The sequence below is a fragment of the Amblyomma americanum genome, chromosome 1 (assembly GCF_052857255.1).
Source record: "Amblyomma americanum isolate KBUSLIRL-KWMA chromosome 1, ASM5285725v1, whole genome shotgun sequence".
Taxonomy (NCBI): domain Eukaryota; kingdom Metazoa; phylum Arthropoda; class Arachnida; order Ixodida; family Ixodidae; genus Amblyomma; species Amblyomma americanum.
The window spans coordinates 528,667,149-528,947,723 of NC_135497.1; the positions used below are offsets into that span (position 1 = coordinate 528,667,149).

Below are 280,575 nucleotides of genomic sequence, written 5' to 3' on the forward strand. Positions count from 1 at the left end.
CGCCATAACTGTGATGTGGTTTCACCAGGGCTCAGGGTCAAACTCGTGTACTCAGCGCACACGGCGAAGAAGCTACGGAGGGGAGTAGTAAAGCTTTCGCTTTTAATGTAGTTCAAACTGGGTAACAATTATAGCCGGAGGACAGCACACTGAGCACCTCGCAGCTTCGACCGTGACTTTCAAGGATGCCACATCGTTTTACACTGCTCTTTTCTTTTCCCCCCTGCCGTGGTGGCTCAGTGGTTAGGGCGCTCGACTACTGATCCGGAGTTCCCGGGTTCGAACCCGACCGCGGCGGCTGCGTTTTTATGGAGGAAAAACGCTAAGGCGCCCGTGTGCTGTGCGATGTCAGTGCACGTTAAAGATCCCCAGGTGGTCGAAATTATTCCGGAGCCCTCCACTACGGACCTATTTGTTCCTCTCTTCTTTCACTCCCTCCTTTATCCCTTCCCTTACGGCGCGGTTCAGGTGTCCAACGATATATGAGACAGATACTGCGCCATTTCCTTTCCACCAAAAACCAATTATTATTATTATTATTATTATTTTCTTTTCCAAACACACACCGGAGTTTCAAAAACAACGAATGATACATAGAAAAAATTAAAATTGGTTTTTGAGGAAAGTAAATGACGCAGTAATTGTCTGTCATATATCGGTGGACACCCAAACCGCGCCGTAAGGGAAGAGAGGAAGGTGGGATTGAAAGAAGAAAATGAGAAAGAGGTGCCGTAGTGGAGGGCTCCGGAATAATTTCGACCATATGGTGATATTTAACGTGCACTGACATCGCACAGCACATAATAATAATAATTGGTTTTTGGGGAAAGGATATGGAGCAGTATCTGTCTCATATATCGTTGGACACCTGAACCGCGCCGTAAGGTAACGAATAAAGGAGGGGTGCAAGAAGAAAGGAGGGAAGAGGTGGCCGTAGTGGAGGGCTCCGGAATAATTTCGACCACTTGGGGATCTTTAACGTGCACTGACATCGCACAGCACACGGGTGCCTTAGCGTTTTGCCTCCATAAAAACTCAGCCGCCGCGGTCGGGTTCGAACTCCGGAACTCCAGATCAGTAGCCGATCGCCCTAACCACTGAGAGACTACGGCAGGCGAATCGCACAGCACACGGGCGCCTTTTGCCCTTCGCCTCCATCGAATCGCGGCCGCCGTGGTCGCGTTCGAACTCAGGTACTCAAGCTCGGTAGCCGAGCGCGCCAACCACTGCGCCACCGCGGTGGGTAATGATACGTAGCGACCCAGTATGGTTTGGCAGACGCATTACTTCCGCAGCCTCCGCATCCTTGCCTGTTATGTCATTGGCTTCACCAAAAGCATTTTTTTTAGTGCGTACCACTTTTAGCCGCGATCACGGATTTCGCCGATGGCAGTCCAAAGCCTGGGCCGGGTGGTCTAAATGATAATTGAATATTGGTTTTTGAGGAAAGGAAATTACGTGTAAATGTTTCTTTATTTAGTGGGCACCAGAACCACGCAATAGGAGGAGAGTTGAAGGAGGGAGCGTAAGAAGGGAGGAAAAAAGAGGTGCCGCACTGGAGGTCTCCGGGGATCTTTCGGGGATCTCGACCACCTGGGGATCTTTAACGTCCACTGACATCGCACAGCACACGAGCGCCTTTTGCGCTTCGCCTCCATCGAAACGTGGCCGTCGCGGTCGTGTTAGAACCGGGTTCTCCGGGTCGGTAGCCAAGCGCCCTAACCACTGAGCCACCGCGGCGGATAATGATACGTAGCGGACTAGTATTGTTTCGCGGACGCAAAACTTCCACAGCCTCCACATCGTTGCCTGTTATACGTCGTTGCCTTCGCCAAAAACACTTTTAGTGCGTACCACTTTGATGTTATTAGTGGCTATTTATTAAGAAAATAACAATGCAAGGAAAAGATGTTACAAGCCGTGGCATCTGTCAACGAAACCTCAAGCACCTGAGCTGTTACTAGCGGGAATAAAAGGAGAGGAAGAGTACAGGAAGACAGAAAGAAAGAAAGAAAGAAAGAAAGGAAGAAAGAAAGAAAGAAAGAAAGAAAGAAAGAAAGAAAGAAAGAAAGAGAGAAGGAAAGAAAGAAAGAAAGAAAGAAAGAAAGAAAGAAAGAAAGAAAGAAAGAAAGGGGGCGCAATGGTAAGGAAAGATAGGTGTATAAGAGTAATATGCACTATGTAAAAATACAGAATATGGAAATGAATTAGGGATGCTGCGCCGCACATGGCAGGAGTATTACACTTGTAGCCGCAGAACTTGAGCCAGTCGGCCGGCCTGTGCACTTTCCTTTTCATTCTTCCTAACAGCAACAGCAGCAGTAACAGCGATTTCGCTGTGGTGGTGCTCGCAGGAGACACAGAGACAAACGTTGAGCGACCGCCTAACAACCACCGCCGCTGGGCAGATGCCGCGCGCACGCCGCACCATCTAGCATGACGTCACACCGCTAGCCTTGCCGCCGTTTGGTATGACGTCAGACCGCTTCCCTCGTCGTTGCGCTCGCCTCCGCTCGCTTCGCCAGCTGTGTCGCATGCCTGATAACATGGAGGACTGAAAAGGAGTGCGCGCGTGCGCTGCAACCACAGTTGAGGCGGCAGTATGGACAGCGACATGTCTGCTAAGCAGAAGGAGGCCTGTGCCGCGATTACTGATCGCTCTCAAAAACTGTCTCAATTTTGAGATCGTGACGTCAAAACGACGACACTGAGAGATGCCGACCGCGGAATTGGCCAATGCGGAGCAAGGTTGCGGTGGCTAGTCGCAGGGCTCCGCCCCGAAAACACTATTCGCACAAGAGACCATAGACTAATGTTTTGCTGTAAAGACGCAGTGAATAAAAACGAGTAATGTTTTATTTTGCTAAGCAACTGTATTTAAAACTCAATATCACCAAGCTAAACAAGCAGTGTTTTCAGTTTTTCAATTAAATTTGCTGCTCAGTCACTTTCGTTGCCGCGAAGGTGTGCTGTGAACGGTTAAGCATGAACATGTAAGTCGAAAAATAAACATGAACGCAATAAAGAAAGCAAGTAACGCTTTATTTTGGTAATAAACACTGTTGTAAAGTTAATAACACGAATGAAAATTAGAAGCGTTCTCATTTTTTAAAATAAATTTGCTGCAGGGTAACTTCTTCCGCCATGAGGGCGCGATGGCAGTGGTATCGCGTGAACATGGCGGCCTGCAAGAAATCAGCTGGTTCCGCGGCTAGTTCCCAATTTTTTGCGTGCCGACCAAAATAAGGTACTTTGCGGATCTCTTAAGTGCGCAGAAAAATCTTATTGAAGGCAGTGAATGCTACGGGCCTGCGGAGATCAACTTACAAGGAGCGCTGGGCTCGAAAATCGACGAGGACCACATATTGTGGTAAGTGTGTATTTGCTTATTATCGATGACAACAATGGCCCAAAGATGCTCTTGAGTTGACGTGTGGGATGTGTGGTTCTATTTTTTGTTTGCTAAACACAAGACAACCGGGAAGTGTGACATATGGGGCGAAATAAAGTTGCATTGCTGCATGATCGTCTGTTCATTGTATGTAGATGTCTAAGTAAGGAAACGGCCAAGGACGAGAAAAACGATTAGGCGCACACTACCAACCGCCTTGCTCGTCCTTGCTGCTTCGTAACCTTGTATAAGTTGTTGCAATAGAGCGCACGTCTATGCTCTGCTGTGTGAACCCGAGTTATATATAGCGCACGTCCGCGTGAAGCCAAGCTGTACATTTCCCATTATTCCCTATTTCATTCCCTGACCGATACCAAGAAATCGCTGACGGAATTGGCATGACATACCGTTATCATTTGAAATGGCCATGTCTGCCAAGGCGGGCAGGCGCGTGTCGAAGGCACAGTACAAGCTAATGGTAGAGTTCATGGAACAGCACCCGGCGCTAGCTCACGCTGCCTCACCCCTTTTCGCGGGCTACACGGCGACTCGCAGGCGCGAGCTGTGGCAGGTGCTTGCGAACCTGCTCAACACCGTGGGCCCCGTTGTCAAAAGTGTGCCCCTCTGGCGCCACACGTGGCAGGTGTGGTGTACCCGGTGTAATAGGAAGGAGGCACAACTTTTGGCAGCGGGAAGGTCAGCGTGCCAACAACGGTCTGTCGAATGGCCCTTGAATATGCCTCTCCGCATCCTGTCGCAGGGGCACTGGATGCGGCAGGCTGTCGGGGCTGCCAGGCCGTGTGTGCAAGCTGCGGTCGCCAGGCCTCGTGCAAGGCATCACAGCTCCGATGTTTTCTTCCTCCAGCCAGGTATGTGGTAAGCCGCGGTGACGTTACTAATAATGAAGGGGGAATCATATTGGAGGCTAATGAAGAATAATGAATGTCAACCTCGGGGCCGTGTACTGTAAGCAATGCATACATAGAATGAACTTCGAGACAGTCGTGCATGAACGTGGGTGCTGTGCCTCTTGCAGAACCAGTCCCGTGTGTCCGTAGGGGAGGTACCGGTGACGAGCGGCCTGCAGCAGGCAGAGGCGCGCTCTCCATCTGGTAAGCGAATTTTTAGTCATTTGAAATGTACACCTAACAACTTGTGCACATTGTTGGCCTCATTGTGGTTTTTCTTGTAGTTAGGAAGGGATGCGAATGCTGAGGTAACAAATGCAAGCTCGATTTATGTACCTTGAACTATCTTGCCCTCATGGTACTGCAGTTTTTCTTCTTGTGTCTCAGTACCTAGTAACCGTGTGTTTTGCACCACTACATGCTCTGCTGAAACTGTCCACTAAGCAGTGGTGTCTTGTGGAATGAATTCACATAGATGGCACCCCCCAGATGTAGAGGAGCTGGAGGAGGAGGACATGCCTTGTGACGCAACCTGTGAGTTGGGGTTCCAATATCAGGCTGCACATTATTCATTTCGCAAGCTACTTAACATGAATACCATGTGCAAGAGCAGACTATCAGTATCATTTACAATACAATACCCACACAAGTTTGGTTTGGTTTATGGGGATTTAACGTCCCAAAGCGACTCAGGCTATGAGAGACGCCGTAGTGAAGGGCTCCGGCAATTTCGACCACCTGGGGTTCTTTAACGTGCACTGACATCGCACAGTACACGGGCCTTAAGAATTTCGCCTCCATCGAAATTCGACCGCCGCGCCCGGGATCGAACTTGCGTCTTTCGGGCCAGCAGCCGAGAGCCATAACCTCTCAGCCACCGCGGCGGCCACCCACAGAAGTGTCTCATAAGCACCACTGGTACCTTGTGCAGCTTTTTTCCTCTTACAATGGAAACTGTGGTGTCTGCGATGGTTACACAAATGTGCACATTGAAACAATGCTGTTTTTGTCATACCGCTGATTATGAATGCTTTTATGTACTGCTCTGCAGTATGCATGTCAACAGCCCTCTGAGATATTGCACCAAACAGTCAGGTTATTGCACATCGTGCTCCACTATATGACAAGAGTACATTCAGTCACTTTCTCCTTTTGACAGCTACACAGGAGCAGCCAGCTGTGGTGCGGGGCCGTCCGAGTCAGCCGCGGCGGAGTACGCGGGTGGAGGAGGTGCGCCAGCTGCTAGCGGAGACCCGGCGCACCAACGACCTCCTCGAATGTTGAGGACATCGCGTTTCACGCACGCCTCCTGGAGGTATGTGCAGACAGCACCCACCACATTTAGTGAAGGAGAAGCAGCTGCATGCAACATGTTGTATCTACATTCACAGTTCAAAACCTATGCCTGACATCTAGAGACATTTCAGTAGGTCTTCTTTATGTGAAACGAGCCCTCCATGTCTGTTTAGTGTGCGATTGAAGTTCCTTTAATGTGCAGCACCAAAGCCAGACAGCAACACAAGTCCGCAGCATCACGGCGGCAGTGAGGGAACTGTCTGCTGCCGTGACAGAAACTGGGGCGCAGATGGCGCAGACTGCCGTTGCAGCAAGGGCCGACACAGTGCGCCTCACCGAGCAAGTGGTACTTGCGTTGGCCTTGATTATGCGTGTCTTGCAGAATCAGGTACAGCCACCGCAGAAACTTGTTCGGTGGGGCTTTTTTTTCCTTCTTTATCTGTTTTTTTTTCGTTTTTTTTTCTCTTCTGCAAGGTGCAGAATATTTTCTTTAATTCCCTGCCAGGTGCAGGTGTTATGTATATTTGTTTTCCTTCTGCAAGGTCCAGAATATTTTTTTAATTCCCTGCCAGGTGCAGACATTATGCATATATTTGTTTTCCTTCTGCATGGTGCAGAATATTTTTTAATTCTCTGGCAGGTGCAGGCATTATGCATATATTTGTTTCCCTTCTGCAAGGTGCACAATATATTTTTAATTCCCTGACAGATGCAGGGGGCTTATGTATGAATGTTTTTTCCTTATGTACTTTTTAACTTGTGTGAAGTGTACAGGCTGTGCTATATTCGTTGTCCACTTTGGTTTTTTGTTTCAATGTGGAAGCATTGCTAGTCCCATTACGAGAAAACTTGACGGCATGTATGAGCACTCGCAGACAGTATAGAAAATCCCAGTCATGTCAGGATAAATTTGCCGTCCTCAAGTGGTCGCATGGCGTACACAGCAAGCTGAGGGCTGCCTTTCCTGACGGTCATATACATGACACTCGCCTTACACACCCCCCACTGGCTGATTTCAATATGGCTCAACTTTTCCCTGCTACATTCGTGCCAAATTGCAACCAACCATTTCTCGTACAGCGTTCCAGGTGGTGTCATACGCACATGCTTTCGCATTCCCGCACATAAGCAGTCTGAAGTGTGTGTGTCAATTTTTGTGATGGTACCTTGCAACCTTTTGCAAGACACACAAGGTGTGTGATATGTACTATTTACTTTGATTTCGTTTTCAGATGTTACCTTTTTACCTTCTGCGAGACACACAAGGTATGCTATATCTAGTCAGTGTTTGGTTTTTCATATGTTCATTAATTTTCCTCCTTCGCACATTCGCTTCATTGTGTGCTTTAACGAACCGATGTGACACACCTGCTTATAGGGACAATGTCGTAGAGGGCTCCGGGTTAATTTACACCACGGGGTTCTTGAACGTGTCTACACATTGCGCAGCACAGGCGCACTGTTTGTCCATCGCATTGTGATCGCCATGGCTGACAGTTAACCTGCTCCAGATCGGTAGCAGAATACTTCAAGCACTGAGGTGCCACGACGGGGCTTAGCATGCCTTACGCCAAAATATTGGAAGATATATATAGGAACTGTACAGCTACCATAGTCCTCTATAAAGTCAGCAATAAAATTCCTATAAGGAAGGGCATCAGGCAAGGAGACACGATCTTGCCAATGCTATTCACCACCTGTTTACAGGAGGTACTCCGAGGCCTGAATAGGGAACCGTTGGGAATAAGTGTAAATGAAGAATACCTAAATAATCTGCGATTCGCTGATGACATTGCCTTGCTGAGTCTCTCAGATGATGAACGAGTTAGGCAGAGCAGAACGGTGGGTCTAAAATTTAACATGCAGCAAACCAAAGTAATGTTCTACAGTCTAGCAAGGAAACAGTAGTTCACAATTGGCAGTGACAGCTGATCCGGATCATGAGACGGAAAAAACTAGATGGATAAGAATGGGGTGGAGCTGATATGGCCGGTTATCTCAGATCATGAGTGACAGTTTACCAATATCCCTTGGGCAGGGCATCTAATTGGAAGGCAAGATAACCGCTGCTCCTTAAGGGTAACGGAATGTATTCCAAGAGAAGGCAAGCATAGCAGGGGACGGAACAAAGTTAAATGGGCGGATGAGAGAATTTTGCGGGCCCACTGTGGACGCAGCTGGCAAAGGGCAGGGTTAATTAGAGAGACATGGAAGACGTCTTTGCCCTGTAATAGATGTAGTCAGGCTGATAATGATGATGAATGAGAATTTTGTCATGTTAAAGTCATTCTGACAGTACTACTTGCCATATTCATGATGCATTCCGTTTTGCGTCAATCTTCTCGGAACTGCTAGGGTTTGCATTGAGCAGAACTTCACGTGTCGTCGTATTGATATTCATGCATTTTGTGGGTGATAAACATTTTCTAGTCAGGCGAAATGTATTACACACTTATAGAGCATTGCTTTAGATGTGTACGATGGTTTAAGACGTGTGCTGAAGTGCGTTTTCTGTTTGCATAACTCACGTAGAAGCTGTGGTAAGATGTAGGCCGCTAGTCTTGTCATGTTTGTTTATCATGTTTGTATGTTGCAATTTGTGAACCACACGTAAAGATGTTACTTATTTATGGTATTACAAGCAGTGCATTTTACATCCATCTGTTCAAATAAAACACTTGTGATAAATGCTGCTCAAAAAAAATAAATGTGCATGCTGAAAGGAACCCTGAAATGGGCTCTATGGGCATATTGTAGTGCAAGAGATGTGTACAGGTGCCCTTTGTTGGTATTTCAGTTAAATTTGAAAGGTGTGCTTGCACCCTGTAATTTAGGAATAAATAAAAAAACGCTCCTCGCAGTAGGACATAACCAAAGAGGACAACACACCTCACCGCGCATCCCCTAACTCGATGACGTTAGTGGGCAGACGGGGTGAGTTTGAAGGATGGCCCTTCTGCCCACTGATGTCATCACGGTAGGGGATGCGCTGTGAGGTGTGTTGTCCTCTTTGGTTGTGTCTTTTTTATTTATTCCTAAATTACAGGGTGCAAGCACACCTTTCAAATTTAACTGAAATACCAACAGAGAGCACCTGACATCTCTTGCACTACAATATGTCCATGGAAATCATTTCAGCCCTTGAATGCATATCGAGCAAAAAAAATTGCTTCAGTGGGACTTCCTCATTTCAATAAGCATCACAAACATTCGGTGCTTTGTTTTAACAGTACACTTTTTATTCACCCACTTAAGCACGCACACACACACGGCGTAGGAGGGTGCACGAAGACGGTTTTGACTTGCCAGACGAGTTGTTTCGATGCCAATTTCGACTCGGGAAAGAGACTGCACAGTGGCTGTGCGACTAACTCGCCAATGAACAGGGAGGTGCGCAGGCCAGTGCGCTGTCAGTGCAACGACAGGTGTTGTGCGCGCTGCGCTTCTTCAGCGCCGGCAGCTTGTAGGCACACACAGGAAAGAAAAAAAAATAAAAGTCGGCACTTTGCGGGCTGCGGCTAAGGGCACAGCCACAATGCAGAGTTGCTCACACACAAGTGTACACTGTACACTGACACGAGCGGATGACGCTGCCAACAGTAACCGTGGCTGCTGTGTTACACAAATGAACACCTTCGCCAGCTACCCTGCGAGATGATGTCGATGGGCTCAGTGCTGGCGACGCTGGAGTTGCCTCCGCAACTGTCGACGCACCGTGAACAAGGTAACAGGTATGTCAGCCTCTCTCTCCGATCCGGAGTTCCCGGGTTCGAACCCGACCGCGGCGGCTGTGTTTTTATGGAGGAAAAACGCTAAGGCGCCCGTGTGCTGTGCGATGTCAGTGCACGTTAAAGATCCCCAGGTGGTCGAAATTATTCCGGAGCCCTCCACTACGGACCTATTTGTTCCTCTCTTCTTTCACTCCCTCCTTTATCCCTTCCCTTACGGCGCGGTTCAGGTGTCCAACGATATATGAGACAGATACTGCGCCATTTCCTTTCCACCAAAAAACCAATTATTATGTCAGCCTCTGGAGACGGGTGCTCTGAAAAAGCTCAACAATACCGTTGCGCACGGCTCTACCCCGCAGGTAGGTAATGCGGCTTGCAGCGCTTTGCGTGTAGACTGCAGCCGGAGGTGGCTCGTTGTCGTCCGGATCAGTGGCATCCACGTTTCCTTCTTCTGGCAAGGGGTCATTCAAACAGAGGTTGTGCAGCGCAGCACATGCTCCGATTATGAAGGCCGCTCGCTCCGGCTCGTATTGTAGCGTCCGGTACATTTGGAGTCACCGGAAGCGGCTCTTAACACTCCGATGCCGCGCTCCACGACGGATCGCATGGAGCTGTGCGCTGCGTTGTATAACCCCTCTGGAGACGCCAGACAGGGATGCCCTGGCACTGGTGTTAAAAGCCAGGGCTCCAAAGGGTAGCCACTGTCCCCTGCGTAACAGAAATGATGTGCAGTTAAGCGTGGCGTCCGTCGTCCTCAATCTCAACACTCTTGATATAATGGCAGCAGATTCATAGCAATGTTCAAAAAAATGCGCGAAGACGACAGGCCAACAAGAGGCACAAAGACGCACACACATAGCGCCACTTATAAAGGAGGAGGAAACAAGGTACACATGCAAACACACAGTGTGCAGTGCGAATACATTATTGACAGGGCATGTGTGATTAGTAGGAATGAAAAGCCCCAATGTACCCATGTAAGATTTCGATGTTCCTTTGCTAGACATAATTCAGACGAGCCGACACAGTTGTCACCCCTTTCGGAGGCGAAGTAAGCCTCGATAACCTCTCTTTCGGTTTTCATTTTTGCCTCACCACGGAATTTGTAACCGAGGTGGGGGTTTCTTATTGCTTACTCAGAAGAAACTCGCCATCTTGCAGAAGTCCTTGCTCCATCTCGTGGCGCAGCCACGAAAAGTCGTCGTGGTCCGATCCCGGGAAGTGGGGGTCAACAGCAATAATCTTCAGGTTGGAGTCGCACACCTGAGAGAAAGCACACCACAAGCTTAGTTGTGAACTTCCGTCGTCAAGGCCCGAGCTTGCAGCTGAACATGCAGTCAAAAACGGAGAGCGAAGTCTACCCACTATCATTGTGTTGAGGGCGTAGTAGCCCTTCATTACGACTCCAAAAGGCGGCCTTTTGTGCAGCATGGCCCCGTGGCGCCTTGATGGCGATAAGTGTGCCATCCACACACCCAACGACGCCGTGGATGCTGCCGTGGCGAACGAAGCCCTCCTTCGCCGCCGCCTTTTCCCGGCTCGCCGGCAACCGCACCCAACCGTCCCGCGACCCCACTTTGACAATTGCAGCTGACACCCGCCGCAGACACTTGCTGACAGTGGGCTGGGCTACATCGACGTTGCCCTCATTGCACACGGCGCCTTTAAATCCGCCGGTGCAGAAGAAGCGCAGCGTGCACAACACCTGTCGCTGCACTGGCAACGCACTCGCCCGCGCACCTCCCAGTTCATTGGCGATTTGGTCGCACAGCCACTGTGCAGTCTCCTTCCTGTGTCGCAATTGGCGTCGAAACAGCTCGTCTGGCACGTCAAAACCGTCTTCGTGCACTCTCCTACGCCGTTGCTCGCGCGGCCAGCCGCGTATGGCGAAGTAAACAGCCGCCATTTTGCGTCTCAAACGCTTTGAGACTACATTCGCCAGTCTCAATAAATCGTCTCAATCTACCCGCATAATTAGGTGGCCAACGTCAACACTTCTGGGCCATCTATGACGTCAGTAAGTGAGGAAAAAAAATCAAAATGGCCGCCGCCCACGGCCGACCAATAGGAGAGGGGCAAATGAGACACTTTTTGAGACAGTTTCGATTGAGAGCGATCCGTAATACCGCCCCAGGAATCGACATCGGAACGAGATAAAGGAAACGAATCACCCACGAACCAGAAGAACAGCGCGCCGAATGACTGGCTAAAGGCCGTGAATAAACCGCCGCGAGACGGGCACGTTATTTTTCGTCTTTAATGCAACAAGACAGCTAGACAACCACACTAACCTGGATTTGCAATCAAAATTAACCAAGGCTAACCAAGCTATTCCTTACCTTTCGCTACGTATATCCTCGGATAGCCGAGCTAAGCCACTGCCGTTTTTTTTTACAAAGCGGCGTGGTTGTCACGTCTGCCACCCCCCGCGGTGGCTCAGTGGTCAGGGCGCTCAGCTACTGAGCGGGTGTTCCCGGTTTTGAACAACGGTCGCTACAGCCACGTTTCGCTGGAGACGAAATGCAAAGGCGCCCGTGCTGTGTGATGTCAGTGCACGTTAAAGATCCCCAGGTGGCCGAGATTATTCTGGAGCCCTCCACTACAACGCCTATTTCTCTCTTGGACGCCCGAACGGTGCGGTTCGGGTGTTGACCGAGATGTGAGACACTTTCTGCTCCATTTCCTTTCCTCGAAAGCCATTTTTTTCCTGATAAGCTCCCTACCCACTATGGCGCCTCAAGTTACACTCTACCTTCCCTCGTCTTTAATTTGTCTTTTCTAAAACGCCGCACGCACCGTGGTGGCTCAGTGGTTAGGGCGCTCGGCTCCTGATCCGGAGTTCCCGGGTTCGAACCCGACCGCGGCGGCTGCGTTTCGATGGAGGCGAAACGGTAAGGTGGCTGTGTGCTGCGCGATGTCAGTGCACGTTAAAGATCCCCATGAGGTCGAAATTATTCAGGAGCCGTCCACTACGGCCACCTTTCTTCTTTCACTCCCTCCTTTATCCGGATAACTTCCCTTACGGCACGGTTCAGGTGTTCAACGTTATATGAGACAGATACTGCGCCATTTCCTTTCCTCAAAAAACATTTTTTTATTTTCTAAACACGCGCAGTTCAGTTGTACGCCGAAAGTATGTACATCTGAACCTCTGCCATCATTCTGTATTCTTAATGCTCTGCATAACGCTGAATGCTCTTCATAATAATTTATGGGCGTAAAGAACATGCATAAATATTATTTTCTGCGCACACGATTTCCACAAATAAAAGGGCAACTGCAATACGTACAACGGATCGACACCTCCACGGTCGCTTCTTCGCCCGACCAGGAATAGAAGTCGGACAATAGCACACATGACAGTGAATGGGGCGCAGCTATGCGTGTCGTCTTTTAAAAAGTGCTGGCAGAGCGCGACCGAAACAACATTTTACCAGCACTATACATATCATTTTTGGTTCGAAAAAGCGCCTCAGCAGTCTTATGCTGGGTGATCCATGAGTATACAAAGTTTAATGCATCATCACAAAGAAGAAAACACCGAATCAAAAAAAATGTGCCTCCAATACACACTGTGAAGGTGGTTGGACAGCGAAGCTGTAAAACGGCACCAAATTACCCACTGCGAGGTCGCTTGAAAATTCACACACGTGGATCTAGAAATAGGAAACCAGAGACAGGTGAAATGTACTTGAGCTATATGCTGTATGCCTGGTTTCAAAGGAGATATGCCTTTTGCATTCAATTTTTAGCCTAACACAAACAGGGCGGGCGGGGCGGGGGGCTGGCGAAGCACTTTACTTCGGTTGTGCACCAAGACAGCGAAAATTGCCAATCGCTCCTATCACCAGTGCCGCAACACCGATGCCTTCGTAAAGTGAACGCGCTCTACAGACCCTTCTTGACGCGTGGGCGAGCCTTCCCAGGACCAAAAACCCCGCCTAGTCGCGCAGCGGCCGCGCCTGGCCTCGCGACGCATAGCTTCGAAACCTGTCCTATTGTGGCCAGCATGTAAGTTCAAGAGTATGGTATGGACGTGCATCCACGCCTTTATGGCCCTCGGGACTGGATCTAAATTCTGAGAGCCCGGCGAACCACCGCGAAATCCAAAACTCCCCTACACCCTTGCAGCAGGCATACAGCGGAGGGGGGTTCCCCCCCAAATTTTAGGTGCGAAACACACCGTCACTAGGTCTAACCGGGTCTATAAAAAGTTTGGAGGATGCTTAAGCTTCGCTTTTAAGAGTGAGACGCGACAGCGTGTTGCAGCGTTGCCAAGGAGTGCACGGAACACCATCGCCCGTTCGGCGCGACGCGTGGCCCGTTGGACAATTTAAGGAAAGGACGCCTGTCGCACATATCTCAGTGGACACCCGAACCGGGTCGTAAGGGAAAGAAAATGTAATGAAAATTGGTTTTGAGGAAACGAGAGAGAGAGAGAAAAAAAACTTTATTGTTGGAGAGGAAGTCGGGGCACGCCCCTGGGTCTCCGCACGACCCCACTGCACTCAAGTGTTTATGTCCATAAGGTCCATAAATGACGCCTGTCTCACAATTCTCGCTGGACACCCGTATCACGCCGTAAGGGAAGGAAAATCCCTTCCCTTACGGCGCGGTTCAGGTGTCCACCGAGATGCGCCGTTTTTCGCTCACGGCCAACGCCGCCGACGTCGACACCGGCTTTTCTGCGACATGAGCTCCTTAAAGCTGGCGCGTTAAAATTTTTCGTCGCCATAAACTAACCGAGTGGCTGAAGCTGAACACCCGGCCTACCAACTTTGAAATGGGAATCGAAATCACCGGAACCGGATTTTGCGGATGTGTATCTAAAGCCTCCTGACAGGAATTGGCCGGAGCTGGCAACTCGGGCTGCCAACACTGAAATGGAATTCAAATTCTTCCGGACCCGAGTCAGAGGTGCTACTGCTATGCGCCATGCAGGAGCACATATGAGGCTGCGTTACAAAGTGGGGCTTTATATATGTGTCCCTCCTGCCAACTTGTACAGCATACATCACGCTCATCCTCACAAGCATGCCTCTGGCAGGTGATAGTTGGTTGGCGACATGCCCGGGAAGACCATGGAATGAGACAAAACCGACTTCGCCTAACCTCGAAATTTTGGTAGCGTACCACCAAAGTAAGGCCGGAAAGTCCTTAATTGTGGATGGAAAGTCAAGACTTCGAAGTCTTCTCTCAATTCTGCGTTTTTGGCGGAGTGAAAACACCTTTCATTTTTTTAGACCCGCGCTAACCTCGCAGAGATTTCTAAAACAGCACCATATCAATCCCCACACTTGACAGCTATTCGCAGGTATTCGCCAAGGCTTTGACGCCATTGCTAATCGGGCCGCTAGCTCCCAGAAAACAGCAGTGTTAATAATAATGCTAAATTAACTCACTTCAAACTTTTGATATTGAATAACAACGGATAAATCACACAAGGACAAGAAAGAAGAATTATAAGAAAAATAGTGGGGTAAATTCAACAGACAAGATTACACACGTCTTCTTCCGACGACTTATCGTTGCGCACTGGCCGCTCCGTGGACTGTCCTTTCACACTCTCTCTCTCTCTCTCACACACACACACCCAAGCTCTTTCTACCCACGCCCTCCGGGCTCGGAGAGAGGTTCCGCTTACTGCCTTGAACTTGCAAATTAGGCCATGGTATTAATCCAGTGGATACACTTTTTGTCGCTGCCAAACAAAAACGCGGTCGCTTCTATCGGCGTTTTAACGCGACAACGTTAAAGAGCTCGTGTCGGAGAAAAGCCCGTGTCGTCGGCGGCATTAGCCGTGAACGAAATATCCCGCCTCCTCCTCCTTCTCCTCCTCGCAAATTAGGCCACTGCCCCAACTGATAGTGCGCGACGGCAGCGCCTCCCGCTCGTCTCGTTCGGGCGCAGTGGGGTCGTGCGGGCAAGCAGGAATCACGCGGTGAGTGGCGAACAACGCAGCGCACATCCAAAGCGTGTTCACCACGACTGACTGATATTTCTGAGAGGAAGAAGGAAAATGAAAGTGCACGGGCCTGCCTAATGGCTCAAGCCGAGCCACGCTCGCTGCCGCGTGCTGAAAGGAGGAGGGGGTAAAGAATAGGTGAGTAAAGAGAGAAAGAAAAGACGCATCGCGCTAATATGCCCCGGGCCGCTCCCGGAGGCAGTGCATTAACGGGCCGACCCGTGCCTGAGTGCTTCCGGCCAAGCACTTCGTCATTATTCAAAAATAAGTTTAATATCTTAGGTCCAAGACCTGCTCCAGATATTAAATCGGGTATCAGATATCCACTCGTTCACCACGAAGCTTGCGGCTTGCTGCCTGTTCGTTCAGCGCGGAAACTATGCTGGCGTTCGTGGCATCGGGTTCGTCGAGAACGATGTGCCGACGAACTACGACTGCAACTTGAGCCCCGCGCGTTTCGGCAAGGCGTCTGGCAGCGCTTCTACGTGGTGTGCCGCTCCGGGCGTCCGTTTCACCGTACGTAGCAGAGCGATTTGTCTAACTTGCAAGGCGTCGCGCCGAACGGGCGATGGCGTTCCGTGGACTCCCTGGCAGTGCTGCTACACGCTGTCGCGTTCCACCCTTCAAAGCAAAGCTTAAGCGTCCACCAATTTTTATTTTAGGTTCCCATGGGTGCAGCTGTTTTCTCGCAAGAGAATGCCCTGGCTCCTGTTGTCTTATCTGCGTTGGGATTTTCCCCTTTTTTCTCGAAGTCACGGTAGTGCGTTTTCAGTTGCCGCTGCTTTGTGCTGCGGATGTTTCCATACATGTTTTCTTTACGAGCTGTACGTGCGTACAGTACAGCTAGCGCGAAAGAGACAGAGACTGAAACGGTCAAGGAAATGACACAGAATTGGGGGTTGAAAGAGAGTGATACTGCCGGTTAAAAAAAAAGTGACCTCATTGGTAAACATGGCGTCCGCCGAGTCGGCTGTTTGTGACAATTTCTTCGGCCTAACGCGTCACATTCCCGAATATTTGCAGACAAGTCGGTTGACGTGGACATCACATTAGAGTACGCAGACCTCGTTTTGTGTAGGCTGTAAAGAATGGCTGCTAATTCTGAGGACGAGTTTCACAAAATATTCCCTGCATGCCAAAAGACAGCGGCTTATTCTGGCGTAAGCTCGGAAATGCCGCGAGCGGTTGCCACTTAGGAGCATCGGGATAATTACTCTTCGACTTCAACTGAGGAATACTATAGGCGAGCGACGTTTATTCCCGAAATGGACGATCTCAGAGCTTCTCTTGAGCGCCGCTTTGAAAACCACACGGAAAAGTTTAGTTTTCAGTTTGTTCTGCCAATACACGTCCCTAAAGGAAATTTTGAGCCCGTTAAGCCGTCTTTTGAATTCAACATAGAGGACATGCAGACAACGCACATCCCTGCGCTAAAAGGCAGTGGCAGTTGTGGAAAGCAAAATTGGAAGCAACAGGAGTAGAGCGGACGCCACGCTACGCCGTCTCATATAACAGCGTCGCCTGCTGACGTGAACAGACGAGAGACTCGGTCGCCGCCGTGGTTTCGCCGCCACCTCAGCATTAACCTAAGCCCCGTTACATTTGGTGGAGGTTCGGATTAGCATCCTCGTACCACCCTGGACCTGCGCAACCGCACGCTACCGACCCCCGCTATGCCCGCTATGCCTGAAGCCGCTCACCACCAAGTCGTGCAGGTTGGCTCACCAGTCCTCTGTTCCGGCTCCCTCCGGCAGCGGGACCCAGCACTCTTCAGCGGTACTGACGATCATGACGCTGAAGACTGTCTCACATCCTAAGAGCGGGTGAGCACATATAACAAGTGGGACGATACCACCTAGTTGAACAATGTCATCTTTTATTTGACCGGCGTTGCCAACCTGTGGTTTCAAAACCACGAAGCAGACTTCTCCACGTGGACTGCTTTTAAGGCGAACCTCACCGAAGTGTTCGGACGTCCTGCTGTGCGCAAGCTACGGGCCGAACACCGCTTGCGCGAGCGCTCTCAGCAGTCGGGTGAGACGTTCACCAGCTATATTGAAGACGTGGTCAACCTGTGCTCGCGCGCCAACGCCCAGATGTCCGAGGTGGACAAGATCAAGCATATTCTGAAAGGCATCGAGGATGACGCCTTTCATACGCTGCTGTCGCGAGATCTCCGCACCGTTGCCGAAGTCGTCAGTCTCTGCCAGAGCTATGATGAGCTGCGCAAGCAGAGGCTCATCACTAGCCGGCACGCAGCAGCGCCTGTCCAGTCGCTTGCCGGCCTGTCGGCTGCACCCGACCACTCGCTACTGTTGGCGCACATCAAAGATTTTGTGCGTGAAGAATTTGCACGTCAGCTGTCGCTTCTGCCATCCCCCTCCGTGCAATCTCCATTCCTGGCGCCCGACCTTCGCACTGTCATCAGCGAACAAGTGGCTGAGGCCCTTCCACCGGTCCCTCCGTCCGCACTAGCACAACTGCCCGCACCTGTCGCTGCACCCCTGACCTACGCTGCCGCCGTCCCACGGCCGCGGCCGCCTAACTACCGCCCAACCTACGCTCCACCTCAAGCGTCTAGAAAATTTTTACATTACCTAGACGAATGGCAGCGGCATGCAAAACCAGCTAGTGAAGCGATACTGCAGATGAAATATTCCTAGAAAATTTGTTACGTTACCTAGACGCATGGCAGCGGCATGCAGAACCAGCTAGCGAAGCCATACTGCAGATGAAAAATTCCTAGAAAATTTTTGCATTACCTAGACGAATGGCAGCGGCATGCAGAACCAGCTAGCGAAGCGATTCTGCAGATGAAAAATTCCTAGAAAATTTGTTACGTTAACTAGACGCATGGCAGTGGCATGCAGAACCAGCTAGCAAAGTGATACTGCAGATGAAAAAGTCCTAAAAATGTTTTTACATTACCTAGACGCATGGAAGCGGTATGCAGAACCAGCTAGCGAAGCGATACTGCAGATGAAAAATTCCTAGAAAATTTGTTACATTACCTAGACGCGTGGCAGCGGTATGCAGAACCAGCTAGCGAAGCGATACTGCAGATGAAAAGTTCCTAGAAAATTTGTTACATTACCTAGACGCATGGCAGCGGCATGCAGAACCAGCTAGCGAAGCGATACTGCAGATGAAAAATTCCTAGAAAATTTGTTACGTTAACTAGACGCATGGCAGTGGCATGCAGAACCAGCTAGCGAAGTGATACTGCCGATGAAAAATTCCTTGAAAATTTGTTACATTATCTAGACGCATGACAGTGGCATGCAGAACCATCTAGAGAAGCGATACTGCAGATGAAAAATTCCTAGAAAATTTTTACATTACTTAGACGCATGGCAGCGTCATGCAGAACCAGCTAGCGAAGCGATACTGCAGATGAAAAATTCCTAGAAAATTTGTTACGTTACCTAGACGCATGGAAGCAGCATGCAGAACCAGCTAGCGAAGCTATACTGCAGATGAAAAATTCCTAGAAAATTTGTTACATTACCTAGACGCGTGGCAGCGGCATGCAGAACTAGCTAGCAAAGCGATACTGCAGATGAAAAATTCCTAGAAAATTTGTTCAGTTGGCTAGATGCATGGCAGCGGCATGTGAACCAGCTAGCGAAGCGATACGGCAGATGAAAAATTCCTAGAAAATTTGTTACATTACCTAGACGCATGGAAGCGGCAGGCAGAACCAGCTAGCGAAGCGATACTGCAGATGAAAAATTCCTAGAAAATTTGTTACGTTAACTAGACGCATGGCAGCGGCATGCAGAACCAGCTAGCGAAGTGATACTGCAGATGAAAAATTCCTAGAAAATTCGTTACATTACCTAGACGCATGGCAGTGGAATGCAGAACCAGCTAGCGAAGCGATACTGCAGATTAAAAATTCCTAGAAAATATTTTACATTACCTAGACGCATGGCAGCGTCATGCAGAACCAGCTAGCGAAGCGATACTGCAGATTACAAATTCCTAGAAAATTTGTTACATTACCTAGACGCATGGAGGCGGCATGCAGAACCAGCTAGCGAAGCGATACTGCAGATGAAAAATTCCTAGAAAATTTGTTACATTACCTAGACGCGTGGCAGCGGCATGCAGAACCAGCTAACGAAGCGATACTGCAGATGAAAAATTCCTAGAAATTTTTTTACATTACCTAGACGCATGGCAGCGGCATGCAGAACCAGCTATCGAAGTGATACTGCAGATGAACAATTTCTAGAAAATTTGTTAGATTACCTACACGCATGACAGCGGCACGCACAACCAGCTGGGGGCGGATTTCTTACTGGAAACACGGCTTGTGGACTAAGCGTTACGACAAGAAGAACATTAGACTTGCTATCTTACCTTAGCTCCACTGCAGGATACAACTACTTCTTCACATCGCGTTTGAGTCACGACAAACTGTAAAACGTTTGCGGCATTATAAGGCAGTCATCCGGTTGTAACGACCACCCTACCGTGTCAGAGTTTCTGGTGACTGTTAATGTCGTTTTATAACCTCGCAAAACCACTGAGAGGTACGAACTGCTCGCCAGATGTTATCAAAGCACTCTTGAGTGAAGCACCTGTATAACAGTCTAGCACCAAGGCAGCGCCACTTTTGAGCATTATTGATGATTTGTTTGACCATGGAAATGTTGATGAAGTCGAGGAGGCAATTGATTGTGTTCTGTTCAGAAATGGCCATGCCGGGTACGTAGAAAGGAAAAGTAACGCTGCCTTGATCTACTATGCTGCTGGCTATGTGGCGAGAAAGACAATCGCAAAAAACGCATGCCCGCAGTGTGCATCTTGCCTTTGTGTGACACCAAATAACGCAAACATGGATTAGAGTACTCACTTCACGGCTCATTTTGACAACGGTGGGCTTGTTTACCCTAGTTCCGCCCGGTTCACTGCAGTCAAGCTAATCGCGGACGAATTCACCGCCTTCTTCAGCAGAAATATTCTGCATGAAGAGAGTTTGCTAGATTTCGCCAAGTGCTTACGTTCATTCTCACTGTCGCAGCTTGGCTGCTCTAGCCATGAGAAGGCAAATTTGTCCGAAGTGGTCAAGTTTTATGTCTTGTTAGTGTTGAGATTTTTTGTTAAGGGCCTGAAAAGGAAAGAGAAGGCCAAAGGCAGCGACAAAAACTCCTTAGTTGCGCCACTGCCAGTAGCGTGAAGTATGAATAATTTATCCCCAGGATTCTGGACCATGCGCCTCGAAAAACCGGTCGCGCCATCTCGCGACAGCCGGCGGCGCGGCGGCGCGTAACTCAATGGCGACGAAAAATAAAAATTGATATTTCGTCGCGCATAACAGTTAGAAATTAGCTCTCTCGCCTAGATGTTAAATGCATCTTAAAGTTTCATTTAGTCGAGTTTCATCGATGTAGCTTACATATTGCGTTTGCCATGAGCAATGATCTATGACAGCATGGAGCCTATGGCGAGGTCCTGAAAAATACCCCACTTGACTTCAATTTATCGCTCACTACAGCCCTATTTTAAAATATATCGACAAGCTCTAGCGGGTTCACGTAGGGTAATGTCCTACCTTTAAGGAAGTATAAGGTATTTTACATTTCAATGGCGTAAAAGTCTTCCTGCGCTATTTCACTATTGATCATGCATCATCAGCTTTTTCATGAAACGTGTGGCGCCCTCTCTCGGTGCGTTGGAAAGACACACGTCCCTGCTCGCGGCCGGGCTTGAGTGGCGGAGGCGGCTCGATTTCGGCCGTGCCCTGCTACAGTGTCCCTGCTTTGGTAGGTTGCTTTGGGAGGTTGAGCCTGCCGTACGAATGCGCAGTTTTATCAAAAGTGCCCCCATCGGAGGGAGGCTATGGCCATGGGCTGCTACATAAAATGCTACAAGAAAGCGTGTGCCTTCTATGAGGTATATAGAGGAAATTATAAGAAGACTCTTTTGCTTGACAGGTACATTTTTCATTAAGCGCGTACAGTGACCACACCGGCATAGGTGATAGTGGAATTGCGTACGCAATAACAGTGCAAAGCAATGAAGCTTCTAGGTACTTTCGTTCAAGCAGTGAAATTTGTAATTCCCGGACGCTCATACTTAGAGCTCACTCACCGATACTTGTATATGGTTCTTGCACTGTGCATTCAAAATTGTAAAATCGTGTCTTAATGTCTACATTTCAACACTCATGTTATTAGCCTCAATAGCAGAAAGCTCTTCCAATCTTTTGTCGATGTGGTGCAAGTGCAGCAAGGATGCGTTGAAGTGAATGTTGCATGTGTTGCACATAAGAGGCGGCAAACCTGATGCTGCGTTTTATGCCAGTAGGTTATTTGTCCAATGTAACAATTAGTAGTGTGGTAGTTCACATTTTTGTCTAGGTTGGTAAAGTGCTTCTCACGATTCGATCGTTCGCAGTCGAGAAGGGGTTTACCATTGCTGTAATCGATGCTAGTTTCGGCAATTCTGTCAAAGATGTACGTGAAGGATGAACCGCTAACGAAGACTTCATAGAGTGGCATGCTGGGAACTATTCTGAAGAGTGTGCCATCAGTTCGGCAAGCCAGTAACTACGCCGTTACCCAGAGCAGCAATCAAGAGTCACTCTAGTTAAATGTTCTTGATTATAATTTAAATCTGCTAAGAAATGAACAGAAGTTATTGTCGGATAACACGATGTTTAAAAGATTACTGGTTTTCTCCAGTACGGTGACTCGGCGCTCCACTCAACCCGTTTGTGCAATGCGCCGCTAGCGCGATTCATTAGCGACAGGACGCTACATGCTCGCAGCCCTGAATATGCAGTGAATTTACCGTGTTGCGAATATGTGCAACAATACCCATAAGCACTTTCGCACGAGTGGCGCGAACATATTTTTTTTTTGCATAAGTTCCAACCTACCCTCGTTTTTTTTTTTTTTCTGCCGCTCTCCTATCTACTTTTCGCTATCCTCTCTCTTTGCTTTTATTTCCACCGGTTGCAGTTCCAGTGCTTGAGGGATTAGATAGCAATCGCTGGGCCGGCAACATTTTTAGCTTCCTTTTTGTATTCTCGTCAGTTGTTGTTGCCTCTGAAGCTGTTGGCAAACTAGAAACTACTACTTCTTGGATGTGTGACTCCCGGGGAGTTAGCGCGGCTTTTTAAGCGCACAAACCGCGGGAGTCAGAAGAGGGAGCCGTTTCCACGGAACGATCCAGCGACTTTTAAATGTGCCATGCATCTCCATGTTCCTGGTGCTGGCTCCCTTCCCCTGTCGAGCGGACGGAGAGAATTTCAAGCCGTGGAGAGAAGGGGTTGGGGGGCGATGAAAGAACAACTTAAACCGCGAAGAAAAGTTTGGGGAACCTGAAATAGCTTCAAGCCATGAAGAAAAGAGCCACCGACAGCCCGGCGATCCTTCCATTGTTATAAACCGGACCCCCCTTCCAACGCGTACACGAGCGCCCGCGCGCTGATGCCGACATCTAGCACGGACGCCTCACCTAGGCTTGCTGGCGTCTCCTGCAGTGCGCATGCGCAGACCGGTTTCGGCTTACGCTAAGAGCGCGGACGCTGAGCGCGTACGCCCAGGAAGGGCCATTCGAGTTGGCGCCTCTAGGCCTTTTTTGGGGTGGGATGACTGTCTTTGAAGTGGCACAGGAGGCCTCCGATAATGATGTCCGGCTTGTGTGTAGTTTGCATCCCTGCCTTTCTGAGAACACTGGCCAAGGTTTCGCAGACACCCTTTACGTACTAACTGCATACGCGTTTTTGCCACCAGCGTGTCCTTAGCATAAGCATATCGAGTTGTTTTCGTTGCATCCTTTTCAGTTTTAGATGATACATCGAGTGAAGAATCTTGGGTATCCATTGCCTAGAAATGTTTTCTTTTGCTGATGATGAGTTTTAATGGCGCACTGGCAACCTCGCACCAAGCGCAATGGGTTGAAGTGTTTTCTTCAACACAATGTTAGGTGGAAGACCATTTTCCGAGCACTTCAACTCAAAGAAACCAAGCGCCAGGCTTCGAGAAAACTTCTACCCATTGGAAATCAGTGGGTACACGGCGACACTGCGGAACGAATCACACACCGTCCTCGAGCCGCATGCTCAAAGCGATGTGTCATTGCTGTTGTCGCTGATTTTAAAACAAATGTGCAAGAATTGGGAATCGTCTTAACCAAAACTTGCTTGAATTCCACCCTACCCTTAAGGCACAATTTTCAGCACTGTTCCTCCCAAAAAGGCTACGGGAACAAGACGCACAACACGCAGCATCAAACGGATGAAGAACGTGGAGAGGCGGTAACGGAAAGGGCCAAGGATGATTTGAGCAGGTGCATAGGTACGGAGAAATTCTTTTTCAAGAGCTACACGGGCAGCCGGTAGCAGGGTGGTAAGAGGGAGGAAGAAAAGGACAGTGGGGAGGGGTCTCCTGCTGTGCCTTTGCCTGCCTTTCTTGTTTTTTCTCCTTTTACTTTTCCTCGAATCGTGGAGCGCAGTCCACGGTTGCTTTTTGGATGCGCTATGTTTCTGTTCCCTATGGTGCGAAGCACGAGCTGCACGACATAGTCGGCGCCTCTGCGAAAACGGCCCGGAAAGGTCATGGACGCACTCTTGCCTCCAGGCTGTCACAAAAAGAAACAACTTACAACCGCTAATTTGTCAGTCTTGGCAGGGTTTCTCCACACGCAGACAAAAATCTCCCAAAAAAGACATCAGAATTTCTGCAGAAGATTCTTTACTGCCTTCCGCCAAACTAAGGAATTCCACCAGCCTTGTTAAAAGCACAGCGCATGGCACAGGTAGACAGTGCCACCAAAATCAATTTCGGACGAGTTAGCGTGGTTACGCCAGTTGCAACTAGGAGTGCTAGCACTTCGGTTTTCAGTGCTGTTTCAGTGTTCGGTTCCGTTGCGCATAGATGCAGCTGATGAAGACGACGATATCCAAAATACAGCGCAAGAGACTGGTATTTTATGACGCAGAATGTTCGGCTGCGGCGGTATCGATGGCATATGCCGGGGCTAGCAAAAAGATTTTCCTTCCTTTTCGTCATTATTTCAATAAAACCACCACTGCTACTACATGCCTCTGACGCCGTTCTGTTCTCCTCAGTACTCAATCCACATGGTCTTGGCCCGCCTTCGCGGCGTGTATTGGCGCCTGAGAAATGGCTGTTGGACAGACTAAGAGAGGAGGAAAAAAGCCAGTGACTTTTGTTCTTTCAGAGCGAGAACCTTATAGGGTGTGCGAGTATAGCATTTTTGCCTGCGAACTGAATAGTTTCGAATTATTATGAATATAGGCAAAGAAAAAATACATGTTGCTGGTAACGACTGAAATGCGCTAACAGACGGGACAGAAAAGAAGAACACATACACATGCGATGGTGTCTGTATTCTCTTCCGTACCGTTGATGCTGTCCAGTCGTTTGCGTCAACATTCACCAACCAGCCCGACCTAGCCCTCTTCAGTGAACAAAATATCGACAGTCAAAAAAAGTTTTTCGCACAACAGAACAAGGAAATATGTATCAGACCATAACTTTATTTTGGTCGTTATTGTGGGGTGATTCACTCGTTTGGTTTTACGGGGTTTAACGTCCCAAAGCGACTCAGGCTATGAGGGACGTCGTAGTGGAGAGCTCCGGATATTTTCGAGCATCTGGTATTCTTTCACGTGCACTGGCATTGCACAGCACAAGGGCCTCTAGAATTTCTCCTATATCGAAGTGCGACCAACGTGGACGGGATCGAAGCCGCGTTTTTCGGGCCAGCTGCCGAGCACCATAACCACTGAGCCACCGAGGCGGCCCCAGGGTGATTTGAATAATGGCAGCAATAAACTTTAGTTTGTATGGCAATGCTGTGAAAACAACTCGTTGGATAAAATTACTCTGTTCCGTTTAAAATTTAACCCCTCACGTTCAAATAATGCCTACATGACAAGGATCATGAAATGCTGAGCTGCTATTATTTACTGAATCTTAAGAAAGCCCCGAAAGGTGGTGCAATATTTTCTTACTGGCGGAGTGACGTCAAATGCTGCTACCTGAACAGCACGACAAAACCCAAAAACATGCCTCTAACAAAGAAGAAAAACTTGCTGTTACAGCGCGTGCACAACCATTCCTTCGAGGCTCCCTCACGACCCCTAACTATAATTGACCACCCCGCGCCTCTGACAAAAGTGAAAAAAACAAGCCTCGCAACCAATATGCCCTATTTCTTTCTCCCTCCCCTCCCAACTATCTATCACCCGTATCACCTCCGGTATTCACTCCCTCTGGCCTCTTATCTATCCATTGACTGCTGCGCCATGTGCTGTCTGTTGTTATAGCCACAGAGCGATGAAACTACTTCCAAAACGTCAGATTTAAAGTTAAAATTTATTTGAAAAGGTACTTGTTGCATAGCTAGAGCTATTTCAATGGGAATTCTAGCATTGAAAGAGTGTAGCCCAGTCCAATCAGGCGTGACTGCGTGCAGACACGGCACATCACCCGTGTGGTGGCACGTCGCATGCGACCTTACACATAGCATGACATGTGAGGTCGATCGAGGCGAGACATATTGTACAGCGTCAAGTCCAAGTGGGATTTCCAGGACAGACCACCACATTAGCGATGTCTGCCGTGCATATTGCCAGCCACTCCACCGATCCCAAAGCGATTCCCTTAAAAAGTCTAAAGCAAGCGCCATTTGGCCAGGTTAAGTAAAAAGCGGTGGCGCATGCCTCGCAAGCACGAAGTGCTATTTAATTAGCTTAGGTTTAGACGAAGTTAAATTACTGTTTTTGTCTGAGGCAGTGTGTGAAATCTTGTAGGTTGGTTAGCTGTAAAAATATGAATACAGAACACAGGCATAGAAGCGGTTGCGCTCGATAGAGAAAACGATAAAATAAGCCTGGCTCAGCATTGTACATAGCGTTGGATTAACGAAATTCATCGAAAAAGTACTCGGGAAATGAAGAAAGCCGCCAAACTTAATGTTGACATGAAGATCGTTTCAAAAGTCAGCAAAAGATAGCAAACGTTTGGAAATTATTTTATGCTAAGCGATAATTCGAAACGCCTGGCGATGTCCACGCTACGCTGACAAGAAAAATCTACAGTGATTGTTTACATCCCAATCATTGCGAAAGCACAGATTTGTGATGCATGTAGAAGACAACGATGAGCGGGCAGTGCCGCGGTACGGAGCAGATGGAAGTTGACGAAGACGACGCTCTGCAACGTACAGAGTGCGGGGCAGTTTATTACGAGGCGTGTTCGCGGGCGGCGATAGTCTCATTTGTGTACCATCACAGGGTACAACTTAGGACTTTTATGAGAGAAGCGACTTTCCACCGGACTGGTTTCCTCTTTGAGGCGGTGTCTATCTTTGCCGGCTTTTATGGCATGGCTGTTTTATGGCATGGCTGTGCCTTGAAGCTTCTACTTTATCACCGCGCTTTTCTTTGGCGCGCCGGGCATCTTCCCGGGCGTTTGCTAGGAGCATGCTTTGTTTGAGTCGTTTATTGTTCGTAACTATTTCTTTTTGTCTTCTTAATGCTGCATATTCACAGGCTAAGTGTACTTAGCTGTGACGGTTACGGGTCTTCTCATGTGTGCATAACTTTAACCGAAAGTTTGTCTTTATGTTGATTTGTATCTGCTGAGCTGTTGATTTTCTGTTAATCGTCCATGACTCCCATGATTTTTATGGAAAAGCCTAATGTCTATACGGCACTCTTGTAATAAAAGGAAGTTGGTGCAGCATGTGTGTGGTGTAGTCTTCGCTGCAGCATGTCTCTCCACGATGGCGATGCTGTAGGACTGGAAGATATATTTCCAGCATGTGTAGAATTATTTGGTGATCCTAAACATCTTCACAAAAACAGCGCGTACGAAAGTGCGGATGGCAAGGGCACGCTGCATGCTATGATCCCGTCAATATAGTTGTTTGAAAATACACAGACATACTATCGGTTAGCAAAAGACAAAAACCAACGCAAATTTGGCTGCGGCACAATGAAAAACATTTAAAACTAAAAAAAAACCTCTCATTTACGGCAAACGTTATCACGACTGCGGCTTTCAAAACCACTGAAGGATTTCTGTGCTAGGACAGGCTTAGTTAGGCTTTTTTCTGGGCGCTGTACAAAGTGACACTGAAAGGCACGCACTAACGGTGCTACTGTTCCCTAGTCAAAGGTGATTCGGCCAAGTCCGGGAAATCAGCTTCGAAGGCGCAGCAAAGGTGTCTGCATTGGTGGAAGGGGTGGGTGGACAATTTTCAATTCTCAGAAAATAAGAATGGTTTAGCTGGGGCGAACACATGTGCATGTGCATGGAAGAAACACACGCCAGAAGTGGAAACGTTTTGCATTCCATACGTGAAAGGCGTGAGCGAGACGCTGGCACGCATTCTCGGTAAAGAAGGGTGCTAACAACGCACAGTCTATTGAGTGGCTTTACGACTACCACCATCGGACGCCTTCTCCCCCCCCCCCCCCCCCCCCAAACGGCCGTCACCCAAAAGAAAGGGCCCAAGAGGTTGTATACCAAATGTCCTGCTCGGTCTTCCCGGAATCGTACATAGGGGAAACGAAGAACTTCGCCGAAATAATGAGGCAACGCAAAGCGGACGTCCGACAAATGAACCGTGACCGCAGCGCTGCGGCCGAACACTGCGAGGCATGCGACCACCGAATGGACGTTGACGGCACTAATGTACTGGAAACCGAAGCTAACCCGCACAGGCTTCTACTTGAGTCGTGGCACATCCAACAGACAGGGAAGAATGTTAATCGCTCCCTGGGGACACTTCCCGCTTCTTACATCCATGGTTTGCAGCCACTGACACGGATGTCTTCAACACGAGGGCTTAAAAAGCCGAGGTTCGAACCATCCGAGGGTTTGTCGACAGCCCGGCGCCGAGATGCGGCGATTTCCCTGTTAATCCCCGTCAGCAGGAAGCGTTCATGGCGAGGCAAGCGGGCGTAGACCGGCGAAGGCAAAGACCGAGTCAGAGGAAAGGAGCCAAGACGTTTTCCCGAAACCGCCCGCCCCCCTTCGCCCGTCTAAGGAAACCACCGCAGTGATAGCGTAGCATAGCGCATGGTCAGCGCGGACGCGGCAAGCAGACGCCGCGTCTAAGCCGCGACGGCGTCGAAGTCAGAGGATGGGGCATACCAACGGGTCCCGAGAAGCGGGCCTGCTTAACGAAACGCTGAAGCGTGTTCAGAGGCAGCAACGACAGGCTGGCGCCTCTTTCCAGATTTTGCGGGGACGCCTGTCAACAGTCGTCCCGAAGACGAGTAGTCTACTACTCGCAGCGGTAGCGATCGGTTGAATATCGGTAATTGGCGTAAAGCTGGGAGACGCATGGGAATGTTTTGATGTATTTTCATATGTTTCTCTTTTTACTTTTTAAGGGAGAGAGTTTGAGTAATACTGTGGAAGAATGGGGCGTGGCACGTAAACCTGTTGGCCCAAGCATTTCGAGGGTTCATTCCCGGAATTACATTTTCTTATAGCAATTTAGATGTGCTGTGTATTTCAGGAAGAGGGTTTGAAGCATAGCATGTCTTTTTTTTATGGGGACATGAATTACTGTCGTATGAAAATGGGCGCGCGCGTTTCCTCAAGGCCGGTGGAAGAAAACCACGCGCGCAAAAAGCCTGTGTTGTCTCGAGCGTGTGGTTCTCGATATCTGGACATGTTCATGCGGAGTAATGTGATGAAAAAAAAAATCCGAGGGATCTGGTTGCATGTTACATTCTCGAATTTCCTGTTTACATTATCCCTACGTCATAAGACAGGCCGGTGATCAGCCATGGAACTTAAAAGCTTCACATCCTGAGCCGGCCCTCGCCCTCCTAACCAAGCCAAACTTGCGACAAGCCAAGTGGGAGCTCCGCGTTTTTGCGCCACTGCATGCAATGGACTCTACCGTGGCGCGCGCGCGCACACCCACACACTCTGCCCAACACACACACACACACACACACACATGCAGAAAAAGGCAGTGAACTAGGGCGCCAGAAAGTCACGTGCATGCAGGTACAATTCCTATACAAGCGCATCCCGAGAATGGTTACACGTTTATCAATCAATCAATCAATCAATTTTATTTCTGCCTCAAAAAAGTGACAGAGGAGCTGCAGAAAAAGCTGTCATAGACAGCTTGACTGAGCCGCAGCCCCCATTATACCGGGCAGCAGTGACAGGCAACGAGAAAAAATAACAAAACAAACAAAAGAAAACAATTCAGAGAAAAACACATTAACACAAAAAAAAATGGTATTATTCAATAATTTGTACGCTGAGCAACCTGTCACCATACTTGTGTATAAATGCAGGAAACACATGTTGTGTGCAAGCAGCCTAGGTAAAATGATCAGCGCCGTTCGTAAGTAGAAGGCAGCATATTTTCATTTTTGCGAAAGCATAGCAGCTCAGAAGGAGGAAAATCAGGCGTTGTCCTCCCCAGAGGTTTGGAAAAACCACGTGACCTAATCAGAAAAAGAAAAATTAAGTTTCGTAAATAAAATACTTTCCGAAGTGGGTTCCGCACCCACGAAGGGAACCCGCCGCATTGGCTCAGTGGATAGGGCGCGATGTCAGTGCACGCTAAACATCCCCAGGTGGTCTAAATTATTCCAGAACCCTCCACTACGGCACCTTTTTCTTCTTTTTTTTTTTCACTCCCTCCATTTTCCCTTTACGGCGCGGTTCAGGTGTCAGCCGATATGAAAGACAGATACTGCGCCATTTCCTTTCTCAAAAAACCAATTTTCAATTTTTACTTTCAAGGTTAGTTTCTAAAATTGGTTTTGAGGAAAGGAAATGGCGCAGTAACTGTCTCACATATATCGGTGGACGCTCGAACCACGCCGTGAGAGGACTGACCTCTGGCCCACTTGAAGGTCAAAACCGTAAGCACCGCGAAATCGTTACGAGGTAGCATAGTGAAGCTTTCGCATCAAAAGTGAAGGAAAATAATGTTGCCGGCCGTGGCAATTGCTATCTAATATCTTAACCACCCGAGCTGCAGCCGGCGGAGGAGAAAGGGAAATGATATCGAGGAGAAATATAAAGGGGAGCGATAGCAAGGAAGCACAGGATCGAGTATTCGGGTGTGGCTCAATCCCCGGTCCGCTTTCGAAGGGGGATGCCATTCACATACCTGGCTTAATATCTCATATGGGCCCTTGAGGCTTGGGTGTTACGCATATTTTTGAAAGTATGGCGGAGTGCTTGGCGTAACGCACTATGGCACAGGTCAGCCCGGTATTGCACTGCCTCCGGGATTGGCCCGTGGCCTACGGGCTATTGCGCGCGCTTTTCTGCTGTCTCTTTACTCCCATCTTTCACCTCCTACTATCAGCACGCAGGCAGCTCGGCGTGGCTCCGCATTGAGCCAGTAAGCAAGCCCGTGCTTTTCCTTTCGTCCTTCTGTCGACAACTCAACTCAACTCGAAAAAAGGAAGCACAGGGGCTCGAGCTGGGTTTGGGTATCGTCGCCTTCATCAACTTCCATTCGGGCGGCGTGAACTGATCAGCTTGGCTGGCCATTGCATTAGAGCAGCACGCCATCGCCGCAGCCGAACACCACGCTGCAAGCTTTCTCCTTCACAGCTCGTCAGTAGACTTAATTGTTGTCCGTAATTTTTTTCCCCGTTGCGAAAAAAACTTGACAATTATGGTGAGTCAGGTTATAACTGCAACCTCTTTCGAAAAAATAAAAACACTGACGTGTAAACAAATGCGCAACACAAGGTTCTTACTGATGCTTATACGGCCGCTAGTTCTGTTCTGTCACCAGTCATCAGATTTTCTGTACAGCAAAACACCATTTACCATGAAGACACAGACCGTCCCACGGGGAGAAGTTGGGTGCAGCGCTAAAAAAATTCTATTCCACGCATTATGCTCTCGACTCACTGAGTGACAGCTGGGCCTTGGCACAATTCTGGAACGTTTAGCCATATCTTGTGTGATGTGCATATATACCGCCAGTAGTTTTTGACAAATGGCCCCTCAAAGTCGGACAAAGACGGGGCGTGTACACCGCTTCAACCCCAACCCGACTACTTTCTTTTCTTGCACCGCAGTAAAGGAACAGACTAGGGGAGCCGCACAGTCAGCCCGTTTCGAACACGCTGGGTGGAAAAAAAAAAACAGAAACGCGAAGGGTGCCCCCCCTCCCCAGGGGCTTGGCTTGAGGGGAGGACACACAAAGCGGACAATGGGCGAAGCTTACTAGCGTCTCTCTCTCAAACCGGGAGGAAGAATGTAAGAGAAGGAGGAGGAGCTCAACTTCATGCGGCCCGTGGTGGCGGCGTTGTGAACTAGGAGCGGATGAACCAGAATCCTGGCCATATGTAGCACTTGATTTGTTATGTAATGTTGTACACTGTTTTGTGAATAAATTACGTACTTTACGTTTCATGTGTGCAGTAAATGGAGACGACCAGATTTTTGTTCTCATATTTTTATGTTTTCAGATATCCGTAGATCTCATGCACGTAATTACCACTGGCTCGACTCGATCCGACAGAGTGCTTAAACAGTGGTATAAAATACAACTTTTTAGAAGCTTGTTTATTCTGGATGGAAATGAGAAACAGGTTAAATTACTGGCATGCTTTGGGCATGCCAGTCTTTACGTGCGGCATCGAGCTTCAGTTTTCAACATCTCGCTATCTGGTAAGTGGGCTAGTTGAATTATAAGGAAGCTGTTGAGATCGGTGGAGTTATTATAAATCGTGGTCGCAATATTCTGGGTTAGGTCCTTCATGAGAAATAAATAAGAAAATGCTTGTTTTTAATGTCCTGCATTGTGAAGCACAGCTGTTCCAAGATTTTTAACGGAAATATTATTACCTTAACGTATGTTACTATAGTAGTTTTTTAAAAGCAATGAAAGTTTTGTGCATTTATTAAATGTTCTGATTGGGGAAGTTTATATTAAGTTCATTATTCGCCTTCAACAAAATGAGCCATTTAAAGTCATTTCCAAATATCAGCGTGTATTTAAAATTAATCGAGGGTGGCGCTTTAAATTTCACTGCCATAATGTTCTCGATTTCAACGTTTAATTTCCAGTGCAATGAACATCTCGCACGTTCCTTCAGCTAGTGTTCAGTTTATTGCTTAACCTTATTGTCATTCTTTATTTTCCCTTCAGTAGGTCGAATGAAGGCTATGTGGTAAGGGGCTTTAGACTGTCTGAAATAATTTTGCTCTCGAGAGCTTAGTAAATAAAAAATCGGTTGCACGGTTAGTATCGAGTTTTTTGCGGGCGAAGCAAACTGCTAGAATACGTCAACAAATTGATCTATATTTGGTATTGCAAAATGTGCGCACTGTGAACGAGCTCGCGTAGTTCTTATGTTACGAAACATTTTTTTTAAAGAGCGCTCTAAATGCAAAAAAAAAAGTTTGCTTCGCGCTCCTGCGAGCGCGCGTATCACGGCGCGAATTGAACGCAGATACACCTACGTGCTTTACACCCACCCGCACAACAGCGCACCAAGCGGGCGCCGCTGGAAATCATCGACATCGGGACCTTCGCCTAGCCCGCGCTTGCCACACTAGCCAGTATATTTCTAGATTTACCCCCCCCCCCCCTCCATACTTATAAGACGCTAGCTACTGCCCTCAGTCACCCCTGATGAAGGATCCGTGTCGGCTTCGAAACGTTGGGTTAAAGTTAAAATTTTTGGTTGGAGATGTGCAGTTCATTATAAGTATATTTCTAGGTACTATACATGGGCGAACGCTCTCCTCAGGCCGTCGCGCGCTGGCTCCGCCGCCGCTCGCGGCTGCCGCGTGGCGGCGCTGTGTGAGTAGAATATGTCTGGCGCGTCGGGTGCCTCCGCCCACCTCGAGAATACGAGAAGCTGGGCTGGCTCTGATCGGCCGCGCGCAGTACGATTCTTGCTTTCGCGTCTGCATGCGCGTTTGATTGCATTCATGCTTTCCTGAGGCTTTTTCAAGTACGTATTCCTCATGGAATCTGTCCCTTTGTGTTTAGAAGCGCTAAAAAGAAAAGGATGTGGGCATACCCGTGCATTTCTCACAGATGAAACTTATCAGGCGCTTCTGATCACTACCAATTCCACAGTGGCGTGTGTCAAATATCTGCTGACAGAAAAGTTCTTTTTCGTCCCCACCCGAAAATTCAACAGCGATACAATTGAATCCCTGTTTGGCAGTTCGCGAATGTCATCCGGGTGTAACGACATGTTGGATGTTCGGGCTGCCTGTCAGGTCTCGGAAAGCTACTAAGACCATGATCGCTGCGTCTTATTCAGCATCCAATATTGCCCACAAAGAATGTGCTTCGATGTCAAGGCTCATACCCGCTGATCTCCTCTTTTCTGCGCAACCAACTTCTACTTCAGCTACAAATTTAAGCCTCCCCTGACGTAGACTGTGCAAGCCGCGCCGAGGCTTGAGAGAAAGATTGATGCTTCAGAGGCTTACTACCACAATTTTGCCACAGCGCCTGCCTTCGCTTCAGAAATCGGTTACCGCTTATGTGGGCGGTTACATTGCACGAGTTGTCGGCGAGCATATGGGTTGCAAGAACTGCCTTACTTTGTGTACGAAGCCGGTTAGCAACCAGCCACTCCTTCAGTTCACCCGTAGCCAAGACCGAGATGGACTGCTATGCCCGTCAGATCAACTTTTCTTCTCAACACACTAAGACCATTTGCTGACCGCGCTCTTCAGGAAAATCAGACCTTGCAAAAGCCTCTCACTACATTAGTAGAGCACGCAGTCCCAGCTCTTGGTGCTTCAAAGTTGCTGAAGTGCAAGAGCGATCGCAGCAACGAACACAGGCTTAAGCTCATGAACCCTATATCGGTTCGTTTCCTGAGGCCGCTCCTCTGCGACTACGCATTCATTGTTACTAACAAGCATGTTGTAGCTAAACATTTTGCAAAAAAAAAGCCCCTTTCGCGAAAGTACACGAAACTGTGAGAGTGGCATTTATTGTGGAGTTGGACTCCACAATAAATGCTTTTTTTTTAGTTGGAGTAAGTTTTGAGTCACAACGCACCGATATTGAATACATGAACCTCTATATCTTTTTTATTCGAAAAATGTGCCATGAGGCATAAGTTGAAAAAAGGGGAAGGAATGCGGGAGATAGAAAGTTAAAAGAAGGAGTGAAGACCCGTTGCGCTGACGTAGTCCGCGCAGTGCTAGCTATCTTCAGGCAGATGATGCAGCGCCTCACGTTATATAACTTATGGCACTGACAGCAGGGCACATTTTTCGCGCGTCAACACTGCGATTCGAGAAACAGTGCTGCAGGAAGTTCGCGGCTGATCAAATGATGAAACCACATGGCGCAGCTCCACATATTTTCTGACGCCAGCTGTGGCTTCGGTGGCGACAATGGTAACTCTCAAAGAGTTTACGAAGGAAGCGCGGGATCAGGTATCGCTTCGGAACAATAAAACTTGTTACGGGGCTAGTTGGTGACACATGCTTTGGAAGCAGTCTAACGGCTTTCCGTCCTACTTAGCGCATGCCCTTCCGGCTTGCGTAGTCTGTTACATGAGTAAACAGCACGCAACACAGCTTTTTCAGCACAAAAGCTTTCAGTATTAGCTGCTGAACTTAAAGATGACAGAACCATTTTCACGAATTGGATTCAAGCAGGCGCGCGCTGTCATATCAGCGCAGCAGACGACGCGCGAGCGCATTGCACAGTAATAGCCGCAAACGACACGACTGAAATGGGCCGGCTACCCTTAGCGACAAGAGCTTCCGGGCACCCTTTTAAAAAAGTTTTGATTGTACTTGAAACAACATGAACGCAGTCGAAAAGTCAACGACAGAACAGCTGCGAACGGTCTGCGTTTCTATGAGCGACGGTGATGCGACGGGCGTCCTACTCCGGTGGCGACGCGTGGCGGCGAAAGGCCGTACTAGCCCCGACGGCCGGCTCCCATTGTTCGTCTCTCCTTTTCCCAGGCACAGAAAGTATAGAGGAGGCACTCTCTGGAGCGACGCATGTGAAACGGAACCTTGCGAAAAGCATCGCTGCGCCGAGCCGCTGGTCGCTCAGTTTGCTCAATCGCTTGCATGTCAACCGCCCTTAAGAGTCGCTAGATGTTTGTACACAAGCTGTGAAGCAGCGTTTCGCACTGCTCGCCGATTCTGCTAACGACGGCTCCGAAGGCCAGAAGTGGTGGTCATCCTAGTGGCGCCGCCTGCCGTGGACAGAGCAAACTGCTCTTTGGAAATGGGCTATAGTCTGATACAACTCAAGAACGAAGCGGCTTTACCTCGTCAAAGGACCTCCTTCCAGCAAATGGCGTCGACAGATTGTCAAAAGCCTGCTAGTGTGACATTGCAGGGAGGGGCGACAGCAGTTTCTCTTGCCTACGCAGACACGCGTACACTGTTTCCTTTTACACAGTCACAATCATTATGTGAAAGACCACACGACATTCATATAAAGCCCTGCTTTAACCAAGCCGGACGGACATGCCTGCGTGGCGTGTGTAACTCTTAACCAGAGGGTCAGGGCATGGTCAATGGGTTTCCTATGTGCCGCTAGTGTGGCTGGCGCCCGCTATGGGAGCCTCTCGTAACAGCCACCTTTAGGACCAGTCCGGATTTGCTCCGACACACGGCCTTTACGCTTTTGTGTAATAAACTTGACGGCTGATTTTCTCAGTTTTTTCAGATATTCTTATCACTCATCCCACAGCAATTCGCAACAAATGACGGTTGAAATTATTTTTTACATATGAATTGCAAGACTGTCACGGATCCCCCCGGAGGACGCTCGGGCCGAAAGACTGGACTAGGGGACAGATGTACCCACACAGACGCACGTTTAATACACCCTACGTGACACAATTTAAACACTAGCACACAAAACTAACACAAACTACTAATACACACAGCCCGGGTACACTGCTACTACTAGCGTTCTATACTATTAGCGGTCGGCGATCGTGCTCACGGTTCGGTGTTGATGCAGCGCTGCGTGGGTCCAGTAGCCGGCGTGGAGGTGGCGTCCGAAGTGCTCAGGCTGGCGTCGCTGGCGGCGGCGTCGGCGGCGTCTTACAAGCTCCCGGTCCAAGCGCCCGTGGAGGCGATGCTGGCTATGTTGGCATTGGGGGCACCACCCACTTGGGTGGCAACAGCGCTGGAGGCACCCCTGGTCGTAGCAGGTGGTTGCGTCATTCGTTGACTCCCCGGAACGGGCTAAGGAACGGCAAGAAGTCCACGGTGCGGCGCCGTAGAACTCGAGATCACCGGAGCAGTAGCCGGCGTTGCTCTCTTTCAGCCGAGGTGTTCCTGACCCGCCAGAAACTCCTCTTCAGCTGTTCTTCCCTCGTGCCTCGCTCACCCTCACGCTTTTAAAATCTTGGCGTTGGTCCACATCATCCTTGTCGTCGTCCTCTTCTTCTTCTTCTCTTCTCCAGCAATCATCTCTTCCCACCTCACCGAATTAATACTTCTTCACCTTCTTCATTCTTCGGTTAATATACGTCATCCTTATCGTCATCCTCGTCGTCTTCTTCAAGCCTCTTTTGTTCAAACTTCTATTTCAAACTCCCCATTATATGTGACAAGGGCCGCCTCTCTCAGCTTACATCATCCTCATCTTCGAGCCTTCCAGCCATCCGACTATCTTCTGTGGCGATTCTGGGCCCAGCACACAACACACCGCAGATGTCAAGCACATACCAAAAGCACACCACTGACACGGCACACCAATTTGCCCTTACGTAATATTAACACACCACTGCCGTTGTCCGTACGGTGTCCTTAGTACACATGTTAATGTCCACAACACACTTCCTTGTATAAGCACACAACAACAACAACAACAACAAAAAGATACAACCCAGAGATAGCTAAAGCTGTTCAGTTGGCTCTACTCATGAAGTCCGCTCCAATGTCTCTGCCAGTAATATATTCCACCTGAAATGAGCATTCTTGCACGGCCAAACTCCATCTCATGACTTTACTATTGTTCATATCGGCCTTTGTCAAGTATTCAAGCGGCTGATGATCCGTTTGAATTCTGAAATGTCTCCCATAAATATAAATGTGCAATTTCTTTACCGCCCACACCACCGCCAAGCTTTCCGTTTCAACAGTGGAGTAGTTGTGTTCACTAGCCGATAATCTCTTACTTGCAAAAATACCGGATGTAGCATGCGATTCTCTTCTTGCAAAAGTATGGCTCCTAATGCTCTGTTTGATGCATCAGTGCGAACAACAAATTCTTTATCGAATGCCAATAGCCACTTTTTGAAACGGTAGGTCGATGGCTGGCATCTTGCCCACAGGTACGGGACCAACTCTTCCCTTTGGAACTGTGCGCTGGCACACGTCACGAGCGAGCAAAGCGTTTAACGTCACTGGACTCCTGGCCAGAACTACTCGGTGATTCTAGACACCGTCTTTTGAACACCCTGGTGTCCGGCCATAATGGCGTCATGTCCTAAGCGTAACACTGTCTCTCTCATATCTTTCGGTAACGCCAGCTGTTGGACCCGCCTTCCTGAGATAAATGTGCATTCCCTGTGCAGAAGACCGTTTAACCAATTGATATTCTAATGACGTACGACTCCTCTTAATTTTTGCCTTTTCCCCAACTCTTTCGAAGCGGTCTTTCAAGCTCGGGTCTTCTCTTTGCCTAATTGCAATTTAGCCCGGTGTTAAGCTCAGACACATCGTAACGGGAGTAGAGAGCAGACGCTGCGTTGCTCGGGCTGTCACGGGCTGACAATGAGCTCTTGTCTACACCGCCGATAAAAAACTGACTGCCCCATCCCCCGCCTGAGCTGTCCCGGGCCTTTCCTCCTTTGGGTGTTCGTCAACGTCAAGCGTATCCTCCACTCTGGATCGGGGTCCTCGACACTTCTTGCACCCGCAATGTTCCCCAAGATGAGATCGTAGATGGGCTGCTCTACGCATTTTGCCACTACCTGTCCAGTATAATATGACGTGGACACTAGAATCCTAGCTTCAGGAAGGTACCTTACTGTGCTATCTACAACAGTGACGGCCGACGCTTAACCTGCAAGATCCTCGTCCTTCACCAGGATTATCCGAACCGGAACTGTGTTGGCTCCGCTGTCTCTAAGCACCAATATAGGACGGTCCCCTATATGCACAATCACCACCGGCATTGCCGCTTTCGACTTGGGTGTACTCACCGCCTCACTTTCCAGCGGTGTTTGCTCTCCTTTTAGCTGTGAACTTCAGGTGGTGCGACAAGTTCTACCCGAGAGTCGACAACGCATGCAGCTCAGTCCTGCGTTCTATATCGGCACTCATCCACGGTGTGTCCTCTCTTCTTACAACCTTGACAAACAATCTGTCTTTTGGGCAACGCTACTAGTCCGACAGTCAACTGCACGGTGTCCCACCTTGCCGCGGAGGAAACACCTTACTGGCGCCTTAGATGCACCGCCATAGGCTCTTGGTTTTGTCGCATCTGTCTCTAGGACCTTCTGTGTTTCCTCCTTTGCCTGACTCATATTTCTCAGCCCTTGAGACTCGAGGAATTGGTCTGCAGTGTCGGCAAACAATTCCAATAAACACAACTTTTTCTTTCAGGAATAGCGCCAGCTTTGAGATGCAATATGCTAAAAACTGCTCTGTCACCAGCTTGTCACACACCCCTTCAAAACTCTTTTCTGTGTTTGACATATCAAGCCATCTATCGAAATAATTGGTCAGCCTGCAAGAAAACTGCTTAGCGGTTTCAGAATCCTCAGGTTTCGCGGTGCGAAATCTCTCGCGAAAACCCTCTGCCGTAAGCCTGAATCTTCGGAGGCGTGCCTTCTTGACTTTCTCGTAGTCCATGGAATCAGCAGCAGGCATCCTCCCAAACACATTCAGCGCCTCCCCGGTTAAACACACGCTCAATGCCGTGGGCCATTCACTGCGCTCCCAGCCTTGCCCCAAAGCTATCCGCTCGAATCGTTGCAGATATGCATCCAAATCATTTCTTTTGCCATCAAAAGGAGCCATCAGTTTTCTTGGACAAACTCTGGCCGGTCTAGGAGATTCTGTACCCGCTAAAGAACGCTGATCATTGTCCGTGATCTCCTCATATCCTCCCGCGGCATGCGCCTGTTTCCACAAAAGAAACTCCTCCCGTTCTATCCTTATTTCCTCCTGTTCTTCTGCCTCGCAAGCTCTTCTGCCTCGCGAGCTCATTCATCCTCCCGCTCTTCTGCCTCGCGAGCTCTTTTATCCTCCCACTCTTCTGCTTCGCGAGCGCCTGCGCGTGCTTGTGCCTCTCCTCTCTCTGCCTTTTTTCCTCTTCTTTCTCCTCGTCATAGAGAGAGAAAAAAAACTATTTGGTCCTTTAAGTGTTTAGCGTTCGGTCTTCGTCTGCATCGCTGCAGACCCTTGACCTTCAAAGCAGGGTTGGGCCCATAGTCCAGGGCTCCACTGAGTCGCGCTGCACCATTGCCCTTTGGGCGGCGAGCTCGCAGCTGGTGAGCCGGCTCTCCCACTGCTCCGCACTCGGGGTTTTGTGTTGGTGGAACGTGTAGTTTCGCTTACACTCCCAGGTTATATGGTAAAGCGAGGGGGTTGCCCCGCACCACGGGCATGTGTTCCTATTCTGTGTAGGATACATCTTGATAAGTATATGTAGGTTAAAGAATGTTCCCGTTTGCAGCCTCCGCCAACTAGCTGCTTCTTGTTGTGTTAGGCCCTTACGTGGCGGGGAGTATCTGATTCTCCTGCCTCTTTGATAGTTTAGGTATTCTGAAAATCCTATCTCCACTGTGCTGTCCCAGGGCGTATGGCCGCTCGGCTCGGTACGTGATATCTCGAGCCAAGCTGTCTGCCCTTTCGTTTCCTTCTATCCCCGTGTGTGCTCGAATCCAGATTAATTTGTGGGTTGCTGTTTTTCTGAGGTGTACTGCTTCGCGGAGGATAGCTAAGGCAGCCCTGCAGATTCTACCTTTCGTATAGTTTCTGCATCTCTCTTTTGAGTCCGTTAGGATGACCAATGATTCGTCTTTTCGATAGCCCTCAGCCGCTGCCAGCGCAACAGCGACCTCCTCCGCTTCCGCTATCCTGACGCTACGTGTAGTTGCGCAGGTGATTAGATTGCCTGCGTTATCAACTACCACCGAAGCTGTCTTGTAGTAGCTTTCGCGTCTATTCCATGGATACATGGTTGCATCCGTGAAGACTGTGTTTTCTAATTTGGCTAAGTACCTCTCCACATAATCTGCCCGCGCCTGTCTCCTGGCCGCGTGGAGATTTGGGTCCATGTTTTTCAGAATGGGATTGACCTGCAGGGTTTTACGGATCTCGTCGGGTATATCGGCGGATCGATCGAGATGCCCCTTTGGGTCGCGACCCAACCTTGTCAGGAGCGCTCTTCCTGTAGCCATGTTTCTGAGTCGTTGCAGCTGTGCTTCTGCCAGCCCCATAAAGGTGTTGCTGATTCCTAGCTGTAGCAGCTTCTCATTCGATGTGTTTCTTGGTAGGTGGAGTGCCGTCTTGTATGCCTTCCTTAGGATTGTCTCTGCCTGTTCCGTTTCGCTTTTCATCATGGGGTGGTATGGCATAGAAACGCACCGCCTCTTCCTTGCTTAACCCTAGCTTGAGCGGCAGTTCTAACGTTTTTGCCAAATCCATACTTTCTGCCGTCGACAGATCGGAAAGATTCGAGACAAAACAAAAAGAAACAAGGAAATGAATCCTTGCACAGGCTCGCCCCTTAACTTTGTCACGGATCCCTCCGCAGAACGTTCGGGCCGAAAGAATGGAGTAGGAGACATGTGCCGACACAGACGCACATTTAATACACCCTACATGACACAAACACTAGCACACAAAACTAACAAAATTTACACAAAAGACAGAATACCAATACCCAAAACCCGGGAACACTGCTACTGGCCTCTACTACTAGCATTCTACTATTAGCGGTCGGCGATGGTGCTCACGGTTCGGTGCTGATGCAGCGTTGCGTGGTTACAGTAGCCGGCGTCGAGGTGGCGTTCGAAGTGCTCAGGCTGGCGTCGCTGGCACCGTCGTTGGCGGCGTCGTACAAGCTCTCGGTTCAAGCGCCCGTGGAGGTGATGCTGGCGTGGGCACCACCTGAATGGGCGGCAACAGCGCTGGAGGCACCCCTGGCCGTAGCACGTGGTTGCGTCCTTCGTTGACTCCCCGGAATGGGCTCAGGCACGGCAGGAAGTCCACGGTGCGGCGCCGTAAAACTCTAGATCACCGGAGCAGTAGCCGGCGTTGCTCTCTTCCAGCCGAAGCGTCCCTCACCCGCCGGAACCTCCGCTTCTCTGTTCTTCCCCCGTGCCTCGCTCTCCCTCGCGCTTTTATGTTGTTGTTATCCTCATACTATGGCACATGCCGACATAGGGGGACTGGCCAAGAATTGGGGGCAGATGGCATTGGTCCACGTCATCCTTGTCATCGTCCTCTTCTCTCCTCCACAAATCATCTGTTCCCACCTCACCCAATACTTCATCTTCAAACATTTTTCGTTCAAACTTCTATATTAAATTGTTTATCAAGCCCAGTTTCAACATCTTACAAGAGCCCAATGGGATCGCCTTGAAGAAGTGAACCGAGAGGCTATGAGGACCATTACGTGCCTTCCACGCATCACACCGGTCATAGCTTTACAAGAGAATGCGCAGCACAATACCATTGATGTGCAGGTGCAGCAACGCCGTGAAGCGCGAAGCATTAAGGCCAGTCTATCGCACTCCACGCATGCACTGAAGACTTATGCAACGTCACACTCCATTCTTCAGCCGCCAACGTCAGTTCTTCCCCCATGGAAGTTTGCACAGCTCAGCGACAACAAGCCGGCAGATAATCGCTGGCCAACATAAGCTAATTCAGCATCGTTGCTTCACCAGAAATTTCAGGAACAGGATGCTTGCCTGCCTGAAGGATCCATTGTTGTCTACGTAGATGCAAGCATACAAGACTGCAAAGCAACAGCTATCTACTGGCCATGCAGACCTGACCTGAATGAAACCTCTTGGTTTCAGCTTATGGAACCCACTTCGTCCTTCTGTGCTGAGCTCGCTGCAGTTCAAGAAGCACTCTGCTCTGTGGCCGACATAACTATGCTCCCTGCGGCCCGCTTTGTCATCTGCATTGACGCGCTTCAAGTTGTCCGGTTGATGCGACGTGTTAGCCGCTGTCCAACGATATGTCAGGACATCCACCGGCTCGCGGCACGCATCCCGCAGCCAGTACGTATTGAGTGGTCCCACGGGATCTGCTGATCTATCAAAGCCAGGCAGATTTAGCGACCAGCTCTGCGAATCCAAACTCGTCACCGCCTCCGCTCCTTCATTTGGACAATTTTACCCTCCTTTCATCAAGAAAAGAACTCCGGCGCCACACACGTGCTCTCATCCCTACGTGTGCAGTAACCCTCCCCCACGGTATTACCCGTGCAGAGGAGGTTGCGCTTAGGAGGATCCGGGTCGGGGTTGCCCTTACACCCGCTGTCACTCAGAAGTGGCCTCAGTACCGAGATTTGTTTCCTCGGCCAGGGTGTCCGATATGTAAACACGAGGACATTGAAGCCGACATTCATCACTTACTGTGGGACTGCCCAGCTCTCAAGCCTACAAGGATCCAGCACCTGATGGTAGCGGGTCTTTCACCAAGCAACCCTGCTTCATACATTGCCTGGACGCAGGGACCGTACCATCGTTCTCTACTGGACTTCATCAAATCAGCTAGCCTTTTTCCATTCATTTAATCTCTACTACATAATTCATCACACCTTCACCCATCACTGATGCCCTGGGCAATAAATTTCATTAAAAAAAAAAACTCCCTATTATATGTGACAGAGACATGCAATATTTTTTTAACGTTTTTTTAAGAAATGTTATGTGAATGCGAGTGCTAGAGTTCACTTTGATTTCCACGAGTGTTGGCAATCTAAAAAAAAATAGAATAGAAAAATAGGGCCTGAAAAGGCCCCTCTCCAGTCTGGTTACGGCCAACTTGGCAATGTGCAATGAAATAGTGGGATTGCCTGCCATAAACAGACATAAATAACTGCTTTCTTCTTAATTATTAAACATGTTGGGCACGACTTTAAGGGTGTTAACATGTGCTAACTTTGGTTAATGCAAGAGGCCTGCGTACTGTGTGATGCCAGTGCATGTTAAAGAACCCCAGGTGGTCTAAATTAGCCGGAACCCTCCACTATGGCAGCCTTCATAGCCAGAGTCGCTTTGGGACCACTTCGATGGCTGCATTAAAGCTTCTGATCTGGTGCTGGCCAAGCACCGCCAGTGGATCTTCAACAGCAACGGCACAAAGTAGAAATTAAAATACTTCCTGCATGTTTGACAACTTGTGCTTTTCGGGTGCATTACGTGGCTCTTGTGCTGACCAAGTTCTAGTCTCCCTTCTCACGGGCTCCAGACTAGGGTGGTGTCTAGTAAACACTTCACTGTGTCCAAGTAGTGTGGTCATGCTCTATGTAATTATTTTTCTGAACCATCGTAACCATGCTACTGATCTCTCTGCTGTGTCTATGGCAGAACAATGTGAAAGAGAAAGAATACTGAGAAGACATTTGATCAGTCACAGTAAAAGGAGTTTATTAAGCAGACCACAACAATCCCTACGCACCGATTGGCCCCATAAGTGTGTAAAATTAGGTGATGCCAAATCAGCACCAGGACTACATTTTAACATACTGATGCCATATGACCCCACCATACAATGTAGCTACCACGGGTAGCAGCAGCAGTATTTGCGTCGCAATGCCCTTGAACCATGGAAATATGAAAGCAAACTGAAAATCATGAAAAACTGAATCCTTTGATTAAATACATGATTTTAGCCAGGCAAATGTTGTCCTACACAATCATGTAGTGCACAAGCATGGGACAAGCTAATCCAGCAGTTTCAATGATAAATGTGGCTCTTAACAAACATGCTGGCAAAACACCTGAAAAGGCCCTTCTCCAGTTTGGTTGCGGCCAACTTGGCAATGTGCAATGAAATCATGGGACCACCTGCTTCTCTGCCACTGAATCTTTAAATTCTCAGTGAATTCCCAAATATACCACAGGCTCTTCTAGTGCACATGCACTGAACGGAAAACTGCAGTGTCACTAACAGCTAAAGTCCACAAGTTTTCTTCGCTCAAGGCTGTACACAATAGCATACATGCACAAAACAGTGCATGTGTACATTACATACATCAGCTGGTACAGCCGAAGTTTCCACACACAACTTCAGCTTCCAAATCCCTCCCCACGTGCAATTCTGGAGAAAGAAAGTAAATGTGATTCTGTAGAACCTGCATTCCAGGTGCCAACACATAACTATGCAGAAATACAAGCCTGTCTTCAACTCCTTTAATTCTTTGAGTAAAACGGAACAGACACATAGAGGAAACAGCGCCATCAAAGCTGCCCGTACGCTACGCGTGCAATAAGTGCTCAGTCATCACACGTGCAAGAACACACATAGGCACTACACTTGCACATAAACTAGCGACCGCCAAAAAAACTCTGCAGTGAACTTTGTTGGCAGATGGGGGCACAAGTCCTCCTTTTAAGTGTGTTGCCTCTTGAGCTTAAAACAGAAGTAAATGTAGCTCAACTGCCTAAAACCTGCCAGCAAAATTCACTGCAGCAATTAAGGCATTAAAGACCGACTGTCAAGCCATGGCTAGTAGCCTTTGTGAGTGACAGCCACAGCAAACAGTCTGTTGCATGTTATATACAGCACCTTAACAATGTATACAAGACAGTGATTAGTGTGGACAAGTCACTCTGCGACTTCATATTCGCAAGCAGTCAAAGAAAGCTCCACTGAAAGTAGCAAAAGCTCTAAATGCATCTTTTTATGTTGTTGTCTATGGCACCAAAAGAGAAAAATGAAAAATTTGGTGCTGTACTGGGGCTGGAATCTAATTATACACTCATATGCTTGTACTGTCAGTAGCAAAATTGGTGCATAATATAACTCGATGTTGCAAGGTGTAGCACTCAAGCAACACTTTTTGGCGTCTCCGCCAAGCAGGAGTGTCGCACTTCGAAACAAGTGACGCTCTTCTAGACAAAAATTGTCACCTCCTCGCCTGTCTAGACAGCAGGAGCTGCCATGAAGTACAAACCACTTTTGCTCACAACAGCACATGTCTCTGCCAGTGGTGACTTGTACAACATTGCACATGTAGCCATTCTTAACAGGCATTGAACTGTCCCTTGCAGGGAGTTGCTGCTCTGCACACCTCAACCCCACCTATGACAGCATACCACTTTGGAGCCATTAAGTTTTTAGGTCTGACCGAAAATTCTGAAAAATCCAATGGCAGAGGCATGAGACATCCTGCTTCTTCGCCTACAGAATGTGCACCAATAATTACAGTCTTAAGACCACACAGCATCATGTCCTCTTAATTTGTCTTCTGCAATTGTTGCAAGTCAGAGCACGTGCCACCACGATGCAGCTGCAGGGGGCATTGTTTGGCAACGCTAGGTGTGAAATTAGCCAACATGTATCACCTCTCCTAAAACATTGCAGGGTTACAAAACAGTGAAGGTTATGGCACACCATAATTTTGCAGCTTGGAGCATCGGTAGTGACAGTGGCAACATGCACTGGCATTACACAACGATTACACAAAACAAAAAGCCATTCAGTTCAACCTTGTGAACAGCCAATGTACTGGTCCTGAACACCAGAAAAAAAAAGATCAAAGCTGCTCAGTACCTGTTTGACAAACAGGCACATTACTAATGCCACATCCACCACTGGCCATTTTTGGTGGCACCCTCCTTGGCCAACCTGTACATGAGAAAGCCTGCTGTATTTGTAGAAACAAAATAACAAGCCATCGAGCAATCCTTATGAGGCTGCACAACAAGCTTGGTGCTTGCCTGGATCTCCAGTTTCGAAAACTGCTTCAAACGGCTCCTGTAGAACCATCTCAAGTAAGACTATAACATTCCCAGAATGCTGAAAGTTGGAGAGACCTACACAATATTCCATGCCATTGCCATCTACTGAACAAATCGCAGAGTAAGCAAGAGAGGTGGTGGCAGCAGCATTTTTGTTGCCTGTGACAACTCATTAGAATGCATAGTCTTAGGCCTCTTGCCTGTTTTGGAAGGACGGAGAAGCCTTGGAATGTTCTTCCCAGAGTTAAGAGCATGCCTTTTCAGAAACATTAACCCTCTTCTTTAAGTATTTTTGTATACTGCTGAAGGAATCAATCTGCGCCAGGTCTTGCCCTACACCAGACCACCTGTACTGTCTCACTCAGCACACTCCAACTATGCTTCCCTAAAAAAAAAGGCCAATCTGTAATTAAGTTTGTAGCTTTCTGCCTGCTCATCACAAAAAAACAACCTGAGAACAAGCTGCTGCTAGCAGCTTTGCAAAAAATACAAAAATAAAATTAAAATGCCATCGCCCTTCGTTTCCGATAATTTAAGCAAAAAATTCACAATTTCAGCTATTAGCTGTGGGTGAGAGCTACCACTTCCATCCGACAAAAAATGCACTACTTATGCTATCGATTTCTGTGACTGTCTGCCATAAACAACAATCTCAAAGATAATGTTCCTGACAACTTGCTCAGAGCAGAGAAAGAGAAAAAAGGAGAGCTGAAGGAAAAAGTTCTCAGACGTTGAAATCAAAGCTGCTGCATACCTGGAAGGCACTGTCACTCTGCTTCCAAATTAAGTGAATGTGGCAAAATAAGCTCTGAATAGTAAAATCTTGCTGCAGGTCTCTCAACTCTGCCTGCAATATCGGGCCTCATAAGTACCAATCTTGGTTGCAGAGGTCATTAGGACAAGACAGGATAAAGGAAAAAGAATCATAATGTAGATGCAGTTAACTACAAACCCACAACCCAGTCAAATGTCAGGCTTTTTACCAGATGGCTAATTGCTATGGAGGTAATCACTCTCGTCTGCTATAATAGGTTCCACTCTATATATACATTTTATTCAAAAATGTAAATGTAAGTGACACGTGACTGCACCCTTCACACTGCGCATGCAACTGCCAGCACTCTGGCAGGACACATAATAATAGCAGGCAATAAAACGTGCTTAACCACCTGGTCAAAGTGCTTCCACAAAATGTGGCCAGATGCCAGTGCATGCACATTCTATTCCAGAGCACCATGTTTGCCTTCTGTTGTTACAGAGCAATGCCATGTTCATTACAGAGCCACTGAATATAGTTTTAACATCAGTAATTAGGCATTACTTAAGCTACTTTTTTATCACCAGATAATTTGGCACACTGAATTACAGCAGATGCAGCATGAAACAAACAGAAAACAACTTACTGGTCACATTTTTTTAACAGCCTGCAAAACATTTAAACCTATTTTTCTGACTGACCTTTTTAACAACTGCTTGACTATTCAATGAAGCAAATTCTGTTCAGTCTGTATTCCATCCAACATGTACCAGCAAGAAAATGAGCGCATTTACAACGCCAGAAACGAAAACAGGCTCGAGTGTGCTATGCCTCAAGTACACCGAATTTGCAGTCAGATGCATGCACAAAGAAACAGAGCAAAGCCCTGGTACAAACTTCTCGCTTAAGCACTTCAGCTACTGCAGATGTCATTGGAGCTCCAGACTATGGTGTGGCCTGGCGATGCACTGTCTGTATTGATTCCTAAATGAACTTTCAAACAGTAAAACAAGCTCGACTGATATTGCAACAGCTTCTGCAATTTCAAATGCCAGCAAGCAGTATGCACATTCAGCACCATTACTTGAGCTTGTCAATGCATTTCTTTTTGGAAAAACTGAACAGAGCAAGCTGCAGTGAAAGGGAATAGACATCACTGTGGCAAGCGGTCTAAGCCCCTTTACTGCACTGCGATACATCTTTGGCAAGTGAAGAACACCACAGAAACATTTGCCAAGACTAGGAGCTTGTACAGCACCAGTCACAAGCTTAGAAGCTAGTGTATTTGCCACCAGACTTAATGCCTGACCAGGTCACTTCCTGGCAGCTGTAGACTAACTAACAATGCCACACAGAGGTATATAAAATGCATGGCTAACATTGAGTCATATTAAAACCTTACAAAACTGCATTTACAACAAGCAACTGAAGCATAGCGACACTGAAACATAGCTAGACACCAGAAATGAGGGCCACAGAGACGACAATGCACTGTCCTACTGGAGTCATACTTTTGTGCTGCTCCCTTCGTTTCATGTGAGAGTTAACAAAGCCCAACTTTACACAATGTTAATTTTTTCACAAAAGTATCTTTTGCCACCACAGTTTATGCTAACGAAAACAAAAGTTGGAGTGTCATCATAACAAACGTGAACAAGCAGACACTGACCATAAAATAAATAAAACCAAAAACATTACTTTCTTGTGAACAAGGCACCTGTAGAGGAGGTGAAACATTGTTTTTTGGTTTATTTTGTGGTTGGCATTTAAAGGTTATTCTAATGTAGAAAAAAAAAGACTCAAGTGAAACATCCACCTCTTCCAGTCATGCAAACAGCCTCAAGTGGTTTTCATCAGACATCCTCACAAGCTAAACAGAGCCCTCAGATGGCTAGCCTACACAGGTGCAAGAAAACGCCAGAAAACCTATTGCAGACCAGGAGCACATGTGACTAGTGCTATACATCCCCTGCCTTGCCATTCCGCTCAGTTCAATATCTCCTCACCAGAGTATAGGTCAATAATGGTGGTGTGGGTATGCAACAGGTGTCCCCATGTTGCTACAGGAAAAATGATTAGACACCATACAACACAGATTTGAAAAAGCTGCAGCACAGCAGAACTTTTTCCATGGTTACATGAAGCCATGAAAAGGTACCAAGACAAAAGGAGAGAAAAAAAAAAACGCCCGCATTCACTGCCAGTTCAGCAACTAGAGGCCGCTTGTCTGAAGAAAGCAGAGCACTGCACTGGACAGTGTGCCTCGGCAGAAACCAACCAATGACCAGCCCAGCACAGCTGAAGCTGCGTTTCAGACAACACTCCAGTAGCATTTGGGACAGCAGTGCTGCTTGATGCAGGCCCCAAGCAAAAAATGAGGCCCTGGTGCCAAGACTTCATGGATACATGCTGCCTTTTTGCTTCTTGAAAAGCCACACTGAGCATTCAAATTCCAAGCATCTGCACCATTTCTGTTGACACTGCACTCAGATGGGCATACTCAAGGGTTGTTGAAAGCTGGCACACTGGAGGCCATGCCAAAGTCCACAGTAAGATGCAGCTCGCTTGTACAGAAAGAAGAGCGATGCTACTTGTCAAATTGGCAGCGAGGTTGGCGGCCATGGCCAGTGTCTACCAGAAGGTGTATCCACCCCCAGCACCAGTGGTCCAGAAGTTGCTCTTCTTCTGGCCCAGAACAACAGGGTTGCCCTGCATGGCAGCCAGCTGGGCAGCATTTGGAGGAACTCCAGGAGGCGGGGGCTGCAGGAAACGAAAAATGACAAGCTCATGAAGGAAGAAAAAAACTTGAAAAATTGACCAGAGTCATGACCCAACAGTGTAGAACACAGTGTGGCTGTTCATCAAGCATAGGGAGGTCACCATCTTTAAAAAAAAAAAAGATGGTGATAGCCACCCTACATACTGCTGTGCTCAGCACGCCCTGCGTATACTTCATGTTGCTGTCAAATCTACAGACACGTACATACCAGCAACCTGCAGAAGCACACGTACCTTTGGCAGCCCTATAATGCCAGCATGAGTAGTTTTCAGAGATTTCAAATTTTATGACAACTAAAAAAACAATAAGTAAAAAGAGATGGATTTTGGCAAGTTGAGCTAACACCAACACGAATACTGTGAATGTCGTAGTCTTCGAGCGGCACTGATTTTCACATTTTTTATGAATCACACAAAGCTCGCGAAAAAACATCCCATGAAGAATTTCGGCAAAACAGGGACATATATTTCAGCAAAGAAACATCTCTGAGATCACACTGAAAATGAACTTGATATTTCGCACAAAAAAGAAAAAAGATCCGATATCAGCACATCGTTCAAGCCTGCAACTAAAAGTAGAATGTGCAGAGGCAACTCTGCCGACAAGTGGAAAGAAACTGTTTAAAGTGACACTGAAGATAACTCCATCCAATTACTGTTGTCAGTAAAAATTGAATCCCACCCATGCTGTGGTGCTCTCTGTTTCATGCTCCTTCAGCTCACATGAGAGGGGAAAAATCACATGGCATGTACTCCACAGAGTGACATGTGCCGGGGGAGTTGTTTTGTACTCACCAAAGACGCACAATTTTCGAAAGCACGAGGCTTTTGGCACGAGATGGCCGAAATTTGGCGAGCCAGCACCGAGGGTAATTATGTTTTCACACCACCGTGGTGGCTAAGTGTGATATGGTGCTCGGCTCCTGACCCAAAACACTCAGGTTCAATCCAGGCCACAAAGGTCGCATTTGGATGGAGGAAAAATGCTAGATACCCGTGTGCTGTGCAATGTCAGTACATGATAGAAAACCCCAGGTGGTTGACATTATCCGGAGCCCATTACTACAGTATCCCTCATAGCCTGAGTCAGTTCAGGACGTTAAACCTCATAAACCATAACGTTGTCATAATTCCAAATACTGATATGGCTTAAAAGTAAAAAATGCAGACGTGACCATAACCAAAAACAAAAAACAAGTGTTTTGGCTACCGTCCCAGTCAAAAAAAAACCATTGGGTCCAATTGAAGTTTCCAATTGGGACCCATTGGACCCAAATGGTCAGCCAATTGGACCCATTGGGAGCCAACTGGTCAGCCAGCTGGACTGATGAATCAAACTGGACAGCCCAATTGGTTTCTCTAGTTCCGATTGGACCATCCACTTGATTTTGTACTTCCAGTTGGGTCCAATTGAACTTTCCAGTTCAACTTATATTCCAACTGGTCAGCTCAATTGTTTTTCCTTATTCCAACTGGACTACCCAATTGGTTCCCTGCTCCCAAATGGACTGGCCCAACAGATGTCACGTTGTGATGACGGCAGTCCAGCGGTCAGAAAGATAGCGAGAACAGCTTCCGAACGAAACTCTTTCGGCTGACTTGCGCCCACAATGAACTGAATGACTTGGCAGCGACGAAAGCAACAAGTATGCTCAGCGGTCACCAAACAGAGTGCCCACTGTTCTCGGCCGTGCCCAATTTAAAGCTGATAGCGAACTTCTGAGATACGGCGTGCAAAGTTACCATAACAGTCTGGAACAACGCAGAAAAGGTTCCGGCTTGGTGCGATCAACTGAGATAAATTTGTGTTCCAGCAGCTTTCAAGAAAGAACAAACATACAGTACAAAGAATATTGAGTTTACATTGTGAATGAACTCGGCACTGGCGAGACATAAGCATTTTCACCTGTTCTTACAAATATACAAACAGTCAATATTTCAGAAACTGGCAGCTCCGTAATAGCCTCACTCCATAGATCGTCATATTGCAGTTCAAGTTGATTCAGTCAGCCGGTGAGCGATGTTATCCACATTTTCACATAATGCAGAGTACTGCACAAAACAGTCAAATATTAACAATTTATAAATAAAATTGCAATACTTAATTTTAGAAATGTATTAAAAAATTTTGTTGCTGTTAATCACTTTAAAAAGTTTTACTCTCGGAAAATAAAATGATTCCTCAGTTTCGTATCACCACAACTGTGTTTGTGTCATGGCGCGCGCAGTCAGCGTGGTCGGCGTGGCGTGGTTCTTGCGCTGCAGTACAGTGCTCTAGGTGTGGTAATAGGATACCTGTGTGCGCGATGTCTGATTTTGCGTATGTCAGGTATAAAGACAATATAAGCTGTGCGGTGGTGCCCGTCACGGATGTGAAGGACTTTGCATCTGAAAATGCCCCAAGACTGATTTGCGAATCTATCATCAAGTGAAGTGGACAGATGCCGAAGGAGAAGCAGACTTTTATCCGGCCCGCATTCTCATGCTTGGAGGTAATTACCTGCACTTTTCACTGTTAACTTTGTGTGATATGTGTGTGCCTGGTGCAAATGTTAAGTGTTAATTGTGAAGTTGTTATAGAGCCTACGTCCGCGATCTATGCTTGGAAGCAGAGCACGTGGTCACATCTTTGTGTGCAAAACAATGAACGAACGTAGTTTGATAATGGGAATAGATAAAATGATTGAACCTTTTTTCTGTGCGTGGAGGATGGCTGCAGCTTACGCACTTTTTCAGTGTTGATGATCTGGATAATACAAATCTTCAGAAGAATACATTTATAAAAGTGCTGTATTTGCAGCGCAGGACATGACTCCTGGAATGCAGTATATTGCATTTTGCTATTAATTTGATCGCACTGCGTAATTATGAAATAAAACATAGCAAGCTCCTGTGAAGCTTTATGAATCGCCAACAACTAAACAAAAACCAGCATTCCCAAGTTGTAGTTTTCATGACGCACAAATTATTGTTTCTGTTGTGACTGCTTGTATCAAAACTCACGCAGTTACTGCATTGAATGCTCATCCATAACTTCATTCCACAAAGGGCATCTTAGTGTACAGCTTAATGGATTTCGTTTGTTTGTTCACACATTAAATCTTATTCTTTGTTATTTGCTTTTCGGTCTGTAGATTATCTGCAGTAATGCAATCTGTGTCGTGCTTCTATTTGATTGCAGGGAGCTCGCAAAAGAAATGGAGCCTTCCAGCTAGGAGCTGCAAGAAGATTTATTTCAGGACTATTTATTTATTCATTCTTATACCTACATGCCCATGGGGCATTATTGTAGGGAAAGTATTTTCATGCAAATACCTATAATAAACTGCTACAGTTAACAGACTGCTTGCCTCCTGACTGCTTAATAGCCATCTGGTACCCAACAATCAGAGCAGCCCAGTGCGTATCGGCCATAGAGTGGACCAGTTGGTGTCTACCAATTGGAACAGTCCAATTGGTTTCACCCAAGTGGAATAGTCCAATTGGTTTCGGCCAACTGGAATATTCCAGTTGGTTTCGGCCAATTGGAATAGTCCAATTGGTATTTTCCAATGGTCTCGAAAACACATTTGGAAATTTCCAATTGGTATAATTTCCAATTGGAATCCAATGGTTTTTTTTTTTGACTGGGGTATGGAGGCCTTGTTACCAGTGAAATGATACAAGCAGTGATTAGAGCTTAAATAAACTTGAAAAGAGGGTGCAGGGAATGTGTGTATGCAGGGTGTTACGGTTGGAGAACGCCAACATGCCAAGAATATTCAAGCGACTGGGAGTCATCAATCGACAGATGCTTCAAAGGGCCATCGACGTGGCTGCGGCGCCACGAATGCAAGTGGCGGTGTCAACGACGGACCCCCCCCCCCCTTGTTGTATACGGGGTGAAATGGTTATCGGCTGCCTGGGAACATTTCTCGGGAGCATGGCTCTCCTTACTTCACGATGCCGGACCCACCCAGGACATAACGATGTCGTTTTCCCCTAAGTGTCGGCAGGGGCGGTGGGCGGCGCAGGGCTGCAAGTGAGCAGTGGCAGACGCGGCTGTGTTTGACTAAGCCAACGATGCCGGAATGCTCGTGCTTCAGAAACGACCTCGTCTCACCCTAAGTGTCTTCCCTTACGTGGAACCATCTGCACAAGTGCAGCAGCGGCCTTTCGTTCCCACCGAGCGCTGTGCAGTGCAGGCGACTGACCTTCGACGCTGTTTGGGCCCCCATTCGGGCTTTTCATCACTGCTGCAGGGACTGCACGGACCATAACTTGCCAGAAGTGGCGAGAGCGTGTTGTTGGGGACGTCCTGGAAGGCGGATCCTAAAGACTGGACACATGATCGACATCACAGTGATTGGACGCATTTTTAATGAACTAAATTCCCCAACTAGGGACCTGGGGACCCTATTTAAGCAGCAATCTGGCATGTGATCAACCAGCTCCGGCTTCACTCTTTTGAGCTCTGTAAAAATGCAAATAAACCCTTTCAGTCTCTTCTCCACTATGAAAGCCCATCATGTCTCTTCGTCACTCCATAGCAGCAGACTCCTGATCCGGAACCCATGGACCTCGGCCTGGTGAGAGATGGCCTCGGCGTACCAGGGGGCCGAATCTAACAACTGGTGGCAGCGTTGGAATCGAAGCGCAATCCCCCAACACTGGTGGCCTGCTATGGGATCGAAGCGCCATCTCTAACAACTGGTTGGCAGCGGCTGGATCAACCATGCGGCGTGGTGTTGCTTCAGCGGGTGAGAGCTAGAGCTTCGCTTGAGATTTGCCAGGCTTCAAATGTTTGGGTTAATACATTGAACTGCTGGGAATCGAAGGAAGTTGGTCAGTGAGACGAGTGTGTATAGCTCACGTCAACAGTTGTTCAGCAAAGTCAAGGCTCAGAGCAGCAAACATGGATCTAATGAAGTTGCTAAGGAAAGATTTGCTGTCATTGTGTGAAGAGTTGGGTGTAGAGGTAGGGGTTAAGATGCAAAAGACGGACATTTGCAGGTTGCTCTTGGAAACTGCTGATGAAGGAACAGTTCGCGATAAGTGGGAACTCCTCGAAGCGCAGAGATATAAAAAGGAAGATGAGCGAAAAAAAATAGAGGAATGACGGCGAGCGGCAGAGCAAGAGGAGCGGGAGCTCAGATGGTTGCAGCTCGCGTATGAACAAAAGAAACTGGAATATGAGAGCTCGAGAGGTGCGACTCCAGAGAGAGCGAGTCAGGCCGAATCGTTTCAGTTGGACAGACGTGATGCCGCAAAACAGGATTGTGAAACAGCACACAACTGTCATGAAGGTAGCGAAGCTGTAAGTGTGTTGAAATGCAGTATCGAAAGCCACGCTGACACAGAGGACGAAAGCGCAATTGTAGATGAGCAGGGCGTTTCAGCGTGAAGCGCTCAGGGGAATAAGCAGGCAGTGGAGGAATACCTTCAGGGGAGCGAACTGCCCAACTCGGGGGCAGTGGAAGGTCCGTCTGTCAGCAGTGTGGAGCTGACACTGAGCTGCGAAGGCAAAGCGGCCAGTTTGCAATTGGATGAAGGCCTCCGAGGTGCCTCTGAAAAACTAGATGAAGCTAGTTGCGATCAGGAGACGCAAATGGAAGTGTCTAGGGGGAAAAAAAGGAGGAGGGCAAAGACCAAGAAAAAAACGGTTGAAATGTCAAGCCCTAAATTCAGCTGCGCACACGGGTGCTAATGTTAGCAGAGGGAAATGCGGCAGCAGAGAAAGAAAAACCTTCCCGCGTTGGGCCTCGCAAACTTGCGGCTGCAATTGCTGGTCAGGCGGGACACGCAGGTGGTTCTAAAGGTGACCGCAGTAACAGAAAGAGAAAACCGCACCTTAAAAGCAGAACAGGACAGAGGTTTTTCAAAGGGCATCAGCTTACGGGAGGACCTAGACCACCTCGACCTGACAGAAAGGCGGTAAGGAAGAAAGGAAATCTACCCGAAAGATCAGAAGGCGCTAGATTGCGGGATACCCGGCGTATGCGAGGCGCTAGATTGCGGGATACCCGGCGTATGCGAGCGCAGGGGTCGAGCAACAGAGACCACGCATGCAGGCGTGTTCAGCACGGGCACTTGAGAAGAAGGATGCGTCCTTCACTTTCCACGCTGTATTTGAAGAAGCGTGCAGGGCGAAAGGGTAGCTGAGCTTGCTTCCGGCGAGAACAAAGAGCAGCTTCTTGCGCTGGTCGCGGTCCGTCGCCCGGAGTCGGTTATCGGCACTGCATGGGCTACCAGGGCCTTTTGAGCGCGTCGAGGGGCTGTGGAGATGACAGTAGCAATCAGGGATGGCTTTTTTTCAGTTGCTCTTTGTCACGAGTTGACAGCAATACAATCAGTCGGAGCACGACCCCGTGGCTGAAAGACTAATCGTTTCGACGCGGGGGTGGGGAGTCATGTTTCACCCCGCGTAGCCATTCGAAGTAGCTGTTTTTTTATTCCTGTTTTTTTTTTGTGTGCCTGTAAAATCAGGGAAGGAAATGCTACTTTGTTTGAGGTTAAAGATTTGGATTTGATCAAGTGTTACTGTTTTCCTAGCCCTTAAATAAAGGTCATTGTGCCATTGAGTTAGAAAGGGCGTGTCAATTTGGGATGCTATCGAGTGATAAAAGCACTCACAGGAGTGCCGCAAAGACACTTCCCGAGTGGACGATGTGCTATTTACTTATGTAGAACCGTTCCGAGCAAGCACATTTTTTTTTGTGTGTTTGAAAAGTTGGCAGAGGTTTGCTTTTATATTTTTAGTAGATTCAGACATGCAGGACTTGGTCAAGATACTAAGTGCTTGTCGGTACATTGACGGCAGTGTTGCTAATGTCAGGCGAAGGCAAAGAAAGCACAGATATTAGTGCCCACTTCAGTACTTGTGTGTAGCGGCGCTTGGTTAGCTAGCCGATTTTGGTATTCAAAGATTAAGCGAACAAAGTGAGGCTGCAGAATTCTGCGGAGAACAGTTGTAGCAGCTTTCTGTACAGGTGATGGTGACGAGGTGCATAATTGACTAACTGAGTTTAAGAGAAGTCTCTCGCCAGTACGGGAATGAGTATGGACTGCAATGCGCAGTCGCATCTTTGTGAGCTCAACTCGAACAGTTGATTATTAGACTCGAGCGTCAAGCTTCTCTGAAAAGAGCCAGGGATTAATTTGAGCATGGGCCAAATTTTAAGCAGACTACCGGTATTCTGGTGGTATAGGAGAATCAGAGCTTTGGTTGATAAGGAATAGAATCTAATCAAAAATTTGTAGGCTTTGACACACCACCGCTTATTGCACAACTGGCAGTCTGTCTTGGGCGACCTTAGATGAGATGTGGACGCTCACTTTGACCCTAAATTCGGGCAAAATGGAGGTGCCAGTTTGTTTGTTTATTCTTGTTTTGCTTCCAAATTTGCTACCCCTATTCAAGTCGTGTACGGCGAATCGGGCTTTCGCAGCGAATTTGCCAGACATGGAAGCTGGTCTTAGTAGCCGAGACTATTGCTGTCAGCTACAAAATTTTGTGCTTACATTTATGCTGACAATGCAGTCGTATTGCATAACAGCCTGGTGGCTCTCGGGTGAATTGCGGGCACTGACTGGAGAGTGGCGCAGTGTTGAGTGGTTGGTTTCGGCTAATGCCTCCATTGTGCAAGGTTTAGGACTCTGTTCTGTGCTCGTAGAGAAAATCAAGAAGGGCCTCCCATGCTACAACTCAAGTCCACCTCTCTTCGGCCAGTGATTGTGACCACTGGCCGATCAAGATTCTCCTGGCCACGGAGGAACTGTTACAGTTGGAGAATGCCAATATACCAAGAATATTCAAGCGACTGAGAGTCATCAATCGACAGATGCTTCAAAGGGCCGTTGACATGACTGCGGCGCCACGAATGCAGGTGGCGGCGTCAACAAGGGACCCCCGCCCCATTGTTGTATACGGGGTGAAATGGTTATCGGCTGCCTGGGAACATTTCTCGGGAGCATGGCTCTCCTTAGTTCACGACGGCCGACCCACCCGGGACATAACGACGCCGTTTTTCCCTAAGTGTCAGCGGGGGCGGCGCGGGGCTGCAAGTGAGCCGTGGCAGACGCGGCTGTGTTTGACTAAGCCAGCGATGCCGGGACGCTCGTGCTTCGGAAACGACCTCGTCTCACCATAAGCGTCTTCCCTTACGTGGAACCATCTGCACAAGTGCAGCGGCGGCCTTTCGTTCCCACGAAGCGCTGTGCAGTGCAGGTGACTGACCTTCGAAGCTGTTTGGGCCCCCATTCGGGCTTTTCATCACTGCTGCAGGGACAGCACGGACCATAACTTGCCAGAAGTGGCGAGAGTGCATTGTTAGGGGTGTCCTCGAAGGCGGATCCTATAGACTGGACACGTGACCGACATCACAGTGACTGGATGCATTTTTAATGAACTAAATTCCCCAACTAGGGACCTGGGGACCCTATTTAAGCAGCAAATAGGGCATGTGATCAACAGGCTCCTGCTTCACTCTTTTGAGCTGTGTAAAAACGTAAATAAACCCTTTCAGTCTCTCCTCCCCCTCGAAGCCCATCTCGTCTCTTCGTCACTCCGTAGCAGCAGACTCCCGATCCGGAACCCGTGGACCTCAACCTGGCGAGAGATGGCCCCGGCGAACCAGGGGGCCGCATCAAACAACTGGTGGCAGCGGTGGGATAGAAGCCCCATCTATAGTGTTGGGATCGAAGCGTAATCCCCCAACATTGATGACCTGCTATGGGATCGAAGTGCCACCTCTAACAAGGAGTAGATTTCCAGGGTTGCGACTGAGGGTGGGACTAATCGTTTGTATGATTAACGATTCTACAGGAAAGCAAGGAAATAACTTCTTTTCGGTTGCTAGCACGTGTGCCCTGAAAACTTGTGGTCTGCTAATATGGAGTGTTAGACGGTAGCACTACGGGTTACTTTTTTTTTGTTTCTAACAGTGTTCCTATGTTGTGTTGGGTTTCATGGCACATAGGCACTTCAAAGCCATAATGTGCCAAAATAAAAGTTTAATATGTCTGCTTGGTGGGAGGAAGTTAGAAGGTTTTATAAAATATTATAACTGATTTATAAGATTTCTTTCTTTTAAAAACGAAACAACAGAGAAAATATCAACAAGTTAACTTTGTCGTAAGAGTAAGCTAGGAAAGAATAGGATGGGTTCCATCATAAAATTGTGGGAAATGCTTTTTGCTTAGTTTGTAGAGTTTCATGGATGAAAGCAATATGTGGTTTGTAGTGACCACCTCTCCACATTTACAGTAAATTAGAGTTCCCCCTGGCACAAAAATTAGGATCAGTTGTACCACAAGGCTAAGGAAGGCTATTAATCTGGCTTTTAACAGTCAGACTTAATTAATTCCTGCACATTGCATTCATGTGTAATAAGGCTTTCTTCAAGAATAAGGTAAACTAGAAACTTATTCTCTGACAGACTAAGAAAAGTCGCGCAATGGCTTTGGCATCTCATCGTCGGAAAGTTTTGGCGTCACACGAAATGAGGCTCGCATCCCCTGGCTCTCCTCAGTTCTGTCTTAGCTTAGCCATCTGCTCAATTTTTCTTAGCTCTACCTTATCTTATGCCATGTGACGGTTTGGGCATCATGCCAGCTGTTTCTTCAGACTACACTGAAGCTCAGCTCAAGGGGAACTCCGTAAAGTGGCTCTCGCCGTAAAATGCAAGGAGTTTTACTTAGCTAATTCACTCACCGGAATAGCAGGCTTGTTATGTGTAAAGCGAGCTCCTGCGTCAAAGACATCTGGCACATGGTACATCGTCTGCTGAGGCAGCCCTGGCTGTTGTGGATACGAGGCCATGGGGTATGGCCCAGGAGCTGGCGTAGGGTACGGCTGGCCGGGCGTGGGATACAGCCGAGATGGGTGGCCCATGGGCTGAGCAGTCTGGCAAGGTTTCGGTGGGTTAGGCGAGTAAGGCGGAGGAGGGTCGTAGGGTGTGCCACCTGGCACGCTGCTGGGCATGACTCCTGGCATGGCACCTGGTACAGGAGCCTGGGTGAATGCAGACAATAGAGAAAGAGCAAACTGGTAAAAACACCTTGAAGTAGGCATCATTGCTAGCACTAAATCTGCATGAAAAAAATCTCATACTGAGATCTCACAAACTTGCACCGTACACTCTAATCTTAAAGGACTACAGACACCAAATTTTTGCTTAAGTGTTTTCTTCTTTCAAACGATGCGCTAAACATTATCATACATGGAGCACAGGGTGGTATTCGTTTACAACCACTAAATAATTTATAATTGAATTTCTTGACACTGTTTCGGTTTCAACTGCTGAACGACGGCTGTGATGTGTAGTTGATATTTAGGTCACGTGAGGAATGAAGTCTTCTGTATAATCGCTGATAGAGCGTAGTTTGTCATTCCAGGTTTTGAAAGAGGCTGGCTTAAGTGTTGTAGAGAATTAAACTGTTTCAATGGTTATATTACAATTTTTCTAGTAAATCATGTGACCTAAACACCAACAGCACGTCACAGCCATCATTTGGTTGATGAAACTGAAACCGAAACAGCATAAGAGAAGAAATTCAATAATACATTATTTAGCAGTCGTAGGCGAATACCAGGTGGTAATCGATAATTTCTAATGTCTAATGCATCATTTGAAAGAAGAAAACACGCAATAAAATTAGGTGTCTATAGTCCTTTAAAGGGACCATGAAATGGTATATATTGAAGTGCATGAGCGATTGGTATTCCATCACTCATCACTGCATCGAAAATTTTAAGCTAGCTTTACTAATACCAAAGACAGGAGATTATAAATGATACTTCTAAAGCATCCACTAAGAAAGCTGCCGTCAGCACTTTTTTGTGCAGAAGCAAATCTGAATAATGAGATGGACAATAAGAATGACACACCAGTGACACTAATAGCAGATCACCGAGCTTTCTGTGCAGTCTTCAAAAGATGGGTTTGACAATTCACGCAGCATTGCACATAAGGTTAGCTCATACCTCTTTTACTAACAAAATGTCTGCATGACAAATGTGGGTGCACATTAACACTGTGCTTACCACACGAACTGGCCATACTGCCTAAACAGTGGCACTTTCCACTGCTACAGTGGTTGACACATATTTAACATTCAGCACATGCAGCCCAGCAGCTGCTAATCAACTACATTTTTTTTCTTTACACAAACAATGCTACTGTAGCCACCAAAGTATGTAGATTAAGATGGGTTATGTGACATACAAAGCTCATTAAGTCATGAAAGCTTATTGAGCAACTGAACCAAGCCTAGCAGTTCATAAGTAGTTCCACATAGCATGCTTCCTGCAATGCTTTGCAGCGGAGACTCCCTGGTCTGAAACACCAAAGCTACAAGAAGATTAATTCTGCCACATATGTAACTAAACCATAAGTGCCTCGATAAAAATGAACAGCACAGGTTCCAAGATATATTCAGTTCACAAACAGTAGGTGTGATTCATGCATGACACAGTCAGTTGTTTATTTGTTTAATGCCAATATCAGTCAGCACATTCAACACTACCAGAGCCAAACACAACAGGCTGACTATTATGCAAGTTTACACCAAATAAGTGCCATTCCAAAATGGGACAGTGCCATAAGCATTAAGTACAGAGGACACAGAAAGCAGAGCAGAAACAAGCCCAAGCACCAAAGTGCCCTTGGCACAGCTTTTTTTTTTTTTCATGAAAAGCATTAACAGCTTGACACAGCATGCTATTCTAACGATTGTGGGAGGGAAATGGAAGGGGTGGGGTCAGTGATGAGCCCATATTTCCCCACGTTCTTTCTTTTTCAGTCTGCTGCACAGCCACCGTTTCCCTGGAAATGAACCTGTAAGTCCCATGCCTGCGAACATTAAGGCATCGCGATGGTCACATCTCTTCGTTTCTACTGAGAGTGAGTACGCTATGAGTGGGCTCAGCTGTTAGTATACATCCCAGTGGCATGGCCACCAGCAGTAAAACTTGCGCATTACGTAGTACACGGGGTTTAATGCCCTGAAGAGACATGCGGGCTGCAAGGAACGCAGTAGTGAAGGTCTCTGGATTAATTTAGATCCTGGGATGCCTTCTGCATGTTACCTCTACCGAATGCGAATATTGGGCACTCCGGTAAGGGCAATGGAGGATAATCAGAAAGGGGTGTGTGCCTGGAGGCTTCCAAATGACAGCAATGGCCATTCAGAGGTAGCAAAGTCATTAGCTTATGCGTTCACCTACACACAACAAGCACTTTACAAACTGCGGAGAAAACTTCTTAGCAAACTTCCGTTAGCATCGCAAAACTATTGGCCCTAAGTGGCCTGGCCATTGTGTGGGCAACGAGTCATTCATTGCCTAGGCTGTCACCAGAATCATCAAGCGCAATTCTCGTGATCTTGCATGGAGTTGTACCGCTCAACGGCGGAGGCAGAGTTATGAACCACCATTTGTTTAAGCAGTCTTGGTACGGTTACTTTTAGCTGGGTGCATTCAAATACTCATTTAAAGGAGAAAATCTCAATCTCATTTTTGTCATCACAGTAGATTGTGTGACTTTTCATGGCTCTGCTGATGCTTGTTTGGCAGCAAAAGATGTATTTTGAGCTGCAAAAATTTCACTCAAGAAAGGAACGTTTTTGTTATTGCTGCTTCACACAAACTTGTACAGAAAGGGCTTTATGACCACTGTTTTAAAGTGGATATGGCAGTGTGGTACAGCTTCAAAAATTCACAAAATAAAACACTGATGCCCCTGCAGCTAATTTGCTAAAACAACATGTGGTGGTGACACCTGTATTTCACTTTTCTTGCAAGCAACCTCTTTGTTATGAGGATGTGGTTTAAGTGTAACTGATTTCAACAGCATTCCTACCTTCGCACATGTGTGGTGTCTGCTTCCCCGTTCATTTTGCATGAAAGCCAATGGCAGTGTTTACAACAAGAGCTTTTTACTTTGGATTTTATAGGAGCAATTATGAGTGGTCTCCTGGGACAAAGCTTACTGCGCCCCAGCCAGAGGTGGTGGGGTTGGTGGGAGCGGCTGTGGCCAGTGTGGATTAGAGTAGCGCGGATCTGATCACCGCGCCGCAGGTGGCAAATCGAAGCACTGTGCGCCCGCCACAGCTACCCAATAGGAGCACCGCAGGCGCTCTGCCTGGTTGGGCGTCTCAGGCCTGTATGGCTGTCGTGCAGGTGGCTGTGCAGGTGTGTAGTTGCGCACTCGCCACAGGTGGTCGGTCGGACATTCAGTTGGAGCGCCGGCGCGATACTGTGCGCATGGCTCTCGCTGAATTTAAACCAAGCTAAGCCATGCTAAGCTGGTCTTTTTTTAACACCACCTTCACATACCCTGTAACCAATAACCTCATAATTACCTTTAGTCTGCTCAGGTTTAATGCCCTATGAAAAAGGGGGAACTCTTTGACATGCAGTGACTTTAACTTTAGCTGAACCATTGTTCGCATTAAAAAATTTCTGCCACAAACTTCATCATTCCCATCAGCTCCTTCCTGCTACAAGGCCCTCAAGCCAGTATTTTTATAAAGGCTCCTTTTTGCCTTTTTCCTTGTAGGACATTTGAGTTTGTTCTGTGATGGAGGGTGTGTAAAAATGTCATGCAGCTTTCAGACTGATGCAGGTGATATTGTCCGCGCAGGCATCTGTGAATATATCAGTGCTGCATGCAACGATCGCTGCACAACGAAATCACCCATCAATCCTCACGCGACTTCATTCAGGGGCGGGGAGGCCATGGGTGGCCGAGAATGCGTTCTGGTCCAAGACTTCCAGAACTTCTGGAAGCCACTGAACGCTGCTGACGCCTCGATCCCGTGACAACACTGCTGTATCCGCATTGACATGGCCCCCTCTTTAACGCACCCACCGAAATAGATGAGCCCACAAAATGCACACATGCAGAACTCCGGCGTTCCAAAAGAAACTGCCCTTCTGAGCTGTTGCCCAAACAACAGCCCCTGCAAGGCTCAAGGCCGGCAGGGCAACGATTTTGAAGCACGGAGGCACCAGAGCCAAAGGCCATATATTGTGTGCCCGCATAGATAAGACAAAAGACACCGGGTGTTCTATACTTAGAATGAAGATAGCACGAGTTTAACCTAACCACCACTATGCAGCAGTGGATGCCTGTAGTTTCAGCAGACAGTGAAATGAAAGCAGTGCTTGTAAACACAGCTGTGATGCTTTAAAGGTCGACGTCTTTCAGTTCACAACACCGAATTACAAACAAATGCGCTTTCTAACGGCAAGTCGTAGGACTTGTCAAAAGCCCCGTGCATCACGACAGCCCAAATCAGCGTACGTCCTATCAGCCTCAGCAGACATTGTGCAAAAGCAAGAGAGCGGGCCAACACACCGAAAGCAAATGTGGACGGCAGCTTAAATTTGCAGTCCGCTGCATCAGGAACAGCAGTCCAAATTACCAGGCCACTTTTTCCGCCACGCAAAAATGCCCGTGCATAAGTGTCCCATCCGTGTCACTCAATGAAACAACAAAAAAAAAATGGTTGGAATGGGTAACAATCAGAAAAGCAGAAAATCAATTGATTTTCATTAGATTTTTTCAGTCCCAACTTGCCTCACCAATTAGCTGCTGTGAACTAATGGGGGGGCTCTTTTAAGGCTTTAGAATTGCACTTCACATTCCCAAGTTGAGCTCCACCTCCAGTTGGGCATACTTGCATTTTCCAGTTGACTTTCCGATTGGAATTTGCGCTCCCGACAGGATTTCCTGTATGATTGAGTCTTTCAGCTTCCAGTTGACCTTCAATATAGAATTTGTGCTGCCAGTTTTATTCTCAGTCCCAGCTACATAGTTGAAACAGTTTGTAAAGTTTAGATTTGTTTTTAATATTAGTTACTAAGTACCGGTTGGTTTACCAGTTTGAATTTTAACTGGAAATGAACCTCCGACTAGGACTGCCCATATGTGGATCAGACTACGCGCAATAAATTTGAATTGCATTTCAAGAATGCATGTGTGTAGCTGCTATAATGCCATGGTTGAGAAACTGGTGATAACAGAATGGTAGCTAGTTGCAGTTGCCTTCTTAGTAAAAAAAAAAAAAAGAACATTATTGGAAAGTCCAATGATGGAGTCTGCATATTTCTCTCTACAAACCCAACACACTGAACTTTGGATTCATCCAAGTAAAGATATTTGTAATAAAGATATTGTCTTCCTTATTTCTATCATCACTGTAGGCATGATTAAATTAAATAACTTTACTCAACGGAGAAGTGCCACCACTTCCAGCAGGTGGGTCCCACGAATTGGGCATAAAAGTACGGACAAGGCGAGTGTTCTGTGAATATAATGTTGAGCTTGTGTTAGTTGTTTGTGATGGTGCTCATTGGATGTGATGCATGCACTTCCACAGAAGATGATGGCACAATGGCAGAAAATCTCCCAGCAGTCCAATCGGTTACATTTGGTCTATGCTCCACTGGTTTTCAACCAACTGGACAAGACTCTAATGGGTCCAGCTGGTCTAATTGGGGGCTCATTTCGAAACTGCAAATTGTTTTCAATTGGAGACCTAAATGTTTATTTTTTTACTCTGTGAGAAAGGATTCACATATTTCTTGCGGTCTGTTTTCAGCGATGAATAAGACATACCACTTTGAACACCTGAGCGCATGGTTTGGCGGATCTGCCAGATGTGGGCGCATCGTGCAGCTGTCACACACTCTAGACCCTGTCACGCTTGCGAGGAGCCCGCAGGTGGCTAAAAAACAAAACACACTTTCCCCTTCATGAGAGAGCAACCCTGTACTAACTTACTGGAACTGTTAGCCTCGGAAACCAATTTTACATCAACTTGAACAATAAGGAAGTAAAAATTAAAGATCAGCAGTCAGGCACATAGCCAGAAATTTTTTTCGGTAGGGGCCCGACGCAGTTGTATAAGGCGAAGCCAGGGGAGGGGGAGAGAAGGGGGGGTAGGGCCCATGCTTAACAAGAACACTGCTGGGGGGGGGGGGGGGGGGGGGGGCACTCAGGCCCCCCCTTGGATACATGCCTGTCAGCAGTGGAGCGAAGTTCCGGAGCCACGTTTAATATCAATTGCTGTCAGAAGTATGTCACTTTCTTCAGCGTGCGCAGACTGGTAGGAGTAGTGAAAGTGAGTGCGCCGTAACATTGTTGGGGAGCAGGCCGACTTCCTATCGAGGTCAGAGGGATGCGTCCGCGCTGAAGGAGAACACATACCGAATTTTGATTGTTTCATGTAGTGAGTCGGTCATTAAAGCAAGCGTAAATCGGAACGTGGATTCATTTACGTCCTGTAAATAATTTGTAATTGAATTTCTCCCTAGCATTGTTTATGTTTCAGCTTCACCAGACGAATTGAGACTAAGATGTGCAAGTAGACTGGAGGTGATGCAAAGCGCATAAGAAAACTGCGATATCTTGGCTGCTTGCCCATTTGTTCTCAATCTGGTTCTTCAGGCTGGCTCTCCCAAGTGTTAAGAGGGGACTAAAATGATAAGGTAGCGAGCATATCGCAAACCGAAAAAACACGAGAGAAGAACTTCAATTATAAATTATTTGCCGGGCGCAGGCGAATTCCACGCGGCGATTTAAGTTTATTAATCTCTTGCGCATAATCTGGTGTCCACAATCCATTGAACAAACTGATGCCACAAGTGCTGCCCAGATGTCCTGCCAAAGTCCAATGGCCGTTGGTTTCCGCTTCGATACAGCAACTCGAGTTTGCGCTCTCGGTGTACTATACAACAGCTCCGAGCTTTCGCTGTTTTTTTTTTTTGGAGACTCCCACTTTCGTTGCGCCCCCTTTTCAGGTGTTTCTCTTCTTGTCGTACTACCGAGGCATCAGCAGGGAGGGACACGAGCGCAGAACAGAGCTGACGCCTCCCGAGGTCACAGGATAGAATCCTGGTCGCGGTGGCCGCAATTTCGATGGGGGCGAAACGGCCGTCTGCTGTGCGCTGTGAATTCACGCTAAAGGGCCCCCTGGTGGTCGAAAGTAATCCGGAGCCCTTCGCTCCTCCTTCGTTCCCTCACGGCACGGTTGAGGAGTCCACCGAACGAGTTACTGCGCCTTCAGTTTCCTTCTAAAACGGCTTAGCCCACCCATAAATGCAGTGATAAAGCTCAGCACTTGGAGCGTCTTGCATAACAAGGGCGGCGTCGTTACGAGTGACCCCTCAAGCCCAGATCGCCACGGGACAAAGACCTGCCGCACCCAAACAAAAGCACCAGCGCAGCATAATTACTACCGCCAACAAGAAGCAGTGTTGTAGGTGTCACCGAAAAACCGTAAAATACATTACTCGTTGCGCAAAAAAAAAGAACGCGTTACCGCCAAAACTGACAAGATGCAACGCCCACCTCCCAGACACGCCATATGTGGCCATGATATTTAACATACGGCCACTCAGAAATATATCTGCTAACGCGTATAAGCCATGTCTGCCCGGATATTGGGAAAGGCGCTCATACATGGACGCCGCAGGACTGGCAATTCAAGGCCCTAATAGGTGTAGGGGTGTGTGAATATTAGAAATTTCGAATAGCGAATCAAAAATCCCCCTATTCGATTCACTGAAAGTATTCAATACATAATGTATTTTCAAAATTCTTCGTACCTTAGTCGAATCTCTTGTCCAGTTTTCGAATAATCAGCAGAAAGTTCGAACAAACACCGCAGTTTTCTTCGGGACACTCCGGCGCCGCACAGGACGCTGCCACAATCAGATAGCGCGGAACAGGGGTTCCAGCGCCGTGACATGGTCCATTTGAGTCACGGTATTCATAATGCGCCAACATGGCAGAAAGCATTTGGGGCTGGCAGGTTTAGCAGACCCCACCCCGATGCCCACCTCGGAGGCAACGGCTTATCAGTTGAGACGTGGCACTAGTTTATCCGCTGCCGTCGCCAGTTGACAAAGGGAGGTAGGTAGGTAGGTAAACTTAAATAAAATCAGAGGAATGTTTCTTGAGGCTTGTGTGTGTGTGTGTGTGGGGGGGGGGGTCCTCATTCCAGGGCTTCACTGGCTTGAGCTGTCAGACGGACCTGTTTTGTGAGGGCTATTTGGTCCTCGATACGATCGCTGGTCAGCATCGCCTCCCGCCGCTAAAATGACGTGTAATGCGTCTGTAAGTGGTTCGGTTTCGCCCCGCACCCCCACGAAATCTGGAAGAGTGTAGGGCGGGCTTGGCACCGTGGGCATGTGTCAAAGTATAGTGTTGGGTGCATGAGGTGAAGTTTGGGGAGATAAGGGAAAGTGTTTGGATCTGACGCCAGAAGATAGCGTCCAGGGTGTCTAATTTTGTGTGAGGAGGAGTGTACTTTCGGCGCTGGAACTCTAAGCGTTCATTGTACGTGGAGGGAATAGGGATGAATTGGAATGCGCTGGATGGCCCCGCTCGGTTGATTGTTGCTCGAGCTAAAGCGTGCGCCATTTCATTTCGCTCTAGTCCCTCGTGACCAAAGGTCCACATAATCTGGTGGGATTTATTGAGGGGTTGGGTACCCATGAGTCGAGCGACGTGTCTTGGGACGCGTCCTCGCAGGAACTTTCGGGAGGCTTGCTGTGAATCTGTGATCACACGAGCGCTGCGCCCTTGCGCGTCGCAGTGCCGTATGGCAAGAGCAACAGCCGCTGGAGGGTCGGCTATGACGGAGGCAGCGAGCACCGGGGAGAATTCGGAATTTATCGCTACAACCGCGTATTTATTGTGTTCCGGGCAGAGGTGGGCATCCTCACGAGGGCGAGCCCTCCTGAGGGCGTCCTCACCCTCACCTCGTAAGGATTTTACTCGGTGAGGTGAGGGAGGATGGGCGCAGAAAAATTCGTGAGGACGGGGATGAGGGAAGGAAGACATGGTGAGGTGAGGGCGAGGGAAGGAAGATACACTGTCTGAGGGCGAGGGTGGTACTCCGGGTTAACGTTTTTTGTGTGTGCAGCCCGTTATGAATTCCTGTCTTAAAGCGCCACTCCTTAGGGTGAAGATTCCATGGGAAGACGTAGTTTCTGCGGTCTGGAGGTACACTAGGCGAACACGAAACGCGGGTGCCGCACACCTCCGTTGCCGCTATATACTACGCTTCTGACAAAGCTATGCCGAAAAAAGCTCTAACTCAAAAAGCCCATTCTTACAAATTGTGTAAAATCCTAGGTGGAACACCCTGTACAGCGGGTGGCCGCCGGTCCAACCCTGGCACCGCAGTCAACATTTTCATTGAGCTCCAAGTCTGTCAGATCATCAGAGTGTAGAGTAAGGCTTGTAGCAATTATGCCTAGCAAGGCTGTTGAATTCCCAAGTTGTAAGCCTTCTTTCCCAGAACGAAGTCAGATTTCAGCTCAGTGGGTTTGAAAGAACTGGCTGCAGTGGAAAAAAGGCTTCTACGAAATTCCACCGTCAAATAAAAGGCTGTTGGCGGCGTTGGTGTGGAATTTTTTAACTCACACTGTGAGTAGTTCAGAAAAGTCCTATCTTCTATTTTCGATGCAATTGCCTTATAGGAAACCGGTGCCGATGCGGTTGGCACCACTGTAGTCTTACCGTGGAAATAAAGCAGCAGCTTAACCACCTTAGTCTGGATCATTGCTCGCTCCGCCTTGCATTGTACGATGTGCTAAATAAAAAACGTTGTACAGCTCTCCAGATAATAGGAACATCCCTTGGTTTATTTCCGTTCCTGGTGAGACGTGTAATCACGTAATCGCGCACCTGATTTTATGAACCAAAATTTTTGCAGGCGTGGTAGGGAATTGACACTCAGCGTTTGGGTAATGCGTAGACGTGCAAGCAAAAAAAAAAAAAAAAATCACGGGCGGTTTAGCTTGAGGTTAACCATGAATTATCGTGCGCTAGCGCCGTTAGCCCTGGTTTTGAATGGTTTACCTTGCCTTTCTATGCTTTTGCTTGGCCTGGACTTTCTTACTTTGGTTGATATATCATATGATGTAAGTTTGCTTGATATTGAATCATTTTAGACTTGTACTGCGGTCGGTCGAATTAGTAATTCTCTACATTCACAGATACCTTGGAGTACTGATTCCGCTCCTGGCGCGGAGGTGCAGCGGTTAAGCCACGCGTCACTGCCCTGCGATGGCAGGTGCTGCCATCGGTGGGGCTTATGAGGCCTATGTTCCTGGGGAATCACTCGCGACTAATCATTAATTGAACTGCCACGTTGGGCAGTTTGCTCACAATCCGGCGGGCAGCTTGTGATGATGTCATAAAGTCACGTGACAAAGGCGGCTGACGTGCTAGAAGCAGGCTTCGGACAGAGAGACGACCACTTTCCGGAGTATTAGAAGCGCTAGAGCACTAAAATGGCCACCAAAGGAAGCGTTCACTCTCTTTCGCCCCAGACTCTGAGAGTCAGTGATTATCATTATTCAGCCCAAATGGTGTATTTTAGCGACCCGTTTGATTTTCAAGTGGTCTGAATAATGTTTTATTTTAAGCGACAGCATAATATCCTCACTGCAGCGGAAAGCCGGCATCGCAGAGGTGTAAGACACTAAAGGGATAAAAACCTTATAGCTGGGGCAGCGGGATCCGAACTCACGGCGGCGCTAAAAAATTGGTTCCGCTGGCCGCTGCTTCAGACCACTACGCCACAGATTTTTTAAATCATGGTATTTATAACATTGAAAATATATTCTATTTATATTAACTAAATTATTTACAAAGCTCTTAGGAACCGCCACGAAACACATCGCAAAAAAAAAGATAGCAACAGACAACTACATGCGAGGTAAGGCTGAACACATCACCAAGAGGGAGTGCCACTCCGGTTTAAAATCGGTCGGTTCATACACTTCCAACAGATGAACAATCAGTTGGGAGAAATCTTAACATCCTGTCTGTGGAGTTCGCTGACCTTTCTGCGAACTCGTTGATCTTGTATTCGCAAGGAAGGCCGCTTCAGTGGGGTCGGAAGTCCCCAACAAAGGGGCCCGTCCCGTTCCTGCTTCCCCTTCGTGCGGCGGACGTCCTCGTTTACGTCGCGCCAGTGTCGGCGCCGCGTGCCGCATCAAAGGGAGCCGTCTGGTCCCTACTTCCTCCGTCTTGCAGCGGACGTCCTTGTTTACCCGCGCCGCCTCGGGCATAATCCGCCTTGAAAAAGCCTAACCAGATACAGCTGTCGACAGGTGTGCGTCGTCAAGGGGTGACGATACTTCGGTGATGCGGGAGAGATACAGCTGGGTGGGGAACGAGTGCTGGGTGACCAGGAAACGGATTATTCCCTTAACGACTGTGTTCTCTTTGTTGCTGTCAACAACCTGAGTCATCGCCTCGTCGGCACATGTTTCTAGCATCTGTGGTGCCGTGGGTGGCACGGGGAACGGAAGTCGCATTTGTGTTGTTTGTGTGGTTATTTGAAACCTCCTTCCCAAATGTTTAAATCAGAACTTTTTCCCCAATCTCTGATACGTGGGCGGACCTTATTTTCCTTTCCCTAACCACTGATTGGCGAGATGGGTCGTTTGTTATCTTACTGGTTGCTGTCCCCGCTAAGGGCGGAGACAGAGGGTTTAAAACCAAGTGCTCTGGGTTGATCGGGGGCTGAATTCGTCTGATCCACGATTTAGTCATGTAAATAGTTTTCTCCTTGCTTTGTTTCTTCTCGTTTTTTTACCTATGTTGTAAATAAATAGTTAACCTTCTCCTTTCCTTGAGTAATGTGAATGTTTGCGAGTAGAACCACCGGGTCATCAAGAAACCCCGATTTCATCAAGTAGTTTCCTCTCATCGCCACCGGAAGGAGAAACTCAACTCTGTCTGTACGAACTGCCAAGCTCCTGAGCTGAGCTTGAATTGTCGTCTTCGTCACGTAGCCCCGTTCACCCATGTTAAACTGCTAGTCTCTCACGCTGTAGTTGAAAGCGTGTTCATCATCACCTTCTATCCGTGCGTGTGGAAGCGTCATCAGACGAGCATGCAGGAAACCGCACAAAATGGAGGAAGTTTAGGAGCAGTGAAATTCAGAAGACCCAGTACTATCGCAATGTCATCGGGTAATGGTAATTAGGCGACCTACAAACTTTCCTTGTTCTGAGTCTATTCTGTGCATAGCACTTATTGTTATTGCCGTGGTAAATGTTACTGCATTCTTTTCTAAATATTCTTGGCGTACATTAGTTTTTGTACAAAGACCACAACGCGTTGAATCACATGTATGCATGCAGTGTGTGCCAGAAGTAGAGGCAGAGTGATATTTTAGAGCTCAACTCGTAACTGTCTCGGTTTTGTCTCACGTATTGCTCAAACAATAAAGACATATACACGCGCACACAACAATATAAGCATCTAGCCTCTCGTTCCACAGAGCCTTGAGGGCTTGTCTTGTATGTTTATTACTCAGTAATATCGCCAGAAGGTGCACACTAGAAAATATAACTCGAATTCTAAAATGACTTAGTGAGGGCGAGGGAGGGCCAGCAAATTTTTCGAAGTGAGGACGAGGGAGGGCCATGGATTCAAAGGTGAGGGTGAAGGAGGAAAAGTAAAAATGAGGGCATTTCCCCACCTCTGGCTCCGGGTATGCCGCGGCGTCCACACGCACCGCGCCGGTTGAGATGGCAAGTCGCCAGCGTAGATAGGAAATTCCTGCTTTGCGCCTGCCGTTGTGGATGTCTCTGAACATATGCTTCGGTGTCGGAGCTACTTTGATTTTATTTCTGCGTAGTTTCTCAAGAGAGGATTGCGAATCCGGGGCTCGTATGTCCGCTGTCGTGCCTGCACACCTAAGAAGAACGTGGCTGCCTTGTGTTTGTTGGAGTCGGACTGTTTGTGATGTGAGGACTGCTTCCTGGAGTTCGGAATATGTGTCGAAAAGGCCAAGAGCGTGAAGTTTTTCTGCTGAGGTGCTGGGCGGAAGATAAAGCGCCGTTTTGTGTGGCCCTCTTATGATGGTGTCAATCTGTCGCTCTTCCTGTTTCGTGGTCTTGTGAAAACGAAGTCCGCACATTATTCTACTGGGGACTAGCGCTTGGACCAATAGCATCGTGTCCTTTTCTCGCATACCTTGGCGATGTCGGGTGATACGACTAATCGTGCGGGTTATTTCAGTAGTGGTGCTTTTAAGCGTTCGAATGGTGTGGGTAGCCCTGAGGTTGCTCTGTATCCAAAGTCCAAGTATCCGGATAAGCTCCACTTCCTTTATGGGCTGCCCTTCTATCGCAAACTTGATCGGGCCTGGTGATCTGTATTGGGGATTATGAACACGTATAACTTCGAACTTCTCTGGGGAGCAGTGAAGAACGCTTTCAGAGGCGGAACCTTCCACTACTTGAGCCACTTCCTGTAGCGTTGTTTCCTTGTGGCCTAAGGAGCCCTTGGTGGCCCATTACAACGTATATCCGATATTGGGGAGTGTTTGGAGTTGCTGAGCGAGCTGGCATTGCGATGTTGAATAGCAGGGGTGATATGACAACGGTAATTTCCCCATGTGCAAGACATGGCGATCACTGAGTTAATATGGGCTTTGTGCTGCGTGCTCCCTGGTGGAGATCATTCTGCGTCTTTTGACAGCTATAACTCCATGAGTTATATGGCGCCGTACCGTAGATCGCCGCTGGCCCTCTGCCGTTTCACACAAATATTCGTTTTGCACGAATATTCGCACAAGTAGCGAGTAGTCGCAGGAATATTCGATTCGCTGGTATACCACTAGACGATTCGTTAGCCGTACTATACACTATTCTTATTCGATTCGGTTTTGAAAGTAGTACTATTCGCACGTCCCTGCCAAAACGAACAGATTAAACCAGATACATGAAACCGGCACTAGTCTTATGGGCCGTATCTAGGAACGACACATCTTAAATCAGTTCCATATCTGGAACTATGCCGGACCCTTAACCAGATCTGCAGCATACAGACTGTTTCAGATAAGCAGTCCTAAGTAGATAAGTAGTAACGACAACGGGCTCAAGGAAGACTTGGCAAGTACATGGTTGTAAGCCTTTGTCTGCACACCGTGCAGGAATACGTTCTCTTTAATGCTACTAATTTGCTAATTAACAGAGACAAATTAGATAGCATTTTCATCTCGCAAAAGCAAATGGATTTAGCGCGTACGAGCAGCTTTCGGCGCACACAGGCGTGGATCATGCAGTCGGCACTCCCGACGTGTTCAGCCACGCGAGTCCCAACCCCAGAGCTCGCGGCCAGGCTTGTCAGCGAAACTTTTCTCGAGTGACTATTGTCACACTCTCCGACGCGCTGTCGGCTCGCTCGTTAACAGCCAGTACCGAGGTTCATGTAAGCACACCCGTGCGCTTCAGGCCGGTATAGAAAGAAAAAGCCGAGTGAAAATACCCTGTTGTACGAAACAATCTAGTGCAAGTGAAAGCGTTATTCGCACAGTTCTTCAAACAAAAAAGCGCCGCGCGCGATTGTTGCACTACAGCTTTTTTCAAATGGGGCAGCTGGCTTTGCAGACTGCGCTTTTCAACGTCTACGTCATTAGAGCGCTACAAAAGAACCACTATATATACACTGACCCAGGTCTGCTTGGGGTCACTCACGCAGTGAACCGTATACGCCTTCTGCGTACAATCGGAAAGTGTCACTGCGTGCACGCGGTGTTACACATGTTTCTTTTTTAAACTTACCGCTTTTCTTCTCCTTATGCGGGAAGTTTCAGTCGCACATGCGTGGATCCTTACTTCAAAGGGGTACATACATCAAATGTTGGTACTGGTTTTGTGTTGTTATGATGCGCAAGACATTAGTAAACATCAGTCGCACCAAGGAAATCGCCTTCACTCGGTATACGCAGTTTATATACTAGAATTTCTTCTGTCATGCTGTCTCGCTGAATGGTAGCTATGACGTCAAATATTACCCTCAGGTCAAGTGCGGCATAATAGAATATATATATATATATATATATATATATATATATATATATATATATATATATATATATATATATATATGAGCTGGTTCATTCCTTGTCCTGCCGGCCGAAGCAGCGACTATATCGAAATTTTTTTTTTTTGCATATGCTTCGAGTGAGCTGAACTTAACTTTGACGTCATAAGGACCATGCGGCTGTTGAAGCCCAAACAGCATGAGAGAAAACATTCAAGTACAGATTATTCACCCAGCGCAGGTGAATCCCATGTGGTGAACCACGCCTTTCGCAACGCTACAAAAGGGCATCGGGGGAACGGCTCTCTCCACATATACTGCCGAGGCTGTGCACGCGAGGCCGTGTCTGCCGCGCGGTGCGAGCATGCAGCGGCGCTTACGTGCGACCGATAGGCGCCCGAGGCCCTGGGCCGCCGGCGGCCCGGCAGTCGTCGCAGGCACCAGCCGGGGAGGCAGAAATCGAGGCAGCACACGCCGGCCATGGTGTCGCCCGGGTCCAGGTCGAAGGAGCACTCTTTCTTCACTGCGAGCGAGGAAGGCGCCCGAGGCAGCACGCCGGGTCAGCGAGGCCGCCTTTACGCTACCTTAATGCGCAGCCACTGCTTGGGCCTTTGTGGTGCCTCTGACAGTCGGCTGCAGCCATAGTGAATCTCGCGTTTTCATTTCGGTGTACAGTGAAATTTCAGTGCCCGTTAAGATGGCACGAGCGAGGGAGGCAAGCGACGAGCGGCGCCATCGCCCGCGTCACTCCATCGTCGCTCCATTTTGCTTTTAATTTCGCCAGTCCCTGTGCAACTATAGCTAATCAGATCCCCGCAACCCATTTCTGGTTTGGCACACTGCTCTTCACCCCCCCCGTGATCTGTCTTCACCTCAGCAAGCGCGCCGGCCTGGTCATCAAAGCTGCCAAGCTGCCGCTTACACCATCGCCGCAGAGAAAAAAAAATATAAAAGAACAATGGGGGGGGGCTTGCCGGTAACAAGGATAACGCTTGGAGGCGACCTATACGGCCGGCGCAGTACTGCAGGGCGGGATGCGTGTCGAGCCGGGCAAACTGATCGAGGTGACAGATTACGGGAGAGTTTACTAAGCCAGAGTGCGCAGGCTGCGAACGAAAACATATCTCCCACGGTGCATATCGCGCCGTCGCTTGCATGGGTTTCCCACAGAACGACCGACGTTGGCCCTCACCGCGCTGCCTGTCTCATCGCTCTCATTTTTTCAGGTTTAAAAAAAAACGGCAGGTGATCGAAATTGACGCGGAGACCTCGAATATATACCTATATGTGCTAGCTTCATAACACCTCTAGTTGATTTGGCGTACAAAAAGTTATTAGATCTAAGCTTACCGGCTTAGTGCATTAATCAGCAAAATATGATTGCCATTAGCGGCCTAGAGGTGCGGAATGGCAGGCCCATTTTGACGTTTCATAAGCAACAGCCCGGTTTGGCATCTCTACGCTCACGTTTACTATAGGCCTTCTTCTGCTAGAGGTCTTCGGCTCGATCCTGTTCCTGGCACACTTCACGGACTCGAGGGCCCGCTTGCACAAAGCAAACAGTCTAGTTTCCAGTGTTGTCTTATTCTCAGTCTAAATCCATTGGTTTTGAGGAAAGGAAAGGCGCATAACTGGATCACTCTGCTAGTGGACACCTCAATCCCTCAGTGAGGTGGCGGTGGTGTCCACCAGCAAATTGAGGAAGTTATGCGCCTTTCCTTTCCAGGGTGGGTTTAGACTCAATTGGTTTTGAGGAAAGGAAAGGGGGATAACCATGGCTCCCTGGGTCAGTGGACACCCCAATCGCCTTTTGAGGTACGTGGTGGTGGTGTCCACCTAATGCGCTAAGCATTACACAGCTGTGGCATTACACGGCTGTCCCATTACACGGCTGTCGTCCTACCCCTAAATTGCTTTCACTAAATGGCTTGTTCAAAGCTGGCACAGCTTTAGCAGTAAAACGAGTCAAACTATCCAGGAGCCTGCTAAGTTAACTTAATATCGTCGTCCTACGATGCAGGCAAATACTGACGCAAAAAAGCTGGGCTGAGGCTTAGCTATAGTGTTAAGCCTGGATATCTCGAAGCGAAAAGCTTCATAGCTCGCAGCTTTAGCGAAATGCTTCGTGGCGATGCTCGTGGTTTAGCTTAAGGTTTCATACATAGGGTTACAATTCGGGTATACCTTTCTAGCTTTTCCAAAACGTGTTGTCTTAGGTATACAAAGCTTGTGCAATCGTTATACAAGGCTATTAAAATCTCCAACCCCCACGCTACCACTTCTGGGTCTTCTCCTCCTTCCATGGCGAAAGGTCAGACGAAGGAGGCAGCGCGCGGTGGCTACGACGGCTGCGGCAGCAGCGACCACCTGCGCTCCGCGTGACGTCACTCGGTTTCGCGTATGCGCAGCTGTGGCAAATCTGTAGTGTGGCTCACGCGAAGCCCGCTGTTGACGAGTCTAGTGAAGCTTTTTGCTCAAAAATTTGACACCGGTCACTTTCACTCACGACGAGGCACGCCTGACGACCTCACTTTAAGGGGTATTCACACGGGGGATGGAATCCCTCCCGAACTGACGGCGGCTGCGTACACGTCACGCCTTCGAGTGTGCTCGCGGCGACGCAGTTTCCGGTTTTGGTCCGGCGGCCGCCGCCGACGGGGGAGGGGACCGTTCGCTCGGCCGCTACGTTCAGTCCCCGCGTCCCCGGGAGATTAGGCGGCACTTGGCAGGGCGCGCGTTGGGGTCGCTGTGAGTGGCGCTCCGCTGTCGACAGAGCTGTATTACTTCTTGCAGTGGATTTTGCGCACGTTGGACGAAGAGGAATGCGTGCACTAATAAAAACATTTTTGAAGTCCAATATTTATGAACTGGTTAGAGCAAGATGCGTTTTGTGGCATACGTCGTCTTTGTGTTTGTCTGCATCTTCTCAGAGTTTCTTCTCTTCTATCTTTCACGCATCTCTTTTTTTTCGTCTAATTTTTCCCCCCTCGACTGTCGGCATTTTCCCTCCTCAGATCAGCACAGCCCCACTCCTTGAGCATGGTAAACCCAGATGGCGGCTTTTGTTGTAAAAAAAAAAAAATAATAATCCGGTGTCTGATGCGTTCCAGCATCCACAAGAAAACTTCATGCGGCACACGAAGCAGTTTCTGGTATTCGTCCGGGTCATCTTCACGGAGCGTGTTATACAGACTGTGCTGCACACCAAGGGACTTTTCTTGCATCCATGGCTTCACCCAGCACCGCCGCTTTTTCTTGAAAAGATCGTCGTCATCCTCGGTTTCAAGTAGAGCCGCCAACAACACGTACTTGCGCCTTTTTGCGACGTCCATTTCCTGCTCTGGATCCTCTAGCGCCAGAAAGTTCGACGTGTATTCAGTTCCGGTGCTGGGAACTGTCTGTTTGTTTCCCTGTTTCGGTTTCTTTTCCCTCTTATCTCCCTTCAATTTTTATTATTTTTTTAGCCTTCGCTGTCTTCAAAGAACAGCAAAACCGGCCATCCGGCCCTTTCTTTAACCCCTCCCACGCCGCCCGGCCGCTGCCCGTGTGAATACTAAATTTGGGAGCGGGGGAGGGGTTTGGCCGGCCGGTGACGTAGCGCGCCTTGTCTCCCCGTCCCTCCGCGCCGAGGTCCCCCGTGTGAATACCGCTTTATGGGCACAGAAGAACGGAACAAGACATTCCGTTTCCGAATACGGACGGAGGAGCCCTGCACACGGAAGTGGCCCGAAGGAGAGCCGAGATGAAGTGCAGAACTAAACGCGAGGCGTATAGTCCCGAGCACCCCACCTTTTCAGGAACATTACTTACGGTTAAATCGCCCCAAAGTGCGCAGTCTCCCCTTGACACTTAAAAAGACATGTTAGCGACAGAAGAAAGACACAAATAGAGGCGTATCTTGCCCCTCTGTCGCAGTGGCGCAATTTTAAATTACGAAACACCAACTCGACCACCAGGAACATTATTTGCTTAAGTCTCTCACGCTGTCTACAGATAATGACTGGCAGGCAGCAACGACGTCGCTTTGGCCGCCCGGAGGCAGCAGAGATTCCAGCGTCTGCCTCTGGTCGCGTCCTGCATACACCTCCCGTCGCGAACTCCCTGTAGCCACACGCCATGAACGAAAAGTGCAGCGCGTTCAGCCCAGACTTGGTCCCCCCCCTGGACCGGACGGCGCCAAGCCAAGCAAATGGCGACGCACGATAAGCGCAAGGGTCGCCCGCTCACGATAGCGGAACAATGGCGCGCCGGAAAAAGCCCGGGAACGGCGACGAGGAACCGCACGCCGCCGCGAAAGGAACGAGTGAAACACCCGCGAGACATGAGCGAAGAGTCGCAGCATACCAGTCTGCAAACGAATGCCGCGTTTTGCGACCACTGCGCCTGCAGTTTTGTGCAAAGCGGCGCCCGGACCGGCAAAAAGCTGCCTTACAGAGATGAGGGCAACGCCAGTGGAGACTCGCCCAATGTTGAAAATACACTTAACGGGCCGTCGAAGCCCTCTGGGAACGGCACTGCGTCGGTGGACAATGACGGTTAACAGTTCCAGAAACCCCTTCGGCTGGGGGGTACAAAAACACTGGACCAGAATCCCGAGGGTTCGTGTAAGAACTGAATAAAGACGTTCGTGAAGCCAATCGTCACGCAGTGCTTCTAGCCAAATATCTGTGAACCGAAAATGCGCCGGTGACGCTAAACAGCGCCTCCCGAGGACCGAACAATACCGACAGAGACAAAGTAGAGTCCACCGATCGCTCTCGTAAAAATGCTGCACTTAAAACACTATCCTTCGTGCCTGTCAATAAGCAGGCGTTTCTTTTCATGCTTCACACCAGGTTTATGTGCTCTCATTTGCCGCTTCCATTTCATTTCGTATTCTGCATTTTCACATCGCACGCAAAGCGTGCATGTACAGGTAGGAGTTATACGAGAGGGAGCCTCCGCGCTCCGTGAGCCGGTAAGAATTCGCAGTAAGCGCGATGGGCCACACATGCCGCCGATTCTCGTCGGCGACCTCTCATATTGCTTCCCCCTGTACGTTTCACTCTTTCCCTTCCCTTTACGTGGAGGGTATTCGTGAGCTACGAGGACACCCTAAATACATAATAAATAAAAGCGCACATTACACGAAGCTCAAAGGACGACGCGCCTCAAAGCTCGGCTGCCGTTTTGTTTGTATATCATGCAATGACATTAATCTATATTACTCTCGACAAAAAGAGACGACGGGGACGGCAGAGAATGGCGCAGAAAGCTCGCGACCATCCCCTCAATATGGCGCGCTCAAGGACAAGACGAAGCAGGCTGGGGCATTTCAGCTGAACAACAGGGTATGCACACCCTTTTTCTCCTGCCCTCCTTTCTCCACTGCAATGATGAGTAAGATGTTAGCATAAATAATTTATAGCTCAAGTTCTCGAATTGTCTCGGTTTTAACAGCAAAACGATGGCTGTGCCGTCAGTGGTCAAATGGTCCCGTACAGGTCATGCGAAGGATGAAAAAAACTGCGCTATACCCGTAGCTTCGTCGTTTTAAATCATTAAAGCGCTAAAGCCGGCCTGCCTCAAGAGCCGGAATGACAACGAATGTGGAAGCAGCGATTATATATGTGCACGGTGGGCGAATATCACGTGATGACTAATGACTTACGCATCACTGCAAAGAAGAAAACTCCTTTAATAAAAAGCACATTTCGAAAATCTAAAACAGAAAAAGGTACAAGGGGAATAACCACAAATTGCAGCTAAAGCGAAAAAGAAGGACGGGCAGAAAGTGCCTGAGCATGCCAACAAAGGAGGCCTGCGAGAAGGAGCCAACCGAGGTGAATGTACGTTTCCAATCTTCCACAGGCAGGATGCGAAACCTAAACTGTCCACTCAAATGACGCTTGAACGCTCACACGCGCGCACAACACACGAGTGCCGGTTAATTGCCCTGATTGCGCTGTACCGCGATGAGAAAAACTGCGCTCGGGCGTTGAACGGCACGTTACGAAAAACGAAACGGGAAAGGAAAAGCGAGGGCAAGAAACCGATCTAAATTAGGGCGTACCTCTCAGCGGCACCGTCTTTGTTATAGCAACTCGGCGGTGCCGCCTCTGTCGATCGACAGAAACACGGCGGTTTCTATAAGGTGCGCCGGCTTTCAATGCTACTCCATTCTGCCAATCTTTATATTTCTCCCCCTCAAAACGAGGGCCACTGGACGAACGCTCTCCCCTCTACGCCGGAGCGAATCGAAAACTGCATTCACGAGGTGGACGCGAGCAGGGCACAGAGAGCTTGCCACACACAGTGACCGAGAAAGGCCGGCCGCCGAGCGGCGGACTGTGCGCCGTTACCGCCGGGAACAAGAGAGGAATGCCGTGCCCATTCGAGACGGGGCGCAATCTCCCCGTCGTCTCTCAGCCCAAGTCTGCCTTTTGAAGTTTTGCCTCGCCAGAAATGGAACACCAGGAGAGGAGCCTGGCCTTGGGGAGAGGGTTCGTATTTCAGGCGAGAGGTGCGGAGGCAGGCGGACGGGTGAAGGAGGGACTGATGAAGAGAGGGTAGCCCTCTCCCCACGGCACGGGGACAAACGCCTGTCCGCTTCCCTTTCCTGCCTATAGGATCCGCCGCAGTGCCACAGAAAGTTGAGCGCCTTCGGCGACCGCGCCAGCTCGTTTCGCCCTCTGCGCTTACAAAAAAAAAAAACCGCCTAATAACCACACCAGCAGGCAAAGATAGAAGCAAAACAAAAAAACACGCAGTGACAGAGCATAGGAAAACGTGCCAAAAGGATCAAGCACAAGTGTCCATCATTTTCCCTCGCTGACAGAGCAGTCAGCATCCACCTTGGCGCTGAAAACGAAACGTTTCGACATAAACACATTGTCTGGTTGCGGCGTACGTTATAGGCAAAAAAAAAGGGGGGGGGGGGATTTGTCTACATGCAAGATTTCAGCTGACTCGGAACTTTCGAAACCTGCGATGCACCTTCCTCAGGGGTGACAGCGGGCAGCCAGCCCTGTGTGCATTCCATTACCCCGAGAGCACTACAGAATGTGTTACACACAAAGTGGATAACAAAACTGCGAGAAATAATAACAAAAATCAGACTGACAAAAATTATAACAGGTTACGGCCATAAGCATAAACAGCGAAAAGCACTAAGTGCGAACATGTCTGAACCAGCCAGATATGATGAGTATAAAGAGAGGGGAGGAATGGAAATTTTAGGGGGTTCTTCAGCCTCGAAAGCCGACTGGGGAAGCCATCAGTGAGGTACAAGTTGTTCCGGCCGCGAGAAATACGTAGTCTCTACTGCAGGCGCTTCCAAGGAAGCTCGCGATTTATTCGGAAACTTAAGCGCGGCTACAATACAACAACATTAATGCGCCGGTCGGTTTTCCAGGTAAAACCGAGCACTTTGTCGCTTCGTCAGCACAGAGTGCCAAAATTTAGTCACACAAGGCTGTTCCTCGAAAATTTTTAAACAACACTGTCATGACCGTGAGAACACGCTTCGAAGGGTCCTGGGGATGTGTGCGCAAAGTTGCAGCGGCGACGAGCGCCTCTTCGCTATACCGGGGCTCAAAGGAGTCTCGGATGCGCCAGTAGCTAGACGCGGCGAGCAGCAGTGTAAACAACCATCACGGCCGGCGAGAAATTCCGCAAGAATGTGGCTGTACCTTCCCGACTACCACAGCTCCTCCTCTCGTATACTGCACCCTGCAATCACCGTAGCGAGATACCAGCAGCAATGATTCTGAATTCAGGACAACGTGTATACTATAGGTTCATCTTTGTTCGCCAAGAAGCAACGCGGTCCTGTGGCCTATTTAAGAAGAAATAGGCCACAAAACCGGTTTGGAATAAATTTTTTCCTGGTCACGTGGGCTTTGAGAAACCACATTTTCTGGACACCGGGTTTCATTGCCGATGAGCCATATAGTGCATAATGGCTTCGCATATGAAGTGGCGGTGAACGATAGATACACAGAGGAGCCAGCTATACCCGCGTACATTTTTCGACCATCTTGCAAATATGGGCTGTAGTTACTAAATCACTTTGGTTTAGAGGGCTTAACGTCCCAAAGCGACTCAGGCTACGAGGGACGCCATGGAGGAAGGCTCCGGGTAATTTCGACCACCTGGGGTCCTTCAACGTGCTATGACATCGCACAGCACACGGGCCTCTAGGATTTCACCTCCATCGAAATTCGATCGCCGCGGCCGGGATAGAACCGCCATCTTTCGGGTCAGCAGCCGAGCACCATAACCACCGAGCTACCGCGTCGGCAGCAGAGTACTTTATCCGAGCACGTTAAGCCTAAAAGAATAACCGCACATTGATTGATTCTGAAGGTATACGCCTGCTTAGCGTCAGAAGGAAAAGCCTGCGCACCAAAGAGGCCACCATAAATGCAAATTTGCCCGTATAGTCTAACTGCGCGCACATTCCCGAACGAAGGGGCCAACTGTGATCGTTGCCAGCACACAGTGCGGAATACGCCTCACCAAGTTAAGAGGTGCCCTAACGGTCGTTCGTTTCTTCTTTCTGCCCCTGCGAGCTGCGCAAACCCTGGCTGCCGAGTGCAGCGCGTCGCTGGCCAGACAGGAAGCGGGGCAGCGGCACCGGGAGAATGCTTCAAAACGCGATTGTTTTCTGCGCTGCGAGCAGCTCGACGAATGCGGACTCACCGCGTTCAAGACGGCCCTCCACCAACACCTCAATACTTCCGCAGAGAACCTACTCCAGCTGGGTCCCCGCAGCACTGTTGGGGAGCTAGTGGAGGCCCACAGTGTCACAAAGTTCGTGCCCGCCCTGTCTTTCGTTCTCTTTTGCGGCCGAGGTAGCCAGGACGCCTCTGTTTTTCGCAGACAAGTCGCGGCGCAGCGGCGACGAGTTTGACCTCCCGCGTGGACGGTTAAACACTCCCGCGACGCTGTTTCAAGGCGAGTCGACCTCCCCGGGCGTGAGCACTGTAGGAACGGGGAGCTGCGGGTTGAATGCCACGGCACCCTTCGCAAGTTCGTATACGCTCCTCGTTAGGACCGTGGCTTTTTCTCGCGTTCCTTCTGTGTTTCTGTTTTCCGTCTGACCTCTGCAAATCATTGGCGCACTGTGCCTTGAGCTTTTTTTATAGCGAAAGCTTTACGTGCTCCCAGGAGGCGCATGACGTCACAACGCGCGCCTCGCCGCGGAGCCGAACCGGTCTGGCCGGGCCGGCGGCGGCTGGCGCACTCGGCGCGAAATAGAAACGTGCTCCAAGTCTCCGCCAGTGCGGTCAGAGTGCGCCGAACGCGTCGGCGGTCAAGCGCAGTTGGACGTGACGTCGCCGCCGGGCACCGCGCACGTTACGCCGGAGTATAAGCGCGCCTTAACAGAGCCTGCGCTTAGCCGCTCACCAACGTATTCGGTGGCGGAATCTATGGGAGCCACGGAAACCCCCCGCACACTCACTGAATAAAAGAAAGAAAACCGGTGCCGAGGCTCGGAATCGAACCAGGGCCTTTGACGTTTGAGGCGGAGACGCTGCCCCTCCGCCACGACGGCATGCAGAAGTCGCCGCGCTTTCGATACATATATCCTGCCTAACAGAGCTAGGCCAACAGGAATTTTTTTCTTCTTTGTCACGAGAACGCGGCGGGCGCGAAAACCGCGAGCCGAGCAGTCTGCCTGGAGAACTCGCAGAAAATCCGCCGCCGCCGTCGTCGTGAGCGAAAAAACCCTCGGAGGAGGAGGAGGAGGAGCAAACTAGGTTTGCTAGCTAGGTCACATGGCCCCTTGTGCCGCCATCACAGGCTGCCCACCGTGGCACTTACTCGCGAGAGGTTGCCCGGGAAGAGCACCCCGGGTCGCACAAGCCCCACTGCAGGGCAGCACCTGCCATCGCAGGACAGTGGCGAATCACTCAACCGTTGCGCCAGGAGTGGTAGTAGGACTCCAAGAGGTCTATGAATGCAAAGTCGAGAATGAGCAATTGTGCATATATATGGGCATTGACCCATTAACGCTGCCGCGTCATACTCTAAAAACGGGGCTTAAGTATCCCCTCCTCTTTACTAGTCGGCATGATCGCCTTTTTTTCTGACGCCCGCCAACACTCGGATCACCATGCCGCAAAAAGCTCCTTATTATCTCAAAGGTCCATTTTTTAAATATGGACCTTCTAAAAAAAAAACATCCGGTGTGTGCGTGTATATGAGCACGCAGAGCTGGACAGGCTACCCACAACCCGGTGGGCAGCCTGCCACTAAGCAGGCTTCAGAGAAGAAACAAAAACCACAATCGCTGAATGCGGGGAGTGCTCACTATAAGTGCTATAGCGCAATAAAAATGGTTGCCTGTTTCGGATTCATGCAGTCCCCACATTTTAGCACGCGTGGTCTCAGATACCTCGTCAATACTGGCTGGGTTCCCTGCATGATAAATATCCTTGAAGCAAAAAACAAGTTATGTGCGCATTCGTGTGGTTAGAAATCCCTAGCCGTGTAGTGAAAACACAGGTATTGTGGCTGTCGGAGTGTTACATATTAAGGACTATGAGCAACCTTAGCTCTAATTGGTTACGCGAACTTTACAAAACGCTCATTCTTGAAAAATATAGCAGCGCGGAAAATCAAATTTAGACATTTTTTTAGTGCTCCAGGAAACACCCCCACTCACCAATTTCGCACTGTCCGTCTAGGTGGCAGGTGGTAAGGCTTAACAGGTGGGATACCTAGGTCACGTGAACTTGTGAAGTCATCGTAACCTGCCCACCGGTTTGTAAGCAAACTGCCCACCGTGGCCGGTGGCAGTTAAATACATGACTGGTCGCGACAGGTTGCTCGGGAAGGGCACACTGGGTAGCGCTAGACCCACCGGTGGCAGCACCTGCCATCGAAGGGCAGTGGCGCATCGCTTAAAGGCTGGCTGACATGCAAGCGACTGAGCGATTGAGCGGCGCGTCGCAGCGAAAATTTCCAACTTGTGGTTAGGGCGCTCGGCTACTGATCCGCAGTTCCCGGGTCCGAACCCGACCGCGGCGGCTGCGTCTTTATGGAGGCAAAACGCTAAGGCGCCCGTGTGCTGTGCGATGTCAGTGCACGTTAAAGATCCCCAGGTGGTCAAAATTATTCCGGAGTCCTCCACTACGGCACCTATTCTTCCTTTCTTCTTTCACTCCCTCCTTTATCCCTTCCCTTACAGCGCGGTTCAGGTGTCCAACGATATATGAGACAGATACTGCGCCATTTCCTTTCCCCCAAAACCAATAAAAAAAACTTGTTGGAACCTCCCCGCTCATCGCAGGGACGACTCGAAACAGGTTTTTCCGCCGCGGCGGCAGGATTCGCTAGTATTTTACCGCTGCGCCACGAGTGGTATGAGGATTCCCAGGGATCTACCAACGTAAAGTAGAGGCTTACCGATTCCGCACAAGCTAACCCACTAAAGCTGTTGCATCATGCTATTCAGGCGGAGTTTGAGTGTCCCAGTCAGTTTTAGTACGCCAGCACGAAGGAACCCCATCACCAATATTCGTCTGACGCCTGCTTGATCTTGAAAACCAATCCTCGTACCAAAACCGCAGTGAAACCGAAGCGCTAGCGCACCTAATTAGTATTTGGCATAATCTCTGCCATTTTTATTACGTAAGGCTCTGACGGGTGCAGGTCACACCAACTCGATGCTTCTCTCTTGTTAGCTAAAGCTAGGGTCCTAAAATGAAGCTCCAATCATTTGATGCCGTGCCCATTTTGACAGTTTCTTTGCAAAACAAAACTGAGTGCCAAACTGAAATTCTGCTCCCAACTGCGCATACCCGCCGCGGTGAACCAGCGGTCGTGGCGTTTAGCTGCTGTGCCCAAGGACGCGGGTTCAGTCTCGGCCGCCGTTTACACTGGCTCATTAAAAAAAAAGGGGGGGGGGGAGTGTCGAAACTGATTCGACACTCTGCAGTATACATACGGCACCTATTTCTCTCTCCCTTCCTTCCCTTTTCATCTCTTCTGCACCTGCGCCGAGGTTTAAGTGTCCACTGAAGACACTTACTGCGCATTTCCTTTCCCCAAGAAACATGTGCATTAATTTCCATCAAGCTCCCGTTGCCCTCACACAGGAAGGTGAACCGGCTGTTGAGGAAAACGTGCTGAGAAAACATAGGCTGAGTGGCGTCCCCGTGCCAGAGGGCTTCAAAGTTCCCCTTCGGTGAGCCGTGCACAGCACTTCGAGCCAAGCTCATTGGGCCGCATGCTCTGCAAGGTGCAGCCATTCCGCGTCGTAACGAGATGCGTTCTGGGCATTTCACACACTAAGCGAGCCTCGTAAACGTAAAGGCACGTTTTTATTTCTTTCCTTCCGCAAATTATCCATTAAAAGAGGTCTGCAGCATGCTCCATTGGACTAAGTTTCTGGGTGAGATCGAACTGAGATGCTGCGTAGTTCCCTACACAAGCCGTCAAATAATTTAGTCCTCTTTTGCAGCCTCAAACTTGCACGGGAAAAGGAGCGTGATGTATTAATAGTGCACGCACGTCAAGCTACAGATTTCTTTCTTCTTTTTTTCTAGAAAAAATATCATAAAACGAGTCTGACCCAGTCAAAATGCTCCATTAATAATCAGCTTCCACTCAAGATTACCGTACATTTGCAACTGACATTCACCGCCTGACAGCAGCCCGGACGAACACACCTAAAGAAGAGGGCATCTGGATCCAATGACACGGTCAGTGGCCCAAGTGATGCAACCGCTGCAGCTGCATGCATACCGTCACAATGCGCCGCGGCGAAACTTGTCTGCTGCAGCGAATAACAGCTACTTGGACACGAAGTGCAAAGGCCTCGAGTCCGAGTGTGCAGAGCTTCACTGGCGGCCGCGTCCCTTGGCTAATGGGGACCGCAGAATGGGACGGTTTCACAACACCTGCTGCGTTTCTCTGCATCGAACAGAGGTGATCCTCAGCTCACTCACACAATCACGCCGAGAAATTCTGGACAAGCTTATTTTCTCAACGGCCGCCGCGGTGGCGGAGTGGTTATGGCGCTCGGCTGCTGGCCCGAAAGACGCGGGTGCGATCCCGGCCGCGGCGGTGGAATTTCGATGGAGGCGAAATTCTAGAGGCCCGTGTGCTGTGCGATGTCAGTGCATGTTAAAGAACCCCAGGTGGTCGAAATTTCCGGAGCCCTCCACTACGGCGTCTCTCATAGCCTGAGTCGCTTTGGGACGTTAAACCCCCTAAACCAAACCTATTTTCTCAACGGGAAATTGTTCATGAATGCTATTTTTGTTTTTTTCATAGACCGTAAGATTCCATTACAATAAATACATCTGCAGGTCTCCCTACGGCAGGCTTCATTTTTTTTTTGCTTTTGAAGTTTTCGATATCGTCAAAAACGTTCCTAGGACAGGTGGGAATCTGTTGGATTTCTCAGCGTCGCCGCGATAAGCGCACCCACGAGCAAACGCCTCCTCACATTTGACAACGCTGCTGACGTTGTTTGCGGCAACACTCACTCCCTAATCGCGGCTCCGAATGGCAGAAAGGGCTCATTTTGTTCACGGGACTAGAATTTGGCGAGACGAACGTCTTTCAGAGGCTGGATGGAGATGACCTGATACAAATAACTAACGCGCATTCTTCTCTACGGCCGTTGCCTTCTGACTGCGGTCTGTCGATACCTGCTAGATGTCCTCAACCGATTGAACATTCAACGCAAAAATACAAAGACATAAGAAAGCAGCACAAAGAGCGGCAGTTCTGTTTAAAGCGACATTGAGGACTACTCCAGCCAGTTAACGTTCAGGTAAAAATTGACTCTCCGGTTCTTTCTGGGTACGCTGACGCTTGTCCGGCTGAGATGATTGGATCTAAAAATACCTCGTGACGTTCACATCGAAAAGAGCTGGTTGAAACTGTTTTAAACTGGAATCCGCGCGAAAATCGGCGTCGTCGCGCGCATTTCAACTGCGAAAGGAGCCGTTGATGTGCCCCGTTTCGTTGCCTTTTCTAGGCTATAAAGGCTCCGTTTTCGGCTAGAGTTATCGTTTTGTGATTACAACGCGGTACCTACATCAATTCTTAGCACCTTCGAATCGATATTAATTGGGGAGATAAGAGAGACATGGGAGACGCATCTGCCCTGCAGTGGGCGTAGTCTGATTGATGATGACCTATATCTACACAGGCCACCTTCTGTTTGTTCGAAGCTGCACGTGAGCTCGTGTTGATGATGATGTGGGAACTATCACGGATTCCGTGATCGCTGTCAGGAAGTGGCTAGGCGCTGTCGTTAGTTAGCCTTAGAGATCCGTGCGGGAAAGTATTAATGTCATGGCAGTTTGCTGGCGAAAACTGCCTGTGGAAGCTATACCTGTATACATTCACGGTATTTTCTAACTTACAAAGGTTGCGTTTTAAACTCGGCAGTCGTTACAGTCAATCTTGATGCAAAGCCAAAACGCCCAAAACTGGTCCTCCACCCGTGCGACGTACGTTGTTCACGCGAACAGCTGTCGCGAAACGGCGCAACACCATGCGCGCCGCGCTGGAACAAACACGAAGAGAAATGCGTGTTCCAGCGTTCAACAGAGGTCCCAAGGGGCATTTCTTGGCGAGTGGAACACAGCCTGCACGGGCGGACGGAGAAAGGGGCCGTGAACCCTACAGGAAAGCGCAGAGGGCGCTCAACGGCTCATCCCCGCTCCAAGCAGTGCCCCCACGATAAGGATGGCAGAAGCCGAGCCCATTCCCCCCCCCCCCCCCGTAGCCACAAGAAAGAACGACGCTCGCTCCTCTGTTTCGCGGCGTCACATCGGCTGCCGATCTACCCTGACAATGCTACAACAGGGCAACCAGTGCGGCGAGGACGGGAGAGCGAAGGCGCTCAGCGATAGAGGGAAAAGTGCTAGGTTGGCAAGGCAACAGCAATGGATGTGACAAAAAAAACAACAACAAAGTCCACGTGACATTAACAGAACCAGTTTTTTCACTGGGTTGCTTTCGAACCAGCGTAGCTCTGGATTCATAGGTACAAGAGCGTTTTGATGGACGACTTGGAGGAAGACTTTTCCGTGCACTCAAGCCACACCGAACAGCTGCGGGGGGCGCCAGTAGGTTTCGCTTCAATCAAAAGCAGCTGCTGAGCCCAAAAATCAAACCTGCAACTATGAGCTCAGCTACTTAATGCCGTGGCACTGGCAAGCATGTGAAGTAAAGGGAGATGTGCCTAATTAAGCTCATCCACTACTCATGCTCAATACGCAAATATGAATTTGCAAGCAGTCGGAACAGCTGAACATAAGAATTTTTTGTTCCAGCATGCCAACTCATCAACTTATCAGAGCTCTGTGACCCTGCCATGTGGAGTCAAAAGCTATCGGCTAGTTGATGATGTGGATTTAAAAAGTGATTTTTGCTGGGCAAGGGAGTCACATACCAAACCCAATATGATGACAAATACATGCAGAGCAGGGATGGGTGAGCACATGCACATAATGCCTTTATCAGCATTCCCCTTATCCCTTATCAGGGCCTGTCTGCATGTATGTGATAGCAGGGCACTGATGCAAAGCTCACTACTCCCAGGGGTGAAATACTGAGCTTTATCAGGCCTTTCAATGACCTTTTTCCAGGTCCTCCACTAATAGCACACAAGACAGCAGTGTCCATGCATATCTTTTCTGCTTAAACTCATGGGGCAACCAGGGTGTAACTTTACACATAATGCTGAAAATCTGTGTCTGTTGCAAGTGCAAAGTTTCTTTTCTTCCAGCAACTTTATGTATTCCAGTGAAGTAAAAATATGTAATGTTAAATATGCAGAAAGAAAGCAAAGTGGAGCACATTTGCTTAGCTGATTATTAATTTATGCAGTTATAGTCAATTTTCTGTTCACACTATTCAGGCACTTATTTGGGGGATGGCAAGAGTGGCACCCAATATCAACCAATTTCAAATTTCAATAAATTTCTCTTCTCTTACTGCTATTTGAATAACTAAACTATTGAGGTTGCACAACATTGTTGATTTCATAGAAGTGAAGTCAGATAACGAACATGGCAAATACAGATCAAGCATTTTTACACCTAGCTCATAAAAAATACGCATTTCGTTTACAGCACAGATATAAAATTGTGCAGAAGTGAGTAGACAGTGGCCTTTACAATGGATATAAACAAAATAATTTACTCCACACTAGCACAATGCAGATGTGTGAATAAATACACCTGTCATTTGACAATCCAGACCTGTGGCACTCAATACTTAAATGCAGATCCCTAGACTACGGGTCAATTAAAAAAAAGACTTTATTTTTCCAGAATTGCTTAGAGATTTGAGTTCGCAGTTATTCGTGGCTACAGACCAAAGTAAGTCTGTGAATAATACAGCTGGACTAAAACATCACAAGGAACTAGTACTTACACCTGCACTGCTGACACAGAAGATAGGAGGTAGTCTGGCGGAACTCTTGACATACGAGAGTCAGATGAGCAAAGACTAAGCGAAAACATGATGGTGCATTCTTTGCAGAGAGTTCCAAACTGTCGGCTCTCGGTTTTAGAGTCTGCAAAAAGTATTCTTGTATTCCAGTGACATTTCTAGCCAGCACTGCTCATCAGGCTATCTGAGGCTTAACAAGCAGCCAAAGCGCGATTTCCTTGATGCATGGCTGCAAACACAGACACTAATTCGATGTTGAAAAACAACACCAGTTATAAGCAGTGGCGACACCGACCACAAAAAGACGCAGAAACAGACACAAAAAGCTATGGCGACGGCATGTAATTACACGGAATAGCAGGTGAGATCAAAAGCTACGCCAAGAGGGACAGGCTAATGCGACCATCTTTCTTTAGTGTGCGCGGGCCTAAAATCCTGACAAAATGTTACCGTCAACACTGACACCCAGTATTTGTAATGCGTGCGGCTACCTCGTAGACAGCAGCAAAGCGCAAGCGCCGATCCTGCGCACGCGAGCAGCTGGGAGACGTGTCGATCCCGCCATACGACTCGCGGACAACGCTCAGGGGTACTGACCTGAGGGTAGCCCGACTTCTCCTGCTGCGGAGGGTAATAGCCGCTCATGATGCGGCCAGGGAGATACAGTTGCGGCTCAAACTCTGGAATCCTGCAAAGAGAAGTCGCCGTTGGCTACGATCGCAGAGACGCAGACCCGAGAGTGCGGGGCGGCAGAGCTCTCCGACCGAGTGGTGATTGATAGCGAAGCGACGTCGGCGGCTCCCGCCGATAAACAACCCGAGAGGCGCCTACCCGAGGGCACACAGCGACGTCACGGCCACCACGTGAGCTGTTGGTCCCGTTAACGAGGCTCCCGGCGACGTCAAGGGGCTGCCGGCGGCGCAAGAAGCGAACAGCAGCGAAGTCACGAGAGTCCGTGCCAGAGCGCGCTCCCACCCAACGTTTGCGTCGTCGTCGAGCAATGGCGCACAGACAGGCTCGCAGAAAAACAAACATACATACGATAAAAACTGGTTTCAGTTTCGGTTCTATGTTATGAAAAATAATCTTTTTCTTATGTCTTGTTCACGCTTAAGAGAAGTAAACAAGTGAGATCAGACATTTGAAAAATGCTGATTATTGCCACATGAAAGCTGTGCATGTTTTATCTTTTCGCTGTAAATAAATAGCGAACTTGGACATAACACTTTTTCCCCTCGACATTGAAAGCAAGTATTTAAGGTGAACTATATTTTTCATGGTTCTGACCTCTTATTTTAAGCAACGGTTTTTGTTGTTGACATAAGTAAAAATGGTACGGGTTGTTCCTGATTAGTGAAAGACATGAGAGCGCAAAAATGGCAACACTGACGAGTAAGCCTAGGGAACAGGACGAGCGCTGCACTTTCAACAGGATTTATTCAAGGAAGAGCATTTATATAGCCCCTGCCCTTATCCATGCTCTTAATCGGACATGGCAAACAATCACCTCTCATAGATGTGTATCAAGAAACAGCATTTCACTGTGGCGAAGAACAACCGACGTGCCACTGATGCAATATAATCACCTCGCTTCTTTATATAGAAGGCTTCCACGAGCTCACGTTCTGTCACAGTGAAATGCTGTTTCTTGGTGCACATTTGTGAGACGTGATTGCTTGCCATCTGCAATTTAGAGCATGGATAATGGCAAGGGCTATATTAACGCTCTTCTTTGAATAAATCCTGTTGAAAGTGCAGCGCTCGTACTGTTCCCTTACTGGTCCGTGTTGCCATTTTTGCGCTCATGTGTTTCACGAATATTCACCAACAAGCCCAGTTGCAAGTACTTCTGTTCCTAATTATTATCCGTCTTTTTTTTTGGCATATTTAAAACAAAACCAATGTGTATACAGGCCGTTATGAAAATAACCAACGGTCTTAGTCAAGCTTAGCGTCTGTTTATTGAACTAACTTAATTGACTGATTGAAAGTCCTTTATTTTTGAGAGGAAGGCTCAAGTTTTTTTCTTTCAAGGCCATGCTTTTCGTTGCTCCTTTAATTTTCCTGCTCTGTACGTACTCGCGGACGTCCGGCCAACATTCGCGCCTGTGCTGCTCGATCCATAGAGTTTCTTACTATTAACTAGAGGGAAAGCTGGCGGTTTTTTGCATAGAGCTTCCTCGAGACCACCTGTACCACCATGGGCGCTCTAATCATGGGGCGGAAAGCTAGCGAGTGCAGAACTACGACTTTTGGCCAAAAAATAATAAAAACAAACGTTGCTCGATAATCAAGAATGCTCAATCATTCAATATACTGTGTATAAATCGTAACAAATGAAAAGAGAGGCATGTAAATGCAAAGTTTGCTCAAAGTAAACGATGGATTGCTCTCCTATAGGAGGTATTCACATGACGTCATCCGCAAGGGGAGCTAGTGGCCGGCGCGGCATTCGCCATGTTGGTGGTCGCGCGCGCGGTAGCCGCAGCATTTACCTGGCTTGTGATGTGTGAAATGTAAGTGTGTTTAGCGTCTCGCCGCAGATCATTTCTGTCCGACCCGTAACACCGTGTGACTGAGTGGATACGCCGTGAACTGCGCGATGCAGAAAGAGCAGGCACGCTGAAAATGTTACATTTTGTGAAAACTTCGACCCGTAGGAATGTGCAGGTGCCGGCGTGTTGTGCGACGTACTACAAGACGGCTGCCGAGCGTTGAATTCATCGATATTGAGGTCCGCCTAGTGCACGACGTAAGTTTGCCGACAGGCCGAAGAATTAAAGTATGCAAATCTATGAGAGGGGGCAATTGCTTGACAAGCGGTCGAGCCGAACATCCGCGCTGAGGGTGCCGACGGCCGAAGTGCCGTTTTTCACCTAGGTGAGTAGTTAAACGTGTATGTTCGTTTAGCTAGCTTAACTTGTCATCTCTGTCTGCTGAAAGTGACATGTTACTACTGAATGTAGCGGAATTGCTGCACATCGCGTTGCTGCGAACCGGCCTACAGATTCCAGGTCTTGTGCACTGGAAGCAACGCTACGTTTCTTCAATCAAACCTGCAAAACATTCTTGCTGTCTGCCATTCGTGCTGCGAGTGCATGACAGTATTTGCTCGACTATTTTGTCGCGTAAACAAAGCAGCTATGACACAATATGCCTTTTTGCTGAAACTGAGTATTCGGCGGTTCGCGGACTACAGCCGCTGGAAATATGAGTTTCAGCAGCGTCCGCTTAGGAATATGGGTAATTAATCATGTGCTGTGTTATCCACTATGTGTGCTGCATGAGTAGCTGACAGTTATGAACTGATATTAAAAGCTGCAAGTCGTTTACATTCTTGCGTGCAATGCAGCCGGCCAGTTTTGCTGCCGAGTTGCGGCACGCAGCTCAGTTAAATCACGGCACAGAATTCTTCTGCGAACTTTATGCACAATAAGCATTCTACAAAGAAAATTGAACGTTGTCGCATTTAACAACGTGCAAAGGTGTTACGGATCACCAACAATTCAGGCCGGATACCTCACGGCGCACCGCGACACTGCGCGAGCTTTCGCGAAACGACCACAAACATGGCGGGTTTGCCGCGGCGACGCTTTCGCCGTCTGGTAGCGCGGCCTCAGTGAATACCTCCTATTGGCCAACCATTGCAGACCACAAAAACCAACATTTCAGGATTAACAAGTACACTTTTAAAGCGAAATATGTTTTAAAAAAATGTTGTCGCTTCAACATTTTAAAAGGTTTTTCCACAGCATTTCGGAAAACAAAAACCTTTTATTGGCGTCGTGTGTTGCGTTTTCACTACTATAGCTTTTGCACACTACTCTTACGCTGAAGTTGTCACCGTGCATACGGAATGAAACACCTTAGTAATGCCACTCTATGTTCCTGAACAAAAACCTACTGTTCCGCACCAAAGTAAAGTCACTTCCAGTGACTTTAGCAAGTAGCTCATCGCCCCAGGATGCTTTGCGCGCCCATTGAGGTACAGGTGCAGCGCCTCTATATTTCCCTCTAGTTATTAGTAAGAAACTCTATGGCTCAATCAAGCACTCCCTTGGCGCTCAGAAAATATAAGCACAGAAGTCTGTTGTATTATGATTAGAAAAAAGAACAGAAAATACATTAACCAAAATATTCAGGCCTGCCTGCGTGAGCAAACTTCGTTAACTTTCGAGCCGAAAAACACAACCTGGCAACACTAGTCATGCGGTTGGCGGTGTGATGTAGTGAGCAACCTACCTTGGAGCAACTACGACCTACCGCAACGGAGGAAGGGCATGTGAGCAGCGGGTGTCGGCGCTGAGCGGTGTGCGCGCGTTTCGGGTCCGTGTCGGCTAGGTAGAGTCGCGGATCGTTCATTCATTCATTCGGTGGCGATGGATCGAGCGAGGACCCTGGCCGCGTCATTGACGCCGTTCGCCCGAGCCCTATTGTCCGAAAAATGCGGTGCCGCACGCCTGGCGAACAACGGCTCCTTCGGCATCCACCTGCTCAAGGTGCCCGCGCGGGGCTATGTCACCCGTGCCGCAGCCGAGCCGTTCCTCAACGGCAGCTCGTCCGTGTACGTCGAGGAAATGTACCGGGCATGGACCAAGGACCCAAACTCCGTACACAAGGTGCGTTGGGATGTTTTGACGATTAGCGCATTTCGCGGCCTGCGCAATATACGGCGCCTATAAATACCTCGCCCTGTGCTACCTGGACAGATGCCCTACAGCGGTCGGGTCGGGGGACGGTCGTCACAAGTGGACAGTGCGCATTCACTCGTGTCGCCCTGTTTCTCCGTCACCTTCGTCGGAGAGCCCGTGCTGCCAAGTCGTGCGGTTGCTGGCAGCAGTATAGCACGGCGGTGACGTGGTGGTTGAGGGCACATACCAAGCGCCTGTAGCACGAGTGATTCATTTTCCACACCGAACAGGATCTAGTCATAAGTCCGTAGTAGGACAGGCAACTTGGCACCCGTTTGTAACCGCTTAGCTGTCGAGCAAGTTTATTTTGTTTGGAAGTGTCTTGGGCGACCGTGAGTGACTACTGTTGCGTCATTCACGTAACGCCTGGAAAAAAGTTTCCAACGACGTCTTTTGCGCTGCCTGTCATTATTCTCAGTTTCAGACTAGCTTACAGCAAAACTCTTGCGCGGAAATCTGTGCCGCACGCGTCGTCGCGCAGATTTCCGTCCTTGGAGCGGAGTCGTTTTCAAAGCGCGGCCTGCTTGCCTTCTACGTGGACCCGGTGATCGCCGCGTGATTCCAATTAGATGCGTCAAGTGAGCTGTGTGACTGGCAGCAGAAGTCCGGCCGTACGCGCTACCAGATGCCCGGACAGCGCGCCGTTCTCTTGCATACGGTAATTGCCGTTCCGGCGGTCACCTTGTGGCGACTGCCTTTCAGCGTGTGCGCGCAGTCTGTCTCCCGTGACGGCTGTGCTACTTGGCAGCGCGAGGCACAACTTTGGTTTTCTTGCGCGAAATGGGCGGTCGTTGTCGCCGCTGCGCACGACACCGCCGCACCTGTGAGGTGAATGCCTGACGAGGCATCGGTGGCCGCGTGGTTGCCCTTGACGAGCTGTGACCCAGTTTCGTCGCCGTCGGACTGAAGAGGCATTCTATAAGGTGCGGGGAGGATAGGGGTTGCGAAAATTGCTCACGCGGGGATTAAAAATTCTACTCATCTTGGGTCATGCTTAAATGGGCAGGCCATTTTCCAGCCATTATGATGGTGCGGGACAGGAAACAGTGCAGGTTGGTCAGTAATAATGATTGGCTGGAGGGAAAGGAAAAGCGCAGTCACTCGCTTGTTTAAGGTAAGTGCCGGGAAGGAATGAATGAAAGGGGATGCAAAAGAAGGAGAGAGTTGTCGTAGTGGAGGGCTCCAAATTAATTTCAGCCACCTAGAGTTCTTTGTTATGCACTGACATTGCACAACACATGGACATCTTTTGCCAGTTCTTTAGGGAGGACTACTGTGCATAGAAGTGCATGGCATCTAAAGAAGGTACCCTCTGAACCAAATGTTGTGCTCAAGCATTTAAATGATGCAGTTTTTATGGGTTTGCAGCACGAAGGCATAGAGAGATTGCTCTTGTGCAGTTGTAAGGAGTGAACCAAGTTAACTGTGCACAGTTAAGACAGTCAGAATCATATGCTCTTCAGACACAATTCTGCACAGTCAACGGGGGCTACAGATTGTTTTGCTTAATGAAAACACTGAAACATCTTGATGCAGCAACTAGTTTACTGAGCACTTCTATGATTTTTACAAAGTTATGAGTTTTTTTTCTCTGTCACATGTGCAAGGCATGTGCAGTAGAGTGCTGCCTTCAGCAAACACGAAAATTGTCTGCTCCTGCTGTGGAAACCAGTGCACGGATGTGTACACTAACTGCACGCACCAAGGGATGCCATATATATGAGCATTCCATCTGCGACCTTTGCGTGAAGCAGGTGTTTGATGATGCATGCCCGGGAACATGCAATAGCAAGCACAATTGGGCCCATACGAAACAGCAGCCCATGCACTGGAGCATTCGATATGTAACTGCGGGGCACAGATACAAGTTTTACGCATAAATAGATATATTGAAAACTAAATGGTGTTGTGTTGTGGTACCTTTTCATGCAATGCTGTATTCATGTCACAACTTCGTGTGTGCATTTCTTTTTCTCCTCTTTTCCCGCCTGTTCACTCTAGGAATGCGTCATCAATGCAGATCACACGTTAACGTTGCGCTGATATCATTGAATTTATGAAAATACCGTGTTTTTATCAAACATTAAAAAAATTAATTGTGATAGGTTGGTCAAAATAGAAAATATCTTCAGGACCATGTTGTCAGCTGCAATGAACATCACTTATTATGAAAAGCATCATAATTAGGTAGCTGATGAACTAAAATACACTTAACCTTATAATGTTGTTTGGCGATTAGTGCTAATGGCGAGTTCGTAGCTGCGGCCAAGATGATTTCTTGTCAGTTTTTGAAACAAAGAAAAAGTCATTCTCTGTAGCTTTGCAGTGTGATGAAATCATGCTTTTTTCTGCCTGAAATTGTAGCTGGGTGTGTGAGCTGCTCAGAAAATTCAGTACAAACTCAACATCCTCTGGTGGCACGTGGCATTGCCTATTGCACCCAGTTTGAACTGCACACAGTATTGTTTTTTTGCATGCACTTTCTTTGTGCTCATTGAAAGTTAATTAGTAAATTGAATAAATTACCCAGTTAACATTATATTCAAAATTATTGATGTCTGATACAGCTGATAAATGGTCAGCTGTGGAAATTGCAAATTTCCATGGTATAAGCTAAAACATCCGATGCATAACCCATTAGTCTGCTTTTCAAGAACTGTGATTTTTTATCAGAATTGGGTTAATAGATATGGGCTTCAAGTGCAGCATCCAACCACAAGCAATATCTGATGCAGGACCATAGTCTCCCTTGCATGTACAGGGGCAAGCCAGTGTTTCAGTGATTTAAAAACAGCTTTAAATGAGAACATTTGCTACTGCATTAAAAGTGAACAGCACTGTGGTGCATGGCAGTGCTTATGCCAGCACACATGGAGGTAGTAGCTTGTTTGTGCAATTTAAAGTTGGCCACAAGCCAACGAAAGGTGAAATTATGGCACCACGCGCAAGGGACAAAGCTTTTGGCAAGTTTTTGACAGCCTGTATAGCCTTCCTTGTGAGCTGCTAGGCAGGTTTCACTTGTCTCATTCGCAGCCAGAAAGATGACTGCAATAGTACTGTGGTGTGTGGCATCTTAATTATCTTGGAACAGCAGTTCAGGAAAGCTGCTTTCTTGTTTTTTTTTGTTTTTGCTACCATCCCCAGGAGTAGCTTGTCATGCATTACAACCCTCTGACTGCCTCATAGTCTTATCACAGACAGTCACATTGTGCACCCTGTCTTTTCACCTCATTGCTGTGGCAAATGGGCAGTGCAGTCAAGAACAGTCATTTTAAGTGGGGAAAAGTTTCATTCTCTGCCCGTTTCACCTCATGAGTACCTCCAGGTAGATTTAAAGTGTGATCAGCATACTAGATCTTTTGTGTTGTTTTTTTTATTTTATTTGTGGCTTGTTTTTTTGGTTTTCCGCCTGGCTTAGTTATCTTCCTTTATAATGACTGTATGAAATGATTGACGTGTTCTCATCTGTTGCTTTTTTTGTTGTGTCGTAAGTTGTGGCATCGAATATCCAGGTTGCAGTGTCGTTTCTGAGTCCTTAGAATCGATTTCCAGTTGATGTGAGGGCCGTCTGACTTTTGCTGTGTGGGCTGCTTCAGCAGTTCCCACATCAGTAGTTCTGTATAGATTTAGTTTTGAATGCAGTGCTGGTCTCCCGAGTTTCTTCTCTCCTTTTGTGCCCTGTGGACTTTTTTTTTTTGTGAAGCTGCCTTGCAATTTTTCTCCTCCCTTGGTTACAAAATCACTAGCACTGATCATTGTTGGTGCATGGTGTAGTGTTTCTTGGGTTGTAAAGATGTTTGGGAGGTATTGGACTGGCGCCCATGAGCTTGTGGAGAATAATAAACGGAGCCATTTTCTCGGTATTCAAGTGCATTGGCTTGGGAAATTTTTTGACATGCGGTACATAGATTAATTTGATTATAACAGGACGATATTGTAACAGCTCTATTCCAGTTCCATTGTATATTTACTTCCCTGCTATTTCTCAGTGGCTGAAGCAACGCAGTGTCCCCACTGTTGCTGGACTTGAACCAGCAAGGAGGTGCAAACGGTGGGTGTGGCATCTCTTGCAGCAGTGACTAAGTGTGGAAGAAACAAAAATAGATTTGAATCGGAAATGGGTTGTTATAGTATCTCGGCCCTATTTGCTTGTTTGCAAAAATTTTTGGTGCACTGGACTTGAAGGTGTTTCAATTTTTGAGTGTAGAAAAAAAGTGAGCCTAGTTTTTTGGATCAACTTGCTTCATACACAAGTGTGCTCATGCTGGGTTTTGAAGTTTGTTGTTGAGTTCATCTAGCCTCAACTGTGTGACTGCTGAGTATGCATTTATTGTCAGTGCAAGTTCGAAATAACACAGAGGTGTTTTGTCCTAAGATTATTGTTTGCACCATTGGTGTTAATTCTGAAATAGCTTAGCATAGGACATCATTCGCATATGAGACCTACATCTTTGCTTAGGAGACATACATGATAAGTAGGCTGCCAAAGTGCATTGAAGCGAAGCAGGTGTTTTTTTGGTGTTGGTGTAGGTAAAGGTGGCATCCTGAAAGTGACAGCACCATGACAGAGACAAGGGAACCAACTCCGAGAAGACATTTAGCAAAATCTAAATGCACTTTGCAGTAGGTTTGGCCAGCGGTTTGTTTTCCATGGTGAATAGCAGTTGTGCCAGGGTCTTTATAGTGTTGTTTGTAGTGGCGTCACCGTGTGCTATGTGGCAGTATGTGTGTGTGCAAACATTTTTGCCAGTTGTGATTTAAAGCATCCAAAGGCTTTCTTATCTCACAAGCGGCAACAGAATTCTGTTCAGTGCAGGTTCTCATTGAAGCAGTCCTGTCTTTTGTGCTTCGCTGCGTGAATCGTGCTGTGCATGGAAAATGTCTTCTTCTCTTCTCAATTGAATTTGGAACTAATCACTTGTCATATTGGCTTGCTTGTGTTTGTGTTTTTGGCTTGGAGACTCATTTCTTAATGCCGAGTAGTTCATAATTCTCCCTGAAGCATTCTGTTAAATGGAGAATAGACTTTATGAAAGGTAAAGAACTTTAATGGTAAGGAGCACCAGTAAGGAACTGTGTTAGCCTCCTTTTTCCTTCACCCTGCAGTGTGTTGAGAAGAATTGCGTGAGCTCAGGTGTCGATGCTGAAGTTGATTGTTCCCACTTTTCTTTGTGGACGCAGTCATGGGATGCCTTCTTCCGGGCTGCTTCATCTGGGCTGGGACCTGGCGAAGCCTACAGCTCTCCGCCTGCCCTGGCTCCAGCCGTGTCGGCTGTGGCCATGCCTCGTGCTGCCGTGGCAGCTCCGGCACCGGCACCGTCCAAATTACCCAGCACTCAGGCCGCACCGCGAGACATTGACGACCATCTTTCTGTGCAAGCGATCATCCGTTCCTACCAGGTGATGCAGCATCCTCTCGTACAAAGGGGAATGTGCTGGCCAGGCGTGTGGACACCCCATTTTTTGGACTGTCCACGCGCTGGCCAAAGCATTTTCGTCTTGTCATGAGATTTCCAAGTTCCGAATTTCTTTATGGGTTACTGGTACCATTGCACAATGCATTTTGAGGCATGCCTGGTGTGCAATGCACTTCTTTCTGTTGCGAGTAGCAGTCTGCATCACCATCTGAAGGAGTGCAGATGTCGGGATGAATCATAACAAAGGTGTGCTGTTACTGGACAGTTCTGCGGCCCAATTTCTTTTCGCAGATAAAAAGAGCACTGCAAAACAAGCATGCTCATTGCACTTTGCGAAAGCAACTCTTGAAACTCTCCATAGGGTACAATGTTGCATGGTTGAGACAGGTAGACTGAAGGGAAGCTTCAAGCACCGCTTGAGAACTGCGTATTTGTCTTGGTGAGGTGGTATGCTTCCTCATCTCATAATTAAAGTGGACTCACTAGAAATCTCTACCAGGAGAGGCTTTCCTCGTCTTGTTTCCCACTTCACGGCAGGTGTGTGTGCATGTTCTTTTGGCCCTGCTGGGCTGTAGCATTGCTTGTGCAGCAGCTCCTATGGGTGGAGTCAGGTGGGAGGAGCTCAAAAGGGCAGGCAGATGGTGTACACTGTCATGAGCTTCTTCCCCCTCACTGCTGTATACTGTGTAACTTGGCATTCTTTGGGAGGACTATTAGAAATTCATTTTATTCTGGTGTACCCAAATGTCTACTCAGTGATGGTATCCTGTAGTTGATTCTGGTGAATGCCTAGAACTGTTGTGATTTTTCGTTGCGCTCCCCGGAGGAAAAAATACTGGCTGATTTTTGCCATTCAGCATTAAGCTATTATCTGTCAGCTAAACCTGGCATGGACCATTAACGCCGAACAGGGTAAAACTTACTGTGCAAAGCTCAGGTTGTAGCATCCCAGCACTAGTAGCATGATCGAGCAAAGCATAGAAGATTTGATAATGTAATTAATTCAGCTGCAGTGCTAGATATATTTTACGCACTAGAGGTTGATTTCAGAAACACAGCAAGTGTGGCTATCCGTGCTGAAGCAGTTGATAAGTCATAATAGCTGAGCTCCGCATTCCTGACATTTCTTTCACATTTCACTGCCAATGATAAATGGGGTTGAGATGCTGCTCCCTGTCTGTTCAGCGCAGAAGCATCGTGCCACCAAGTTTCATTCTGCGAGGAGGGCTGGTGTCTGGCAGGGGTGCAGAGAAGTGTGCAAAATTGCCAGCATTTGCACAAGAGAACAAGTAGGGCAACAGCAGCAGCAAAGTGGAAGTCGCACTGAACTAAAGGAAAGCAGGTTAGAAGAAAAATGGGTCAACATGTCAGTGCAGTAGTATTAGAGGAAAGGCAAAACAAGCAGTGCACTGGGCAACTATATAAAGTGTCATTTTCGAGCGCCGAGGCAAATGTCTCAAGAGATTGAAGGAATGCTGTTTGGCAGTTTTTTTTATGTGTTTTGGGCGATGTCATGTTGTCTAGTCATTTGCAAGGGGAGTGTAGTGCAATAAACTGTGGCACTTGCCTGGCAGTTGTCGCTGTAAAATTACACCAACAGAAGAGACATCTGGGCTAGTTGGTACGGTGACACAATGAATAGACAGCGCTAAAGACGAGGACGAAGAGCAAACAGGATGAGGACTGTATTACACCCTTGTATGAAAATCTGAGGAGTGAGTGTGTGGAACTTTCTTTTTGGGATCATTGTAGGCAGCACACATTTCACCTGGGTTAGTGGTTAGATTCTGTGCACCTGTTCTAGCACCTTGTCTAATTTAGTACTTGCTGCAGTTTGGTGGCCCTCCTGCATTGCCAGATATGAGGCTTAGATTAGAATACACAACATCTGATGAATTTTCATTCTTTCTGTTTGTCATGTAAATGCAGCATTCGAAGTTGGTGTATAAAATTTACCTAGCAGTGTTAGGTTGCAGCATCTAAATCTTTGTCTCACAGAGGGCCTTTGCTGAGTCGTCCTATAGGTTGTTCCAAGTACCTGCATGATTAGGCAACACAGCTGATTCCAAGGGTCCTAGCTCTAATTGGCCATGATGTAGCCATAGAATCAAAGCTGATGCAAGAGACAGCAGACCTTCATGCTTTTGTACTGTGATAAATAACTCCGGAACTAAATATAGCTTACATCGTGGCACAAAATAGAACAGATGGCAAAGCAGTGCATAATCAGTTTTATGCACTGCTTGATCCATAGAGCATGACCACTCCTCTTGGCCTCATTGGCTTTAATGTGCTATGTAATTAATTGTTCTGATCCTTTTCCGCAGCCCTCTGTGAGGTCAAGATATCAGTTGCCAGCTAAATGGACTGCTTGAAAAGTCAGTTTTGTTGCTATATTTTCTGTTAGTGCAGTCGAGTAAGAGTGACTTTGCTCGGCAGTGATACTAGCGGTAACACCGTGTTGTGGGGCAAGAGGCCTGCAGTTGGCCTCATGCAAGCCCAAGCCTTATAGAGCATCTATACCTGGCAGTAGACTTATACCCCTGTCACACAGCGAGTTTCAATAACCATCGAGTCGAGTGTCTTCGAAATTCTCAATCGCCATCGAACTCGAAGGAGTTGTGTTGCTGCTACACGGCAAATCTCAGTGGTCATTGAAATGGTTCTCGTGTTTCACGCCAAGCTTGTGTGGTGCCACAATCGCTACTTTGGATTTTGCAAAAATAACAAAAATATTTGATAAATGTATACCAAATGCTGAAATACACGCATGCACGCATGTCATTTAAAACCCTTATAATTGCACGTACGCGACGGACAGATGCAGACACTGCTGTAGCCACTCAAATACAAGACGAGCAAAAACCAAGCCAGTCCAACTGCGTCGGAGCGCTGCTGGGTCAGGTTTAAGACCTGGGAAACCGCCATGATATCTGAAAAACAAGAGCTATTTGTCTCTTGAAACCTTATGCGAGGGTAAGAATGGGCGAATCGAAGGCGAATACAACAGCTTAGAACACAATATTGCTCTGAAGGATTAGCGACGAAGCTATTATCGCTGTGAAGCGGGCGGGCAGGATGCCGCCATGTTGTCAACGCTAAGTACGCAAGCAACGCAAAGACCGCAACGCGAAATTAATGCGTTTAATGCGCTTAAAGCCAGTTTGATACAATTTTAAAATTATTGTACGACTGCCTGCATTAAAGTTTAGGCGAATAATGTTTGTTCATGCTTTTGTACCGTGAATGCGTCGTGTACGAAAGTGCGCTTGGCGCCGCTCGAAGCAACGCTAGCAACCTTGGGCAGCGCTCGAATGCCCTCGAAATCTCGATGGAGTTCCGCGCTGCTCCGTTGACTCGATAGACTACTGACTGGATGGCCATTGAAACTGCCCGTGTAGCAGCGCTCGATCGCCTTTGAGTCGATAGGCTATCGGTTTGAGGGTCTTTGAAACGCCCGTGTAACAGGGGTATTAGTCTGTAGAGCCTTGATCAAAAGTCCTTGGGCCTCATGGTTTGCTTTTCGGTGCTGTAGTGGCACCCTTACAGTGGACCAAATTGTTTTAATGGGTCATAAGGACCAGGGTTTTCTTACTCTACACACAGGGGCATCATGTGCCCTCCTCTACATGACTGAAAAGCAAATGATGTGGCCCAAAAACTTGGGACCAAAGTGGCGCATATTGTTTGCCACAAACTTTTTAGCATGGCCAGTTGGTGATGTCCAGCGTGGCACTTAATGACTTCAAAGTCTGGTGGGATCTTTTTAAATGCAGTTTTTACTGGTGTGACCAAGGCTTGTGCTTGACCTCACACAGACCTTCAGTCACAGGAAATTTGGCTTTTGCAGCAGACTCCATACGTACGTGATATATATATCCTATCCTGTATGAGCATTCCAACACATGGCGTGGTCACCTAACTAACTTTGAGTCCGATATCTGATGCAGTAGAATCTTGATGTGAACCTCATGGGGTAGTGAAACATCTTCGCATCATCCAAAATTCGTACCATACAAAACGAACAAAATCAGCCTACAGGAGCACGGGAAATGCATTCATGCAGATCGGTTTGCGACTGACAGAATTCATTTACAGCTGCATGCCATTGCTCACTGCTTGTACTACGGACCGCGTGATGGGCAGCTGCAACTTCAGAAGTGTGCAGGCCAAGCTTAGCACTTGAGAGTGCAGGAGAGTGTTTGGAACACCCCAAATACTGCACATTTTACACAGTGCTGTCTGGCCAGGGAATTTTGCGAATTCTTACCAAGTAATCATATCATCAATATTCTGCTGTAATAGTTGAAATATGTATATGTATACAATATGTATACAATGTTTCCCACTTTTCTTGAGCAAAGTTGTTAAATAAACTGAAGCTTATGGCTAGAATAAAAATGAAGTAGCATTTCTGGTGGCTGCCTAGTACTAGTAATAGGTCTTTTACCTCAAATTTACCTAGTCATTAATTTTAAATTAACAAGTTTCAATGGCTACAGCCTCTTAAATAGCTCATGAAAAGTTTGCAAGAAAACTGGAGAGACGTAAGAATTCCCCAGTGGTTTATTTTCATAGGGGCGTTCGCGTGTCACCTCACTTGGATAAGGCATTCAAAAGGCAAAGGGTCTTCAGCGGCACTTGTTCGAGACATCTCATTTTTTAGGTAGTTTTGTCTTATTGATGCATAGTTCCTATTACATGGCCAAGTTGGCACAGGTGGGGTTCCCTGAGCATACAAGTGACTGCACTCTCTTTGCAGCCATGTGGTTTTGTGAATTTTAAGCTTGGTAATTGTTGATGCCAAGAAGTGCTAGTTTTTTTTATTAATTTTGTGTGTGGCAAATTTCTGCCTTGTCGCAGTGAAGAGTTGTGCTGGCAGCTCATTATAGGTATTCATTTAATGCTATTATCTCTATAAAATAGCACTTAATTTGCTGGCAGTATAATTGCAGAATTTTTTAATATACCTGTTTCTATCCAGTGCCGCAACTGGGGAAGCGTTGGCAACCCAAGGCTGAGCTCCAGACCCCTTCTGCAGAACACTTGTACTCAGCCCTTGGTATTTTTTGAAGTGATGCAATTTCAGGGTATTTATGCTAATGGAAACCCTATTCAACGTTGTGTTGAATATTAGACATGCTCGTGGCAACTTCTGCTGTCGTTCATGACAGTGTATTACAGTGCCTGCGGACGTGACCTAGAGTGTGACAAAGCTTTTGCAGTTAACATAGTTGGTTTGTTAACTGTGTTAACTGTGAAATTTCTGAATGGTGGGCTTGAGTTGCACTGTGACCCGGTGGTGATTAGTTTTATTTGCCTTTTATGCACACGTTTCTCCCTGCTACCCCGTTCTTTGTTTTTAGCTACTCTGGCCTATGTGGCGAATTCATTTCTTATCTGTTGCTTTTGTTCACAATGAATTTATCCTGTTCTTATTTGTGTTTGTGTGCGTGTGTGTATGGACCTAACCTATTGTACATAGTTCATTGAAATATGTCTCGTTTAAACACTTAGCTAAACTGCCAGAACTTTAAGACAAGCCTCTTGGTCATATGCTACATGACTTTTCTGTACAGAAAGCAACATGAATGCAGGGTAAGGCGGTCTTCGACTGGTTACTTTGATTTTTTAACCCAAAGCATGTAGAGTGAGAGCGAACTCATAGGAGGCACCTGCCAGGTGAATACGGAAGGCTACATGACTTTTCTGTGCAGAAAGCAACATGAATGCAGGGTAAGGCTGTCTTCGACTGGTTACTTTGATTCTCTAACCCAAAGCATGTAGAGTGAGAGCGAACTGATAGGAGGCATCTGCCAGGTGAATACGGAAGGCTACATGACTTTTCTGTGCAGAAAGAAACATGAATGCAGGGTAAGGCTGTCTTCGACTGGTTACTTTGATTCTCTAACCCAAAGCATGTAGAGTGAGAGCGAACTCATAAAAGGCACCTGCCAGGTGAATACGGAAGGCACTCTCAGAGTGATCATGTGACAGAAGCAGCACCTAAAAAGCCTGGTAGCAACAACTGGTAGCAACATTCGGTGCATGTTGTCACACCTTTTTGTCAATGCACATCCATATGCAATTTTCAAAGCACTCTCTGACAAAGGGGTGTTTGAAGGGCTCTGCAATATGACTTTCGAGATTGGTCAGTGTGGCCATCACCCAACAAGTTCACTTGCTTACGCTGCTACTGTAAATCACAAAAACATTGCACTTTCGCCATTCACGCACATAGTTTTCGTGCTGTGTGCACTAATGAATACTTGGCTACATTTTCACAGCACAAAAATGGAGTCGCAAAGATGTATCTTGCTAAGGCTTTTTCATATTTGAAAATTCCTCTGGTGCAGTCATCGACATTACCACGTTGATGAACTTTGCTGCATCTCGGCCAGGCTTAGGAAAAAAAGCTCCGTGTGTCGATGGATTTGCATATCCAGGCCTGGGGTGCGACCTAATCTCGGTGACCAGAACCGACAATGCACTCCCTCACCAGAACAGGATTTGCTACCCTGGTGTAGTATTAGGCCACAACCTTCCATGAACAAACCAACTAAACCTCAGCCCTCAGTCCCCACCGGCTGCAGAGCAATTGACCAAGGTGGCGGTCAGACCTGTGACACAGCGGAGGATGCTGAGAATCATTGGCTCCAGACAGGCCGTCATTGGAATCTGAACCTGGCAACGTTTAACGCTAGACCCTTATCCAGTGAGGCTAGCCTAGCAGTGCTGCTCGGGGAACTAACGGGCATTAAATGGGATGTCAAAGGGCAAGGTGGAGTTAGGACAGGTGAGGCATATACAGTCCTAAAGGACGGGCACATACTGTGCTATCGTGCATTAGCGGACAGACGAAAACTAGGTGCGGGATTCCTCATTAAACACAATGTAGCTGGCAACATAGAGGAGTTCTATAGTATTAACGAGAGGGTGGCAGCTATCGCATTTAATTTCAATAGGAGGTACAAGCTGAAGGTGGTGCAGGCCTACTCGCCTACACCAGCCTTGATGACCAGACCATTCAAATCTTCTATGAAGAAGGGGAATTGGCAATGAAGAAAGTAAAATCACTGTACAGTGTACTGATGGATGGCTTCAATGCGAAGGTGGGCAAGAAGCTGGCTGGTGACCATGCGGTAGGCGACTATGGGATAGGTTCTAGGAATAGCAGGGGAGAGCTATTGGTTGAATTCGCAGATAGAAATAAATTACTAATCATGAATACGTTCTTCCGCAAACAAGAGAACAGGAAGTGGACCTGGAAGAGCCCCAGTGGTTAGACTGAAAATGAAATAGACTTCGTGCTATACGCTCAACGTGGTGTCGTTCAGGATGTGGACGTCCTCAGAAAGGTGCGGTGTAGCGATCACAGAATGGTAAGGTCTCTAAGTAGCCTAGATTTGAAGAGGGAACGGAAGAGACTAGTGAAGCGGAAGCCCATTAACGAGTTAGCAGTAAGAGGGAAAGTGGAGGAATTCAGGATTTCACTGCAGAACAGGTATTCGGCTTTAACTGAGGAAGAAGGTCTTAATGTTCAAACAATGAATGATAATCTCACTGCTATCATTACGGAGTCCGCCGTAGAAGTAGGTGGTAGGTTGGTTCGACAGGATACCAGCAAGCTATCTCAGGAGACGAAAGATCTGGTTAAGAAACGCCAAAGCATGAGCGCATCTAGCCCAAGAGACAAAACAGAACTAGCAGAGATACTGAGTTAGACGACGTTAGGAAGTTTAATGTGGAGAGAATCGAGCATGCTCTAAAGAACGGAGGTAGCCTAAAAGCGGTGAAGAGGAAGCTAGGTATAGGCAAGAACCAGATGCATGCGTTAAGAGACAAGGAGGGCAATGTCATTAGCAATATGGATAAGATAGTTAAAGTAGCGCGAAGAGTTCGACATAAATCTATACAGTAAGTAGCCTGTGTAATCAGAACGTTAATGATAGAGACAGTAGCGAACAGCAATGCGTCATCCTGTCAGTAACGAAAGAGGAAGTAAAGAAAGCCTTAGAACAAGGGGAAAAGCAGCTGTGCGGATCAGGTAACAGCAGATCTGTTGAACGACGGAGCGGAGATTGTGCAAGAAAAACTAGCGAACCTGTATACGCAATGCCTCGTGACCTCGACCGTACCAGAAGCTTGGAAGAACACAAATATAATCTTAATTCATAAGAAGGGAGACTCCAAGGACTGGAACGGTTATAATCCGATCAGCTTACTGTCCTTTACATACAAGCTATTCACTAAGGTAATCACTAACAGAGTCAAGGCAACCTTAGACTTCTAACAACCAAATGATCAGGCAGGCTTTCTTAAAGGATATTCCACGATAGATCATATTCACACTGTCAATCAGGTGATAGAGAAATGTGCAGAATATAACCAACCTCTATATATAGCCTTCATTGATTATGAGAAAGCATTTGACTCAGTGGAAACGTCAGCAGTCATACAGGCATTGCGGAATTAGAATGTAGATGAGCCTTATGTCAAAGTACTGGAAGATATATACAGGAACTGTACAGCTACCATAGTCCTCTTTAAAGTCAGCAATAAAATTCCTTTAAGGAAGGGCGTCAGGCAGGGAGACACGATCTCTCCAATGCTATCACCGCCGATTTACAGGAGATATTCCGAGACCTAAATTGAGAACAGTTGGGGATTAGAGTTAATGAATTCCTAAGTAATGTTTGATCCCCAGATGGAACTGCCTTGCTGAGTCACTCAGGAGATGAACTGCAAAGCATGATCAATGAGTTAGACAGACAGAACACAATGGTGGGTCTAAAATTTAACATGCAGAAAATCAAAGTAATGTTCAACAGTCTAGCAAGGGAACAGCAGTTCACAATTGGCAACGAGGTGGTGGAAGTGATAAAGGAATATGTCTACTTAGGGCTTGTAGTGACCGCTGATCTGGATCATGATAGGGAAATAACTAGAAGGATAAGAATGGGGTGGAGTGCATATGGCAGGTTCTCTCAGATCACGAATAGCAGGTTGCCAATATCCCTCAAGAGAAAAGTATACAACACCTCTATGTTACCAGTACTCATCTATGGAGCAGAAACGTAGAGGCTAACGAAAAGGGTTCAGTTCATGCTAAGGACAACGCAGCGAGCTATGGAAAGAAAAATGATTGGTGTAACGTTAAGACACTGGAAGCGGGCAGAGTGGGTGAGGGAACAAACGCGGGTCAATGAAATCCTAGCCGAAATCAAGAGGAAGAAATGGGTTTTGGCAGGACATGTAATGCGAAGGCAAGATTACCGCTGGTCCTTAAGGGTAACTGAGTAAATTCCAAGAGAAGGCAAGCATAGCAGGGGGCGGCAGAAAGTTATGTGGGCGGATGAGATTAAGAAGCTTGGGGGCATATGGTGGGCGCAGCTGGCAAAGGACAGGGTTAGTTGTAGATACATGGAAGAGGCCTTTGCCCTGCAGTGGATGTAGTCAGGCTGATGATGATGATGACGACCCACGGGGCCCAGAGTACCGGAGTTGCGATCCTGTGTCGACTGCGCCAGTTGAGATCCTGTGTCGACTGCGCCAGTTGAGTTTCCCCTTCCGGTGGCGATGAGAGGAAACTACTTGATGATTAAATCGGGGTTTCTTGATGACCCGGTGGTTCTACTCGCAAACATTCACATTACTCAAGGAAAGGAGAAGGTTAACTATTTATTTACAACATAGGTAAAAAAACGAGAAGAAACAAAGCAAGGAGAAAACTATTTACATGACTAAATCGTGGATCAGACGAATTCAGCCCCCGCTCAACCCAGAGCGCTTGGTTTTAAACCCTCTGTCTCCGCCCTTAGCGAGGACAGCAACCAATAAGATAACAAACGACCCAGCTCGCCAATCAGTGGTCAGGGAAAGGAAAATAAGTATTTCCGCCAACTAATCACAGATTGGGGAAAGAGTGCTGATTAAACATTTGGGAAAGGAGAGGTTGCAATCAAATAGACAAACAGCACAAACGCGACCACCCTCTCCCACGGCACCCACGACCCAGCCGTTACCACTTTCTTTCGCACACGCGACAAAACGATCCCTAAAGTGTTTACTGAATACACCGCACGAGACGAACACAGTCGTTACGGGAATAGTGGGTTTCCGGTCACTCGGCTAATACTCAGCCGTATCTCGTGCACCCCCGAAACCTCGTCAGCCCCTTAACAACCACATGTTGACAGCTGTACTTGGTTAGCGTTTTTCCCGGCGGGTCATCCCCGTGACGGCGCGGCGTAAACGAGGTCGTCTGCCGCACAAAGGGGAGGCAGGGACGGGACGGGCCCCTTTGTTGGGGACTTCCGACCCCACTGGAGCGGCCTTCCCTGCGGACACAATATCAACGAGTTCGCGGAAAGGTCAGCGAACTCCACAACCGGGTTGCTCTAATTTCTTTTCTGGGATGCATGAGAGTGCTCTATGCTGAAGGCTGATGCTTGAAAGGCACCACCTGAATAAAAAAAAAAACCTGGTATTGACGAGCCGAATGCGAGGTCTCTTTTTCACTCTAAAGCGACCAGTCGAAGACTTCATAAGGAAAAGCCGCTGCTGTGGCTGAGTGGTTATGGCGCTCGGCTGCCTGCCCGAAAGACGCGGGTTTGATCCCGGCCGCGGTGGTCGAATTTCGATGGAGGCGAAATTCTAGAGGCCCGTGTGCTGTGCGATGTCAGTGCACGTTAAAGAACCCCAGGTGGTCGAAATTTCCAGAGCCCTTTACTACGGCGTCTCTCATAGCCTGAGTCGCTTTGGGACGTTAAAACCCCATAAACCATAAAACTTCATAAGGAAACAATGTTAGCCTAAATGACTTCCATGCTTTTTTTTTTTTCCCTGGCTAGGGTAAAGAAGTGATAGTAATACATTTAGGTGAGGTGTAAGTGAACTTTCGTGGAAAAACTGTGTCAGCCAGCACAGAATTGTGTTTTTTTAGAGGATTACATAGGTGTGTAGCTGTTAATGAGAGGTTGCTCAAAAGGGCAGCTAACAGCAGAGGTTGACAGTATTGGCATTAAGAGGCTTTACTTCAGTTTAATCAGCTTACACTTGCATCAGCTGTGTTGATGTAAAGGCTTGCATTCAGGGGTCAAATGAGTGGATCGTGTGAAGTGTAAGGGTGCAGGTAGTTGAAGTGTGATAGGGAACTCCGGTGTTCTTCAGCACTGAAAGCTATTCGGAACAATAGAAAAAAAAAATATCACTCACTTCGGCAGCAGACATTGTTGGAATGCAGTTATGTGTTTCTTTTCGTGCTGCAGCTAGCTGTATATTCCTGCTGAGTGGTCTTTACTGTTCACACTAGTTGGTCGAGAAACACCACGTGTTGTGGTGGCCTGTTCACTCCAGGTTTCGCACTGCACACCCTGCCATTGACTGAAGGTGTACGTGAGCTGTGTTTGTGCATGTTGTGCATGTGTTCAGGTGAGAGGACACCTGGCCGCCTCAATCGACCCTCTCGGCATCGTCACAGCCAGCTCAAACTCACCTCTAAATCGAGAGCAGCTGCACTCGCCCGAGGTGGTGCTTCGAAATTACAAGCTAGGTACGGACAAGCCTTACCCTCACAGCTGCTGACAGTGATCTTGGCAACTGGCAATGCTAGTACAGTGTCGGTGTGCCTCGGGCCCGCTTGCGATGAGTGCCGAACTGTAAGGAACACTCACTGTGTCAAGTATTATGGCGTCAATCCTAGTTAAGTTCTACTTTTTATGGCAGACACTGTCTGAGGGAGGGTTTGCGTGAAAAAACTGTTGTCCCTCTGGCCACCGTGATCGTAGTTTTTACCTTTGGGCACGCATGCACAGCTGCTGGCATAACCTCTGCAAATTTTTTTTTCCTCGCCCTTTCTTCTTTGAGCTTCTTGCTAGCATCTTCAACCATTACGCTTGACAGGTTGGGCTATGAAGAATTCAGAGTCGTATTGGGAGAAATGTAGTGTTTGAGTTGAGCAGGTAGATTTCAATAATTTCTGACAAGGAAAAAAAAATTTAATTCAGTCAAAAATATGATCACCCTATCCCTTCTAGGATTCTATGGTTGGTAACGGCAAATGTGCATGGCAAGGTGTAACTGTTCAGGATGCCAGTGATGGGCTGAGTGGTACCTTTGCAGTGCTCATGCAGCAATGCTGCCAGTGATGACTCTTTTCTGCCAGTGGGGCTTTGTCTTTAATGTGGTACTGCTGATTGCAAAAGTTAGCCCTGGCTTTTTCTTGTGAACACAACATTCAGTTTCAGGTTGTTATTATGACATGTAATTACAGCATGCAACTATTACAGACCAGGGTCACAGTAGCCATAGCTTTCAAGCACATTTTAAGAATAACCTAGTCCTATCATTTTTCTAGAAAACAAAGAGACTATTACGATTGAGCAAACACAGTAGCAAGTCTGCTAGGAAACACTTCAACGCCCCCTCGAGTGGCATGACATTATGGTGTCCTCATGTCTTTTAATTGGCTGCTGTTATCTCTTCATCTTTTCATTTTTGTTTTGGAGTCAGAATGTTTCAGTGGTTCCAGAATTTTTTGGCCGGGTCATGATAGGAGCTTCACAGCGTGCCGTCTTGAAATACAGCCTGCCTCGCACTGTGATCTGGGCTTCCAGGTCTTTTAATATCTTGTTATGTTGGCAGAGTAGTGTAAGGTGTTTATGCTGTACGGTACTTGTCTAAAATCCAGATGGTCATGAGCAAAAGAGAGGACATGAATTTATCACAGTGCCAGCCGCATTCCCCCTTCCTGGCCTTGAACCTCGACTCTGTATGCCAAGAGGCTAGCTTCTTCTGTAGCCATGCCTTCCAGACAACTGGGTTCCCCCAACCCATTGTTTCGAATTTGTGCATTGTCACCTTTTTGAAACTTCCTTCATGATCTTTTTGTTTGTTGGGCTTGCCAGTTTGATGTTTTCTTTTGTGTTTTTGGCTGAGTGTAGATGTAGAACAGTTAGTCTTGTGCATGGCTTCCAAGGCGATAAGAGTTCAGCAGGCATCTTGCCAGTCATAGGACAGTACGTTATGATAGGAGAACAGGGACTGGTCCAATTTTTATGCTGCACCGTTTACACCACCACTTTGCATTCTGCATAAAACTGACTGATGGGACTTCACTTGGTCTGTATTAGTTGTTTGGCAATACTGTTGAAGGGTGGGTGTGTCCCGATGTGCTGCACAGCATTTGCTATGAGGAAACTTCTGATTTTGTCACACTCAAATTGGAGGACTTTCTGTCTCGTAACTTGTTAAGGCAGGCCATAACTAGCAAACATTGTGTGCAGGCTTCCCCACTGTTTTTGATGCTGTGTTTGACTTGTGTGGGCATTATGTGCATCAGCAAGAACCAAGAGCCAGCTTGTTGTGTAGTATGCAGAATCTAGATAAACCTCTGCCTCTGGCTTGTTGGAAACCCTCATGACAACAGTGGTACTAGGTGATGTAATGCATTCTGAGCCAGTTGGCAGGTGCGACACGTGCTTACCATTTCTTTGGCCCATTATTCTAACTTACATCAATGGACATGGCTCCTTGACAGCATTCTCATGCGTGTAGTCCCAGGATGCCCTCCATGCAAAACCTTCAAAACGTCAGATTGCAGTGTGTGAGGAACTATCAGCTGGTTCCCCCACGTGACGCAACCGTAGTCTATGCAGAGTTTATCTTTGTGCCAAACATATGGTGCCAGTTTGTCATCTCACACTTTCTCTGGCTGTCCATGCAATGCAAAAAACAGTACCTTTTGATGGAGCTCGACCGTTTTTTGCATTACACTGTTTCTGGTGGCCAACAGCGGCGCTTCTTGGGGTGCTCAAAGGGACTTCATATAGCTTCTGTCAGCTTCACTCAGAGGTGGCAATCGCAATAGTACTTTAGTGTTGGCAACTTTCGGTCCTTCATCCATCGTTGCATGTGCAGGGCTGTTTTCTGCAGCATTGGTTGCACTTGCGTGAGAAGACTTTCCAGGGGCAGGGGCTCAGAAAAATTGGCTGTGGTTTAGCTTTGGTTAAACCTGGAGTGACGCGATAGCTACAGCTGGCCGAGGGGAACTCGCTCAGTCGAATTGCAAAGTCAGTCCTTCGCCGCTACGTTTCCCTCGGCATTCCTTCCTCATCCTTGTTCCACTTGACACGGCGCATGCGCACAGCTGTTGCGCGCCGCCGGCAGCAGCAGCTGCTCCGTATCACGTGACCAAGCCACGTGACCAACGGCTGCACCATGTGATCTACCCATGTGACCAACCACGTGACCAACGGCGCCGCCATGCTGAAGGCTCGAAATGCTAGCGTAATGTAGCTATCGCTACAATAAATTAATCTGTCCTGTCATGCTGCCATCTGACATGCTTGCAGTCTTCTTCAGAGGGCAAGATATGTATGTACATAATTGCCGTCTCTTTGCCGTTCTCAGCAGGAGCCAAAACCACTCTTATCTCACATACAGAAGCATCGCACTGAAGCTTTAATGCTTTTCGGTTGTAGGGAAGTCCAAGGCTCTGTCTTCTGTCAGTGGTAACATGCTTTCGGTGGGTGCCTTTTCTGTATCTGCAGACCATTGCCACTTGTGGCCTCTCTGAAGCAAGTCGTGCTGGGGGGGCTTTATCAGTGGTGGCGTTGCTGTAGAAGATTGACACTGCCAAGTGGGCCTTTAGCTGTGTAGCATACCTTGTTACCAGCACTCTTGTTATCATGTCCACCTTTACTGGGGCATAAAAGCTTGCCTTCTCTGCCATGTTCCACAAACTTCTGTATGATGTCTTCCACTCTGCTGTGACACTAGGCATATGTGTGCTAAGCGATCAAGGGATTGAACTACGCCACGCTGCCCTTTTAGGAGCTTGTCCATTATTATGGCCTTGTGTACTGCTAGCACACTTTAGTCCGAGACAGCATCTGAATGCATTATTATGGGCCGAATCCATATCAAATCCAAGTTAGCAAAGGCCTTGAGTGGGAGTGGAATTCAATCTGCTGGCATGTTGTACTACTCACTAAGCGTCTCTGTCAAACTTGCGTGCAGCCTAATTTCACGCTTTGAAGGTGGAAGGTCAGGCATTTTCTATATGTTCTTGCTGATGGCTGTGATGAAACAGACTTCTTAAGTTGTAGCACTGCCTCTCGAGAATTTCTCAGACCTGCTGTTCGGGAGTATTATTGCATGTTTTTTGATATTTCCTTTTGTTCATGTAAAGAGCTGATAAGGTCGCATCACTTGTACAGTAGTACTAAGTTGTCATGTGCAAGAATAAGTCCGGGAAGTACAGGACACAAGCCTCTCTTACAGAAGTTTATTCCCATAATAATTAGAATTTCTGCAGCTGAATTCCAAAGCCAAATCTACTTGTATACTTTGGTGGATTTTGCTTCTGCTCGCCAAGTTGTGCCGGTGTTGAACTTCAGTAGCAGTTGGCACATTATATTCATTTCCACCTCTGCCAGAAGGCAAGCTGTTCTGGCAGTGTAACCTCTTACCTTGATTTCATCAACTTATCACATGAGTGGTGTGTGTTCTTGTTTTGTGTGTGCAAGTTCATTAAGTCTGTTTCTACTTGGAACAAGGCATTGCTGTTAAATTAATTTAAAATGGGCCTTCTGCAATGCAAGTTTATGTCCCTTCACGTCTTTTTTCTTGTTGCCTGCAATGTTTCTTGCAGTGCTTATCAACTACCAAGAACACTCATATCTTTAGGGATTCCTCTGGTCTTTTTTTTCCCACTGGTGTCAAAGGCTTTCATTGCTTTTCAAATTCTGTTTTTTCTCACCTGTTGTGAGGTGTCATGTATCATTTTGTTTGTGCAGGGCAGTATATATGTTTTGTGACAGAGCAAAGCAAGGATGAATGAATTGCCATGTGCAGTAAGGTACAGCTTCCTTTTAGGGCATTTGTAATTTGGTAAAGTCATATCGGGGATTATGGGTAATCCCCCTGGTAAATGGGCATGGTGTGCAGCGCAGCAGTGATGTGATGCCCTTTGTGTAGCTGAGTGCACTGCAGTAAGTAATGGCTTGCCTTTTGACTAGAACAGTAGTAAAGGTGCTGCAGTGATTTGGTGCTCAACATGTGGAGGCTAGCTCGGTCAAAGGCAGCACGGTGCCATAGTCTTACTTTCTGCGCTGTGGCTACAGTCGTTACATGTGGCTCTGTTATTTCTTGTCATGCGTTAGCCCTTCCTCCTAGACCTAACTCATTGGTCATGGCACCCAGCATGGTGTGCTATCTACAGGGCCGGCTGCAGTTCGCACGAGAACTCTGCTAGTGGTGGGGGGCGGTGAATTGCTTGCCAGGTTTTTAGCAGGGTGCCCAGGGTTGGCATAAACACAGAAAGCACTCCTCTTGCGTTCCCTCTGCTTGTGGCGGTTGCAGTTTCTTGTGATCTGAGCATGCGCATGTCTCTGTGGTGTGATTCATTTCTCATTCTCTCATCTTTGTTCCATTTACATTTTTGTTTTGGTTCTTTTGGATTTTGCAGGCTTCTTTTTTTATTTCCTTGGTTGTTGTCTTTTTCTTTTCCACCACCGGACATGTCTTGTGCATTTTGGATTTGGGCCTCCATTCAACTCTTGTCAGACTAAACAGGCATTCATCAATGCCTCTAATCAGCGAAACACGCTTCAGCCCTTTGTGCCGCTAACTACGCATTTTCTCGCTGTGTTTTGGCCAATCAGTTTTGACTCAACATATTTTCCCCAGTGGTGCTTTGATCACTCTGCATACATTAGCCAGCCACGGGTGTGCAATGTGGCAAGCTGCGGTCAGGTGGACAAGTGAGGAAGTATTCTTTCCCATGCGAAGCTGGAGCTGTGTCTTATTTTATTGGCTGCGCCTTGCTGTGCTTTTCTCCCACACTGCATCTGCAGATTCGGGGTCACTTCCACGCAAATCTTGACCCCCTGGGCATCACTGTGACCAAAGTCGATCCGATGGAAATTCTTCTAACCAACCACAACCTTGGTAAGGGGGATGTGGCCAACTGGTGTCTGCGTTGAAATTCTTGTCATTTCTCTTTTCTAGTGTATCCACTCCTTTTCTTTGGTCTTTGGTTTGCCCTCTTGGCAGTAATGTTGCTGTCAGGCTTTTTTTTTTCTTTTTCAGTTGTGGCTATTAGTTGAAGTTGCCGCATTGATTTGGGAATTTTTATTGTGCTTTTCGTAAATTTAATCAACAGCTCATTCATTGTTGTTGAGTCGTGTTAATTTCCAAGTCACTGCAGGGATTTTTCTTCTCATGGTTACTCTGTTTATTGTTGGTCATCAGTCCACTTGCCCCTTTTAATATGATGCTGTTTCGTGTTAGGTAGAAGTCCTGTGTGATGTTTCATTTCATTATGTAATAACACTTGCCTGCAAATACAGTGCAAAATTCCATCTGCTTACCCCTAAAGAGGAGCTAAAGTGGATACTATTCACATTATAATGTGAGAGATACATTTAAGAGGCTGTGACAAGTTAGCACTCGGAGAATATTTTGGATATGTCTTTCTTGATAGAGCGCTTTAGCATGCACCTCACTGCACTCAACAGGCATTGTTTCAATTTTAGTTGCTTAAAAAAGCCGAAAGCGCAGAAAGAACTTGACAAATTCGAGGTTTGCAAAGTAGGGATGGCATCATTTCAAACGTTTCAGATGCAGATGTTCAACCTTGTGGCTAGCGGTTAAGCACGTTTGCAATGTTTGGATTCTTTCATTTATTTGCTGTTGGCATTGCTGGCAGCTACGTGTGCAGGCCACTAGTGACACATGCAGTGGGTGGAAATTTTGAATAACATCTCGCAGGAAATCCTTCTTTGCTTAAGCGTTGCTTATAACTGGAGGCCTGGTCTAGGCACAATATCTCTTTTTTGTTCCTTTTTTTGATGATGTATGGAAAAGTTAAAACATTATCTTGAGTCAGGTCTCGGCAAATGGTTGAATATGCCACTTGCAATGCTCTCAAATTTCGTGGTTGTCTTCTTGCATCCTGGTTTAAATTGACGGTTGTCGTGCAAAAGAAAAATGGCCTTCTTAGTGAGGGGTCCATTTTCAAAAGTGGTGTTCAGTTTTCAGTTTCAACTTGCATTGATGCCGCTATAAGACTGCTGTTCTTACCAGCCTCAATCTTTGTGTGATCAATGGCTTTATGTCCGTGGTCACACCTTGATGAACCACTTCTGACCCAATGCTAAGAATAGAGAGGCAACAAGCTTGGCTGGCAATTAAAGCTCTGCTGGTGGTGGAAGTTGTGAATAAAGATACGTTTGGTTTTTTGGATTGCAGAAACTTGGGCTGTTCTGAGAAGCACGTTAGTGAAGGGCGCTGAGCATGGCTGCAAATGCATAACACAGTAGCCTTCCAGTGTCCTTGATACATGTATACTACTGTAAAATTCCGAACAAGCGCCCCCACCCATGCAAGGGCCCCCCTAATTTCACTGTTTATTTCACATTTCCGCGCCGTTCCGGGAAAGCGCCCCCCCGGCCCCGCCCGCCCTCTCCGTGCCCTTATCACGCACCGTGCCCAGGCAACACTGGCCTGCCCTATCCAGTCCAAGAATCCAATTCAATCCAATCCTGCTTTTCAAGCCATTCGCATGCTCGTTTGCCACGTGCCATTTGTCGCCTTGTTTTGGTGTTGTCAAGCAGCCAATGCATTCGTACAAGCGGTGAAGAAAATTGAGGTCATACAATGGCATTGGGAAAACGGAAGGAACGTGCACCGAATGACACGAGAATTTAAGCTCGACCGGAAACGGATACAGGAATGGGACAAGAATTTCTAGAAGTTGCTACAACAAAACTACGGGAAAGAAAAACATGAACCCCGCAGGGGGGCGCCTGCAGTTTGCAGGCGTCGCGACGGTGAGTGGCGACACCGCGGGTTCCCGAGCATCCGCAGGGACATCTCCGCAAGGGGATGATGGTGAACTGTGCATCACCACGGACCCGAGCACCCGCGCCTCGCCGTGCGTGGCATCGCCGTGTCCGGGGAAAAGGGGATCCTGGTGGTTGAGCCGATGCCGAGCGTTTGGACCTTTAAGGCCCCTCGGCGGAAGCAACACACCACTTTGGCCCCAGCTTCACGTAGACGGCACCTCCGGCCTGACCCGACCGGGGGAAATCGGCAGTCGCCTTTTCCTATCCTCCACTCTGTCTTTCACTTTCCTATTTCTTTCTCACAACTCTCCTATCTCCTACTCACTTCTTAGTTTTTTTCACTTCTCATAGGCGGCCAGGGTTAACCATGTGTGGCCAACCACCCTGAGTTGTGTCGGATTTGGTTATAGTTGAGGTGTACAGCTGGCGTGGGCAGGACTTGCTTTCAAGTTCCTGTCCCGTCCCCTTGTTGGACTCCATGGTGGGTGGCTGGCACCATGACTGAAAAACTTCATTTTTTATGGCTCCCCCCCTTTCAAAACCCGATCGCTCTCTCAAGAGAGGGCGGAACGAAGCAGCAGACTTTTTTTCAAAAAAGAAACCGACATTGACATTCACCAAGTTCTATGTAATCCACAGCGAAAGTAATGAAAAACAAGCAAGAATAATTTCTCCGTTCCTTGTGTCTAAATGCCTAACAGATACCCTGGGCCCTGGCTACAAGGTGTCTAAAATGGCCAGCGGAGACTTATTGTTAGAACTCCTTGACAACACCCAGAACTCGAAAATCGCAAACATTGCATCCATCGGAGAAACCCCAGTTTCCATAACAGCGCACCGATCCCTAAACTCAGTCCGTGGAGTCATCTCTGAAAACGACTTCATACACCTAACCGAGAAAGAATTGCTGGAAGGCCTGTCTGACCAAAATGTCACAGATGTGTACAGAATCAAAATCCGGAAAGACAATAAAGAAATAGAGACAAAACACTTGGTCCTAACGTTCAATACAAGTACATTACCAGAAACCATCGATGTAGGATATTTAAAAGTAAACGTCAAGCACTATATTCCAAACCCACGAAGATGCTTCAACTGTCAAAGGTTTGGCCACGGTTCACAGAGCTGCCGCGGCCGCAAAACGTGCGCAAAATGTGCTTCCAAGGATCACATTTCTGAGGAATGTGACGCAGCCCTTCGCTGCGCAAACTGCGAAGGAGAACATGCTGCATACTCCAGGGCCTGTCCGTCCTGGAAGAAGGAAAAAGAGATTATCACTATAAAAACCAAGGAAAACATTTCATTTAGAGAAGCAAGAAGGCGATTTGCCGTTACCAACCAGTTCTCCTTCACAGCAAAATCCAGCTTTGCTGATGTGGTGCGCAGGGGCGGTGCACCACACAGCACCCCGGTCGCTGCCGAGGCCACTTCCATCGAGCCAATGGCAGGACCATTCACGCCCCAGGCAGGGTCAGCGAAAGCTGCCCTGCCAGTGTCAAAGCAGGGAGCGCCGGTCCATGCGTCGGCATCCCGCAGGACTTCCCCCTACCGGGGGAGGACTGAAACCCACAAACCCGCGGCTTCCCCGCGGTCCTCCAGCGCCTCGCGTGAGGCGATGGATATAACTGCCACTCCGCCTCCACTACAGAGGCGGAACAGCTCTCTTGAGCGGAAAAAAGACAGGCCCCTAATAACGGGCCCACTACTTAAGTAAATCCCCTTTCATTTCCTCTCAAAAACATAAACATGGCTTTTTTAATCCATTGGAATTGTAGAGGACTTATGCGGAATTACAGCGACATAACACATATTTTAGGGTCAATGTTACCCACAGCTTTATGTCTTCAGGAGACCAATCTTGGTCCACAACATGTACATATCCTGAAACATTATAAAACTTTTAGACGCGATCGAGAGCAGGCAAATCGGCTATCGGGAGGCGTCGCGATAGTCGTTCAAAGCGGTGTCCCTGCTCAAGAAATTAAACTCAAAACAAAACTTGAGGCGGTTGCAGTCAGTATCGTAAGCTACAAAACACTAACAATCTGTTCCGTATACATTCCTCCACATTTTATGTTAACACTCCATGATCTACAGCAACTGATCAGAGAACTTCCGGAGCCATATCTGTTACTTGGGGATTTTAATGCTCACTCCTCCCTGTGGGGAAGCGAACGCTGTGACGCTAGAGGTCAAATGATCGAAGATTTTATCCTGACGAATAATGTATGTCTTTTAAATACGAAAAAGGCCACATACTGTTCCCCAACGTCTGGGAAAATGAGCAGTTTAGACCTGTCTTTTTGTTCACCTTCTGTTTTTAGTGATTTTAAGTGGGACGTTTTAGACAACCCGTTTGGGAGTGATCACCTACCAGTTTTTATAAGCCTATCATCCTCACCTGCAGTCATCCCGACCAAACCACGGCGATGGAAGCTACATCTAGCTGATTGGGCGTTGTTTACAGAAAAGGCCAGATTAGAGGACATTTACTCAGAAGCACTTAGCATAGATGAAATCAATGAAATTCTCACAAAGTGTATCATCGATGCTGCACGGCTAGCTATTCCCCAGTCCACAGGCGTGGTGCGCCAGAACCACAAGGTATGGTGGACGCGAGAATGTTGGGAAGCCAAAAAACAACAAAATAAGGCCTGGGGTGTATTTCGTAGGTATCCTACTCACGAAAATCTAATAACTTTCAAAAAGGCAAAAGCTAAAGCCCGATATATACGGCGGAACGCGGAAAAAATGTCTTGGCAAAATTATGTGTCTTCCATAAACAGCTCGGTAACATCAAAAAAACTGTGGGAGCAGGTCAGAAAAGTAAATGGCAGCTATTCCCCATTCACCCTTCCTCTGCTGACGGATCCTGGTGTTCAGACAAGTATTAAAGAACAAGCAGACATTTTGGGGCAACATTTTTTTATAGTTTCTAGTTCTTCCCACTATACAAAGTCATTCTTAAAATACAAAAACACAACCGAAAAACAAAGACTTCCTACGGCAGGCAGCACAAACGAGCCTTACAATAATTTGATTACACTTCAAGAAATACAGAGAGTACTGTCTATAGGTAAACAAACTGCACCAGGCCCCGACGAAATTCATTATGAAATGCTGTCCCATCTATCTGAGCAATCTGTAGAAGTTCTGTTAAAATTTTTTAACAAAATATGGGTCGTAGGGAAAATACCAGCTGCTTGGAAAAAAGCCATTATTGTTCCATTTCTAAAACCAGGAAAGCCACCAACCTCCCCTAACAGTTACAGGCCTATAACCCTTACAAGCTGTCTTGCCAAATCTTTTGAGAGTGTTATAAATATTAGATTAATGTTTATTCTAGAATCCCGAGAGCTTCTTGATGTCCACCAATGTGGTTTTAAAAAAACGTGTTCCACAGTCGACCATTTAATCCGCCTGGAAAACACAATCCGAGAGGCCTTTATACACAGACAACACTGCCTTTCAGTTTTTTTCGATATGGAGAAGGCATATGACACGACCTGGAGGTTCGGGATTCTTCGCGACCTGGCAGAGCTTGGTATCCGCGGGAGGATGCTGAAATATTTGAGCGACTTTTTATCCAACCGTTCTTTCCAAGTTCGTCTCGGCGCAACCCTCTCAAATAATTTTACTCAGGAAAACGGCGTTCCTCAGGGATGCATTTTAAGTACTACATTATTCATAGTAAAAATGAATTCTTTAACCAGTATAATTCCACAGTCCATTATGTACTCGGTCTACGTTGATGACCTTCAAATTGCGTGCACATCTTCTAGCCTGGCAACTTGTGAGAGACAACTACAACTCACAATAAACAAATTAGCACTTTGGGCAGACAGAAATGGATTTAGGTTTTCTCCACAGAAAACTGTTGCGGTTCTTTTCTCGCTGCAGAGAGGACTGCAGATTAATCCCACCCTCCACTTGAACGACACCACACTTCCAGTAAAACAAGAACACAAATTTTTAGGCTTAACTTTTGACAAAAAGCTAACGTTTCTACCACATATAAACACCCTAAAAAAGAAAGCCACCCAATCCCTGAATATACTTAAAGTACTCTCACGGAAGCGTTGGGGATCCGATAGGAGGTGCCTATTGCACATCTATCGCTCTCTAGTACGCTCTTCGTTAGACTATGGATCCATAGTGTATGGGTCTGCGAGGCCATCATACCTTAAAAAGCTAGATCCAGTACAAAACCTCGGGTTGCGCCTTTCAACGGGTGCTTACAGAACATCACCCATAAATAGCCTTCACGTAGAAGCAAATGAACCGACCCTCACCAACAGGAGAACAATGCTTACCTGTGCATACGTACTGAAAATAAGGTCGCTACCGAAACATCTTTGTTACACCATAGTTACAAAATGCCCATCCAGAACACTGTTCACCAACAAACCTCAAGCTGTAAAACCATTGCTCCTCCGCTTTGAAGAAATATGCCAAGAAATAAACATACTAGATGCACTTCCTGATGTTGCCCACAGACCCGATAGGTTGCCACCTTGGTACTTGTTTCCTGGTGTATGCGATTTCGCACTGACACACATTCAAAAAAGACATACCCCACTGGAATATATACAGCAAGAGTTTCTTGGAGTAAGTGAAAAATACAAGAATTGCACAGATTTCTACACAGATGGCTCTAAGACAGCACTCTATGTAGGGAGCGCGATAGTGCAAGGGAAATGGGAAAAAGTAGTCAGGCTGCCTCAGTGCGCTTCAATCTTTACAGCAGAATGCTACGCCATTGCTCTAGCTGTAGAACAAATATTGAAGAAAAACATACAGAACAGTGTTATCTACAGTGATTCTCTCAGCGTAATTACAGCAATAAACCCCAGAAATGCAACTGAACCCTTAATAGGAAACATAATACATAATGTAATACGAGCTTATTCACAAGGACATACAATAAAGTTTTGCTGGGTTCCCAGTCACGTGGGCATCAGCGGAAATGAGAGGGCTGATGCAAGCGCCGCACTTGCCCTTAACGCAAAAATAAAACCAGTAAACATACCGCATAAGGACTGCATCAAGTCAGTCCAGAATAAATTGAGAGAAAAATGGCAGGCCTCTTGGGACAACGAGGTTAACAACAAGCTGCACTTTGTAAAACCTGTCCTGGGTGAATGGAAGACCTGTAGGCACCAGGAACGATTTATTGAAGTAATTTTATGTCGTCTCCGCATTGGACATACACACATTACACATAATTTCATACTAACGAAACAAGACAAACCTCATTGTGAAAGATGTGGAGACGAACTAACAATAAACCATATTTTATTCTCGTGTGCAAAACTCGAAAAACTAAGAAATAAGCACTTTATGAAGTTTTATAATGAATACATTCCTTTACACCCAGCGCTGCTTTTAGGCGAAAATGCCATTGTGAACATATCTTCCGTTTTTAGCTTTTTAAAAGAAGCAGATGTTCTTCAGGAACTGTAAACTTTGATCTACAGCGTTGCTTTAAAATGTGATGCATTTCAGCCATTTTCTCATTCCATGAGAAGAGGGCTGAGGTGGTTATTTGAATGGTTGGGAGCCTCAGGATCCTTGCCCAGCCAAGGATGGCTACTGAGGTTATCTGACCTTTTTGAAAGCGTTTATTTTTAGCCATTTTTAAAAATTCTTCTTTCTCTTATTACTACCAGAACGAAATAGCAATTTAAGTCATCTACACAACCATGTTTCCTCCCACCTACAGAAAAATGTTCATATACCTTGAGCCTGGCGCATGATAGCCTTAGCTGCTTATGTGCCATTAAACCCAACACAACACAACACAAAGAAAAACATGAAGAAAGTTGAGTAACGGCGCACCAGTGTCTAGTGAATGCGTGGACGATGTGCTCTTCGAACGGGAAAGAATGGCAGGACGTTTTAAATCCATGTGCGCTGCATTCTTTTTTTTTTTTTGGCGGGAAAATGTTGGCGCTATCTTGAATTTTGGCGCCCCCCTGCTGCTTTGCCAATAATTTGACTTGTGGGGGTGAGGGCGCTTGCCCGGAATTTTACGGTAGTAACTAAACAATAAAAAATCCTGCTACTTGGTGCTTACCTAGCCAGAGAGATTTCTGCCTAAGGTTGTTCGCAGTAAAAACGGTGCTATTTGCTATTAGGTGACAGTTTAGGGCATTCCTGCGTGCGAGTACCTTGAGAACAAACAATAGAGCTGGTGAAATAGGCTTAAAAATGCTTTTTTATTTACTTGTGTGCTTCATTGATAATTGGGCACTGGTGCTGAAGTGGCCAGACCAAACATCTGGAGAAGAAAGCAGCGCAAGAAATGAGATGGGGGAGGAAGAGAAGAGATGAATACGGATGCCTAGCACATTTTTTATTTTGATTGGTTGTATAATATAGGTGATTAATTTAGATTCTATAACCTATAACGATGTCAGTGATTCCACAACTACAAGGTAGACAATGTGTAGGAAGAGAACCATCTTGCCCCCTGCCCTTCAAGTATGTTTTTAAAATTGTTTGCATGCTTCCTTAACCTGTTGTAACATAGCTTCCTGTTTGAACCACACATACTTGCCTTCTGCAGCCCAAGGAAATTCATCTTATACGCATTCTGCGTAATCATCAAATGCCCCCCTGTGCTTCTTGCCTCGCTCCTACTGCTAAATCACCTCAGTGTTGCTTATTCGTCAAAACTCTGATGGATTTTTGGGCTCGAAATATGAGTGGTAATCTATAATTTTCAAATTGTGTGACTGCTTGCAAACCTGTTGGCCCGTGGCAGCCTTTTTATCTGCTCTATGCAGCAGTGTTCATCTAAGCAAGCCTTCGGTGGCTAATGTAAGAAGGCGCTAAAGGTAGCCAGCACTCGTCAATATCTCAGCTTGAAGTTCAAATCCTGTACCGACACAATACAGACAAGTTTCTTTTTTTTTTTTTTCAAAACATTTTGGAAGTGCATCCTAGCAGTGTCCCTTTCAACGTGTTTTGAGTGAACAGGACTGAAGGGCAGAAGCAGTTTGGTAGCGCACAGTTCATAGCACCAGCAGACACCATCGTGATTAAAAGGAAGCTGACTGTCAAGAAGTCCGATTTGGCCTTTTAACTAGTTCATACATCAGGTGAAGAGAACTCGGGGATTAGCAAAACTAGACTAACACCTTTTGTTTTTGAAATTAAAGTGTGTGTCCATCGCAGTCAAGCACAGTTTGTCTTCAACAATGCGAAAGGCTTTTTGGGTTTTCCCATTTTTGCAAGCTGCCAGAAAGGCAGCGATCGGAATGAGCAAGAATATGGCTAGTAAGAATGGGTGCATTGTAGTAGCCTATGTATACACCTTGCTTGTTGATCCAAACTTTTCATTAGACTGTTCTACACAGTGAATCAAGGAATCGTGAGGCAAAGAATGTAAAAAAATGGGGTCCCTATTATGAGGTGAGGTTTCATTGGTTTTGTCAGAACCAACTGTAAATAAGCTTCTTCAGATGTTTAACCTTCTTGAATTTGTGAAGGTGATTGGTAAGAGAATAACTGACCTTTCTAAGGTGTTTTTAGCCAGAAAATTTAGAGTGGAGGTATAATTGAGTGCTGTATAGTGTCAGAGGCTGGTATGTGGGAATGACCCACAGCACTTTTTTACACCATCTTAAGGGCAACTCAAAGGTTTTTTTGTACCTCCAAAAGTTTTATTGAGCCTTTCACTGTGTGTTCTTCTGAGCCTTTGCGCCAAATTTCACAGCCAGGTGGTGCTCTGCTTTGGCATAAATGGATTAAAAATTCTTGTGGATTAAAAAATTGTGGCCTCAATTGGGACGATTCTTACGGGCAACGTTGCTTGTCTGACATCATTAGGTGCACGTCTGTCGGCATTCGCTCTGTGTTTGCTGAAGAAAAGAATTTTGAGCTTGTTTTGGTCACTTTAGACAGCTAATGGCCGAAGCAGAATTGCCGAAGGAGCAACTTCTTTTTGCCAGTTTAGCCAGTCAGTGTTCACACAAAAGGTTTTGTAACAGTATCTGTGACATACTTTGGTTTATCATGGCATCATAATTTGATTGAAACCCGATTTCGGTTTCCTAATTTTTTTGGCTGCTTTCCTGGTTTGGTTGCCTGTTTTATAATTGTGGTCCTCATTATTTTGAAAAACTATTGATCGCAATTATTACAAAGAGATGCATGAAAATGTTGGAAAATCCTCCGTAGTTACCCTTTTTAAGCTTTTATTTTTGGATAGCTCTTGTTTTGTGTTCATGAGCAGCTCTAACCAGCTCAAATCTATTCACTTTTATTTTCTCTCTCAAGGACAAAAAGGAGATGACGGGTAAAAGCCGCTTAATTGCGGCTTGACAAAGCCCGGCCTCCTCTGTATACATAGGGTTCTTCATTTTTGGGTTAAAGTAAAACCCGATTTTACCCAATTTTTGCACTTCAAACATGTTCCTGAAAAATCGGGTAAAATACGGTTGTTCTCTGATTTCTGGAACAACTGTGCCCGTGAAAGTTGGTGCGTGGGCGAGAGACGGCCGACAGACAGAGTGTCTAGACTGCAGGTCCTGTGGCGCCATCTTACGCAAAAATCTCCACAAGATGGTTCTGCACACTGCAACGAAATGTCTCAGACAAAGACAAAAAACAATTGTTCTAGAAGTGGCTGCTGAGTCAGTTTGATGACTACCGACCTCCGACCTCTCTTGATTTCCGTGACCAACGTGTAGACTCGCTTCGCGAAGAGTTTAACCGGTGCTTACTGGAAGCAAGCCCCCCCCCCCCCCCCCCCCCCCCCCTCTCAGTAAGGAGTTGAAGTCATGGACTATTGGCATGATGCAACTGTGTCCTACCTCAGGCTAGCAAATGCCACGTTGACATTGTTGTGCCTAGCTAATGGCAGCTATGATTTTGAGAGAACACTCTTTCAGCTGAGATACCTAAAATACCTAAAAACTGGACAGGTCTCATATGGAAATCAAAATGTTGCACATGCAGACCATTATATATGTTAACAAGGACGTGTAGAAAGTCATCGACCAGCTTGTCTAATAAAACTGATCCAAGCTCTTTACTGCTAGTAATTATTAATCACGAAACAAACGTCAAGTTCCAGAATATTTTCTTGAGAACTCCTTTCCACACTTACCAACCTAAAACATAGCCCTTATTGTTACCATGATTTAAAAAAATGGAATAATTATTACAGTGTGTAAATTTAACCCCAAAAAACCCAAATTTCGGAATGTTTTCATGAAAAACCCGATTTCTCTCCTATTTTCAAGTTCAAAAATAGTGCCCGATCCCCCCCCCCCCCCCCCCCCACCCCCACATTTGAAAAAATATAAAACTCGAAATAAAGAACCCTATGTATACAGTTTGGCCAGCAGTTCTAGTACATTATACAAATATAAAAAAACGACAGTATACTATGTTCAGTTTGCACACTGTCAGTGGGCACATCCAAATCAGGACCCTTCAGATCATAATACGAGGGTGATCAAAAAGTTTTGCAACTCACATATAAAAAAAAACTGCCAGAGGTTGAAAGTTTTTCAACATGGTCTCCCCTCACACTGATGCACTTCTCCAGTTTTCCTGGAAGGCTTTTGATATCTTGAAAAAAACAAACAAACAAAACTTTCTTCCTGTTTGCCAAAGCCACTCCTCTGTGGAAGTTTGAAGCGAGTTTAAGCCATTGAACCTTGCTACCTTGAGGGGTGTCTTCAAATTCGGAAATAAGTCACTCGAGCCCAGATTGGGACTGTGGGTGGGTGGTCCAGGTTTTGGAAACCACACTCTCGAATGGCACCCTAGGCAACACTAGACTTGCGAACTGGGGCGTTGTCGTGCAGGAGGAGGACACCGCTTGTCACCAATCCTTGGTGTTTTTTCACGATGGCTTTACCTAGTTCTTGAACGTTGGCATAATATTCGCCTGTTACATTCTTACTGCTTTCAAGGTACTCAAGGAGAAGGATCCCCTTTGTGTCCCAAATAAGTGTCGCCATCATTTTCCTTCCTGAGCTCTGATCTGAAGAAATAACCAGCGGAAGGACGCAGACACAGAGAGGGACACAAGACGACACTGGTTTTTTCTTCAGAACTATGTACCAACTGGGCCAGCTCTCTACCCTACTCCTCCCTGAGCGTTGGCTCTTGAAATTTTTCGGAGGAGGGTATTTCGAATGCCTCCACTGCATAGACTGCTGTTTTGTTTCTGGGTCCCATTGGTACAGCCACGCATCATCCTCAGTCACAGGGTGGAAGAGAAAATCTTCTGGGTCGCCTGAATAGAGGTGCGAACGTTCCCTTGATGAATGCACGCGGTGGTGTCTGATCTTCCTCTGAGAGGTTCCATGGCACCCATCGTGCCGAGACCTTTGACATACCCAAAACATCGTGGATGATAGTGAAAGCGCTGCCATAAGAAATGTTCGATTGTCCAGCAACTTCGGACACCTTGATACGGCGATTATTTATGATAAGGCTCTCTGCTGAGGCTGAGTGGTCCAAATTGGTTGAAGTGGTTGGCCGCTCTGACCTTGGGTCGTCTTTCACGTGCAGACGGCCATGTTTAAACTCATTGATCTACTGAGTTACTGTACCATATGAAGGACATCCACTGCCATACACGTGTACCAATCTACTGTGGATTTGTTTGGCAGAACTTCCTTCTTTGCACATAAATTTGATAATGCTCCGGTACTAGGGTTTGAAATCTTGGGAGGACGGCAAGTTTTACTGGCTGATGCAGACCAAGTAACAAAATGGAGGGCTAGATATTCAGTCCTTGCTTGGCTGCAGAGATGATTTAAACAAAATGTATAGAGATGTCACTGTCTGATATATGGTTATAGCCAAGTTGCAAATCTTTTTGATCTCTCCTCGTGCATCACACAAAAACACATTCAGTTTAAACACATGCATTCTTGAAAACACATACAGTTTAATACACTTCAGTTTGAAAACCAAAGCCTGTAAAACTTTCAACACCATTCACAAATGAAGAGCATTTCATGGCAAATGAATTCTTAGAACCTTTTTTCTGCTTTTCATTCTCCAGGTGTGTGGCACTATATCTGGTTTGTAACTTGGTGCAAGCTGACTAGATATTTGCTACTACTATTTGAACAGAGTGTAGAGCTTCATTGCTATTTGTGTTTTAAGTTCTTAGTTTTAGGCTCATTTCATTGGCAATCGAAGCTATACCTGCTCAGGGGTGTGCTTGGGTGTTCGCATTCTTTAAAATAGCACAGAAAGTTTGTATGACCACCCATCTATACCCACTTTTTAGTGATCACCCTCTAGCTTTTCCTGTAAAAAATTCAAGATGCATGCTGTGCAGTTTAAGAAAGCAGTTCAGAACACGGATATGTTTCACCAAGCAGTGGGCAATAAAATGCCCAAGCTCCCAGCGCAGTCTTCCTGTTTGTGTGCCACATTCTTGATTTGTCTCATTTTTAAGTGGAGAGATCACCATGTTGCTGTATAAAAGACTTTGAAAGGTGTGGCCAATGTTAAGCTGTTTTTTCAGCCTGAGCCTGCTTGTTTGACGTTTTGAAAAGACATTTGTTTTTATTTAGGACTAGGTGTGCAAAAATACTAATTCCACGCATTGCTTGCCTGGGCTGTTCTATTTACAAATGGGAGGTTGATCGTTTACTTTTTGGTGGTGCTATGCCTAGCCCAGAATGCATGGGGACGTGTCATGGTGGGTGAAAGGCAGTGCCTCACTAGAGTGCTGCAGAACTGGTAATGGCCAATTTGCTATCTTAGCCTGTGCTCGTGTTCCTCCACAGTTGAAAGAACAAAATGCCATGGCAGGGGTGTCTCATCTTGCCGTGCTTCATCTGCTGCTTGTCTCCTGATTGCATGGGCACCCCCCGCCATTCGGTGCATGGGGTGTGTCCTCCCTCCACTTGTTCTGTGCAGAGGAAAAAGACATGGACCGCCTGTTCAAGCTCCCGGCAAATACTTACATTGGCGGAGAAGAGAGCACCCTTCCACTGCGGGAAATTCTGCGGCGATTAGAGGTGGGTTAGTGTTTGCACATGCAGTCTCCAAGGAAACGGCAGCATTTGCCAGTATACAGACCACCTGGTGTGCTTCTGGGCTAAACAACCTCATTATCAGGCTCATTATCAGTGCTCCAAATCTCTTATATGCTAGGGCTCGTGTCCTCACCGCTCCAAAGCTTCGTATTTCCAGGGGCACTGTAAGAGTCCCACTGCATGGCTTTGAGGCAAACTCCTTGGGCTGTATGTTTTTAATAGAGGCAGTGCATTACCTTGTGTGACATTTGAAAGAGTAGAGACACCAAATTTTAGTTGTGCTTTCTGTTTTTACAATGATGCACAACACATTAGGAAGCATAGACAGCCATGTGGATTGCACCAACAAGTGGTAAATAATTTATAGCTGAATTTTTTTCTCATGTTGTTTCAGTTTCAGTTTCAGCAGGCAAACAACAGCTGTGACATACAGACTGTTCCGCAGTTAAACGTGCGCCATAGAGTGCGCATCACAGCTAAACTGGTTAAATGTTTGAGCTCAAATTTTGCACAGAAATAGCATTTGGTTGGCGGAATTGTTTTATACCACATTTGTTTGGAGTACTTGCCTGAATCAATAAGAAAAAGTCAGATATTCACATCGTCTGCAACGACGACGACGATACGAAATAGGCCTCTCTCTCGGCGATCGCGCCGGTGGCGCCATCTCACTGGTCGACCGTGGAGATTGGGCAAATTGGGAGATTGGGACCGTGGAGATTGGGCTTTTGCGGGAGGTTTGAAGACTCTTCAGCAAATGCTTTATCAATGATCACAGAAAGCTTAGCTTGGTGAAAACTGCGCTAAGTTTGAAGTCTTCTGTGGTACAACATCTTCAAACGTTCCGCAAAACACTCCCCCACCTCCTCTGCCGAATCTCTCAGCCAAGAAACGAGATGGCGCCACCGGTGCAATCGTTGAGCGCCCTTTTTCGTTTCGTCGTCGCCGCAGACGATGCAAATATCGGACTTTTTCTTATTGATTCAGGCAAGTACCCCAGACAAATATGGTATAAAGCAATTCTGCCAACCAAATGCCATTTCTGTACGAAATTTGAGCTCGAACAATTCACGGTTTAGCTGTGAGGTGGGTTCTATGGCACGTGTTTAATTCGGGAACACGCTGTACAAGACGCGTTTAGGTCGCTTAAGGCATGCAAGACCTGCAGTATGGTCACTGCTTTCTTCGTTTAAATTCTTGTGCAAGACTGCTCAAGATTTGGAATGAAAAAAATTAACTAGCAGCGATTATATAGCAGTTTTGGCACGTGTAATGTGACTTTAATGCATCTTGTACGTCACAGCCGCCGTTCGGCTTTTGAAACCGAAACAACACACACAAAAAAAAATTTAAATATGAATTATTCAGCTGCCGTGGGTGAATTTCACATGACATGTATACCATTGTCTAGTGCATCACCCCAAAGAAAAAAAATATGCATCTCTAACTATGGCGACCCAATATTTCGAAAAACTCGCGAGTCGTGCACCACAGACACCCCTCCGCTACCTACCTCCCGTGAATATGGACTCGCCTGTCTGTGTTTATACAAACATGTCTCACCACCGCAGGCCTGCGCACTTGCTGTATATTAGAGTAAAGCTAGTGTTCATAGTGTGTGGTTGTACGTTGAGTTCGCAAGGCTCCTTAGCGGCAGAGCTGCTTGAAGGGAACCCCGCCCATGTGTGCATGGATTTACACTCTATAGCAGTTTTGCGATAGGGGCAGAGATGGCTTTCAGCCCCTTAAAATTGCTACACACCCAAAAATCTGGTGCATCTACTGCTTTAAAAGCACTATCCAATTTAACCCAGCAAGGCTTATTCTGACCAGTGAAATAGAAGCTGCTGGGGCTGTCAGGTTAGGAAACTGAGAGGGAAGCACCTTGATGATGTTTTTCACTTATGTTAGCTATGTTGATTGTCGGCGTATCTGATGTGCTGCATTCCACAGAAGGTGTGTGCCATTTTGTGCTTGCTGCTGGCTGTAAGAACCACTACCTTGCAAGGTGTTATAAGCCAAATCTGACAGGAATGTTTGAGGAGCTAGCACATTGACTCTTCAGTAAGGTGTGCAGACCAGAGAAAAAAATTTGTGATGTTGGACTTCTTGGCAAAGTTCAGCGAGTGACTCAGTGACAGTGTCTATGGCAACGCGAAGTCCGAGAACAACTGAATTGGATCTGAAATGACTGGTGTAGCTTGCTATGCAGTAGCAGGTGAAGCTAAGGGAAGATAGAGTACGAGTTGTGTGAACTCTATGTTCCATAAAGCGATGTGCAAAGAGCAGTTTCTAGGCAAGGTGAGATTTGGACAGCACAAAATTATAGGGATTATAGAAGGAAACAGCAGAGATGATGTAGGTGCTGTGCTGTCCCTGCTTTCTCTTGTCCTTTTACACTGACCATAAATGGATTCCAACTTCTCTTGTTCTTCATTATTCTATAGAATGTGGACAGAAATGATTGAGCTCAGATTGAGTACTGCTTGAAGAAAGCATTTTCTGAACATCACGTAAACGAACATACGGCAGAATGCTGCGCCCATTCCTGTGGTAGTCCCGCAGAAGGTGTCCACTGCTCTTTCGAACAGTCTTACAACCTGTATTAACATAAACAGATTCTTTTTCTATCATGGTCACATAGAAGGGGTGGAACTTGTTGGTTTGATGAAAGTTTTCATCTGTGGGGGTACCCTCATCACTTCACGGATGTCATTTTTGTTTACAGCATGCAGCTTCAGTCATGCAGGCCGGAGCAGGTTGCCATAACCTGATCAGACAGGCATGTAGCCTTTCGCCGTGCTAAATGTACTCCAAATTGGTGGCCACTTTGGCTTGAGTGTATATTCCCTATAGGGAATAGTTCCACCTAAATGTATATAGTAGACAGAAGTTCCTAAGGATCTTTAGAGAAAGAACAAGTGTAAATGTTTGTTTGCATGTGGCAAAAGAAGTGACACGCTGCACTGCAGTTTGCAGTGACCTCCAGATGTAGTTACAAAACCAACTAAGCGCAATGTAATATTGTGGTCAAAAGTAAGAGACACCCCCTTCTAAGTTCCGACCCGTGCGACTCTTCGTGGGGGTGCCACCTGACAGAGAACTTCTGGTGTTGAGAATGGCGCAGTGGACTTGTATCAATCCCACAAGTGCTTTGCCAGATAACGTCCCCATGCAGAGTGGCGCAAGCCAGAAATTGGAGGGGTACCTTACTTGTGCCACAATGGTGGTTTCTAGACATGTGCAAGTATTTGATAATTTGAATATTCGGTCGTCTAGTAAAGTAGTTGATATTCGATTCGATCCGAATGTTTGGTAGTGAAATTTTGAAGCATTCATCTCGAGCGAATAACGTTTCTGGAACTCTTGCTACGTGTGTTTCCGGTTCAGCGTACCTCTTCCGGGATGGCACCACGGTGTGCACATAACCAAAACCCCCACTCTGTGCCTCATGCTCGTGTTTCCTTCACTTCACTTTATTCACCTTAAAGACCCCCTTCAGGGGGTATTACATAAGGGGTGGGTTAATATATTCAGCAGTAGAAAATACAAGTCATTGCCTTGAAATGTAAGTAGTTAAATAGTAGTTAAAGCATCTAAAAGGGCAGATGTACACGCGGTGGCAGTGATATTGGTGGGAGGGCATTCCAGTTGACAACAGTTTGGAGAAAAAAGGAACTGGAAAAAGTTTCAGTACAAGACACAGGCCGGGCAATCTGAAATGGGTGGACAATGCGGTGAGTTATGCGGTGAGTTAAGACGTTTGATTTAGAGAGCTATGGAAAAACTTGCGGAGCAAACAGGCTGGCGATGCAGCGGTCAGCTGCAAGGCTTTCAAGAACAGAATTCGTCTTCAGAGATGAAACGCTGATGGCACATGAATATGCAGAGTGAACGAAGACAGTGCGGTTTTGAACTGATTCGAGTGCACTTGTTAGGTACTGTACCTGATGTGGGTTCCAGATGGCACTGGCGCACTCAAGTTTAGGTCTGATGTGAGTTTTGTAAGCCAGAAGCTTCACATGTTGCGGCGCGTGACAAAGGTGACGTTTCATGAATCCTGAGATATGTTTGCAGACCGTATGATTGTGGTAATGTGTGCTCGCCAGGAAAGATTGCTGCAGAGGGTGGTACCGAGATACTGATTGGACACTTTATATAGATGAGTTAGCAACTGTATAGGAAAAAATAAGAGGGTTGTGTTGACTATGAAACGAGACGAGTTCGCATTTGTTAGCATTTAGCATCTTTAACCAGAGGTGACACAATTTATGGATGCAGTTAAGGTCGTTTTGAAGGGCCATTTGATCAGAAATGTTAGTAAAGGGCCATTTGATCAGATATGTTAGTAACAATATGGTAAATTATGCAGTCATCTGCGAAGATACCAATTTTAAATGATACATGCAATGCTAGATCATTAATATATATTAGGAACAAGAGCGCCCCGAGCACAGATCTCTGTGGGGCGCCCGATTTAACAGGGAGAGCGCTTGAGCTGGGGTTGTTAATAAAATAAAACTGAGAGCAGTTAGCTTGGAATTCTTTAATCCAGTCCAGAATATTAGGGTGCAAATTTAAAAGGGTGAGTTTTAGTAATAGGAGCTGGTCGGGTACGTTGTCAAATTCCTTCGCGAAATCAAAAAATAATGCATCGGTCCACAGGTTATGGTCAAGGTTAGTATGCAGGTTGTACGTGACGATTTCCAGTTGTATTTCACAGGAGAGCTTCCTACACAACCCCTGTTCATTCGGATGACGGAAGTTGTTTGAATCTAGAAAATTTATGATATGGGAATAGATGACATGTTCCATGATATTATTGCAAGGCATGGTGGTTAAGGAGATGGGATGATAATTAAGTGGAGAATCTTTCTTACCTGATTTGTGTGCTGGAACGACCCTCGCCACCTTCCAGTCATCCAGTAAGGTTCCTGTCGACAGCTATTGCGAAAACAATAATGAGAGATATACATGCCAGAAATGTGTTTGGTGTTTTTCCATAATTTTGAGTTGATTTCGTCCGCTTCGACGGCTCATGAAAGTTTAATTCTGTCAACAAGGCTTGTGGCACCTTGTGCAGTGATTTCGATGGGTGACATTGCTGGTAGTGTTACAGTAGGTGGAGTGGGCATTATTGAGTCAGTTTCTTTTGTGAAAACACACAAATGCATGGTTGTGTAAATATATCAGCACATTGAATATCACTGGCTTCCTCGCCCACAGCATTAGTTAGAGTGATGTCGCATGTTGCGTGCTGGTTTATTATTTCCCAAAACTGCCTAGTGTTAATCGTTAGGATTTTTGATAGATCAGTTTGAAAAACAGCTTGTGTGGCGTAGCGAATTGCAGCATAATAAGAGTCCTCGACCTTGTAGTACCGATCCCATGCATCTGCTCTTGGGTTCTGCTTTGATACACTGTAAAGCCATTTTTTCTTTTCACTAATCTCTTATGATTGTGTAAAAACAACAGTTTTGGTGGCTTGCTCGAGAACTGATGGAGGGAATAAATTTGTTTGTTAGCTCTTTGACCTTGGTTATCAATGACAGACTAGTGATGAAGTGCGGGTTGAAAGTATGGCAGAAAAGCTTCGAGCTCATTGTTGATTTCTTCTTGATTTCCTTTGTCATACATATGGACAGTTTTCTTCAACGTTGAACAACACATTCAGTCCATAGTTGGATTACGTTTGTCTCACTGTGTCCCGTCCCCTTCAAGTGTTGGAGATGGCGTGCATGTTGAGAGTAGCTGACACCCGTAGCTTTTTTCTTGCAGAATGTGTACTGCACGAGCATCGGTGTGGAGTACATGTTCATCAATGACCTGGACCAGTGCAACTGGATCCGAGAGAAGTTTGAATCGCCAGGCGTCATGCGGCTCAGCAAGGAACGCAAGCGTCTGCTACTGTCACGTGTTGTCCGCTCTACCAAGTACGCTCACTGACTTGCCCTTCTCTGGCTGCGACAGCTGCACTGAAATTGAAGGTTCTGCCACGAAAGCACTATCAGTGCCATTTATTCTTTGTGCATCATCCTTCAGGAGGGTACAAACACCAAATTTTGGCTGTTTTCACTCTTTGTGTTTATGCACAAGATATTAGTAGACATAAATCACCGCATGTGATTTGCATGTTCCCGGTAAATGATTGAAATAATTGAAGTTCTTCTCATATGTTGTTTCTGTTTTCCTTTCAGCAATCGAATGGTGGCTGTGACATCAAAGTTCAGGTTGGGCCACATGAGGCTTAGAAAAATCGGCAATATTATAGCCGCCTGTTCATTTGTTGCTGTTCAGGCTCTTACGCCACGCTGGTGTAAGAGTTATAGCGCAAGGAAAAATTTGCTTATGTTTAACGGGCATACACGGATTCCACATGGGAAGACGTGCAAGAAAAAAATTGAATGTCCATGCTCCTTTGAGATGGGAGTAGGTGAGAGCACAGGAGGGGTGGAGAAAATGGTTGGGTGGATTCATTTCTGATTGCTTATTATTGCAGTGCCAACCTGTTTAACTGTGCTTTCTCTATTACTGCTATGACTGGCATTTCCGTGCAAGCTGTAAAAGGGAGCACAGAAATTCCTGCCCTTTTTGGCCAAACTGAGGTGTATCTTAAGGCCTGCAGTTCTGCCCTCTGCTATGGCCAGTTATGGGGAGGATGCCCCAATTTTTTTTTAAATACAGGTGAAAGAAATTTAGTCTTGTGTCCACAACTGTGGAGAAGCTTCAGGGTTTTGAAATGTTTAGGATGTGAAAAAAAAAAGAATTATTGCCAAAAGGCGAGGGAGAACCAGAAAGATCACGAGAAGCCAAAAAAAGCCAGAAAGATCTGAGATGCTGAAAGTAAAATTTCTGCCATGTTACTTCATGTTACATGTTGTTACATGCTACACATTACTGCCATGCTGCCTGTTGTTTACTCAATTCTGGTTGCTGCGATTAAATAAAGGAGCACTATATGTTATGTCGTGAATACGTTGATGTTCGCTGAAGAATAAGCAACCAATGAACAAAGAACAACTGAATTTAATACTGGGTAAAAGTGAGCTTACAAAAAGGTTTGATGCGTACAAGGTTTGTTTTACGACTGATGCTTTCTTGGTTGTCTCGTCGCTCCCACGGTAACATCTGGCAGCGAGGTGAGCCTCCTGCCGTTGAGGAATGAGGCCGGGCACAGCAGCTGAGGTTCGTTCGCTTCGGTGTGTACGTGCGTAAGTGGACGAGAGTTGAGGATGGCTTCCACTTCAGTTAGCATTGTGGTAAGCTGTTCAAAACTGAGACAGCTTGTGCCTAGCGCTTTCTTTAAGGTTTTCTTTGTCAGGCCGACAAGTCGTTCGTTGAAGCCGCCCCACCGTTTTTGGACCACCAGTTTTTGACTTCGTCGCTTCTGATAATGCTCCAAAGAGTAGCCAGGTCCTTGCTTGCCTTCTTAAAGGCAAGTGCATTATCACTGTAGACAGTATGAGGTACACCTCGTTGGGCGAGAAATCGGCGGAAAACCAGAAGAATGGAGAGTGTAGACATGTCACTCACCAATTCAAGGTGGAGCATTCAGGTGACGCCACAAGTGAACAGAGCGATGTAACACTTTGACACACCATTCCCCTTGATAAGCAAAGGACCGGCAAAGTCATCTCCAGTCACTTCAAACGGATGAGCCTTTGTTATTCTGTCCCTTGGAAGTGGCGCGCAGACCTCGCTGGCTGTTGTGCGTGGTAGCACTGACAGATAACGCACTCCTTGACTATTTTCTTTACTAGCTGTCTTGCGTCGATCATCCAGAATTTTTCTCTGAGTTGAGTCAGAGTATCGCGGATGCCTCCATGCAGCACTTGCAGGTGGCATTGTTTGGCAATAAGCTTAGACAAGTCACTGTGTTTAGGCCGAATGATAGGGTGCTTGCTGTCATAAGTCAGTTGGCTCTGTTGAAGCCTTCCGTGCACTCTAAGAACACCGTGATTGTCGAGCTGCAAGGTACACATTCTTTAGCGGTGAGACTGAAGCGATTCTCGGGCTGTTTCGTACGCACTCTACTTTTTTGGAAAATCTAGTGCGTTGCTCATGAAGACTCCTGTATTCTTCGGCCCTTTTTAGCTCCTTCGTTGTCGTGGTCCGGATTTGCTTTTTTGGCGTCATATTTTCGCGACAAATCGCAGCACCCAGGCGGTCACTCGAGTCAAGCGTGAGAAGGAACTGAAATGTTGTGTTTCCGTCAAGGCATCCGCAACCGGTGTAGTTGCGGCAGTGGGTAGTGCCTTCGTTTCCCTTCTTCGCTCCAGCTCCGCCTCGGTGTATGTAGGCGCGATTCCGCACTGAGGCCAGTAGCATTCCTCCATGCAGATTCATTGCGGAACCATCTACCAAAACTCGTTATTCGACAGCTTCTGTGCAGGTAGACCGCGGGTAAGGAGACCTGCTGGATTCTCCTTTCCCGGCCAATGATTCCAGGTAAATTGTCCAGTCAGTCTTTGAGTATCGACCACGCGGTTGCATACAAACTGCTGCCAGCGATCGACATTCCTGTGAATCCATTGTAATGTGATAATTGAGTTGTCCACAAATGGACATTTTGGGGAGGCTCCTCTAACTGGCCGAGAATGTAGTGGCCTAATCGCACAGCCAGCAGGCATGACATTAGCTCCAGCCTGGCTAGGGTAAGTTCCTTAATTGGAGCGACCTTAGATTCTCTAATTAGTATTGTCGCACTACCTTCCTCGCCACCTGTCGTCAGGTAGGCGACCGCTCCATAGGCGACTGGGCTCGTATCTACAAAAATGTGCAGACTGGTCGCTGCATCTCCACCTGCTTTTGCCTTGTAGTATTGCGGCACCTTGACCTCAGGGAGGCAAGACAGTTCGTCAAGCCACTTTGACCACTCCGCTGCAATTCCTTCGGGCAGGGCATCATCCCATTCTATATTCAGGCGCCAAACGGACTGGCAGTCATCCCGAATGGAACTCGTTTCATGCACCACGTCTGAATTGGTGGAAGTGGACCACCTGGCTCAGGCATTGTTTCATACCACAAAGAACGCAGGGCGTCTCTGTCCTCAGGTCTCACTGCGATATGTAAAAACGCCTTTTTGATATCAGCTACGAGAGTTATTTTATGTCTGTGGAAGTTGAGCAACATGCTCACGAGGTAGGCCGTTAAATTTGGACCACTTTCCAGGTTGTCATTCAGAGATTTTGCTGACCTGTTGTGAGAAGAGGCGCCAAGAGCAACACGCAGCTTGTGAGCGTCGCGGATTACAGCCTGATGCAGCATGTGATATACAGTGTTTGCGCCACTCGTTCGTTTCGACGAGCTCCGCCATATCCAATGCGCTGTACTGTCTTATAGCCGCATCATAATCATTCGATAGCTCTGGAGAGTTCTGCAGGCGTCTTGTCAGCTGGTGTAGGCGTCTAAGAGCAACCTCTCTGTTATGACCTTCCTTCAGCTGTACCGTGACCTCAAAAAACTCCACAGCACCATTTGTTCCATTCTTTTCCTCATTGTCATTTATCCCAATTGATTCCAATGTCCAGAATTTTGTCAATATGTCAGTTGTGCTTCTTTCCGTGACCGATGTCTCGGAGAGACCGTTTGCATGCGGTGGGGCCCTTCGTCTATGTCTTGAATTGGTCCTTGAATGGTCCAACCAACAGCTGTTTCAGCGGCTCTCAGTTTTCTGTCGATCTTTGTGGATTGGCCGGTTGTTAGCTCCCAAATGTGATCGGATCCTATTAGAAGCCCAATATTTCTAGGTGCTCCGTTGTTGGTAAAATCAGCGGGTTCATAGCCGAGCGTTCTCAGCCTGTCCGTCAGTGTCACGTTTTCCCTTTTTTGTTTTTACATTCACCATTACTCTCTTCAACAATTTTTCTTCTTGGTGACCGCCAAAGACCTTGATGGTTAGCGTTTCTTCTCCGAGAAATCTGCAGCCTAGTCTTTTCGACGGTTCAGATGTGATGTACAAACGGCATTGGCTCCCGCCATCGAAAAGGACTCGCAGTTGCGTCCAGGTTTTTTGGCCACCAGAGTTAACTGCCGCCGTTTGCAGCAAGATGCTCTTCATGGGATTGGATTTGGATCCTGTTGTCGACGTTTCAAGGCTAACTTGTGCATTTGGGACTCCATTAGCTGCTTCTTTTTTGCGAGCTACCGAGTAGGAAGGGTAACATGTTGAGGTAGCGTGTCTCCTCCCGCACTTCATGCACTTCAACTTCATGTACACATTACAGTTTCTGGAATGATGCCCTCTTCGCGTACATTTAAAGCATCTTCCTGCCGCTTGTAGAAGTTGTTTCTTTTCGTCTATGCTTTTCTTTGCATTGCATTCATGCGCCTGATGCTCCTCAGCCTTGCAGAAGAAACAACCTTCCTTCGTTATATTTTGGTGCAGGGCTGCAGTGGTCGAAAAGGGCTTATTCACTGTTTGGAAGACTGCTTTGTTTGTTCCTTCCGGCTGTCTTTAGAGCTTTTCGTTATATCCATGCTTCTTAATGCAGCCAGATTTTCTTGACTGTCCACTTCGATTTTCAGGAAAGTAAGGCGTGAAAAGGACGTCACAGTACCTTTTTCAGTTTCGGTAAAACTTTCCGAAGCGTCTTCAGTCGTTGATTCCTCGCCTTCGTCCGAGGAGTTAGTTGTCTTGATTATGCATTGACGGCTGTAGTCGAGAAGGATGTCCGTTGGTAAAGCTCGTTGCACAATCGGCATGGGCAGTGAGCTGTAGGAATCCTGCTTTTGGCCCAGTGTCTCCAAGCCCTTGATGTGCGCAGCCAGAGTATCGTACAGGCGACAAAGTCCGCGTACGTCGTCCGAAGAGCGAACTGGCTGTACATAAATCAGCTTCTTCATGTGCTCTTGGATTAGGAGCTCTTCATTGCCGAAGCACTTCTTGAGGAGCTCTACAGCGTCGCTGTAGCATCGTGCAGTTGGTGGAAGTGTGGCGAGTGCAGCGGCAGCGTCACCTGTGAGCGATGCCTTCAGGGAGTGGAGCTTGTCGACAGATGACAGTTCTTCGTTCTTGTCGACTACTTGTTCGAACACTTCCCAGAAGGGTTGCCAGCCGTGTCGCTGTCTGCTGAATCTCGTGAGCTCCAGCCTTGGTACTTTGACCCTAATCTTGGAGGTTGTTGTTGTCTGTGCGGCGTTATTCTCGTGCTGAGTCGTTGGTGGATTTCCAGTCGGCTTGGAGATACACTGTTGCAGCTTTACCAAGATGGTTATAATGTGATCGTTGTATTAAAAAATCTGCTCGTACTTTGTCTTGGCCTGCTCATCATCCAGTGACTCCTCGAACTAACTGTTCGCAGCGCTGAGCTCAGCATGGAGAGACCTTAGTTGAGCATATAAGACACTAGCATCGATCTGCTTTAGCCGTCTAGCCATTCGAGGCACTCCTTGGTAAGCTTCATTACTTGAGTGCAATACCTTTCGCTTCTTGCAGATGCGCTCCATCGTTGAACCAGTATCATTGTGGATCACCGGAATTACTTCAAATAACCAGAGGATGAGACGACTTCATGTAGCAGCGTTGGGTCTGTTGCGATGAGAGGCCACAATAAGACGAATATCCACGGTTCCTTGTTCGGAGTTTCGTCTCTTCACTTCCCGTCCCGGGTTTCGGCACCAATTATATGTTTTTATGTCGTGAATATGTTGACATTCGTTGAAGAATAAGCAACCGATGAACAAAGAACAACTGATTTTAATACTGGGTAAAGGAGAGCTTACAAAAAGGTTCGATGCGTACAAGGTTCGTTTTGCGACTGATGCTTTCGAGGTTGTCTCGTCGCTCCCACGGTCTCAGACCCCAGACACCTCCCCTCTCCCCACTTGAGGGCTCCGGCGTTGAGAGATGCTGTCCAGGGAGAGCGGCTTTTTTTGGCGCAGGGGGACGCGGGGTGCCTTCCTCGAAGGGCACAGACGGTCTTAAATAAGTCCGAATGTTTCCACAAAAGCGGGAAATAGATCTTAGAATTTGACGCGCAGAAAATCGTCGTTCTAGGAAACATAACATTCACAACACTATATATTAGAGACGGGTGCTAGTGATTAAAATTTTTTTACAGCTACCGTATTTTCTTGCACCTGTGGCAAAAATTTTGAAAGCGATTAAGAAATGGGGGTACAGATTTTATGATGCATGTCAAGATAACAACTAGCCAACAAAGGGCTGTATGCTAAATGGATGGCTGATGGACTTTACGCTCTCACACTGACTGTTCGCATCCAGAGATCAGCTGTCTCACTGTTTTGCCCATGGATCATTGATGAGTGGAAGGCAGTTCCAGCAGACGTGGTGTCCAAAAGTTTCAGGATGTGTGCAATTAGAAACCGCCTGGGCGGGTAGGAAGTAATGACATCTTTAACAGCAGAGACGAATTGACCATTGCTAGGAGCTTGTCGAAATAAACTTTCTTCTGCAATGACATGATTACTGCCTTTCAGAGTTTTAAAAGTGCGTAGTCTTATTTCTTTCAGGTAAATGTGTGTATGATACGAGGGAATATATTTTTTTTTTCCAACGTGGGTGAGTTGAAGTTAGCATTGCGGGTTATACGCACGGAAATACGGTAATTATGCACCAAATGTGTGTTTAAATTTGTTTACCTAGGGCTCTGAACAATGCCAGCCTGATCTGTCAATTATTTCATGCAGGTTTGAAGAGTTCTTAGCCAAAAAGTGGGTCTCTGAGAAGCGGTTCGGTCTGGAAGGCTGTGAAGTGCTCATCCCTGCTATGAAGACCATTATCGACCGCTCCAGTGAACTCGGCATTGAGAGCATTGTAATGGGCATGCCCCACAGGTGAGTATCCTCCACAAAAGAAAATCCTGGTTCCAAAAATGACATTTTTGTCATGCACCAGAATAGCACTAGTTACTCTATTCTTGAGTTTTTGCTTTTTGGTACATATATTAGGTTGGGGCAACCTAAAAAGATAGAAAAATAATAAGCAACTACAGTCGGATACAACTTCAGTCTCCACTGAAGCTTCACCTAGATTCAAAAGTTGTGTCCTACTATAAATTGCACGTTTTTTTTCTTGCATAATGGGAAAAAAAATGCTTCTTGAAAATTTATTAAGGCTCACTTTATTTAGCTGTGTTGTTTGATTAGCTTACAACACTTCACCATGTATATTCACCACACTTTCTAAACACCAATGAGCATTATTGGCACTTTTATTTTTTTAATTTAATGGTGCACTTGCATGCACGTTTTCTCTTCTCGCACCCAGATTACAAGTCCGTTTTTCTATTACCACTCCTGTGTAGTTGTAATGTTTTTTTTTGTATTACTGTATAATTTTTGCAGTATTCCAATTACAATGGTACTTTTTACCTGGACCCACATTTAACTCGTTGTTCATCTTACCGCGATTAGTCATTTCAACTGTAGTCTGTTGCGGAGAATGTTTGTACAAGTGAGTGTGGCATGTTTGGCAGATTTATGTGATATTACAGTGTATGTAAATGTGTCTGTATATGCAGAGGTCGTCTCAATGTGCTGGCCAACGTGTGCCGCAAGCCACTTGAGCAGATCTTCACCCAGTTCAGTGGCTTGGAGCCAGCCGATGAGGTGAGACATGTCTGCCGGTTCGCAGTATGGAAGTCAAAGAAAAAGCACACACAGCTGACTTAAGAAGTACAGTAAAACCTTGCTGATATGCTGTTTAAAAAGTGCGGGGAAAGGCATATTGTGTGGATGAACGTAAAATTTAAAGCCACAAACGTTTTAAAAAAATGCAACTCAACGATGAAGTGCAAGACGTTCTATTGACTTTTTTTTTCTTTCAAAAAATGTTGGTCAGCCTCTGTTGACTCGGATGTCTGGAGAGTGCCATTTTTAGTGCCAGCAGACCTCTTTCCACATTTGTGTTGCCCTTAGTGGGGAAGAAACTTCGGGTTGTCTCTAGCCCCGATGAAATTAATGAAAGAGCTAAAATAGCTGGAATTTTTTGTTTTTAGCATTAAGGGGCAAAGAGGGTCTTAATAAAAATTTCTATTAACTTGCTAAAACATATGCAATTGGTTCTTTTGACATCGAGAAATGCCGCAGGGGTAAAATTATCATACTCCCTATCATAGAAGTTGAGATTACAGGATGTTGAAATTGTCACTTCAGAAACGGTGATACAAATTCTTCATTTCTGAAGTGGCAACTTCAAAATGCTGTAACTCAACTTTTATTATGGGCAGGGTGATAATTTCACCCAAAAACCAATAGCATATGTTAAAAGCAATGGGGCGTACATGTGTCACTCGCGTTCTCTCAAGCAGTGCTAGGACTTCTACTTCGCATTTGATTATACAAATTGGCTGTCATTTTTTTTTCGTCCACACACTATTCATAGCAAAGCATTTATATCATATGGGAAGACATATAGAGGTATGTGAGGGAGGGGCTTCAAAAAATTAAATCATTGGTAATAAAATCATAATAATTTAAATTGTAATTAAAACAGCAGCGAACTAGGGATAGCACACAGCAAAGAAACACGATTTGTTTTAATGCTGTTTTAATTGCAGTATGAACCAACTAGCTTGGATCCAGATTATCGTGCAAGATATTTAAGCTCGCATTTTGTTCTTCCTGAACTTGAAAAGCATTTTACATCATTTTGTTGGTTTTTAAGTATTACAGTGACAAATGTCACCCATTTAGCGCACTTCTCAAGGCATGCAAAGAGTTAGTATGGTAGCGGTCTGGGCTAGTTGATTGTCGTCTGTGGATTGTGGATGTCTGGTCCTCTTTTGTCCTGGTTTGTGGCTCTGCTTTTCTTTCAAAGAAATGAAAAATTAAAAGTCGTGTGGTATGCGTCATGAACATTGCTAAGCAGTTCAATTATAAATTATGGCCGCATCATCAGTACAAGCTGTACAAAGTGAAATGAGAATCTTTCAGAATGCTTGCTTCCACACAGGTTAGCTGGCTTGCACAGTAGCGAAAGGCATCAGGGATTTTTTTTTTTTTTGAAGGACGCAACGGGCAGTGTGCACGATGAGAGACAGGCAAAGAACAGAGAAAGAGTGGGGAAGGCTCTGCACTTTGACAAGTTGATGTCAGCACAACTCTTAACTTGTTAGCAGCTGTCAAGCTGTAGTGGGGTAGAGAGGTTCAGTAATATATTTGATTGTGCCGGGACTTACTTGGTTTTGCTAGTTGTCAGACTGGCAGTTTGGCAACCTTTTGTCTGTGCAGGGCTCTGGTGACGTCAAGTACCATCTTGGCATGAGCCACGAGCGTCTCAACCGGGTATCCAACCGAAACATCAAGCTTGCTGTCTGTGCCAACCCATCTCACCTCGAAGGTAAAAGTCTTAAAGGAGTGATTTACTGAGATGTTAAGGTGGTGACCACACCTAGCGTACTATGAGTATGTCATGCTACACTAGGTGTGACCCTCGTTATAGCGAACAAGTAAAGAAATTGTAAAATAGTTCGCTATAGCCGAAATTCATAATATGAAATTTGACGAAAAATAAAAGGCATCGACCAAAAGAAAGGTGAATAGACCTTTCGGCTCCTACACGGGAGCCTTGTTCACAGTGAAGGCGAAGTGGAAAATCGTTGCTTTAAATATGGTGCATATCGGATCCCAGACATCTTGTGTATACATGCGGTAGATTGCCATCACAACTGTTCAGCATATCTGTTGTTGTTTGGATAATCAGCGACTCGAGATAAAGGCGCGATGCTTGATTGTTTTCTTTTGCAAGGTCACGTGCCTGTTCCCAGTCAGTGTGGTGGCCGGTAGATACCGAGTGTTCGGCAAGTGCGTTTGAAGCCACCCGTCGATTCCTCACGTCATTCTGGTGGTCTCGAAATCTTCGTGCGAAATCCCTGGACTCACTGATGTACACAGCTGCGCAGTCAGCACATGGAATTGTGTATGCGACGTCAGGAAACTTCTCCTTCTTCACTGGATCCTTCACTTGCACCAATTCATTCCGAAGTTTGCGAGCTGTAACATGCACCATCTGTATGTCGTAGCGACGCAGTATGCGCGCCAGCGTCTCACTGACCACTGGGACATACGGAATTGAAGCCTGTTTTTGACTGCCTGGGGTAGGGGGCAATGCAGGACAAGCGAGCTGGCGCTCCACGGAGTCAATAAAATGCCTTGGGGAGCCACATGCAGACAAATGTGACGTGGGTGCAACGAGTCAGCAGCCTTGTCTTCGCTTTTCGTGCCTTTCTTTTCTACGGAGGAACAAGGCATCCACGGAATGCTTTTGGGAAATGGGGTGGACGGAAGTAAAATGAAGGTAGTGACTGGTATGAGTTGGTTTCCTGTACACGTTGAAGGTTAGTCCTGAAGACTCACGGGACATGAGTACATCCAAGGATGGAAGGCAGCCATTGACTTTTTCTTCAGCGGTAAACTGTACTGCTGGTTCTATGCTGTTAGGTGTAGGGTGAAGGCATCCAGGGATTCTTTCTTCAGGACACAAAAGCAATCGTCCACATACCTCAGAAAAACTTTGGGGGATATGTGAATGATGCAAGTGCATGAGTTTGAACAATGCAAGTGTGCGAACGATGCATGTGTAAACGATGCAAGTGCACAGCTATCGAGGTCGCTGTCGCTTGCGTATGCAGGGTAAGAGATGGAGAGCGGAGGGGGGACATTCCATTGAATAATATATTTCAGGTATTCCATAAGGAGAGCCAGGATGAACGTAGAGCAGAACCCCCACCAGATAGGACCGAAGCGAGGAGGGAATGTCTAGGGGTGCAACGGATAGATCACGCCGAACGTAGATAGAAGAGAGAGGGGTAGAACTTCTGGAGTGAAATGCCCAGTAGCCAGGAACATTGCTACAGGAGTGAGTTTCATGAAGGAGGAGAAAGCGGGGCAGAAAGGGAAGAGTAAGAAGATATTGGTGTAATGGAGTGCGGTTAGTAGTGAGATTGCGAGAGTTCCGTTGAATGATATTGGAGGTCTTTCATAAGGAGAGCCAGGATGAGGTGAGCTTGAGGAACGTAGAGCAGAACCCCCGCCAGATAGGACCGAAGAGAGGAGGGAATGTCTAGGGGTGCAACTGATAGATCACGCCAACATAGATAGAAGAGAGAGGGTTCGAAGTTCTGGAGTGAAATGCCCAGTAGCCAGGAACATTGCTACAGGAGTGAGTTTCATGAAGGAGGAGAAAGCGGGGCAGAAAGGGAAGAGTAAGAAGATATTGGTGTAATGGAGTGCGGTTAGTAGTGAGATTGCGAGAGTTCCATAGAATGATATTGGAGGTCTTTCATAAGGAGAGCCAGGATGAGGTGAGCTTGAGGAACGTAGAGCAGAACCCCCGCCAGATAGGACCGAAGAGAGGAGGGAATGTCTAGGGGTGCAACTGATAGATCACGCCAACATAGATAGAAGAGAGAGGGTTCGAAGTTCTGGAGTGAAATGCCCAGTAGCCAGGAACATTGCTACAGGAGTGAGTTTCATGAAGGAGGAGAAAGCGGGGCAGAAAGGGAAGAGTAAGAAGATATTGGTGTAATGGAGTGCGGTTAGTAGTGAGATTGCGAGAGTTCCATTGAATGATATTGGAGGTCTTTCATAAGGAGAGCCAGGATGAGGTGAGCTTGAGGAACGTAGAGCAGAACCCCCGCCAGATAGGACCGAAGAGAGGAGGGAATGTCTAGGGGTGCAACTGATAGATCACGCCAACATAGATAGAAGAGAGAGGGTTCGAAGTTCTGGAGTGAAATGCCCAGTAGCCAGGAACATTGCTACAGGAGTGAGTTTCATGAAGGAGGAGAAAGCGGGGCAGAAAGGGAAGAGTAAGAAGATATTGGTGTAATGGAGTGCGGTTAGTAGTGAGATTGCGAGAGTTCCGTTGAATGATATTGGAGGTCTTTCATAAGGAGAGCCAGGATGAGGTGAGCTTGAGGAACGTAGAGCAGAACCCCCGCCAGATAGGACCGAAGAGAGGAGGGAATGTCTAGGGGTGCAACTGATAGATCACGCCAACATAGATAGAAGAGAGAGGGTTCGAAGTTCTGGAGTGAAATGCCCAGTAGCCAGGAACATTGCTACAGGAGTGAGTTTCATGAAGGAGGAGAAAGCGGGGCAGAAAGGGAAGAGTAAGAAGATATTGGTGTAATGGAGTGCGGTTAGTAGTGAGATTGCGAGAGTTCCATTGAATGATATTGGAGGTCTTTCATAAGGAGAGCCAGGATGAGGTGAGCTTGAGGAACGTAGAGCAGAACCCCCGCCAGATAGGACCGAAGAGAGGAGGGAATGTCTAGGGGTGCAACTGATAGATCACGCCAACATAGATAGAAGAGAGAGGGTTCGAAGTTCTGGAGTGAAATGCCCAGTAGCCAGGAACATTGCTACAGGAGTGAGTTTCATGAAGGAGGAGAAAGCGGGGCAGAAAGGGAAGAGTAAGAAGATATTGGTGTAATGGAGTGCGGTTAGTAGTGAGATTGCGAGAGTTCCATAGAATGATATTGGAGGTCTTTCATAAGGAGAGCCAGGATTAGGTGAGCTTGAGGAACGTAGAGCAGAACCCCCGCCAGATAGGACCGAAGAGAGGAGGGAATGTCTAGGGGTGCAACTGATAGATCACGCCAACATAGATAGAAGAGAGAGGGTTCGAAGTTCTGGAGTGAAATGCCCAGTAGCCAGGAACATTGCTACAGGAGTGAGTTTCATGAAGGAGGAGAAAGCGGGGCAGAAAGGGAAGAGTAAGAAGATATTGGTGTAATGGAGTGCGGTTAGTAGTGAGATTGCGAGAGTTCCGTTGAATGATATTGGAGGTCTTTCATAAGGAGAGCCAGGATGAGGTGAGCTTGAGGAACGTAGAGCAGAACCCCCGCCAGATAGGACCGAAGAGAGGAGGGAATGTCTAGGGGTGCAACTGATAGATCACGCCAACATAGATAGAAGAGAGAGGGTTCGAAGTTCTGGAGTGAAATGCCCAGTAGCCAGGAACATTGCTACAGGAGTGAGTTTCATGAAGGAGGAGAAAGCGGGGCAGAAAGGGAAGAGTAAGAAGATATTGGTGTAATGGAGTGCGGTTAGTAGTGAGATTGCGAGAGTTCCATAGAATGATATTGGAGGTCTTTCATAAGGAGAGCCAGGATGAGGTGAGCTTGAGGAACGTAGAGCAGAACCCCCGCCAGATAGGACCGAAGAGAGGAGGGAATGTCTAGGGGTGCAACTGATCGATCACGCCAACATAGATAGAAGAGAGAGGGTTCGAAGTTCTGGAGTGAAATGCCCAGTAGCCAGGAACATTGCTACAGGAGTGAGTTTCATGAAGGAGGAGAAAGCGGGGCAGAAAGGGAAGAGTAAGAAGATATTGGTGTAATGGAGTGCGGTTAGTAGTGAGATTGCGAGAGTTCCGTTGAATGATATTGGAGGTCTTTCATAAGGAGAGCCAGGATGAGGTGAGCTTGAGGAACGTAGAGCAGAACCCCCGCCAGATAGGACCGAAGAGAGGAGGGAATGTCTAGGGGTGCAACTGATAGATCACGCCAACATAGATAGAAGAGAGAGGGTTCGAAGTTCTGGAGTGAAATGCCCAGTAGCCAGGAACATTGCTACAGGAGTGAGTTTCATGAAGGAGGAGAAAGCGGGGCAGAAAGGGAAGAGTAAGAAGATATTGGTGTAATGGAGTGCGGTTAGTAGTGAGATTGCGAGAGTTCCATAGAATGATATTGGAGGTCTTTCATAAGGAGAGCCAGGATGAGGTGAGCTTGAGGAACGTAGAGCAGAACCCCCGCCAGATAGGACCGAAGAGAGGAGGGAATGTCTAGGGGTGCAACTGATAGATCACGCCAACATAGATAGAAGAGAGAGGGTTCGAAGTTCTGGAGTGAAATGCCCAGTAGCCAGGAACATTGCTACAGGAGTGAGTTTCATGAAGGAGGAGAAAGCGGGGCAGAAAGGGAAGAGTAAGAAGATATTGGTGTAATGGAGTGCGGTTAGTAGTGAGATTGCGAGAGTTCCATTGAATGATATTGGAGGTCTTTCATAAGGAGAGCCAGGATGAGGTGAGCTTGAGGAACGTAGAGCAGAACCCCCGCCAGATAGGACCGAAGAGAGGAGGGAATGTCTAGGGGTGCAACTGATAGATCATGCCAACATAGATAGAAGAGAGAGGGTTCGAAGTTCTGGAGTGAAATGCCCAGTAGCCAGGAACATTGCTACAGGAGTGAGTTTCATGAAGGAGGAGAAAGCGGGGCAGAAAGGGAAGAGTAAGAAGATATTGGTGTAATGGAGTGCGGTTAGTAGTGAGATTGCGAGAGTTCCATTGAATGATATTGGAGGTCTTTCATAAGGAGAGCCAGGATGAGGTGAGCTTGAGGAACGTAGAGCAGAACCCCCGCCAGATAGGACCGAAGAGAGGAGGGAATGTCTAGGGGTGCAACTGATAGATCACGCCAACATAGATAGAAGAGAGAGGGTTCGAAGTTCTGGAGTGAAATGCCCAGTAGCCAGGAACATTGCTACAGGAGTGAGTTTCATGAAGGAGGAGAAAGCGGGGCAGAAAGGGAAGAGTAAGAAGATATTGGTGTAATGGAGTGCGGTTAGTAGTGAGATTGCGAGAGTTCCATAGAATGATATTGGAGGTCTTTCATAAGGAGAGCCAGGATGAGGTGAGCTTGAGGAACGTAGAGCAGAACCCCCGCCAGATAGGACCGAAGAGAGGAGGGAATGTCTAGGGGTGCAACTGATCGATCACGCCTAACATAGATAGAAGAGAGAGGGTTCGAAGTTCTGGAGTGAAATGCCCAGTAGCCAGGAACATTGCTACAGGAGTGAGTTTCATGAAGGAGGAGAAAGCGGGGCAGAAAGGGAAGAGTAAGAAGATATTGGTGTAATGGAGTGCGGTTAGTAGTGAGATTGCGAGAGTTCCGTTGAATGATATTGGAGGTCTTTCATAAGGAGAGCCAGGATGAGGTGAGCTTGAGGAACGTAGAGCAGAACCCCCGCCAGATAGGACCGAAGAGAGGAGGGAATGTCTAGGGGTGCAACTGATAGATCACGCCAACATAGATAGAAGAGAGAGGGTTCGAAGTTCTGGAGTGAAATGCCCAGTAGCCAGGAACATTGCTACAGGAGTGAGTTTCATGAAGGAGGAGAAAGCGGGGCAGAAAGGGAAGAGTAAGAAGATATTGGTGTAATGGAGTGCGGTTAGTAGTGAGATTGCGAGAGTTCCATAGAATGATATTGGAGGTCTTTCATAAGGAGAGCCAGGATGAGGTGAGCTTGAGGAACGTAGAGCAGAACCCCCGCCAGATAGGACCGAAGAGAGGAGGGAATGTCTAGGGGTGCAACTGATAGATCACGCCAACATAGATAGAAGAGAGAGGGTTCGAAGTTCTGGAGTGAAATGCCCAGTAGCCAGGAACATTGCTACAGGAGTGAGTTTCATGAAGGAGGAGAAAGCGGGGCAGAAAGGGAAGAGTAAGAAGATATTGGTGTAATGGAGTGCGGTTAGTAGTGAGATTGCGAGAGTTCCATAGAATGATATTGGAGGTCTTTCATAAGGAGAGCCAGGATGAGGTGAGCTTGAGGAACGTAGAGCAGAACCCCCGCCAGATAGGACCGAAGAGAGGAGGGAATGTCTAGGGGTGCAACTGATAGATCACGCCAACATAGATAGAAGAGAGAGGGTTCGAAGTTCTGGAGTGAAATGCCCAGTAGCCAGGAACATTGCTACAGGAGTGAGTTTCATGAAGGAGGAGAAAGCGGGGCAGAAAGGGAAGAGTAAGAAGATATTGGTGTAATGGAGTGCGGTTAGTAGTGAGATTGCGAGAGTTCCATTGAATGATATTGGAGGTCTTTCATAAGGAGAGCCAGGATGAGGTGAGCTTGAGGAACGTAGAGCAGAACCCCCGCCAGATAGGACCGAAGAGAGGAGGGAATGTCTAGGGGTGCAACTGATAGATCACGCCAACATAGATAGAAGAGAGAGGGTTCGAAGTTCTGGAGTGAAATGCCCAGTAGCCAGGAACATTGCTACAGGAGTGAGTTTCATGAAGGAGGAGAAAGCGGGGCAGAAAGGGAAGAGTAAGAAGATATTGGTGTAATGGAGTGCGGTTAGTAGTGAGATTGCGAGAGTTCCATTGAATGATATTGGAGGTCTTTCATAAGGAGAGCCAGGATGAGGTGAGCTTGAGGAACGTAGAGCAGAACCCCCGCCAGATAGGACCGAAGAGAGGAGGGAATGTCTAGGGGTGCAACTGATAGATCACGCCAACATAGATAGAAGAGAGAGGGTTCGAAGTTCTGGAGTGAAATGCCCAGTAGCCAGGAACATTGCTACAGGAGTGAGTTTCATGAAGGAGGAGAAAGCGGGGCAGAAAGGGAAGAGTAAGAAGATATTGGTGTAATGGAGTGCGGTTAGTAGTGAGATTGCGAGAGTTCCGTTGAATGATATTGGAGGTCTTTCATAAGGAGAGCCAGGATGAGGTGAGCTTGAGGAACGTAGAGCAGAACCCCCGCCAGATAGGACCGAAGAGAGGAGGGAATGTCTAGGGGTGCAACTGATAGATCACGCCAACATAGATAGAAGAGAGAGGGTTCGAAGTTCTGGAGTGAAATGCCCAGTAGCCAGGAACATTGCTACAGGAGTGAGTTTCATGAAGGAGGAGAAAGCGGGGCAGAAAGGGAAGAGTAAGAAGATATTGGTGTAATGGAGTGCGGTTAGTAGTGAGATTGCGAGAGTTCCATTGAATGATATTGGAGGTCTTTCATAAGGAGAGCCAGGATGAGGTGAGCTTGAGGAACGTAGAGCAGAACCCCCGCCAGATAGGACCGAAGAGAGGAGGGAATGTCTAGGGGTGCAACTGATAGATCACGCCAACATAGATAGAAGAGAGAGGGTTCGAAGTTCTGGAGTGAAATGCCCAGTAGCCAGGAACATTGCTACAGGAGTGAGTTTCATGAAGGAGGAGAAAGCGGGGCAGAAAGGGAAGAGTAAGAAGATATTGGTGTAATGGAGTGCGGTTAGTAGTGAGATTGCGAGAGTTCCATAGAATGATATTGGAGGTCTTTCATAAGGAGAGCCAGGATGAGGTGAGCTTGAGGAACGTAGAGCAGAACCCCCGCCAGATAGGACCGAAGCGAGGAGGGAATGTCTGGGGGTGAAACTGATCGATCACGCCTAACATAGATAGAAGAGAGAGGGTTCGAAGTTCTGGAGTGAAATGCCCAGTAGCCAGGAACATTGCTACAGGAGTGAGTTTCATGAAGGAGGAGAAAGCGGGGCAGAAAGGGACGAGTAAGAAGATATTGGTGTAATGGAGTGCGGTTAGTAGTGAAATTGCGAGAGTTCCATTGAATGATATTGGAGGTCTTTCATAAGGAGAGCCAGGATGAGGTGAGCTTGAGGAACGTAGAGCAGAAACCCCGCCAGATAGGACCTAAGCGAGGAGGGAATGTCTAGGGGTGTAACTGATAGATCATGCTGAACGTAGATAGAAGAGAGAGGGTTCGAAGTTCTGGAGTGAAATGCCCAGTAGCCAGGAACATTGCTACAGGAGTGAGTTTCATGAAGGAGGAGAAAGCGGGGCAGAAAGGGACGAGTAAGAAGATATTGGTGTAATGGAGTGCGGTTAGTAGTGAAATTGCGAGAGTTCCATTGAATGATATTGGAGGTCTTTCATAAGGAGAGCCAGGATGAGGTGAGCTTGAGGAACGTAGAGCAGAAACCCCGCCAGATAGGACCTAAGCGAGGAGGGAATGTCTAGGGGTGTAACTGATAGATCATGCTGAACGTAGATAGAAGAGAGAGGGTTCGAAGTTCTGGAGTGAAATGCCCAGTAGCCAGGAACATTGCTACAGGAGTGAGTTTCATGAAGGAGGAGAAAGCGGGGCAGAAAGGGAAGAGTAAGAAGATATTGGTGTAATGGAGTGCGGTTAGTAGTGAGATTGCGAGAGTTCCATTGAATGATATTGGAGGTCTTTCATAAGGAGAGCCAGGATGAGGTGAGCTTGAGGAACGTAGAGCAGAACCCCCGCCAGATAGGACCGAAGCGAGGAGGGAATGTCTAGGGGTGCAACTGATAGATCACGCCAACATAGATAGAAGAGAGAGGGTTAGAAGTTCTGGAGTGAAATGCCCAGTAGCCAGGAACATTGCTACAGGAGTGAGTTTCATGAAGGAGGAGAAAGCGGGGCAGAAAGGGAAGAGTAAGAAGATATTGGTGTAATGGAATGCGGTTAGTAGTGAGATTGCGAGAGTTCCATTGAGTGATATTTGAGGTCTTTCATAAGGAGAGCCAGGATGAGGTGAGCTTGAGGAACGTAGAGCAGAACCCCCGCCAGATAGGACCGAAGCGAGGAGGGAATGTCTGGGGGCGAAACTGATCGATCACGCCTAACATAGATAGAAGAGAGAGGGTTCGAAGTTCTGGAGTGAAATGCCCAGTAGCCAGGAACATTGCTACAGGAGTGAGTTTCATGAAGGAGGAGAAAGCGGGGCAGAAAGGGAAGAGTAAGAAGATATTGGTGTAATGGAGTGCGGTTAGTAGTGAGATTGCGAGAGTTCCATTGAATGATATTGGAGGTCTTTCATAAGGAGAGCCAGGATGAGGTGAGCTTGAGGAACGTAGAGCAGAACCCCCGCCAGATAGGACCGAAGCGAGGAGGGAATGTCTAGGGGTGCAACTGATAGATCACGCCAACATAGATAGAAGAGAGAGGGTTAGAAGTTCTGGAGTGAAATGCCCAGTAGCCAGGAACATTGCTACAGGAGTGAGTTTCATGAAGGAGGAGAAAGCGGGGCAGAAAGGGAAGAGTAAGAAGATATTGGTGTAATGGAATGCGGTTAGTAGTGAGATTGCGAGAGTTCCATTGAGTGATATTTGAGGTCTTTCATAAGGAGAGCCAGGATGAGGTGAGCTTGAGGAACGTAGAGCAGAACCCCCGCCAGATAGGACCGAAGAGAGGAGGGAATGTCTAGGGGTGCAACTGATCGATCACGCCTAACGTAGATAGAAGAGAGAGGGTTCGGAGTTCTGGAGTGAAATGCCCAGTAGCCAGGAACATTGCTACAGGAGTGAGTTTCATGAAGGAGGAGAAAGCAGGGCAGAAAGGGAAGAGTAAGAAGATATTGGTGTAATGGAGTGCGATTAGTAGTGAGATTGCGAGAGTTCCGTTGAATGATATTTGAGGTCTTCCATAAGGAGATTTAGGTAGGGGAGTCGCGATGGGATGAGCCATCACGTTTCTTGGCGGGTGGGGAAAGAGAGTCTGTGATTGCATATAGGGCTGAAGGGTGGAAATCATTGTGAGGATGCATTCCAGCTAGACATTGACGTGGGCGTCAAAGCGATTGAATTTGTCGTGGAGCTGGGTGATAGCCTCCTCATGCTTTTAGAGGCGATGATCAAGTTCAGATTGGTGGGTGAGACAATCTGCAACGACATTCTCCATGTTAGAAAATTTAGAATCAATAGTGGGGAGAAGGTGATCCATGCAAGCCTCGAGCGTATCGAGGTGGCGATCGATGGAGTTGAGGTTTTGTAGCGATAACTACATTACGGTAGCATTTCGAGCCTTCAGCGTGGCGGTGGCACGTGACTGTGGAGGCGGCGCGACTGCCACGTGGTCACGTGGTTGGTCACATGACCAGCCACGTGGTGCGGAGCAGCTGCTGCTGCCGACGGCACGGCGTGCTGGCGAAACCGAGCTGCAACAGCTGTGCGCATGCACCGTGTCGAGTGGGATGAAGAGGAAGAAGGAACGCCCTGCGGAGACATTGACGTGGTCGTCAAAGCGATTGAATTTCTCGTGGAGCTGGGTGATAGCCTCCTCATGCTTTTAGAGGCGATGATCAAGTTCAGATTGGTGGGTGAGACAATCTGCAACGACATTCTCCATGTTAGAAAATTTAGAATCAATAGTGGGGAGAAGGTGATCCATGCGAGCCTCGAGCGTATCGAGGTGGCGATCGATGGAGTTGAGGTTTTGTAGCGATAACTACATTACGGTAGCATTTCGAGCCTTCAGCGTGGCGGTGGCACGTGACTGTGGAGGCGGCGCGACTGCCACGTGGTCACGTGGTTGGTCACATGACCAGCCACGTGGTGCGGAGCAGCTGCTGCTGCCGACGGCACGGCGTGCTGGCGAAACCGAGCTGCAACAGCTGTGCGCATGCACCGTGTCGAGTGGGATGAAGAGGAAGAAGGAACGCCCTGCGGAAGGAGCGGCGAAAGACTGACTTTGCAATTCAGCTGAGCAAGTTCCACCCGGCCAGCTATAGCTATCGCGCCACTCCAGGTTTAATCAGAGCTAAACCACTGCTAATTTTTGTTTGAGGGGGCGAATGGCTAGCTCAAGGCTAACCACATGGAGCTCGAGGTCGCGGAAGCGTTCATCAATAGAGGACGGAGGTGGGGAAACTGAGGAGATGAGATACAGTGGAGATAATCGGAGAGAGCAATGTGGCGTGAGAATTGGACTGGTTGGAGACTGACAAGGTAGTGAAAATTGAACTTTGTGTTGAGGCCAGGAGGGTGTCTGTGCTACTGCCGCATACAAGCCGGGTGGGGAGTATATTGTGTCCTCAATAAGAAGAGCATAGGTGCACAGCAGAGGGGTTGTGGAGGAGGTGGCTGAATGGCCTGGAGGAGGATGACATGTTGTTGGCAGGCATTTTTTGTTCACTCCTTATTTTTCTGCTTATAGTAGGGACAGGTACGGTAGCGTCAATCTGACAGTGCTGGCATCAGGGTGGACAGCAGGAGGCGGGGGAGACGTGCACTTAGGGTACTTAGCAGTGGCACAAGAGCATTGATGTGGCAGTGGCCTATCTCAAGACAGCGGGTGTATGCAGGAATCCGGGGTTTGTGAGGGTGGCAGCGAAACGTGGCATGACGAAAATAGACAGTATGGGGCATGACAGTGCCAGCGAAGGTAATGAGTACAGTTTCGGTAGACCCCATTTTGCGCTCGCTGATGATGTCGGCAGTGTACATCTTTAAATCCTGATTCATTTTATCTTGGGCACCACATGAAGGCAATGTATAATCAGTTGTGGTTGGGCTCAATATTCACTATATGCTGCTATATGCTGTGGAGAAATTGAGCTTGTGGGAGTTGAAAACTTGGGCAGAAACATCCACAAGTGTTCTTTTTTTTTTTTTGTGTGTGTGTGGGGCTAGTTTCTTTTGTGGCTAAATTGTTTTTCACATTTACTGATATGCATTTTTACTGTACACCTTGTGCCTGCTGTGTAGAAAGGGAAAGTTTATTGTTAGGTCCTGTGCTTGTGGAAGATTCAAATTGCCCATTTCATTTTTGCACTGCAGGTGTGGATCCCGTGGTGCAGGGCAAGACTCGTGCTGAGCAGTTCTATCGAGGCGACACTCAGGGCAAGAAGGTGTGCTTGAGCGGAATTATGGTGGCTGAATTCCTGCACTATGGTTTATTGCAGATTCATTTCCAGCACTCTGCCTTCTGACACTGTGGTGCAGGGGTTCTCAAACTTGTTGGGGCTCCCAGAGCACCTGAATCCTTGTGTGTCTCGACCATTTTCCTTTACCCACCTCTTTGTGCGGCTAATCACATTGTAATGGCTTATTGCTTACTCTGTTAGTGTACAGGTGGTCATAATTTTAGCATTCCTTGAGGGGACATTTCTGCATACTCCTTCTTGCATGCATGTCGGGCTGGATGGAATGGGAGCCAAGACATGGGGTTTTCCAGCACATTTTGAAAGCTATCGGGTGTTTCCTATGGATAAAAAGATCTAGAACCCCTGCTGTGGTGGTAACTTCTGTTGTTGGCAGTTTTGAGAAGTTGAGGCTGCTGCATTCTACGGAGCATTGCAGTTAATTTTTGTTTTTAGGCTTTTTTTTTATTTCTGTGGCTTCCAGAATATGCATTGAATGATGCAGGGTTTTATGCACCGTTTGCCCTGTTTGTGTATAACTTGGAGGTCTTGTTCTAAGTTTCTTCTTATTGTCTTTGATGCACTCTTCGGTGATGAGTGCATGCTGTTTTCTTCTCCTTTCAGGTAATGAGTATTCTTCTGCATGGAGATGCAGCCTTTGCTGGCCAGGGCGTGGTCTACGAGACCTTCCATCTGAGTGACCTGCCAGACTACTCCACCCACGGCACGATTCACATTGTCGTCAACAACCAGGCAAGGCCTTGCTTGCTGGGTCCTGTAAACTAACTAGGGGGCACTGGTGCACCTTTAATCTCCAAAATGACAGACTCAAAAGATGCACATGCCTTGAGATACTGGTCAACCTGGTGATCTTAGTACACGTGCTGCTCGCATTCTGTTTAACCCAGGCAGAAACAAACAAGTGGCATGATGCCGACCAGAGCCAAAACTTCTTGTGGTAACCTGCTCATATCACATGAAAAGGGAAGCCCCCTTATACAAGTCAGATGCATGTACAGTCCAACCCCTCTACAATAAATGCCGCTGCAATAAAATTTCTGTCACAACGAAGTACTATTTCTGATTCCCCGTTGGCAAACCATATAAAGCAATGCAATTATTTCTCCCCACAATGAACAATTTTCAGAGCGCTCATCCACTGCAACGAAGTTTGCACGAGTAAGCACAGAGTCGTGTGGGTCCACCAAAAATGGCTGCCTATGTCACTTTACACTTTCATTGCTACTGTTGACATTCTCAGTGGAATCGGAATTAATGTGCCGACATGTGTGCATAACAATTTGATCTGGCGCACGACTGCCTGCGACAGTTTTCACGATGGCTCAGACTCCATGCATACGACTCGCGGCCGTTGGTGCGAGGTGCCTTTGACTGGCCCACTTTTTCGCTCGCTTCACTGATGAATGCGTGATGGAAATCAGTGGTATATTTATTTCAGTCTGAAGTTACTGTGTCTGCTTTAATAGATAACATTAGATCTCTCATGATAAACGGTGGCTAGTTTCAAAGAGCTTTTGCTGTGGCTTCAGTGCAGAGCACGTTAGTCCTAGTGACAACGGGCAAGCAGCGTGTAACTAGTCCGCTGTTGCTCAGCGTGCTGGCGGGTGGCACGTTGCAGGTTACATGCAGCTTGCTTGGTGTTGCTAGGTGTCGCTAGGTGCTCAGTCTCCAAAGCATCGATTTCAGTCTGCATGTAACGTGAGCCCACACGTGCCTCATGACACCGAAATGCCTTTAGGCAGCGAAGTCCCAGTAAAAACTCTCATATGATGATAGCAGGGGTGCTTTATAACGCAAGCAGAGAAAGAAAAAAAGAGCACTTTGTAGCCAGGGTAGCGGGTGTTTATTGCACAAATGCTTCCATTGTTCGAGACATCCGTAGTGCCATGAAAATCATGCTATGGTGCTGATTTCAGAACAGACCAAAAAGCGAAGCTGACAGATTTTTAAAAACAAACATTGTTCATAAGTTATCTAGTCCTGTCTGTCAATGTTCTAGTTCGATTTAACGTCAACGAAATATCCGCTTCAGTGAAATTTTACATGGGTCCCATGAATTTCATTGTAGCGGGATTCAAGAGTGTTGTTTAGTTCACTTAAAAGTTCAGGATGGCACAAATGAATGCTGCATGTTGGTCATGCTCATTACATTGTCGTATTGGTGATGTGGACGGACCAGAAGCAAAACAAACAGACTTATGTTGAAATTGAGAAACATTTGTGCAAGCTTGTACCCTTAAAAGGCACCAGTAGCAACACTTTCACTCGGAAGTCATCTAGATCACAACCTATCGCTCTTGGCGATGCTCTTTAAAGACAACTGCAAGCATTTAAGACAATGAACCTGCAACACCATGAGCAATCCGAAACTTGGGATGCCTCCTATGGGGGGCTCCAGAAGTATTTCATTTGTTTCTTGTACATGCATCAAGGCCCTATGAGGCTTAAAGATTTGTATAGCAGCAGAAATGAGTCAAAAGGAGCATAATTGAGAACCTGATACGTTCAGAGTTGGACACGTGAAAGCCAGACACAGAAATTGCGTTATTAAGCGTCTGAGAGAGTTCTGTTCAGTTAATTATTGTCTTGTTATAATGAAGACTCAAGTAGTCTAAAGATGTTAAGACTGATTAAAGCAGTTCTTGTCTGTAGCTAAGTGCGGCTTATGGATCATGCTGGCTATAACAGGCTTGAGTGTGGGAATGCATTGTTGTCTGTTGTAACAGTATTGGGAGTCTGCACAACACTTTTACAAAATTTTGGACACTAACAAGGTCTGTTGCAGTGGGATTTATGCTGTACGTATCCCCTTCAGTTGTGAGTGAACACCCAGTGAGAGGAAAATGTTCACATTTCCAGATTTTTGTAAGAAATGTGCTGAAAAAGTGTCCCAGTATTTCAGAGTGTCATAAGGGTATTCTGCAGTGTCCCAATGCTGTTCACTTGAAGCCTTTCACTACAGCACACCTCATAGCCACTCAGTTAGTTTGGCACTTGAGATTTTATGGCATTAATTGTTACTGGTGATGCCTCTGATGTGCAGATCGGCTTTACCACTGACCCTAGGGTGGCTCGCTCATCTCCATACTGCACGGATGTTGCCCGTGTGGTCAACGCCCCTATTTTTCACGTCAATGCTGACGACCCTGAAGCAGTTGTGCACGTGTCGACTGTGGCTGCTGAGTGGCGCAGCCGCTATGGGAAGGACTGTGTCATTGACCTGGTAAGAAAGCGATGGTGTGAAGCTCCTCTTGCATGGTAAGCTCTGGTTGTGGCAACCGGCTGGGCATTGTTACCAAAAGTCATCAACAAGACCAACATAACCAGCGAACACACATTTATGTCCACTTATGATGCAGTAGCTGATGTTACAATTGGCCAGGGAAGTTCATACTTGTTCAAGCTACAAGACATGTACATTGTAGTTCGGGGAGCACAAAAGCTGACTTAGTACCTTGAACTTGTGTACTAACTTGGTGAAGCAGTTTACAAAAGGCACCTATCCTTCACAGACTAGTATAGAGTAGGGTAAAAGTGTTTCACTAGGGTGTGACTTGTGGGATGCCACAATCCCCTGGCTGATCGGCCTTAGTTCTTGCTGGCCAAATTTCAAAATACAGTAACTTCTTTAAAGTGTACTTGCTTAAGCGTTAGTTCCGCTTATGTCTCTGCATGAAATCCCCGACTCAGCTTCCATTAGACCTCATGCATTTGGTGCTCGCTTACAACATAATCACTTACAGCAAACATCTCGGTTAGCGCGCCTGTCTTTCGTGCAGCAGCCGTGAACTATGCCGTGCATCGGAAGGAAACTTCATTAGTGCTCTTAGAGAGTAGATAGTGCCGGCACATCAGTACTCGTACGGCGCAGTACGCAACAAGCACACTTGCTGCTGCTGACATGCGGAAAGAGGGTGCTCTTTCCTCCCATCGCCAGAGGCACCAGCACACTCCTGCTGCCACCCAATCTGCAGGCGCTGGTGTCTGAGCAGTCATGTCCAAGTCCCGCGAATGTGCCCATTGCCATCGCTTATCATTGTCACGTGACTCTGCTTCTGTGGTAGCTCTGCAGTTTGTGTTGGCTGCAGCAAACTTTCGTTTTCTGCCATGGCCGCAGTCGCCATTGTCGCGCTGCTGGCTGACCGGTGTCACTGCACTGTTGTGATTCGGCCTCATGTCGTTGTGTTGTTGCATTACTAGTGTTGTCATGGATCGCACACTACTTCCTCTCGCATCAAGTTGAAGCTTGGAGTGTTGACCACTGTTGACAACAAGGCCTGTGAAGGGCTCTTCGCAGAACATTTGCAGCCGGAAATTGCTTTGGAGACTCGCTTTTTGTATGTTTAGAGACTGAGACAGTGTCATCTTAAGCATGGTTCAATAATGGCAACATTACCTTATTGCCTTCGTCAGTGGCAAAACATCGAGTGCAAGTGATGCCGGCGAAGAGGCTAAGCACAGCCTAGGCCCTGCCATTGGAAAAACTGCCTGCCCACTAAATGTGCTTAGCCTCTTTGCCCAAATACAGGGCATCATAGAGCAGTTAGGACCCAGTTTAAGGACCTTCAAAGCAGCACTAGCAGCTGCAAGGCTGCCTTGACAGCAGACATAAATAGTTAATTTCTGTGGTCCTATGTGAATAAAAGCTATGCGTGCCTTTCTTCATGAAGTACCTCTGGTACAGTCAAGCCCGCTTATAACGAACATGAGCGTCACGCGGTGTCCGTTCGTTATATTCTGAAGTTCGTAGTAAGTGGGCCACACCTTTAAAGACAGTTGCTTGTCAAAACACAAAATTTTTCCTTTGCGAAAAAGTCTGTGATGGACGTCTGTTGTTTTTGCAGTGCAGATCCGATGAGGGAGGTTTCCAGTTTATTTAAAGGGACAGTGAGAACTCTATTAAATTTTTTTTGTTAGCAAAATTTGATAATTCGGCATTTCATGGCTTTGTTGCCGCTTGTCCGGGAGCGAAAGATGCATTTATTTCAAAGAAATTTGGATTCGAAGCTGAAAAAGTTTTTCCCGCCGCTCCGATTCAAACTCGGGAACTCTTATGACGTCACGGCGCACTCTTATGACGTCATAGGACGAAGTGGCGTGAAACGTGATGTAAACGCAGCCTCCGTGATTTCTAGCAGCTAGTGGTGCGGTCTAGCAGCAGCCGAAATGAAAGCTACCGCCGCCGCACGTTGAAGGCATCTATCGGGGGTCGCTACCGTCGCTTCGTTTACGTTTGCACCGCGTCTTGCCAGCGTTACGATGGTTCCCGAATCCGACGACAAAGTTCTCACAAAAACTCTGGCCTGCAATTCAGCGACCTCAGCCCCACAGAGCGTGCGATGCTTTTGAGGGAGTCCCCACAGGGGGGCGTCTGCAGCTTGCAGGCGTTGGTGAGTGGCGACACCACGGGTTCCCGAGCATCTGCAGGGACATCCCCGCAAGGGGATGATGGTGAACAGTGCATCACCACGGACCCGAGCACCCGCGCCTAGCCGTGCGTGGCATCGCCGTGTCCGGGGAAAAGGGGATCCCGGTGGTTGAGCCGATGCCGAGCATTTGGACCATTAAGGCCCCTCGGCGGAGGCAACACACCACTTTGGCCCCAGCTTCCTGTAGACGGCACCTCCGGCCTGACCCGACCGGGGGAAATCGGCAGGCACCTTTTCCTGTCCTCCCCTCCGTCTTTCATTTTCCTATCATCTTTCTTAGAACTTTCCTGTCTCCTCCTCCCTTCTCGTTTTTTTCACTTTTCATAGGCAGCGAGGGCTAACCTTGTGTGGCCAACTGCCCTGTGTTGTGTCATATTTGCTTATAGTTGGGGTGTACAGCTGGCATGGGCAGGGCTTGCTAGCAAGTTCCTGTCCCGTCCCCTAGTTGGGCTCCATGGTGGGTGGCTGGCACCATGACCGAAAAACTAATTTTTTATGGCTCCCCCCTTTTTCAAACCTGATCGATCTCTAAAAAGAGGGCGGAACAAAGCAGCTGATTTTTTCTCAAGAAAGAGACAAACATTTTCAAAGTTCCACGTAATCCACTGTGAAAGTGACGGAAAACAAGCAAGAATAATACCCCCATTCCTTGTGTCAAAATGCTTAACCGATACCTTGGGCCCTGGCTACAAGGTCTCAAAAATGGCCAGCGTTGACCTACTCCTTGAACTGCGCGACAGCATCCAGTGTTCCAAACTCTCAAACATTGCGTCTGTAGGGGACGTCTTTGTCTCTGTAACCCCCACCGATCTCTAAACACATTCCGAGGCGTAATCTCTGAATCTGACTTTATCCATCTCACAGAAGCCGAAATGCTTCAAGGACTATCTGACCAAAATGTAATTGATGTTCACAGAATCAAAATCCGCAAGGACAACAAAGAAATTGATACTAAACACTTGGTCCTTACATTTAACACTAGCACTTTGCCCGAAACTTTTGAGGTTGGATACCTGAAGGTCAGTGTCGGACACTACATACCCAATCCCCGCCGATGTTTCAATTGTCAGAAGTTTGGCCACGGCTCACAAAGTTGCCGCGGCCGAAAAACTTGCGCAAAATGTGCTTCGAAGGACCCCCATTCTGAGGAATGTGACGCAGCACTACGCTGTACCAACTGCGAAGGAGACCACGCTGCGTACTCCAGGGCGTGTCCGTCCTGGAAAAAAGAAAAAGAAATAATCACCATAAAGACAAAGGAAAACATTTCATTCAAAGAAGCAAGGAGGCGTTTTGCGCTTACCAACACATTCTCTTTCACAGCAAAACCCAACTTCGCTGATGTGGTGCGCAGGGGCGTAGCACCACACAGCCCTCCGGCACCTGCCGAGGCCGCTTCCACCGAGCCGATGGCAGGGCCCTCCACGCCCCAGGCAGGGACAGCGAAGGCTGCTCTGCCACCCTCAAAGCAGGGAGCGCTGGTCCATGGGTCGGCATCTCGCAGGATTTCCCCCCTTCGGGGGAGGCTTGAAACTAACACAACCGCAGCTTCTCCGCGGTCCTCCAGCACCTCTGCCGTGGTGATGGATGTAACTCCCAGTCCACCCACTTCGCAGCGGCGGAACAGCTCTCTTGAGCGAAAAAAAGACAGACCCCTCATAACGGGTCCAGAACATAAGTAAACCCCATATCATTCCCTCCCCAAAAGATAAACATGGCTTTTTTAGTTCAGTTTAGTTCAGAGGCCTGTTGAGGAATTACAGTGGCATAACAGAAATTTTAGGGTCAATGTTGCCCGTAGCCTTATGTCTTCAGGAAACCAACCTAGGTCCACAACATATGAATATCCTGAAACAAAACATTTAGACGCGATCGAGAGCAGGCAAATAGACTCTCATGAGGCGTCGCGATTGTCGTTCGAAGCGGTGTCCGTGCTCGAGAAATCAAAACAAAACTTGAAGCCGTTGCGGTCAGCATCATCAGCTATAAAACAATTACTATCTGTTCTGTATATATTCCTCAACATTTTGCATTAACAGTTCATCATCTAGAAGATCTCATCCATGAGCTTCCACAACCATATCTAGTAGTTGGGGATTTTAACGCTCACTCCCCTTTTGGGGAAGCGAGTGCTGTGACGTTAGGGGTCAAATAATCTAAGATTTTATCCTCACAAATATTGTTTGTCCTTTAAATGCAGAAAAGGCCAAATACTGCTCCCCTACCTTGGGGAAAATGACCTGTTTAGGTTTGTCGTTTACTTCACCTTCTGTTTTTAACGATTTTAAATGGGATGTCATTGATAACCAATAGGGTACCAATCACCTCCCTATACTAATCACTTTAATATCTCCACCGGAAATAATCCCCACAAAACCGCGACGCTGGGAGCTGTATCTAGCAGGCTGGCAACTTTTTAGAGCAAAAGCCACTTTACAAAATATAGATTTAGAAAACCTGAGCATTGATCAGATAAACGAAAAGTTCACCCACTCTATCTTAACTGCTGCAAGATTATCTATTCCGCAGTCTTCTGGAGTAGTGCAAAAAAACCACAAAGTGTGGTGGACAAAAGACTGCAAGGAAGCAAAGAAACAACAAAATAGAGCTTGGGGTAAATTTCGCAGGTATCCGACACATGAAAATCTCGTAAATTTTAAAAAGGCAAGAGCTAAAGCTCATTACATTCGTCGCATTGCCGAGAAGGCTTCATGGCAGAGTTATGTTTCATCTATAAACAGTCAGATTACATCTAAAAAATTGTGGGAGCAGGTTTGAAAATTAACGTCTCACTGTTCACAATTCCTCTTTTGACGACACCTGGCACAGAAACAAGCATAAGGGAACAGGCAGACATTTTGGGTGAACACTTCACTGCAGTTTCCAGTTCATCGCAATATACGCAGTCATTTATAAAACACAAAAATGTAACCGAAAAACAAAGACTTCCAATAAGTGAAGGTGGGAAAGAACAATACAACAATTTAATTACTCTCCATGAAATGAACAGCGTACTGTCTGCCGGAAAAAAAACTGCTCCAAGAGCCAACCAAATACACTATGAAATGCTTGTCCATCTTTCTGAGCCTGCCATAGAAGCACTTTTAAGATTCTTTAACACAGTTTGGATATCAGGGAAAATACCTGAAGCCTGGAAAAAAGCTATTATTCTACCGTTGCTTAAACCCGGGAAGCCACCAACCACTCCTAGTAGTTATAGACCCATAGCCCTTACCAGTTGCCTCGCCAAATCCTTTGAAAGTGTTCTGAATATAAGATTAACTGTTGTCCTTCAATCCTGTGAACTTCTAGATATCCATCAATGTGGTTTTAAAAAGGGATGCTCCACAACAGATCACCTAGTCCATCTAGGAAATACTGTCAGAGAAGCTTTTATCCACAAACAACACTGTCTTCCAGTCTTTTTCGATTTAGAAAAAGCATATGATACAACATGGAGGTTCGGGATTCTTCAGGATTCAGCTGAGCTTGGCATTCGTGGCAGAATGCTGAACTCCCTTAAAGACTTTTTGTCTAACCGTTCATTTAATGTCCGCCTGGGCTCAACGCTTTCGAGAAATCTTATTCGAGAAAATGAAGTACCTCAAGGGTGTACTTTAAGCACAACTCTCTTTATTGTAAAAATGAATTCTCTTAGCAAAATAATACCGAGGCCTGTTATGTATTCACTTTATGTAGAAGACCTCCAGATAGCTTGCACATCCTCCAACATATCAACATACGAAAGGCAAACACAGTTAACAATTAACAAACTGGCATCATGGGCAGACAGAAATGGCTTCCGGTTTTCTGCACCGAAAACAGTAGCCATTATTTTCTCACTCAAACGAGGATTACAGGCAGATCCGACTCTACATCTGAACGAAACCGAGTTGCCCGTAAAAAATGAACACAAATTTTTAGGTATAATATTTGACAAAAAACTCATTTTCCTGCCTCATATTAATGCATTAAAAAAGAAAACTTCCCGATCACTGAATATGCTCAAAAGTCCTTTCACAAAAACACTGGGGTTCTGACAGGGCAAGCCTTCTAAAAATTTACCGCTCTGTGGTACGATCCTGCTTAGACTATGGCAGTATAGTACAGTAAAATCTCGTTACTACGAACATCAGATTAACGAAATTTTCAGATTTAGGAATTTTTTTTAAATCCCCGCCAAAATGCCTATACTTTCAATGTAAAAAACTTTCAGTACTACGAATTTCAAATTACCGAATATTTTAGAATAACGTATGTAATTTAATCTTGCATTCGTCGCAAGACGCTTCGTTATTACGAAGTTCCGTACCAAATCCCTGAAGCTGACGCCTGTCATCATCATCTGAAGCATCAGCTATGCGATGGGGAACTCGTTGCAACGGATACAGCCCCAGTGGTATCGCCATCACGCGAGTGTCGCGTTGAATGAATATAGGCTAGGCGGCGCAAGCTGCCGCCCGATACAAAGGGTAAGGCCATTCATCCATCCAGCGTGTGGTCACATACTGCGCAGTAGTCTTAAGCCTATTCAGCGCAGTGTCACCACGTTGACAGCGAACGTTAGGATCTGCAAAGTTATCGGCGCTGTGATTATGTTGTGCATTAGCTTTGCTGACAATGAGTTCTCCTGGCTCCCGCGTTAAAAAGAAGCGACGCCAGTTTTCGCTTAAAGAAAAAGCGGACATTCTGTCGCAGCTGCTGGAAAAAAGCAAGCGGACTTGTGCAGGGAGCTTGACATTAAACCGTCAACAATGGCAACGATGCTCAAAGATCGGGACAAGATCATAAAACTACATCGAGAGTCGCAGCTGGCTCCCTCAAGAAAACGTCTGCGGCTGGGCAACTACCGTGGACAGCGACTTTCGAAAATTATGTGGATAGCGACAGCGCGGCGGCTACATCCACGGAGCTCACCACCGAAGACATCGTGAATCAAGTGCGTGAGCAAGAAGAATGTAGTAGCGACGAAGACGATGCCGACACTGTACCTTCAGATGTGTACTGTGAATGGATTAAATTAGCCAATAGCTCGAAAAAAACAGCTCCGCCCAACTGCCGAAGCTATTGAATGATGTCACAACGCGCACCTTGCCACGGAGCCGAATTGGTCTGGCTGGGCTGGCAGTGGCTGGCGCACTCGGCGCGAAATAGAGACATGCTCCAAGTCTCTGCCAGTGCGGTCAGAGTGCGCCGAAGCCGGTGAACGCGTCGGCAGTCAAGTGCAGTTGGAGTATAGAGGGTCTCGCTTTGGCCGACGTGACATCGGCATGCAGCGCGCACGCGCCTGTTACGCCGGAGTATAAACGCACCTTAACAGAGCCTGTGCTTAACCGCTAACCAACGTATTCGGTGGCGGCATCTATGGGAGCCACTGAAACCCCCCGCCCACTCACTGAATAAAAAAAAAAACCTGTGCCGAGGCTTGTAAGGTTTCTGGTGACAGCCGGTGGTCTGATTCAGCTGCGTATTTGGCCAGGACACCTGCAGCCGGGGTCCCTGCACGGCGATAGGCATTTTGGTTCCCACGGCCGGTCCTCACGTGGTTTATTGGATTCGAGACGGAGGATTCCACTGCCGTTTGTAAACCTTGTTCGCGGAAGATCGTGCGGCCCGGAGGCAGTTAGCGACCGCCAGAACCGAGCAGGGGGTGACTCACCCCTTCAACTATGCCTGCTCGCCGGCGCCTCGCCCCTTCGGATTTCCCGGAAGACGTGTCCGGCTGGAGCGTGAGAACTGTCGTTCGGACGCGAAGACAACTCTCTCTCTGGTGGGGGGGCGATTGTCCAGCGGCACCCTCTTTCTCCGGCGAGGCATGTAACGGGGCCGTGTCCCTATGTGAAGTGGTGTGTGTGTGTGTGTGTGTGTGTGTGTGTGTGTGTGTGTGTGTGTACGACAGCGCAAGTTAGGCCACGCCCAACCTGGCGAAGACATTCTCGGACCTGGGGAATCCTAGGGACCGGACCCTTTTAAAACCGGACGACGAGTGCCATGAGAAGCAATCCTCGATCATCCTCAGATCTTCTCAGATCCTCCGACCTTCCCCCACCACCCTCCAATGGGTTCCAAAATCTTGTAAATAATGTAAAATAAACCCCCTGTACAGTTTCCTTCATAACCAAGTCCGACAACGTCATTCGGAGAAGGGACCTGCGGCGCTGAAAGAGTCAGCTCACTCAAGGACCCCTCGTCACCAACAGGCTCGAAATCGAACCAGGGCGTTTGAGGCGGAGATGCTACCACTCCGCCACAACGGCTCAAGCTTTAGTCATGAGTAAAGGCGCATCCAGTGAATTTTTCTTAACTGCCCTGTACCTTGTCTCCCGTCCCTAATAAACGATATCTGTTAAGGGGAGACGCGGGTCTTAGAACAGTCAAAAATGGTCAAAAAATCAATTTTGAGCAAAACTTATTTTCAGAACGTTCGAACCTTCGAGCACCTATTCTCAAATTATTAACGCTAAATTTGGGCGGGAAATGCGATAAAATATGTTTTCAGTATACCACGGCAGCCACGAAATGCCCCCAAAAAGGTGCAATTTGTTTTAACTTCCCGTGTGCGCCACGGACGCTGCAGCCGGCCGATCGCCACCATCTTGGGCTTGGTTTGAAGCTGTTTTCATTGTGCACAATTCGAGATATCTCAAAATGGCGTTGCTCAAGCAAAACGACTGCCCTGGCCGGTTTTCCGAAGACCGTTCCTGGGCCACTGATTGCCTCGCGCGCTTCTGATTGGTGATCGCGTGATGGTGATTTTTATCGCGCGCTTTTGATTGGTGCGCGCTTTTCAAGCGCGCCGTTCCGCGCCTGCCATTGGCTGGCATGACCGGCACGTAATTTTTTTTTTCTTTCTCTTTTGCGTTCACCAGCATCACTGCCGCTTCATGCGCGTCTGCTTTTGCACTTGTTTTTCTCGACGCGCCGTGTTTCTGCTTTGTGCCGGGAGTTTTTCCATGCGATCAAGATGACAGGAGACAGTCGACTTAAACCGCTCACGCAACGTGCTTTTGGAAGCCGTAAGAAATGGGCGTGGAACAAAAAGCCGAAGGCGTCGGCCACAAGCGCGCCGTCGGGACCTTCGTTAGAGCCGGTGCCGGACTCGCTGGATCTGCCGGGAATGTCAATCACACTGCTCGCTGACGACTCTGCGGGACCGAGTTCCAGCACGAATTGCATCCCAGATCACGGTACAGTTCGTGTTGATGCCGTATACTACTCTGCGGCGGAGCAGGCGCAGCTTGTTGAGCGATCGGCGCAGAGTGCCAGACCGGTGATGCCGGTACCGAGTTCGTGATTATGGACATTAAAGTTTTAAACAACTTTTTTGCGCAAGTGAAGTGCGGAACCTGTGGTGCAGGAAGTCTGACTTTGAGCAAGGCAACAGGCAAGGAGTATGGCTTAGCTGTAAAGCTCCAGCTCGTCTGCGGCAGCTGCAACTCCGAGTGGAAGCAATTTTCTTCCCCGCGAGTAAGTGGAACTGCCAACATAACTCCCTTCGAGGTCAACATGAGGGCCATGAAGGGAATACAGACGATGGGCCAAGGTGTGACTGCCCTTGCAGACTTTTGCGCCTGTATGAATCTGTCACACCGAGGTCTGCACCACAAGACCTTTCAGGGACACCTGAAAACTTTTGTGAAAGCCTGCGAGAGCACAGCGACCGCAAGCGAAGCTGCCAGTGTGGCAGTCATCAACGATCTCTATGGAGACTTCTTGAATCCAGCTGGGAACATTGACATTATTTTTGATGGTTCGTGAATGACCCGAGGTCGTAGCTCTCACATCAGTGTGGGCTGCATTGTTGAGCTGTACACTGGTCTTGTGACAACCATATTGTTTACTCGAACTTTTGTCTCGGATGTGCCTTAGGACCACAGCCACAAGGTGAAGGCTACAGTGACTGGCTCGCCACCGGCGAGTGCCAGCGAAATATCGATTGTAACTCTGGCCTCATGGAAGTGGAGGCTGCACTGACCATGCTTCAGAGGTCTGTGGCCAATGGAGACAGCCGGACTTTTCATGCTTTGTCAGAATCGAAAGTGTACGGATTCATAAAGATTGACAAGAAGGATTGCATCAACCACGTTCATAAGTGAATGGGAACTGCTCTGCGGAACCTGGTTGATAGAAAGAAGGCTCAAGGTGAATCTCTTCGCGGAAGAGGAAAGCTGACGGAGGAAAAGATCAAGAAGGTCACCAACTACTACGGCTATGCCCTGAGGAGCAACAGTAATGACGTTCCAGGCATGAAGAAGGCAGTGGAAGCTACACTCCTGTACACGACTTCTACAGATGATGTTCCGAACCACTCCAAGTGCCCTGAGGGTGCTGACTCTTGGTGCAAGTTCAACAGAGCCTTGGGCAATGGTGAACATCCACCTCCACTCAAGAGCGCCCTCCCGGCTTGTGTTGGGGCTGTTCTGGAGCCAGTGTTTGCAAGGCTCAGCGATGAGAACCTGTTGGCACGGTGCAGTGAAGGAAAGACTCAGAATGCGAGTGAGAACCTACGCTCTCTCATTTGGAGGCAAGCTTCAAAGAATGGGAATGGTTCTTTGGAAAGTGTGAAGCAGGCTGCTGCTGAGGCTGTTCCATCTACAACCAAGGAAGGAGGGCAACTAATGAATTCATCACTGCAAGTCTGGGCTATGCTGCTGGTGGCTGCCTTGTTCACCGAAGCCTAGAAAAAGATGCCCTGCGTTTGCGCAAGGCAAATGGAGCTCAGCTAAAGAGCACTAATACGAAAGAGAGACTGACAAGGTGGCACAAAACGGGAGCAACTCCAAGAATACAGTCCTGGACTGCGATGAAGATGTTCTCCAGTAGCACAGGGCAGCGTGCTGCCTAACATCCAGGCGGTTCTTTTCAAAGACAGAGTAGGAGACGTGTCGAGCGTCACACCCAACGGTCCTTTTCAGTAGCACCCAACTGCTTGCCATGGTGGGGGCTCGGATCTCCTTGGCTCCGGATTGCTAGGTCTCTCAAAATCAGTTTTCAGGATTCAAAATATTGTGTTTAGAGCTCAACAGCCTAGCCCTGCACTCCATTGTCTCTAAAAAAATGTACTGGTAACTTCATCAGCAATCATTTTTTTACAACTTCATCACGCTTACACCTTTGACATTTTTTTATTAATGTTTCCTTGGATGGCATAAGACACTTTTTTTTTTTACTTTGTAGGGAAACAGATAGGGGACATCTAATTAAAATCCATTGTTGAAGATTCCTTCCAAAATTTTCTGTAGTCAGCATCAAAACTTTAAATGCGATTTTCTCAGCTTCATGTTTTTTTGCCAATGTCACTAGCCTTACGGAACTTTTCATTATGTTTTTGTGGTGAAATTTTAATAAATTGTACACCGTTGAATTCAGAAAGAATTTAACTGTGGAGCTATGCTATTTTTATGTGGCTAAGTTGAACATATCAAATTTTGTGAACAATAATACCAGCTAATTATATTAAGGAATTGTGATGCATCGACATAATTGAACATTTTTTTGTGATGATGTACTTTAATAACAATATAGATAGCATAGCTCTGCATAGCAGGTCTTTGGCTACTGCTACATTTTAATCTGAACCAAAAAATGTTGAGGGAAACTGTCTTAATGACCCGTAAGAAATAACCTAATTAGGCTTGTTATTTTTTCATAAGTAAAGAACTAATTGAGGTAAGCTGAAACTAATTACATTTTTGAAAACAGGAGGAAGAAATACATGTGCATACTTAATTTCATTACAATATCTCTGGCATTGAGGTGTTGCCCTAATTGGTTACCGCCAGCTATTGAGAGCAGCTGCGATTTTTAAAATTATTTGAACTATGTCATTAATAAATACTAGAAAGAAAAGGGGACCCAAGACTGAGCCCTGCGGAATACCGGATTCTACTGGGACAGCATCAGAGAGGACACCATCAACAACCACACTTTGACGTCTATGCGAAAGATAGGCTTCGATCCATGAGAGTAGGCACTCGTGTTTCAGTATAGGTTTTAACTTCTGCAGTAATTTTTGATGAGACACACGATCGAATGCTTTCTCAAAATCAAGAAAAACAATATCAACTTGATTATGCCTATCTAGTGCTGCCGCTAAATCGTGGACTGTTGCAATAAGCTGTGTTACTGTGGAGAGACCGCGACGGAACCCGTGCTGGCGATTATCAAGGACGTGGTTCTCCTCGAGAAAGTTAGTCAAGTGTTTACAGATGATGTGTTCAAGCAATTTTACTGAAGTGCACAAAAGAGAAATTGGCCGGTAGGAAGAAGGTGCTAATTTGTGTTGGTCTTTGGGAATCGGGGTGATTTTTGCGTGTTTCCAATCACTTGGCAATTCATTTGTTAGTTTGTTAGTTCAGCTCAGGGTAGAAGCAGGTAACTTTTTACAGGGATGTGCAACATTTCGTACAAAATGTCGTAATGCTTCCATATAGCAACTCTAAATGTTAAGGATTTGTCAACATCTGGGTATCGTGAAATGACTGTTTCGACAATACACATTGCTGTCAAAATTGAGAAAAGAAATTGATTTTATTACTTGTGGCTGAATCTTTCTGCATAGAAAAGGTGAATGACGTGCTACCCAGCCCAGCTCATTGTTTTGTGAAATATTATTTAACGAGTTCGCTATATGGCATAGGAAAACTGGCTTATTGGTGACATGAATTATGCTAAATTCACATGAAGCAAAGAACTCTCTGCTAGATGCAGCACTCTCTCAGAAAATGCTGAGAGTTCAGTGAGTACATAATTGTATACAAAGTCCCTGGAGCTCTTTTCATTCTAGGCATACAGTTAAACCTTGATTTAACAAAGTCGGTAAAATCGGCAGTTTACTTCGTAATACTGAAATTTCGGTACATTTAAATTCATCTCTTAGCATGTTAAGAATCTGCCAAAAATGCACTGTGATAACTCACGGGAAAAACCTTTATTTGCGATTAAAATGATCCTTCATTTCTGCCCTTTCTTCGCCAGCAGCAACGGCATTAAACGCATCTTGCTTATGTTGTGAGCTTGCGAGCCACCTCAGCACGTCGTATCTTGCAAACCACCGTAGTGTCCCAAAACGGGGACAGCACACCCATCTTGAGTTTTGGTTTTTCTGTCATCATCATCCTCTTGTAAGTGCCCCAAACACACCACTAACATGACGCGTTCCACCGCTGTGACCTCGTGGCCTTGCAGTACCCCCCCCCCCCCTGCCTTTCTCTCCCTTCTTTCTTCATATCGGCGAGAGTGAGAAATGTCCTCCAGTCACCAAGCAATGACATGAAATCAGACCCACCCCGTTCCTCGTGCTTTCCACCGTAAGCGTGAGTGTGTCTTGCGCATAAGCGCGTCGTCCGAGTCAGAAGCGAGGTTGCCAGGTGTGAAGCACGCGACAGGCTTCATAGCTGCCAGGTGTGCCAACGGTACTGACCCTTCTGGTCCTTTTACCAAGCTTTGGGCATCTGTAAATGCAATTAATGCGGTGCACTGCCTTTGAGCGCAGTCAGCATGTCGCATTTGGTGCTGATTTTGGGCGAGACAGAAATTAGGATAGGCGAGTAAAAGAAATAAGAATACTGTTGCCATGCCCCCATTGCTTAAAGTACAACAGCAGTGGGCTGATCTGGCAGGCTGCCAAGGCTGCGCAGACGCTCGTACGAACCTCGCCCGTACAACCCCAGATGGTGCGGCCAGCGGTGCGATCGCCACAGTGATCATTGTCGTTCGTCTACCTATATACGTTCTGTCTGTGAAAGCCGGGCGGCGCTCATATTATTATGTATATGCTCCGGTGCGTATTTCAGCTAAGGCTCCGTATTTTTCCTTGGGTTTGTTTCCAACCAGTGATAAAATTTCGTTACATTGAAAATGCGGCAAAATCTACTTCGTTGTATTCAAGCTAAAAATACATGGTGTTCTATGGATGCAGAGTTATGAATACTGGAACAGTTCGTTACATTGAAGTTCATTACATCAAACTTTAGCTGTATATGAATTTGAATTAACAAAGGAGTACTTTGACTTTACTGTAGTTTTCTACAATACATTTCATGAATGGACCCTTAGTAGTTAAAATCTGCCATGTAATCTGCCACTGTCTATCAAATGAGATGGATTTAGCTTTTTAATTGTTATTGCATTTCTTCATCCATCAGTGGGTGGCGTGCACACATAACTGTGCATTCAGGAATCTGATTGCACAGTGCACTGTCTCACTGACTTCACTGTCTCAGCACTGTCTCAGCTGCTGTGACTCATTACCTGCTTTGTGCCGGCTTTGCGTGCAGGTGGGCTACCGGCGCAATGGCCACAATGAAGTGGATGAGCCCATGTTCACCCAGCCACTCATGTACACGAAGATCCGCAAGCAAGCTACCCTCCTGGACATCTACTCGCGCAAGTTGCTGGATGAGGGTGTCGTCACTGAGAAGGAGATCGAGGTAAATGGAGAATCTCTTTCCTTTGTCATAGTTGGAGTCCCATCGCACACTGGAGACCACAAAGCAACTGGCCCTGTATGCCATCTTGTTTCATCTAAATGGCAGTTTAGCTGTGGGCTAATGGTCCTGCTTTCAAAATGGGATTTTGTACACAGTGCACCATGTACGCTTCGTGTTGCAACCGGTTTGCCGCCACAGCTCAAAGCAACATGTATACTCCAACCCAGTAGTTCCTTGCAGCACTACCAAAGCTGCGAGGAGTGCAGAGGCGACAATCTGACGCTGCAGAATGTAGTGCCAGTATAAAATGGGCCTACAGGATAGTGTACGCTAAAAAATAGCGTGCTTCGTAGTGCACACATGCCAAATACTATTTGAAATCGAACCTGACCGTACTCTCGCATTACTTATGGTATTTCCTGAGTTTAGCATGCAAGGCTCTTGCGTATGCTAAAATATTGTTTCCAAAAAGGCGGTGCCCTTCGAAGCAGGACCTCTCACTTTGAAATGGATTCTTTGTTGTTGCTGCTTTTTTCAGTACCGTATTTCACAATTGTAAGTCGACTCCCCCAAATCACATTTCCGAAAAATAAAAAAAAAAAAACTTCCGAGGTTGTTTAAGCTTGGCCTTGAATAGTTGAACGCGATAGCATTATCCAGCAGCCGCCGTTTATTGCCACCCACTATCGGCTGCTGCGCGCGGGCGTGCCTGTGGGCACATTCCAAAACGAAAATGTATGAGTCACTGGACAACTCGTCCACACTTGCCCCATCATCCTCACTAGCGCTGCCATCGTGATCGCTGCTGCGGTCCCACAGCACGTCGTTCTAACGTCATCGTCCAGCGAAATGCCGCACTTCGCAAACAGGCACATCACGACATCGCGTGGAACAGCTGAAAATTTTCCTTGCTCCAGCTGCCGCTCCTGTATCACCCGTTGCGAACATCGAACTTGCTGCCCGGCGCGTGGCTGTTCGTTTCTTCAGCGTAAAAAATGGCAGCTATCTTGAATGTAGCCGTGAACGAGCGCCAATCGCTTGACGGACCTAGAGCACAGAATGCTTGCATTTAGCGTCCCGCAGAATGCTTGCATTTAGCGTACATAAGTGTGCGTGCTCTTATGGTATGTAGACAACACTGATTTACACTTTTTTCTAACCATATCTGTGTATGCTGCGAGCTCAGAGGAACATGTTTAACACGCTCTCCTGATTGGCTGAAGTGGTCTCTACCTTCCACGATGCCGCAGGGATTTTATGAGATGGAGTTTAGGAAGTGTGTGGCTTCGTTGCATGAAATTCAAATGGTTCCTAAAATGTGCGTAATGTGAACAACGTTCATTGTGCTACCATAGCGCTTAGCAGGATGCGTGCCTGTATGAGAGTTCCCGGCAAGCATTGCCTAAACAGGACCCAAGTCATTTCTTGTAATGCAGGTCATAGTAGTTTTTTCTCGTGCCTCTGATGTGGCTTCACTGCCACCACAACTGTGCAGGAGGAGAAGGAGCGGTACGACAGCATCTTGGCTGAGGCTTATAAAAATGCCGAGAAGGAGGACAAGTCTTACAATCGGGACTGGCTCGATTCGCCATGGAGCGGTACGACCCCATTCTAGTGCATTTTTCAGTTTTTTTTTTCCTTCCCAATTCTCGGTGAAGGGTTGATTTGCACCGATACCTAGGTGCCGCACTCTGGCTTCATACTGGCCTGTCAGTTTAGACGTACCTCTCTTAAAATACCTTTTAAGCAGCTTTAGAGGTTTTGAATGGCCAAGTTCATTGTGGGGAGCCTACATGGTTGAGGAAAATATGTGCTCTTATGTCAGAACCAATCCTTTCAGGAATAGCATGATTTTGGTTTGAATGCCTTTGATGTGCTGTGATGTGAGCCTTCAGGCCAGCGTATGTTGAGTAATGGTTGGTTGATTTGGTTTATGGGGTTTTAACGTCCCAAAGCAACTCAGGCTATGGAAGACGGCGTAGTGAAGGGCTCCGGAAATTTTGACCACCTGGGGTTCTTTAAAGGGACACTGAGGAGAACCCTATCAGAATTTTTTTTTGTTCGCAATATCTGATAGTTTGGCATTTCATGGCTTTGTTGACGCTTGTCCGGGAGCGAAAGATGCATTTATTTCAAAGAAATTTGGATTCAAAGTTGAAAAATTTTTTCCCGACGCTCCAATTCAAACTCGAGAACTCTTATGATGACACGGAGAACTCTTATGACAACACGGAGAACTCTTATGACGACACAGAACGGAGTGACGTGAAACGTGACGTAAACGGAGACTCCGTGATTTCTGGCGGCTAGCGGTGCGGTCTAGCAGCTGCCGAAATGAAAGCTACCGCCACCGCGCGTTGAAGGCATCTATCGGGGGTCGCCACCGTCGCTTCGTTTACGTTTGCACCGGCGTCTTGCCAGCGTTACGATGGATCCCGTTCCCGAACCCGACGACGTAGTTCTCGCAAAACACTCTGGCCTGCATTTCAGCGACCCCAGCCCCACAGATCGTGCGATGCTTTTGAGGGAGCACGGTTAGGTTAGGCGCCGGCAGGTGGTTTCCCTCTTCCTCAGAGAGCAGCCGTTGCAAACTAAATATCATAACCCCAGTGCGGGGAGTCGCGAGGGGTGCGTTGCGCCCATCGGAGGCTGGCCGGAGCTTTGGGGCCAACGGATTGTGATTCCTTGAACGGAGCGGTTGCACGGCGCAGCAGGCTACGTCAAGGTCTCCCACGGTTGCAAGGGCCAAGTTATTTATTTATTTTTTGCCACAAAAAACAAATGGGTGCTCGAGGGCGGTCGCGTTTAAAGTCGGCGGCTTGAAACCAAAGCCGGCTCACGACGCTTCAACGGCTTCCACTAGATCTAATGGGTCCACTGGATCTGGCTCTCTCGCCAACTTGCATGTACCTTCAGATATGTACTGTGAATGGATCAAAATAGCCGAGCTCGAAAAGAACAGCTCCGCCCAACTGCCGCAGCTATTGAATATAACGTGCACCTCACCGCGGAGCCAAATCAGTCTGGCCGAAACCGGCGGCGGCTGGCGCAGTCGGCGCGAAATACACACATGCTCCAATCTCCCCGCCAATGCAGTCAGAGTGCGCCGAAGCCGCCGAACGCGTCGGCGGTCAAGCGTAGTAGGGTCTCGCTTTGACCGACGTGACTTCGCCGTGCAGCGCGTGCACCTCGCCGCAGCATAAACGCGCCTTAACAGAGCCTGCCCTTAACCGCTAACCAACGTATTCAGCGGCGGCATCCATGGGAGCCCCTCAAACCCCCCGCCCACTCACTAAATAAAAGAAGTACGGTGCCGAGGTTCGGAATCGAACCAGGGCCTTCGGCGTTTGAGGCGGAAGCGCTACCGCTCTGCCACGACGGCTCAAGTTACAGCCGCCAATAAAGGCGCATCTAGTGAATGCACTCTTCTGATGCACAAATCTCCGCGCTTTCGCCATACGTATATCCTGGCCTAACAGAGCTAGGCCATCAGCAATTTTTCTGAACTGCCTTATACCTTGTCTCCCGTCCCTAATAAACGATTTCCGTTAAGTAGTTTGAAGTTGACTGGCACAGCCGGGAATGTTTCGCCGGGCAAGCGTGCGAATACACAAGTGCTATCTTGTACGATCACCGACCATCGTGCCATCATAGCTTTTCATCGACCGTGGCGATCATCTGAGAAGCCTTAACAGGCTCCTTCAAAGGTTAACTAGCACTTGAAGCGGCACTTGGAGTTCCTCTGCTGTTCGGTGCTTGTAAATCGAAGCGCGTTGATATGCTTGGGTATCGGGACCGAGGTCTTCACCGCATGACGATGAACTCTGCAGACGACGGAGGGAAGCCTTCAGGAGGGTTGGTAAACTTGAAGGTTTATTTACATATTTACGAGAGAAGCAGGGAGACCAAAATTCAGAGATGAAGTGCCGTGAAACCAGCCAAATCGCGGCTTAAATACAGTGGATATTCCCTAGGCACCTAGCTAGGGAAACCGGTAGCTGATCAAGCATCCAATGGGCAGACACACTCTTCATAGTCTCTTCCCTAACCCCTTGACCGCTCCGCCCCCACAAACACGTGCACAGGCGATAAGGAATCCTGGCGCCTTGAGGTCCTGGAATGCTGTTTCCGACCGGTTGAGCAGGTGCATAAGGTCGTTGGCTTAGCAGGCGGTGACCCCCTCCGTGGGAAAGAGGAGTCCTGGAATGCTGTTTCCGACGGGTTGATCATGTGCATAAGGTCGTTGGCTTTGTAGGCGGTGATTCCCTCCGTGGAAAGATGCGTCCTGGCGGCCCCGGGCATTCCAGAGGGTAAGATGAATCGGCCGTGTCCGCCCCCGCTTTGTCTTGCCGCGCAAGTGCAAGCGAGCGAGGCGGGTCCGGCGCCTTTGTTCGGGTCTTTCTGCCGGTCCACGTGAGGGCGCAGTTCGGGAGAAATACCGCATTCCATACTCCGGACAAAGGGATGAGAGGCCTGTTGTCACAGCTCACCGTCGCCAGGAGCCGTTCCTAATCCTCTTCTCAGGATGACAGCACCTTTGGTCAAACATAGTTCGATGGCGCCTGCCGGGCTCGTCTGTTCCCGCTGTCGGGGCCTCCGATCACAACAATCCGCCCGCCGCCAAGAAGATGCCACGAAGTGGTTGCAGCTGGTCGGTGCACCACGAATGGGCGTCAGAGTCCCAGTCGGCCTCGTAGTAGTCAGTCCACTTGACCTGCACAGCTGGCAAGGGTCCTCAACGGAGCATTAGCGATCCGATCTGAGCTCAGCCCCTACCTCCGGCTAGGCAGCACGCGGCCAGCCTCAGAACATTGCCAGGTCTTTAATACAGAGCAATATGGCTGCAAATTTTGGATGACTTAACCCTCGACAACAGCTCACGCCCGGAAGTCTGCTGAACCAAAACTAGTTCCTCTTTGTTTTTCCTTTTTTCGCAAAAGACATGCGTCTGAAATTTGGCAAGAAACTTTTTTTTTTTTTTCGGCAATGAGGTAGGTACGGAGAAGCAAGAAAAAAGAACAAAACAAAAACCAAAAATGATACGGTAGCTTTTCTCGAGCATTAGGGCATTTTACGCCAGATTATGCAGGAAAGCTACGACTGAGACCGTCGGCATTCCCGTTTTCCCGCCCTTTTCGGTAGCGGTAGCCCGACTGAGTCACTGGTAGAGGACCGACTACGTCCCCCACCAAACGACGGAAGGGTTCGCTAATTACGGGCACTAGCTTCATCGGAGCCTTCCTTAAATCCCCTGGCTTTCCGACACGCTGACAGGTCTCGCAGGACTTTACAAACTGCTTGACATCCCTGACGCAGCCAGGCCAGTAAAACTCCTGTAGAAGACTAGCTTTAGTTTTCTTCACTCCAAGGTGGCAAGACCAACCCCCACCATGGCACAATTTAAGGATGCCTGCGCGGTATTTCTGCGGCACCACGAGCTGATCGAACTGGACCCCCTTTGAGTCCTTGTACTCGGCGTTGCATCTGTTCCTGCCGCGAGCCTCTCCGCTCGTCTCAGAAGCATCGCCTCCTGGGTTTGCCCCTGCCTGACCCGTCGTGGGAGAGCCTTCGTTCTTCCTATGATTTACTTCAGCTGCAATCTCGCGAGCCTTCGCACGAGTGAGCTCCTGGATGGTTCGATCGCCGAAACTACGACCCTCTTCTTGGAGCATCTGCTCCGACCGATTTGAACAGAGGTACGGAAATTTTTCTGGCAGATTCGGTGATACCGCTGCCTCCGTTTCCAGAACGCCAAACGGGCCCTCTATTCTAACTCGTGCGATCGGCAAGCACGCGCTATTCTCTTCGGCCACCTGCCTAATCCCTGCACATTCCCCAGTAAAATCAGCTGCGTTCACGTACGTGGGGTGGATTAAGTCCATGGTGGCCGCGGAGTCCCTCAGAACCCGGCACGGTTTTCCATTAACCTGCATGTCTTTCAGGTATGGCTCTAGCAGGCGCATGTTCTCATCGCCCGCCTCCACCAAGGAGAGAACGATTTCCTGCTTCCTGCAAGCGTGGGCGAAGTGACCGGGCTCGTGACAACGGAAACACACTGGTTTCTTTCTGGCTTCAAAAGCCTTATCCCTCTCTTTTTCGGTCGCCCCCTTTGTGGGGTTGCTTGATTCTGCTTTGTGGCCCTCGTTCCACTCCCAGTTGCGGCTTGCTGCCCCTCCTGTCTGGATCCGTGGAAATTTTTTTTCTACTTTGGGGCTTACGGGGGCACGCGCACCCTCTGCTACGCGCTTGGCATAGAACTCTTCGGCCAGCTCTGCTGCACTTTCTAGGGTTTTATTTCCCGGCCTGTCCTGCACCCACACGCGCATTTCTTCCCTGAAAGAGCCAAAAAACTGCTCCAGGCAGATCACCTCTGTTACTTTATCGTGAGTTCCGTAAGCCTGTTCTGCCTTTAGCCATTCCTTCAGGTCTGCCTTAAGGTTATGCGCAAAATCCGGAAATGACTGATTAGGCTGTTTTCTGGCTTCCCTGAAGCGGCGCCGAAAGGCCTCTGTGGACAGGCGATACTTTTTTAGGAGTGCTGCCTTTACTTTAGTGTAGTCTGCCGCCTCTTCTTTTGCCAGACGAGCGAGTACTTGGGCCGCCTCACATGGAAGAATGGTCAGAAGTTTCTGCGGCCAAGACTCGGTCGGGAACTCGCAATTTTCACATGCCCGCTCAAAGTTCACGAGAAAGAGCCCTATGTCCTCTCCAAGTTTGTACGGTTGCAAGAGGTCCTTTATTTTTATTTTTGATGCTGCCTGGCTTGCCACTGTGTTCGGCACCTCTAGCCTAATGCGTTCTGCCTGTGCAGCCTGAGCTATCTGTAGATCGAGCCATTTTTTCTCGATCTCTCTTTCATGCTCTCTTTCCTGCTCTTCGCGCTTCCTTTCGTGCTCCCTTTCCTGCTCTTCGCGCTTCCTTTTTTCTTCATCCTCTCGCTTCTTTTGTTCCCTTTCCTTCTCCAACTCCTCCTTAATTAGCTCCCAACATTCTACTATGTCCTCCTCGTCCGCACCGAAATCCTCAATTGCCCTAATCAATTCAGGTTTTCTACAGATCGACCCACAATCAATGCCCAATTCCCCGCATACGAGAACTAGGTCTGGTTTGCGCAGCTTCTTCCAGTCCATGACTATTTAAGCAACGGCAAGTCTCTACTCACGTGGTCAGAGGAGCCCCGGCTGCCTCTTATGCCAACCTTCGATTATCTAGGCTAACAAATTTCCAAAGTTGTAAACCTGGCAATGTTCCAAGAGAAAGACCGCGCACTTAGCATACCAGAGTCAGGACCAGGCGCAGACCATCCCACCGCTCCCAACCAGTTGATATGCTTGGGTATCGGGACCGAGGTCTTCACCGCATGACGGTGAACTCTGCAGACGACGGAGGGAAGCCTTCAGGAGGGTTGGTAAACTTGAAGGTTTATTTACATATTTACGAGAGAAGCAGGGAGACCAAAATTCAGAGATGAAGTGCCGTGAAACCAGCCAAATCGCGGCTTAAATACAGTGGATATTCCCTAGGCACCTAGCTAGGGAAACAGGTAGCTGATCAAGCGTCCAATGGGCAGACACACTCTTCATAGTCTCTTCCCTAGCCCCGTGACCGCTCCGCCCCCACAAACACGTGCACAGGCGATAAGGAATCCTGGCGCCTTGAGGTCCTGGAATGCTGTTTTCCGACCGGTTGAGCAGGTGCATAAGGTCGTTGGCTTAGCAGGCGGTGACCCCCTCCGTGGGAAAGAGGAGTCCTGGAATGTGGTTTCCGATGGGTGGATCATGTGCATAAGGTCGTTGGCTTTGTAGGCGGTGATTCCCTCCGTGGAAAGATGCGTCCTGACGGCCCCGGGCATTCCAGAGGGTAAGATGAATCAGCCGTGTCCGCCCCCGCTTTGTCTGGCCGCGCAAGTGCAAGCGAGCGAGGCGGGTCCGGCGCCTTTGTTCGGGTCTTTCTGCCGGTCCACGTGAGGGCGCAGTTCGGGAGAAATACCGCATTCCATACTCCGGACGAAGGGATGAGAGGCCTGTCGTCACAGCTCACCGTCGCCAGGAGCCATTCCTAATCCTCTTCTCAGGACGACAGCACCTTTGGTCAAACATAGTTCGATGGCGCCTGCCGGGCTCGTCTGTTCCCGCTGTCGGGGCTTCCAATCACAACAGCGTCAAAAACAATACCACGGGGCACGCTAAGCTCATAGACGCGAAGTGCCATAAAAAATCGAAACTCTCCTGGCCGCCTGTGGCGCCGCCAAGCATTCGTTTTCTTTGCTTCCAACATTCAGGTTGTCTTTTGCCTGCCTTCCTTGTGTGACAAAAGTGCACTATTGGTTCTAAAACAAAACTTACTTCAATATTGATCTGCGCAACCTGCCTTTGTCAGCCTCAGAGATTCGCGAAACCAAGTAGGATGGAAAATTCCTCCAAGGTGGCGTCTCTTGTCCTATGGCGTCACCACGCTTGTACTTGCGAGATTGGCCTGTGGTGGCGATACCTGTATTATGGTTCTTGCTATTTTCTACCTTACAAGAGCTTTGTTTTCAGTAAGAGCGATGTTTTTGTGATCAGGAGCTGGTATTCTATCGATACAAGCCAACTTAAATTTCTCCTCAGTGTCCCTTTAACGTGCACTGACATCGCACAGTACGCGGGCCTCTAGAATATCGCCTCCATCGAAGTTCAGCTGCCGTGGCCGGGATCGAACCTGCGTCCTTCGGGCCAGCAGCCGAGCGCCATAACCACTCAGCCACCGTATGTTGAGTAATGTCTGACATGCGTATTGGTTGCGTTCACTAATGACGCTGCTGTCGATTGTTGTCATGGTTTGCATATTCACTTGTTTTGCTACAGGTCTGTACCAAGTGTACACCTGGGTTTCATAAGCCATCCTTTCCATGTTCAGTGGTGGGAACATGAACTAGTTGTGCCAAACTGTATCATTGCGTTAAGCCTGCTGCTTATTGCTACTAATGGGAGATTTCTGCTTGAATAGCACCAGCACTGCACCCAGATACAATTCTCACAACTCAAGAGTTCTAGGTCATGCCTTGTGGTGGACATTGGCGAAGCAAGGGCACTTGAGTCGTGCATTAATTTGCTCTGTAGGAGAAAAAGGCTGTGAAGGTGACCACCGGTGGCATCCAGTTCCACTTTGCTTTCACGGAGTTTTTCATCTGCTATTCTGATAGGGCACCCAACGGTGGGATGTGTGGCCATTGACTGCAGTTATAGTTAGCCATTCCCTTGTACCAAAGTGGGGTGTCCATCGGACAGCCAGGGAACGTACTAGCAAACGAAAAGAAGGCTGAAGACTGGACAAACAGGCTTGAAAGACAAGTACGCTGTGGTTCATCGTAGTTAGGGAGAGGAAAGGCCATACCATGCTGGGCTGCAGGAATATGTCAGATGGCCACTGGGGCCAGCTCCTTCAGGGAGGGCACAGGCATGTGGACTAGCAGGCTGCTAGCAGCACGTCACATCAGTCCAAGACTGCAGCCTCGGGTGAGCGCATTGAGTAGCTAAGCCTAGCCATATGTAAAAAAGGAAATAATTAGGGTGCGAAATAGCTTCACAAAACATTTCCTGTGCAGTAAATGTTGCGTGCTTGCCGGCTCCCACTGTCTTTTTGTAATGGAGGTTCACCGACCTCCATTACATTTACTTTCTCAGTTATTTTGGATTCCAGGTCCATTCCCTTAGGCTCTTGGCTTTATTTTAGACTATTCGGATGTTGTTGGGTTATGTAGGAAACGATGACTGGCGATCATTTCACGTTTCTTAACTAATGTTTACGTGAATCAATGAGCAATGCAGGCTTCTTTGGCGAGCGAGACCCCATCAAGTGTGACCCCACGGGTGTGTCCGAGGACATCCTACAGCACATTGGCATGGCATTCAGCTCACCCCCGCCGGGCAACTTCAAGATTCACCCGGGCCTGCGGCGTATCCTCAAGTCACGCCTGGAGATGGTCGAGCAGAAGACCATTGACTGGGCCCTGGGCGAGGCTATGGCCTTTGGCTCCCTGCTGAAGGAGGGCATCCATGTGCGTCTCAGCGGCCAGGACGTCGAGCGGGGAACCTTCAGGTACGAGTGTGTGAACATCATGCAAGGCTGGAGAATGAACGGGTAGGCAGCTCCGTTTTTGCCTTCATTGGTGGTGTGGTGGCTGCAACTAGCTGTGTAACCCCCAAAAGTTGCGGCTCATTTCTCGTGAGCAGTGATCTCGAAGGCTTTAGTAGCTTGCTGCATTAGCTCTTGTTGTTAAGGGGGGACACTGCAACGAATAGAGCCAATGTGGTCAATTTTTCTATTTCTCAATTTACTTATTTTTTCCTAATCCTCACGTGTTCATTGGTCTCTTGGCAAAAAATTATAGTGGAATATGCAGTACAAATTTCAAAAATTGCGTTATTTTGATGTGCAGTCATCGAAAATAGTGAACAAACCGCCTTTATGATGGTCTCGGTGCATCGGGGATTCTGCGGGTTTGTACGATGGAGCACCTTAATCTGTATTAAAGTGAGAAGGAGAGATTAGAGCTTCCTCTGATTGCAGTCCCGCATTCGTCTGATCAAACGCAAAAGAGTACCAGGTGGTAAATGAGGCCAATAAGGAAATAAACTTCAAAGTTGATTTTCTCAGTTTTCACTTTTTGTGCAATTGCTGTCGCTCATCTTTTCGGCATTTCATAAAAAACTGACAGTAGAATGATCCTGTTTTTTGCTCATGAATTCTGAGACTTTGAGGAGTGCAATAAAGTTCTCGGCTTTTCTATGTACATGTGCAAGAGTTTTTGAAAGTTAGGAGTTGGGTATGTTTGTAAGAAACATTTTCATGTAAATATGCATGCTGGAGTTCAACTTCTGTTTCCATAAGTACTGAGCATCTAAAAAAAAAGAATAGCTTTATTGCACAGAACAGGACTTTGTGAACATGCTTATATAAAAAAATTGGTCATTTTTTCTTTACTTACATAATGCCCACGGGATGACTTTAAGAATAGTGTTAATTGTAATTGCTCCACAACTGTATCAGCTAGCATAATATAAAATGAATTTCTGAAATTAGCATAAAAAGTTACATATCCGGTGTGGTTACATTTCATGCATTTCATGTGGTTGGCAACTGAACTTTTCCTCATTATTTGAAGTTCTCTTGTGGAAAAAAATTAGTCGAGCCCGCTTTTAACGAATGTGAGCGTCACGTGGCATCCGTTCGTTATCTCCCGAAGTTCGTAGTAAGTGGACCACAGCTTTAAGGGGCGACACAGGTCTCAGAATGGCGAAATATGGCCAAAAAATCGGTTTTGAGAAAAATGCATTTTCGAAATGTTTGTACCTTCAGGCACCTGCCCTCAAAATATTAACGCTCAATTCAATGGGAAATACGACAATCGATTTTCAAAACATCACGGGAGCCACGAAATGGCCCGAAACGGGCGAAATTTGTTCGAACAAATTTCCCACACGTGCCGCAGGCAAAGCATCTGGCCGATTGGCGCCATCTTGGGCTCGTTTTGAAGCTTGTTTCTTTGTGCGCATTTTGCTGCATGTAAAAATGGCGTCGGTCAATGAGAACGACCGCAGTAGCCGGTTTTCCGAAGGCCTTTTCTTGGCCGCTAATTGGCTGGAGGGCGCGCGCGCGAGGGGAGCCTCTCGTCCAAGGCTTACCATTAACCGACGCGACCGGCGCGCCATTTTTTTTTTTTATGCGCCGTCGTGGTTCCCGTTTCGCGCGTTTGTCTGCGTCTCTTTTTGCATAGTGCTTGCTTAGCAAAGTTTCTCGAGATCTGTTTTGCGGTTTCTTTTTCCTACGTCGCATACTTTGTCAGTACAATGTAACTGATGCCGGGAGACGTACGTTTGAAGAAGACGACTCGTAGTACGTACGGGAGAAAGCGTTGTCCGCCCAACGTGAAGCGCGGTTCGATGTCGGGACGTTTGACTGTGCCGGATGATTGTTAGCAGCCACAGCGAGCGTTGCCTGCCTCATCGTATGCCCTACGTTCGACTGTGCCGGATGAGGATTGTTCGGACCTCGGCTAGCGTCGCCCGTCCCAACGCCTGATCAATTTGCTCCAGAATCCAGGCTCGGTCCCAGCACATTTTGTCGACACGACACAGAGTTTTACACAGCGGAGGAGATTGCCGCGCGCACGGAACATGCAGACATGATCAAGCCCGGCATGGGTGCAAAGTCTGCAACGCAGCCTCAGCTATGATGCAGACTGCAACATCCTTCATCGCAGCCTTGAAAAGGACCAGAGAAGGCTGAAGGAAGCAACATTCTTTTTGAGCAATAATGCAGACAAAAAGGAAAGTCTCTCTAGGAGGCACAGTGGAGACAGGTCCCCAGACTTCAGCCCCGGACAGGTGTAGACTGGGACAGGTGCAAATCACTGTCATCATGGACGGGAACGGTTTAGTTACTAAGCCTTTACAGCCCTCATGCAAATAACTGGCAAGACACTAATAAAGCATTGCCACTGTCTTGGCTAGCTTTCAAGTTCACAAATTTTGCTGAATTCCTAATGGCATATGCCATCTTGACCTTGGGTTGTCTGTGATATCTTCAGTTTTAGTTGACATATTTAGAATCCGAAGACAGTTTTGGAAATGGGAAGAACATGTCATTTTTGATGGGAAATATCACAGTGAAACTACTGACTATTCATCTTATAACATACTATGGTCAAACTTCAAATGCATTTTTCTCAGTTTCATGTTTTTGGTCTATCTCCTCAGCCTTACGCAGGATTTTGATAACTTCATTTTCTCTCGCAAGAATAACCTTGGTACCATTTTCTTCAGAGAGAAATAAGGTACCCGATGACAATCTTATTTTTTTTGCTTAGGCCACGCATTAATAATAGCAATCTGCAATTAGTTTAACGAGTTGCAGTGTTAAATATTCACGACATAATATATCAGGATGACTTGCCTTTAGAGAAAAACGAAGAATGTCATCGGGTATGGGAAGTCTCCGGCTGTCAATTCATGCAATTAAAAGCAACAAAACTTTGAGAAAGTTCATTTAAACTGCATAAGAAATTACCAAATTACGCTCTAGAGTTTGTACGATAACTTTTGATCTGACTATCAGCTCAATTATGATTACATTTTTGGAATCAGAAGAGAAAAACGCATCTATGTGCACAATTTCATGACATTCTAGCCATAAATAAAGAAGTAAGGTTTAAGACCCTCGTCCCCCCTTAAAAGGGACAGCAAAGAATTCAGAGTCGCTTGTAAATGTTTTCAATGCTTAGAAATGATGCTAATGAGCATTCACACCAAGTATAAGTCTTCAGAATTGAGCTGGCAATTTAGTATAAATTGTTTAAAAACGTTTTTTAAAATTTGCAGGCCGATTGGTGTGCTCGTAGTGACCGATTTTGGAACTAAAATCGTGAAAGAAAGACGTCACCGTACCCATGACGCCACCAGGCCACCAGACGCTGTCATTCGCTGGAGCCACGGCAGCCACGATGTCACGGGCACACTTCTGGTAGCCGTGAAAATCGTCTGCTCGTGCCACCGCGCGACCTTCTCGGGCAAGCGCGGGCCAGGGCATTGCCTTCGCGCATATAGTTTCAATTTTCCTCTGGTGCCTCCTTCTGTCGGGAGTTCCGGAGCCACTCGCACGGCTCTTCGTGGGCACGCATAGGGCTCGATGCCCATCGCGGCCGTAAAAGCGAGCAGTCGCGCCTGGAGGTCCGTGTCCATTACTGCTAACTACAACAGATGACAAGCAAAGAAACCCGACGCGCGCCGCAATCCAGGAAGGCGAAGAGAGACCGGAGAGGTGCCGCCACGCCGCCGACGCTGCTGCTGGGGTGCTAGGAGCGACAACCAGAAGTTGCAAAGCGAACGTCATCTGATGACGTATTCAAAGGCGGGGCCCAGTCCCAGACCCGTTTTCTTTATTTTTGTCTGGTGCCCCGCGTGTACGAGTTGAGGGGGGGAGAGTAGGAGCGTAATTTTTAATCGTCTATATCTTCGTTGTTATTGATGCTAGCTTAAAAATTCTTGCGTTGGGGTGACGAGTGATGAAATGCCTATCTCTCATCTGCTTTATGTAATCTCAATTAATTTATTGCATAGTCCCTTTAAAGACAGTTGCTTGTCAAAACACAAAATTTTTTCTTTGCGAAGAAGTCCGTCACGGAGTCTGTATTTTCAGCACTGTACCGATGAGGAAGGTTTCCAGTTTATTTAAAGCAGAAGCGTGCTATCGCCGAGGCCCTTTGCATAGACAAGTTGTCTGAGGCACTCTATGTAGCTCATTGCTACAGGTGCGCTTATGGGTGCTGGCTCCGAAGTTTCATCCTCATCTGATTCCTTCATGTCACTCTCGTCCCGCACTTCAGAAACGATGCCCTCATCCGTGCATGGTTCCGCGGTGTCGGCGTTGTCATCGACAGAAAAAAATTAGGCAGTGGCTTAGCTCTGGTTAAGCCTGGATATACAAGCGAAAAGCTTCAGTTATGCTCGGTTTGATGTTATGGTTATGCTTTGTAGCTTAGCTGGTATTGGTACCACGTGGTCGTTGTAATGGCGAGTCTTGGGATTTTCCTCTTCTGACTCTCTTGTTTCCTCTTCCTCACTCGCTTTGCTGCTGCTGGCTGAAGATGCGGCCAAGACACGCTTTTCGGCCTCTTTCCGACGTCGTTTAGCAAGGCGTATTTCCTGTTGTTCATGCGTTTCGGCTGCATGTTTAGCTTTGGCTTTATCATTTTTTCGCTGTTGTGCAGCCAACTCCCAAGCGAGTACTTCTGGATCGGACGAATTTAGTTTCTCAGCTTTTCTGCGTAGTCTAGCAGCAGCCGCACTCCTTCCCTTCCATGTCGAGTGCGCACGCCTATTCTCTGGCAATCGCATTATATAGTCTCCTTGCGCATGCACATGACGCACGTGTGCAGTAGCGTGCGGCTTCGCCGAAAGGTCAGGCGACGGCAGCGGCAAGGAGCGACCACCTGCGCGTCGCGTGACGTCACTCGTTTTCGCGCATGCGCATAACTCACCAGTTCGGCTCATGCGAAGCTCGGCTCTGACCCGCGTAGTGAAGCTGTTCGCTTCAATAAAATCATTCCAACCAGTGTCATGACTCCCATGTCATAGTCGACGACGCACTGCCACAAATCGCCACCGGTCTGGTCATCTTCCGAAGCATCAGGCTCGGCATCAGACACAAAGGGGTCTGAGGCAGGTTATCTCGCGTCGCGGCGCCGAGTTTACGCCGTCCGTTCTCTGTAACCGATCAGGAGGGCTTAATGACATTCGTTATACGTGTGATTTTGTGACATTGAAATAATGTATATTTTGACGGTCGTGCAGGTCTCGTTCGTTATAAGTGAAGTTGTTCGTCTTAAGTGGGGCCATTATATTTGGGCTCGACTGTACCTTTTATTTTTTTTTCCTGCATTGCACCACTGATGGGCATGTTCCAAGCAAAAGTTTTCAATACCTAGGCTTCCTTGGTAGCAGTACATAAAGGGAAATAACTAGGGATATACGAATATCGAAATTTTTCAATACGAATCGAATACGAATATGGAAAAAAACTGCTAAAAAACATTGAATCGAACATCTGTTTAGGAACCGCTGTGGTGGCTCAGTGGTTAGGGCGCTCGGCTACTAATCCCAAGTACCCGGAGAGTACCCGCAACCCTGCGGCCAGTGCTGGTGTGCTGTGAGATGTCAGTGCATGTTAAAGATCCCTAGGTAGTCGAAATTATCTTTCTTCCTTTCTTCTTTTACTCCCTCCTTTATCCCTTCCCTTGCGGCAGGCATGGTTCAGGTCTCCAGGGAAATGTGAGACAGATACTGTGCATTTCCTTTCCCCAAAAACCAATTTTCATTTTTCTCCATCGCTCTGACCTTTAGGGGCCTTCAGGTGCTCAGGAGCTGCGCCCAAACAGATAAAAGGGGGGAACTTCAAAAGCAAAGGAAAGATGCATAACTGGCCCCTTGGGACAGTGGACACCTCAGGTGTGCATGCTGGCATTGTGGTGTTTCTGCACTGAAGCTATAGGCGGTTGACCTTCATTGTGCTCCTTGGTGTTGACCATTGAACTGCCACCTGCAAGGGTGGCAAGGGTGATGTGCCGCCTATCCAGCGTGCACACTCAAGGTTACAGACGCCAAGCTGCATCTAGTTGCCCGATACACCGCAGCTTTCGCTCTCTAACCGAGTTCAACAGTAGTTAAACCGCAGCTAATTTTTTGCTCCGCAGATTAAAACTCTTTGTCATGTCACCTTCTTGATTTGAACTTCAGAAATCTTATTCACGCTTGTTCCCCAACCCATTCTAGGAGGAAGAGAGCAAAGCCAAGGGATTTCTCCTCTCTGTCTTTCTATTTTCTCATTGTTTTGATCCACCACCCAGCTCAGCTGTGTAGGGCTCTAATGGCAGGGGCAGTAATGCCAATGGGCCATGTCTGGATGGAGGGGAAATGCAAAAGGAGCCCGTGTTCTGTGCTATGTCAGTGCATGTTAAAGACCCACAGGAAAATTGAAAATTGGTTTTTGAGGAAAGGAAGTAACTGTCTGGCATATCTCGGTGGACACCCAAAGGTGGCTGTAAGGGAAGGGATGAAGGTGGGAGCTAAAGAGGTGCATATTGGAGGTACAGTGAACTAGAACATACCCAGTGGCGTGACCGCCTCCGCCGGAGCGTGCCTTGAGCGGTAGAAAGTTGTGGTGGCGCTGCAGTCGACTGCACTTGAAAGTGCGTCAGCCTTCGGGCCGCTGTTCTGCTAGGATAAGCGCTTCGTGTGGCGTTTGATGTGGCTTCAGTTTACTACCACGGGGTGTCGGAAGAGTAGTCAGGGCCAGACGTTCTTGCATTTGCTTTTTGTTTCTTGCAGCTTCGTTTTACTCATGTCAAGGCTCCGATACTGTCGTGGGAACAAGTTGTAGTTGTGCTGTCAGGCCGGAAACGGGCACTGCATCGCATATCGGTTTTCCCGCGCGTGGTTGAGCTGGATACTTAGGCGTCGTACATATGGCTAACTTCTATCTGTGACTGATGGCGCACTCCGCATAAAATACGTGCCCAATTGCGCATGTGTCCTCACTTTTGAGTGTGTTCAATGACAAATTAAAAAAAAAGTACTTTCTAGGTTCAGCAATAATCATAGGCCTCAAAACGAAAAACGCATAAAAAAGGAAGCTTGTCGCAGGTGTAAGGCAATGGTGGTGTACTTAATTGTTTCCTTCATAGGACCATATTTGGCAAAAACTTTCAAATTCACTGCGTTATTTGCGCCGAGACGGCTTTTTACGAACGCAACGCGCTCGAATGCCCTATATTGAATGCATGCATTCCTGGTTTAATTGCTGGTGTAATTTTTTCCTTACTTCTTTTTTAGATCTTTGCTATCGGTATACACAAGTTATTTGAAGAATCATATCTACAATAATGAACAGCACAGTTGTCATATCCACCAGTGCACTTTTATTTACGCAGCATATGCTCACTTCATGTTGTAGTTAATCATTGTTAAACAGATTCAATACACTTTCATAGTCGACTTCGTTTTAAATGTTGGTGAGACTTCCTGCGTGCTGCATCCCGGGCCTTATTTAGGCCTTTGATATAAAAGCGCATTCGCGTAACTACATAAAATCGAATCATACTTGCTGTTAGTGTTTTCCTGTGTTCATCGCATCCGATAGCTGCCATCTCTTTGGTATGTAAGACAGCCAGTATATCCATGTTGCTGTCTTGGTGGAGCATGTTAGAGCTAAAACACCCTGTAAATATGTCCTCAAGGTCAGTAATAAACTTGAAAAGTTTCACGGAGGGATACAATAGGCCACCGAAGTCACGGTCACTTGTGAACTGTGCTGCATCCAAGTTCCTCCCTTCTGAAGCAGGGAGCAGAAGCTCGTTCGTGCAGTCAAGGCACTTCAACTTTAAAACGCACTTCCTTGCCACATAACCAGCCACATAATAGATGAGTCTTGAGTCAGTTTTTTGTAGGTTATAATCGTGGCTTTGTACAGGCATATCATTGATTGCAGATTCTGCTCCTGCCAGATCTCCATTGCTGAGCAGCACATCAACCAACTGCTGTTTATGGAAACCTTCTCGTTGGTCCTGTACCGTCAAGAGGGAATTCCATACTTCACTAGCTACATTTGCACCAGGAATGCTCCTGGCCAGATTATAATAGCTCAAGCAGTTAACTGTGGTCAGGAAATGCTGAAGGGTTGGATGCGCATGGCAACCTGATGATTGCCTCACGGTGCCGAACAAGTTTTCAATTTTGTCTTGGCTAAGACGAGATGTCATGATATAAGTGTATCCTACTTCGGAACTAAGATATTTCAGAAGCTCTAAAGTGCTGTTGATCGACACTCTGAGGCCTTCCGCTGTTGAGGAATTTAAAAAGAGTTTTGTGTCTGCATGTTTCTCCCACTGGTTTAAGAAATTAAAAAATGCTCAAGCTCTCGTAATTTCGGCGAATTTGGCTTCAGGGCTTCGGCAGGGAAGTGTGACGTCATGATTTCAATCAGTGACTGCATTCTCCTGCACAAGAAAACAAATAGAAAACATAAATAAAAATCAAGAAAACAGTTTCCAGCGAAAATACCATTAGACTGAAAACTTAAGGATGGAAATCATAGCAATAAATTTAAGTTTCAAAGACACCTTCGAAGCATCAGTTCATATATAGGTATATTTTATAAAAATTCAAAGTACAAACCTGAAAAATTTTTGTGTTGCATCAATTTTTCCACAGTTGGTTTATACTTGTGCCTTGAAGAGCTGAAGGCCTCTCAATGACTCGGAACTGAACAAATGAAAAGCATAGGTGACTCTCATTTTTTCAAAGTTGTTTGGCTCAAGGTGTGTCCTAGTTAGCCGAGGCATTGCCTTAATGGTGACATTATTGGAGTCAAGCTCGAAAGCTTTCCGATGTGGCTCCAGTGATACCTGAAGTAAAAGCACATACTTAGTAGTTATTAAAGAACTTGCATATAATATGCAACTGGTAAAAATGCACAAAATGCTCTTCTCTAATGCAGAAGTATGCATACCATTCCATCTGGTGTGTTGAAGCTTGCTTGTAACAGTCTATTGCGAATATTTTTCGCCAAATGAGGAAAATAGGAGAAAAAATGGAGGAATCTTGTATCATCCACTGGATGCGTCCTTTTTCCCGATATTTGCTGTGAATTTCCTTTTATCCCCATTATTTTCCACATCTTGCGGTTCCAGGGTGCCGCATCACAAGTTATGTAATCAACAAATAATCCTGCTTATTCTGCTAGCATGACAGCTTCGAGAATGATTTTTGACAATAAATGTCCTTTCACATTGGTGTTTGTCGCAAATGTGCCCAAGATCTGGGTCCACCTTCCAGTTAGAGGCACAAACATCACCATGAGGCCATGATTGGAAAGGACATGCTTTTCTCCTTTTGGTGTGTAGGGCCCGAGATCGACGAAACCAGCAAGTTTACCCGCTGTGTCAACAGAGAGATGCTCCGAGAGTTTCATCGCGTCAATTACTGAGCCCCCATGGCACTTGAAGGTGCCCATCCCTGATGTCTTTTGTTTTAATGTTTCAAGCATCTTTTCATTAAATCCAAAGCTACCCATGTAGTTTGACGTGTACTTCCGTATTGTCGTCTTTCCTGGAAGTACTAAAATGTTTTGTCTCCGAATGTAATCGTAGAGCTTTGGCCTATGCATTTTTAGCAGAATACATTCGAACATCCATTCCTTGAAAACATTGCCTTACAGCTAGTTACTGCTTTGGAGACAAGTGTTTTAACCTGTCTTGCAGAATTTTCTCGCTTGTGGCTGCAGTTTCATTTTTCATCCTTGAATTGCATTCGCTCAAGGTCTCAACTTTGGATTTTAGCCTCTTGATCTTCATATTTGCAGCTCGGAGTCGGCAGGATGTCTTGCAACTAGGCTTGGCAACCTTTTTCTGCAGGCGACATTTTCTTGCTTGCAGAGATTTACGTAGGTATTTGCAACGTAAGCAAGGTTGCCCTGGAAAAAGACAATGTCATTTTTAAGGTAGGAATCAAAACACTTCACAGACGTAAATGCTATGTATTACAAGAGCCTAATCGAACACTTTCGGATCCTTCTCACAATCAACGTGCGCGCGCGCATGCACGCACGCATGCACTCCCCATACGAGCGCAGACACAAACACATGCACGCACACGCACACACTCTCTCTCTCTCTTGTGAAATGGAATAAAATAGATGGTGACTGCTGCCAGCGAGACTGGGATTTTTTTAAAGCTATTCCAGCTAGACGCAACGCGGAATTATTCTTTACAATTAGATACCTTGACGCATGCACTATAAATGACAAATTGCCTTAAAATTTCACTGAACCTGTTAAAGTCATGTCACAAACTAAGTTGAGCGGTGCTAATTTGACGGCAAGTTAATTCGTTCATGTTTGAGGGTGGAAAATTTTTATCGCAGTAGAGAACACAGTGCCTTCTGTATACAGGTCGAGACAAGCGCTGTGTTGCGCTAAAAACAATTTTTCTCCCTCAAATTAAACTTTAGCAGAACAATTGCGTTCAGCTTGTGCTCACCTTCTTTTGGTGCTTTCCCAATGCAGTTCACGCTGAAGTAGATGCCTCCATATTAGTTTCCGTTTGTGCAAAAAGACCTTTCGTCAATTCGAACGATACCGATGACACTTCTGCTGCTCCGCAACAAATCGGAATGCTAGCTGCCCTCCTTAGGACACCTTCAGCTTGTTGAAATGACACAATATTACTCTCTTCTACTAGCTTGCCCAATAGATGCACCTTGCACGTCACGGTGCTTTTGGCCTCAGTGTCGAAAAACACTGCTCTTGTGACAGTAATTTCATTCGTTGCAGCATTTAGTGCACAGCACACGTAGCACACTCCGCTAAATCCAGGGAACTCATGCAGCGGCCAAGATTTCGAAGGAGGTGTGAGTCCACGCAGGTCGGCGACATTAACAACTTTGTCCGTTGCGGCAACACCTTCGCATTCTTCGTTGCCCACTGCAACGTCCGCACCATGATCTCTCTCTTGATCGCGGTCCGAGCGGAAAACTTTGCATCTGGTATCGCATGGCTCCTCTTGCTGCCGTCTTTTTGTCTGGAGCCTTGGAGTCTGGGTTGTCTTGCTCAAATAGGTGGGCAAGTTCGGGAGCAGGGTTGGAATTGCATTAGGGGCGAGCTTTGCAGTCCTCCTCGGGTATCTGACTTCCTTTCCATCTATAACGTGGACATAATCCCTCAAAATGAGGTGTGGCTCAAAGTGGAGTTCGCAAACTGCACAATTGGGGCCAAGCGGCCTGTCAAGCCTGCGCTCTCTCTTTCCCGAGGAGGCATGGCTTGCAAAGCGCTCGCCTCGCCTCCATTGTGCGAAAGGAGATGCCAGGGTCTTTGGGGAAAGCGCAACTTCCCGGGGCATGGTGCGGCGGCGAAATTGGAGTTCGATATACTTCGCAACTGTCCTATACTTTTACATAGCATTTTCAAAGGGATAAACTTTGTGTTCGATATAGCCAATAATTCGAAATATGCGGGTTCGATATATCCAGGTTCGACTGTAAACACCACGATGCGTAGGTTTACACTTTCAAGGCAAACAGAAAGGTAGACAGCTTTATCGGGATTGTGTATGGGCATAGACCATGAGCTCAGGTCTAACTCTGCTGAGTGCAGTTAGTCACTGTGCTGTCAGTCACTATGTTGTCAGCTTGAGTGTATGCCTGACAAGGGCATGGGGGAAAATTCTTCCTACACCAACATAGGTAAGTGGCCCAGAGCAGAAGCTGCTCAAGTCTGCAGGGAGCTGCGTAGATCATAACTGATGTGTCCACTCTCATCGCTGGCTGCCCGACAGAGGTGGCAATCCCAGCACAGCATAATCCATGTTAACGCATTTTTCCCAGACACCATAGCTGCTCTTTGCGGAAATAATGGCCACTGTGCTCATCAGCCTAACCGTTTGTGACAGCAGCAGTTCATCAAGTTGTTATCGATTGATCAGCATTTGCTCTGCACTGACTCTATTTGTATTCAGTGTCGTGAAGGCATTAGGACGTTCTCCATGTGGTTTTGCAGCCATCGACATCACGTGCTGCATCATCAGACCATCGACAAGACAACCTACCGACCCCTTTGTCACCTGTGGCCTGACCAAGCACCCTACACGGTCTGCAACAGCTCCCTGTCTGAGTACGGTGTGCTTGGTATGGCATCCCCCTTTTCTCTTTACCTTGTTTCTCATGAACTTCTTGCTTCCCAGCTCACAGCAACTCAGTGGTAAGGAACAGCTCGTATGACAAGATTTAGTTTTGTAACTCAGTTCTTGGCGTGAGGCTTGGCTCGCCACACCATTTGTTTGATGTTGCTCACGTATGCGATAAAACGTCAATAATTCTAAGTCAGTTTGTACAAAATGGCATACAGTTTTCTGTGGTTGAAAAATTTGTAGTGCAAATGACATGCAATAATTTGTGGACATTGGTTCCAGCTTTTGAGGTTTGCAACATGGATGAATGTCACATCATCACATCATCCTCAGTGTTTCATTCTAAGTGGCCACTTCACTTTCCTCTGTTTCTTTTTCTGTGTCTCTTAGCAGCCTGTGGCACAAACACTCCCACCTGCCACATTTCTTTTTGTCTCCTCTCTGGCCATGGAAAATGTAGGAGTACAAAGCTTGCCAAAGTTGAGTGCAAATTGTGGTGGCTTCAGCCTGCACAAAAACATGAACCTAGGGACCACAAGACTGCAGTATCGGGGAGTCGCACATTAATGGCAGCTTCTAATAATGAATTGCACTGGAATAAAGGTGCCAAGCTTATGTACTAATATTTTGCAAGTGCTAACTTGCATTTTTCTTCCTTGTGGACAGTTTGAAAACCCATCTAATTCAACTAGGTACAGTCAAACCCCGCTGCAAAGAACGCCGCGACAGCGAAATTTCCGCTACAACAAAGTATTTTCGGTTCCTCGTCAGCATACCATACGAGGCAGTGCAATTATTTTCCCTCACAACAAGCAATTTTCGGAGTGAGGTTCCGCTGCAACAAAATTTTTCCGAGTAAGCGGGCGATTATTTTTTTTGCGCGACCACGCATGCCCATATCTCCTTAGATTTCACCTAAACGGCTGCTGAAGCAGTTTGCACCTTCAATAGCGCGGCTGACATTTCGTGGAGAATTGGAATTAATGTGCAGTCATGTACGCATAAAGATACGGTGCGGCTCACGACTGTCTGCGATGGTTTTGCTGATGGCCTGGACTCCGTGCTTGTGACCCGCGGTCGTTGGTGCACAGTGGCTTTCGACTTTTTCGCTTGCTTCACTAACGAAGGCGTAACGGAAATGAGTTCTACAGTACTCATTTCAGTGCGCAGTAATTGTGCCAACGGAAATTGGTGAAAACTGGCGGCTAGTTCTAGAGCGTTTTTCAAGGCTCCTTTGCGGAGCACGTTAGGCGTCGGGCCTAGCGACACCGAGCAAGCGGCGTGCAATGATCCACTGCCGCCCGGCCAGCGCGCCGGTTGGCAGCACGTGTTTGCAAGAAGCCTGACACTGGCTAGGCCACTCTAATCTCAGTTTTTCATCTCAGGCGAGCATCGTGATAGTGTTTTTTTTCCCCATCTGGTGCACTCTGGCACTGACCGAATACAGCCACTGCGAGTGTCGGTGGTTCTTGGCAGATGTCTCAACAGAACGTCACTCCGCTGGTATGTTCGTACCGCGCATCGGGTCAGCATTTATGCTTGCACTTAATATCTTGTCCTTGTCTTTGGCAGTTGTCGAAATGGTCCACTTTGACAGACCGTATTTCTTCACCAAATTAGAGTTCTTCGCTCCTTGACCAAGTTCAATAATAGCTTTCTTTGTTGCGACGTTGACAGCTTTTCTTTTCGCATTCGATGTTGGACCCGAAGCACAGTCTGCCATCACACTCGGTGGATTTGCAGCCCTCGCAATCTTATGACGAATGCATCCGATTGTCCGGAAAACTCCAAGGATGCAGCGACGAGAGTAGCGTGAACCACGTGCACCGAGAGCGTAACAACTGTACAAAGGAGCAATGCGTCAACTGCGCACTGCCCACTCACGGTAGCAGCACACAAGGCGAAGCGCTGATTGGGGAATCGACACATGCCACGTGATCATCTGGGCAATCTAGCCATACCACGTGACAACGCCACGCGCGTCAGCGCATGGTAGGCCTGCGTTGTTCGTTATATCTGAGATGCAGTGCCATTGCCGTAATACATATTGTGACGGTTACTCCATCCTTGTTCGTAATAACCGAGCGTTCGTTATAACTGCGGCCATTATAAGTGGGCTCGACTGTAGTTGAAGTGCATTTCAGCGGAATCCCTGTGCCGTCTTGTTTGTGTCCCCTGGATGCAGCATGCTGACTGTTCTCTGACGCACTTGTGGGCATTGTTTTAATGCAGTAGCTTTAAAGCTCCTGATGTGCAAAAAAATCCAAAAGAGGAGGTGGCCCCATGCCACCTAGGTCGTGTGACCTTGTAATGCCATCACAACCAGCCCACAGGATTGTGAGCAAAGTCTCCACCATGGCAGGTATAAGATAAATTAATGATTGGTTGTGAGAGGTTGCTCTGGTAGTCACAAGCCCCACCGGTGGTTGTGTCTCTGGGGTAGTGGCACATCACTTAACCACTGCGCCAATAATGGTATGATGACCCCCAGTGATCTATGAATGTGAAGAATGACCAATTCCACATACAAGGCCGTGTAGGAAGAGCCTAGCTGACACAAAGAGGACCCCAGGCCGTTGAACGGAGCCAGAGCAGAGCTTGCTTCTCCGTGCAGGCTTTGAGCTAGGATTCTCAATGACCAACCCCAATGCGCTGGTAATGTGGGAAGCACAGTTTGGGGACTTCATGAACACGGCCCAGTGCATCATCGACCAGTTCATCAGTAGTGGCCAGGCCAAGTGGGTCCGGCAAAGTGGCCTCGTCATGCTCCTGCCCCACGGCATGGAGGGCATGGTAAGCTGCACTCCTCATCTCTCTCTCTCTCTCTCGCCACTTTCCATCTTGTGCATGCAAGGTGCCCTTTCATAATTTCAAATTACAAAATTTAAAGGCCCCTGTCCCCCAATTAACAAGTGGGACAGCCAGGGCCTTAGGGATTGAAAAAGCTTGAAAAAAAATGTGGCATTTTTAAAATGTCCAGCCTATCTTCTATTTGTCTATGAAGTTTTTGTTTGATCAAATTTTAGCTGAAGAGCGATAATTTTTGTTGCAGCATTAGGTTGATCATTAACCAGTCCTATGAACACTGAACTTCAGTGAGCTGCAAAATGATTAATATTGGCCTAATGTTAAGAGTACTTTTAACATTACAATCCTTATACTGTCACACATTAATGATAGTTTTATGATGTTTTTTATTGCCTGTTGTCTCTGCAAGCAAAGGAATATAAATGTGTAATATCATAGGGAAAAAGCGATTAAATATTTTGAATCAGCTTGACAAACTGAATAAGACTGAACAGTTTCATTACGTTTGGCCCCCAAATAAAAAAAGGTCTAAGATTGCACATTATCGGTTGGTATCGCTGGCCGTTAGTAAAACAGGGACAGAGTGCCGAACACGCAGGCAGCTGTTTCACAGGTGCACATGGTGTTGTCAAGGGAATCGTTAACGTTGCCCGCTTCATAAAAGGAACAACTACAGCTGTATGATCTGTTTAAAAAGAGGCTGTTCCACAATTTGTAGGGCTGGCAATGTTGTCCTTAGATCAAAGCTAGTGTTTGAAATGTGCTTACTGGCCCTACTGTCAAGTTGCACTGGTACTGCAACAAAAATTGTACGATTGCATTGCTTGTGTACTGCAAAAGCAGGGTCTGTGATGCTGTTTGCTTGAGGTAAATTTTACCTAATGGGCTTGGTACTAAGAACGTCTGGAGAGCAGTGCTTTTAAAAATATCTGTGCATGCCCTATTAGGTCTGGCGCTGCATGTTTATCTTTGAGTTAGCAGTAGGGCTTCTCTGACGTAGCTTAACTGTACTCCATTTCATACATAGCAGTCAACACTGTGCAGGCTGTAGAAGTAGCGTGGCTGCAAGACCACATTACTTCGCCAAGTATCATTCGTTCTTCTCAAAGGCTCGGTGAGTGGACAAAATAGTGAGTGGCATAAAAATAAGCGCTAGCATTGGGAGTCATGATCTAAGCTGAGTCGTACTCAGTATTAAAAACCTCCATGTAATGACTTACTACCCGTTTTGTGTTGTGCCGACACGCTTGAACAGAGAATTTCACACCATGAAGAAAAGAGCAGCTCAGACTCGCCCCGGCACTCACGACAGTGGCGCGGTCCTCCAATTGTTGTGAACCGGTGTGTGCGGGACAACATGTACTCATGTGACAAGTGCACAAGATACTGTTGTTTGTGAATGTTGCGATGTTTCACTGCAAGTTTAGATGGACAAGAAATTCTTAGCTTCTCCACGTTTAGGAGGTTTGAATAGTTTAAATAGTGAAAGCACAATGCCAATCGAATCGATTAGCAAATACTATTTGAAAACTATTCAAAGTTTTTAATATTCGCACAGCAATAGTATAAATGCTTAACACACGACAGGGGATGAATAATCCGGATCCTCGTGCCCTTTCAAATTCAGCAGACTCTTCAGCTTCCCTCTAAACGGATATTTTAGTTTTACGTAGAGTCTATGGGAACCATCCAAATGCTCTCACCATGTTCATCTTATCGAAGAATTCATCTTAAGTGAATTTATACTGTATAGCCTACTATATAGTAAAAATATTGTCTTCCTTTCTAAATGTGCAAGTTTTGGTGAATTATTTAGGCAGTTAGTGTTTCCAGAGCACTGCAGGGCTTGCTTCCTAAAATGGTCATTTTATGTCATTAACAGTTTGTCACAGAGTCAATACAGAGTCAATAACGGTGTGTCAAACTACCATGTCACCATCAGAGCATGATTTTTAGTGATGGCAAATGAAAAGATGTGGGCCTGTCGTTTTTGGTGTTTAACTTAGGGACGGCAAAGGAAAAGTAAAAGAAAGCAGCTAAGCTGGCTGTTACCTCATGATTGATGCACAGCTCAGCTATGTGTCACGGTTTGAGAAAGAAGCAATTTCAGAATGGCAGATTGGTCTTCGTTTTAATTTTTTGCCAGCGTGCAGTTTTAGACACTTTCGTTCTCAGGATTCAAATATAATGCAGGCAGACCATATTGTTCACTTTTGTTGTAATGTGAATGGAATGCACAATAAATCTTTACAGGGTCCGGAGCACTCCAGCGGTAGGCCTGAACGTTTCCTCCAGCTCTGCAGTGAAGAGTCCGATGTGTTTCCTGTAAGTACTTACTGTGTTCTTTCTTTCTTTTTTTTCAAAATTAAGGTCTCAAGAAGGGGCTGCGCAAATTATGCAGAGCAATATGTAGACAGTTAAACCTGGATACAAAGAAGCTGCAAAAACAGTTTGCGATTTTTTTAGAGCGCACCGTTGCGCCGTCACCACTATACTGGCCGCGGAGGCGCCTGCTTCTTCCCGCTCTCGGTTAACTGTATTAGTGCCATGTGGTGCAACATTACAAAAGTGAAAGCAGCGGAGACTGCTACGTTTTAAAAAATCAAGTATCATACCACAACCAAAAGGTTTTTCTTTATTTCATGGAACACCTACTTTACGTAGTCATTTTCGCTGTCGGAAAGATCAAGCTCCGAGCCATGGCTGACATCGTCGCGGCTGTTGTCACCGTCATCACTGGCGTCCCAAATTGCATCATCCGACACTCTTGAACATACTGTAAGATTTTCACTTCAACAGCTGGAAATTTCCTTGCGTAGGTTCCCTGAACACTCTTCTTCTCGGGTTCGCATTTGTTGGCTCAGACTTGTGCTTTTGCCAGTAGCGTACGTGGCTCTCGTTCACTTGGCAGCGGAATGGTTTTCGTTTCCCTTGGAAAATTGTATCACAAGAAGATTGAACTTTTCTATATAGTTATGATAGCCCATCGCAAGGAGCCGCAACCCAATGACCAAAACGTGGACTACTGTGCATTAAACCACCAAAATCGGCCAAGGTAAGGATGCAGTGCGGTACGGCCATTTCTGGGACTCCTACACTGTACCTCGCGCTTCATTTTGGCTTGTCCTTGGCAGTTTCATCAGCGACATGGTTTAGGTTTCTAACTCTAGCGTGATCGCGAGGTCTCCTTGATGCTCACTCGTCGTTCGCAGCCGTACGTGGCGACTTGGCCACCCAACACTGGACGTAGCACTCCCGCAGGCCACGTGATGCGAATCATCACTTCGGGGCAGAGGTTGACTGGCAGAGGCATGAGATGAGAGGAGCGTGCTGCCATGACAGCTGCCTTCGCAGTATATTCACCCGCGCCCGGGCCACATGGTGATGTTGCATAAATCCGGGTGTATGTGCATGCGCGCTTTCGCTCCATCCATGCATGTCAACCGTGCGCTGCCGCCTCCACCTTGTGACAGCTCAGTGCAAGCGCAGCCTTATTAGGTGGTACTAGGTATGTATGTATTAGGTATGTATTAGGTCACCGCGCCAATCTTTCCAGGCCCAGTTTGCATGCACCTGCATACATGTGGTGGTCTGGCGCAGCAGTGAGCATAGAATATGCGAGTAAAAGTTTGTTTTTTTAAAAATCCGGGTAAAAAGTTGGGGCTGTGCAAATTATGTGCAGGTGCAAATTTTGCAACTAAATACGGTTAACTTCTTTGCAGCTGTGGTTTTATGGCTTAGTAACACCTACAGTCCTACACTCATCAACAATAGGTGTAGGACTGTTCTCGCAAGGCTTTGTTGTGACGGAGCCGGAAATCGTGTTGTCACAGTTGCTGCACCTGGCCTATGCAGGCTTGGCAGTGGGAAGCCAGCTTATTTTTCTTTGCACATATGTTGGACTCTTTTTTTGTCTAGGGTAAAACCCCGTTCCACCTGATTCTTGCACCCTTGACAGATTTCTTAAAAATCAGGTTAAACAGGATTTTTACCCAGAAATGCCCCTTCAGAGTACGTCGGCGATTTTCTCAACCTCCAGTATGGTGGCACTATGGCAAATCTCACGGTTCTGAAATTTCCTCTTGCACTTGTTTATCAATGGTGGTAACCTCGTGCAAGCCACCCAGACTTTTTTCCCAGGAGTGTGAAAGAAATGAACGAAAGGCAAGGTAAAAAAAATTGAAGCAGGCGCTTAATCTTATGTGTAGTAATGCAAAAGCATTTGCGCTTGCATTATGGCGCCATCTGCTGTGCTAGTGTCGTACATTGAGAGGGGGGTTTTCAGTGGGTGCTGCATGATAGCGCTATGACACGCCAAGCTTGAAGTAAATTTACTGGAAAGCGCTTTTGTACTTGGTTAATTGCAACCTCTATAAATCATATGTTCATAATTACTCACATACACTTATAAGACAACTCTGCATTCACTAGATTCTCCTTTTTTCAGCATGAGAGGTTGAACCATTGTGGCATAGTGGAATCATCCCTGCCTCGCACGCCACAGGCCCGGGTTCGATTCCCGCCTAGACCCAAATTTTCTTATTTTTATTCATTGACAGTTCATGCCTTTCTGTATTATGAATAGGATTGTGGACCGTTTTTTGAAAGCGTGGCACATCCTGCCCACTCAACTCATGAGCCATAAAAGCTTTCACTTTAAAATCACTCATGTTTGAAAAAGCTGGCCCGAGATTGGAGCAGTAGGCGGTTAACGCACACTTTGGAAAGAATTTTAAGTTCGTGACATCGATGTTGAAGACTTTTGCACAACTTGTGAAGGATAAAACTAGACGGTCTGGTAAGCCGAGACCAAGCAATTCTAATTTTGTAATGCTACTTCACAGAAAATAAGCTAGCAAAGCTTGCCAGTCATGTGTAGAGTTTTAACTTGTAAATCTGCACCATTTTCTCTTTTCCCTACTCATTAATTTTATTATCTATATGCTACTTTAAATATGAATATGTAGATTTATAATTGTTTTACAGGTGGAAAATGAGAACAGTGAGGTCACCTTTTTCTGTGCACTGCCTTATCGAAGCAATTAACCACTTTTGCTCTGTTTGTTCATAAGCCGTAGACAGGAGATATGCAGTGAGTGTGAGGCCGCTATCACACAATTTTTTTTCCCGATTTGATTATGTTCTTACCATCAAACCCGTCTGATTCCAGCAACAGCTGGCCAATTAAAGTGCAAATAGAATCAGAATTAAATGTAATTCAAGTGATATCATTATAAGCTGGCCAATTAAAGTGCAAATAGAATCAGAATTAAATGTAATTCAAGTGATATCATTATATCACCCTCCCCATTCTCCATGGATAACAAAGCACTGTGTATTGTCGTATACACATGCCGTAATAAGACCCCAAATTATACGGAGAGTGAAGCCCAAAACTCTTCGGGCTCTGAAACACCTCAGGAGAGTCCAAAAACCGCTCATTTTCTACATTGTATTGTCATGAGCACCTGAGCCAAATAATGACACACACCAGAGAACCAAGAATCATGCGCGAAGGTTGATGAGCCTTTTCCGGCGACTTTTTCTCACTCGCGCTTTCCTCCATTTCATACTCCTGCATATTTCTGTTAAGAGACTGCAATTGGTTAGATTCTTCCAGATGCCACACAGGTGCCGTGGCCATGGCCAGTCCGTTGCGCTGCTTCGGCGGGTCGGGAGCGCTGACGTTTCAATGTGCAAAAAGAGATGAGAGGAGAGGGAAAGGTGCCAAGATGCTAAAATTAGAATTTTGACTACAGATAACTCAGCTTCTATATAACGCATTAAACAAATTCTTGCTAAAGGATATTCGTATTGGTGAAGCGATGTCCTTTAACAACCCAGGCATACTGCTTTGAAACGGGCTCTCAATGTAGAAGCGGTATGCCTGGGGTGTTAAAGGACATCGCTTCACCAATACGAATATCCTTTAGCAAGAATTTGTTTAGTGCGTTGTATAGAAGCTGAGTTATCTGTAGCCAAATTCTAATTTTAGTGTCTTTGCACCTTTCGCTCTCCTCTCGTCCCTTTTTGCAGGCTCAAAGGTCTGGACTCCTCCATGGGTCCCACCGCAGGAATTCCTCGGGGGCAGATCTTCATGACCTGGTGGAGCAACGCTGCTGACTGGCCACGGCCATGGCTACTGCGTAATGCCTGAAAGAGTCTAACCAGTAGCTTAAACAAAATTACGCAGTGGCTTGCGACGCAAGAGGGCGCGAGCATAAAAAATTCGCCAGAAAGGACTCGTCAACTTTCACGTGCAGTTGTGGGTTCTCTGCTGCATGTAGAAGTGTATTGTTTGGCTCGTACATTCATGATGAGAAAATTTAGTGATTGAGGAAGTTTATGTACTCTCCTCGGGAGGTGTTTCGGTGCCCCTTTAATGAGTGTTAGTGCACAGAATTGGCACGCATTGAGTGTAGTAGTACTTGCAACTTGCCTGACACTACCTTTGGCATTGCAGCTCTGCAGGTAGGTTATACCCCACCCAATTTCTTGAGGCTCATTTTCATCAACAAGGTTGAATTAAATGCAGCAATATATATCATGAAAGGCTTTGAATTTATCCTTTTCAATTTTGTGCAAACCCAACTGAAGTGCCGCTGCAATATTTGAAAGTAGACAAAACCCATCATGTTAACTTCTTTGGAGATTTTGCCTTGAATTGTCTTGAAAAGAAGATAAAAAATTTAATACATTCATAGAAAAATTTTCTTTTTTTAGTTTTGAGGTATGTTGGTTAGTGGTAGCCATCAACAGGAAAGGTGGCACGGCATGAAGTACTGGCTTGGATGCACCTTTGCGGAGCTTTGGGTCGAGTAAAAGTGTCCTCTCCTCATGGTGACTGTGTCTTCTGTTAACAGAACATCGACGAGGACTTTCCCATGCGCCAGCTCAACGACATCAACATGATCGTTGCCAACTGCACTACACCTGCCAACTACTTCCATGTGCTCCGGAGACAGATTGCGCTGCCTTTCAGGAAACCGGTAGGTAATCCGTGTTGCGCCCATCACTGCATCATGATGTGAGCCCTTATTTTGATTAAATGGCATATTTGGAGAGAGCGGCAACCTAGTTGATTGGATTCCCAGTGGCATAACTACCGGCATTGAAAAGGGAAAAAAAGCTTGTGTACAGACTGAAGGGTGTGCTCTGCGCTTCCCTGCATGACTTGCCTTGTGCACAGCCCCAGTGTCCGGCCATGCTTCCAGACAGGGAGGAAATTCAGTCTTTTGATGGCTGTGTGTTCTAAAAACTTCTGCAGGCACACGGCCGATAAAAAAAATTCAGACAGTGCAGTGCAGTCTCGGATGACTCCAGTATCTTTCTCTTACTGCGATGAAAAGAAATTCGAACAGTAGAGCTTGTCGTTGTGATGCTGTTCGCATGCCTTTTGATCTGGACAGTACGTGTGCATGTAATTGGTACCTGGATTCTGCGTTTGACACAAATAAAAGTGGATTAAAATGGAAACTTCAGGAACATGAGGCAGCATACCATCAATCTGGACGCAAAGACCGCAAAGGAAAAGTAGATCTAGATGAAAATATTAAACTGAATGGAGATAGATGACAGTGCAACTCAAGCTTTGATTCTACCTGTTCACCCCAGCTTTTTCCCACTGCGCAATTGTTTACACTTAAATTTTCCACTCAGCATTGACAGACTTCCCACATGTCATGTTCTGTGATAATGTCGTAGTGTAGGGATTGTTCATTCAAGCGTAGGTGAAATGACCATCAGCTACAGCCATTACACCAGCTGCACTTATTGGGAATTGCAGAGAAATGCTCTCAGTATATTAAAGTGTTAAGACTTTATAAACTTCATTGATGCTCGTTAGTAATGCAATGCAGTATCTATTTGAATAACCAGAGCTTGGCTTTATGCATTCAACTCTCTGTGTTTTGGTTTCCAGGATTAGGAAGTTGTGTGCTTGTATTCGGCACTTGAAAATCTTTTTTCTTTGCAGACAGTAGAGTAAGAATTTTCTGTCAAATGGTGACCTGATACTTCCCATATTTTCCTTTTGTTAGTGAATTTGCCATTGTGTAATTCTGACTAGCCACATGAGTGGCTGCTCTTGTCCAGACCCTCGTTTGAAAATAGTGCTCGAGATTTTGAGCTGATTCAGGGTGTGTACTGTGAACCAAGGCGGCTACTCATCAGCCAATAACTATCGCTGAGATGGCAGGTTCCACTGCTTGAAATGACTTTTTTTTTTTGCCCTCGGCAGCTTATCCTGATGACACCAAAGTCACTCCTCCGACATCCAGAGGCCAAGTCTCACTTCAGTGAAATGACTGAAGGTAAGTGCCCTCTATTCCCCTCACAGTACAGATGAATGGGGCTTGTTTTATTCTTTTCATGGGGGTAAAAAAATGGTCAGAATCTGGTATTTCAGAGGCTATTTTGGTATGTCCTTTCCGAGAAAAATAAACTGTGCTTAGCCATAGTGCTACTGTAAATGTCAGCCCCCGCATATTATTTTGTAGCCATGGTGCCAGCAACTTCCCTAGTTCTTTTTTGTTTCTTCTATGTGCATGTGTGTACATGTTGTAATAGCAACGGAGCACCAGGTTTATCTTCAACTAGTCAAGTATTTCAGTGTGCCATACCCACGTGCAATCTTCCAAGATTTGGCGAGTAATAGTGGTGATGATGAATTCTTATGGTACCAGGGCAGCTTTGGCTAAAGAGTGCCATGGCACGAGGTATTTCGTCTATGTAAGGTGGGTGAAAGACCCATTTTCCCAAGCATTTCAACCCAGATGAGCTCAGTACAGCACCGGGCTGAGGGAAAGCTTGCTTGCACTCATTGTATCACTAGTCGGTACCCAGTGGCACTGGAGATTGAACCCCGCACCTTCTACATGCGAGGTGGATGCTGAAACCAAACCACTAGGCCACCTCCACTGCAGCCCTTTGGCGAGTAATAGATTACAGCTGCATGTTAGTTTGGGTGCAGGGCACTGAACAGCCTGAAAGCACACATGGTGCGCTTGCCGCTGACAGCTAACAAAAGTGGAAAGTGAATACAGCAGAGTCGCGATTATGAAAATTCGGATTGCAGTTTCCTTCAATGTAAACAATCAATTTGTTGTGTGGCCCACTGTGTCTTCAGTGTATTTAACCTCTCATAAGGCTGAAGCTGTGTGTGTGCTTAACATGCATGCAAATGTTAAAATGGCACTCAGGATATCTCTAGGAATTGAGCGACATCACTTTCAGGATGTTTCGACCACTGGTTTATAGAAAAACAAGGCATACACAGTTGTACCAAATAACTTAGTAAAGAGATCTCAAATGTGATGTGTATCCGTACCTCTGTCTTTCGGGCATATAAGCAGTGGTGGGAATGCTGCGCCAACCTGCGCCATTTCATGAAACCTGCTACATGCTGATACAAACCCATTTTGTAATGAAAATTGCGCCAATGCCGCGCTACAATGCCTGCTCCAAAATGCTCTTGGCGATTCCCACCACTGTATAAGACAGCATCCATCAAAATTGAAAATTGCTTCAAGAAGTAACGTATTTACTCGTGCAATGAACCCACCCCCCACTTTTGTAGTCGAGAATAGAACTTTTTTTTTTACGTCTCCTAAATAACGCGCACCCACCCTGGGGTTCCGTGCATTATGTGTGCATGTTCAAGCTATCTCGGCGCAGATGACCGGTGCTGCCGACAATCGTAAAGATCGCACCGTGATACAATAACATCTTTTGAAGCGAATGATGCTAAGCACCGGCAATGCGAACAACGCGTGTATCGACTGTGTGCTTTCGTTGATTGTTCATTGACTTTGCTTGCTTGCTTCGTTGGTGGATGCGCAAAGGAATTTACTGGAGTGTCGTCATTGAATTGGGCTGACGGCAGTTTCCATTACGCTATTTTTTGTACATAATTATTTTTTCTTCGTATTTCAACATCCAGTTTGCCAAACTTGTCTAATTCATCGTTTTGTTATAACGATGATGATGATGCTGGTTGACGAGTGCCATCTATGAAATGCAAAACAATACCTCTGCTTATAGCGCCATGCCTGCACGGCGGTGGCAGTGCGAAGTAAAGACAAACGCACTTCGACGGCGTCGGTCGCCATTTCGCTAGCACTTTATTTTGTTGCCGTTTGGGTGAAGCGCGCGCTACGGCCTTGGCGTTACTTCGTGTGTGCTGTGCATTTGCTGTACATTGTGTGATGGGGCGTTACGCTAGCTACACGGCAGCTTTCAAACTCAAGGTCGTGGAGCATGCCTTAGAGCATGGAAACTGCGTGGCTGGATGGCATTTCAGTATAGACCCCGTGCGTGTACGCTACTGGAGGAATCAGCAGGACGAACTCGGAGCGACGAAGAAAGATCACTGCTCCTTTCGAAGGCTGAAGCAGGGCAAGTTCCCTCGCGTGGAAGAAGTTTTTAGTTATGTCAAGAGGCTCCGCAATGAAGGATGTGCCGTGTCCCATGAGCTGATACTGACCCACGCGCAGGCCACTGCAAGAGGTCATGGCATTCCCGCAAGTGAATTTAGAGCAAGTTTTGGTTGGACGACGCGTTTCATGTGACTGAACGGGCTGTGCGTCAGAAGACGTACAACGTTATGCCTATGGTTGCCGGCGAATTGCGAAGACAAAGTCCGTGATTTCCAACGCTTTGCTATTCGTGTCCGTGAAGAGAAAAAGTTTCTGCTCTCGCAAATCGGGAATGTGGACCAGACGCTTATAAGCTCGACATGCCCAGAAACAGCACTGTCGATACAAAAGGTGCTAAGCGTGTACTGGTGAAGACGGCGGGCGCTGAGAAGCAGCGGTGTACCGTGATGTTGCCTCTAACAGCGGACGGCAGGAAGCTGCCTCCGTTAGTTGTCTTCAAAAGAAAGACCCTGCCAAAGGGAGCTCTTCCTGCCGGTATCCATGTTCGTGCATATGAGAAGAAGTGGATGTCGGCTGATTTGATGTTCGACTGGCTAAAAAGAGTCTGTTGATGGTGCAGCCCATGCACAGGTGCGGCCCTTACACTTGTTTGCACGGTATTGTCGGGCTTTGGGCAGTAGTAGAGGCAGTAAGACAAAAAAAAAAATGAAAGCTAGTTCTCTTCTCGCATCACTCGTCACTATAACACCATAGTTGACTGGTTGCAGCATTTAGTTTACCTCACAAGCATTTGAAGGCCTGCTTTTCTTTTAGTACTCTTCCTGTGAATTTATGTTGAATCGTGTTGTTTTCATGGTCTGTGTCTCGTAACGAACCTGAACTAACTGCCACATTTACCATCTTTATCTTCAAACTCACTGCACCGCAAATTACCCATTCATCTCCTTAGGCTTTCACTAAAGTTTCGAGAAGGACAACCATAAACAGAGTACGCAAGTCCGCAATGTCAGCACTGCTGTGGCATTGCGTCCACAGTGACAGTTATCCTCCTTCTCAAGCTATCTTTAAAGATGCAAAGTCTAGATTGCCCAACAGGGTGGATGTCGGTACATGTCATGCTTAACTGCCGTTAAAAACTTGAGAAATTCAGTGACAGTTTTTCATCCACGAAGGTGGGCTTCACTAAACATGGTGACCATCGTGGCACCAGCTGTAACAGCCACTGCTGAACTTTTGAAAAACCTCATAGAAGGCAATTTTTCAGAAACTTAAGTGTCTTTGCATCCTTACGCTGGCACGAAAATGCGAAAAAGCTCTTGTTCGGATGCCATCAGTTCTGTATCGCAATTTATCTATAGATCATCGATAGCATGTGGTGTACTTCTTTCCCTAAGTTCCTAAGGAAGACAGCGGCATTAACAAGTGAAATGTTACCGATGTTTTCCACCATTACTTGCGTCCTCAAATTTTCCCTCTCTGACAGGCCTGGATACCACTTGAAAGCATGCGATTATTAACAGCAGTGCGAATGCATCACACTTCATGACACCCTTCCTGATTTGTATTTTGTAACGCTTCCTCTGTAGTGCTATGATCGCCCTGGGTGGTTGGTATAGGTAGAGACCGAGAACTTACCCGAAACATTGTGAAACTTTTCTTCCGAATGGCATCCACCAGAAAAAAAAAATGCCTGCTGTGTAAGCTCTGCTGTGTAAGCGCCAAACTCGGTGGAAGCTGCCACTGTGCTGTTGCCTCTTTTGATGATGGCTAAGACCTATACATCCTTTGTGGGAACTTGGGTTTTCACAACTATCGCAACAGGCTTATGGTCACTTGCCAGCGCTGGTCACGTGATGACCTGTGACCTCATCATGGTTGCATGGACAGTAATATCAGGTCACATGACGTGAAGCTGTGGTGAGTCCGCCGGCAAGGGCTCTGTATGACAGCTTTCACTGTAAAATATAATCATACTTTAATGCCGAGTAGGATTCAAACCAGTGGCTGTGCAAAAAAGTTACAGGACAGTTACCGCTGTGTAACTCAAGATTCAGTGACAGCTGTTAAGGTATTGCTGTTTCAGGATATATTGATAGAGAATTTGAGAGCGACTTTATATTTGCATACTTCTAGAGCACTCTTTTTAGTTTTACCCACACTCATTTTTCGGCTTTGTGGGATGCAGCTTAAGAATGAAGCTGCAGATACCTGTCAGAGGAAGTCCTCCAGCCAACCGTGTCAACCTTTTTTCGTGATGCTGTGGGTCATTCCCTTTCATCCACCACCCCATGCGATGTCACACTGGCTGGTCCAAGGGGAATAACCACTACGTCACGATTACCTGTCGATGCCATTGGCTGGAGGGTCTCCTTTGAGGGGCATCTGCCGCTTCGTTCTTGAGTTGTATCCAACTATACATCTCCTTTCCAATCAGCCGCTCTAGTCACGTGACGCCACCGATGACCCTCTCCTTGGGTGTTGCGTTTTGCAGCAGCCGCTATAGATCGACCGTACTGCATTCCAGGAGTTCTCAAACTTTTTTGCCCCAAGGAACCCCAACAGCCTTCAACATGTGCCAAGGAACTGGGTCAGAGTAAGAATAAAAGATTCCATTCTACATGGAGTTTCTCCTCTTCCCAAATTGGAATAGCAGAAATTACTTCCTGTTTTGGGTGTATAATCATTAATGCTGATGACTCCCAATGACTCCCAATTTATATTTATCATCCAAAATGGGGGCCCTTCCCCCTCACAATCGGTCATCACAAGTGTCACAATTAGTCGAAGTTGCTTGTGAATAGACCATATATGCTTTTTTCTTGCTGTTTCATTCACTTTTGTAAGTAGCATGTTTACTCTTGTAGTTTATGCAATTTTTTCTTTAAATTAAGGCTTCTAAAAAGGAGGCGCACAAATTAAGCGAAAGTTGTCTGAAAACATCCTAAAAAACTCTACAATGGTCATAACGTGCAATATATGTAGTATAGTGCTGCCTATACATAAACCTCCCATCTCGCATGCCTCGCTAGCCAACAAAATGTTGTCTCCAAATATAAGGCGCATACCCCCTCCTGCCCCGCCCCCCCACGTTATGTTGTTCCCCTCGGGATGGCATGACGGTACGTTTGCAGCTCAAAGCAATAAGCAAGCAACGATACAATTGTGAAGCCAGCAGTGGGACGCAAAGGAGATAACGGGCGATAAAGCGATCTGGTTGCGTGCGACCCGGTTGACTGCCGGCAAACCAAACAGCAAACAGTTCGGTAGTTTCGGATATGGGCACACGCGCAACTGTTAATTCGTCGCGGAAAGTGGCCACCAGCGTAAGAGGGCCGGGTAAATGGCGCACAATTCGTGCCCTCGCCACTCACACCTGTCGCAACCGCACACGACGACGCTACCGCGCCGTTCTTCCCAAGCCTGCCTTGCACGCAGCCATGTACAGTACTCACGGATTGAAATAGGACATTCGGAGCGCGTGGCCGTCGCTTCATGGAGTGCCGCCCGTAGACGCTCATGAAACCAAGGTGGTGCATTGTGGTATGGCGCGAGAGGGAGAACATCTACAAAGCAGAATTGTTCCTTCCAGTAGCCAATGAGCCGGCCTGTGGTTTACCACATGCCGCGTGGCACTGCAAGGTTAGCGCTCCGAATGTCCTATTTCAATCCGTGAGTACTGTACATGCTGGTGGGCCGGCGCAGCAAAGACTGCAAAATGTGCGAGTAAAAGTTTTCTATTAAAAAATCTGGGCAAAAAGTTGGGGGTGAGCAAAGTACATGCAGGCAAAAATTATGTGAGTAAATACGGTATTTGTTTTGTTTTTTTAGCTTTCAGCAATCAGCTTTTTATTCAGTGGCCATCTCTCACTCGTGCGCAGACCCCAAGACAAAAGCGCTGAGAAAGTAGTCGCATTCCCCCGCATTTGTACACTCGTCCGGCTGGGCTGCACACAGAATCATGTGATGCCTCGTCCGGCTTTCATTGAATATCTGCCACTCACCGCGCCGGCATCAGCGCGGCATCAGCGCGGCACCAGCGTTCCCCCTCTCCCCCCAATTTCGACAAATTTTGCAGCGCAAATGGCTCGCTGACGGAAAAACTTTGCCCCAACACCACCAATGCCGTGTAATCTCCCGGAGAAACGCCCAATGAGATGCTTTCTTTTTTGTCTTAGCTGGGCTCGGCGGTGCAGCCCACACTTTCAGTTGCCATGTGCACAAATGCACGTAACATGCGTCGCCTTGTGCGCCATGCATCTTCCACATCACCTTGCTGGCGTTCTAAACATGCGTGCACTGGCACAGCTTGGTGAAGCAGTGTCTTGGCATGCTGCAAATTTTGGCGGACTAGCCACTGCCACCTGCGCTCCTGTTAAAACACGAATACGCGGTGCCGTTACTGGTGCTGAGTCTTGGCGTGCTGCCGAGGTCTGTGCTACGCGGACGGCACAGACACTGACGGCACGAAACTGAGAAAGAGCTAATGCTCTGAAATGAGTTTTAACAAACCAGGTACTGTGTCTGCTTCGTGCACGTCCTCCAGAAGTGTACCAGAAAAGGAATTCTGGGTGCTCGCGTAACCCACAGAAGCACCCCGCGGAACCCAGTTTGAGCACCCCTGCTCTAGATGCTCTTCCTACCGACATATGTGTTCTCCCTCCTCCTTCCACGGTAACCACCCTCCGGTTATGCATTCCTGCACTCTGGCCATACTCTCTTCCTTCCACAGTAACCCTCATTCCTTGAGTGTAACTACCCTCTGCATTGTTTCCATGGCAGCCAGCTTCTGCTTGTGCCTTATGCTCTCGCCACTCTCTCCTCCTTCCACAGTAACCTTCCTCTTCCCTCTAGTTTAGCAAATCTGTGAGTGGTGCCCGTGGCAACCACCCACGGTTGCGCCTTCTTACACATTTACCATACCCTCCTCGTTCCACGGTAACTATCCTATGGTTGGGGATTGCTCTGCTCACACAATATCCTCCTCCTTCCAGAGTAGCCAGCCTTCCGATGGTTACTGTGGTAACCACCCTCTGAGTGGTTGCCATAGCAATGTACCTACCTGTTACGCCAACTACTACTACTACTACTACTACGACGACGACGACGACGACGCGAAACCCGTGAACAGGCGCTTAACAGCTGCCGCTGTAAAAGAGAAGCTTTGTTTGACCACTCGGCCATCTCAGCAGCCTCACGCTGCGTGTTCCATTTGGTGCCCTCTCGATTTATGTATTCGAAATGTTCACCTTCTTCAATTTTCTCCCATTTGTCCTGCGGAGAGAACGTTGGCTACTGACACTGAAGATTGGGCAAGCTCTACAGCAAGCCAAACAGCAATACTGTAGCTGTGAGAGACGTTGCAGGAAGCCAAGCACGCTGCCCCGCTAAGAAAAGATGTGGAAGCTCTTGCAGTCACAAAACCAGCCAGGGAGAACATACGCGTTGCTTAATTAGCTCGCAGAACAGAAGCAACCGGAGGAAGGCCATGCTAAGCAGCCCAAGTACCTGGCCGTAGAGATGGGCGGATTCCACTACATAGGAGCCACACTAAGTGCAAAGCGCCTTTCTTGCAATGCATTTCATGATTCTACTCTCGACTAGGAGATAGGCAGAAATATCTTTTTGCGTAATCAGTGAAGGCTGCATAAGAAAGTGCTTATATTTGGAACATTTCTCTATCTCCGTATTGATGTGTGAATATGATCTGTTATTGAGTGTTCTTTTCGAAAAAAATTGGCAGTGGCTTAGCTCGGCTATGCCAGGATATTAGTAGCGAGATGTAAGTTTCCCTGGCTGATCTTGTTGTGGTCACTGTATGTTTACCAATGAGAGACATTCGGTATACACATCTTTTATTCATTTTGCTTGACAGAGACGAAGACTGCCCGATGATCTGTGAAGTAGCATGCAGCGGTCTCAATTTTGGAACAGTTAATCTTCTCGTGTCTATACCGTTGTTTAGCAGCGGCTGGACTCTCCTTCTGGTGCATCCATGTCAAACATTGTGAAACAGCTGCCCATTACATCGCCTTTTATACACAATGCTGTGCATGTGATGCACGGTTCGGGTGATGAGTGGCGACGAAGCGCGCGGCGCACCTGTGGGGTCTCTCTGTTTACCATGGTATCAGCGCGTGAGCACAACTGCTCACCCATGTGACGTCACACGCGGCTCCGACAGTGGATCAGTGTGGCGACAGCGAAGCGCACGCCATACGTGCTGCTCTTCTGTTGCTATGGTAACGGTGCATGCGCACAACTGGCCTCTCCCGGCCACCACAGAATGCTCGACTGGTAGTCCAGTGTAGCTCTCACTAGAAAATCCAGCTGTTCTGGTTGATTGAAGTCTAAGGTTTTTCTGTTTTGTTTTTAGTGATTACCTTCGCACATACCTTGTAAGGAAGGGATGGTAATCTAATCGGTCAATAGTTTAATTCTTTAAGACCTACCTTTCTAATGAAATAATAAGGTTTTAGCATATTTCTATGGTTTTGGCACACTTGAGGTCATGCAGCACTGCATCCACAGGGTGGCATTTGGTTCCTCTAGTACGATGTCTCCTCCGTCCCTCTCATAATATATGCAGAAATCTCTGGGCATATTTCTGTTGCTCTGGCTGCTTTATTTTCACGCACACAGAAGCAATTTCTAGGTTATTCAGATTCCAAATGTGCCTTGTTTCGTCTCGTACTGTTTTACCTTAAAGGCTTAGTGGAAGGTCTACTACTCATACGGCAGGGTTTCTGAAAATGCCTAATTGGGGGTGTACATACACAATCCACCAGCTTTTTGTCTCGTATTGTACCTCATGAGGTGGAGCGCTAGCATATAAATAGTCTCTTTGGTTCAATGTTCAAGGCAGTTCTCTAAGGTGATGTAGATTAGTAATAGCGGAATAATTACTCATTGGCATCCACCCAAGCACAGCCATACGGCTACTAAGGAAAGCTACACAGATTCTAAAGAAACTTCATGCTTTGTTTTTTCCCCATTATGAAGTTTCTGTGGAACCTGTACAGCTCTCCTTTGCAGCTGCACGGCTGCATTCGGATGGATGCTTACATGTAATTACTTCATTATTATGAATAGTCCCTTCATATTAATTGCTCTTATGTTTTGCAAATTTTCGTTCAAACTCTTAGAAGCTTCAGCTATAGAAAGCTTGTAGGTATATTCCAACTGTTTTAATACCCTTATTTGGCACTTTTTTATCGATAAGGTTATTTATGCTGATCCACACACAAATTGAACTGAGGCAACGACCTCCGGAAATTCACCACATTACAGACACCTTGCGCAAAGGAAAGGTATCTTTTGTTAGCTGCTTGGAGAAGTATCCTGCTGGCTTCGATCGGGCTGTTTTGTTGTTTCAGCTTTTAATTCCCATCTTACATTATTATCTTACAGCATGGTATGTCTTATCCGAATGGAGCTGTTTTCGAAAGCAGTTTTAACGTGATAGCATTAAGGGTTCAGTGTCGCAGAGAAGCCGACGGCATCATTGGCCATCAGTGAAAAATCCCGATGAAAGCAGAGAATGAATAAAATTCAGGAACAGGTCAAAGAATGTTCAGATTAACGTCAAATTTCTCAGTGTATTTTTACGAACCAAAGGAAAGTAATTTAGCTGAAAAAGAAAATAGGGTTAATTTGTGTTTGGGTGGGGATTGAACCCAGGACCTTCAGATTGCAGAACGGGCATGCTACCCATATGCCACGAAGGCTTGTTGGTTCAAGATGAACAAAGGCGGACCACAAGTATTGAATAGTTTGTGGTCTTTGACTTAGTGAACTGTCTTAGAGACAGGGCTTAAATGTAGGGGGTCTTAGGGGGTGTGTCAGAACCCCCACCAGTATTGACAAGGGACCTGAGACTCTCCCCCCCTCCATGCTGGAATGTAGGAATTGCATGAATGTGAAGCAGGCAACCATTTTTTATTCTTTTCAGTAGTGATCGTAACAGTTCGTTTCGAAAATTTTGCTGTGATTTTTAGTAAGAATCGTTAACATGTCTTCTAAAACTCAAAGCAGTGAAAAACAAAATGTTGGCAGCCTACACTAAGGCTGCAGGAAAAAGGGAAGCTCATGCTCTTATCCCACGAGTCAGTCCAGAGCTGACCACTCAGCTCCAAGGCTACACATAACAACGAGCACACTGGCAGGGCATAGGGATCGCTTGTTTCAGGTCCGTGTCATAAATTGAGCAAACAACGACCTTTAAAAGTGATTTCTTCTGTTTGTATAAAACAGTCTAAAACAGGCCGGCAGCTTCTTTTTCGCTCTCCCACTTTATTTCCCCCTCCACCTGTGCTCGAATCACTAGAGACCCCCCTTCGATGGAGTCAGGCTTTAAGCACTGCTTAAAGACGTACTGGTGCGTACATGAGTAACTGTGAGTACGCCAGTTAGGAATTAGGTCGTTGTGTAAGTGTTGAGTAGGCAGTGCTAACGGCACACAATAATGCTATTGCGTTCTACTCTTAAAGGCGAAGCTTAAGTGTCCCCCAAATTTTTTGATAAAGGCAGGGCATGCGATGCAACTCAAAATAAAGAAAAATTCTGTTAAACTTTACAATACACGAGTATAATAGTGAGCCAAAAAATGTTTTACTTTACTTGAGTGTGCTGCACTTGCAATAAATTATTATACCTTTTGCTGGGGACGGAACATTCAAGTGGGTGAAGTGAAAACATTTACGATAAAAATTATTTTGTATTTTTTAGTTTGCATACATACATGACACAGAAATAGAAACAGCATTCGCAGATTTCACTAAACAGTTCATCGGCATTCAAAAAATTTTTGGTTCCGAACCGGTTTGAACAGGAACAGAATGTCACATCGGAGCTGAACCTGGAACTGAACCCGAAAAAATTCCAGTTCTCTGGTTGCCAGCTGATGGAGCGTGCTCGTTCCCGCACATATTCGGCATTTCAGATTATTGGCTTGCATGACTGCTTTGAAATAAATTTTTTTTCCTCTAAACTTTCGTGGCCCTTAGTATATGTTGTCTTCAGTGCCGCTAGCTGAGTATTAGTGTTCATGCGACTGTCTCCATGTTTGCAAACAATCAAACCAGGCCGTGCTGCAGTTGGTCAGCTTGGCAAAGTTCTTGAGGTGTGGTCTCGGAGGATTTAAGGCACCAGATTTACTTGCTTCTAGGCCCAAGGGTGGTTGGTGCTTTGAACTTTGCGAATTTTTGCCCAGAATAACTAGGCATGCACTCACCACATATAAAACATTCTGCAAAGTACGTGTGCATGCCGCTGCCTCTTACGTATACCCAGTCATTACTTTTGTATTGGGTGTAATGTCTATTTTGCTGCAGTACTTCACTCAGCTGGCTCTCTTGGTTTAGCGATCCAACCAGTGATGCAGCTGTTTGCATTTATAGCCCAATCCATGGAGTAGCACTTGCCTACAAGCTAGTACATGCTGTGGATCTGGCTTAAGGTGCTTGTGGCACCTATTTTCGCATGATTTACAGTATTTCGTGTCTGCCACTGTCATGCAATGGGTGAAAAAATAAAAGAGGAAAAAAAATGGCCTGTAACTCCTCAGGGGCATGTCTCTGGCAGTCTCCATGCACTCAAGCTTGCATTTACACATCACTCCAAGTAACAGTGCAAAGTGGCACATCTTGGCATGAAAAGACGTCAGCATGCTTGTGCCGCCTGTTGTGCCCGTTTTAAGTTTGCTGCACCACCAACATGACTGCGTGAATACAACACAGTTTACCAGATGTGGCTCCATCACATGATAAATAGTGCATGGCAAATGTTAGGTGCCATCAGCACAGTAAAGTATGTTCGTGAAGCTTGCCGCTGTACAGTAGGTTAGAATGAGGATGAGACAGGCACTGAGCCTCTCCTTTTATTGTGGCCTATTTTTTAAAGCATCCACATTTTCATGGAGGCAAAATGTGAAAGATGCTCATGTACCCCGCAGTGTCAGTGCACATCCAGGTGGTCAGAATTACCTCTTAGGCCTCCGCTACAGTGTCTCTTACTCTCTTTTTTCACTTCCTCTTTCACCCCATCCCTCTGGGCACAGTTAGAAGTTACCATGCTTCTTCTGTCCCAGTGACCAATTAGGCTTTCAGAAAGTTCACTAGGTTGCATTTTTTATATGTTGTTTTTATTTTGTGACTTTTAGCTACATGCAATTTAGATTGGAAATAAGTATGAACACCAAGAATGTTGTCCGAGAACGTCGCTTTCTTTATAGCCAGCATGAAAAGTAGACGCAACCTGACATTTTTTGTTATAGGACACAATGATGAGGCGTGAAAAGTACTTCTAGTAGGATACAACATTAAACCTTGAACTGTCAAATTAATTCCTGAATCAATTAGGTCGGTGTGTTTTTGGTGACCTGTGGGATGCCTAAGCTTTGCCTTTAAGTGTAGAAAGCAACGGCGTTATTGGGTCCTGTTTGCATCAGCTACTCAACGCTCACACAAACACCTGCTTCTCACGGCACACATTTTCCCACAGTGACACTCGGTCAGAGATTCATAGATCGCGGCGAGGCCTCATACAACTCCAGGCGCAGTAGTGCAGCGGTTAGGCGACGTGGGATGGCTTGTCAGGTGGCTGTGTACATAGCCACTTTTGGGGCTTGTGCAACACAGGTTGCTCTGCCTTACGGTCAATCTGAATGGTGGCAACCTGCCACGGTTACCAAGTTGCAACTTGCCCCACCCTGGCAGGTTTCTACATTTGATTTTTCACTCGCGGCCAGCGATGCTGATAGCAATGCTTGCTTTTTTTCGAGACGGGACCCTTAAAACTTTTGCGCTAAAATGGACCAGTATTGCCATTATGTGATTGGGCAAAGTACAGATGGGAAAGTGGCGCAACAACTACTGTGTGGAGGCAGAGACATCGAAAATGATCGCGAGTGTACTGGTCGAGTTGGTAGGTCTGCGTGGTAGAAGCCAGCCAAAAGGAGCCAGCGTGTACAGCCTACTTACTTCTCTTCTGTGCCATCCTTTTGGCTGGCTTGCACTATAGGTGCCCGCTGCAAGTGTACCGCCAGCGTACGACTTCTAGAAGAGTGTTTGGGGTTTTAAGCCCAGCCTCAGAACTGGAAATTCATTACTATTTACACTTTGCTACTCAGGTGTGGTGAGGAGAGGCAGAACGCTAATTATGTTGTGCTGATTTGAAGGCTGTTAAGTATTTTTTTCCTGTGCTTTTTTTTTCTTTTCCATGTCAGCAAAAGTGACCCTCACGTTATAATCATGGTCATGTCGTGTTGGTGTAAATATTCTATGAAATGAGGAATGAGGGAAACGAACTTGTGTATTTCTTAAGTACCACACCAATAGGTGCTCTGCAGAGCATTAACATGTCAAAATGATTTTTTGCGCAGTTCTATTGGTTCACAGAGATTAAAGCAGACAGTTCTTGCTGAGTTTATTTTTGCAGAATCTTTGTCAGGATTGGTTTCGAGGGCTGACTTGTAGCAAGAAACCTCTTTACGCACACCTCTCCTCAGCGTGAACGTGGGCCGTGGTCTTGTGCAGAACATTTCAGTGCACCAGTGCCTTGAAGGCAGCTACATCGTGCAAAAACTGGTTCTGCTGCAGTCCTGTTAGCATTGTCTACTGATGAGCACGCATGTCAGTCTTAGCTTTATCCATTTGGTGACTGTGGTTAAGGTGTATCCTTCTCTTTTCTTTGGTAAGCGCAGGTGCATGATGGCCCTCTTTTCTTTTTTTCCCCAGGTACATCATTCCTGAGGCTGATCCCCGACAACGGTCCGGCCAAGGACAATGCCTCAGCTGTGCGCCGCCACCTTCTGTGCTCAGGCAAAGTGTTCTACGACCTCACCAAGGAGCGGAGGGCGCGTAACCTTGACTCTGAGGTGGCCATCACTCGCGTCGAACAGGTGGCCTTTTTTGTTCCACTTCATTCCTTTGTATCTTGGAAATCTTGCAGCCCAGTACAGTGAAATCTCGTTGATACGATTCGGCTAAATACGTTTTTCGGCATGATACGTTTTTTTTTTCGTTCCCAGCCGATGCCCTATACAGGTAAATGCATCTTTGTACGGCTAATACGGTCGTATTTCAACGTCGGTTTGGATAATACGATCCCGGAAACGTCTTCTGTATGATAATGACATCAGAACCAGTCCTTTGCAGCGGGTGGGCAGAGCTACTGAAATTAACATCGAGCGAAACGACAGGCACGGCGGACTAAAGACGCGGCGATGCGCGCTTTGTATGCTCGAGGCTCGGCCTGGCTCGGCTCGGCTAGAGTCCGGCCGTGCCTCCGCACAGCGCCTGCAGCAGTGTGGCGGCCTCTGGGAGCAATTTTCGCAAGCTCGCACACCAAACGCACCGAAGCGCACCGAAGGTTTTTAGCGCCATCTATCCTAAGACATAGTACTCACGGTAAAATCACGTGACCAAGAAGCAGTGATTGGCGCATGCATTGACGATGCTGTAGGCTTTGTTGGCTTTGTGCTTGCCATTTCTTGTTGCCATTTTGGTGTTTGGAGCGTTCAGCTTGCACTTCGCCCTTATCGTTTCTTCTGTTTTGGTGCCGCGTTTCACCCGTGCGCTTCACCATGTCTAGAAAGCGTAAAGCGTTATCGCTGAAAGAAAAACTCGACATCCTCGCAAAAGTCGACGAAAATCCGCAGAAGAAACGTGTCGACCTGGCACGCGAACTTTGTTTGCCCGTCTCCACGCTGAACACGATCGTCGGCAAGCGAGAAGAAATTCAGAAGAACATTCAAGTCTTCGGCGCCGGCGTGAAGCAGACAAGGGGCGCCCAGCATGGCAAGATGGAAGAGGTTCTTCTGGCATGGTTCAGGGAAGTAAGGGCAGCGGGCGTGAACGTGGACGGGGCAGTTGTTCGCGAGAAAGCTGATGAGATAGCACTCTCGTTGGGCATAGAAGATTTTAAAGCTTCGGGCGGGTGGCTCCATCGTTTTAAAACACGGCATGGCCTGTCGTATAAAACCGTTTCCGGCGAAGGGAAGTCTGCCGACCAAGATCAGGTCTCCAACTGGCTTCTGACTCTGCCGGCGGTGATTGCTCAGTACCAGCCAAGGGACGTGTTCAACGCAGATGAAGCTGGGTTGTTCATCAACCTTCAGCCCGAGAAAAGTCTCAGCATAAAAGGTGAGACGTGTCAAGGCGGAAAAAAAAGCAAAGAAAGAGTCACCGTATTGTTGTGCTGCAACGCTGATGGAACCGAGAAGCTCAAGCCTACTGTCATTGGCAAATACTGGAAGCCACGCTGCTTTTCGCGTAACCCACGCCTTCCTGTCATTTACAAAGCGAATAAGAAGGCATGGATGACCGGAGCCCTTTTCACAGAATTCCTCACCCTTCTGGATGCCCGGATGCGTGCCGCGAACCGTAGAATTCTTCTATTTCTCGGCAATTGTGCCGCGCACCCTGTCGATACTTCGTGGCTGCAAAACGTAAAAGTAATTTTCCTGCCGCCCAACTGCACCAGCCATTTGCAGCCCCTAGATGCAGGAATCATTAGAAACATGAAATTTCACTTTAGGAGCTTGTTGGTCAGACGCTTTTTGGCCAAGATTGACCGGAAAGATGCTAGCTTGAAGGTGGATCTTCTTGATGCCATCCATTTTCTGGCGATGTCATGGGATCGCGTCAAACCCGACACCATCGCCAACTGCTTCAAGAAGTGTGGCTTTTTTTGTGCACCTGGCGATACTGAGGAAAATGGAGATGACGGCGCAGAGATTGACATCCCGGACTGGGGTGACCTCAATGTCGACGCGTCTCCGGAAGAGTTTGTATCGGCGGATGACCAACTGGCGACATGTGAATTGCGCACCGTCCAAGACATCATTGCAGATGTTACCGCTGAAGAGGAGAGCGACGACGATGACAACCAAGACGCCGGAGATTGCAGCAGCGATCGTCGGCCATTAAATACTGACGGTGCACTCGAAGCTTTGGACGGGCTTCGTGGCTTTGTCGCGTCTGCGGAGCTCAGTGAGGAAACTGCTACTCGTTTTTACGAGTTCCAAAAAAGCTTGCTGCAGGACCTCGAAAAGCAAAAAGTGCAGCGCAAAGTGACGGATTATTTTAAAGTGCTTTAATAAAAGCAAGTTCTGTGCCAAGTATGTATTGTTCGCGATCTTTAGGAGTCCGTTTTGGATAATACGATTTTTGGATAATGCGTTTTTATTTTCGGTGCCCGTGAGAATCGTATCAACGAGATTCCACTGTATGCAGCAGAGCAACAGGGCAGCTAGACTTCATCTCACAGGGCGTTTGCAGCACTGAGACAGGTAGAGCTCTCTCGTCCAGTAGGGGCCAAGAAAGACTACAGATAGTCCCTTCAATATTTTAGCAGTGTTGTAACTATTTTTCAAACAGTTATTGCAATAATTGAAGAGGTAGCCCGGAATGGTGTTTTGAAAGTACAGTGAGCATTTCATTCAGTGCCTAAATTAAGAGAAAGTCCACACGAACACAGCACAGCAGAGGCCTGGTGCAAGCTGGCACGCTGCTATTTGTAAACGAGGCATCTGCTGAGTCTGCAGAGTATCTTGCTTGCAGCAGCTGGACACTAGTGCTCTTCCCTTCACAGGGATGGAGCCACCAGTCGCAAGGTTAGGGGTGCGGAGGAACACGTTTTTCTGCGCATGCCATTCTCATTGGCTCAGATCACAGCAACCTTCACAGCGCTGCAAACAACTTGTGGGGTGGAGTATAGTGCATCTCACCATATTACCGTATTTACACGATTGTAAGTCGACCTATTTTTCAAAATTGCAAAATCCGAAGTGGGGGGGGGGGGGGGGGGGGGGGTCGACTTAAAATCGAAACGAGAGCATCGAGCCATAAATAAAGGGGAGACAAATGAGATATCAATCAGATATCGGGCATGCTACAGCGTGGTTGCATGTTTGCTGCACGGCTCCTTTGCATCGCTCTTGGTGCTGGCCTTGAGCAGCTGCTATGTCAACGAGCAGAACCGGCATCCCCCCCCACGCGAGGCGGCCGATGGTGGCTGTCGATAAGCAGCAAACCGCACCAGCCCACTCCCCACATGTGGCCGCAGATTGCGTCTGCTGGTAAGCGGAAGCGGCCTGATAACGCATTCGTGTTCTACTCTTAATAGGCGTCGTCCAAGTTTTTTTTGTTTACTTTCAACCATGCACTCAGCGCTAAAGGGAGCGCCGATAGTTGATGGAAGAGCCGCTGTTCCAATCACGGCGGCACCCCCAGTCGGAACTGCAGCGGCGTCGGTAGCCGACGGAAGAGCCAACACCGCTCACACGTAGTTTTTCTTTGGCTGTGACGCATTCGACTGCTGCCGGTCGCGTTTCACAAGTTTTTAATGTAGGGCTTCATCATTTGTTTTTTGTGCTCTGGGTCCGGTAAGCGACCGGTGCTCATTCATGGCTACATTCAAGATGGCTGTTATTCTTCACGCCGAAGAAACGAACTGCACGTTGGGCTGCAAGTTTGACGTTAGCAACGGGTGATACAGGCGTGGCAGCTGCAGCGAGGCAAAATTTTCAGCTGTTCCACGCGATATCGTGATGTGGCAGTTTGCGAAGTTGGGGATTTCGCTGCATGACGATGTTAAAACGACGAGCTGTGAGACCTCAGAGAAATATGAAGTGGGGGGTCGACTTACAATCATGTAAATACTGTAATGAATGAATCTTGGGGCATGTTTTGAGTTTCCACTGCTCACAATAGTTCGTGGTCCAGCATTGATTTATAGTAACACTAGTTTCATGCTTGAGATACTTATCCAAGTATGCATCGTGCTTTCTTTGGTACCTGGCACAGCAACCACGTGTGGCATGCGCAGATATTTGCAGCGATGCTTGTGTGGTTTATTCTCTTTAAATCAAAATCTGATCTAGGTACCCTAATTAGCCAATTGTAATATGCTCCCAGTTCTAATGCAGATCCAGTTTTCATGTTTGTGAAGATAGATCCTGAATAAAACATGTTAAGGGGCTATTTGGTGCTGCATTGTTTCTAAAAGAGCAATTGAGCGCTAGATTACTCTTCTAGAAAGAAGTAAAAACGGAAAACGCACACTTTGTGCTGAAGCCCGAAGCAATGTTCATCCATGTTACTCCTTGTCACTGCCTTGACAGCTCTTCTGTGCTGTCAGCACACCATTTCCAGGAGGCCTCCGTAGATACCGTCTGCATCCTTGAGCATCAGCAAGGATCCCCAATATAATATGTTAGTAATGAAGGAAAACAGTCAAGAGCACAGCAAAGCAGTTTAGTGTAACATCTCCAAGGTGCCAACCATTTGCCAAGGGAAAAAGGCTTAACTGCCGTCTTGTAATGACAGTGTTACTGGCGCTGTTCGTAGCATGTTTTTGGTTTTATATCTGATGGTAACATGCGTACCATTTCAAGGTTCGATTTTCATGAATGAAAACATTCATTAAAATTTGATCTAGTTGGTACTACTGTAATTGCATAGTGTACTGCTGAGCATCTTGTGTACCTACCAGTCACGTTTTGCGGCATGCCATAGCTGTTAAATGGGGGTGGCACTGCGTTTTCGCTCACCAGCAAAGCCAATAAGACTAGTACGATGTGATTCTGCGCGGGAAATCATAGGTCCATATCCACTTTGGTTGTGGCATTTCATGGGAAACTGAGTACAGAAGAACTCCATTGCTACGTTCCTGGCTGCTGCGTTGTTGTGAGCCAGTCCCCCTCTAGCACCTATAGAGGCCCGTGTAATGCAAACTTGGCTGTTACATTGCAGCAGTCTTCCCTCATGGTATGTCGTGAATGTTGCCTCTTGCTAGCACTCTCCCTGTGCTGGCATTTTGACAGCCTATGTTTAGTGAGCATGGCTTGGCAATGGCGCATCAGCCAAAGAGGGACTCAACTGGCACTTGACCATCCCAGTGTTCAGCAGCTTCCAGCGTTTTACCCCGTGCCGTGCCTCACATGCTTACGAGCGGTGTGACTTTTGTTGCATGTTGCGGCTAGGACGCAAGGATGAACAACTGAAGGCAAAAAAAACAAAAACAAAATTTTCCTTGAGAGATGGTGCCCGGGCAGCAGAGTACAAGATGCAGTTGCGCGAGTCGGCTCTGAGGCTTCTGTCGTCCTATTTTTCTCATCCAGTATGACTTAAAAGGTTGAGTTTCTGGATTCTGATGGATGAGACTTGTGTAGGATTAAAGTGGTAGCTGCGAAAACTGTGCAGAATATGAGAGTAATATGAGAGGGAGCAAACATTTTTCACAAAATCGCAAAAACTAGTTTGTCAACAGAAAAGGCTGTGCTTGTCACTTATACCATATTTTCTCGCTTATACCTTGCACTAAAAATTTTAAAAAATTTTCGAAATTGGGGGTGCGGGTTATTTGCGAATATTGAGAGGGGGGGAGTCGGCAGGTCAGCTTCACGGCAGCGCACAGCCTGCCATATATAGTCCACACCCCCATCGACATCGACGTGTGTTAAGACAATAAGAGGCCAACACAGGTCATAGCCAGATTCACGTCCATAGTCTATTTTACGACGCCGCGCTGGCCATGCTGTTACATGCTTTGGTCGAATGTTGTTTGGTCTTCGGAGTCAGGTGCCGTTTCTTGTATTTTGCGCTGTTGGCTAGCCTTGTTTAGACATTATGAGTGTGTCTCGGCGGCAATCGTTCACGGTGAATCATATCTACTGCTGAAGAGATCGGCATCAGAGCAGCTGCATGAAAACATGACTTCGATGAGTCCTGTATTCACGACTGGCAGAAGAAGAAAGAATCTCTCGAAACAGCAAACAGGGACAGGCGAGCATTTTGGGGCCTGAAGACTGCCACGTACGTCCACCTCGAGACGCAGCTTGCCAAATTCATTTAGGAGCGGAGGAGTCGTGGCCATGCTGTGTCGACAAAGATGGAGCAGATGGAAGCCCTGAAGCTGGCCGGGGAAATGGACATTCCACGCGTCTTTCGTGCGAGCCGTTGATGGCTGCAGTGCTTTATGGCCAGACATGGATTTGCGACGTGGCGGCAAACTATTATGTGCCAGCACCTTCCCGATGCGTACGAGGACCAACTGCTGAGCTTTCAATGTTACATCATCGGACTTAGAAAAGAGCACAGCTATTTGCTGTCGCAGGCTGGAAATGGTGACCAAACTCCTGTATATTTCAAGATGCCGATGGACACAACTCTGGAGAAAAATGGCACGAAATCAGTTACCGTGCTTTCTGGCGTAAACACCAAGCTGCGCTGCACAGTAATGTTGTGTGCTTTGGCCGACAGCATGAAACTGTGCCCGTATGTCATATTCAAGCGCAAGACGCTACCAAGTATGCCACTGCCTCTAGGAATTGTTGTGCGGGCAGGAGAGAGTTCTTGGATGACTAGTGATCTCATCAGTGACTAGATACGCGTAGTCTGGGAAAAAAGACCAGGGGCTTTGTTTTCACGCAGGTCGATGCTGGTGCTGAACTCCTTCCTAGGTCACTGCACTGACGCGGTGAAAGCTCGCCTCACTGAGAACAGCACCGACCTCGTCGTCATACCTTGCGGCATGACTTCCATGCTACAGCCACTCGATGTGTGCCTGAACAAGCCCTTCAAGACTCATGTGAAGCGGCTGTATGCCCAGTCGATGGCCGATGGCCTTTATGCCCTCACACTGACAGGACGCGCGCAAAGGCCACATATTGCAATGCTGTGCCAGTGCATCGTGGATGCATGTAGAGCGATCCCAGCTGACTGGTGTGCAAAAGTTTTAAAAAATGTGCCATAAGCAACTGCTTATATGGATCCGATGATGGTTACATCTTTGAGAGCAGCGATGAAGCTTCGGATTGCAGGAGTGTGAGCGGCGACGACTAATAGAATAAAATAACAGTACTGACAACATTGTGGCGGCCGTTTTGAAATAAATTTGTTTTGAAAGCGAAACCATCACTGTTAGCACAGTTATATTTTTGTCAGGTAAGTGTGCGGGTTATACGTGAGCATTTTTTTTTTTTTTTTTGTGGAGCTCAAAGTTGGGGGTGTGGGTTATATGTGCGAGAACACGTAACTACAGAGCAATCAATGATTGAATGGTCAAATTTGGTTCTCTCTCATATTGCTCACAACTGTACATGTGCTCCAGTTTCACGTGCTCTCTCCCTGCTACGGCTGCTGCCACAGATGGAGGGTCATCGCAGGGCATCCAGGACGTTCTGCACGCGCATAACTATTCCAAGAACCACAAAGCCTTGAAAATTACAGACAGGCATGTTCACTTGGGGCATACTATAGTGCCATACAACTCAAGAATGGATAGGGAGTGCCCCCCTCAAAGGAGCCCCTCCAGTTAATGGCCTCTACTGATTCTCCCCCTTGACCGATTCTCTCCCTCTCACCTTTGATCGGTCCCTGTGGGCCGGCTTGCGTGAAATCGCAGGGGTGGCAAATGAATGGCAAATAACTACCGCTTAATCAGATTGTTACAGTGAGAGAGATGTTTACGGCAACCGAAACGTTGGGAAGAGTTAGCTGGTTGCCAGACCTATCGCGCACAGCTTCATGACCCGCCACTAAATCCCACTGGGAAAAAGCCACTTGACATATCTCGCTTGAACAGTCTACGGGCCAATTGCGCGCTTCGCTTAATAGTGACGTGTGAACACGTGATACGCGGGCCGTGGACGTGCCGTGGGCCAGTGGTCCATCGTGTGAATTGGCCTTTAGTGGAGATTAGGGGTTGTATACACAAGACTGTTTGCTTTGTAACCGGCTCGCTTACATCACGTGGCCAGTCGTACGCGGCGGCCTGCGAAGAAGCGAGCCGTCTCCAAAGTGAGCTAGATCCAAAGCGAGTCGCCTCGTGGATTTGGCCCTTGTATTGTCTGGTAGCGCCGTACAGCAATAGTACTGCTAACCTGCTAGTGACCAATCAGCTAATTTTGTCTCTGACATCGGCAGGGTTTTGGTATGACGACAACTCTAGTGCATTTGCATTAAAAAGGTTTTGTTAAGACTTTTTTTTCAGAGTCGAAAATTCATACGAATTTCATACTATATGAAATTACATATAATTTCGTATCATGCATCTGCTCGTCCGCCTGTCTGTCGATCCATCCACCATCAGCATAAGTGCACGGTCTACATGTTGCGTCCCTGTGGCACTCTTGTTCGGGTGTGGCCAGTGTTTAGTATTATTCACTCAAAAGGTGTTTGCTGCATCACAGCACTATCCGATGATTTTTCAATTGTTAGTGGCGGCAGCCAATTGAGTGAGATAAAGCAAACATGCTGAACACTGGCACTATTGGTCAGGTGTACATTCTTACACAGGTTAAAAATAAGTAAGATATCGTTGACAAAAGTGGTAGACTATTTCATTGCAAATCGCTTTATAACACGAGTAAATATGGTGCTGTTTATACCAAATAGCTTAAGTATCCTTGTGAAAGTCCGATTAAGCAGTATAGCACTGCTACTTGTTTGTACCGAACTCCTGTTTAGCAGAACATTTGGTATATTGGGCGATGCGCCGTGCTCCTGATGATGCTCCCGTGACCACCTCACACGTGAATCCAGGTTTGCTGTGCAGCCTTGGACATCCACTGGCAGCGTTAACAATGTGAAAACACTATAAAGGGGCATAACCACACATGGGGTGTGGTTGTCTGGCATACCTGTTTTCAACACACGACTGCAGTCATGCAGGAACTTAGCGCTGAGTGCACTGTTTGTTATTGGGTGAAGCAAATCTTGCTGACTGAAGGCTTGTGGTGGTTCATGCCTGGCCAGCTTTACTGCCTAAGGTGCTGTGGAAACCAACTGTACCTGAATTTTTATGTACGATGGTTGTTTGTAGTGTACTCGTAACAGCACTAGACCTCTTATGATAGGTGGTGACTTGTTCTAAAGCGCTGTCAGCTGCAGTTTCAATGCAAAGTGGGCTAGACATAGTGATGGCCAGCAAGCAGCTTGATGCCAGTACGCTGGCTAGTCGCTGCTGGGAGTGCAGTGCAAGCATGTGTGCACCGCACTCAGGTTGCAGATAAAATTACCATGTTCTGTAAAATATAAAATTTCAGTAAAGCCTCGATAATTCGAACTCTGATAATTCGAAATCCCGTATAATTATAATATTTGCGGTCCTGTAATCTGGTCCTGGTAACCAGAGAGGCCCCACCGCTGCGCCGTGCGTTCTTCATCGCCGCTCTATCACTCGAACCACGCGTCGCATGCACAGCATTGCGTATAAAAGGCAGAGATGTAATAGGCGTCTGTATAACAACGTTTGACATGCATGCAGAGAAGGAGAGTCCAGCCGCTGCTAATGGCGGTATAGACAAGAGAAGATTAACTCTTCCGATCGTGAGGCACTCAACAAAGAGGGAATGAGCGTCAGAAGGCGAAGAGAGCAGCGGAGATGCCCGAACAGAGAGAGGAACGCCTTGCCAAACGGAGATGCCAGGCTGCCGAGTGCAATAGACGGTGCGTAGCCGCCGAGATGGAGCCTATGGAAGGCGCCAGTCAAAGGGAACCAACAGAAGAGGATGTGAAGGCCCATCGTGTGACTGATCACACCATTCGAGTTTCCAAAAAACAAGCTTAGCCAGGGAAACGTACCTTTCGCTACGTATATCCTGTCATAGCCGAGCGAAGCCACTGCCAATTTTTTTGTTCTGTACCAATTTTCACAAAATTTTTGCAAGCTCTTGTATCCCTTGTTTTATTCCTGATTTTAAGAACCTTGCTTTGATCCCTGTTTATGTAAGCTTGTTTTTGGCTGAACATGCATTTCCTTGTTTGTTGTTTTTTCTTTTCTTTTTTGTTCTGCTTTCTCATGAAAAGTGCATCTACGTTGGGCTTTGCAATTCATATGTTTACATTGTAGAGGAGGAGGGAGCTAGTCGAACTTTTTTCCCATCCTTCCCTCATTGACTGGATCAGAAATAAATACATTATTATTAATAAGCATGATGACAAGCAAGATCATGATCAGCCTGACTGTGCTCACTTCAGGACTAAGGCCTCTCCCATATCTTTCCAATCAACCCTGTCCTGTAGAAGCCATGGCAGCCTTATCCGCCCGCCTAACTTTCTGCCGCCCTCTGCTACATTTGCCTCCTTGTGGGGGTGGGGGTGGTAAGCTTGAATCAGTAAAGAGCTTTGCGTCTCCTGAACTGGGAGGGGACCTCAGTCCAGGGCTCCTCCGGTTACCACCGATTACTGCTTAGAGACTTGTGGCCTGGTGCCCAGATGAGAACAGTTTGAGAAAGTTGGTATAATTAAGTCTGTTACCCTTAAAGACCATCGGTTATCTTGCCTTTGCATTACATGCCCTGCCCATTTCTTCCTCTTGATTTTGACTAGGATGCCATTAACCTGTACCTGTTTCATGAAGAAGTTTTTAATTTAAATTTGATAGTCATATTCAAACTGCTCAGAAGTATTCACTCCACAACTAGTTTCTATTCTTCATATTCGCTTTGCCACTGAAAACTTGATATCAGCTCACCTCTAGTCCCTAATATGCTGAATTAACACCCTTCCATTCGCCCCAATAAAGGTGGCATTTGAAAAGCATGACAAAAAGTGTGGGCTGAAAAAACTATTCTTTGTCTGCCATGGTCAGTGTGCGTCTTGTTGTCCTTCACATAAAAATGACAGCTTGGTTTGGAATTCTTTTTGCACAGCTCTGCCCATTCCCATTCGATCTGGTGAAGCAGGAGATTGACCGGTACCCGAACGCCGAGATCTTCTGGGTCCAGGAGGAGCACAAGAACCAGGGCTTCTGGTATTTTGTCCAGCCCCGAATGCAGACTGTGGTTGCCCACCAGAGGCCGATCCAGTGAGTGGCCTTCCTGTCTGCTTGTGCTGCATTTCAGTGCGCTGTTGGTCTCTTTATGTCGGCTACGCATTGGCATGTGCACATCTTGATAATGCATTAGAATGCATTAGCTTTTGGTTATGTGTGGAGGAAACTTCTTCCTGCTCTGAACTTGGAGCACGTTGAGACAGATAAATGTGGAATTGATAACAACATCAATAATGTGACTGCTAGCATGTGACATTTTGTACGCCATCTAAACCCAGTGTTTGAGAGTAACTGCAGTTGAAGTCCTCAGGTTCATCTGAGGAGCAGCTGTTATGTCCGTTGCAGTTAGCATTTTGGCCCTCTCAAAGAAAGAGGCTGCCTCAGCAACAGCAGATACAGCTGCTTCTCAGAGTGCATATTTTGAATGTTTGGATGCGTATATACATACACGTGCATTTTGCTGTGCTGCAGGAAGCCCTAGTGGAATAATGCATCAACCCCAGGTGATTTGTTAAAGCGCGCTTTCATTACTGTATTTATTCGAATCTAAGCCGATGGTTTAGTTCCAATTATGAAACTGGGGTGTTGGCTTAGATTCGAGTATGTGGCTGCGCAATCGCCATCGGCGGTACTGCGCATGCAGCTCCTCAGCGCCTCCTTTCTGCATGCTTTGTCAGATCAGCGGATCGGCTCGTTAGGCCTGTGGCTAGCGCGACTCCGTGATCTCGTCTCATGATGCGATGGCACCAACAATTAAGCGGTGTCATTACACCGCTGCTTTCAAGCGAAAAGTTGTGCTTGCGGCGGGAAGCTCGACCAGTCTTCAAGCACAGCGAGAGCATGGCATGGACGAAGCAAATATCCGCCGCTGACGAAAACAACAGGACCAGTTGTTCAACTGCGCTGCAGCACAAATGACATTTTCCGAACCCCGCAGAGGCTGTTACTATGCTGTGGAAGAGGAAGTTGCTCAGTTTGTTAGGACACAAAGGGCCGGAGCACTTCCTGTTACAACCGAAATTATTCAGGCGACGGCCAGGGAGGTGGCGAAAGCTTGAGGCATCCCCCACACTGCGTTCAAGGCAAGCAGAGGCTGGCTTCAAAAATTTATGAAGCGGTTTGACTTTAGCATGCGGCGATGAACTTCAGTGTGCCAGAAGCTGCCTGGAGGTTTTGAAGAGAAATTGGTATCTTTTCAAAGGTATGTGATCAAGAAGAGGATTGAAAAGGGGTATGAACTTGGGCAAATTGGAAATGCCGATCAGACCCCAATTTATTTTGATATGCCCATGGCGTACACAGTGGCCGAGAAGGGTTCTAAAGAAGTGAAAGTGTGTACTGCTGGCTACGAGAAGCAACGTTTGACTGTGGTGCTCTGCTGCACTGCCGATGGACGGAAGCTGCCACCGTACATCATCTTCAAGTGGAAGACTCTTCCTGCGAAGGAAAAGTTTCTCAGAAACGTCATCTTTCGTGTGCACGAAAATGGATGGATGACCGCGGCAATGGTTGAAGAATGGATTAGGCTGGTCTGGCAGCGTCGACCAGGTGCATTGTTGTGCCGGGATTCCCTCCTGGTTTAAGACTTACAACAGACACCTGACGGACGGCGTGAAGGCTGCACTTGCACGAGGTGGGACAGATGTGGCCACCAAACCTGGCGGCATGACCAGTCAGCTGCAGCCACTCGATGTTGCCATCAACAGGCGCTTTAACTCTAGAGTACGCAAGTACAGTCGAACCCCTCTACAACGAACGTCACTTCAACGAAGTTTTCACTTCAACGAAATATTTCCTATTCCCCGTCAGCTCGCCATAGAAAGTAATGGAACAAATTTCTCATCACAACAAACCATTTTTGGCGCGCGTTTCCGCTTCAACGAAAATTTTGCTATGCGAAGCTGGGTTTAAAAATATGTCTTACAATAGAACAAGCATATCGCCGCCCATCTGTGTACTTCCATAGGTCCACCGCTGCTTTGTTTCACTAAACTTTCGCTGGAACCAATTTATCCATTCATTCAAACGTACATGAAGACCGCCATTGCTTGGTGGTGCTGACAGTTGGGCTGGCTGCCTTGCGACAAGGCGCGGGTGCGAGCTCCTGTTTTCTTCCAAGCCAGAGCCGCAACCAATCAGTCGCCAAAGGGCGCAGCAGCCTGGCAACAGCAGCAGCGCGTTTGCCTTAGTTTTCTTCACTCATGCTTGTGCACTGCAATCAACACGAGCATGATGACTTTGTCTAGGAAGCAGAAGTTCCTTTCATCCGAGGAGCTGAGTTATGAAGCCATAATTCAGGGCGTTCGCCACAGCGACACATCATCGGATGATGACAGCGACGCAGAGGATTTAGCACCACATCTGCACTAAAATGGATGGAAGCATTTGATGTGCTCTGCAGATTTATTGGTGCTCACAATGACGACGTCGCGATGCAATTGCTCACCGAGTGCAAAGGTCGTGCCACGGCACTCGTGGCAAAAAAAAAAAAAGAAAGAAGCAGAAGAAGCTGACTGACTTCTTTGGAAATAAATGTTGTTTTGGGGCTATGTTGTCCAACCTGACAGTGTTTTCGGGCTGATTTCGCTGCAACGAAATTTCTGCTTCAACGAAATTCTTCGCGCACCCCATCAGTTTCGTTGTAGCGAGGTTCAACTGTATTACACTGACTGGTTGACCGAACGGGATCACGAGCTTACTCCGACAGGTCGCATTAAACGCGCATCGCTCAGTCAGTTGGCCAACTGGGTTGCAGCAGTATGGGAAGATACTCCGGCGGAGATGAGGTGATTGGTGCGGTCATTCCATAAGTGCTGCATTTCAAATGCGCTGGATGGTACTGAGGACAGCGTGCTGTGGGATGAAGACAGTTACAAAGAAATCTCCAGCGAGGACAAAGACGAGTGATCAGTCGATCTCATGAAGAGCACATTCAGCTTTCATTTGAATAAATGTCTTTCTGGTTCAGGGCAGTCTATTTCCTTTTTCTGTTGACTTGCATTCGAGGTTGTTTTTTTTTCGGGTTCGCGATGGGAAGTTTGGCTTGCAATCGCGGCTGGCTCAGATTCGAGTAAATATGGTATTTTCGCTCCCCCCCATGTGTCACAACCACTGACATTACATTTCTATGGGCCACATTTTTATTATTTAAATCTATTCAGCCGCAATGGTGTTTCAGTGGTTCTGATGCTCGGTTGCTGACTCGAATGATTGATCCCAGCCATGGCCGTCACATTTAGATGGAGGTGAAATGCTAGAGGCCCATGAACTGTGAGATGTCAGCACATGTTAAAGAACCCCAGGTGGTCAAAATTATCTGGAGCCCTCCACTACAGCATCCCTCCTAGCCCGAGTTGCATTGTGACATTAAAACCCATAAATATGTAAAATCTTTGTCTCGAATATTAGTACTCCACTAAGCTCTAAACTACCCATTAATATATATTGTTAACGCAAAGCAGTGGAGATTCACTAGTGCTGAACACATGAGCAGACTTAGCAGTTTTTAACGTAATGTTCATGGCAAATGTTTCGCGCAAAGATATATATGTTGTGATGTGACAGAGAACATATTTTGATGATTCAGCCAACTTCATGGTAGAAACTTGTGGATCTTGATTCTTATTTTTTTTAAGAAACTGTTTGACTCATTATGTTGTGTCTCTCATAGCAATGGAGCTAAATGAAAGTGGGAAGTATTACACAGTGACTAAATATTTACTGCAAAATTGAATTTGTGAAACACAAAATTTTTAGCTATGATAACAAGAAAAATTGATATAGATAAGCCTACATCTCAGAATAAAAAATAGGTGCAATAGAATCTGAGCATACAAAATGTTTCCCATTGTACAGTCGAACACGGATATATCGAACCCACATATATGGAATTATTGTCTGTATCGAACTCGTCAATTATCCCCTTGAAAATTCTGTGTAAAAGTATAGAAATTCGTACGTTTATATCGAACGATATTTTTATCCGCCATTGGATATATAGAACGCCGCGCGATCTCGGCACTCGCTGCACCCGCGAGCTCCGCGCCTCCCTTGAAAGGCTCGGAAAATGTGAGAGCGAGGGGGAGGGAGGCTCGGACTGTACTCCCGCTGTGCACGCTCTCCGACTTGCGGAACAGCTTTTTTTTTCTCTCTCCCAATGTCTCTCATCCTTCCCCCGCGTAACCATAGTGATCGGCTCGGAAAAGGTAGCCAGGAACGAAGGCGCCGGCGGCCTCCTCCTTTTGCCTTTTTTTTTTCTTGTTGCTTTTTCACGAGTTTTGCTCAGCCAACCACAGCTCGTGCCTTTCGTACGTCGCTGTCCTGTGAAAGGAAATGAGTTTCTCTGACAATGCCACTCTTAACAGATGGGCCGCTTGTGTGCCTTTTGTTGCAGGTATGTGGGCCGGGCAGTGTCTCCTTCGACGGCGACAGGCAGCAAGCACACACACAAGAAGGAGTCAGAGAGGCTGCTCAACGAAAGCTTTGCCTGAGCGTGATGTTGAACTTGAAAGAGGATGGGGAGGAGAGGGAGAGGAGGCCTCTTTATATATTTAAAATCGAAGGCAAGACGGAAGTGGATGATAGGAGCTCCCGTCACTTGCTTGCTTGTGTCCTAACCAAGATGTGCTTCTTGTGTGCTGTAAGAATTGTGTTATCACATTTTCTGTGGACGCGACACCAGCACCTTTGTGGTGATGCCATGGGTTTGCTGAGGTCTTGTTTAGATGTGTTTGGCACATTCTGTGAAGCAGATCTGATAGTCACTGCACAGCAGGGTGAACTTTCATATTTGGGCAGCCTTGTTGTTTATATGTTACCTTGAGATGCTTGTAAGGAGTAGAGCTAAGGGCAGGAAAATAACCCCAAGATGCACCGTGTAATGGATGTGTTCAACGGTATGGTTTTGATTGTGCGCCAGAGCCTGTTCAATGTCATTCAGCTCTTGTCGTGCAAATGTGTACGTCACATACCAACTTCATGTCGCACTTGTACAGGAGGTGCGTTCAGGTTTTAGTGCACGCATGAAAAACAAGGTGTGTTCAGGATCTTTTTATATATATTATATATATGAAATAGTCCTGTGCCCTTCCACATGACGTGTCTTACCGTAAAAACCGGACTATAGGTCGGACCGGAATATAGGTCGACCCCCTAACCAACCAATTCTAAAAATGAAAAAGATCTTTTTCAATGGGAAAAGTACCGAAAGACATCCTTACATTGAAACAAATGCGACTCGAGAGGTTGCACAATGGTGACAGTATTTAATTTCATTTAAATGCTGCTTGTATGTACACCCGGCAAATTTTTTAACAATATCGCGCACCAATCGGCTCGCGTGTTTGTTTCTGGCACAGGCAAGTACGGCGCCGTAGAGCAAAGCCCTCCTCTTCATGAATCGCCGCAACCAGGATGGCGAGCTTTTGAATTGCGCCCTCGTGAGTCTAGAGGCATGCGCGATCTCTGCCGCTTTCACGCGGATGCATTCGGCAGTCACAGGCAGCGATCTTGCTCGCAGCGCAACGTTTCCTTCCTGTTCTCGATACACTACAATCTGCCCACGAAATGATGTTTTCTTCTGGTTGCTGCAAGTTGTAATACGCAGCTTCTGCCTCCGCCAGTACTGAATGCTCTTTTCGGATACTCCAAATTCGCGCTGTGCCGCCAGGTTCCCGTGAGCTTCCTCGTACTCAATCGTGTTTTTCTTGAAGGCGACGGTAAATTGCCGTTAGCTTCCGCTTTGCATCTACTGAAACGCAAAATGGCGGCACTGCTGCTGATGGCGATGGTGATGGAGGCTGTTGACTTCAGCCACCCATTGTTGCAAGACTTCCGTATTTTTTCCGCCAATGACCGGTATATAAGACGGAGGTCGACTTTTCACCATGGTTTTTTGAAAAAAAGTTCGACCTATATTCCGGTTTTTACGGTAGCTTCCTCTTGCCTGGGTGCATATGCTTGCTCCTGTATGGCATACCTAATGTGCTTGAACTTGTTGCTCTGTTGTTGTGTGTGCTGCTGAGCTTATGGCCTGTAGCATTTTTCTTTATTTTTTTTCTCCACCACAGCTGTGGCCGAGGAGGATGAAGAAATATGTGGTGCAGATTAGATCTTCCCAGTTTTTGTTGACGTGGCTGGATTTCGGAACACTTGTAGTGGGATCGAAAAAAAAAAAACCTCATTTGCAGTAACATACCGCAGTTGAGAAAAATTTTTTCTTTAGTCATTGAGCAGCGCTGCTTGAACAGGCGTGCAGGATAAGAGTGCAAGGCATGAGCGTTATGCAGCCGTTGTTTCTCTTGTAATGTTTAGAAATGGCTTCGCACAGAAGCAGAAGTCAGGGCAAGTGGCACTCACACAAAGTTGTTCAGCATTGCTCTTGCATTTTGACAAGTCTAAGCCAGTGAGTAGAGCTGTGCCTCCCTTTGTATTTTTATTCCACTAGTTAGGGTGCAGAGTTGAGGAGGAAAAAGAAAGTTTACAGGCATAGCCAGCCGTTATTTATGCAGCTAGGCTTTTTATTATTTGTGTGCAAATGAGAGCTACTTTGTTGCAAAAAATTCAAGGATCAGTGCAGTGAAAATTCTTAAGTAGTTTTTAACTAACAGATTTTTTAAATAATTGAGGTGCACCACGCAAAAGTTCAAATATGCTTTATCACAGCATTGCACCTGGCATGAGTTCTTATTTGTTGACAAGCAGGTTTTCATAATCCCAGATGACAGTGTTCCTGTCTCTCCCAGGTTATTTTGTTTATGAAATCAGTGTGTGTGATGTCACACTTCTCAATGTTCCTTGCAAAAAAAAAAAAATCGTGTAGTAGGTGACTGGCAATCACTACAGCCCTGGTTTCAGTATTTTGAATTTTTGCAAGTCTGCCAGTATGGCCCCGTCACAGAATAGGAAGTGTGTGCTGACTTTGCCAAAACTGCAACTTTTAGTTCTTTTTTTAACTGTGAAAGAAAACCAACAGCAGTGCAGTGGTTGTCCTTTGGGGCACCTCCAGATTTTTAAAACTTGTCTGGACAAGGAATTTTAATTGCGCTGGTCCTGTCAAGCTGGCCGTGCCTTAGTTGTAGTCTTTAAGCAGCAGCAGTTCTCTAAACATATGTGCATAGAAAATTGTGTACACCGTTAAGTAGCTTTGCAGCCGAACATAGTGACTGCAGTGTAAAAGGTGCACTTTCATTTGTATTTAGCAGGGCCCTGCTCCATGTTGAGTTAAGCAGTGGCTGTAGTGTTTCTTGTTAGCTCTGCAGTTTTATTTCTTACTGATACATGCATTGTTATTTAAGCTGTTCATTCCTTTTGTACTGTATTAGCTTCTTTGTCTTTTCTTGCTTCTTCTAGCCTAGATTGCAATTGTGGCGTCACTAATTGTTTTTGTGTTGATCTTAGCTCCTTTTAAGACATGCAGGGGATTTTCTTATGGCGACTGTCTTGTTCCATTTGTAAAGTGGGCCTTACGGCCTTTTTGGCCGAGTATGGCACATTTAGGAGCATTTTCAAAGCAAGAGAATGTGCGCTGCAGCTCATTTCTCCTCAAGCATTGAGTTTATTGTGTTTCTGCAATAAAATTTTTCGTAGCGACTTCAAACTGAGCATGTTCTTGTTAGTTACTAAATGCTTCATCAAGTGCTCTTGAGAAGAAAGGAGGTCTGGAATCCTGGTCAAATGGCATTTAAAGCAAGCACAAAACTGTCCTGCGGGCCCCAGCTCACCTGTTTTTCGGATGCAGCTTGGCCTCCGCTGCCCAGGGGTGGGAAAGATTGTGATCTGCTCTCTGTTTCTTTCGGTTGGATAGAGATCTTACTCGTTCCGGACTTTGATCTGGAGCAGGAATTGGTGCGGCCTCTGGAGTTTGACCACTGCCGGCTGCGTGACTTTCTGGGGGCCGGCGACTGCTTCCCCTCCGTTTCTTTGGTAGAGTTGGCGGTGGTGCCCGGTTTCTTGTTCCCCGGGCGGTTGAAGCGAACCTTGCATTCCTTGGAACCCGTAAAGTGCGATCCATTGCACGGTATGCATTTGACCTCTCATGTGGGTGGGTCGCCCGGTAAATGATTCTCTCCGTATCTGTGGCAGAGATTTTGGCAAGGAGCCGTACACGGGTCGCTCCGATGTCCGAGTATCTGGCAGTTGAAGCACGCTTCGGCCTTTGCCAAGAAGGGGTAGCAGTTGTAGATTGCCCCATAGAATTTGAGTTGCTTGGGGACCTTCTTGGTGTTGATGAAAGTGGCGAGGATCGACTTCGTCTTTCCGAGTTGCTGCGCATCGGAAATGGTGTAGGAGTAGCTCTTGTTGTAGGTTTGGAGGTCTTAGACGATCTCTTTTGCCTTCTGGTCATAGATGGCGTTGTACAGTACACCTCGGATGGCGTTGTTGGGTTGGGCGATGTAGGCTCTCATCGGTACGTCGTATCTGCGATGAGTAGGGAGGTGATCTGCACGTAGCGTGCCGCGCGCTCTTCCGAGTGCGTACTGATGCTGAACGATTTGTTGTGGGTGTTTATACAGATAATGACCTGCTGAAGTACCGCTTCCATGGGGACTTTCAATATGGCACACAGAAGGGACGGGAGGAATCCCCCGTTGTGCTTGCAAAGGTCTAGGCTTCCGTTGGGGCGGAAAATAACTTTCAGGTCTAGGGTGGGCAATTTGGGTAGCGGAGCCTGGTGCTTGAGTTTAGGTAGAGTGGGCGAAGACTATTTGTTTTTTTGGGGCTGAGCCAGTGTAGCGAGGCCGGGCGGTGATGAAGACTTGGGTAGCGAGCACGTGGCAGAGACGGCTTGCTTGGATGTGAAGGAAGTTGTGTGCGCTAGCTTGCGGGCCATAAATGCCCGGGTCCAACTCGGATCAGTAGCAAACTCTTCGGGCGTGATGTCTTCCCATTCAACTTGGTAAGCCATGGTGCTGCAGGCAGGCTCGGCGTCAAGAAGGGCCAAGGCGGTGCACGAGTAGGCAGGTTAGGCCAAGGCGTTGCGTGGTCGAGCTATGCATAGCGCGAGGCCAAGCGAGGCGTCCGCCCCGCCGGAGCAATACTCGAAAATTTCACGCAAAATTCTGGCTCGAAGGTCCCAAGACGTGGGTGAAAACGATGCGGAACAGCTTTACGAACCGATTGCAACAGCTTCCAGGTCATGGGTCCTCGAAAAACCGCACATAAGAGAGGAAAATTTCAGAGCCGACGTGACACTCCTTCGCTCGCTCGGGTGGCCGCCTGGCGTTCATGCTGCCGGCAAGTCCTTGTCCCTCGGACGACGCACAAAGACTATCCAAACATGTTCAATTGAATTAACGTCAGCAGACCGGTTTGGCCACTCTGTTAGGTCCACCCTCCTCTTTTTTCAGAGCAGTTTTTTGCAAGCGCAGAGGGCTTCTAGTCGTCGTTCTGATGATCTTAAGCCAAAATTCTTGCGTGCCAAGGAAGCATAACCTTTTAAAGAATTTCTTATAACCGCCGTGTTCGTGGTACCTTGAATTCGATGAAGGAGACCATGAGTGGCTGAGTCATATTTAAAGAAGCTGTGAATGGGAGCCAGTGGAATGTTGCAAAGGAGCAGTAAGAACCCTGAAGCCTTACCATATGTGCTCAAGGTATGTATCACAACTTAAAAGAATAGCGCCCAAGTTTGAAAGGTACACTAAGGAGCAATTGAAGTTGGCTTGTATCGAAAGAATACGAGCTCCTAAACACAAAAACATCACTATTTCTGAAAGCAAAGCTCTTGTAAGGTAGAAAAGAGCAAGAACGAAAATAGATATTGCCGCCGCAGGAAAATCTTGTAATTACAAGCGTGATGATGAAATAGGAGAAAAGAAATTACAGATCTGTGAGGCTGAGAAATGTGCATGAAAGTTACGTGTTTGATCGATAGTGGAGAACGTTTTGTTTTGAAACCACACTTTTATCACACAAGGAAGACGGAAAAAAATTGTCAGTGGCTTAGCTCAGCTATGCCAGGATATACGTAGCAAGAGGTACGTTTCCCTGGCTGAGCTTGTTGTGGTCACTGTATGTTTAGCAATGAGAGACATTTGGCATGCACATCTTTTATTCATTCTGCTTGACAGAGATGACTGCCTGATGATCTGTGAAGTAGCATGCAGCTGTCTCATTTTTGTCGATACATTATTTCGATTTGGTTGAGCCTTTTTAGTATGCAAGGTTTATAGTAGTTCCCCATTGTGTAGTCTGGACGTGAGGGTCCGAAGCTAAATTAATGTCAAACTTTTCTTTCATACACTGACTAAGAGAGTCCTGTTTCCGGCTGGTATACATGTGGCAACCACATCGTCTGCTTGACAGATGTTCCCAGTGCCACATAGACTCCTTGGATGTTAATGCCACTTTCCAGAAGCCGAACTCAGCAGGTTTCACCATTATTCACCGCGATCAAAGGGAGATGTCTGACAGTGGTTGTACCTTGTTTCACGTACACACAGACTACAGCGTTTTTATTTAGTTCAAGCCAACTGCCAGGTGGCAAGTCAGGATCAGAACGCAGGCCATGGCCACCGATTTGTCCGCGCTCAGCGAAAGTCCAAGGCCGCGCAATCCGGCATCGATTGCGGTCAGAGCTTCCTGAAGGCACCCCCGCACGCGGAGCGCCTCGCCCGGTGGTCCCCGGCACCACAGAGCTATGTCGTCTGCATATATGGACATGTACACATGATGTCGGCCGCTCGTGGGGAGCGAGGCCGGCACCACGGACATGGCCACATTAAACAGAAATGGTAATAAGACAGAGCCCTGCGGCACGCCCATGTCCAGCGGGCGAGGCTTGGAAGAGCTTACCCCCTACTCGTACGCGCATGGTGCGCTCGCTTAGTAAGCCGTGAACGTATCAATCAATCAATGCATTTATTTTCAACTCGAGGTTGAAGGCCCCCAGGCGTAAAAGCTGTTCTACGACAGCTTGAAAGGTGCCTGGGGGCCCATACAAGGCAGCAGTGGTTACAAACTAAATTACAGTGTAAGTACATATCTTCAAACAATCATTCGAACAACTATACAGTACAATTATTAACAAAACAATCGTTGTTAATGAGAATTTCAGGTGATCGGCGTTCGGCCTCAATTCTTCCTGAACATCAGAAAACATAGCGGAATTGACATACAATACAAAGTTAGCATGATTATTGTAGACAGGTTGTTTAGTGGGTTACAAAATACTGTCGCAGTTGTTTTTTACTGTAGGTCTCGAAATATACATCCTTTCATAATCGTTCAGAAGAAATGGAAGTAGGTACTGTAGGGACTGACAGAGATAATCGGTACGGCGGTGTGGTACAAACCATCTGTCACAACTGCGAGTACGACCATCGCTTTTTTGTTTACGTAAACTTGCGGTGTTCTTTAAAAACGTTTGAAGGGCATTATTTGCGTAAAAGAAAGTGTGCAGTAAACGAAATTCTAGATAATGTTTTGCTTTTATTATTTTATACCTCACAAACAATTCTTCTGTCTGATGGTAGTACGATACATTAGCAATATTACGAAGAGTGTTTTTCTGTAGAAGGAAAATTGCGTTAATGTTACTAATCGTTGTTGTTCCCCAAACAAGCGAGCAATAGTTTAAATGTGACGTGAATAATGCGTGGTAAATGTGAACCTTTATTTTTTCCGGGAGATAATGTCTGCATCTGGCAAGTGCTCCCGCAGCCGATGATAGTGATTTGCGCAAGAAATCGATGTGGTGTGTCCATTTCATATCAGACGAGAATGTCACTCCTAAAATCCTATGTTGGTTGACAACTTCAATAGTAGCAGTACCGAGTGTTAAAAGGTGGTGCATTATAGCCTGTTTGCCACTCGGTTTAAAAATTATGGCTTTCGATTTTTTTGCGTTAATCTTAAGACCATTGGCATTGGACCAGTTGATTATCTTTGTAATCTCAGTTTCTGCTTTAGCAATCACCTCTTGTATGTCATGACCAGAAACAAACACGCTGGTATCGTCAGCGTAAAGAACATAACAAGCATCTGAATTGGGTTGAACAATGTCATTGACATATACATTGAAAAGAAATGGTCCCAAAAGACTGCCTTGTGGCACACCAGATGAAATGCTCTTAAACGATGAGGTATGGCCCCCAATACTAACACATTGCATTCGATCACTCAAGTTAGAGTTAAACAACACCAAAGATACACCGCGGACACCGTAAGCACTAAGTTTTTTCAACAGAATTTTGTGGTTTAGAAAGTCAAAGGCCTTGCTGTAATCTATAAAAATACCAAGCGTAAGCGTCTTGCATTCAATATTTTTGATGATGAGCTCTTTCATTGTTAGTAGCGCTGTTTCGGTTGATTTGCCTCGACGGAAACCATGTTGGTACTCTCGTAATATGTTATGTCTGGAGAAAAAGTTTTCTATGCGCACCAATATTATTTTTTCTAGGCCCTTTGAAAACACGGGTAATATAGATACCGGCCTGTAGTTAGCTGCGTCGTTTTCTTTGTGGCCTTTAAAGATGACCGATACCTTTGCTTTTTTCATGCGACTTGGGAAACAGCCAGTTGTGAGGACGAGGTTAAAAATATATGTCAAGTGAGGCGCAATAACGTCAATTACGAACTTGACAGGCTTTATCTGAAGATCGTCGACATCGACTGAGTTGGTGTTTCTCTGGTTCAGGAATGCGCTACAAATTTCGATTTCATCCGTTGGTTCCAAGAATACAGTGGCATTTTGTTCGTCAGTGGGCGTTGACCCTGTTTCGTCGCAGGTTGGTTTTATCATGTCTACAAAATGCGCATTGAAATGCTCAGCTAAAGCTACCCCCGAAATACATTTGCCATCTATTGACATTTCAGGGGGGCTGCACTTCCGACGTTTCCTTTGAAGAATTTCATTGACCACCTTCCACACTTCCCGAGGACCGGTTCTTGAGGCATCAGATATGAGGTTATTAACGATCTTTGCTCTTCTTAACTCTGCGGTCAACTTATTTCGGTATTTCTTGAAGTCTGTTAGTGCTGTCATTTCTCTCGTACGCAAGAAATCTTGGAAGAGTTTTTGCTTCTCCTTAATGGCCTTCAAATGATCGGGTGTTATCCATGGCTTCCTTATTTTGTTCTTTTTTCTTGCTTTCTTGTATGGAAAGCATTCGTTATAGAGACAGCAGAACATAAGCAGGAATTTGTTGTAAGCTTCAGAGGCATTACTCTCGTTATAAACTGGAGACCAGTCGTTGTTTGATAGGCGGGCTCGAAAGGATTCCATATTACCATTCGATATATTCCTATACAGAGGTACGTCCTTGCTTGTCTTTTCTCGTGGTCTATTGCTGGAGTACGCAATAAATATTGGACAGTGGTCGCTTAAGTCATAGCATATGGTTCCAGCAGTATGTACGGAAATGTCTGAGTTGACAATGAAAAGATCAAGGACAGACTGGCCTGTTTCGGTTACCCGCGTTGGTGTATTGATAACGGAATAAAAGCCAGAAGCCAGAAGTGTGTTATTGAACTGAACGGAATGCGTGTCATTTCCAGCTAAGTTAATATTGAAATCGCCTCCCAGAAGCAAACGGTATTGATGACAGGAAGCGTACTCCAACATTTCTTCGATGAAAGTCAAAAAATGGTTTTTGTTCCCGGAAGGAGGGCGATATACTACAGAAAACATATCTTTCCCACTACAAACACATAACGCCTCCAGATCAGCAGTAGTACACGTGAAACGGTGCTCCACTTCGCAGCACACGTTATCCCTGATATGCATCGCTACGCCGCCGCCCCGTCCCTCAGTTCTGTTTTGGTAGTAGTGTTTATAGCCTGCTAATGTTAGCGTCTGGCTTTCATCGTGATACCATGTTTCCGTGATCATGATGACATGCATTCGGAACTGGAATTTGTTGAGAAACATAGTGAATTGTTCTAGCTTTGATGCCAACGAACGTGCATTGATATGGACAGCCGACGTTAATGCCTGGGTTGGCGCCTGCAGTGTTATATCAGAAGGTGAGCAGAACTCTCGATATAACATGATGACGATGAAAGCAAAGAACTAGCAACACACCACCTTAGTCAATCTTTGACAAGTCTTAATCGTGTTCGATTCGCACTACGTCGCTTCCCTCAGCTTTCCGCGCAAGAACTTTTCCGTTCCTGGCCCATACAAACTTCCAGTCAAACTCACGTTTCTTTTTTATCGCCAAGGAAAGAAGTCGCTTCAGTGTACGGCAAAGATGTTTGTTAACGAACACACTTTATCTACGAATCCGACTTGTTCATTCGTTATGTATTTGCTTCGAGCCTTTTCCAGAAGAGCATCTCTTTTTTTCGCGGCATTTGAATTGCACAACTATGTTGCTTTTGCCTTCCTCACAAGTTGGCACGCGATGACAAACTGCTATGTCATCAGCAGTGATAGTCTCGCCTATAGCACTGCCTACCTTTGTTACCAGTTCAGCAACATTTTCATTCTCCTTCTGCACCAGGCCTTTTATTTCGACATTACATCTTCGAGAGTACTGCTCTGTTTGAACCATTCTTCGCTGAAGCTGTTCAATGGCATGTTCATTTGCCTTGACCCTTTTCCGCAGACTTTCATTCTCTTTCTTAAGATCTTTGTTTTCATCTTGTTCAGCTAGTTTCTTTTTGATTTCCTCAAATTCTGCATTGATAAAAGTCATGGAATCTTTCAAACTTTTCATTTCAGCACGAAGCTCACGTAGTTCACTTCTGGCATCCCTGTCATCATTCGCCGAGCCTTTAGGCATCACTACAGGATTCACTTGGTACACACAAAGAACAAAAACTGCGGCAGCAGCAACAGCAAAAGCTACACAGTTCTCCCGTTCGACAAAGTCAAATTGATACACCAACCTGCAGCGTAAAACACGCAAGAATCAGCGAAACAGTCGGTTTGCCGTCGCTGCTGCCGAGTGCCAGATCCGGGGTGGGAGCCTTCTTTTCTAGGTTTCCGCTGGTGACGTCGGTAGTGACGTCAGATGCGTCCGATATGTCCTCGATGGTCGCTGAAACGCCCAGGTGATAGCGGCGATGGGTACACCTGTCTTCTTTCTGCAGCGTAAAACACGCAAGAATCAGCGAAACAGTCGGTTTGCCGTCGCTGCTGCGCAAAAGGCGCCCGCTCGCACCAGCCCCCTCAAGCACCGCGAGAATTTGTGCGCGGTGAACGTTGTCAAAAGCGCCCGAGACGTCTAGTAGCAGCAGCAGCGCAACCTGGCCTGCCGCCCTGGCATGCTCCAGCGCTGTAACAACGTCCGATATAGAATCAGCCGTGCACCGCATCCCACGGAAACCCGTCTGCCGCTCGTCAACCAAATCAGCCTCCGCAGCCCGCTCGTTCAGACGCTAAAACGCCATATGCTCCATGATGAAAGAAAAAACTGGTAATGGCGCAAGAAACGGGGACACAGAAGGCACACAAAAGACAGGACTTCTGTGTCCCCGTTTCTTGCGCCATTACCAGTTTTTCTTTCAACATGAACCAACTCGCCCAAACTAGAGTTTTACTTGATGCTCCATGAGCTTACCTGCCGCCGATGTTAATGCCACTGGCCGGTATCTGCTCAGCTCCGTAGGTGGGCGCCCTGCCTTTCGAATGGGACAAACGACCGCGGTTCGCCAATCATCCGGTAACTCTCCGCGTTCCCACACCAGGTTGATTTGCTGCAGGAGGATCTGTCGTTGCTGCGCATCCAGGTTTCGCAGCATCTGGTATGTCACCCCGTCCGGTCCGGGCGCCGAACGGCGGCGGCAGCGCTGCATCGCATTGTTCAGTTCCGCCGCGGTGAACGGCGCATTACACGGACCTTCCGAGGCGACGGACGAGGGACTGGCGTCGCTTCTGGGTGTCTCAGGAGCAGCTGTGTTAACTGCGTTTTCGGGGCTGGGCAGCGCGAACCGGTCGGCAAACCGCTCTGCAAGCTCTTCAAAGCTGAGCCCGCTGGAGATTGCGAGGGCGGCCAGCGGTTGACGGTTTGCCTGTGGTTCGGTGATGCGCCGCAGGGTGTCAAACAGGCCTCCGCGAGCTGACATCTTTCTACATCCTTTTGGACAGTGAAGCCCACTGCCGGCGGTATAGCTTGTTGGCGTGGCGGCGCGCTGCCGCGTCCAGGCGGTTGTAGACAATCCAGTCGGCGGCTGTCAGTTCGTCGCGCCCGTCGCTCTGCGCGATCTCTTTTCGCGCGCAGACTGAGCAGCTTCATATCAGGTGTGGGCTGCCCTGCCCTTACCTCTGTTCGTTGGGTGGCTGCGAGAGCGCTTCGGACTAGACTTGAAAAGAAACTGCGCCAGTGGTCGCCGCCTCGTCAATCGCCCGCTTGAATGCACTCCAGCTGGTAATGGAGTAGGCACGTTTGAGGCGCGCTTCCAATGCAGTGGGTTCGATTAGGATGGAGTAATGATCCGAGTCCCAGAGAGGTGGTGATCGGCGCCCTCGATGCCTATGGATGCGAAGGCAACGTCGATGCAGGAACCGGTTGTTCCGCGTCGTCGAAAGGTGGGCTTGCCGGTGTTCAAGGGGGTGAGTTACAGCTGCGTTGCTCCGTCGTGCAGGTCGTCTCCACGTGCGGAGGGGCGCGCACTGCCCTACGCACTATGATGGGCGTTCAAATCACCACATATGATTTGGCGCGGGGCACAGCACGAAAACACAGCGCATTCCACGCGACAGCTGGACGCACATAAACACTGGCCACCGTCGTGTCAACACGACCGATGCGCACTGTCACCACCACGCACTCCTGGGCGTCAGATGTCACCACCGCCGAGCCGACGAGGGTGTGCTGGACGTCCTGCCGCACGTATATCGCGAACCTTGATTTCCCGGAGCTATGAGATGTGTCACAACAGTGCACTCCGGCACAGGTGGGTTCCTCGCACGTGGTGGCTGAGTGGTAGCCAATGTAGCCAGGTAGCCGCATCTGGGGCTCCCCGTCATGTGAACGTACGTACGTCTCCTGCAGCGCGATAACTTCAGGCGAATCCTGTGCGATGCGAACTCGCATTTCGGCGTACCGCGCCGCAAGTGGGCTCACATTCCACTGCAGGATGGATGGTATGCGGGAGGCAGTCCGGCGGCTAGCCATTATGCTGGTTTATCTGTGCGGGAGCACCCGCTGCTTCTGAGCAAGCCCGGTGTCCATCAGTGCCCCCCGGGAAAAGTGCGCTGAGGGCGCGCAACGCCAGCTAGGCGCGCGATCTCCGCGTACCGTGCGTCAGGGGGCTGGCCATGAGAAGCGGCTGCAGGCTCGGGCCGCGTTGCACGGGACGCCGGGCAACCGGATCGCCGCTGCCGCTGCCGGCGCGGCCGTTGCTTCGGTTGCTGCTTCTGCTGGGGTGTTCCGCTGACGGCCTGCGCACAAGAAAGCGCGCGCGGCTGCTGATGTTGCTGGGTTGGGGCCGCTGTTTCAGCCTGGACGACGGCTCGGACAACCCGCCTGGACATCGGTGCCATGGATGTGGCCATTAACGTGGCCACGTGACGTTCTCGCTGCCTGTGCGGGCACGATGGCTGCGTGCAGCCCTCCGCAGTTAATGCAGCGGGGCTTGCTCGCGCAGGTACCAGGCTCGTGCGGCCTGCCGCAGCGCGTGCATCGGGCAGGAGCGCGACACACCGCAGTGGCATGCCCCAGGCTGGCGCACTTGGCGCACAGGAGCGGCCGGGGACGGCAGGGGCGTACCGCTAGCCTGCGCTTGAATATGGTGATGAACGCCGGTGGTGTCGGCGCCGCAAAACGGAGAGCGAGTGTGCTGCCCGACAGCGACGCCGAGACCATCGGCACCGTTGACTCTGCCGCCGCTAGCAGTTTTTCCGCCGTCCTGCGCCCGTCCACACCGCAGACCAGGCCGGAGCTTTGGTTCTGAGGAGGAGGCTCCTTGGCGCAGACCGGCACGCCGCGAATGACGGCTGTGGCTAGCAGGGCCTTGAGAGCATCGCTCGTCCCCGCGTCCACTGCCACCACGATCCTCCGCATGTGAGGACGCCCGGACGGGGTCCGATCTCTTCGGCCATCTCCCAGCCCTGTTCCCTGGTGAAGGCGTTGCCCCGGTTTGCCGGCCGAAACAGCACCGTCCCCACCAGGCTGGACGGGACCTCCACGGCAGCCGCGGCTCGCTCCAGGGCAGCTCTCCAACGCCGCTGCGCCTTATAAGTGATGGCGCGCCACGGGACCAGCATCAGCGTCGCCGCTGTCTGCGGCGTATTGTTGCGGCGCGTCGCGGAGTTGGGCGCGCTCGCTGCCAGCAGACGAGGCCCCAGCCGCAGCCTGGTCTCGTGCGGCGGGATTTTTGCGAGGCCGCACCCGGTTTTCTTCCGGACGCCGTCGCCCCAGCAGCAAGAGCAGCAGCATCAGCTGCAGGCTGGAGGTGGGCTCCATGGGGTTCGTACTGGGCAGGCCCTGCTCTTTCGAGTGTGGAGGGAGAGGGAGCAGTGACGGTGAGGGAGCTTCGAGCTTCCCGCTTGGCCACCACGATGTCCCTGTTGGTTTCCGCGTCCCTCACCTCCTCGGACCCCGTTGAGCGTCGCCGTTTCCGGAGAACAGACTCGTTCATCGCGGTGCACATGTTCGCCTCGGCTGCAGGTGTCTGCGGTGAGCCCGCAGCAGCAGCATCAGAGGGAGAGGGCATCACAGCTGGTTCCCCAAGAGTTGCAATGGCGGCGGGAGGCGCAAAGGTGGCCAGAAATGGCGGGGAGGGAGCCGCCATGGAGTCCTGCGTCTGGCGAGCAAGCGCGATGGCGTCCCTCAAGGCTAGAACGCATGGGTCCGTCGGCGACACGTCCAAGGCCCCGATGAAGGACTCGAGGTTCTCCGAGGTGGTGATGAGCGCCGCCGTCAGGCGCCTCACCGTATCCCGCAGATCAGCGATCTCGGCCTGCATTCGCCGAATGGTGCTGGACGACTTTGCTCTGGATGGCGCTCGTCTCCGCGATCGTGAGCGTGAGCGGCCTGCCCTGCGTTGCTCATCGTCACCGCCGAACGCAGGCCGTCGCTCGTTCACGGTGTCTGTGGCCTCCATGGGGAGACCCCGCAGCGCCGCGAAGCCCCCCAGCGTCCGAAGGAGCGGAGAGCTAAAAAACACGTCCGCTCGCTTCGAGCGCCCGCCGAAGAATCTGCAGATAGGGCCTCCACGGCCGCTTCTTTGTCTGCAGATAGGGCAAAGAAGCGGCTGTGGAGGCACTGATCCCAAGGACGCATTGCATTAGTCCTTTTATTTACGGAAATAAATGGCGCAGAAATAAGCATTCACACCGGCAGGCACGTTGCAACCGCCAGGCGAAAAAAAATAACAGCGCTGAATAATAGCCACCGAGCGGTTACTTGGTCGCGGATCCCTGGGAATGCATCGATCCGCGGCAATGAGGACGTTCATGCGCTGGCCTGAGAACTCTTCTCCCGGACCACGGACGATCAGGCACCGAACCGCGCGCAAGAGGCCAGATCTGTCCTTTCTACAGGTCATGATTTCATCACAATCTACAAACACAGCTTCATGTCATTGCCACCGCCGGACAGTAGCTTGTAGCACTTTTCCAGCGCCACATGGCGACAATTACAAACGGGCTGCTTTATTTAACACTACCGTCTTTCATGCTTTCACCTCAGCTTCCCTCCTCATTGTAGCACCTGTGGCATGCCCGAATCCTCACTTTTCCACTACCTTTAGAAATTTCGTTCCCCACAGGCAGTATCTCCCATCCCCAATCCCTCTTATTCTTCCTGGGGGCTGCTTTACGAACCGCACAGCCTGCCGGCCAGAAATGGCTGCTGGATCGGGCTTTATGTGAAGCACAAGCCCGTGGACTCCTGGACCAGAGGGGACCACCCTGGAAGATTTTTTTTCGTTTAATAAATGTTGCTTCCATCCATCCATCCATGGCCGAAGGTGCCACGCGTCCATATAGTTAAATTGGCTCTAACAATGAGAAAGGCGCAACGACTGCCTCACTTTTGATGAACACCTCAACCACGTCGTTTTAAAAGAGACGAAGTATGAATAAGGGAAGGTAGAGTAATTTTGAGGCGCTTTAGTGCAGGGCGCCGTTTTAATTTGAACCACCTAAGCTATTTGACGTGCACTAACATAGAACAGCACACAGTTCGCGTTTCGTCTCCATCATCACTGCATTAGTCGTCGCAACGGAGGTGATGTCAATGAAACATTTTTTTAAATAAACGGGCCACATGAAATAAATCGACATTTGTCTTCTGCGGATTCGAGCCCCAGCACAGCAGCCGCGTTTCGATGAAGGCGAAACACAAAGGCGCCTGTGTGCTGCGCGATGTTAGTGCACATTAAAGATCCGCAGGTGGTCGAAATTATTCCGGAGCCCTACACTACGGCATCTCTTCCTTTCTTCTTTCACTCTCCCCTTTATTCTTTCCCTTACGGCGCGGTTAAGGTGTCAGCCGATATGTGAGACAGATACTGCGCCATTTCCTTTCCCCCAAAACCAATTTTCAGATGGGAATGACGTAGAACAGGCAATGAGGCATAGGCTGATGAATTAGTGCGTCCGCTATGTATCGAAATTTGAAAATTGGTTTTTGGGAAAAGGAAATGGCGCAGGATGTGTCTCGCATCTCGGCGGACACCTGAACTGCGCCGTAAGGAAAGAGGTGGATAGAGTGAAAGAAGAAACGAAGAAAGAGGGGCATTAGTGGGGGGCTCCGGAATAATTTCGACCACCTGGGAATCTTTAACGTGCATTGATATTGCACAGCACACGGGCGCCATTGCGTTTCTCCTCCACCTAAACGCTGCCGCGTTTCATTCGTTCTTGAAACGGCCATGAGCATGTGGACGAAGAAAAAAGAGCAGTATAAAAAGATGTCGTAGCCTTGAAAGTCAGGGTGAAAGCTGTGAAGCACCCAGAGTGTGGGCTCTCCGGCTATAATTTTCACCAGACTGAACTACTTTTTGGCTGCGGATTGAGTTGGAGCGAGTCACCCAATAATAAATGGCCTATCATCGTGCGAGATGTAATTCTTACTTCTCCAAGTCTTGATGAAGTGCAGGAGAAAAATGTGTCAAGAGGTAAAACGAAGTCCAGGGGGTGCCAGTCACGGGAGTTAAGGTCTGTCGCAACGAAATATGCTTGTGTTGACTACCGTTGTACCAGCCATATACAGACTGAGCTTCAAAGGGGCTTTCTTTTGTTTTTATTAATGATTGACGACGACAACATGTACCCGCGGCGTTAATAGGTAGAAATGTTGAATTCAGAAAACTGCTGCAGCTATCGCTATTTAAATGCACCTTACAGCGGCAGCCGTTCCTTCATCCCGTGCTTTTGAACAAGCAGAGTGGCTCCCTTCTGAGCGTAATTACTCCACAACTGCAGAATCTATTTGAAATTAATATAATAGCGCATCGGCACAAGGAACTGCTGTTGAACAGGTTACCTTTGTTTTTAAATTTATCTCTTACGTAGACGAGCTGAAAAGCAAAGAAAATAAAGGTGTGCTATGGCTCTCCAGGTTTTTCATAACTGAGGCGTTTGCTTGGTTCGCTTTGCGCACACCCTATATTCATTCATTGCGCTAGACCACCCCTTATACAGGTGTTAGCATTAATTCTTAGACGCGAGCCGAATGCAGACTCTATGTATGTAACATTTGCCTCGCGGTGGTAGCGTCCACTCCGTAGCAAAAAAATGCTGGCTGGAGTACTTTTTTCAAACGTTTCGTTGTTGCTTTTTCCTCTGTCCACCACCTGATTGCTTGCTTGATTTTTTCCGGTTCAGATGTCACATGTGCCCCAGTGGATAAGTTGGTAAAGGCCGTCGGCTATTCGGCCGGGGAACTTGGGTTCAGACTCGGCCGACTGGGCTATGTTTTACACTGACAGCTCATTCTATCGAAAAGTCGTCGGCTTCGGAGTAGAGTTGTAGCTGCCGATACCGCTCGTCGGAAACATTCCTTTCGGGTGTCCACCGAGATTTGTGAGACAGAGGTCATTTCCTTTCCTTGAAACCAATTTTCATTTCATTTTCCTCTTCGTACGGCGCGGTTCGGCTGTCCACCGAGATATGTGATCCAGGCGTCATTTCCTTTCCTCAAATTGTCCGACGGGCAAGGTGGTGGTGGTGAAAACATTTATTAATTATAGGGAGAGGTGTTGGGGGTCGTGACCTGAAGGGTCACGCCCTTACAACCACTAGGTGGGATGTCAGTCAGGCACCCCATTGGCGGTTGCCGCAGCTCGGGAGCGCTGTGTAAGGCCCTTTGGGCCTCGAGAGTGGAGCAGCCAGACAGAGTCGCCTTCCAGTCCTCTCATGTGGGGTTTAATTGGGATAGATGGTAGGCATGGGTTCTGCTGGCAGGCCCACACCATGTGATAGGTGTCAGACACCTCCCCACAGTGTGAGCACCGCCCGTCGAATTGAGGGTTGAAATGCTTTAGAGTTGCCGGGCACAGCATCGTGTTAGTGAGCAGGCGCATGAGTACCCGCTCGTTGGCCTTCCCCAGCCCTTTGCACGGGGCGGGAAGAGTTTGGTGCGTGGATTTGTAATAATCACATATTTCCTTAAAAGTGTAAGCCGGATTGAAATCAGAGTCCTGCTCAGCGTCGGGGCCTGTGGGAAATGCCCGGAGTGAGAGCGTGCGGGCGCCGGCGTCGGCTGCTTCGTTTCCGTGGAGGCCTTGGTGACCTGGAGCCCAAATGAGAGATCGGTGCGCAGGATCCGAGTCTCGGCTACAATTTTGGTAGATGTGATAAGTCGACGTTTCGACAAGCCCCGCGCGAGTCGGTGCTTATGTATTTGGAGGGGAAGTCGGAGGCTGCCAGGGCGATGGCAACCTCTTCTGCGTGAATTGCTGACTGGGCCTTGAAAGTGAGGCCGTCTACTGTTTTGCCCTCGTGAACGACCGCGGCCGTGTACCATCGCCTGGGGTCCGGGCCGGAGGCGTCCGCGAAGAAGACTTCCGGTTTGCTCCCGAAATAGTGGTCCAAGGCTTCCGCCCGCGCCAGGCGCTTGCCATTATGGACTTCTTTGGATATGTTGGTGAGTAGAGGCCGCACGAGGAGGGCGCGTCTCCAGCATACGGGAAGGTGGCATCTCTCCTCTGTGAATTGGGTGTGCTGGATGTGAAGACGGGCTAGAAGGTGGCAGCCCGACCCTGTCTTTGTGAGACGAGTGTACTGGTTGTTGGGTGGGCCTCCCGAAGCTCCCTGAAAGCGTTTACCACCCCCAGTGCCGTGAGGCGGCTGGTAGAGGTAGAGACCGGGAGGTTCAGAGCTTGTTTCATAATTTTTCGGAGGATGACCTCGAGGGCATCCTCTTCCTGTTTCCACAGGTGGAGGTAGGGAGTCGAATACAAGATTCGACTTGTCACAAATGTGTTCGCCAGCCGCAAGGCGTCTTTACATCGTAACCCACCGCGCTTGCTGGAAACCCGGCAGACCATGCGCCCCACCTGGTCCCCCACCTGCCGGAGCTTGGCGAGTGTTGTGTCGCAGCGTCGCTGGTTGTGTATGAAGAGTCTGAGGACTCTGATTTCCTTGGATTCGTGAATAGGACTGCTTTGCAAGGAGAGACTGTTTTGTGTCGAGCATGTGCGCGAAGGGCGCAGATGCACGAATTCCAATTTCTGCGGGGAGCATTGCAGACCGCAGTCTCAGGCACAGCGGTCCACTATGCTGGCGGCTGTTTGCAGGCTCGTCTCCATGTCCCCTAGGCGTCCTTATGTAGCTCAGAGGGTGATGTCGGCGTACAGCGCGTGCTGGACCCCTTCGATCGCACCCAGCAGGGCAGGTAGGCGCTTCATGTCTATGTTGAATGCCAGAGGGGACAGCAACGCGCCTTGTGGAGTCCTCCTTGTGCCGAGGAGGAAAGGTCCATGCTCTTGGTTCTGTATTCTAATGTAGGATAGTCTGTCCGTGAGAAATTGTTTCACGTAATTGAAGGTATTGGTGCCGCAGTGAGTTTAACTCAAGTGTGTGAGTATGACCTCGTGAGTTACGTTGTCGAACGCTCCTTTCAGGTGGAGTGCGAGGACAATTTTGTCGTTTTGGGGGTGTGAGATGGGGTTCAAGATTTCGCGGTCGAGTTGGAGCAGGACATCCTGTGCGGCTCTGTGTGGGCGAAATGAGAACATGGTGTCCGCGATGGTGTTGTTTGAGGTGTTTGGACAGCGATCTCGCACCATCGTCTTCATCAATTTGCCCACACACGAGGTGAGAGAGATGGGGCGGAGGTTGTCCGTGTCGATCGGTTTCCCGGCCTTCGGGATGAAGGTGACATGGGCCGTCTTCCAGTCAATGGGGTGGGGGCTTCCCTCGTCCAGATCGCATTGATGTCTTCTAGAAGGCACTGGTACGCTGAATCAGGAAGGTTCGCCAAAAGTTTGACGGTGACCTTGTTTCTGGCCCGGCGCGGTGCCCCTCTTCATTTTGGTCAGACTGGCCCGCAGATCGTGAAGCTGGAAAGGCTTTTCGAACTCCGAGTTTTCCCTGCCTTCGTAGGAGTAGGCCGATCGGCGGTCGTTCTGAGCTGTGCACAGGTAGCGATCCCAGAGCGCCTGTGCCAACTGCGTTGTATTTCCATTGAATGAGTGCATGACTGTGTAGTTGCTTCTGCGTTTTTGTGCGGGTCTGTATTGGGTTGATGAGGGCTCGGAAGAGCCGCCACGTGATGCGGCTCGACATTTGCCTCGCCGCTGTATTACAGCGGTCTACCCAGTTGGAGTCAGCGAGTTGGGCCGCGTACTCTGCTGCCTGCCGGGTGAGGTCCGCAATGCGCGATTTGAGCTTCTTGTTGTGTTTCTGGCGCTTCCAGCGGCGCGTAAGGCCTCGGCGCGCTTCCCAGAGGTGGAGGAGGTGGTTGTCCACGTCCGTGACCACCTCTGTGAGCTGTATCTGCTTCTCGTGAGAGCGAAGGTGCGATATGACTGACTGGGACCACTTCGTGTAGCCCTGATCTGTGATGTTTGTGTTGGCGTCGGATGGGAAATTTTGGCGAAAGGTGGTCTAATTCGGGATGCGTACTTGTGTGTGTGTGGGGGGGGGCGCTTTAGCAGGCGTGTAAAAACAGTGGTGTTGAGGATGCAGTGGTCACTGCCGAGGGTATCCTCGGTGTTGATCCAGTCTGCGTGTCTTATGTTGCGACTGAAGGTGAGGTCCGGGCATGTGTCTCGGGTCACCGAGTTGCCTGCGCGGGTAGGAAATGCCGGGTCGGTGTGGAGGGTGAGCCCCAGTGTGGACGCCAACTCCGCAAGCACGCGTCCGCGCAGTTCCTGCTTATGATTGCCCCATAGATGGCTATGGGCGTTGAAGTCGCCCACAATCAGCAGGGGGTCTCGGCCCGCCTTTTGCATGACTAAAGATGTCCGCGAAGCTCACTGGCTTCAGTTTCGGGGAGCAGCATACATTAAGTGCGAGCAGGGGAGGATCCGATCGGCGAAGGAGAAGGATCCTTACCATGGCGTACGAGTACGGTATATTGAGATCGAGGTCAATTTCGGTGGCTGTGTACGACTTGTGTACGAGGAGACACGACGAGGGGTCTCGCTGGAACATCGCGTAGTTAGTCAACTTCGCCGCTCCTGGCCCCTGGAGGGCGACCACGGCGGGCAAAGCCTGGAAAGTTTCTAGGTAGAGGCGCCGATTTCGGTGCGTCTGCACGAATGACCTTGAACAGGAGGAGAGCTGCGTAAGTAACCCCATGACGTACGACATGACTCGCAGGAGCTTCTGGCGCGCGCTGCACCGTCGCCGCTGCTGCTGCGCGCTGCCTACACAGTGTCGTCGCTTTGGGCGAACAGAATATGCCGCGGTGGCTCAGTTGATATGGGGCTTGGCTGCTGACCCGAAAGACGCGGGTTTGATCCCGGGCGCAGCCGTAGAAATTCGATGGAGGCCAAATTCTAGATGCTCGTGTACTCTGCGATGTCAGTGCATGTTAAAGGACCCCAGGTGGTCGATATTTCCCGAGCCCTTCACTACGGCGTCCCTTATAGCCTTAGTCGCTTTGGGATATTAAGCCCCCATAGACCCAAACCAGCCGTAGCTGACGTTCTGAACGTGGGTATTCGCAGACGTCGGGCCGAGTATGATCATCCGGTCGACATTGCCAACCATGCGACCGGTTTAGTAATCGATAGGGAGCATAAACACTCTAAACAGGCGAGATCCCCTTGAGCGCTAGGAACGAACGAACGCACCTCGCAAGCATTCCGTATTTCTCCGGAAAAATTCCGTGTTCCCGGCCACTTACGTTTAACTTTTGCCCTCGGCGTACAACTACCGCTCCGGACCCGGTGTGTTTTTGAGACCCAGGCAGGCAAGAATTCCTGAATTTTCGACCAATTTCGTTTGGACACGCCAGCAGCTGCGGCAGCTAAGCCTAACAGCTGCCGCGCGTCCTCGGCGCGTTTGCGCGCAGCCGCGGCGGCGACGCCACGTCCCGCCGAGCCCAACTACGACTCGACTATGCCCTACACTGTGGAAGGCACCAACATTACCTCCGCGGAGTTATCCAACGGCACATGGACAGCGTTCAAGATGCAAAGCCGGTACCGAAGACCATCTCCGATTCACAAACAACCTGCTTGAGCCCAGACTGCAGCCTCGACACCTGCTATCCCGAAACCGCGGCCTCGCGGCCGCCCTCTACCCCCGACCAAGAAGCGTCAGCTTCCCCGCCTGCCCTCGGAAGACATCAAGATAGTCCTCCGCCCGCAGGGCGCACTCAAACTTCACACCGTCGGCCCCGCACGACTGGCTGTTGCCATCTACGAAGCCGCCAAAGTCGACAAACGCCTGGCAATCACTGCCGATGTCACCACTTCGCGCAGTTTTGCGTGCGCTCCCAGACACCCATAGAGCGTGTGGGTGTAGCGGCCTCGGTCACAGAGGAGATGCCCTCGACTCGGCGTGGCAAACTCAGCCGGAGACCAGCTACCAAGTGACAAGGGGTTGGTCGTTTGGTGCCCAGCTTTCGCCGGTCGCAAGCCATTGAATGGGTCGGAGCCAAAGGTTCACAAAACAAAACAAAGTTTATACAGCGAAGAGACGATACAAAGTATTTCACTATCACTCGTACGAGCACACACAAAGTGATTCACAAATTCCATGCAACGCGTGCAAAGTAACACTTGATAGACATAACAACAAACTCTTTGCACCTAAAGTGCACTAACACAGGCAGAGAGAAATAAACAAAACACTATTTGTTCACCGGGCACTGCGACAAACCGACGACTTGAGGAGCACGACGGGGCCGATCCGCAGATTGGCGCACGTTGCCTCGCTGGTCCGTCCTTGGCTGGTCGAGTGGCGTTCTCCCGGGAGGCGAGCGGGCGCGCTTCTCGGAAGCTTGAACGGCGGCTCGGGCTAACAGACCAAACAGTGTCTGTCTGTTGCTGCCAGGAAGAAAGGAAAGTGCACAGGCCTGCTCACTGGCTAAAGCCGAGCCACAATCGCTACCACGTGCAGATAGAAGGAGAGTTGAAAGATGGGATAGAAGGACAGGATAGTAAAGACGCGCTAAAGACAAGGCCGATCCCGGAGGTAGTGCAATACCGGGCCAACCGGTGGCGGGAGTGAACCATCCTTCAAACTCTCCGCCACATTTCCAAAAATAAGTCCAACTTGGACCCGTAACAGAAACTCTACGGGGTACGGACAGCAGCTAGCTAACAGACGGCGGTTGCAGCCCCTCATTTGTAGGCGCGGACCGCGTCTGTTCTTCGCGCCAAGGCAGGCGCTCACATAGACGCAGCTTTAACCGCACAAACTCCTCCTTGCGCCGGGCGCGCGACCCCATTGGTCGGGCGCGGAATCCACCTTCTAGAACAATCGAGGTCATTCGCGGCACGCTGAGTCATCGGTGCCGGAGCGAAGGGGGGGGGGAGAATATCTTCGGCGCGAAAGGCTACCCCCTTTCCGTCGACAGCAAGCACTTCGCCAACATTCCAGAAGAATCGACGCCGCGCGTGTCTATGTTTACTTTGGCGCCCCACCGGCGAGCTGAGCGAAAAGCACCGTGCGCTCCGGGGTTCTTCCCCGCTGTTTTTTTTTGTTTTACTTTACCGCGCGCGGGCGCGATTGCTTAGGCGCAGCGCCGGTTTCTTTCGAACATGCGCCGAGTTTTGCGACACTGCCCCTTCATTTAAGAATATTGTGCAATATTCACAAAACACAAAATTCGTGCGCACATGCTTGCGCTCACAATTTATTTTGTGGACGCCAGAATACATACATTCAATCATGTTCTTAAATACATGACACTTGACAATAGACACAATGCACTTCAACACATACCGCAACTCGGCATCACATTAACACAACACAAACAGGGAGCATTCAAGTTCAAGACATGCTTGCGCCTATACTTCCAGATACATTTCCTGTTAGCGTTTCCGTAATGCGCGCGTGAGGACCTTCACAGTTCACAAGAGTCTCTTCGACTTGCGGGTCTTCTTTTCGGTCAACCTGGGCTTCTGGTTCGCCCAACCTGAACCCTCCAGATAAACTTGCCGACTCGGGTAAGAATTGTGCGCTTAGGTATGCACACACAAACAAGGCAGTCGACGGATTCCAGGGCACCTGCGTGAAAGCACACAGGCTCAGAATATTGAATGGTGTTAATACCCTCTTGGTCACATTCCAGAATTTTCCTGGGTGATCGAAAGGCAGCTGAAATAATGTGCACAACATCACGATGAACATGTCCACAACCTGCGCTAAGCTGAGCCTACCCGGAGATTCAGACGCCTTGTCCTCTTGAGCTGTCTTTCTTTCTCGTTTCGTTGCTTCCTTGTGACCATTCCGCGGCCTTTCTTTCGGCTTCGCACAGCTTTCTGCTGTAGTGCCCGTCCCTTCCTGTGGAAACATTTTTTCTTCCTCGGAATTGTCCTCCGGGGGACTCTTCCGTTCTTTATGCTTGACTGCTCCTTTGCTTGAGCTAGCACGCTCACGCTTCCTCCGCCACTTCCTCTTCGCTTGGCGATCACTGCGCTGTTCCGAAGAGCAGTATTCAGATTTCTCCGTCTCGTGGCTACTTTCTGAGTCCGTTGGAAAATTTTCCCCCTTTATATTTCCCAATATGAGGTCGTATATGGGACGCTCCATGCACAGTGCAGTTAGTTTCCCGCTGTAGTAGGGAGTCCGCACATGTATTTCAGCTTCCGGCAAGCGCTGAAACGAGCTGTCCACTAGCCGCAAAAGGCTTTTCGTTCCAGTGAGATCCTTATCTCTCACTAATTTTCGTCTTATTATTACAGCGCTGCTTCCCGTGTCTCGCAACACTGTAATTGTGTTTTCTCCTACCTTCCCTTTCCGGACAGGCATTCTGTTCATTTTGGCTTCCGGTAGCGCGTTCACAACGGCGTTCACGACTGGTACCTTCTTGCCGTTCTTCAGTTCTGCGAAGCCATTTTCATCTTCTGCCTCCAGGTGGTCATCTGAGGAGGCCCGTACGCATGATACCTGGGGAATGGGCTTGCTTGGGTTCGGACAAGCCGCGGCTCTGTGCCCCTTCTGGCCGCACTTAAAACAAGCTGTTGGGCTACTGTTCGTAGCACTGTTCCGGCAATCAGACGCGTAGTGGCCAGACTTGTTGCACAGGTAGCACTTTGGTGGAGCCTTTGGGCTAAATCGGGCATCACGACTGTCGGTTTTCCCCGCGCTCTTCGAATTCGTATTCTTAATCTTGGCCAGATTCGCTCCTCCTTGAGCTTCAAGAAATTGGTCGGCAAGATCTAGCACTTTGGAGAAAGTCTTGGCTCTTCTTTCCTTCAGGTACAGCGACAAGCTCGGCTGACAGCTACTCCTACTCAGGAATTGTTCCTTGATGAGAAGCTAGCGAAGTTCACTGTATTCCTGTGCAATTTCTGTAAGTTCCGTCCACCGATAAAAGTAGTGGCTTAATGTTGCCACATACTGGGTTGCCGTTTCGCCATCTGTGGGCTTCCCTGTTCTGAATTTATTTCAGAATCCTTCGGTGGTGAGTCGGAACCGCTTGAGCAAGGCGGCCTTTACCTTGCTGTAGCTTGCAGCATCGTCCGGAGAAAGTCGCCCGAATACACTTAGAGCTTCCCCGCTGAGACATATGCTAAGAACGGTAGCACATTCACTGTCTGACCAATTCTGGCCTCCCTCGAATCGCCTGAGGAACGCGCCGAGATCGTCCCTTTTTTTCATAAAATCTGGGAAGTAATCTGCTGGCATCTATCTGCAGGCCGCTACCTTCTTCTCTAGGGCTGTGGACTTTCGCTGAGTGGTTCCTAGCAAGTTGGAGCTCAAACTTCATGACAAGCAGTTGTTTTTAGCGTTCGAATTCTCTCACTCTTTCTTTCTCAAACCTCTCTCTCTCCTTTTCGGCTTCTTCTCGAGCCTTCTGTCTCTCCTTTTCAACCTTCTCTCTCTCCTGGTTCACCCATTTCCGTAGTTCAGCACCGGACATCCCCATCTGGATGCCAATCTCAACTAGCTCCTTCAAGCTCATTTTCGGATACTGAACTTATCAAGACAAAGACTAGCTCTACACGGTGAACCTCACTAACCGCTTCAGCGCGGCACCTCATAATATCGCTCTGCTGCTAAACACTCGTTTACGGCCTCTTCGTAAACTCCTTCCGACTCTTTCTCTGTTCTCTGCGCTTGGAAAACACCAAACATCCTGTCGTGGACGCCAGAATATGTCACTACTTCGCGCACTTTTGCGTGCGCTCCCAGACACCCATAGAGCGTGTGGGTGTAGCGGCCTCGGTCACAGAGGAGATGCCCTCGACTCGGCGTGGCAAACTCAGCCGGAGACCAGCTACCAAGTGACAAGGGGTTGGTCGTTTGGTGCCCAGCTTTCGCCCGTCGCAAGCCAGAGAATGGTTTGGAGCCAAAGGTTCACAAAACAAAACAAAGTTTATACAGCGAAGAGACGATACAAAGTATTTCACTATCACTCGTACGAGCACACACAAAGTGATTCACAAATTCCATGCAACGCGTGCAAAGTAACGCTTGATAGACATAACAACAAACTCTTTGCACCTAAAGTGCACTAACACAGGGAGAGAGAAATAAACAAAACACAATTTGTTCACCGGGCACTGCGACAGACCGACTACTTGAGGAGCACGACGGGGCCGATCCGCAGACTGGCGCACGTTGCCACGCTGGTCCGTCCTTGGCTGGTCGAGTGGCGTTCTCGCGGGAGTCGAGCTGGCGCGCTTCTCGGAAGCTTGAACGGCGGCTCGGGCTAACAGACCAAACAGTGTCTGTTGCTGCCAGGAAGAAAGGCAAGTGCACAGGCCTGCTCACTGGCTAAAGCCGAGCCACAATCGCTACCACGTGCAGATAGTAGGAGAGTTGAAAGATGGGATAGAAAGACAGGATAGTAAAGACGCGCTAAAGAAAAGGCCGATCCCGGAGGCAGTGCAATACCGGGCCAATCGGTGGCGGAAGTGAAGCAACCTTCAAACTTTCCGCCACATTTCCAAAAATAAGTCCAATTGGACCCGTAACAGATACTCTACGAGGTCCGGACAGCAGCTAGCTAACAGACGGCGGTTTCAGCCCCTCATTTATAGGCGCGGAGCGGGCCGCGTCTGTTTGTTCTTCGCGCCAAGGCAGGCGCGCACATACACGCAGCTTTAACCGCACAACCTCCTTCTCCTTCTTGCGCCGGGCGCGCGACCCCATTGGTCGAGCGCGGAATCCACCTTCTAGAACAATCTAGGTCATTCGCGGCACGCTGAGTCATCGGTGCCGGAGCGAAGGGGGGATGGTATCCTTCGGCGCGAAAGGTTACCCCCTTTCCGTCGACAACAAGCACTTCTCCAACAGTATTCGAGAAGAATCGACGCCGCGCGTGTCTATGCTTACTTTGGCGCCCCGCCGGCGAGCTGAGTGAAAAGCACCGTGCGCTCCGGGGTTCTTCCCCGCTGTTTTTTTTGTTTTACTTTACCGCGCGCGGGCGCGATTGCTTAGGCGCCGCGCCGGTTTCTTTCGAACACGCGCCGAATTTTGTGACAGCCGACCAGGTCCGAATTCACCCCATTAACAACACAGTCGCAGTCAGGACGCCCGACCGTGCTCGTTCAATGTCTTACGCCAAGGTCCAAACCATCACCATCGAAACCACTGCAGTACCGGACGTCGCCTGTGCCACAGCCCCGGACAATTACGTGCGGGGAATTCTGTACCGGGCCTGCAACTATGAAAGTTAGCCTGAAATCCTTGCCGAGCTTCGGCCTCGCAACCCCAACCTCCCCATTCTTGCTGCGCGCTGTATGGGCGAGACACGACACCTTGTCGTCACTTTCGCTAACACCAAGCTTCCCCGATACATGCGGCACTTGGGCTTTACCTTCGAGGTGTTCCCTTACAAGGGGCGCCCGGAGGCGTGTTTAAACTGTCGCAAGCTGGGCCACAGAGCGGAGGTGTGCCCTCAACCACGCCAACCCACTTGCCGCCGCTGCGGAGTTGCTGAGGAGCCCTAACCAGTCGGCGAACCACCTACCTGTCAAGCCACGTGCATCGTGTGCAAAGGCCCACATACCCACGGCAGCAGGAGCTGCAAATACCGTTTCGGGGCCACCAACCAGCCCAAATCATCCAAATCATCCACGGGTACTGACACTGACTCCGGAACCTTGTCACATGGCCGCCAGTCCCGTTCCCGAGGCCGCGGCAACCAACAACGACCCCCAAGAGATGACTCCATCTCGCCACTGCGAAGAAGCAGCTCCAACCACAACAGCCGTAGCCGCTCCTCATGACGCTCCCGGGATTGCCGGGCTAACTCACAGACCAGGCAGGAGAGCAAGCCCGCCAAGCAGGTCGAATGGAAGACTCCTCCACCAGCTACAAGCCAACTGGCCAACCTGCAGGTAAGGGAACTGGCAGACATGGTCAAACTACAGCTCCAGTTGGCTCAGGCCAATGCCAAAATTCACAGTCTGGAGACCGCAAAGGCACATCAAAAACCGCAGCCGCAGCAGATGGCTCGCGTTCCCAATCCCGATCACACCAATGACTCCTACATGGACACCGACCATCCCAAATGAACTACACGCTAGGCTCCCCCACCCTCCACCTACGACAGTGATGCCAAATTCGATGCCTTGAACGCTCGTATCTCTAAAATAGCGGATGCCCTCCAACGGTTGACTCCCACTATTGACCGTTTCGTTGACGGCTGTGCCGGCATGGCAGCCAATATCCACACCCTCACCATCCGTCTCGACCGCCTTACGGGGCCCCCCGCAATTGGTCGACCTCACCACCCTCCCAAACACTCAGTCGCCTGGTCCGACTCCCGCGCCCAAGAGTGCAGCTGCGCGCGCGTTGCTGACGGTATTCTCAAAACCACCATAGCGCTTCCTCAGCGCATTGAACCCTACACGAAACGCGATGGCTAGTGCGCCCATCACTGTATCGCAGTGAAACTGCAGGGGACTCAAGGCAAAGCGGAGAGCCTTGGAGCATACCCTGCAGGCCCAGCCACACACCACACATTATCGCGCTCCAAGAAACGTACTCTGGCACCAAATTTACCAGCTATGCCGCCTACAACAAACCGGTGGAGCCGGATCTCCACCCGAGTACCGCCATCCTCGTACACTGCAACCTCACAGCCAATCAGCTTGATCTTGACTATGTCGAAGTTCCTCACACTTTCATGCAGGTCCTTCCCAACAGCCGAACCCAATCCCCGCTCAACATCTTAAACGTGTACAGCCCCCCAAGTGAAAAGAGCACTAAGATAGCCACTCTCCTCCGCAAGGCCTGTGCAGCCGCGCGGAACGAGATGCTACTTATAGTGGGCGAATTTAACACACCGCAGGCCGAGTGAGGGTACGGGATCTAAGGACCCAAAGATGGACAGAGACATCATGGAATCGGAAGTCCGCGCCGCCCTGAACCACATCAAGACTACCGCGGCAACCGGCGACGACCGCACCACCAAGATGCTACGCAACCTCGACGACCATTCAGTCGAAGCACTTGCGGGCCTTTTCAACCACCACTGGCATAAAGGTCGACTTCCAGACTCTTGGAAGCATGCCAAGGTAATATTCATACCCAAAGCAGGCAAACGACTCGAGCTGGGCAACCTCCGGCCCATCTCGCTCACGTCTGGCCTGGTGAAGGTTATGAAGCACACAATTCTACACAGATTTCACACCCACGTAGACAAAGAGGACTTCCTTCGCCCCCTCCCACCATGATTGGTTCCCGGGCTAGGCTGTCCACCCAGGACATCATGTGGCAGATACAATACGACACACTCGACCCGGGTCTCATCCCATCCGGGGCACACGCACCATTATCGGCCTCGACGTCAGTAAAGCGGTCGACAAGGTGTCGCACGCATCTATACTGACCAACCTCTTCCAGATTAATGTAGGCACCCGCACCTACAACTATATTGTCAAGTTTCTCCACAATAGCACTGCAGAACTCCACATTGGAGACCTCTGCAGCTACAAAATCACCATGGGCACTCAGGGCACACCACAGGGAACAGTCTTGTCCCCTGTTCCTCTTTAACATTACTATGCGAGGCCTCCCCTAACTTCTGGACACCATATCTTTTGTCAAACACTCACTATACGCCGACGATATCACTCTCTGGACCAACTCCGGCTCGGACGGGGAGATACAACATTCACTCCAACAGGCAATCGACACTGTCCCCGCTCTCTTGCAGGCAAACGGTCTCGATTGCTCTCCCACCAAATCCGAACTGCTAGTCATCCGGGATAAGCGGGTTCGCCGACCCATCCTCGACCTCCAACAGCCGATCACACTCCACATCGACACCCACCTCATACCTCCCGTGCAGGCCATCTGCGTGTTAGGTATGCTGGTGCAGAACAACACGCAGAACTCTGAAGCCATCCAACGCCTCCGAACCACCACCCACGGCCTCATCCGCCGCACCGTCACTCGCCGCAGAGGCATGCGGGAGACCGACCTCTGCCGCCACACACAAGTCTTCCTTCTTAGTAGGACTGTCAACTCATTCCCCTATTACCACTTGCACCACATAGATGAAGAGGCGGTAAACAGCGTCATCCGCTCGCCGTACAAGGCGGCAATGGAACTGCTCCAGTTCGCCAGCACGCAGCACTTGCTCCAGCTCGGGGTATAAAACACCCTCAGAGAGCTTATCGAAGCACACAAGACTGTCCAGATAAACCGCCTTTCTCGCACCAAACACGGTCGTTATATTATCGACCGTCTTAACATCAACCCTACATGTGACATCCACCCCAGTTCTCTTCCAACTGGAGTCTATAGTCGGCTGATCGTCAAACCCATGTCCAAGAACATGTTGCCCGGCCGTCATGATACGCACCGCCAAATCAAGGCCCAGGCTCTGGACGACACGTCTCCACCGACAAACGCGCCATATACGTGGACGCCGCGAAATGTGACTCCAACACATACGTGGCCTGCGTAGCCACGCAAACTACCACCCTCATCAACGCTGCCTTAGTGCGCACACACTCCTCCACCGCTTCCGAAGAGCTCGCGATCGCGCTGGCCATCGCAGATTCCCGCCCACGGATGATTCTCAGTGACTCTGATGCCTGTTTCACATGCAAGCGAACCGCTCGCGAACTCCGCCGCGGCGGCGAGTACACCCTCTCTCAAGCGGCGGAGAAAGCCCCAGCGGCTGGAGGCGGCGAGGTTCGGGCAAGTTGGAAATTTTCGCGGCGGCGACGCGGCAGCACCGCATCTCAACCAATGACGGCCCGGCGTTGCCACGCGAGTTTGTACGCCGCACATACGAACTTTTGTTTAAAAAATAAATTGCATAAAGTGCTGTTTAATGCTTAAAACGCAAGAATTATATTTATTTAAAGAAACTGTGAAAAGAATTGACAAAATAATGCTTTTATATTACGCTTTTTTTGTGTTTGCAGGCCAACAAAACTGGTTGCAGGCCACCAAAACCGGTTGCAGGCGCATATCTTTTGCCAGCAACGTTGGTTTTCGCAGCAGTGGGAAACGCGCAGCGGCGATGCATGTGAAACGAAAGCTCGCGAACCGCTTCGCAGCGCCGCGCCGCTGTTCGCTCTGTTCGCCAGTTCGCTTGCATGTGAACCGCCCTTGAACGAGCAATTCAAAATTTCTCGAGGAACTCAATTTTTCTACCTGCCACACACATCCTCCGCGGCTGCACTCTCGACCTCACTGTAAGCTTAGTGTGGGTACCTGCGCACATGGGGAACTCTAGGAACGAAGGGGTCGACCGTTTAGCCCGAGGCCTAACCAACCGGGAAGCCGGCCTCTCGAGCCCGGATGCTCTCGCGGAGGCCCCCTATCCTAAGCGGAAATCACCAACTTCTACAAGGAGACAAGACGCGTGTACCCGCCTCCCGTCGACCGAGCGCAAGCCCCCATGCTTCGCAGACTGCAGAACAATTCGATTTTCAGTCATTCTATACTATATCTCATCACTGACGGGGAATATGACCCCGTCTGTCCTAATTTAGATCACGGAGTGTTTGCCACTCAGGCACACATCCTCTGGGGATGAGAGGGTAACCTGCCCCCACGAACATTACTGACAGCTCCCTCCTTGGAGGGTTGGATCCAACTTCTGGCAAGACCAGAGAAGATACAACTCGCACTCGTGTCGTGGGCTCAAGACGTCGCTCCCACCTGGGGGTCACACTCAGCCCACCTGCCCTAGCTCCCAACCCTCAAGTGGCATATCAAGTTCTCTCTCTCTAAACGGGCAGCCGTAACAGAAGAAGAGCAGGAGCTTCGAAAACAAAGAGGCGAATAACTGGTCCCCTGAGAGAGTGGACACCTCGGTCACGCTTTATGCTTGTGGCGGCAGTGTGAGATGTACGCTGCATGCGTTGGCATTGCGAACGTTGTGGGAGAAACGAGGCACTGAAGCTTTCTATATGCCTTCGGCGTTCATTGTGTTCATTGGCGTTGGAGTGGACAACGTTCTAGACTCCGATGATATTGAGGAAATGAAGGCCACATAACTGGCTCCCTCGGTCAGTAGACGACTAAATCGCGCTTCGAGGTACGTGGCAGTGGTGAGAAAGATGTCAAACCTCTCTTGGAAATAATCGGAGCCTGCGTGCGTTAAAAATCGTGTCATGGCAACCGTTTCTGGCAGAGTGTTCCGGATGGGGTAATAGGTTCTGCGTTTCGTGCAGCATATGCTTACTAGTCATGTTAGTGTTGTACATGGTAGGGATTCGAACCGGCGACGTATAATCAGGGGCTGCGTAAGAAAAATCATGTGATGTTAATTTGTAGATCTAGTGATTAATAACTGATCTGTGTTCGATAAGCAACGACGAGTTTATGAAATCGTAATTAATTGATTAATACAACTAATGAAAAATGAAAAAAAAATGCAAAAAAGGAGGGTTAAATGAGTCAAAATGCTCAGAATGAAATCCCACTGCTTTAAAATGCTAATTAAGAAAATTTACAGTGCGCAATTGATTAAATAATAATTTAGGAAATTGAAATAAATGAAAAATGTCCTCAAAAAGGTCAAACTGCTCAGAATGGAAAGCCTAACCCACTACATTATCGCGTCACACATTGAAGGCGGAGTTTAAGTGTGCTCTACAAATTTTAGGAGGCCTACTACCCAGGTAGCACATGACAGCGGGCCAATATTTGAAAGCCACTGGCAAAGCGTGGCCCTAAGTAGGCCCAGAGTTGCCAATGAGGATCTGATATTGGCTGTGCCATCAAGAAACCATGGTTATGATGGGCCATGTTAGCCAGAGTTATCCCATAATTTGCCAGAATTGCGCAAGCCATTTTCAAAGCCTGGCTATCATGGGCCATGTTAGCCACAGTTGTCCCACTCTTTGCCAGATTTGGCTAAGCCATTTTCGAAACCTGGCTATCATGGGCCATGTTAGCCAGAGTTATCACACTCTTTGCCAGAATTGGCTAAGCCATCTTGGAAATCTGGCTATATTGACACGAGGATTGGAAGCAGAAGAAGAAAGAGATCGCAGCCTCTAGAAGTAGACGACGCTGAAGTGTAGGTCCGTTTCTCTGGTGCCCTCGTTCAGCCGCTGCAGCTCCTTTTCAGTGTAACAACTGTTACACATATGGTGGAGGTGCGGGGTTGGCTTCCCGACCTGCGTACGCCTACTAGATAAAGACGGCACTCACACCGGTCCATCAGCGCCCAAGCCGCCGCCTCCGCGGTGAGACACCTGAGTTCGGGCCTCTTGACAACCCGACGAGGAAGACGCAGCCTCGACCGACGGTCCCACCGGAAATGGCCACAGACAGTGGTTCCCGGCGCCCATCCTCTACCATACGCCGCGAACACCGCCATCTTTTCACGGCGACGTGTACGAAGATGCGGAAGACTGGCTGGACATCTTCGAGCGGGTCGCCCGCTACAACGGTTGGAGCGACGACAGTAAGCTCCATAATGTGTATTTTGCGCTCGAGGACTCGCTAGGACATGGTACGAGAACCACGAGAGCAACCTGTCCACCTGGGAGACATTTCGCCGCAACCTCATAGCTACATTCCCCAACGCAGACCGCCGGGAGAAAGCTGAAGCTGCGCTTCGCTCCCGTAACCAGCGTACTAACGAAAGCGTCCGCATGTATGTAGAGGACATGACGCGCCTCTTCAAGCGTGCTGACCCATCCATGGCGGAGGAGACGAAGCTTCGCCACCTCATGCGCGGGGTCAAGCAGGAACTTTTCGCCGGTCTTGTGCGCAGTCCACCGCGTAGTGTTGCCGAATTCCTCACGGAAGCGACTACCATGGAGACGACGCTCCTGCAACGAGCCCGGCAATACAATCGGGATGTAAGCACGCTTGGGCCCGCTGTTTCTTCAATGCCGCTAGGGAGTGATGCGGCCGTTTTACGGGACCTAATCAGGTCGATCGTCAGGGAGGAATTACAAGCCCTCCAGTTGCCTCCCAGCGCGCCGTCTGTTACATCGCTGTCTGAAGTCGTCCGGGACGAGGTGCGCCTAGCAGCACAGCAGTAACAACTGCCTGAGATCCCAAGACAGACTGAGGTCAGACCAACCTATGCATCTGTCCTCTGCCGGGCCCCAACGTTAGGCTACGACGTGAATACCGCGACTCACGCAGCGCAGCAGTCTGGTTTTTCCCGTGTGCCTGCTCGACCAGCTTATCAGCGGCCACGGAAGTGTGAAGTGTGGCGTGCACCGGACCGGCGGCCCCTTTGCTACCACTGTGGTGAGGCGGGACATCTTTACAGGGCCTGCACGTACCGCCGAGTAGGTCTGCGTGGTTTCGCACCCGACGACCCTTGCCCCCGGAATGGCGAACGACCATTCGAAATTGAAGCTCATCTGTCGGCCCTTCAGAGGCCTGGGACATACGGTCGCTATGATCCTAGGTCGTCATCTCCGCTGCGTTACCGTTCCCCAAGCCCTCGCCGAGACGCCGGCTACCCTGAGCGGCGTTCTCCCAGTCCACGCCGGGAAAACTAATTCCAGCGGTCTCCGGAGGCAAGGCCGCTGCTGTCGGGAAAACTGAAGATCCTCCGCCGCCGATATACCGATACGCTGATTCCTCACCGGGGCAGGGTAGCGACAGCATCCGACGCGCTATTTCTGATTTGCGTGTGACGATTGACGGAACTGACACCATCGCTTTACTTGATACTGGGGCTGACTATTCCGTGATGAGCCACACCCTCGCCCAGGAATTGAGCAAAGTTTTGACACCATGGTTGGGCCCTAGCATTCGCACGGCTGGAGGTCACCTCATTAGCCCGGCCGGAAGGTGCACAGCCCGAGTCGGCACCCGCGGTTTCGTCTACGTGGGTGAATTCGTCGTGTTGAGCGAGTGTTCGAGAGATTTGATCCTGGGCCTCGACTTTCTACAGGCAAACGGTGCTGTGATCGATCTACACGAGGCGCGAGTCACATTTTCGACGAAGCAAGCCGTGGCGCACAGTAACACAGAAGGCCCAGGAGTCAACGCTCTGCGTATAGTCGAAGACGACGTAATGCTGCCACCACGGTCCAGTGTGCTGGTGTTAGTGAGGAACGACTCGTTTCACGACTACGAAGGTATTGCGGACAGTCACCCTTCGCTGTTGCTCGAGAAGGGTGTGGCTACTGCGCGGGGTCTTGTTGAACTGAATGACGGCTGTGCGACAGTTTTTCTGACGAATTTCACGAATGAAATTCAGCACCTCGCCAAGAGAACGGCCGTCGCCTTCCTCGACGACGTGGATAGGTTGCCGAATCTGTGCCCCGTACAGGTGAATCTTCACGACGATGCCGCACCAAGTAACGCCCTTCAGAAGGTTAAAATCAACACGGAGTTGTCACCTTATCAGAAGAACCTTCTGTCGTCGCTGCTACTTGATTTTAAAGATTGCTTCGCGGCGAGCTCCAAGGTCGGACGTACGCCGGTAGCCAAGCATCGCATTGTCACCGATTCGGCCACGCCACCAGTTTGTCAGCGTCCATACCGCGTTTTGCCTAAAGAGCGCGAAGCTATTAGGACGCAAGTCGATGAAATGCTTGCAGACGACGTTATACATCGGTCAACAAGTCCGTGGGCGTCGCCGGTGGTCCTGGCGAAAAAGAACGACAACACGTTGCGATTCTGTGTTGATTACTGGAAACTGAATAATGTTACCAAAAAAGACGTATACCCACTCCCGGGGATCGATGATGCCCTTGACCGACTCCGGGACGCCAGGTTCTTCTCTTCCTTAGATCTGAAAAGCGGATATTGGCAGATCGAGGTGGACGATCGAGACCGCGAGAAAACGGCTTTCGTGACACCCGACGGTCTGTACGAATTTAAGGTGCTCCCGTTTGGACTTTGCTCCGCTCCGGCCACATTTCAACGCATGATGGACACTGTTTTAGCTGGTTTGAAGTGGCAGACGTGCCTTGTGTACCTGGACGACGTGGTCATCTTTTCGTCTAGCTTCGAACAACACTTGCAGCGATTGCGCATTGTCCTTCAAGCTCTTCAGTCTGCACAACTAACGATCAAGCCAGAGAAATGCCATTTCGCCTCCGAGGAGCTCCGTTTCTTAGGACATGTTTTCAGCGCACAAGGTGTTCTTCCAGACCCCGACAAGACTTCCGCCGTCTCCAGTTTCCCACGCCCAAGCGACAAGAAGGCCCTCCGACGTTTTTTGGGCCTCTGCTCGTATTACCGCCGCTTTGTTAAAGATTTTTCTCGCCTAGCTGAGCCATTGACTGCCTTGACTCGAGATGACACACCCTTCGTATGGGGAAGTGCCCAAGACGCAGCCTTCGAGGAACTCCGCTGCCGCCTTCAAAGTCCACCAATACTGGCTCATTTTGACGAGAATGCAGAGACTGATGTCCACACTGACGCCAGCAATGTCGGCCTCGGAGCGATCCTCGTACAGTGGCAGGACGGCGCAGAGCGAGCAATCGCCTACGCGAGCCGCACACTTTCTCGATCGGAACGGAACTATTCGACGACCGAAAAAGAGTGCCTTGCCGTCATCTGGGCTCTGAGTAAGTTTCGACCTTACATCTACGGCCGACCGTTTCGTGTTGTCAGCGATCATCACTCGCTATGCTGGCTGGCCAGCATTCAAGACCCTTCTGGCCGGTTGGCCAGATGGAGCCTCCGTTTACAGGAGTACGACGTTACGGTCGTCTATAAATCGGGTCGGCAGCACCAGGACGCGGACTGTTTATCACGAGCGCCCGTGGAACCGGCTACGCAAGACATCCCCGAAGATTGCCCTGTTCTTTGTGCCATTAGCATCTCCCGTATGGCGCAGCTTCAACGAGCAGATTCTGAGTTGGAGCCACTCGTTAAGTATCTGGAGGGTTTGAATTCTTATGTACCTCGTGTGTTTCGCCGTGGACTACAGACCTTCATTCTGCGGCGTGGAGTCCTCTACAAGCGCAACTTTTACAGCAACAAAGAGACGTTTCTGCTTGTGGTGCCATCCCAGTTACGCTCCGAAATCTTAAGCGCTTGTCATGATGAACCATCCGCCGGCCACTTGGGGGTTAGTCGCACACTGGCAATGATTCGGCTTAAGTATTACTGGCCCAATTTACTCCCATCCGTGCGTAGATACGTAACAACATGCCGGGATTGCCAACGGCGCAAATCTCCTCCTCTGAAGCCAGCCGGCTTTCTGCAGCCCATAGCACCACCAAAGACCCCTTTTCAGCAAATTGGCATAGACCTCCTCGGCCCTTTTCCGAAGTCGACCAGAGGAAACCGGTGCATTGCGGTCGCGACAGAATATTTGACCCGATACGCTGAGACCACGTCACTTGCAAACGGTACTGCTGCTGAAGTCGCCGACTTCTTCGTCCACAACATCGTCCTGCGTCATGGCGCTCCGGCAGCTATCATTACTGACCGTGGAGCTGCATTTACGGCCCGCTTCACTCAGGCTGTACTCAAGCTCACGCACACCAGCCATAGACGTACAACAGCCTATCACCCGCAGACAAATGACTTGGTAGAACGCCTCAACAGGACCTTGACCGACATGCTTTCCATGTATATTGATATCGAGCACAAGACATGGGACGAAATTCTCCCATACGCACCATTCGCGTATAATACCGCGCAGCAAGAGACGACGCAGTTCACTCCGTTCGAATTAGTCTTCGGTCGACAGGTTACCACCCCCCTTGATGCTATGCTACCCGTGGACCCCCTGACAGTGAGAGTGAACTTGTTGTCGACGTCGCCACCTATGTTCAGCGTGCGAAAGAAGCGCGGCAACTGGCCAGACACCGCATTCACCGTCAGCAGTAGATCGATGCTGACCGCTACAACCTTGGACGCCGCTACGTTACCTACCACCCTGGCGACTATGTGTGGGTTTGGACGCCCGTTCGTCGTCGCGGGCTGTCCGAAAAGTTACTGCGCCGCTACTTCGGCCCTTGTTGTCCGCCGCCTCAGCGACGTAACGTACGAAGTTGCACCAGCCTCGCCAGCTCGTTCATCGCACAACGGCAAGCGCAGCGACGTTGTGCATGTGGTGCGAATGAAGCCGTACTACGAGCGACCCCCCGAGCGACTTTCCGGCTGCATGTAGTCATATTCCGTGATGTCAGACTCGTGGTGTACCTCTTGAACACTTTTTCTTCCCGCTATTCGGTCTGACGGTAACACCGCATCGGGGCGATGCTCCTGAAGAGGGGGCAGTGACACGAGGATTGGAAGTAGAAGAAGAAAGAGATCGCAGCCTCTAGAAGTAGACGACGCTGAAGTGTAGGTCCGTTTCTCTGGTGCCCTCGTTCAGCCGCTGCAGTTCCTTTTCAGTGTAACAACTGTTACAATATTGGCCTTGGCTTGCCACCCCTTATCCAGTGTTAAGATATACTGGCAGGTGTTGGTGAACATTGCACCATCCATTATACTGGGTAGAAGATTGATTTTATAAGTTATTATTAATAATAGTTTATAACTTTCGAACGCGCTAAAACTCGTTTGAGCTCCTGGGCTGCGCTTGGGCGAGTTCAAGAATTTGAAGTTTTATTAATCTTTTTCTTACCGACCACTTTCGCGGTATATGTGGGGAGTTGGATAAACAACGAATATTTTCCGACTGCGCAGTCGGTGATAGAGGCACAGTTACGACGAAAAGACTCAATGAAACCGAATTAAGCTGTCAGCAGATCGCGCCGGCCAGAGGGAGCTCTCGCACAGAAGAAACTAAAGGAGGAGCTTGTCGACGCCGTCGAGGCGCGGTGCGGCGACGTCTGCCGCGCGCTCCGCAGGTGATGAATTCTGTTCTCTTCCCAACAATTTTCAAACGCATTCCAAACGCATTCGCTCGCTGTGTGCTGCTGCCATCGACTTTTGTTCGGTCCGTTCGCTGATTTTGAGTTGTGCAACGACGTGACGGAGACTTCGGTGGTGGTCAGTGGAGTGTGCATATTCCGCCACAGTGGAACCGCTCTGTCGCATATAAGGCCCGTTTCACATGCTGCAACTAGAACGAAAATAGTCGGCCTAGCCGGTGACGCCGCAGTGCGATTTTCAGCCAGTGCTTTCACATGCAACAACGCATCGAATTCGGTCAAAGGGATAGTCAAGGTTGCTTGATGTTTGTATAGCCAATCCATGACTAAACGCGACAGAAACGCTACACGAAATGTCATTATGTTATGACGAGTGTATTTTTAGATGTGGGGCATTATTTCAATGTTTTGATTCGAATAAACAATTTTGCTTCCACCGCGGCAACAGCTCCCACGTGACCGCACGTCGCACGCAGTCTGGGCACTCCCCATTGTTCAGTCGCTGAGCGAACACACCGATGCTGCAAGTGAATACCAACCGAACGGAACTCGATCGCAAGCCGTCTGCGACTAGACCGACGGCCCTCCCCAGTCGCAGACCGACGGAGTTCGCAGTGTCGCAGGCGAAAATCGCATGCATGTGAAACAGGCTTAAGGCCGACGACGACACCATCCAGACAGACAACTACGGATCTGTCGAATTCTATCGTTAATACAGGGAACTAGAAGCGGCTGCAACTCACCACCAAAAATTCCTTTGAAAAGGTCTGGTAAATTTAGTAATTAACGAATATGCGCTGGCATTACCCAGTTGTAATGATTCGTGTAACTATATATGGCTTAGCCACGCCACTAATAAAAAAAATGTTTTTTTGAGAAGTGCACAGACAGAGCTCACGCTGTTGCCTTTGTCCGATTTCTGGGCACCCGCAGCTTCTTTATTTTGAATCAAGCGTGCTAATGCCGCGATACAAGAATTTAGGAGGCAGAGAAAACACAATGCTGTGCTTAGCATGGCGCCTTTTGACTCTTGAGCCACTGTACTTGTAGTTTGTTTAAATGATTGCTGTTCTACCCGCTGGCATGCACATTATGCTGCATATTTGATTTGCACAAAGAACAGTTTGTGAAACGTGCTTGTTGCACAGCAGGCTAGTTGTTGAAGCTCAAGCACGCTGCATGTTTGCACCACAGATAGTCATAGCAAAGTTGGCTAGAAGAGTATGAGAAAACTGCTATAGAATGACAGCAAACGTCCATCCAATCCAGAAAGAAGGAGTATTTATGGCAATCACTCATACATCCAGCTGCTGAAAACTTTAACATGAGAATATACGTAATTGGAGTGATCCATCTAAAAGGTCAGATGCATGTTTCTGACTAGCATGCAAGAAATTATTTAAATATAATTTAGAGTTATTCGCATGCAAACAAGCAGACAGATGTTTTCTATTATTTCTTCATTTTATACAATATACCTTTTTCCTCTTATTTTGCACATTATTTCATGGGTGGCATTATATT

At 47.9% G+C, this 280,575-nt stretch overlaps 4 protein-coding genes and 2 pseudogenes across 5 annotated transcripts; 2 read left to right on the top strand and 4 right to left on the bottom strand.

Moving 5' to 3' along the window:
• Nucleotides 1–4,156: 4,156 nt before the first annotated feature.
• Nucleotides 4,157–6,155, top strand: LOC144107559 (uncharacterized). Its single transcript, XM_077640632.1, has 4 exons — nt 4,157–4,260; nt 4,428–4,503; nt 5,459–5,614; nt 5,798–6,155. The coding sequence occupies exons 1-4, from the start codon at nt 4,161–4,163 to the stop codon at nt 5,844–5,846; spliced, it is 381 nt and encodes a 126-aa protein (XP_077496758.1). The 5' UTR covers nt 4,157–4,160; the 3' UTR covers nt 5,847–6,155.
• A 37,686-nt stretch (nt 6,156–43,841) lies between these two features.
• On the bottom strand, nt 43,842–91,972 carry LOC144116263 (DAZ-associated protein 2-like). 2 transcript variants are annotated; one of them, XM_077650981.1, is made up of 5 exons: nt 91,802–91,972; nt 91,568–91,658; nt 74,944–75,086; nt 59,410–59,709; nt 43,842–49,700 (listed from the first exon to the last, which is right to left on the bottom strand). In XM_077650981.1, the coding sequence occupies exons 3-5, from the start codon at nt 75,043–75,045 to the stop codon at nt 49,572–49,574; spliced, it is 531 nt and encodes a 176-aa protein (XP_077507107.1). In that variant the 5' UTR covers nt 75,046–75,086; nt 91,568–91,658; nt 91,802–91,972; the 3' UTR covers nt 43,842–49,571. The 2 variants fall into 2 exon arrangements, with proteins under 2 accessions (XP_077507107.1, XP_077507108.1); XM_077650982.1 differs by lacking the exons at nt 74,944–75,086; nt 91,802–91,972 and having other exon boundaries at nt 91,568–91,757.
• A 3,221-nt stretch (nt 91,973–95,193) lies between these two features.
• Ogdh (oxoglutarate dehydrogenase Nc73EF) lies at nt 95,194–242,950 on the top strand. The gene is made up of 22 exons (XM_077650983.1): nt 95,194–95,589; nt 100,843–101,061; nt 112,512–112,632; nt 131,831–131,931; nt 137,728–137,882; nt 144,601–144,747; nt 145,434–145,521; nt 147,145–147,253; nt 159,213–159,283; nt 159,920–160,048; nt 162,360–162,539; nt 177,024–177,176; nt 178,672–178,774; nt 186,986–187,256; nt 199,264–199,391; nt 202,008–202,186; nt 204,455–204,526; nt 209,065–209,190; nt 210,441–210,513; nt 224,310–224,473; nt 235,232–235,386; nt 239,747–242,950. The coding sequence occupies exons 1-22, from the start codon at nt 95,350–95,352 to the stop codon at nt 239,841–239,843; spliced, it is 3,081 nt and encodes a 1,026-aa protein (XP_077507109.1). The 5' UTR covers nt 95,194–95,349; the 3' UTR covers nt 239,844–242,950.
• On the bottom strand, nt 196,083–196,922 carry LOC144116266 (uncharacterized; annotated as a pseudogene).
• Nucleotides 242,951–246,197: 3,247 nt separating the features above from the next.
• Nucleotides 246,198–251,668, bottom strand: LOC144116267 (uncharacterized). The gene is made up of 2 exons (XM_077650984.1): nt 250,860–251,668; nt 246,198–250,383 (listed from the first exon to the last, which is right to left on the bottom strand). Exons 1-2 carry the CDS (start codon nt 251,362–251,364, stop codon nt 250,307–250,309), a joined length of 582 nt encoding a protein of 193 aa, XP_077507110.1. The 5' UTR covers nt 251,365–251,668; the 3' UTR covers nt 246,198–250,306.
• Nucleotides 251,669–266,679: 15,011 nt separating this feature from the next.
• LOC144116741 (U2 spliceosomal RNA) lies at nt 266,680–266,822 on the bottom strand (annotated as a pseudogene).
• Between the last annotated feature and the right edge of the window lie 13,753 nt (nt 266,823–280,575).

What these genes read in the sequence shown, in the direction of transcription:
- LOC144107559 (XM_077640632.1), top strand. Translation starts at nt 4,161, where the DNA reads ATGCGGCAGGCTGTCGGGGCTGCCAGGCCGTGTGTGCAAGCTGCGGTC. An exon ending in TGTTTTCTTCCTCCAGCCAG is followed by an intron (nt 4,261 to 4,427) that starts GTATGTGGTAAG and finishes TGCCTCTTGCAG; the next exon opens with AACCAGTCCCGTGTGTCCGT. An exon ending in TTCACGCACGCCTCCTGGAG is followed by an intron (nt 5,615 to 5,797) that starts GTATGTGCAGAC and finishes TTTAATGTGCAG; the next exon opens with CACCAAAGCCAGACAGCAAC.
- LOC144116263 (XM_077650981.1), bottom strand. Translation starts at nt 75,045, where the DNA reads ATGGCCGGCGTGTGCTGCCTCGATTTCTGCCTCCCCGGCTGGTGCCTG. An exon ending in CGGGCGCCTATCGGTCGCAC is followed by an intron (nt 59,710 to 74,943) that starts GTAAGCGCCGCT and finishes GCATTCACCCAG; the next exon opens with GCTCCTGTACCAGGTGCCAT. An exon ending in ATAACAAGCCTGCTATTCCG is followed by an intron (nt 49,701 to 59,409) that starts GTGAGTGAATTA and finishes CGTTTCCTGCAG; the next exon opens with CCCCCGCCTCCTGGAGTTCC.
- Ogdh (XM_077650983.1), top strand. Translation starts at nt 95,350, where the DNA reads ATGGATCGAGCGAGGACCCTGGCCGCGTCATTGACGCCGTTCGCCCGA. An exon ending in CCCACGGCATGGAGGGCATG is followed by an intron (nt 202,187 to 204,454) that starts GTAAGCTGCACT and finishes AAATCTTTACAG; the next exon opens with GGTCCGGAGCACTCCAGCGG. An exon ending in AAGAGTCCGATGTGTTTCCT is followed by an intron (nt 204,527 to 209,064) that starts GTAAGTACTTAC and finishes TTCTGTTAACAG; the next exon opens with AACATCGACGAGGACTTTCC.
- LOC144116267 (XM_077650984.1), bottom strand. Translation starts at nt 251,364, where the DNA reads ATGTCAGCTCGCGGAGGCCTGTTTGACACCCTGCGGCGCATCACCGAA. An exon ending in GGCATTAACATCGGCGGCAG is followed by an intron (nt 250,384 to 250,859) that starts GTAAGCTCATGG and finishes TTTACGCTGCAG; the next exon opens with AAAGAAGACAGGTGTACCCA.